At 47.5% G+C, this 288,358-nt stretch overlaps 1 protein-coding gene and 1 long non-coding RNA gene across 6 annotated transcripts; one reads left to right on the top strand and one right to left on the bottom strand.

Moving 5' to 3' along the window:
- Positions 1 to 86,179: 86,179 nt before the first annotated feature.
- On the bottom strand, positions 86,180 to 251,528 carry PSD3 (pleckstrin and Sec7 domain containing 3). Of its 5 annotated transcripts, none has more exons than XM_030566482.1 (16): positions 250,695 to 251,528; positions 235,461 to 235,572; positions 214,286 to 215,384; positions 206,287 to 206,679; positions 182,259 to 182,465; positions 182,053 to 182,133; positions 174,442 to 174,554; positions 172,710 to 172,768; positions 167,245 to 167,334; positions 125,619 to 125,662; positions 120,606 to 120,799; positions 117,469 to 117,539; positions 112,735 to 112,892; positions 109,798 to 109,942; positions 106,573 to 106,716; positions 86,180 to 95,663 (listed from the first exon to the last, which is right to left on the bottom strand). In XM_030566482.1, the coding sequence occupies exons 3-16, from the start codon at positions 215,317 to 215,319 to the stop codon at positions 95,451 to 95,453; spliced, it is 2,946 nt and encodes a 981-aa protein (XP_030422342.1). In that variant the 5' UTR covers positions 215,320 to 215,384; positions 235,461 to 235,572; positions 250,695 to 251,528; the 3' UTR covers positions 86,180 to 95,450. The 5 variants fall into 5 exon arrangements, with proteins under 5 accessions (XP_030422342.1, XP_030422338.1, XP_030422340.1 ...); XM_030566478.1 differs by lacking the exon at positions 250,695 to 251,528 and adding an exon at positions 250,404 to 250,474; XM_030566480.1 differs by lacking the exon at positions 250,695 to 251,528 and adding an exon at positions 249,047 to 250,221.
- A 7,554-nt stretch (positions 251,529 to 259,082) lies between these two features.
- LOC115653336 lies at positions 259,083 to 277,086 on the top strand. Its single transcript, XR_004000908.1, has 3 exons — positions 259,083 to 259,093; positions 274,380 to 274,384; positions 276,974 to 277,086. It is a non-coding gene; the product is annotated as an uncharacterized LOC115653336 (long non-coding RNA).
- The last annotated feature ends 11,272 nt before the right edge of the window (positions 277,087 to 288,358 follow it).

The following is a 288,358-nucleotide window of genomic DNA, read 5'->3' as shown; positions in this document are numbered from 1 at the left end:
AAGCATTAGAATTGATTGGATCCGGGGACAAAAGTGTCATCCTGGCCCTCTCGCACATCTCCGCTGGATCCGTGAGGGGGGTGCCGTCCTCCACCAGGAGGCAGGTGACGTGCTTCTTGGCCCCCCTCCTTTTCTCCAGGGCGTAGAAGAAGCGGGAGCCGCAATCCATCTCCTGAAGGAGGTGGATGCGGGATCGAACAAAAGCACCCCGGGCCCAATGGTCTTTGAGGGCCCGGAGCTCCTCCCTCCTCTCCCAGCACGCTCCGCAGAGGGATGGATCCTCGGGGCTGGCGGCCAGATGCCTCTTCAGCTCCAAGACCTCCCTCTCCAACTGCCCTATCGCCGCATCCCTCCGTCGGCTGGCGCCCCGGGTGTAGTCACGGCAGAAGAGCCGGGTGCGCACCTTCCCCAGATCCCACCACTGCCGCGCCGAGGAAAAGGCACGCCTCTGCCCTCGCCAGGCCAGCCAGAACTCCCAGAAGGACGCCACAAAGCCCGCATCCTCCAGCAAACTATTATTAAAGTGCCAATAGGCTGGCCCCGACCTCTCCGCGCAGAGAGAGGCCGTCACGGTGGCGAGGTGGTGATCCGAAAAGGGGACCGGCAGAACGCTGGAGGAGTGGGCCTGTGAAAGGTGGAAACGTGACAGGTAAATACGGTCCAGCCGGGAGTGGTGCGACCGATGGGCCTCCACCCGGACGAAGGTGAATGTCGAGATGTCGTCTGGGTGGTGGTCGCGCCAGACGTCCACCAGGGAATGGCGTTTGATGATCTCTCGGAGGACGTCCGCGGCGGCCGGGCACTGCTTGGTCCCTGAGCGGTCCCGTTCCTCGAGGGTGGTTTTAAAGTCCCCTCCCAGGACCAGGCACTCAAGAGGATCCAGGGAGCCGAGGAAGGCGGCTGCCTGCTGATAAAAACGCAACCTCTCCAGGCCCGATGTCGGGGCGTAAACGTTGACGAGATTAACCACAAGCCCCTCCACGCGGACCCAGAGGTGCAGCAGGCAGCCCGGCACAGCCTCGGTGACCCCCAGCACCTCGGGCCGTAGGTTGGGGGAGAACAGGGTTGCCACTCCAGCCGCACGAACTGAGAGGCGGCTAAAGTAGGCCCTGTCCCCCCACTCCAGCCGCCAGCTAGCTTCAGCGGCCGGATCCGTATGGGTCTCCTGCAGGAAACCCACAGAGTACCCCCCCTCCAGGAGGAAGGGGAGCACCTGGCTCCTGGGGAGACCCATCCTACAGCCCCGGGTGTTTAATGTGGCAAAGATGATCGGTGCCATGAGGAGGGCTGGGGGGGATCCTCGCCGGCAGACATGCCCACGGCCTCCGGCAGGCCGCGCAGCAATCCGTGACCAACCCCGTAGGTGAGTAAAGAGTCACGGAAGAGGTTGATCTGCTGGTAGGCCGCGGCAGCCTGCTACCCGGTCCTCTTACCCTCCCCCATGAGGGCTCTCGCGGCCCAGAGGATCAGATGGAAATCCCCCCACCGCTGGAGTGCAAGCTGGACTTTGTTATGGGAGCCACGGACGTCCTCGAGGAACTCCCGCAGCTCCTCCCTCAGCGCATGGGGGGGTGGGGTCACTGATCGATGACTGGCCCCCAGTGGGGCCCCCGTCACAGCCCCGTGGCCCACCGAGGCAGGCAGGCAGGGGGCAGACCCCTGACGTGGCGTTCGATGGGCTGACGGCACGCGTCCTGCCCCGGTCCCTGGTTCAACAAGGGGCAGTGGAAGGAGAATAGCAGCCTCTGGTGGGTCGGGACAAGGAAAAACTAGTGAAGCCACTCCCTGGGGGGTATTTCCAGGGGCGGCACTGGCATCACGGGAGATGGAGGTGACAAGGACAGGGCCGGCATCAGGGATGGGGCAGGGGACAGGAGCAGGACGGAGATCAGGAAGAGAATCAGGGAGAGGGGCAGAGGTGGGATCCTGAGCCCCAATAGTCGGGCTGCTGGAAGGTGGCCCTTCCTGGTTAGGCTCAGGGATTCGGGGAATGGGAAGGAGACCCCCAACGATCCCGGGCTCACCCACTAAGGCTCTTGCGGCAGTCCCGGCAACCGGAGATGGATGGTCAGCAATGGAGTCTCCGCCCAGGAAGGAGGTCAGGTACTCCACACCCAAGAGGGACACCCCCTGGGAAGCGGGTCCCGGCAGCAGGGCACCAGCTGTAGCCCCAATGGGCTCAGCGGCTGTCAGCAGCGTTCCACCTGCAGCCGGGCTGATGGAAGATTCCAGGGGACCCTCAGAGTCGGGAGCAGAAGCAGCAGTCAGGGGAAGGGAACTCGGGAACAGGGGGGCCGGGGTGAGGTCGCTTAGATTGAGGCCCGCTGGCAGAGGGTCGTCCTCCCCCTGCAAGACCGGGGTCAGACCCAGGGCCTCGATTTCCTCATAAATGAAAGGAAGATCCTCTTCCACCACTCCAGGGCCCTCCCCACCAGCACCCGAGGTGACGCCCACCTCGGCGCTCGCAGGGGCTTCAGATGGTAAGGGGGCTAGAGGGGCTCCCTCGGGTGCTTCCACGGGGAGGGACCCCGGAGGAGGGGCGGTGTCACCTTCCAGTGCTGCCACGATGTCCCTAGCCAGCACCACAGAATGGGAGTCATCGGGGGCAAAGCGGAAGGCTCGGCATCGGTGCTCCCCTTCTTGATCTTCTGGGGGGTCTCCGAAGCCGAAGGATGTAACAAGGCTCGAACCTTCCACTTGCCCCACTTCTCCTGCACTAAAGACCAGCCCTCCATGGCATCATCCGGGGGCTGGCTAACAGGGGTCGGGTGGGGGGGCAAGGGCGATGACTCAGGGACTCGGAGAGGCAGCGGTGGGACAGCAGAAATGAGGGAGGATTCCCCCTGGGGCAAGCCCTCTCCCATGTCCGGTGGTATCTCCGCCGCACCCTCCTCCACAGAGGTGGACCGAGAAGGAGGAGGAGGGGCAGCTTAAGGTGCCGGGCAGCCAGGGGTACCGGTGATGACAGGGCCGGTGCCTTGCCGGGGCTCGGGGGTCCCGGATACTCCTCCGTGCTGGGCCAAGGGACAGTCCCTCCGGACGTGCCCCATCGCCCTGCAGAGGTAACACCGAGCCTCCCCCGTTGAGTAATGCACCCGGTAGTGGGCTCCCTGGTAGGGGACCAGAAAGGACCCCTCGAGCACCTCTCCGCCATGCGCCGCCGGCGGCAGTAGAAGCTGCACTTGCCGGCGGAACGAGAGAACATGACGGAGGGCGGGGTCCTTGCAGCCCAAGGGGAGAGGGCTGATGACAGAGACAGGGCGTCCCAGGGCAGAAAGGGCGGGCAGCAGGACGGCATTGGGTAGGAAAGGAGGGACAGAGGTCAAGATTAAGCGGACCCCCAGGTCTTCCAACGGCTCCAGGGGGACGAACACGCCCCCCACCGCCAGGCCTGTCTCTACCGCTTCCTGGGCGGCGGCCTCCGATGCCAGGAAGAAGACCACCTTCCCGTACATTTTGGAGGCTGCCACGATGGCCGTGGGCCCCACCACCCTCGCCAACGCCCGCACGTAGGTCTCCACGTGGGGCGAGGCGGGCACCAGGAGGCAACGGACGCCGTGCTTCCTGGTCAAAGTGGGAAAGGGGCCCCGGCCGCTGTAGATGTTGGCGGAAGCAGCGGTCGGAGGAGCAGCAGCAGGCGGGGGGGCTGCCGCCACCTGGGCGTACGCCCTGGGGGCCGAGGGAGGGACACCTGCAGAGCTGGTGGAGGGAATAGCGGGGAGGGATGCCGCGGCCGGTAGCAGGGCTGCGGCAGCGGGGGCAGTCTCCGCCATGGAGGGCCTGGCCTTTCTAGCGGGGCCCTTACCCTTCTTCCCACCCCGACCCTTCCCACCGGCTGGGGGGGCTCCCCCCAAATCAGAAGGGGTGAGAGAAGTGGCAGCAACGGAGGTCTCCCCAGTACTCGCCGCCGCCGGTGCCCCAGCAGGGGTGGTGCTAGGTGGATCGGCAGCGGCGGTCGAGGTAGAGGCTTGGGCAGTGGACACGGGGGCAGGTGGAGGAGGGGTAGTGGGAGCATCGCGAGGGGTCTCCCCCGCCGCATCCCCCGCCATAACGAGAGCGGGGAGGGGGACAAACAGCGAGGGGAGGGGAAGGAGAGGAGGCGGCCACCCTTCCCCGCTAGGCTGCAGGCAGGGGAGGAGGGCGCCAGAAGGGGAAGACTAAAGGGGCATGGGGAGCAACCAAGGACCTAGGAGTGGGAGGGTTTCAGGGCACCAATGCAGAGGGGGGTTCCAGCTCCTCCAGTTGCACTAGGGTATCAGGGGGGACAACGGCAGAGGGGGGAGTGCAGTGAACAAGGGGAGACCAAATGGGGAAGGGCACAAGCACATGGGAGGGGGAGGGGGCGCACGAGGGGAGGGACCAATCAGGGCTGGGGGAGCACTGGGTGGGGGGAAAGGGCAAGCTGGGATTGGGGTAGAGGGACCACGGGGACAGCTGCAGGGCTGGGGCAGAACTATCAGGCCATAGAGGGAAATAGGTGGGGCGGACAAATGTGGCAAAGGAAAGGGGTCAGTCCAGGAGGAGGGGGGAGGTGGTGCACCCACAGCACTTGTGCAAAAGTCAATGCTAGGCTGCTTCTGCTGCAGGCCCAAATGGTGGCAGTGGGCGTGGTGAGCCAGGCGAGCAGCTCAGACCCAGAGGCAGGAGTCCAAAGCAGAAGGAAAACAGCCAGCGGGATGGTGGAGGGGGCAACGATGGTGGTGGGGCGAAGGGGGACACGGATGGACTGGGGACAGGCTCCACGCCACACCCCCGGTGCCCCAGTGGACACAGTCCAAACCCCCACCACAAGAGCACAGTTCGAAAAAGACTCAGTCCAGAAAAGCCCCCTCCACAGTGGTCCTCACACAGTCTCCAGCAGCAGGTGGTTCTCTTCTACTCCTCCTCCTCCTCCAGGCACCAACAGCTCCCCAGCAACAGCCACAGTAGGCCCAGCAGCTCCAGGTGGTGGTGGTCTGGCGTCCAGGTAGGAGGGACCCCGCTCAGAGGGCGGTGTCCTCAGCAACAAGAGCCGGGGTCCCTCATTCCCCTCCTCTCTGGGAAGCAGGCCAGCAGTCCCCCCCCCCCAAGGGGCTGTAGGTGGAATAACAGCAGTAACAGGTGGGGGGGAACCACCAGCCAGCCAGCAAACAGACAGCAGAGAGAGGGGTGAGTGGTGGTGTCTAGCCCAGCCAGGGGAGCAGCAGGAACAGCAGCAGAAACAGCAGCAGCAAGGGCCCAGTGCCCAGCAGCAGCAGCAGCCCTCTCCCTCTTTCCTCTGCTGCAGAATGGTGGAAGGAAGAGCCGTTACTGGCCCTATTGGCATCCAGCGGGGGTGGGCGGGCGAAGCCCGCCCACTTCTAAAGGGCCTCCCCCAGCCTAAGGGGAGGACCCACAGGTCTGGGACACCAAATAATTACGGGGGACAACTAATGAAAAAAACAGGATCGGGAGTGAGGTCATAGGGCTAAACGAAGGGAACCCGATGGGGACACCGAGCAGAGAACCCCGGACAACGCCCACTGCTCCTCGAAGGCGTCAAGGGAGCCAGTGGACGCCGCCCAGAGGAACTCAGCCCGGATGCGTGAGCAGACGGAGGAACGGAAATAGGCCCTACAGTCGCAGGAAATCCCGTCGGCCAACCTCCTCTCCCTGGTGTTGTAGATGGCCAGTTTGGCCAGGGCCAAGAGGAGGTTGAGAAGGAGATCCCGCGACTTCGTGGGGCCACGGATGGGGAGCGTGTAGATAAAAAGGTGAGGGGAAAAGTGCAACCAAAAACGCAGGAAAATATTCAGGAGGAGCCGGAACAGGGGCTGCAACCTGGCGCACTCCAAATAAACGTGCGCCAAGGTCTCCTTCTCCCCACAGAAAGGGCAGGTGCTAGGGACAGATGTGAACCGCGCCAAGTACACGCCCGTGCTCACGGCTCCGTGAAGGAGCCTCCAACTGATATCCCCGGCGGGCCTCGGGACCAGGGCAGAGTACAAGCTGGCCCACCGGGGCTCCTCACCCTCGAGAGGCGGCAGGAGGTCCCGCCATTTGGTATCGGGGCGGGATGCGAGGGTGAGGTAGTGAAGGGTATGGAGCACGAGCGAGTACAGATGTTTCCGTGGCGCGGTCTGGAACAAAACCGGCTGCAGATCATGCAGCCGGCTGGCAGTGAAAGGGTGAGGGGGCCGATTGGGTCCACGGGGCAGGGGCCCGATAAAAATGTCCACGGGGTCTGGGGTGGAGGGTGGGCGGGGCGTGCCCTCTCGCAGGACCCGGTCGAGGTAAGCCCGAGCAGCAGGCAGCAAAGCGGCCTTCACCTCCTGAAGTACGCGCTGGGGAGTACGAGGTCTGGAGAGCCCCATGCGCTGAGCGAGCGTCAGGGGATCCAGCCAGTCTCCCCGGTCGTAGTCCAGGAGGTCTCCGACCCTGGTGACTCCCGCCGAGACCAACCTCTGGCACACCGCGGGGGACTCCGCCACCTGCACACGAAGCTGGGGATTGTGTAGCAGGGGCTCCGCGAGGAGGTCAACCCCCACGGTGGCCGCCACGGACCTGGTCGTTGAAAAGAGCTTCCAGGTCCGGAGGAGGTCTTGGTAGAAGACCGGCAGCCCGGAGAGGTCTCGCGGAAGACCTCTCGGATGGAGGTAAAAGAGCTGCCGGTCGTATCGGAGCCCTCGGAAGCGGCGGAGGAAGGCGTGCGCCAATACGCTCCACGCCGGACTACCCGCACCAAACAGGAGCCTCTGCAGGGCCTGGAGGCGGAAGACATGGACCTGAGCGCGTAAGCACTTCAGGCCCTGCCCCCCCTCCTCCAGGGGCAGGTGGAGGACCCCTGCAGAGACCCAGTGCGTCCCTGGCCAAAAGAACTCCAGAATCACAGTCCGGAGGTTGGCCAGGAAACCCGGGGCTGGGACCAGGGTGTTGAGTCGGTACCAGAGCATGGACAGGACCAGTTGATTAAGCACCAGTGCCCTCCCCCGAAGGGAGAGGCACCGGAGTAGTCCTGTCCATTTCCGGAGCCGCTCCGTCACCCTGCCCTGCAAATCCTGCCAGTTCTCCGGCGGAGACGGATGCGTGGCAGAAAGGTAAACGCCGAGATAGAGCAGCGGACCCGCGCTCCACCTGATGGCCTGAAGCGCAGGTGGGAGGGAGCTCGCCTGCCACCCGTCCCCGACCACCAGGCCAGAGCTCTTGACCCAGTTGACCCGGGCGGAGGAGGCCGCCGAGTACACAGCCTGGCAAGCCTCCACCCGCGCCAAGTCGCCCGGGTCTTGGACCACGAGGAGCACATCGTCGGCGTATGCCGACAGGACCAGCCGCAGCCCCAGCTCCCGAAGCACCAACCCCGTCAACCTCTTGCGGAGGAGACAGAGGAAGGGCTCAATCGCCAGAGTGTACAGCTGGCCCGAGAGGGGGCACCCCTGCCGCACTCCCCGCCCGAAGCTGACCGGCTCGGTCAGGGTCCAGTTGAGCCTGACCAGACACTCCGCAGAAGCGTACAGCACCTGGAGAAAACCCACAAACAGGGGTCCGAAGCCGAACGCTCGCAGAGTGCCCAGGAGATACCCGTGATCCACCCGGTCGAACGCCTTCTCCTGATCCAGGGACAAGAGGGCGAACGACAGACCATCCCTACACCCCAATTCCAGAAGGTCCCGGACCAGATACAAGTTATCAAAGATGGTGCGGCCCGGGACGGTGTAGGTCTGGTCTGGATGGACCACGTCCGCCAGCACGGACCCTAGCCGCATTGAGATGGCCTTCGCAACAATTTTGTAGTCCGTGCTGAGGAGCGAGACGGGACGCCAATTCCGTAAGTCGCGGAGTTCCCCCCTCTTCGGCAATAAGGCCAGCACGGCTCGCCTGCACGAGAGAGGGAGGACCCCGCTCTGCAAAGCCTCGGCCCAGACGGTGACCAAGTCTGGGCCGAGGACGTCCCAGAACACGCGGTAGAACTCCACGGTCAGCCCGTCCAAGCCCGGAGATTTATTGGTGGGCATGTGACGGAGGGCCTCCGAGAACTCGGCCAGAGTGAGAGGCAGCTCTAGCCGGTCCCGGTCGCCCGTGCTGACCGTCGGAAGCCCGTCCCAGAGCACTCTGCAAGCGTTAGGATCGGTCGGATCCGGGGAGAAAAGAGTGGCGTAGAAGGCCCTGGCCCTCTGGCACATCTCCGCCGGATCCGTGAGGGGGGCGCCGTCCTCCGCCAGGAGGCAGGTGACGTGCTTCTTGGTCCCCCTCCTTTTCTCCAGGGCGTAGAAGAAGCGGGAGCCGCGATCCATCTCCCGAAGGAGGTGGATGCGGGATCGAACAAAAGCACCCCGGGCCCGATGGTCTTCGAGGGCTCGGAGCTCCTCCCGCTTCTCCCGGCACGCTCCGCAGAGGGATGGATCCTCGGGGTTGACGGCCAGACGCCTCTCCAGCTCCAAGACCTCCCGCTCCAACTGCCCTATCGCCGCATCCCTCCGTCGGCTGGCACCCCGAGTGTAGTCACGGCAGAAGAGCCGGGCGCGCACCTTCCCCAGATCCCACCACCGCCGCACCGAGGAAAAGGCGCGCCTCTGCCCTCGCCAGGCCAGCCAGAACTCCCGGAAGGACCCCACAAAGCCCGCATCTTCCAGCAAACTATTATTAAAGTGCCAATAGGCCGGCCCCTGCCTCTCCGCGCAGAGAGAGGCCGTCACGGTGGCAAGGTGGTGATCCGAAAAGGGGGCCGGCCGAATGCTGGAGGAGTGGGCCCGTGAAAGGTGGAAACGTGACAGGTAAATACGGTCCAGCCGGGAGTGGCACGACCGATGGGCCTCCACCCGGACGAAGGTGAACATCGAGACGTCGTCTGGGTGGTGGTCGCGCCAGACGTCCACCAGGGAGTGGCGGTCGACAATCTCCCGGAGGACATCCGCAGCTGCCGGGCACTGCTCGGTCCCCGAGCGGTCCCGTTCCTCGAGGGTGGTGTTAAAATCCCCTCCCAGGACCAGGCACTCACGAGGATCCAGGGAGCCAAGGAAGGCGGACGCCTGCTGATAAAAATGTAGCCTCTCCGGGGCCGATGTCGGGGCGTAAACGTTGACGAGATTAACCACAAGCCCCTCCACACGGACCCGGAGGTGCAGCAGGCGACCCGGCACAGCCTCGGCGACCCCTAGCACCTCGAGCCGTAGGTCGGGGGAGAACAGGGTCGCCACTCCAGCCGCGCAGACAGAGAAGTGGCTAAAGTAGGCCCCGTCCCCCCACTCCAGCCGCCAGCTAGCTTCAGCGGCAGGATCCGTATGGGTCTCCTGCAGGAAAACCACAGAGTACCCCCCCTCCCGGAGGAAGGAGAGCACCTGGCTCCTGCGGAGACCCATCCTACAGCCTCGGGTGTTTAAGGTGGCAAGGATGATCGGCGCCATGAGGAGGGCTGGGGGTGATCCTCGCTGGCAGACACGCCCACGGCCTCCGGCAGGCCGCACAGCAATCCGTGACCAACCCCGAAGGTGAGTAAGGAGTCACGGAAGACACGGACCCGCCGGTAGGCCGCGGCGGTCTGCTTCCCGGTCCTCCTACCCTCCCCCATGAGGGCCCTCGCGGCCCGGAGGACCTGATGGAAATCCCCCCACCGCTGGAGCGCAAGATGGACTTTGTTCCGGGAGCCACGGACGTCCTCGAGGAACTCCCGCAGCTCCTCTCTCAGCGCATGGGGGGGTGGGGTCACTGATCGATGACTGGCCCCCAGTGGGGCCCCCGTCACAGCCCCGTGGCCCACCAAGGCGGGTAGGCAGGGGGCAGATCCCCAACGTGGCAGCAGATGGACCGACGCCACACGACCCGCCCCGCTCCCAGAATCAAGAAGGGGCGGTGGAAGGGGAACAGCAGCCCCTGGGGGGTCGGGACAGGAAAGAACTAGTGAACCCGCTCCCTGGGAGGGATTGCCAGGGGCGGCACTGACATCACAGGAAGTGGGGGGGATAAGGACAGGGCCAACAGGAGTAGGGCGGGGATCAGGGAGAGAATCCGGGAAGGAGGTAGAAGCAGGATCCGGAGCCTCCATAGGTGAGACGCCGGAAGGTGGCTCCTCCTGGCCAGGCTCAAGGATCTGGGAAGTGGGCAGGGGACCCCTAACGATGCCGGGCTCAGCCACTGTGGCACGTGCGGCAGCCTCGGCACCTAGAGAGAGATGGTGGTCAATGGGGTCCCCACTGAGGAAGGAGGGCGGGTCCTCCACACCCAAGAGGGACACCCCCTGGGAAGCGGGTCTCGGCAGCGGGGCACTGGCCGTCGCCCCAAGGGGCTCGGCAGCTGCCAACAGAGTGCCACTCACAGCCGAGTCGAGGGAAGATTCCAGGGGACCCTCAGAGGTGGGAGCAGAAACAGCGGGTAGGGGAAGGGAACCCAGGGACAGGGGGGATGTAGTGAGGTCGCCCAGATCGAGGCCCGCTGGCAGAGGGTCGTCCTCCCCCTGCGTGACCGGGGTCAAACCCAGGGCCTCGATTTCTGCGTAGATGGGAGGGAGATCACAGTCCACCACCCCAGGGCCCTCCCCGCCAGCACCCGAGGCGATACCCACCGCGGCGCTCTCAGAGGCGCCAAGTGGGAAGGGGGCGAGAGAGGCTTCCTCGGGGGCATCCACGGGAAGGGACTCCGGAGGAGGGGCGGTGTCACCTTCCGATGCTGCCACAGCATCCCCAGCCGGCACCACAAACTGGGAGTCATCAGGGGACAAGGCGGAAGACTCGACATCGGCGCCCCCCTTCCTGCTCTTCCGGGGGCCTCCGAATCCGAAGGATGTAAAGAAACTCGAGCCTTCCGCTTGCCCCGCTTCCCCTGCACTAAGGACCAGCCCTCCATGGCATCATCCGGGGGCTGGCTAACAGGGGTCGGCTCGGGGGGCAAGGGCAATGGCTCAGGGACTCGAGGAGGCAGTGGTGGGACAGCAGAAACCGGGGAGGATTCCCCCTGGGACGAGCCCTCTCCCACGGCTGACGGTAGCCCCGCCACACCCTCCTCCACAGAGGTGGACCGAGAAGGAGGAGGAGGGGCAGCTTCAGGTGCCGGGCAGCTAGGGGGACCGGCGATGACAGGGCCGGCGCCTTGCCGGGGCTCAGGGGTCCCGGACGCTCCTCCGTGCTGGGCCAAGGGACAGTCCCTCCGGACGTGCCCCATCGCCCGGCAGAGGTAGCACCGGGCCTCCCCCGTTGAGTAATGCACCCGGTAGTGGGCTCCCTGGTAAGGGACCAGAAAGGACCCCTCGAGCGCCTCTCCGCCACGCGCCGCCGGCGGCAGTTGAAGCTGCACTTGCCGGCGGAACGAGAGAACATGACGGAGGGCGGGGTCCTTGCAGCCCAAGGGGAGAGGGCTGATGACAGAGATGGGGCGTCCCAGGGCAGAAAGGGCGGGCAGCAGGGCGGCATTGGGCAGGAAGGGAGGGACGGAGGTCAAGATCAAGCGGATCCCCAGGTCTTCTAACGGCTCCAGGGGGACGAACACGCCCCCCACCGCCAGGCCCGTCTCTACCGCCTCCTGGGCGGCAGCCTCCGATGCCAGGAAGAAGACCACCTTCCCGTACATTTTGGAGGCCGCCATGATGGCCGTGGGCCCCACTACCCTGGCCAACGCCCGCACGTAGGTCTCCACGTGGGGCGAGGCGGGCACCAGGAGGCAACGGACGCCGTGCTTCCTGGTCAAAGTGGGAAAGGGGCCCCGGCCACTGTAGATGTTGGCGGAAGCAGCGGTCGGAGGAGCAGCAGCAGGCGGGGGGGCCGCCGCCACCTGGGCGTACGCCCTGGGGGCCGAGGGAGGGACACCTGCAGAGCTGGTGGAGGGAATAGCGGGGAGGGATGCCACAGCCGGTAGCGGGGCTGCGGCAGCGGGGGCAGTCTCCGCCATGGAGGGCTTGGCCTTTTTAGCGGGGCCCTTACCCTTCTTCCCACCCCGACCCTTCCCACCGGCTGGGGGGGCTCCCCCCGAATCAGAAGGGGCGAGAGAAGTGGCAGCAACGGAGGGCTCCCCAGTACTCGCCGCCGCCGGTGCCCCAGCAGGGGCGGTGGTAGGTGGATCGGCAGCGGCGGTCGAGGTAGAGGCTTGGGCAGTGGACACGGGGGCAGGTGGAGGAGGGGTAGTGGGAGCATCGCGAGGGGTCTTCCCCGCCGCATCCCCCGCCATAACGAGAGCGGGGAGGGGGACAAACAGCGAGGGGAGGGGAAGGAGAGGAGGCGGCCACCCTTCCCCGCTAGGCTGCAGGCAGGGGAGGAGGGCGCCAGAAGGGGAAGGCTAAAGGGGCGTAGGGAGCAACCAAGGACTAAGGGTGGGATTGTTGCAGGGCACCAACGCAGAGGGGGGTTCCGGCTCCTCCAGTTGCACTAGGGGAGCGGGGGGGCAACGGCAGAGGGGGGAGTGCAGTGAACAAGGGGAAACCAAATGGGGAAGGGCACAAGCGCCTGAGAGGGGGCGTGGGCGCATGGGGGGGAACCGATCAGGGCTGGGGTAGCACAGGGTGGGGGGAAAGGGCGAGCTGAGATTGGGGGTAGAGGGACCACGGGGACAGCTACAGGGCCGGGGCAGAACTATCAGGCAGCAGAGGGAAATAGGTGGGGTGGACAAAAGTGGCAAAGGGCAGGGGGTCAGTCCAGTATGAGGGGGGAGGTGGTGCACCCACAGGCACTTGCGCCAAAAAGTCAATGGTTGGCTGCTGCTGCTGCAGGCCCAAATGGTGGAAGTGGGCGTGGTGAGCCAGGCGAGCAGCTCAGTCCCAGAGGCAGGAGTCCAAAGCAGAAGGAAAACAGCCAGCGGGGGTGGTGGAGGGGGCAACGATGGTGGTGGGGGCGAAGGGGGACACGGATGGACTGGGGACAGGCTCCACGCCACACCCCCGGTGCCCCAGCGGACACAGTCCAAACCCCCACCACAAGAGCACAGTGTGAAAAAGACTCAGTCCAGAAAAGCCCCCTCCACAGTGGTCTTCATACTGTCTCCAGCAGCGGGTGGTCCTCTTCTCCTTCCTCTCCTCCTCCGGGCACCAACAGCTCCCCAGCAACAGCCACAGTAGGCCCAGCAGCTCCAGGTGGTGGTGGTCTGGCGTCCAGGCAGGAGGGACCCCGCTCAGAGGGTGGTGGTCTCAGCAACAAGAGCTGGGGTCCCTCACTCCCCTCTTCTCTGGGAAGCAGGCCAGCAGCCCCCCCCAAGGGGCTGTAGGTGGAATAACAGCAGTAACTGAGGTGGGGGGGGGGGAACCACCAGCCAGCCAGCAAACAGACAGCAGAGAGAGGGGTAGGTGGTGGTGTCTAGCCCAGCCAGGGAAGCAGCAGGAGCAGGAACAGCAGCAGAAACAGCAGCAGCGAGGGCCCAGCGCTCAGCAGGAACAGCAGCAGCAGCAGCAGCAGCAGCAGCCCTTTCCCTCCTTTCTCTACAGCAGAGTGGTAGAAGGAAGAGGCAGTACTGGCCCCAGGAGAAGCAGGCTTCTGCTCCCTGAGGGACCAGAGCAGGGGCTGCACTAGAGTAATCAGGAACTTGCTAGAACCAATTCAGGCAGACAGGCTGATTAGATCACCTGCAGCCAGTCAAGGCAGGCTAATCAGGGCACCTGGATTTAAAAAGGAGCTCACTCCAGTCAGGCGGGGGGGAGCCAGAGGAGAGGAAGTGCGTGTGAGGAGCTGGGAGCAAGAGGCACAAGGAGCTGAGAGTGAGGGTGTGTGCTGCTGGAGGACTAAGGAGTACAAGCGTTATCAGACACCAGGAGGAAGGTCCTGTGGTGAGGATAAAGAAGATGTTTGGAGGAGGCCATGGGGAAGTAGCCCAGGGAGTTGTAGCTGTCATGCAGCTCTTACAGGAGGCACTCTAGACAGCTGCAATCCACAGGGCCCTGGGCTGGAACCCAGAATAGAGGGTGGGCCCGGGTTCCCCCCAAACCTCCCAACTCCTGATCAGACACAGGAGGAGTTGATCCAGACTGTGGGTTCCACCAGAGGGGAAGATCACTGAGGTGTGCAAATCTGCCAATAAGTGCAGGACCCAGCAAGGCAGAGGAGGAACTTTGTCACACAATATACACTACACACATACTGGGGCTCATTAAGGGACAAGCACGAGGAGAGAGCCATGGACGCTCCCTGACTAGCACCCTCCCCTCCCTGGGGAACTTGTACTTAGGAATCTCTGCAGCTTCCAGAGCCAGGCGGTGCCAGGGAGAACAAGCAGCTTCACTGCCTTTCTACAGCCAAGCTTCAGAAGCGCAAACCCCGCTGTGGCTCTCAGGGAGGGAGATGAGAATGCTAGCCCCATGCAATCCCCCCACATCCACCCACGCACCAGCAAGGCAGGCACTTACATAGTTTCTCCTCTCCAGGGCAGAATTTGGCCCTCAATCATCATCAAATGCAGACTCAAACAGTGCATCAATTAACACTGCACAAGAGAGGGTCGGTTGTTTCCCTTGGAAAACTAACAGGATCTAATGAAGTGGCATGGCACAACGATCAAATAGATGGTGTGATTATGGGGTTGCTGCCCCTCACCTGACTCTGCATGCCACCTGAGCAAAACTGAGACGATTGGATGGCCAGCTTACAAATGAATGGGAATTGAGCATCCAAATCCCTTAGGCAACTTGGAAAACTAAGCCTTGCGTCACTGTGATGCTGGTAAACCAAGTGCCGGCTCTGGCCAACGCCATAGGCATTAGCTAAGAACTGACAAACTTATAGTTGGAAACCAAACCAGCTCACCACTGTGTTACCTATTCTGAATAAAACTATCAGTCTTATAAGAATGTATTTAGTGTTTAGACTGTGAAATGCATGTAAGAGGCTGCCTGCATTAATCTTACTGGGAATGTCTGTAGCCCATGCCACCCACTGAACTATGTTTGCTTTATAATCGTAAAAATGCCTGCTCTGAACCCTTGAACCCAGATAGGAAGAGTGGCTCCCTACTTATCCAGGAGGACTGTAAAAAATTAAGTGGACCATTGTAAGACAAAAGCTTTGTTAACTTGTCCCATCCACCCATGGAGCAGTACAGGCAGAAGGACTAGTCTCATCAGTCTGAATGCTGGAAGAGGGAAATGAAAATAGCTAACATGAAACTTTTTCATCTCTTTGCTGTTTGGACTTGCACTAGGGCTAAAGCTAAGAAACAAAAAAGCAGAGATTCCCAGGTCGACTGAGGTTAAGCCCTAAAAAGACATTCAGTGCCTACAGTTTGCTACTTCTCTTTGAATCACAGATGGAAACTCATTTGGGTATATATGCTTGCTTGCTTTAACCTGTAAATAACGTGCATTTATTTCCTCTTCCTGGTTAATAAACCTTTAATTAGTTCAGGAGTTGGCAACCTTTCAGCAGTGGTGTGCCGAGTCTTCCTTTATGCACTCTAATTTAAGGTTTTGCGTACCAGTAATACATTTTAATGTCCTTAGAAGGTCTCTTTCTACAAGTCTATAACGTAACTATTGTTGTATGTAAAGTAAATAAGGTTTTTAAAATGTTTAAGAAGCTTCATTTAAAATTAAATTAAAATGCAGAGCCCCCCAAGACTGATGGCCAGGACCTGGGCAGTGTGAGTGCCAGTGAAAATCAGCTTGCGTTCCACCTTTGGCACCCGTGCCATAGGTTGCCTACCCCTGAGTTAGTTTATTACAGAATTGGCTACTAACGTCCTTGTTATGTGATCTAAGATACAAATTGACCTGGGGTAAGTGATTGGTCTCTCAGCACTGGCAGCCACCTGAATATTTTGTGATTTTCTTTTGCTGTAAGTGACTATTTAAGTCCAGCTTGCCTGGGTGGCATGCTAGACTGGCATGCCCAAGGGACTGTCTGTGACTCCATGGGAATACTGTTACAGTGTTCTAGGAGTTCACATTTGTTGCTGGGCTGGTGAAATTGAATTATAGAATATACCCCCCGTTTGGGGTGTCTGCCCTGCTTTTGACAGCTATCCTGAGGTTGGCACTCTCAGCCGTGAGCCACTCTGACAGAATGGCAGATACAGTTCAGCATGGACAGGCTGCAGTTTCCTGCAGCAGAACCACTGTACAAGTTGTTTTTTATTCTCCAGCTTATGCAAGATCTAAGTACATGGCATTAAAAGGACACGCTGTTTTGAACATTCGATTGCTAGCTTTGTATGCCCTAGGCAAGAAGCCCAAGGACATCTCTGCTGCTTTGACTGAGGCTGGTGTAAATACTGACAAAGGAAAGAAGTCTTTGCAGCACAAAACCATGTATCACCAGAGATACAGCGAAGGCAGGATAGCCATCGGTGTTGGGCGGTTTAGACACAACAAATCCTGCATCTTGGCAGGGGATAAGACTACATGACCCTTGCAGGCCTTTCTAACCCAATGGTTCTATGATATGGTAAGGAGCAAATTTCTTGCAGCTATTGCAGAGAGATGGTGAAGGTACAAGATGCAGATGACTTGGTTATTCCTGTATAAAAAGCAGCATCAGCACCGATGTGTGAGAGCTGGCGAAATGCAGCAGATCACAAAAGAAGAAACAAAAAATAACCATGCCGCAGGTAGACGCTGGGCTAGCGAGATGCATCAAGCTTTATGGAAATGCAGAGAGGAACAGTATTAATCATGTAATTAAGGAACCCAGACAGGATGCAGAATGGTATCATTCATCCTTAACTGTAGTTAGCAGAAAAACTCCAGTACAGCTCAGCATAGTATTAAACAACATTTCAAGTCCTGAAATATCTTGTTAAAAAATTTTCCTTATTGAAATGAAATCCTAGTCCTGAAGAAGAGATATTATTTGTGCCTAAGGCTGTATTAGTCTTGCCTCCTCCAGCTCTTCTTTACTGTGTTTATAAATGTGCGCAAAGGGCTTTTGGTGTTCTGGAGGGATGTTGTTTGGTGGAGAAAGCAAAGCAAACAGCCATGCTGTGCCTGGGGCTACAAAGGACTGACGCCTTGCACAGCGCACTGTGGCCCACCTTCTAAGCGGGAAAGGCTAACCAGCATGCACTGCTCTGCTGCTGCGGGTGCCGCTGTGGCTTCCTGTGCAGGATGAGGAAAGCAGCTGTATTGTGGGATTAATGCACTAAACCCTCAATGGCCCAGGCCTTGTCTGTCTCACAGAGCTGGGAGCTCTACAGCAGCTAGAGCACAGGGCAAGATTCCCAGGGAGCAGCAGTGGGGCTTTTGGGCAGCAGGGCCTCAGTATTGGCAAATCATCCCCTCAGAATGGGCTCCGACCATAGCCCCTTGGGGGCACACCTTCGTGCTGGGACAACAGCAGCGTGGCCCGGTGGTGTGCCCCTGCTGAGATGGGCCGGGGAGGTGCTGGATCTTGTAGCCTCGCCCCATGCAGTTAGAGGGAGGGCTGAAGAATATATATCGCCCTGGCTGAATGATGCTTTATCAAGTGACAGTTACTAAATACCTGTATCCTAATATCCTTTTGTCCTCCACTGAGGACGTTTGGATGATGAATATAATTGACATTGGATAATGATCAGTATTCGTTAATTGTGAATGTTGGAGTGTCACTTCCATTGTAGCTTAATTCTCTGGTGCATTATTTTTATTTGTACTCATCTCTGAGTTACTGCAGAACTGCAGCCCCTAGTTGTTACTTTGGGATCTGTTCTCACCGGAGAATGACATGCATTGAAAGTCCTGGCTGCATTCACGAGTATGCAATATGATGGTTTAATGCATGTGATCAAGTGGCTAGCCCCAGCAAAAGGTTTACAGATACAGCTCGTTACATGTCCTTGCATCAAGAAAAGAACAGACCCCTAAATCAGCCTAATTTCCCTCCCTGATTTCATTTGCTAACATGGGGGAAATGCCATTTGGCCTACTAGCATATTAATTGTTCAACTATTAGATAGTTCTGCTATCTTATAGACAGAACCAGCCTTTGGGTTGGAGCACCTGGAATGCTTGGGCACAGAAAGCACGAGGGGATGCCACTGTAGCTAGAGATGAATTTTTTCCCAATATTTTGTTACACTGAATGGCACCATAACCTGGCTCTTGTAAACGTGGTGTTTGACCAAAAGCTATCCCTAAATTTGGTCTGTTGCCCTCTTTCATCAAAAGTGATTAAAGAAGGTCAACTCCCATTTTGCTAGTGCAATCAAGTGAGTTTTAGTCCTAAATAAAAGGCAGCTTACGCGGCAACAAACAATTCCTTTGTCAAGATGCCTGTGAGCGTTACATGATTGTGAAATTATATTTCACCTGCAGCCAAATGAGCCTGGACTGCAATTTTGCCAGATTTCAGAGATTAGGCAGCACTAGATTTACTCAGTAGTTAACTGAGAGATTTCCAAGGAAAACGGAGCTTGTTCCAAAAGCAGCCTTGATAATTCAGCAGATGGCACCTTTTCCCTGGACTCTGTGAATGTCTCAGCATAGCATTAATAGCCATGTCTTGGTAGAGATTTTATCAGAGCTTTGTATCTTGAGCTTAAATGTGATACATAGGCTTTTGGCTCTGCAGGTGCAGGTTCTGTTCCTGCTGTGTGCCATGAAGGGTGAGATTTTTCAAAAGCACGCAGAATTGGCCTAACTCTGCTCTCATAGGAACAGCTAGGCCAACACTAAACACTTTTCCTAAAGCCTCTTAGCTCTGTTTCTACCAGTAAAATGGCAGCAGACTGTCTCTCTCCCAGAAACAGAGAGAGAGTTCAGAGAGGCGAACACGAGGAAACTGAGCCCCAAAAGAAAAGCAGGGATGGTGGGATCAAGCAAATAATCCACCTGTGGCCCCTAGGCAGGGTAGAACCAGCAGTCTGTAGCTTCCAAGCCTCCTGGTTGGGAACAAGCAACAGCAGTTGGGGATCCAGACCCTCTGGGCAGGGCAGGACCAACAGTCAGTTTGTAGCCCCTGGGCAAGCTGGGTAAACAAGCTGACTATGCCCCCCGAGCCTCCTGGCTGAGGAAGGCAACAATAACTGGGGGGGGAGGTTCTGACCCTCTGGGCAGAGCAGAACAAATGGTTAGGTTGTAGCCCTCAGCCTCCTGGCTGGGGAAGGCAAACAAACTGTAGCCACACCTAGTAGCAAGTGGGGTGAGTAGGGGAACCCAGGCCCGCTCAGGTCCACTGGGTTTAGACCCAGGGCCCTATGAAGCCAGGGGATTCTCCATTCAGGTTTTAAGCTCTGACTTCTACTACATTCCCTGGGTCACTTCCTACTGCAAGGTGCATCTTGGACATCTCCCTGGCTGGCATCAGTCTCTCCAGTCATCTGGTTGTCCGCAGTGTAGTCTGAGTCAATGATTCCCACCACTTGGAGAGTCTCAGGCGTCTCTGCAGGAGCTTGCAAAACATGTCCTTCCTCATCCTCAGCCAGCCAAGACTGATCTGGGCTTCCTCCTTCTACTTGCAGCATGCACAGCAGGGGCATAGGGGCTTGGCCTCTTGGACCCACAGTGATTGGTCCATCCCCGTTGGCCCAGTGTGGGTTTGGTACACCCCATCACAGAGGTGTGCGGTGAGTTCACTATGTCCTTGGCGCCTTTCATGTAACCAGGCTAGGTGAGTAAGTAAATTTCAGGCTCGTCATTCATTTTTACAGCCTGCCGTACTGGTTTGTCTGCAGACACTGTGAGGAGGCAGAAGGAAAGAGAGTCTGAGCTGTAGGGATCCTTGCAATTGTTCTTAGAACTTGAACTCTAACCATACCTAAGATGCCCCACAAACAAGAGAGAGGATTTTTCTAGCAATGCATGTGTCCCTGATACTCTGTACAGGAACTAAACCTATAGCCAAACGTAGTTACTGAGAGAGAACCACAGATAACAAATAACAATCCTTACTACTGGATGAAATCCTCCTGAGATCAACTTCCTGTTCTCTCTCCAGCTTCACCTTTAGTTTGCCTGGGCTGAATTTTAGTTAGCTGCTTGGCCTTCTTCAAAAAGCAGCTATATGTCCCTGGGGTCATCTCACGTGAAAAAGTCTGGATCATCAAACTCACCTCAGTCCCTAGAAAAATCATGGAGCAGGTCCTCAAGGACACAGTTTTGAAGCACTTGAAGGAGAGGAAGGGGATCAGGAACAGTCAACATGGATTCACCAAGGGCAAGTCATGCCTGTCCAACCTGATTGCCTTCCATGATGAGATAACTGGCTCTGTGGATATGGGGAAAGCAGTGGGTGTGATATATCTTGATTTAGCAAAGCTTTTGATATGGTCTCCCACAGTATTCTTGACAGCAAGTTAAAGTATGAATTAGATGAAAGGACTATAAGGTGGATAGAAAGCTGGCTTGATCATCAGGCTCAACAGGTAGTGATCAATGGCTCGATGTCTAGTTGGCAGCCAGTATCAAGTGGAGTGCTCCAAGGGTCAGTCCTGGGGCTGGTTTTTTTCACCATCTTTATTAATGATCTGAATGATGGGATGGATTGCACTCTCAGCAAGTTTGCAGATGACACTAAGCTGGAGGGAGAGGTAGATATGCTGGAGGGTAGGAATAGGGTCCAGAGTGACCTACTCAAATTAAAGAATTGGGCCAAAATGAATCTGATGAGGTTCAACAAGGCCAAGTGCAGAGTCCTGCACTTAGGATGGAAGAATCCCATGCACAGCTACAAACTAGGGATCGACTGGCTAAGCAGCAGTTCTGTGGAAAAGGACCTGGGGATTACAGAGGATGAGAAACTGGATATGAGTCAGCAGTGTGGCCTTGTTGCCAAGAAGGCTAATGGCATTTTGGGCTGCATTAGTAAGAGCATTGCTAGCAGATCAAGGGAAGTGATTATTCCTCTCTATTCAGCACTGGTGAGGCCACACCTGGAGTACTGAACCCAGTTTTGGCTCCCTCACTACAGAAAGGATGTGCACAGATTGGAGAGAGTCCAGCGGAGGGCAACAAAAATGATTAGGGGCCTGGGGCACATGACTTAAGAGGAGAGGCTGAGGGAACTGGGGTTATTTAGTCTGGAGAAGAGAAGAGTGAGGGGGGATTTGATAGCAGCCTTCAACTACCTGAACGGGGGTTCCAAAGAGGATGGAGCTAGGCTGTTCTCAGTGGTGGCAGATGACAGAACAAGAAGCAATGATTGCAAGTTGCAGTGGGGGAGGTCTAGTTTGGATATTAGGAAACACTATTTCACTAGGAGGGTGGTGAAGCATTGGAATGGGTTCCCTAGGGAGGTGGTGGAATCTCCATCCTTAGAGGTTTTTAAGGCCCAGCTTGACAAAGCCCTGGCTGGGATGATTTAGTTGGTGTTGGTCCTGCTTTGAGCAGGGGGTTGGACTAGATGACCTCCTCAAGCCTCCTGATTTTCCAACCCTAATTTTCTATGATTCTATGATGTTAGCCAATCTGAAGAGACCCAGCCCTTGAAAATCACAGGTTTATAGAAACTGAATTGTGTCTCAAAACAGATAATGTGTCATTGGTGTTGCAGATAACTGGCTCAGACATATGGTTGAATTTGCACCTATCTAGGGTTCAAAGAATGGTCTAGTGAATAAGCCACTGGGAACTTGAGGTCAGAAGACCTGAGCTTAATTTCTGGCTCAACCACAGATTTCCTCCCAAGTCAAACCTGTAAAATGGGGGCAGTATTATCTAGCTCAGAGCTCAGACTGCATGACAATGTGGGCAATACAAGTATATTCAGAGACTCCCCTCGGGAGCAGCACTATTAGAGAAGATTTTTTCCCTTCTGTCTCCCTGAGAATGCTCTGATTTGTATTTGTTATGTACAATTTGATGACTTCAGTCAAAAAGGTTTTAGGTATTTATTTGTGGTTTACCTTTGTGCTGCTTACCTTTGCTCTCATATTTAGGATTACCTCTGCTCCCAGCTACTGGTCAATAAAAATGTAACATCTATTATTAGCAGTGGAAAGGCAATTGCATATAGCATGCCAAGTTCAGATTCTGGACATTCTAATTCTAGGTAAACACGATAAATGTAGATATATTTGAGATGCCAACAGTAAAAGCTTTCAACGTCTGTTAGAGAAATGTCTCCTATCTCTCCATGTCAAGTGTAAAAGTATAATTAGGCAGGCCAAAAATGAATTTGAAGAGCAACTAGCAAAAGTGTCAAATACTAGCAATACATTTTTTAAGTATATCAGAAGCAGGAAGCCTGCCAAACAGTCAGTGGGGCTACTGGATAATCGAGGTGCTAAAGGCGCACTCAAAGAAGACAAGGCGATTGCAGATAAACTAAATGGATTCTTTGCATCAGTCTTCATTGCAGAGAATATGAGGGAGATTCCCACGCCCAAGTCATTCTTTTTAAGTGACAAATCTGAGGAACTGTGCCAGATTGAGGTGTCAGTAGAGGAGGTTTAGGAACAAATTGATGAATTAAACAGTAATATGTCAACAGGACCAGATGGGTTTCAGCCATGAGTTTTGAAGGAATTCAGATATGAAATTGCAGAACTACTAACTGTGGCATGTAACTTATCACTTAAATCAGCTTCTGTACTAGATGACTGCAGGATAGCTAATGTGATGCAATTTTTAAAAAAGGCTCCAGAGGTGATCCTGGCAATTACAGGCTGGTAAGCCTAACTTCAGTACCAGGAAAATTAGTTGAAACTATAGTAATGAACAGAACATTCAGACACACAGATGAACATGATTTGTTGGGGAACAGGCAACATGTTTTTTGTAAAGGGAAATCATACCCCAGCAATCTATTAGAATTCTGTGAGAGGACTAACAAACATGTGAACAAGGGTGATCCAGTGGTTATAGTGTACTTAGACTTTCCGAAAGCTTTGGACAAGGTCCATCACCAAAGCCTTTTAGGCAAAGTAAGCAGTCACAGGATGAGAGAAGGTCCTCTCACGGATCAGTAACTGGTTAAAAGAAAGGAAACAAAAGATAGGAATAAATGCCCTGTTTTCAGAATGGAGAGAGGTACATAGTGGTGTCCCCCAGGGATCTGAATTGGGACCTGTGCTGTTCAAACTATTTATAAATGATCAGGAAAAGGGGATAAACAGTGAGGTGGTAAAATTTGCAGACAATACAAAATTATTCAAGCTCCTTAAATCCAAAGTAGATTGCGAAGAGCTACAAAGGGATCTCTCAAAACTGGGTGACTGGGTAACAAAATGGCAGATGAAATTCAATGTTGATAAATGCAAAGTAATGCATACTGGAAAACAAACACAATTATACATATTAAATGATGGGATCTAAATTAACTGTTAAGACTGAAGAAAGAAATCTCAGAGTCATTGTGGATAGTTTTCTGAAAACATCCATTCAATGTGCAGCAGCAGTCAAAAAAGCTAACAGTATATCCAGAACCATTCAGAAAGGGCTAGCTAATTAAACAGAGAATATTATGCCATGGTACACCCACACCTTGAATACTTCTTGCAGTTCTGCTCATCCCATCTCAAAAAAGATCTATGAGAACTGGAAAAGGTACAGAAAAGGGCAACAAATATGATTCAGGATATGAAACAGCTTCCATATGAGGGGAGATTAATAAGACTGGGCATTTTCAGCTTGGAAAGAAGATGACTTAGGGGGGATATGATAGAGGTCTATAAAATCATGACAGGTGTGAAGAAAGTGTATAGGGAAGTGTTATTTATCTCTTCACATAACACAAGAACCGAGTGGGGAGTCACCCAATCAAGTTAATAGGCTGCAAGTTGAAAATGAACAAAAGGAAGTATTTCTTCACACAACACACAGTCACTCTGCGGCACTCATTGCCAGGAGACGTTGTGAAGGCCAAGACTATAATGGGATTCAAAAAACAATTAGATAAGTTAATGGAGGGTAGGTCCATCAATGGCTATTAGCTAAGATCATCAGGGACATAACCCCATGCTCTGGATGTCCCTAGCCAGAAGCTGGGAGAAGTCCACAGGGGATAGATCACATTATAATTGCCCTGTTCTGTCCATTCCCTCTGAAACAGCTGACATAGGCCACTGTTGGAAGACAGGATACTGGGCTAGCTGGACCATTGGTCTGACCCAGGATGGCCATTCTTCCATTCTTATGTCTTATAGTTGGGGACGGTCTTATATGCCCTTTGTTTTTAATATATACAGAAAGGAGACAGTGTTAATTGCGAAGAAGGATTAGTCTAGTAAACATCTTTGGCAGGATATTTCTGCAACCTCCTGCGCCAGACTGATGCAGTTCCTCAGCATCACTCTGTGAGGAAGTGAACCACCGCAGTTATTCTATTCTGTTACACAGAGGTTCTTATACTGCACTTCTCATCCTAGAAGCTGAGATACTGTGTGTGAGCTGGACATGGCTGCAGGGCCGGTGCAAGGATGTTTTGCGCCCTAGGCGAAACTTCCACCTTGCGCCCTCCCCTCCCGCGACCCCGCCCTGAGGCACCCTCCCCCACGGCAGCTCTCCCCCTCGCCCTGAGGCACCCCCCCTTGCGGCAGCACCTCACCTCCCACCCTCTGCCCTGAGGCACCCACCCCTGGCCCCAGGTCACCCCTGCTCCACGCACAAGCACCCCGAACATGTCGTGGCCGCTTCATTTCTCCCACCTCCCAAGCTTGCAGCACCTAAGCTGATTGGCGCCGCAAGCCTGGGAGGCGGGAGAAGTGAAGCGGCCGCAGCGTGATCGGGGAGGAGGCGGGACAGGGGTGAGCTGGGGTGGGGAGCTCCTCTGCATGCCGCCCCCCCTTATTTGCTGCAGGCAGCCCTCCCTGCGCCCCCCTGCCCAGCTCCCTCCGCCTAAATGACTGCAGTGAATGCGGCGGCCGAAGATCTGGCCTCCACGGTTGCTGCCAAAGAAAATGGCACCCCCCATATGCCAGCGCCCTAGGCAACCACCTAGGTTGCCTAAATGGTTGCACCAGTCCTGCAGGACTGCAATCTCGGGGAAGTTTGTTAGACCGTTTAATATGATCTTTGCTAGACAGAGGGGTCTAGCTTCCTACAGAGAACTTCACAGCAGTAAAAGAGTAAACAATGCCACCTGCTGGCACCAAAGGGAAGGATTATACGTTTTAGTAGCCTGCTGCCACAAACCATTGAACAGATGCTTGCTAATAAAGGCCCCAAAGGAAATGCAGTCAGCATGCACTTAGATGATGCTAGTGTGTTTTACTTGAAATGCAAACACCTTGGAAGTAAATTCTCTTTCTCCTTGTGAGTATTAGCAGCTCAAGCTATCTTTACTGGAAACATGTTAAGGCTTGGCATTGATTTAGGCCATGTCTACACTTACAGCAGCACAGCTGTGCCAATGTGGCTCCACTACTGTAAGAGCACCAGAGTAGCCTCACTGGGCTGATAGGAGAGAGCTCTCCCGTTGACATCATAAAACCAGCTCAATGAGCAGATGTAGCTCTGTTGGTGGGATGATCTCCCACCAAGATAGCACTGTGCCCACAAGCACTTATGCTGGCAAAACTTATGTTGCTTAGGGGCATGTGTGGTTTTTTTCATATCCCTGACATAAGTGCTAATGTAGACATGGCTTTACTCTAGCAGTGGTTCATATCTAACCGCCATTACTGTAGTATCTGAGTGCTGCATGATCATTGATGTATCTATCCTCACGACCTCCTGTGGGGGGTGGAGTGATATTATCCCCATTGTACAGATGGAGAACTGAGGCCCAGCGAGACTAAGGGTATCTCTACACAGTCGCTGGGAGGGTTCCTTAATGTGGATAGACAGATGCGCTAAAAACAGCCTGGCCACGTTGTCTTGGGCTAGCCACCTGCGTACGTAGCCAGGGGGTCAGGCAGGTTCGATCTCAGCAGCTGGCCTGAGCCACTGTGGATGCTACTGTAGCCACACTGCTAGTTAATGCAGCACACGCCAGTGCACATCTGTCTGCCTGCTCTGGGATGCGGCCTCCCCATTGCAGTGTTGCTGCACCCATGCCAGTGACTTGCCCATGGCTGTCCTGGAAGCATGCTGCAGAGCTCGGTCGTCCAGCTCCTAGGCCAGTGCCATTGCACCATCCTTCCCATTTCCCCAGGGATGCTGAATGGCAGGAACACAGAGATGATCAGCTATAGACTCAGAGCTCAGACATCCAAAGTGCATTTGGTAATGAGAACCCTGTGAGGGGCTTCCTTAGGAGGGGGACACCAAAAGATTAGGATGGCGGAGGGCCTGACCCTGCAAATGTTACCCATGCCAGGAGCTGACTCATGCCAGGAGCTCCCTATGCTTCAGAAACACTACTAGCATGAGTAAAGCCAGTACCTCATGCGAGTAAGCAACTGCAGGAGCAGGCCTTTATTTTAGAAAGGGGAATCAGAAGTGGAGATTTGATGGGATCTATAAAATAATGAACAGCCTGAAGATGTACAGTTGAGTAACTCTATTAGCCCGTTCACAGACGACAGGACAAATTAACTAATTTGCAAGCACTAAACTAAAAATGTATACCAGGAAGACTTTAATCAGCTGTATACTAAGCCGGGAAGTCACAGTTACAGGATATTATTGAGGCAAGGAGTGCGGTACATTTTCCGCCCACAGACGATACATTTATGTGAAAAGAGGTAAGTGCCTGCACTAACTCCAGGCAGGACAAAACATAAAAGGTGGGATTTCAGAGGTACTCAGCATTAGTCTAGCTCTGAGTTTTTTACCATTGACGTCAACGGAAGCAAAGCTAGACTAGTGCAGAATGCTTTTCAAACTCCGACTCCTATGGGCTCTCATGCTTCAGGTCACAAGTGTGTCAACGAGCTACGCTTAGAACAGGGCTGCCCAGAGGATTCAGGGAGCCTGGGGCAAAGAGGGGGAGAGGACATAAAAAAAGGCGCCACCTGCTGTGGTGCTTGTACTCACCGGGTGGCCCTCCGAGTCTGCAGCGGCGGTCGGTCCTTCACTCGCTCCATGTCTTCGGCAGCAGTGAAGGACCTGCCGCCGAAATGCTGCCGAAGACCTGGAGTGCCTGAAGGGCCTGCTGCCACCCAAGTGCTGCTGAAGACCTGGACCGCCGCCGGGTGAGGAAAGGGATTCTCGGCCAGAGCTCGTGGGGCCCCTGGGGGGCCCAGGGCCTGGGGCAAATTGCCCCCCCCCTCCCGCGCGTGGTCCTGGGTTAGAAAGAGATTCCTCCTGTTGGTATAGACCTGCAAAGTGTGCCAGGTGTCTTGTAGGTTTGCCTGTGATTGTTTTATCCCGTGTTTCCAGTCCAGTTCAGGCTGTGCAAATGGATGCCAGATTGGATAGAGCATTGGCCCAGTTCAGTGTGGCAGACGGTATACTACATCAAGGACATAAAGACTATGTTAAGGATGATTGTTGCTGAAGACCTTGGAAGCCACACCAATATATCCACAAACAATAGAAAGGCTTAGAAGAATTAGGTTTTTATCAGTAAATGTCAGTTTCACTAAACACACACAAACCAGTGGAAAACTATTTCCATTGATAATAATTGAAATGTACAGACAGGCAAAGTAAGAAATATGCTGCCTGAAAACTTCTTAGAACCAAAATCCAGTGATTTATATTTTTGAATCAGGCTTGTTACCAATGGACTAGCGAATGAATAGTAAAAATGGATCTCATTTGTTGATTTGCAGATATTTACTTTGTATATTTTGAGATGTGATGTTGACAATTTGTGGTTTAACAGTTTACAAAGTTTTTAAGTTTTTGAGTCTTAGCATCCACCAGTGTTAAATAATTGTCTGATCCCCACATAATTTCCTCCAACTATGAAAATCTAAATAGATTAAAAATAGAAAAATATGCTTAAACACCATAATTTTGTGCAACTGTGAAAATTTAAAATAGATTTTTTTAAAAGAGCTTAAAACTAAACATTGATATTATCTGTCAAAATTATAAAATAAAAATTGAATTTCCCAAGCCTAACTATCGAGGAAGCAGGTCAGCATGCTGGCTGTGTGATATTTTTTCAGAACTGGTTGGAGCAGGGATTTATGGGACCATATCAGAGCTAAGTGAAAGTTACTGAAGCCAATGTTTTGTTGAGCCACAGGCGTTTCTGACCAGGTCAGAAGCCAGTTGAGTTTTGCCTGGTTTTAAGGCTTTGTTTGCCCCTTCTCCACAGTAGGCCTCTGTCCTTGCCACTAGGCCACAGTCCTGTCTTTACTTGGTGTCTTCTGGAGGCAGGCTTGCACCTGGACTGGTATCATGTTGCCTGCGGTACAGACGTGCCAGCGTACTGGATCTGCTGTTTAGATCAGAATACAGTTGGTCAGAAAATGAAAACCTATTTTCATGAAAAATGCTGATTTTTGATGTTTTCATTTCAAAGTGTTTGAAGCAGGACCTATTTTTCAACATTTTCTGTTAATTTTTTTTTTTTGGGTGGGGTATATTTTAATCAACATTATCCAACTGGTTAACAGAACTATTCATTAGCCCAAAACCAGGCATGTAGATATTATACCAAACTCGGTAGCAATGGCTCCTCTACCCTCCCAGAAGCTTTTCTGGAGGGAGGTAGAAGTAAAAAAGGCTTCTACAGAACCACGGGGGGCTCAGAAAAGAGCAATGACAATGATCAATGGCCTGGGAAAACTCTCCTATTAAGAGAGAATTAAAAGATTGGGACTTTTTAATTTAAAAACAGAGAAGAATAGGAAGGGATATGATAAAAGTATGTAAGATAATGAATGGTCTAGAGAAGGTAGCTCGGGAGCCTCTGTTTGGCCTGTCTCATAACACAAGAACAAAGGGCAGTCAAATAAATTAATTTAAAAAGGGCAAATTCCAAACTGATAAAGGGCAATACTTTTTCCACACAACACATAATTTAGACTGTGGAACTCACTGCCACAGGAAGTCATTGAGGCCAAGAACAGCAAGAGTCATGAAAGGCATTGACCATTTATATAGAGAACAAAACCATCCAGAGTTATAATTAATGACACCAAAATGTTGAAAGGGATATTAAAGCTTGTGCTTCATGGCTTAAGTCAATCTCTAACTATTCAGTCTCATCCTGATTTCTAATGTTGGAAGCAAATTATCTTACCTCTGCCTACAGTAGGGTCCTTACACCTTCCTCTGGTGCATCTGGTGCTGATCACATTCAGAGACAAGATACTGGACTAAATGGACCTGAGGTTTGATCCAGTCTGCTAATTCCTATGTTCCTAATTTTCATTAAATCAGCTCTGGTGACATGGCTGTGTGACGAAAAGTAGCTTTTTAACCATTTTAAATTCAAGGAAGATCTGGTGGGAAATGAATTTCATCTTCCAACACCAGGCCTGGGTAGATAGCTTATTTGCTGCCAGAAGAGCCACCCCTCAGCTCCCAGGCGAAGCTGCACTCCTCTGTCTTTGCCCTCCTGTGTTCTGTGTCACTGTGCAGTAGTTTTACTCCTGCTAATGGATTTGAGCATATACCCTGGCAGACTGGAAGTTCAGGGATGCACAGTCCAGACTAGTGGGTGGTTGTGTCACACCTGCCCTGCACCTTTGGGTGCCTTACAATGCCTTGCTGAAGTAGCTTCCACTTGACCTGCTCACAAACAGCCTTCCAGCATGCAAGCCACACCTTGAGTGACGGTGTGTAACTGCAGCCTGCCAGGTTACACTCTGGCTCTCACCAGCCTGGATTGCACTGCAGGGTGATCCCAACACACTCCCAGTCCTGGACTTCCCCAAGAAATGTATCTCCTGTACTGCCCAGCCCTCTCCTGGACAGTACAGATATTTTAAGTCCATTATTCCTTTAATGGAAAAAGATGCCAGTTTATTATCTCAAATTTAAACACACTGGATTAGATAAAACAGTAAAACAAGTTTATTACCTAGAAAGAGAGAAATTTTAAGTGAGTACAAGTAATGAGGCATAAAAGTCAGAAATGAAAGGAAAATAAAGATAAAGCATTTACTAATGCCTAACTTAAATTATATTAGATTCAAGCAAAGTTTCTCACCACATGCTCCAGCAGATTACTGACCAAATTCAGAGGTCAGGACCCCACCCCTAGAGTCCAGTGGTTGCTTCCTTTGTCTCTTCAGGTGCAGTGAATGCAATAGACAGGTGGAGAGAGGAGGTGTCGGGGGGTGGGGTGATGTCCCTCCTTTTTATAGTGTCAGTCCTCTTCTTGAAAACCATTTCCAGCTGAGACCCAGGAGCCAGAGTGTCTATGTGGAAGGATACTCCCTGCTGTTTTTTTCATCTGTTTGAACTTCCTTTGTCTTTCCTTCTTCATTGATGACTCGGTTTACTGCTTAAATACAAACAATGCAGAGCACACATTCCTTTGTTTAGGACAGATATGTTTGCCAACTTCTGTTTGGGCAGGGCAGTGGGGTTTAAAACATCTTAACACCACCATACAGGGTTATTACTGTATAATGTCACATACACTGTTTCCACACATATTTTGCCAGGACAATAATGATCAGCAAATTACAAGTTTTCAAATGATATTTTACAAGGCCTACTTTGTACAAAGATAATTACAATAGTATGTAGGGGTGTAAATAAGAGTATATTGTCACATCCTGGCAGATTGGACACTGGATGCCCAGCACTACTTTCCTGCTACTTGCTGAGAGGCCTGTCTGTGCCAGACACAGAGCTAGAGAGAAGGGTGATATGAGTGGCAGGACACTTTGGAGGCATTTCCCCATCCAAAAGGACAGGCTGCATGTATTTGTCCCTTTCCAGGCTTGGGCAGAGTCACCTGCTCAGCTGTGACTGCAACACAGTACCAGTGTTCCTCATCCTAATTATGTCCTTTGGTTCATCACAGGGATCCTGACGCACTCACCTCGCTCTGCCTGTTGCTGGATCACAGATATGACCTGGTAACAATGGAAACCAGAGGCAGCCTCACAGAGGTTTTGCTGTGTCACCACAGCAGCATCAGCTCACCTCTCTGGCACAATTTCCAGTCAGAGAGCTTGTCAGTCTGTCGGGGCTTGCAACCTTCCCTCTGCACTGGGGTTCCATACTCAGAGGGCTGCAGCTAGTATGCTGGGGATGCTGCTTTCCTCCTGGGTGAGACAAATCACCACTCCGTTCAACCCCCCACTTGTTCATCAACATATGCTAATCAGCCACGTGCACCTGCTTCAATGCAGTATCTGGAGAAATGGGTTGATAGAGAGGCACTCAGCAAGTCACACATCACCTACCCATGGGAGCAATGTGTGCAAGGACCAGCCCAGCACATTCCTTCATGGGGTTACCATTGTGGTCTCCTTCTAGGTCCATGTCTCTCAAGGGGTCTGAGGAGGAGAAAATAAAGGATGCAACAGTGAACTATCCTGGGGAAAAGAAAGGAAAAACCCAAGCCCTTTGAGAAACTGAACTTACCAGAAAATAACACATAGAACTGTGTCTGCTTCAAGGTAGAGCATAATCCTCCTGATTTCACTCACTGGCAGCCAGGGAGGGATGTGCTGGCTGTAAGTATCCATTATCAAAGCATGCTGGGAATGGGAGGAGTCTGCAGCTTTATAAAACACAGGGTACGTGTACAGTACAAAATTAATTTGAACTTTTCGAATTTTCGGAAGCAATTTTATACATTCAGTGTTATGTGTCCCCACTAAAGTGCGTGAATTCGGTGGAGTGCGTCCACAGTACCGAGGCTAGCATTGAATGTCAGAGCAGTGTGCTGTGGGAAGCTATCCCACAGTTCCTGCAGTCCCCGCCGCCCATTGGAATTGTGGGGTAAGCTCCCAGTGCATGATGGGGCAAAAACATTCTCGCCTGGTGTTTCCAGGTGTGTGCCATCACTCACTCCTCCCTCTGTGAAAGCTATGGCAGATGCCATACTGCCAACAGACGGTGCAGTAAGGTGCACCACCTGTCTCCTGATACTATGAATCCACCTCGCATGTCCTCTCGTCTTTCTATCTACACTTTTATCTAACCATTTTCCATCTTTTTTTCGGCTACTGTGAACTGAGCAGCACAGCTTCTGCCACAAACTCTGCTCTCCCGCTCTTGCATTGCTAGCTAATTTTTCCATGTTGTCAGTCCTGGGCTCCCATGGAAGCTATAGATGGCAACAATTCCCCGGCTGGAGTCCGCAACCCCCTCTCCCAGCCAGAGCACCGTGACCCCGCAGCCCCATTACCCTGGCCAGAGCCCCGCAACCCCACAGCCCCGCTCCCCAGGTTGGAGCCCTGCAACCTCACAGTCCTGCTACCCGGGCCAGAGCCCCTCAACCCCGCGGTGCTGCTCCCCTGACCAGAGCCCCACAACCCCGCAGCCCCGCTACACTGGCTGGAGCCCTGCAACCCGCAGCCCCGCTCCCCAGGCCGGAGGGCAGCAAGTCCCGTGGCCCCGCTACACCAGCCAGAGCCCCGCAACCTTGCAGCCCTGCTCCCCCGGCCAGAGCACCGCAACCCTGCAGCCCTGCTCTCCTGGCCAGGGCACCGTGACCCTGCAGTCCTGCTCCCCCAACCAGAGCACCGCAACCCTGCAGCCCCGCTACCCCGGTCAGAGCCCTGAAACCCCGCGGTCCCGCTCCCCAGGCTGGAGAGTGGCAAGTCCCGCGGCCCCGCTACACCAGCCAGCGCCCCGAAACCTCACGGTCCTGCTACCCTGGTCTGAGCTCTGCACTCCTGAGGCCCGCTCTCCTGGCCGGAGACCCGCATCCCCGCTGCCTGCTCTCCTGGCCGGAGCCCCAAGGCCCCGCTACCCCAGCCGGAGTCCCACTACCCTGCAGCCCTGCTACCCCGGTCAGTGTCCCGCTACCCCGCAGCCCTGCTCTCCCGGCCAGAGTTCCGCAACCACGCAGTCCTGCTCTCCTGGCTGGAGGGCGGCAAGTCTCGCGGACCCGCTACCCCAGCCAGAGCCCCGCAACCCTGCAGCTCCTTTCCCTTGGCCGGAGACCCACAACACCGCGGTCCCGCTCCTCGGCCAGAGATCACAACCCCGAGGTCCTGCTTCTCCAGCCGGAGCCCCGCAACCCTGAGGCACCACTCTCCCGGCTGGAGCCCCTCAACCCTGCAGTCCCACTCCCCTGGCCAGAGCCCCACAACCCTGCAGCCCTGCTACCCCGGCCAGAGCCCTGCAACCCTGCGGTCCTGCTCCCCAGGCCGGAGGGCGACAAGTCCTGTGGCCCTGCTACCGCGGCCAGAACCCTGCAACCCCGCAGCCCCGCTCCCCCAGCAAGAGGCCTGCAATCCCCTGGTACCGCTCCCCTGGCCGGAGCCCCGCAACCCCAAGGTCCTGTTCCCCGGTCAGAGCGCTGCAAGTCTCGCAGCCCCGCTCTCCTGGCTGGAGCCCCATGGCCCCACTACTCTGGCTAGAGCCCCACATCCCTGCAGCCCCACTACCCGGGCCAGAACTCCGCAACCCCGCAGTTCTGCTCCCCTGGCCGGAGCCCTGCATCTCTATGGTTCTGCGGCACCGGTCCCCCAGCCCAAGAGTGGCAAATGGGGCTGCCCCGCTCCTGTGGCCAGAGCCTCACAACCCCGTGGCATCGCTACCACCGCCGGAGCCGGAAATCCGAAATGCCACCCGGAGCGTACATGCCCCACAAATCGGGCCTGCACTGGCTAAAGCCAGCCCTGGGTGGAGGGTGCTTTTGGACATTTGAAAGCACGCTAGCATAGTTTACTGACTTGGTTAGATCTCAGCACAACCAGTATTTCAACTGTAATTGCTGCTTGTTGTGTGCTCCATAACATCTATGAGAGTAAGGGGGAGACGTTTATGGCAAGGTGGAAGATTGAGGCAACTAGCCTGGTGGTCAGTTTCACGCAGCCAGACAACAGGGTGATTAGAAGAGTGCAGCAGAGCGCTCTGCGCATCAGAGAAGCTTTGGAAGCCAGTTTCATGACTGGCCAGGGTAGGGTGTGACCAGGGGCGGCTCTAGACATTTTGCCGCCCTGAGCGGGACGGCATGCCACTGGGGGTGCTCTGCTAGTCACCGAGAGGGTGGCAGGCGGCTCTGGTGGACCTCCAGTAGGCATGTCTGAGGAGGGTCCGCTGGTCCTGCGGTCCGTTAGTCCCACGGCTTTGGTGGACCTCCCGCAGGCAGCCCTGCAGGAGGTCCACTGGAGCCGCCTGCCACCCTCCTGGCGACTGGCAGAGTGCCCCCTGCGGCAAGCCGCCCCAAGCACGCGCTTGGCATGCTGGGTCCTGGAGCAACCCCTGGGTGTGACAGTTGTGTTCGTTTCTCTTGAAGTTACCCGCCCCCTTATATATATATGAAAGAAAATAAAGTCAAAATTGTTTAAAAACTGTTCTTTATTATTTGTTGCACAAAACATTGAGAGACATCAGAAGGTAGACCGGGGGAGGGGAGGTATTGGGTTAGGGGGGTGGAGGAGGAGGGAAGTACAAGTCCAGAAACCAAATCAAATTTTGCATATGCCAGCTTTCTGCAGCTTGGGCGATTCTCTGGGGTTGAGTGTGTGGGTCCCCGTAGCCTCCCCCCTCTTGTTCTTGGGTGTCTGAGTGAGGAGGCTATGGAACTGGAGGAGGAGGGAGGGTGGTTATACAGGGGCTGCTGCAGCAGTCTGTGGTCTTGCTGCCTTTCTCGCATTAGATACACCATGCAGCGGAGCACGTCAGTTTGCTTCCCCCATGAGCTTGACCATAGCGTCTTGCCTGCTCTCATTGCGTGCGTCCCTCTTCTCTTCGTGTTCCTGTAATGCTTTACAGGACTCCGCAATTGTTTGCCCCCACACATTCAGCTGGGCCCTATCAGTGTGGGAGGACTGCATGAGCTCGGTGAACATGTTGTCCCAAGTTCGTTTTTTCCACCTTCTAATCTGGAGCAGCCTCTGGGATGGAGTAGATAGGGGCCGCATTGAAACATTTGCACCTGCAGGAGGAGAAAAAGGGAGGATAGTATTTTAAAATATACATTTCAGAGAACAAAGAGGACATTCCTTCTCAGTGAAACAGGCAATTCATAGTACACCGCACATGTTCTTTCTGTACAAATTAGCATTTTGCCTCTTATACTGAAGTGCCTGCCAACAGACTTCATCTTGCAGGCAGCCTAGGGGCACCGGGGTTCTGCTTCTCCTTTCAAACTGCTGGGCCCCCTTTCCCATAGCAAGTAATGCCTGGTGGGTTTGCCATATAAAAGGAGGGCCTGCAAGCTCCCTGGGATGATCGCTTCACAAAACACTCCCCCGCAGTGGTGTAGCCAGGTTCAGTGGTGTAGCCCGCAGCACGGCCGGAGGAGCCATGGGGGGGCGGCGCAGCTGGAGGAGCCATGGGGGTGGCACGGGGTGGCACGGCCAGAGGAGCTCTTAAGCAAGGGGAGCAAACATCAAAAAGGTGCCCCCCCCTTGGCTCTTCCTCTGTCTGCTCCATGCCCCCCACCCCCTTGGCTGGCTCCTCCGGCCACGCCACACCCCTGCCATGGCTCCTCTGGCCGTGCCACCCCTGTGCCACCCCCATGGCTCCTCCAGCTGCGCCACCTCCCCATGGCTCCTCCGGCCATGCTGTGGGCTGCCCTTCTGCGCTCCCCTCATGGCTCCTCTGGCTGTGCCGCCCCACCTCACCGCTCCTCCGGACATGCTGCGGGCTGCCATGCTGCACCCCTCCTCGCTCCTCCGGCCGTGCCGCCCAACCCATGGCTCCTCCAGCTGCTCTGCGGGCTGCCATGCTGCAACTCCCCTTGCTCCTTCCACCGCGCTGCCCCCCTTGCTGCCCCACCCCACGGTTCCTCCAGCCGTGCTGTGGGCTGCCATGCTGCACTCCCCCTCACTCCTCAGGCCATGCCGCCCCCCCCAGGCTCCTCTGGCTGCACTGCCTCCCCATGGCTCCTCTGGCCACGCTGCTGGCTGCCCTTCTGCGCTCCCCTCATGGCTCCTCTGGCTGTGCCGCCCCACCCCACCGCTCCTCCGGACATGCTGCGGGCTGCCATGCTGCACCCCCCCTCGCTCCTCCAGCCGTGCCTCCCCCCTATGGCTCCTCTGGCCGTGGTGTGGGCTCCCATGCTGCACCTCCCCCTCGCTCCTTCTGCTGCACCGCCCCCCCTGCAGCCCCACCTCACGGCTCCTCCGGATGTGCTACGGGCTGCCATGCTGCACCCCCACTCGCTCCGCCAGTCGTCCCTCCCCCCATGGCTCCTCCGGCCAGGCTGCTGGCTGCCATGCTGCGCCCCCCCCACTCCTCCAGCCGTGCTGCCCCCCTATGGCTCCTCTGGCCGCGTTGTGGGCTGCCATGCTGCACCCCCCTTCGCTCCTTCAGCTGCGCTGCCCCCCCTGCAGCCCCACCCCACGGCTCCTCCGGCTGCACTGCGGGCTACCATGCTGCGCCTTCCCATGGCTCCTCCAGCTGCGCTGTGGGCTTCCATGCTGGGCCCCCCCTTGCTCCTCCGGCCATGCAGCCCCCCCAGGCTCCTCCAGTTGCACTGCCTCCTCATGGCTCCTTAGGCCGCGCTGCGGGCTGCCATGCTGTGCCCCCTCTCGCTCCTCCAGCCGTGCCGCCCCCCCATGGCTCCTCCAGCCATGCTGCCCCACCCATGGCTCCTCCGGCCGTGCCGCCCCCCCCTTGCCTGCAGGAGCCCAGTGCCGGTGTAATGACACAAACAACTCCTGCTCCCAATTCCCTACTTTGGGTGTACTGAGCATGCCCAGTAACCTTCGCTGTTGCCACTGCCCTCTCTCTGCCGGCCCGGCAGGCCAAGCTTCAGAGCAGAGCGTGGGCCGCGCCTGCTGGCGCCATGGTAACCCCTAACTAAGGCACTGCTTTTGGGGAAATGTGCTGAGGGGAAGCGGCTGCTTCCCTTGTACCCCACTAGCTACGCTACTGCTACCCTGTCATGGTATAATTCCCAAATCTGAACCTTAGAGTCCAAAAATACGGGGTACCAGCATGAATTTCTCTAAGCTTAATTACCAGCTTAGATCTGTTAAGCTGCCACCACTCAAAAATATATAGTGTTTTGGGGCACTCTAGTCCCCCCAAAAACCTTCCCTGGGGACCCCAAGACCCAAATTCCTTGAGTCTCACAACAAAGGGGAATAAACCATTTCCCTTCCCCCTCCTTTCTTCCTCCCAGCTCTTTCCCGCCCTGGGTACATTAGGAGATCACCGTGATTCAAACTCCTTGAATCACCACACAGAGAGGAATGTTACCTTCCCTCCCTCCTCTTTTACCCTCACCCAGAGGCACTACAGATTCAAACTCCGTGAATCTAAAACATAGGGATTCCACCCTTCTCCTTCCCTGTTAAGTACAGACTCAATTCCCGTGAGCCTTAACAAGGGGAAAATCAGACAGGTCTTAAAAAGCAAAACTTTTAATAAAAGAAAAAAGAATAAAGAAAATCACTGTAAATTCAAGATGGAATGTTACAGGGTCTGTCAGCTTATAGACACTAGAAAGAAGCCTCCCCCCCCAGCAAAATACAATTTAAAATACTTCCAACAAACTACACATTTGCAAATACAGAAACAATTAAAAGACTATAACCACCTTTTTTTACTAAAATACTCACTATTCTGCATATATAAGAGACTGTAGCAGGGAGATTGGCAAGAAAACTGGTTGCCCGTCTAGTCCCTTCCAGGACCCAGACAGAACAAAGCAAAACCCAAAAAACACAAACAAAGGCTTCCCTCCACCGAGATTTGAAAGTGTCTTCTTTCCTGATTGGTCCCCTGGTCAGGTGTTTGGTTCACTGTTTGTTAACCCTTCACAGGTAAAAGAGACATTAACACTTAACTATCTGTTTATGACACGCCCCTCAAATCGCAGACAGTGGGGAGCCTCACTGGCAGTGATTTCTTCCTAGAATTTTAGAATAAACAGATTAATACAACACATGCACCTTTACATATACTACTAAGTATGTAAACTACAAGACTTTCTACATTTCAAGGACGAATTTTAACCAGTGGATTCTGGGAAACTTTCATGAGAGAGTGCATCAGCTACTTTGTTAGAAGCTCCTGAAATGTGTTGAATTTCAAAATCAAAATCTTGGAGAGCTAAACTCCATCGAAGCAGTTTTTTGTTGTTTCCCTTGGCAGTATGAAGCCACTTTAACGCAGCATGGTCGGTTTCTGGCAGGAACCACCGTCCCCAAACATATGGGCGTAGCTTTTCCAGGGCGTACACAATGGCATAGCATTCCTTTTCACTGACTGACCAGTGACTTTCCCTCTCAGACAGTTTCTTGCTGAGAAACACGACAGGATGGAAGTTGTGATCCGGTCCTTCCTGCATGAGAACTGCTCCTATACCATGCTCAGATGCATCTGTGGTTACTAGGAATGGTTTGTCAAAGTCCGGGGCCCTTAGCACAGGGTCAGACATGAGAGTCGCCTTAAGCTGGGTAAAGGCCTTCTGACACTCATCAGTCCACTTAACTGCATTCGGCTGGGTCATTTTGGCTAGGTCGGTCAGTGGGGCAGCGATTTGGCTGTAGTGTGGTACAAATTGCCTGTAATACCCGGCCAAGCCTAAGAAGGATTGGACCTGTTTCTTGGACTTTGGGACAGGCCACTTTTGGATAGCATCCACCTTGGCCTGTAGGGGGTTTATGGTTCCTCGACCCACCTGGTGTCCCAGGTAAGTCACTCTGTTTTGGCCTATTTGACACTTTTTGGCCTTAACAGTTAGTCCGGCCTGCCTGATGCGCTCAAAGACTTTTTCCAGGTGTTCTAGGTGTTCGGGCCAGGAGTCTGAAAAAATGGCCACATCATCGAGGTAGGCAACTGCATATTCACCCAGTCCTGCTAGTAGACCATCTACCAGCCTCTGGAAGGTGGCGGGTGCATTTCGCAGCCCGAAAAGATGGACATTAAATTCATACACCCCCGCATGGGTGACGAATGCTGACCTTTCCTTGGCAGGTTCATCTAGCGGTACTTGCCAGTACCCCTTGGTTAAGTCTATTGTAGATATGAACTGGGCACATCCCAACTTCTCCAATAGCTCATCGGTGTGTGGCATTGGATAGTTGTCTGGACGAATTACCGCATTTAGGTTACGGAAGTCCACACAAAAGCATATTTCCCCATCTGGTTTGGGTACCAGAACCACTGGAGATGCCCATGCACTGGTAGATGAGCGTATTATACCCATCTGTAGCACGTTCTGGATCTCCCGTTCTATCGCAGCTTGGGCGTGAGGAGACACTTGGTAGGGTTGGGTTCTAATTGGGTGAGCATTACCTGTGTCAATGGAGTGGTATGCCCATTCAGTCCGTCCTGGGGTGGCTGAAAACAGTGGGGCGAAGCTAGTGCACAGCTCCTTGATTTGTCGCCGCTGCAGACGTTCCAGGGTGGTTGAGAGGTTCACCTCTTCCACGCCACCATCACTTTTTCCTTCGTAGTAGACACCTTCAGGCCACTCAGCGTCATCTCCTCCCTGGGCTGTAAACTGGCAAACCTGTAAGTCTCTGGAATAAAAGGGCTTGAGAGAATTAACATGGTAAACTCTGGGCTTTAGGGAGGAATTGGGAAATGTTATGAGGTAGTTAACAGCTCCTAGGTGCTCTTGGACCGTGAATGGCCCTTCCCATGATGCTTCCATCTTATGGGCCTGTTGCGCCTTCAAGACCATAACCTGGTCTCCTACCTTGAAGGAATGCTCCCTGGTATGTTTATCATACCAGGTCTTTTGCTCTTCCTGAGCATCCTTTAGGTTTTCTTTAGCAAGGGCTAAAGAGTGTCAGGAGCCAGGCACTCAGGCAGCAGCACAGTCAGCTGCAGCGGCACAGGAGGCGGCGAACAGAGCGGCTAACAGGGGAGTTTCAGTGGGAGTTCCCAGGGGGAGGTTACAGGGGAGACCAAGGCAGAGGAACCAGGAAGGCAGACTAGGGAAGAGGCAGGGGTCTGCCAGCAGCCCAGCGCTTGTTGGTGGCCTGCGGTGTGGTGTGAGGCGTGGATTGCCAGGCACAGATTTGGAGAGCTACGATGGAGGCGGAGGTAGCAGGTGCAGACATACTGAGGATGACCGGATGCGGTAGCTGCGGCATGTACATGGTCCTAGAAGGAGCACCTGAAAGGAGTTTCGTCTGCATGAAGTGCCGCCTGATAGAGCTGCTGGAGGAAAAGGTAAGGGGACTGGAGATGCAAGTGGAGACTCTGGCTGAGTTTTGAAGGGGATTTGAGCAGATGATGGAACACAGACATGATGAGGCGCAGGGGACAAGCTCAGACGAGCGGATAGAAGCAGGACCAAAGGACTCTGAGGAGGGGCTGCTGGGTGAGGAAAGTGGACGGTGGAAGCATGTGACTAGGAGAACCAGGCAGAGGAAAAGACGGGCCAGCGATGGAGAAATAGAACTCAGGAACAGGTTTGCTGAGTTGGGAAATGAAGATGGAGCACAGCAGGCTGCTGAAGGAGAAAGGGCAAGGAAGAAGAGGCGAGCAGCTAGTCCTGCAGAAGGAGGGGAGGAGTTGATGGAGGCGGCACCAAGTATGAGCCCTAGGAGGACTGTAAGGGCGAATACAAATCGAAAGGAATTGCGACCACCTGCTATGGGAGATAGACCGCAGAATCGCACTGTCGCCAGGAAAAGGCAAGTCTACGTGATTGGAGACTCTTTCCTGAGAAGAGTAGATAGGCCTGTAACTAAACCTGATCGGGAGAACAGAAGGGTGTGCTGTCTGCAAGGGGCTAAGATACAGGATGTGGACCTGAGGCTGAATACGATCTTAGCAGGAGCGGGAAAGAATCCGTTGATTATCCTTCATGTGGGAACGAATGATACGGCTAGTTACTCGCTGGACTGTATCAAGGAGGACTATGCCAGACTGGGGAAGAGGCTCAAAGACATCGAGGCTCAGGTGATCTTCAGTGGGATTCTGCCGGTTCCTAGAGCGGGGCGACGAAGGAGTGACAAGATTATGGCGATCAACAGATGGCTTAGGGAGTGGTGTTATAAGGAGGGCTTTGGGATGTATGGTCACTGGGAAGCGTTTACGGATAGACGACTGTTCGCTCAGGATGGACTTCATCTAAGCAAGGAGGGAAATAGAATTCTAGGATGGAGGCTCGCCGACCTCATCAAGAGAGCTTTAAACTAGGAAGTTGGGGGAGATGGTTGGGAGATGTTCGGTAGATCTCCACGCCGGAATATAACCTGGAGAGGAAAGTAAACAAAGTGAGAGGGGATACCCTTGCGGTCCCAAGATTTGATCCAAGGAGGAATAGTGGAGTAGAAACCAGACTAAGGGGTGATGCTGGTGGTAAAAGGTCTTTGCACGACGGGGGAAAGAATGTCACTAACGCCAAACGCCGAAAATTAAAAGGTCTGTACACTAATGCGAGGAGCCTAGGTAACAAGATGGAGGAACTGGAGTTACTGGTGCAGGAAGTGAAACCGGATATTATAGGGATAACTGAAACCTGGTGGAATAGTACTCATGACTGGAGCACGGGTATTGAAGGCTATGTGCTGTTTAGAAAGGACAGGAAGAAAGGCAAAGGTGGTGGAGTAGCCTTGTACATCAATGATGAAATTAACTGTAGCAAAATAAGAAGCGATGGAATGGATAAGACAGAGTCTGTCTGGGCAAAAATCACACTGGGTAAAAAAGCAACTAGAGCTTCCCCTGAGATAGTGCTTGGCGTGTGCTACAGACCGCCAGGATCTGATTGGGATATGGATAGAGACCTCTTTAATGTCTTTAATGAAGTAAACACAAAGGGGAAATGTGTGATTATGGGGGACTTCAACTTCCCAGATATAGACTGGAGGACGAGTACTTGCAAGAATAATAGGGGTCAGATTTTTCTGGATGTGATAGCGGATGGATTTCTTCATCAAGTAGTTGAAGTACCTACGAGAGGAGATGCCATTTTAGATTTGGTGTTGGTGAGCAGTGAGGACCTCGTAGAAGAAATGGTGGTAGGGGACAACCTTGGTTAGAGTGATCATGAGCTGATTCAGTTCAAACTAGATGGAAGGATAAACAAATGTAGATCTGGGATTAGGGTTTTTGACTTCTAGAGGGCTAATTTTAAAGAGTTAAGGAAATTAGTTAGGGAAGTGGATTGGACGGAGGAATTAGTGGATTTAAATGCGGAGGAGGCCTGGAATTACTTTAAGTCGCAGCTGCGGAGACTGTCGGAAGCCTGCATCCCAAGAAAGGGGAAAAAAACCATGGGCAGGAGTTGTAGGCCAAACCGGATGAGCAAGCAACTCAGAGAGGGGATTAGACAAAAGCAGAAAGCTTACAGGGAGTGGAAGAAAGGCAGGATCAGTAAGGAAAGCTACCTTGGTGAGGTCAGAACATGTAGGGATAAAGTGAGGAAGGCTAAAAGCTGCATTGAACTGGACCTTGCAAAGGGAATCAAAACCAATAGTAAAAGGTTCTACAGCCACGTAAATAAGAAGAAAACAAAGAAAGAAGAAGTGGGGCCGCTATACACTGAGGATGGAATGGAGGTTAAGGATAACCTAGGCATGGCCCAACATCTAAACAAGTACTTTGCTTCAGTTTTTAATAAGACTAGTGAGGAACCTTGCGATGATGGAGGGATGATAAACGGGAATGTGGATATGGAAGTGGATATTACCGCAACTGAGGTAGAGGCCGTACTTGAACAGCTCAATGGGACGAAGTCAGAGGGCCCGGACAATCTCCATCCGAGGATATTAAAGGAACTGGCACGTGAAATTGCGAGCCCGTTAGTGAGAATTTTTAAGCAATCGATAAACTCGGGGGTTGTGCCGTATGATTGGAGGATTGCTAATGTAGTTCCTATTTTTAAGAAAGGGAATAAAAGTGATCCGGGTAATTATAGGCCTGTTAGCTTGACGTCTGTAGTATGTAAGGTCTTGGAAAAAATTTTAAGGGAGAAAGTAGTTAAGGACATAGAGGTCAATGGTAATTGGGACGAATTGCAACACGGATTTAGTAAAGGTAGATCGTGTCAAACCAATCTGATCTCCTTCTTTGAGAAGATGACGGATTACTTAGATAAAGGAAATGCAGTAGATATAATTTACCTAGATTTCAGTAAGGCGTTCGACACGGTTCCGCACGGGGAACTGTTAGTCAAATTGGAAAAGATGGGAATGAATATGAAAGTTGTAAGGTGGATAAGGAACTGGTTAAAGGGGAGACTCCAGAGGGTCGTATTGAAAGGTAAACTGTCAGGCTGGAAGGAGGTCACTAGTGGAGTCCCTCAAGGATCGGTTTTGGAACCGATCTTATTTAATCTTTTTATTACTGACCTTGGCACAAAGAGCGGGAATGTGCTAATAAAGTTTGCGGATGACACGAAGCTGGGGGGTATTGCTAACATGGAGAAGGACAGGGATACTATTCAGGAAGATCTGAACCACCTTGTAAACTGGAGTAATAGAAATAGGATGAAATACAATAGTGAAAAGTGCAAGGTTATGCATTTAGGAATTAAAAATAAGAATTCTGGATATATGTTGGGGGCGCATCAGTTGGAAGCGACGGAGGAGGAGAAGGACCTTGGGGTACTGGTTGATAGCAGGATGACTATGAGTCGCCAATGTGATACGGCTGTTAAAAAAGCAAATGCGATTTTGGGATGCATCAGGCGGGGTATTTCCTGCAAGGATAAGGAGGTGTTAGTACCATTATACAAGGCGTTGGTGAGACCCCATCTGGAATACTGTGTGCAGTTCTGGTGTCCCATGTTCAAGAAGGATGAATTCAAACTGGAACAGGTTCAGAGACGGGCTACAAGGATGATCCGAGGAATGGAAAAACTGCCTTATGAAAGGAGACTCAAAGAGCTTGGCTCGTTTAGCCTGGCCAAAAGAAGGCTGCGGGGGGATATGCTTGCTCTATATAAATATATCAGGGGGGTTAACGTTAGGGAGGGAGAGGAATTATTTAAGTTTAGTACTAATGTAAGCACGAGGACGAATGGGTATAAACTGGATATTAGGAAGTTTAGACTTGAAATTAGACGAAGGTTTCTAACCATTAGGGGAGTGAAGTTCTGGAACAGCCTTCCGAGGGAAGTAGTGGGGGCAAAAGACTTTCCTGGCTTTAAGACAAAGCTTGATAAGTATATGGAGGGGATGTTATGATAGGATCGTTAATTTGGGCAATTGATCTTGGATTACCACCAGATAGGTCTGCTCAATGGTCTGTGGGGAGATGTTGGATGGAATGGGAACTGAGTTACTGCAGAGAATTCCTTCTTGGGTGCTGGCTGGTGACTCTTGCCCACGTGCTCAGGGTTTAGCTGATCGCCATATTTGGGGTCGGGAAGGAATTTTCCTCCAGGGCGGATTGGCAGGGGCCCTGGAGGTTTTTCGCCTTCCCCTGCAGCGTGGGGCATGGGTCGCTTGCTGGTGGATTCTCTGCAGCTTGAGGTCTTCAAACCAGTTTTGAGGATTTCAATAACTCGGTCCTGGGATAGGGGTTGTTATAAAATTGGATGGGTGGGGTTCTGTGGCCTGCCTTGTGCAGGAGGTTAGACTAGATGATCAGATTGGTCCCTTCTGACCTATGAGTCTATGAGTCTATGAGTCAGAGGGTGTTTTGTAGGTTGCTTACAAAGTCTAGAATGTTAGTTCCTGGAGAAAGCGTAAACCCCTCCCATTGCTGCTTCAGCAGCTGTAATGGCCCCTTAACCTCGTGGCCATACACAAGTTCAAACGGTGAAAACCCTAAACTGGGATGCGGTATAGCCCTGTAGGCAAAAAGCAACTGCTGCAACACTAGGTCCCAGTCATTGGAGTGTTCATTGACGAATTTACGTATCATGGCCCTCAAAGTTCCATTAAACCTTTCGACCAGGCCATTGGTTTGATGGTGGTAAAGGGTGGCAACCAAGTGATTCACCCCATGAGTTTCCCACAGTTCTTTCATGGTTCCTGCCAGGAAATTAGATCCTGAATGTGTAAGGATGTCGGAGGGCCAACCTACCCTGGCAAAAATGTCTGTTAGGGCCTGGCACACAGCTTTAGCCCTGGTGTTGCCTAGAGCTACTGCTTCCGGCCATTGGGTAGCAAAGTCCATGAAAGTCAGTATGTACTGCTTTCCTCTGGGTGTCTTTTTTGGGAAAGGACCCAGAATATCCACAGCTACTCGCTGAAATGGGACCTCAATTATGGGGAGTGGCTGGAGAGGGGCCTTGACCTGGTCTTGGGGTTTTCCCACTTTTTGGCACACTTAACAAGACCAGACATACTTGGCAACGTCCTTGCCTATCCCCTTTCAGTGGAAGGACTTCCCCAACTGGTCTTTGGTTCTGTTCACCCCAGAATGGCCACTGGGATGATCATGGGCTAAGCTTAAGAGCTTTTCCCGGTACTTAGTTGGAACCACCAGCTGTTTTTGCAGCTGCCAGTCTTCCTGATGTCCACCAGAAAGAGTCTCCTTGTATAAAAGTCCTTGTTGTACAACAAACCGGGATCGATTAGAAGAACTGAGAGGTGGTGCGGTGCTCCATGCCGCCACCCAAGCTTTCTGAAGGCTGTCATCTGCTTCCTGCTCAGTCTGGAACTGTTCCCTTGAAGCTGTAGACACCAGTTCTTCCTTAGACTGTGGACTTGGGCTTGGTACCTCTGGAAACGAGGTAGGTGATGGGGTTGTTTTCGTTGCTGGTGAACCGCTCTCCGCTGGTGCACCAGGTGGTATTTCAGGCTCTGGCTGAGCCTCTTCGGTGTGGTTGTCTGCTGCTTCTGCCAGTTTAGGCTCGCTGGCGCCCTCTGGTGTTGGGGTTGAAGATGGGTTTGCACACGCTGGCATCAGTACTGGCAATGGTTCTGGTGCTGGCTGCTTTTCCAGTTCCTAGTCTGGGATTGGAGGCACTGTGGCCGTTTCAGTTGTTAGCAGGGGATCTGGGTCCACTACCTCTGTCTGGGTCTCTGGTAACACAGACAGGGCCCCTGTGGAAGGCTCAGGAACAGGGATGGGTCTGGAAGCTTGCCTGGTTTGGCTGCGTGTAACCATTCCTACTCTCTTGGCCCGCTTTACCTGGCTGGCCAAATCTTCCCCCAGTATCATGGGGATGGAATAATTGTCATAGACTGCAAAAGTCCACATTCCTGACCAGCCTTTGTACTGGACAGGCAGTTCAGCTGTAGGCAAGTCTACAGCTTGTGACATGAAGGGGTAAATTGTCACTTGGGCCTCTGGGTTGATGAATTTGGTGTCCACTAAGGATTGGTGGATAGCTGAAACTTGTGCCCCCGTGTCTCTCCACGCAATAACCTTCTTTCCACCCACTCTCAAAGTTTCCCTTCGCTCCGGGGGTATTTGAGAGGCATCTGGGCCTGGGGATCTTTGATGTGATGGTGGTGTAATGAACTGCACTCGGTTGGGGTTCTTGGGGCAGTTGGCCTTTATATGTCCCAGTTCATTACATTTAAAGTATCGTCCAGCTGACTGGTCACTGGGTCGAGGCGGGTTACTGGAGACTGATGAGGTGGGAGAATAGGGCGTTTGTGGCTTTCCTTGGGTTGTAGGTGGGGTCTAGGGCTGCCCTCAGTTATAGGGTTTATTGTCGGTGTGCCCCCTGGGGTATTCGCTCCCCTTGGCAATAGCTTTTTTCTTTTCTGCCACTTCCATCCATTTGGCTCCAATCTCCCCCGCCTTGGTTATCGTTTTGGGTTTCCCATCTAGGTTGTACCTCTCTATTTCCTCAGGAATACCATCTAAGAACAGCTCCATTTGTATCAGGAGGTGCAGCTCGTCCATATTGTTAACCTTTGTTCCTGATATCCAGGCCTCATAATTCTTTGCAATGTGGTAGGCGTGTCGGGGAAATGACACATCTGGTTTCCATTTTAGGGCTCTGAACCGCCAACGGGCATGTTCAGGTGTTATCCCCATTCTGTATCTGGCCTTGGTTTGAAAAAGTTTATAATCATTCATTTTCTCCTTAGGCATTTCAGCCGCCACCTCTGCTAAGGGTCCACTGAGCAGTGGCCTCAGCTCTATCATGTACTGGTCTTCAGAGATGTTGTATCCATGGCAGGTCCTTTCAAAATTTTCTAAGAAGGCTTCAGTGTTATCACCTGCCTTGTAGGTGGGAAATTTTTTGGGATGTGGAACAATAACTGGTGAAGTATTGTTAGGATTGGCTGTGTTCTGTTGCTTAGCCTGTTCTAATTCCATGGCCTGCTGGTGGGCCTCCCTCTGGAGTTCCATCTCTTTTTCTTTTAGTTCCAGCTGTTTTTGCTGCTTTTCCATCTCTTTTTGTTGCTTCTCCATGTCTCTCCTGTGGGCAGCCTCTTCCCTGGCCATTTCTGCCTGAATTAGTTCCATTCGTCTTTTATGTTCATTGTGTTTGTTTATTGCTTTTAATTTAGCTATTTTTAGTTTGCTTGTTGCTGCACTGGTGCGCATTGTTCCTGCTTTCTTGTGCTGGTGCACCCTCTTCTGTTTACTGCCTGAAATGCTGTTCCTCTGCTGCCTGCTTGGGGTTGCCTAGCAACAGTGCCTTTTTAAACTTCTTCTACCTAATCTTTTATGTTTAAATTAAAACAAAAGAAAACCCTTTCATTTGCATATGTGTTTTGCTGGAGTCTGTTGCTGACCACTTAAGCCTGCTTTGTTTAACAAAAGACCCTTGTTAAACCTTAATCTCTCTGCCTTCAGTGTACTCAGAAGGAAGAGAGAAAGAAAAAAAAACCCTGCAGACTTGCTTTTAAAAACCCTTTTCTCTGCTTATAAGCAGCTAACAGAGAAAGAAGAAAAATAATAATCTTACTGGCTTTTGTTTTAACTCATTGGCTTTTGGATTCTTATCCCAACGCTGCATACCATGTCATGGTATAATTCCCAAATCTGAACCTTAGAGTCCAAAAATATGGGGTACCAGCATGAATTTCTCTAAGCTTAATTACCAGCTTAGATCTGTTAAGCTGCCACCACTCAAAAATATATAGTGTTTTGGGGCACTCTAGTCCCCCCAAAAACCTTCCCTGGGGACCCCAAGACCCAAATTCCTTGAGTCTCACTACAAAGGGGAATAAACCATTTCCCTTCCCCCTCCTTTCTTCCTCCCAGCTCTTTCCCGCCCTGGGTACATTAGGAGATCACCGTGATTCAAACTCCTTGAATCACCACACAGAGAGGAATGTTACCTTCCCCCCCCCTCTTTTCCCCTCACCCAGAGGCACTACAGATTCAAACTCCGTGAATCTAAAACATAGGGATTCCACCCTTCTCCTTCACTGTTAAGTACAGACTCAATTCCCTTGAGCCTTAACAAGGGAAAAAATCAGACAGGTCTTAAAAAGCAAAACTTTTAATAAAAGAAAAAAGAATAAAGAAAATCACTGTAAATTCAAGATGGAATGTTACAGGGTCTGTCAGCTTATAGACACTAGAAAGAAGCCTCCCCCCCCAGCAAAATACAATTTAAAATACTTCCAGCAAACTACACATTTGCAAATACAGAAACAATTGAAAGACTATAACCACCTTTTTTTACTAAAATACTCACTATTCTGCATATATAAGAGACTGTAGCAGGGAGATTGGCAAGAAAACTGGTTGCCCGTCTAGTCCCTTCCAGGACCCAGAGAGAACAAAGCAAAACCCAAAAAACACAAACAAAGGCTTCCCTCCACCGAGATTTGAAAGTATCTTCTTTCCTGATTAGTCCCCTGGTCAGGTGTTTGGTTCCCTGTTTGTTAACCCTTTACAGGTAAAAGAGACATTAACCCTTAACTATCTGTTTATGACATACACCCCACTCCATACCCACTGCATGGCTCTGATGAGGCTCTGAGCAGGGATGAGCCCTTTAAACTAAACGTGAACAGCCCAGCACTGCTGGGTTTCTTCCCTACCCTCCACCACTTGGCTCCGATCAGGCTCACACTCACCAGAAGTACCTTCTCCAGGGTCATGGTCCGGGAGCCCGCCTTGGGAGTTGGGGGAGGCTATTGGCTCCAGCATTAAGAATAGTTCCTGGCGAGGAGGGAAAATTGATTCTTCCCTTGCAGCCTGTGCACTGTCCTCCAATGACTCTTCCTCCTCGCTCCGTGCAACTCTCCCCTTGCAGGTGTCCATGGACAGTGGTGGGGTAGTGGTGACATCACCCCCCATAATTGCATGCAGCTCATGGTAGAAGTGGAATATACGGGGTTGTGACCCAGAAAGCCCGTTCACCTCCCTGGCTTTTTGGTATGCATGCCTGAGCTCCTTGATTTTTGTACAATACTGTTCTGTGTCCCTGAAGTAGCCTCTTTCAGTCATGGGCCTGGAATCTTTAGTGTATGTATTTGTATTCTTTTTGGAATGTAGTTCTGCCATAACAGATTTATCTCCCCAACATGCAATGCGATCCAGTACCTACCGTTCAGACCATGCTGGAGCTCGTCTGCGAATCCGGGACTGCGTGATCTCTTGTGATGATGGACTCTGCATGGTTGCCTGTGATGATGGATTGTGCTGATGGTCACCTGTGCTGATGGTGACCAAACAGCAAATGAAATTCAAAAGTTCCCGGGGCTTTTCCTGCCCACCTGGCTAGTGCATCAGAGTTGAGAGTGTTGTCCAGAGTGGTCACAAGGGAGCATTCTGGGATAGCTCCTGGAGGCCACTAACATCGAATTGCATCTACAATACCTTTAACCCAGGATTGTGATCATGATTTAAAAGCTACTCCACTTGCCGAGGTGAAGTACAGAAATCGGATTAAAGAGCCCTTTAAATTAAAAAAACGGTTTGGTCATGTGAACGAAATCTTTTTTTTTTAAATTAACTCGGCTAATTCCAAAATAACAGACTAGTTTAGACCCAGGCCACAGGCTCTTGTAATGCAGTCAGCGTGAGGGAAAGTTGTGCCACTCAAGGAGTGCTAGCTCCTGGGCAGAGCAAGCTGGCTGTATGAAGGGATGCTGGGGAGAAGGTGCTGGATTTGAGATGTTGAGCACACAGACTGGGGCTTACCTCCTTAAAGAAACCATGGACTCTTCAGAAAGGAAAAGACCCTGGGCACAATGAGCCCTGAAAACTTACGGAGAGAGTGCACTGAATGCTGCTGGTATCCCGTGTCTGCTGTCTGCTGTCTGCAGTCATATGTGGGCTACAAAGGCAGCAGAGTTTTAGACAGGGCAGGGAACGGCCATGTTTGTGCTCACCGTTGTGCCAGCCTATGACTTCACAGGAGTCCTTCGGGAGGGGGCTCATAGCAACAAGCCCCTTTACTCATGGAAAACCCAGCCTGGGCCAGCCTTTTCATCACCCAATTTGTAAACAGCTCCATAGCACACGCTGCCTCAGCATTTGCCACCCCTTACCCACTTTAACTGCACAGCCTGACCTGGCACAACAGGACCCTTGTTGCCACCTGCCTTTTGTGACCCTGCTGGGGTGCACTCTGGCACTTCATATGCAGAAGGTGGGGGCCTGCAAGGATTCTAAACATTAATACTGGCCACTCTAAACTGGTATTAAACTCCCAAGGTCACAGCTTCTCTCTGACCGTGGATCGGTGGTTGCTGCCACCACCCAAGTGCAGAACCCCTTAGAAACCCCAGGAAGGAGCACTTGGGAATTCCTTCCTGTGGGGTACCCTCAAGCCCTTTCACCCCCCCCCCCAGGGAAGAGCTGAGAAAGAAAAAAAAGAAATCAGCTATTGCCACCAGCTAATTAAACAATATGCACATAAATCTCTTAAGACACAAAAAGCCAATTCTGTTCTTAAAAAAAGGTACATTTTATTTTAAAAAAAGAAAGAAAATACATCTGGGAACTCAGGCTACTGTTAGATTTTAAAAGAGCAATTATAAGGATTAAGCACCCAGAATAGCTTTCTTGAGGTTCAGCTTAAAGGTTACAAGCAAAACAAAAGCACCAGGAGTTAGCATAGTGGAGTCCACAAGACATAAAGAGAGAAACCTAATTGCATCTTCCTAGACATTTCCTGATCTACTTACATATGTCAAAGTTAGAATCAGGACTCACAATTTGTCAGACCACTCTGTTTTATTAGCGCAGCGCTCCGCCAATAGCACCCAGATAACGTGAGTGGCCATGCAAGACCCAAACAGTCTTATTTATATAGATAAAAGAGCAGGAATTAGACAAAGGGACAAAGAAAGCAAAACAGTAAAATTCACCTGGGGCACAGCATGCATATCCTACTTCCTTACTAACTCTTATCGATCTAAGGCTAATACTTCACCAATTGCCTTTAAACGGTGCAATTGTTCTATGTTAATGTCTGTATTCCTGACACCTGGATTGCAGCATTCCAACAATTTTGCTTAAAGGTACAGACAGCATTTCTTTAATCCTTTCTATTTTCACAATATAATTCATTCTACTTTCACAATCTCTCCTTTTGGTCAAGCGCACGCCATGACCAAAAATTACTGGGTTCCACAAATTAACCGTTTCTTATCTCTTTGTTCATCAGCAATATTCAAAATCATCATATTAGCACTCTGTTTTGGGGCAACCACTTGGGTGACACAATTCTGGATACAACAGGAGATTAACTGAAAGCATACAAAAATCACTAAGATTCCAAACAGGATAGTTAGGGATCCCTGAAACAACCAGTTTCCTATGCCAGAGAAATTGAACAGGTTACTTAGCCACTTCCATAAAGAACGCGGCTCTTCATGGGGAAGATATGCGATTTGTTCTAAGTGGCTATAGCGATCTATTACCTCATTGGTATCGTCAGGTATAAACACACAACATTGTTTTCCAATGATAGCACAGGTCCCTCCTTTGATCGCCAGCACTATGTCCAATGCCTGGCGGTTTTGGAGGGTCACCTGTCGGATCGCCCCTGTTTCTTTGGCCAGGGTTTTTAAACTTTCTCCGGTTTAATTTGCCATTATTTCAACTACTGCTTGTAACCTCAGGAGTCTTTTTGCATGGTGTATTACTCCTCCAAGTGGGATAAAGGAACCGCCAATGGCCTCTCCCCAGGTTAAGGGGATTATGTTATTTATATACCATTGGGCATCTGGTAAGTCCCTTCTTCTTCGCCTGAAATTATGGAGGCATTCTCGTGGGAGGGACTCTAGTACTCGGAATTGTGGGAAGAGTCGGGCGGGATAACAGATATCTGACCAGTTAGCTGGTAATACAGTATAAGCTTTGGCTCCACAAACCTAGTGATGGCCTATTAAGGCCAGGAAGGGTCAATTGCATCCATTTGTTACATAGATATCTACAAATGAGGAGTAATATCCTACAAAGGGAACAGGGTAATCCTCCTTACGAGGAGTGGTAGTGTTTGTATGGCATTGGAAGATTGTATTATTTTTACTAAGATTACTGTAGGGGGAACATGAGATTGATTTTTCTGTTTGATCCCAGGTTGAGAAAAAATTCATATCCCCATACCTGGCCAGCCACTCTTTAGTTTTGTTTGAATAATCCTATACACCATTTGCCACAATATGCTGAAGGCAATGGCTTTTTCCCAGATCCAGCTCTGTCCCATTACACACCCAACACCAATGACCATTTCCTTCCACCACACTTATCCATTTAGATACATTTATTCCCACTGCTTCCCAAGTGTCATTGCTGTTCCATGTTTTGTTAAATTGACGAGGTCCTCCAGTGAGGTCTGGGGAATTCAGTGGGATAGCCAGGACAGGAACACTAGCTTGAAAGTGGGCTGGGATGTGGCTGCAGACCCAGCATTTAGAAATATTAAGGGTCTGAGCTATCCACACTTGCTGCTGGATAAAAGAATTGTCATTGTGGGCTCCCCAGATCTTAAGACACCAGCAGCCGAGGAACAGGCGCCACCAGAGGCGCATGTTGGAGACAAGGCCCTTCTGGTTCTGACAACCTAACTGAGGGAACCGCAGTCGCGGTTTTACGTCTATCAGGCAGCAGGCGTTAGGCTCACTACTGATGCTTCTTGGGCCTTGCCTTAGGTCGTCGTCTGCTTCTGGCAACCCTTATGAGACAGTAGATTGTAAGGTATTGTAGGATGTTCCTCTACCTCTTCTTCTGGAGTCAAAATTGACTCTGCGCAGTTCTGAGGTGTCGATTGGTTCGCTGGGGAGGGTGCCTTCTTACACTGTGAAGCATGTATCCATGCTGCGATGCCAGATAGCTTAACAGCTGTCTGGGTACTAAACAGCACCTGATGAGGACCCTTCCACCGAGGTTCCAAGGTGTGTTTTCAATGGTGATGCCGTATGTAGACCCAGTCACCTGGCTCAAGGTTGTGGCAGGCGTCAGAGGTGAGTTCCGTCGGCCAGGCGGCTCGAACCTGTGAATGGAAGTGACGTACAGCTTGCATTAATCCCTTGCAATATTGAAAGAGTGTACTGTAAGTCAAGTTCAAGTCTGGGACTGGAGTAATGGTAGCCACAGTTTGCATAGGGCGTCCCATAACGATTTCAAAAGGACTCAATTTATGCCTTTGGGATGGAGTGGATCGCATTTCCATAAGGGCTAGTGGTAAAGCTGCTGGCCAGCTTAACCCTGTGGAGTCACAAATCTTAGCAAGCTTATTCTTAAGTACACCATTTTGCCTTTCCACTTTGTGGGTGGTAGGGACAGTGCAGCAGGTGTGTGACAGGTAATATACGATCCAGGTGCTGGACAATTTGTCCGGTAAAATGCATACCCGGTCACTGGACAGGGTGGCAGGAATTCCCTTGGCAGGCATAATGTGGTTTAACAAACATTTAGCAACGGACAGTGAGTCAGCCTTGCGACAAGGAAAGGCTTCAATCCAACCAGAAAATAAATATACCATAACCAAAATAAATTCAAATCGTTGACACTTAGGCATTTGTACAAAATCAAGTTGCCAATGCAAGAAGGATGCTTGGGGCAAGCCCCGGAATCCCTGAGCCACTTTTACAGGTTTACCAATATTGTGGCTTTGGCAAGTGGTACAGGCGGCACAGTGGCGGGCTGCAAAAGAGCTGAAATGGGGAGTCCACCATCCCACCTTAATTAGAGCAGAGACCATCCTCTCCTTTCCGACATGCGAAACACCATGTAGCAGGGCGGCCAGCGATGGGTAGAATGAAAAGGGGGCCACAAAGGCACCAGTGGGCAAACGCCAAAGGGAATCAGGATGTAGAGAGCAACCCTGGGTAACCCAGGAGTCTTTTTCAGTTTCTGGGGCAGAGTCCTGGAGCAGGATGAGGTCAGTGAGGGACGGCGGTGGTATAGAAACAGAGAGGGAACCTAGAAAATCATCTGGGGAAGGTTCTATGGCAGCAGCATGTTTAGCAGAGGCATCAGCAAATGCGTTACCCTTAGCAACATCAGTATCCGCCGTCGAGTGGCCAGGGCACTTAACAATAGCCAGGGCAGAGGGAAGTAAAACTGCATACAGGAAAGCAGCGATATAGGGGCCGTTTTTAATAGGAGTACCGGCAGAGGTAAGGAAACCCCAAGCTTGCCAGAGGGTGCCAAAGTCATGTACAACCCCAAAAGCATAGCGGGAGTCAGTGTAAATGGTGGCGGAGCATCCCTCCGCCAAAAAGCAGGCACGGGTGAGGGCAACTAATTCAGCAACTTGCATTGAGGTTACAGCAGGTAAAGGAGCAGCTTCTAGGGTTTCAGAGAGTGACACTACAGAGTATCCTGCAAGGAGACGACCTTGGTTGTCTCAAAAACAGGGACCATCAGTAAACAAAACAAGCTCAGAGTTAGGGAGAGGGACATCAGAAAGGTCAGAGCGCGGGACGGTGATAGCGGAGACAGTTGCAAGGCAGTCGTGGGGATCACTGTCATTAGACAAGGGAAGGAGAGTGGCAGGATTTAACTGAGAACAACGCTTTATGGTGATATACGAAGCCGAAGCAGTAGAAGTTCATATCTGGTAAGGCGAGCGGAGGAGAAGTGGCTTGTATTGCGTTGTAACAGCAGAGTTTCTACAGAGTGAGGACCATGAGAGTGACGGGGGAGCGAAGGACAAGGGATTCAGACATTTTGACTAGGCGTGCTGCGGCAGCCACAGCACGCAGGCAGGGGGGCAGGCCTTGGGCCACAGGGTCCAAAGTGGCAGAGAAATAAGCCACTGGGCGGTTTGTGCCTCCGTGCACCTGAGTGAGAACTCCAAGTGCACATCCAGATTGTTCATGGCAGAAAAGGGTAAAAGGCTTAGAATAGTCTGGCAGCCCTAGGCGGGGGCAGAAGCCAAACCTTGTTTGAGGGAAACAAAGGCAGAGTCTGCTTCAGGTGGCCATGGCATGGGATTAGGCACAGAGAGTCGAGTGAGTTCTTGGAGAGATTTTGCAAGGGCGGAATATTGGGGAATCCATTGCCTGCAAAATCCAGCCATGCCCAAAAATTTTCGGACCTGGCATGGGGAGCAGGGTCGGGGAAAGCTAAGGATAGCCTGGACGTGGGTGGGAGAAAGCATACAGGAACCCTGGGAGAGGAGAAAACCAAGGTATGTGACAGAGACTTGACTGAGCTGTAGTTTAGAGCGAGAAGCCTTGTGACCTTTGTTTGCTGGGGCAGTAAGGAGCACTAAAGAATCAGTTTCTGAGGCAGATAACAAGGGGGAACAGAGGAGCAAATCATCTACATATTGGACTAGAGTGGACCCGGATGGGAAAACAAGGTCAGCTAGGTCTCGGGCTAATGCCTGGGAAAAGTAAGATGAACTTTCCGTATACTCCTGAGGGAGCGTGGTCCATGTATATTGCTGTCTCTTGTAGGGAAAGGCAAGGAGGTACTGGGAGTCAGGGTGAACCGGAACAGAAAAGAAAGCAGAACACAAATCAACAACAGTAAAATGAGTTGCAGCTGGTGGGATAGAAGCCAGGATGGTTGCTGGGTTTGGGACAACAGGAAAAGCGGGTATGATAATACGATTAATGGCTCGAAGGTCCTGAACAAATCGCCATGATTTGCCATCAGTTTTTTGAACAGGGAGACTCATAGACTCCAGGACTGGAAGGGACCTCGAGAGGTCATCGAGTCCAGTCCGCTGCCCTCATGGGAGGATAGGAGTGTTACAGGGACTGGAACAGGGAACAATAATGCCTTGCTTCTGCAGGGCAGTTATGACCGGAGCAATGCCAGCCTCTGCCTTAGGGTGTAAAGGGTACTGGGATAGGCGAGGCAGGGGTTTGGAAGAGTCAACAGTAATGCGGATGGGGTCAGTATTTAAGCGGCCCACCTCAGAGGGATGGGTTGGCCACAGAGGATGAGACCTGCGAAATTAGGTGTTCAAGGGACGGGACCAGTGAGCAACAAGGGACTGGAGTGGAAAGGGACATTTCAGACAGCAGGAAGGCTACAGAATCACTCAGGGAGGACTGGGGAATTTGTAAATAGACACTATCCAGGGAACAGTATCTGGTGCAGCCAAGCTTACATAACAGATCCCGACCCAAAAGGTTTACCGGAGTGGAATCAGAGAGAAGGAAGGCATGATCGGCCGAAAGGGGACCAACCTGGACCGGTAGAGGCTTTGAATGGGGATAATCCCAGCTGTTTACAGTAATTACATACATCCCCATAACCCGAAAATCCAGTTCCCTGGCCCCTCCCACGACCATGTCCCCATCCCTGGTATTTTCCCCATCCCCGGTACTGTTTGCCCTGCCCTGAATAATGCTGTATTTGCAAGGCCATTAACTGTTGAGATGATTGTTCTTCCTTTCCCTTTAAAGTACGCTGGCAGTGCTCTGCCACTGTTTGCAATTTGTCCATGGTTTCGGTCTCCCACCCAACACTTATTCATTTTAGCAGATTGCCAATAGCAGGCAGGAGGCCATTAACAAATGCACTAGCCAGGGCGCCCTGTCCATTTGTATCTGGTTGCTGTATACCAGAATGTTGCAGAAAAATGTCAGTTAGCTGGTGCGATAGTCGCCCGGGTTTTCTCCCTGTCGTTGCTTACAGCCATTTATGGCCATCCAGTTGGTTTTAGGAGTCCATACCCGAGGGATGGCTTCAAATAGATTTTTAGCTCGTTCCTTACACTTTTTTCGGTATCCAGCATTAGGACCAGTGTCTGGTAAAGTAGAGTGGTGGTCAGCTGCGAGCCAATCTGCTGGGCTGTGAGCCATTTATCATGCTCACTAGGGACTGTTACAAGTAGCTTGCACAGCTGCAGGAGGTCTGCCTCAGAGGGTTCATAGGTGTCACAGACTAACAAAAATTCCTCTGCAAATTTGGTAGGATTTTCTCGGGGCTTTGGAAAGCCTTTTACAATTGAAAGGAGCTCAGTGTGAGTCCAGGGTTTATAGCTCCAAGTGGGACCCCCGTCCTGGCCCCCAGTATGCGGGATTCAGAGGGGAGCCTGGATATTTTTAAGGCCCAAGCGTGAGCTTTTACGAGGCAGAGCGAGTTCAGAGGAATGGGCCTCGGCAGTACCGGATGATCCGGACGGGTCTGAACTGGAGATCTCTGGGAATTGTTCCTGAGCTGGGAAATCTGGTGACTGTTGTTCCTGAGCTGGGGGCGTGGGTGGCCGTCTATTGATTCAACGCAAGGTTGCCAGGCCAATTAATGCGTCTTCTTCATCCTCGTCCCCGGAATCTAGCAAGGTGTTTTCTTCGTCTTTTCCCACCCAGAGACAGGAGTATGAAGGGGGGGTCTGCTTGGAGAATCGGGTAAAGGGGAGCGCTTGGTCTAGTGGTGGGAGAGGAGGTTTCCAATAAAGTTTTTAACTTATCATTTGAATCTTTGAGAGAGGCGTTTCGATTCTGTCCATCTACGATTTGCCTCTTCCCACCATTGCATGAAACAATCGACCTCTCATTTTGCCAATTTAGTTTTAGATTGGCCGAGTTTGTCTTTTAAGACATCTACTCGGTCCTTGTCCCAAGATCCTAACAGTGGTCACTGAGTTTTGGGATCTCCCTGAGTAAGCCTAGACCATTTTTCCAGAAATTTACAGGAGTCCGGACCCTTCCTAAAATACATAAAATGAGCAGGAGTTCCTTTAGGGAACTGCCCCGGCTTAGACGTCTGGTTACCCATAGAGGAGGACTTCACACACCAATCACACAAGAAGGAAATTAGGGTTTGTCAAAGCGATGCTCGGTGCAACACACAAAAGGAGCCCACAAGCTACTGCCTCAATCGCCCTTGCTTTCACACCAAGGGTTTTACCCAAGGTGCGGTGTGGCTGTGATTGTGCAGATTTCACTCACTCAGACCGCGGGGACAGGAACCCCTTGTTCGGCTGATCCCCGGACAGAGACAGCACCCAGACTCAAACACTCCACAGAGAGGATGGATAGACACAGAGACAGGACAGTCCTCAGTCCGGACAAAACACAGAAATAATTACCTGACCAGATTCCTGATGTCAGATCCCGGGATCCCTACCAGAACAGAGTGGGAACCAACAGGTTTGATGGCTTAGACTTCACTGTGGTCTTGCACCCTTCCGTTCAGAAGGAGGACCGCTCTGGCCAAATGCCCAGGTGCCGGCTGCCACGGTGGTCCTACAAAAAAGGGTCAGAAATCACACAGCCCCAGTGAAGACGGTTGCCATCTCGGTGGAACCTCCAAATTGTCAAAGTTAGAATCAGGACTCACAATTTGTCAGACCACTCTGTTTTATTAGCGCAGCGCTCCGCCAATAGCACCCAGATAATGTGAGTGGCCATGCAAGACCCAAATAGTCTTATTTATACAGCTAAAAGAGCGGGAATTAGACAAGGGACAAAGAAAGCAAAACAGTAAAATTCACCTGGGGCACAGCATGCATATCCTACTTCCTTACTAATTCTTATCGATCTAAGGCTAATACTTCACCAATTGCCTTTAAACGGTGCAATTGTTCTATGTTAATGTCTGTATTCCTGACACCTGGATTGCAGCATTCCAACAATTTTGCTTAAAGGTACAGACAGCATTTCTTTAATCCTTTCTATTTTCACAATATAATTCATTCTACTTCCACACATATCTGGGGTTTTAAATGAGTAGTTTCTAGGTATGATATTGGTGATTTTTCATACCTGGCCCAAGCTTCTTACAGTATAGCTCTACTCTGTCTGCCACTCCCCGGGAGAACAACAACAGACAGACAAAAGTGGAGTTTTTTCTCCATTTTAAAAAGTTCTAGCCTTTCCATTGTCTCTTTTGGCCAGGTGTCCACTCACTTCCTTTTACCTATGCATAGCAGTGAGACTTTTTAATCCTTTACAGGTAGAGCAATCAGAGAACAGCTACTAAGAGGGATTTTATAGCTACTGGCTGGCTGGGTGTCCATAAAAGGGAGCTACCCCAGCCCCTTCATTCATCACATGCCCACCAACACACAGGCAGTGTTGGCCAGCCTGGTTCAGGTCGGGTCCACATTGGCTGGGATTTCTTCCTGGAGGTTTAGGAAACAGAGTTAATAAGATACATGCACCTCTAATTTTACTACTAAGTACATGAAGACCTAAACAATATTTTTCACATTTCAAGAACTACAATGACTTAGAGTACAGAGACATTTTTTACCAGGCTGATTCTGGAAAACCTTCCTACAAGAGTGCACCAGCCACTTTTTTAGAGGCTTCTGAAATGTGTTGTATCTCTAAATCAAAGTCTTGAAGAGCTAAACTCCACCGAGGACATTTTTTGTTAGTTTCTTTGACTGTGTGAAACCACTTCAGTGCAGCATGGTCAGTCTGCAGGTGGAACCGCCATCCCCAAATGTATGGGCGTAGCTTCTCCAGAGCACACACAATGGCGTAACATTTCTTTTCTGAGACTAACCAGTGGCTTTCCCCTCAGAAAGGTTTTTTGCTGAGAAACATGACAGGATGGAATTGTTGATCTGGTCCTTCCTGCATTAAAACTGCTTCTACACAACGCTTGGATGCATCTGTGGTTACAACTAAAGGTTGGTCAAAGTCCGGGGCCCTTAGCACAGGGTCGGACGTACAGGCCGCCTTAAGCTGGTTAAAGGCTTTCTGACACTTCTCAGACCACTGAACGACATTTGGCTGTTTTTTCCTGGTTAGGTCAGTCAGTGGGTTGGCAATTTGGCTGTAGTGTGGTACAAATCATCTGTAATACCCAACCAAGCCCAAGAAGGATTGGACCTGCTTCTTTGACTTAGGGACAGGCCAATTTTGGATAGCATTAACTTTAGCCTGTAGGGGGTTGATAGTTCCTTGACCCACCTGGTATCCAAAGTACAATACCCTGTTTTTAGGCCTATTTGACATTTTTTTGGTCTTAACGGTTAATCCTGCCTCCCTTATGCACTGGAAGACAGCTCGGAAGTGTTCCAGGTGTTCTGCCCATAAATCTGAGAATATGGCCAAATCATCAAGGTAGGTGACTGCAAATTCCCCAAATCCAGCCAGAAGGTTATCTACAAGTCTCTGGAAGGTGGCAGGTGCATTTCACAGTCTGAAAGGGAGCACATTAAATTTGTTCAGCCCTACATGGGTGATGAAGGCTGACCTTTCCTAGGCTGGGTCATGTAGCAGCACTTGCCAGTACCCTTTAGTTAAGTCTAAGGTAGAGTTGAATTGGGCACGTCCCAGTTTCTCCAATAGCTCAGTTGTGAGTGGCATTGGATAGTTCTCTGGGTGAGGTACCGCATTTAGATTATGGTAGTCCACGCAAAAGCAGATTTCCTGATGTGGTTTGGGAACCAGAACCACTGGAGAGGCCCATGCACTCTCAGAGCGGTGGATTACACCCATTTGTAACATGTCCTTGATCTCCGTTTCTATTGTGGTTTTGGCGTGAGGAGCCATCCAGTGGGGCTGGGCTCTAATTGGGTGAGCATCACCTGTGTGAATGGAGTGGTGAGCCCGTTCTGTCCGTCCTGGGGTGGGGAGCAGCTGGAAAGGGGCCTTGACCTGGTCTTGGGCTTTCCCACCTTCTGGCACCCCTCACAAGACCGGACATAGGTAGAAATGTCCTTGCCCATTCCCTCCCAGTGGAATGACTTTCCCAAATGATCTTTGGTCCTATTCACCCCAGGCATGGCCACTAGGGTGATTGTGGGTGAAGCTCAAGAGCTTTTAGGGTGATTGTGGGTGAAGCTCAAGAGCTTTTCCCTATACTTAGTTGGAACTACCAACTGTCTCTGAGGATGCCAGTCCTCCTTGTGCCCACCAGAAAGTTTCCTTGTATAAGAGTCCTTCTTCTACAACAAACCTGGAATTTTTCATACCTGGCCCAAGCTTCTTACAGTATAGCTCTGCCCTGTCCACCTCTCCCTGGGAGAACAACAACAGACAGACAAAAGGGGAGTTTTTTCTCCATTTTAAAAAGTTCTTGCCTTCCCATTGGCTCTTTTGGCCAGGTGTCCACTCACTTCCTTTTACCTATGCATAGCAGTGAAACTTTTTAACCCTTTACAGGTAGAGCAATTAGAGAACAGCTACTAAGAGGGATTTTATAGCTACTGGTTGGCTGGGTGTCCATAAAAGGGAGGTACCCCCCCTTCATTTATTACAGGTGCGGTCAGCAGACTCCCCCTCACACACACACCCTCGCAGAGTCCTCTATGTGAGTGGATGGGTGGTGAAGCTTCCCTCCTCGGGGGGTGTCGGTGCAGGAAGGATGGGACCCAGCATGCCCAATGGGGGGGGGGCAATCTGCCCAGCAAATAGCTGGTGTGTAGGTAATCCCTGACAACTAGCACCCCAAAAAGAGGCAGGGCAACAGCACAGGGGTGGGCTCGCAGCCCTGAGGTCCCTTTAGGTATGTCCCAGGTCCTGGATTTCCTTAATCTGACCCTATTGAGAGGTCTCAATGCACAAGTATCCCACAGAATGTGCAATCAAAATGTTGCTTCACTGGATAAAGATGAAGCCAATCCTGGCATTTATAAGAGGATAAGGAAGTAGAAGACAGGTCCTCAGCTGGTGTAAAATCAGCATTAAAGTCCTTTGGGCTACACTGACTTACATCAACTGAGGTTCTCGTACAGAGTCTTTAAAATCAGGCATTCTTCATTGCAGGTTAGTAAACTGACCATTTAAGTCAATTAACGTAGAGAGGTGACGTCCCCGTTTAAAGCCTGTTACTATTTAGTGAGCCCAGACACTGCAGACATTAGCAAGGTAGGAGAAATTGCTGTTATCAGGCGTTTAAATGGCTCAGTGATTCAGAACACCTTTACAAGTGTATTTGCACTCTCTCCACCCCCTGCTCCTGGGATAATTAATTACCAATGAAAAAAGAAATAACAACAACAAAAAGAAAGCATGGACATCTCTAACTGTGAAGCTATATTTCAGTCTGGCCTTGATGCAGGACAGCACTTAGAGGCAGATTCTCAAAAGGCATTTAGGCAATGTGAGTTAATCACCAAATATCTCAGCAGATCTCGGCATTAAACACAGGCTCAAGAAGCACAGTGGTGCTTATTATATTGACATCACTGGAACTGAAGCACATGCATAAGGGGACTCTTAAAGAGAGGCAGGCTGGCCTAGCCATGAGCGGGGAGGCTAGGACTTGGCAGATTTGGGTTCAATTCCTTGCTTTGCCATAGACTTCCTTGGGCAAGTCACTGTGTCGTCATGTGTCTCAGTTCCCCACCTGTACAGGGAGGATAACAGCACTTCCTCATCTCCTAGGGCTGCTGTGACATGAAAGACATGGTAATGGGGGCCAGACTTGGACCTTGGATAGCGTCCTAAACTGAGGCTTCGATGGACAGAGACGTGCCCTAGAAAGAGTCATGTTTCCACATGCTGTAATAAGAGTCATGTTTCCACATGCTGCAGCCTGGGAGGAAGCAACTTTTCACTGGACATGTTTTAATCAGAACATAATGAGGCTATTTGTCTGAATTACAATAGGTCCTGATATTCAGGATAAATAACCAAGCTCAGTGTTGATTTATTTGGCTTTATTTCCTTTAAGGCAGGGAATAAATCTTCTCTGTGTTCTGCAATATGCCATGTATATTTATGGACCTTTTTGCTTTATTCAACCCATTTGTAGCCCCCAAGATCATGCTGCTGTTTAGCTCAAGCACAGAACTTCTCCTGTGTCTTTAAAACAATGTCTCCTGCCAGCCATCTGTTGGCTCAAAGTATGAGTATTGGCTACAGTACAGCTGGCTTTGGTCCATAGGGAAAGTTTTTTGGTGTGTCACTTTGTTTGGTAGCCTCTTAGTGTGTTGAATCACTACATCTTCCAACCTAGCCAAATGCAGCACACGGAGAAACAGTTGATAAGCGTGCCCAGTTTAGGAATGTGTTATTGGTTTTGGCTGTTTTTTTGGGGGGGGAGGGGGGAGGGAGGAGAATTAATTGCTACATATCAAGAATATGCTGCTTATAAATAGAAAAACCTTTTGTTTGCTGCCTGCATGCAATTCTCTCTAGCCAGAAATACCTATTTTGCGCACTACCTAGGACAGTGAATAGGGCACTGGACTGGGACTCAGGACACTTTGGTTCTTTTCAGAGCTCTGTGGCTGACATGCTGGGTGACTTTGGGCAGGTCACTTCACCTCTCTATGCCACAGTTTCTCCCTTTTTCTGGGGCAGGGACAGTCTTTTACTGTGTGTATATACATTGTCCAATACAGTAATAAATAATTATAGCAGCACTTTGCTTTCATAGAGCTCAAAGTGCTTTACAGAGGAGAGCTATATAATTTCCCCTGTCTTATAGATAGGGAAACTGAGGCACAGAGCATTGAAAGAACTTGCACAAGGTTGTCCAGCAAGCCAGTGGCAGAACTAGGAATAGAATCCAGGTCTGCTGAGTCTCTGTCCAGGTAGCTACTAGACCACACTGCCTCTCAGACTGAGCCAGAATTGTCCCTTCTGGCCTTAAATCTATGAACAATTCTTGCTTCCTTCTATCTGACAGACCTTACACTAGAGCAGGGGCTCTCAAACTTAATTGCATCGTGGCCCCCTTCTGACAACAAAAATTACTATATGACCCCAGGACGGGGGGACCAAAGCCTGAGCCAGCCTGAGCCCTGCCGACCCGGGTGCGGAGGCCAAAATTTGAGCCCCACCACTTTGGCTGGGGGTGGGTAGGGGGCAAAGATTAAGCCCAAGGGCTTCAGCTCCAGGCAAGGAGCCTGTAACCAGAGCCCCAGCAAATCTAAGCCAGCCCTGGTGACCCCATGTGGGTCCCAACCCACCATTTGAGAACCGCTGCACTAGAGATATTTCTATTATAACCTGATTTTTGTTGGGGCCTTTGGCTGTTACTGTAATACAACTAGATGGTAACTCATCTGTTCATTGCACATAACCAAATATCAGCTCCAATGATCATTTCCCACACATGCTTGATATTTTGTGCCACAGGGGACATAAAAAGGTTTAATTCTGGTGCAAGCAACTGAAGCTTGAGAGAAGTAACTAGACATGGGTTGACATTGAGGCAATGGGTCATATCCCGCTGCTACAACTGCAGCATGGGAAATAAGATCCATCAACCCATTTAATTCAGTGAAATGAAGCAAGGCAGAAATAACTCAGAAGTCGTCTTAGGCATCCAAACATATGATGCTGCTTCTCCTGAACAACCCATGAAAAGTTTGACAATACCAAGTTAGAGTTTTCAAGTTTTCAACCACCCAGATTTATTACAGGGCTTGGCTTTGAGCTGGACTCCCATCTGAGCTATCCCACCTAGGCCCTGGAGACTAATTTTAGAGTACTTAGCTTCTACCTCTTTTTTGTTTTACCGAAACTACCCCCTTCATGTTTCCCTGCTAGTTCCCCCCACCCCTTGTAACTCTGTGTTTTTAATGATTAAAACATCAACAAAGTATTTCCCACTTTCACTCCCTGTCCTGGAGGAAATAAGGGAACTCCAAACCCAGTGACCCAGGAAAACCTGACAACAATAAAGCGAGATGGTATTTTTCAGCTCTCCCACTCATTCACACTGGGAAGTGACCATGTGTTATTAATTTGGCAGTATTCCCAATCCAATTCACCTGAGGTCTCTTTTGCAATTGAAGGGCCACAAGAAGAAGAAAGCAGCCCTGACGTTGGTTTCTTCTTCTCTATCTGCAGGAGACTTTAATAAAAATAGAATATTCTTTTGTATCCACCTTCTCATAGCTGTCCCCAAGGCTGTAATTGGGGGATATGTAGTGATAAAACACTCTAGCATCTCTTCCATGCAGTTGCCATGGCCTCCAGAATCTGAGCCTTCATGGTTGTGCAGGTCAGTGGAGAGCCTGAAAACGTAGTGCAAGGATGCGAGTGACAAGGTGACAAGTCAGATGTGCAGTGATAGCTTAAATGTTACCTAGTTCCCTGCTCAGAAAAGCAAGGAAGAGAGAAAATATCACAGCTTGCAGATCTTCACAATCCACTGCAAGTGATGTCTCCTTTTGGTGCCAGGAGTGGGGGCGGGAGGGGTGTGTGTGAGTAGTGAGTGGAGTAGTGAGAAGAGACCATCCATGCTCACTAAGGGGAGCCAAGCTCCAGGAATCCAGCAGAGGTATCCAACACTAGACATCTTTTGGTAAGATATTCTTTAGCCAAACATGGTATTGGGGTCAGCACTGGAGTAATTGAAATGTAATGGCCCGTGTTATGCAGGAGGTCAGACTACATGATCTAATTGTTCACGCTGGCCTCAAAACCTAGGAAGCTATGAAAGCTGGAGGGATTGGTCTGTCTGTGGAGCTTGGTAGAGTACCACCTAAATCGATGTATCCCTTGGCTATTCCCCTTAGGAGCTTTCAGTCTCATCAGGGAATTGCTCTGTCATACAATGCCAAGGCATTTGTGTAGGTTTTATTTCTTGGGTCCCACTCCCTTTTCTGGAGCACTAGAAGCTTTGGCTGTGGTTCCACTCACTAGCTTTAATTTTAATGCATTTTTTGCACCTCTGTTGTTGGGGAAGCAGAGTCTCATTCAGCCCCACCACATGAAGGGTGGGTCCTTACACCTTTCGCTAATTTACCTCCGAGCGAGCATTTATCGAATAAAGAATAAAGGGCTTACTGTGCAAAATGGCTGCCACAGCAGCACTAATCAATACTTGCTTGATGGATTGCCTGCCAGGAGCCTTTCAGGCACATCAGTTCAACTGTTAGACTTATGCTTGCTCACTGCTTAGTGAAATAATTAGCGATGAGTCAAGGTATTTAACTTAAAGCTGCAGCTCGGGATTAGAACTGTGTAAAATGCATTGTGGTTCCCCTCACACTCCCAACTCATTTCCTTGAAAAGAATGTTAAATTCTCAAATTTTCTGTGGCGCAGACACAGGACGTGAATACTACCCACTTCACAAGGGGCTCCCCTTCCTCCAAGATCAAGAATTGCATTCCTAATACAAAGTGGCCACTATTTCTTTCAGTTCCCACTTAAATAGAAACCCTCTCAGGGAAGAAGGAATTAAGATTTTATTTGAAGCGGCTGATGTTAGTTTGGAGTTCCACATATACCCATCTTTCTTCTCTGCTGTGCCACATGGCAGAAATCGCTCCCTATGCTCCTGAGCAGAGCCTGCTGTTAATTGGTGTGAAAGCCAATGCATAACTGGAGTTCTTGGCTCCCGCCACTGTCCCAGCTTCACTTGCAGATCTCAAATCCAAAGGAAGGAAGGATGGGCCAGTCTTTGGGAAGTGCTTGCTTCCCATTGGGAACAAAGGGAGCTGCTGGGTCTTATTTCTGTGCCTAAATGGGAGCTGAGCTCTTTGGAAATTGGGCTCAGACTGTGGTGCTGAGCATGTCTGAAGATCTGACCCTACAACACCTCCCGTCAGTTAATATGGGTCAGACTCAAAAGCAGTGGCTGTATAGCAGCAAAAGCCACTATTTCCCCTAAAATAACATCAGGTTGCATTGGGCTGCTGCTTCTCCTCCTTAATACCCCACAATAAAACTAAAACAATAACGTGGGAAATGTATAATGCTGTGGGATTCATTTCCCCTTTTCCAGGACATCGGTTGTAGTGTTACAGATGCAGGTAACTTGCAATGGGCTCAGAAAGGCGGGTTACAGACTTTTAACAGCTGGCAGGTGAGGGTCACAGGAGCCCTTGTTTGTTCTCATTTGCACTCTGCTGCTGCCCTCCATTCCCCTGATTCTAGCCCAACTCTTCTCACTGTCACCCCATTCAGTCATCACTCCCCTGTATTCTCTCCCTCCACATTTAATCATTCAGGCCCAGCGCTTCAAAGGTTATTTAGGTGCCTAACTCCTATTGAAATCAATGTGAGTTAGGTGCCAAAATACTCTGGGGACCTGGGCCTCAGAGTCCTCTCACTCATGTCCCAGGGCAGGCCCCCTGCCCATTTTCCCGCACTGAAGACCGTTCACTGTCTCCATTCTTCCCATTCCCCTCCAAATTTATTTCTCTCTCCTTCATCCCATCTTGTTCTGTCTTTTTCTCTCTCTTATGCTCACCTTCTCCTCCCTTTTACACTCCTCCCACCTCTCTGCCCTCCAGTCTCACCCTCCCTTCAGGCTTTGTCTACAGTAGGCACTGGGGTGCTTTCCTACTCTGATGAAACTAGCCAACCTGGATTCAGTTTCTCACCATTCTTGAGCACTCTTTTGCAGTGTGACTTTGAGAAGTGGAAATGTCAGAGCCTCAGTTTTGCCTGGCCTGTTCCAAATTGTATGATCAATATCAGCAGAGTTTAGGTTTGCCAGCCATAAAGCAGGATCTGATATATCGATTGTCAGCGTGTGATTTTTCTCACTGCTCTTTCTGTCATCACGTGAGGCTGATTCTTCTTTATCAGTTCTCTCTTTTTCATGTGAGCCACATTCTTCTTTAGCATCACTCTCCTTTATGCTGCCAGGAAAGCTGGACGATTCTCCATCACTTTTCTCACCTTTCCGTTCCTTATCTTCTGGTAAATCTGCTAATTTCTTAGTAATAGGCCTTCCATCATTTCCACTTCACGCCTCAATTTCTTCTGCACTGGAATGATTGTTACTGACTAAAGCCTGGTCTATGTTGTTCTGTTTCAGATATTTTCCCATCAAATTTTCCCCTTACTGCAAACTAGATTGTAATTGAGCTTTTTGCTTCCTATACTGAGCTTCTGAAGGCTTCTTCAGGGACCTCTTTTATTTTCTATGGGGGGAAACAGTATTAGGGAATGTCATAAACACACAGCTAAGGGCAGCATAAAATCCCTCCTTTACCTGTAAGGGGGTTAAGAAGCTCAAATAAGCTGGTTGACACCTGACCAAAAGGACCAATAAGGAAAGAAGATACTTTCAAATCTGGGGGGAGCGGGTTGTGGGGGAGTTTTGTTTGTGCTTTCTTCATTTGTTCTCTCTCTGGACGAGAGAGGGACCAGGCAGGAAAAAAAATCTCCTAAAAACCTACCTAAAATGAGAATCCAAGATAACAAAAATTATAAGTAAAGGCAAGGAAAGGCATTAGATTGTCTTTTGTTTTAGCTTGTGAATTTTCCCTATGCTAAGAGGGAGTTTTATTCCTGTTTTTTGTAACTTTGAAGCTAAGCCTACAGGGGAATCCTCGGTGTTTTAAATCTTTTTATTTACCCTGTAAAGTTACCTTCCACCCTGATTTTGCAGGTGTGTGTCTTTTACTTTTTTTTTTTTTAAATAAAATTCTTCTTTTAAGAACCTGATTAATTTTCAGTGTCCTAAGAACCCAAGGATTTGGTCTGTGCTCATATTGTACCAAGCCTCCCCAGGAAAGGGGGAGAAGGGGTTTGGGGGGATATATTCCTGAATCTTTGTCTAAATCACTTGGTGGTGGCAGCAATACTGTCCAAGGACAAGGAAAGAATTTGTGCCTTGGGAAAGTTTTAACCTAAGCTGGTAGAAATAAGCTTAGGGGGTCTTTCATGCGGGTCCCCACATCTGTACCCCAAAGTTCAGAGTGGTGAGGGAACCCTGAGAGGGGAAAAAAGGGTTTATGTTCCACAGGCTTAGAAAGTCATCAAACATTACGTGTTAAGCATGGAAAAAGAAGGAACAACGTTTCTTTCATATTGTTGCATAGATAGCGGTTCAATAAATATCTCTGGCATCTCATTAAATATGTCCTTTATTAGTCATTACTTACACTCTTCAAGTCTTAAAACACAAGTGCACTTTCACAATTTCATAATAAAACAAAGTTCACAATATCGCAGCTGGGCTCTCACTTTGGTCTTATATCTCACTGACCAGTGACATCCCACCCCTTATCTACTCATGGCTGACAACATTCTAGGAGTTTCAAGGAAAATGTCGTTCTCAGAAAGGTCCAGAACATTCTAGGTGGTTAGGGGAAAATGAATCCATATTCAGAATATCTGAAACATCTCACTTCAACTATTCTATTTTCCCTTTTGTCTCTAGCAACAAAAACAGCACCCCTGAGCCCAGCGCCCCCAAACCCTAAAAGGGGCAAAGCAACTTGCTCAAGGTCACACAGCAGATAAGCAGCAAAGCCAGGAATAGTACCCAGATCTCCTAACTCCCAGACCAGTGCTCTATCTACTAGGCTATATTAAGAGCTATAGAAGCCTGCTGAACATTTCCTTTTTTCCGCTTATGCCAGCCTCTCACCAAATGCAGCCATGACTGTATCACCTGACGCTCCCTCTAATCTGTTTTTGTACCATATAGTTTTCTCAGAAACATCATTCACTGCGGGTGTGTCCGTAGTAGCCGTTCTGGCAGCATGGACTGAACAGCACAAGGTGATGTCAGATGCCTGGTCTGAATTCACTGTGATCTGTAGAGCAGAGCTGCAAACGGTTGAGCAGCTCCAGGGAGGACATTTCTAGACAGTAAGAAATAGTCCCAAGCAGTGGGAGCAGGAGGGAGGGAATTCCTCATAGACCTCCTCAGAAGCAAGTGATTGGAAGGGATGCAGAGGCAGGTGTGTGGTGGTGGAGGATGAGCCAGTAGGGAACAGGGTTTTGGAGGGAACTGGGAATCAGGAATTGGAAGGAATCAGGTCTGGAAGAGATACGTCCCTGAACAACCTGTACTCAAATGGAATAACCCAAAGGGCAGGACTGTGCTCTGCGCAGGAGCCAGAAGACTAGTGGAGAACCAGATGTACACCGTTGAATAGGTTAGGGGGCACCAGCTAAAGTGGGCAGGAGAAGCTGGATGGTGAGAGGCCAGCAAAAGGACCAAGGACAGGTTCTCCCTCCAGGACAGCTGAGACAAGAAGCAGGAGGTCCTGACTGGGAAACTAACACCCACAAAGCTGCTAGAAGGTTGTAGGCAGTAGGACCCTGCGTCTAGAATTCACGGCAGGGAGAGCAGGAGTCTAATCACATATAGAGCCCTGGGGCAAGACAAGTATTGTGTGGAGAGCTGGGAGGGCCACAGGAGGCAGACATCTGCAGAGGAGAGATCAGTGGCTCCCAAAGAGACTAAACCCTGCAAAAAGAGGGGCCTAAAGCATGAAAGTTGTCCGCCAAGTCTCCCTTAAACAGAACACAGCCTTGCAACCTGGAGAGTAAGTTTTTGAGGGCAGGGATCTTGGCTACATTTGTACAAGGGGGCCCTGCTTCCTGACTGGGGCCTCAGGGCACCACTGTAATAGCAATAACAATGAGCATAAATGGGCAGCTGCTATAGCAGAAGTACTACAGATAGTGGGGTCCAGCCAGAAGGAAGATCCAGCATGGAAGGAGCATACAGGAGGGCTCCAATCTGCAGCGTTTAGGTACATGCACAGCTTACTCATGTAAGGTTGTCTTCTTGGACTCAACAGGCCTACTCACATGTGCATGCCCTTCTGCTTGCAGGATCGGGGCCTAAACCCAGAAGATGCCCCCCTCTAGTTATTTAAGAGGCAGCAGCCTCAAAATATTTGTAGAGAACCACTAGGTTCATCCCAGCTCTTCCCGAAATGAATTACAGGGCTATGACATTGGGTTCTTTCACTAAACTTCCGTTTGGTTTCTGAATTCTGATGCTAGTTTTGGTAACAGTACTAATGGCTTATTTATACCATGGGCATTTCTTCCCTGGGACATTGCTGGCAGATGTAAGGCAGCTGGAAATAAAGCATGAACGTTAAACAGCGAGGATAGTTAATCATGGAAACAATTTACCTAGAAGCCTGGTGGATTCTCCATCACTTGAAGCCTTCCAATCAAGATTGCTCAGGCATTGCTGAAAGATCCTGTAGGTCAAGCACAAGCTATTAGGCTGGATGCAGGAATCACTAGGTGAAAATTCTGTACCCTGCACTGAGAGGAAGTCAGACTAGATAATCCTACAGAGCTCTTACACAGAACTTTCCAATCAGGCCCTCCAAGCACTTTACCCAGAAGGTCGGGATCAAAATTCCCATTTTGCAGATGGAGAAACTGAGGCACAGATAGGTGAAATGAGTCATACAAAATCACCCAGCAGGCCAGTGGCAGCAGTGGGAATAGAGCCCAGGGTTCTTATCTTCCAGCCCCAAGCACTATCCAGTAGGCCACGCTGCTTCCAATTATTGATCAAACTGCTCCCTTTTGGCTTTAAAGATCTATGAATCTGTAACTACCACTTGTTTCCTTCAGTCACTAAAACCCCCTTCCTTTAGATATTTTACAATCAGGGCACTCCTAATCTTAATAACTTTTATCTTTTATCTTATATATAAAAGTTTCAAAATTAATCGTAGAATGACTTGCTGTAGGCAGGTGATGACACTGAATGACTTCACTATTTTATATTGAAATCTAATGTGGGCTTAATTAATTAATTAATAGGGAGGTTTGGCAAATGTCAATCTACTATTTCTGCAGCGCTTACACTGGAAGAACCAGGGCTGGTGCTCACATTTCCTGAGCAATGTTCCCCTGTTCTCAGCTGGCCCGGGTAAGAAGCTGGGCATGCTAAGCCCAACTCCCCATCCCAATCAGGAGTGCATTTAGAGGGAAGAACTCTTGGTCCAGTTAGAAAGATGATTAAAGAAATACAGATAATATTGCTCAGGCCATGGACATCACTTTAATTCTCTGTGCCTCTGTTTTGCCTCCCCGTCATTATCTGTCCAGCCTATTTAGTCCTGGATCTTGCATATGCTCAACTTTATGCACTATGAGTAGTCACACTGAAGTCAATGGGTGAAATTGGAGTTCATGGAAAACTCCCATTGATGTCAGTGGGGTCAGAATTTCACCTGATGAGATGAAACTCGTGGATACATTTAAGAACAAACCTAAATCTTCACTGAGCAGAGTCCAGACTGAAAGCTTTTGGGGGCCTGGGCTTTCTCTCCCTGTGTGTTTGCCCAGCACCTAGCACAATGGGGCTCGGATCCCAACACATAATACAAACCACTAGTAATCATGGAACAATACTGTTGTGCTGCTTGCAGTGAAATGCGTTTGTCGTTCTTACACTGAGATGGACATGCTACATATCTCAGATCTCAGCACATAACCATTCAGAACTCAGCAAGCCTCAGGCATCAATCTGGAATCCATGGATCAAACACCAAATGTTGTTACTTTCGTCGGAGATATTCAAAACTGCCTAGAGGCTCTGAATACCCAATCCACCAGTGAGAAGTGGACCCCCAGCTATGTTAGGTAGCTTTGAAAACTTCAGCTAGAGAGGAATGCTGGGTCCAGTGATTAGGCTGTTAACGTCAGGTTTGGTAGTGTGAGGGTCAATTCTCTGCTCTGCCACAGACTTCCTATGTTACCATTGGCAAGTCAATTAGCCTAACTGTGCCTCAATTTCCCCTTTGTACTATGGGGATAACAGCACTTCCCTACTGAACAGGGTGTTAGGAGGCTAGATGCATTGAGGAGTATTATGCAGTCAGATACAACAGTAGTGATGGCCACAATTACCACTGATAAGTGAAGCGGGATAGCTGATTCCTACCTCACCACAGTCTGATAGTATGACCCTGCTAACAATGAGCTAGAATTACCAGTAACTAAAGAATTTTACAATGTCTTCATCTCTATCCTAGACCTTGGCAAGAATGATAACAATGATGCCAGCCTTCTGCATTGAGATATGATGTGTCTGGAATTGCAGAAATGCATTTGGGCCAAAGGGTACTTGCTGGGGAAAGACCGAAGGGAGATTACACTTTAATTGGAAGGGACCCGAACGGGCAAAGAGGAGAAAGAATCATTTAATTTAGATCCCTCCTACAGAAAAATCAGACCTGTTAGCAACTGGACAACAATCCTTTCTGGGGGCTCTTGCAAAATACAATCCACCTAGAAAAGAAAGGGAGCAGCACAAAAATATTGGGGAGTGTTTCCAGACCTGGCACATAAATGAGCCTGTACTTAATCATTAATAGAGTCAAATTCTCAGCTGGTATGAATTACCATAGCTCCATTGACTTTCATGTCTTTCATCTGATCACTGGAGCTAGGGTTTTTTACACCAGCTGAGACCCTGGACTCAGGGGTTTTTTTTAGACCTCTAAATACTTGAATCAAGAGATGGAAATTCAAGCTGATATTTAAACCTATCAGTTTCAAGCCATTAGACAGCTTTCATGAGTCAGACACAACTCCTTGAATTGATCACAGTTGTGATTCAAAGCCAAGTACAAATGCAAGTAAAGCCATTCCCCAGGCTCATAAAATAGGCCCTGATGTTTTGCATGAAAAAGATACTGGTTCCCCAAAGCTCTGCAGCTCACAGATTGCTATTTATTACTATTTAATTGACCCAGATGAATGTGTAGACAAGGTCCCTTCCCAGGAGAGTTTACAGTCTAAACAGTCAAGGTGGCTTACCTCCGAGCCCAACAAAATCAAAAGTAAAACTTCCACTGGCTTCAGGGGGAACAGAAAGAGGCCAACTGTGGCCCTGTTGGAAAGCCCACCTGGAACTTGTAATGACCTTCACCTGGGACAGGCCCAGTGGTCTGGGATGACTAGCTTTAGAAATCACCTAAGTGCCAAGCCAAGGTCACCACACTGCTAGGCGTCACACCTTGCTGAGGCAGCAGAGTGTGGAGGCCGTGAATGGCCCAAGCCCTGGATGCCAATGCCGGTGCTGAAGTACCTCCGCCTGCCAGGCGCCAGTGCCAGAGCTCCTTCCCCCTGCCCAGCACTGATCAATCGATTCTCCGCTCTCCATGTGCCATTCTGCCCTCTCACCCAACACCCATGTGCTGTGTCAGGGCACAGCTCCTTGTCCTTCTAAAGCACCTATGTCCTTCTTGGGCCAAGGGCTCAGGCTCTTTTTGAGGTCAATGCCCTGCCATGGCCATCCAGCATCCCACTTCTAGAACTTTCGTCTAGGCTTAGGCAGGGGAGAGAGTATCAGCAGCTCCAGTGGTGTGGTGACTGTGGGAAAGGGGGGTCTGCTGTTTCCTGTAGTACACTAGGGACACTTGAGCTCTCCAATGAAGCACAGGCAGGGCGGAGGCTGAAAGCAGCCGGTTCCTCTAAGGGCTCATCTACACCAGCACACTCAGGGAAGTGAAGATGAATGAGCTAAAGGCGTCAAGTTAAAGCACAGAATAGCCGTGTGGACACTCTCCTTCAGAAGTAGAGCAGCCTTAGGTTGCTGTGCCTTAAGGTCTTGTTGATGTAGGCCAGGTCTACACTACAGATGTATTTCAGTATAACGACTTTGCTTAGGAGCGTGAAAAATCCACATCCCTGAGTGATGCAGTTGTACCAATCTAGCCCCTGGTGTAGACAGCGCTACGTTGACAGGAGATCTCCTGTCAACATAGCTACTTTCTCTTGGGGAGGAGGATTAACTACGCTGATGGGAAAAGCTCTCCCATTGGTATAGTAGTGCTGTACATGAAGACAAGCCCATACAGGGAAGCTTAAGTGAAGTCAGGCCACTTTGCTCCTGAATGAGAGCATTCACACAGGAGTAACTTCACACCTTTTGTTAATTTGTTTTAACTTCCCAGAGCGACCCTACGTAGACAAACTCTAAGAAAAATGAGGGCAAAGATTAACAAGCTATGCAAGGTCATTACAGAGCAACTGTAGCCAACACTGAGGGGCAGGTAGATGCCTTGAGAATGAAGCAACTGTCCTACATCTTCATAGGGGCTGAAGGGGAAAGCGTCCCTAGAAGGACTGCTGTAAGCTTCAAATTGTATGCAGTGTTTTTGGAGCCATGTGGGACCCAGGATAATAGAGAGACAAGGTGGGTGAGTATGACATTCTGGGGTGCAATCCAGACCAGTGAGGGGCTGGGTCACCCCTGCCCTTCAGCTTGGGTTGCCTCATAATGGTTTGCTGCTTTAGCTCCCAACCTGGGCCCCTCACAAACAGCCTGAAGGTCACTCCGAGTGTCTGTGGATAGCTCCACATATGGGCCAGCAGCCTGTTAGCAACTCAGCAACTTCCACCAGCCTGAGTTACTACTTGCAGGGTGACACCAGCCCACTCCTAGATCTTATCCCTAAAACATGTTCTGCACTGTCCAGCCCTCTCCTGGACAGTCCAGATATATTAGGTCCATTGCCCCACCAAGGGGATCAAGATCCAATAGTTTGCCATCCTAACTGGGGTTACCCATACAGTTCACAACACTGGATTAGTTTAGATTAAAGAATAAAACAAGTGTATTTAACTATAAAGAGGTAAGTTTCAAGTGAGTACAAGTAATGAGGTCAGAAGTCAGAAATGGTTACAAGAAAAATAAACATAAAATACTTTCTAAACTTAACAAACCAGACTTGGGTCAAGGTGAAGTCCCTTCCTACATGTTCCCAGTAACACTGCTGCCCAGACTGTCGAGCCAGGATCTGCTCCCGAAGTCCCATGGCTGTTTCTTTCGTCCTTTTAGGTAAAAGAGAGAGAGAAAACTTGGGGTGTTTTTGCCCCTCACTTTTATAGTTCAGTCACCCTTTGAAAGGTATTTTCCTGAGCGTGACCCCTAGATAAAGTCCTTTCCATGGTGTCTGGTAGGAGAGAAGTTTCATGCTGTTTTTTTTTCACCTGTGTATGCCTTGTCTCTTGCTTTCCCTCATTCCAGGCCAAAGAACGGCCACTTGATAGGTGGTGGCCCATCAGCTTTGATGACATCTATCTGGGGCATCTGCTTGTTCTTTGTATTTGAGACACAGATTTACCCACTTCCCAGACTTGTCTGGTAAACACACTTCACTCATGATGTCAGCTTACTTTCATAACTTTATATATAATGTTGTTACATACATTTCAACATGATATTATTGACCAGTGAGTTATTAGTTTTCAAATGATACCTTACAAGGCATATTTTGTACAAATATTGCTACAGTAGTGTGAGGTAATATCTTTTATTGGACTGACATCTGTCGGTGAGAGACACAAGCTTTCGAGCCACACAGAGCTCTTCTTCAGGGCGGGAAGCTTACAGAGGGCAGGTCTACACCAATGGGAGAGCTTCTCTCCTTAATGTAGTTAATCCACCTTTGCAGGAGGTGGTAGCTATGTCAACAGGAGAAGCTCTACAGTTGACATAGCACAATCTACACTGAGGGATAGGTCAGTATAACTACATTGCTCAGGGATGTGGATTGTTCATGCCTCAGAGCAGCAATTATACCGATGCAAATTGGTAGCCCCAGAGTGTCCGCCAAATGCAAGACAGAACAGATTGTTTAGCATAAGTAGTTAACACATATTTCAAAGGACCCTTCAAGGTGAAGTGGCCCATTAACATGCTCCAGTTATAGGGAGGAAATGGCAGGGGAAGAAACTGGGGGGTTGTTTGCGGGTTATAAATGGTTGTAATAAGCTATAAAGTCTCTGTTCAGTCCATGATTTTGTGTCTAGCGAAGTTATGAATTTAAGCTCCCAGGCTTGTCTTTTGAAAGTGTCGTGCAGGTTTCCTTTGAGGATGAGGACTGAGAGGTCAGATATAGAGCGATCACTTTGTGAGAAGTGTTCTCCCCACAGGTAATAGGGTGTTTTTGTCTTTTATCATTTTCCTGTGTATGGTCATTCGAGAGGGTAATGATGTCTCGTTTCACTCACATAGTTTTTGTTGGGGCATTTAGTGCACTGAATAAGGTACACCACATATTGTGATAGGCATGTGTAGGACCCATGGATCCTGAAAGGTGTGTTGTGGAGTGTGTTGATCATTTTAGCAGTGGAGATCTGTCTGCAGGTTTTGCATCTGTTGTTTCTGGCAGGGTCTGGTTCCTCTTTGAGTTGGTGTGCCCTGCTCTGTGGGGAGCTGCTTCTGATGCTGAGTTTGGAGAAGCTGGGGGGGTGTCTGCAGGCCAGAAGAGGGGGTTCAGGAAAAATTTCTTTCAGGATGGGGTCCCCGTCAAGTACAGGTTGTAGTTGTTTGATGATACCCCATATGGGTTCCGATGTGGGGAGGTAGGTAACAACTAGAGGTGTCAAGTATCAGAGAGGTAGCCGTGTTAGTTTGGATCTGTAAAAGCAGCAAAGAATCCTGTGGCACCTTATATACTAACATACATTTTGGAGCATGAGCTTTCGTGGGTGAATACCCACTTCATCAGATGCATGTAGTGGAAATTTCCAGGGGCAGGTATATATATGCAGGCAAGCTAGAGATAATGAGGTTAGTTCAATCAGGGAGGATGAGGCCCTAGCGGTGTGTGGTTGTTGTTGGTGGGCCAGGGGGATATTTCTGTACCAAAGCAGGTTTTCTTGGGCAATTGGTCCAAAGAGGGGGTATTTGACTGAAATATGACTGGAGAGGGGTTAATGGGCCACTTCACCTTGAATGGTCCTTTTGAAATATGTGTTAACAATTTATGATAAACAATCTGTTCCACCTTGTATTTAGCTGTGCCACTCCAAGTGCCTTTTCCAGCCCTGAAGCAGAGCTCTGTGGAGCTCGAAAGCTTGTCTCTCTCACCAACAGAAGCTGGTCCAATAAAATATATTACCTCACCCAACTTGTGTCTGTATGCTTCCCATGGCAGCTTGACGAGCAAGCAGCTGTCTTACAGCTGCCCTCCCTTTCCCTCAGCGCTGGGTCATTTAGTTCAAGCAGTTAGTAGCCACTTGAGTTTAAATCTAAAGGTCATGGGTTCAGTCTCCACAGTTGACCCAACCCTGGGCCTTGTTCCACTCAGTCTGAAGAGAAATGATAGAAAAGCAGCAAAGAAAACCAGCCGTCAAGCAGTTTAACTCTACCTGCATTTCAGTCCCAAACCTCTTTGTGCCCACACAGCCTAATCAGCCTGCCACAGCACCTGGCTTTCTGCCAGCTGGAATTGGATTCTGCCAGTTTGTCTTAAGTGTCCTTGCAAACGGTAGCTCAAGAGAAAGAGCATTTTTTGTTCTTCAGAAACAATTACAATTGCGAACTGCCGCCCACACCTCAGGAATCTCAGTTGCCTGAGAAACGTGACGTGGGCATTGCTGTAGTAACTGGCATTCACTTCTTCACCTTTCCTCCTATCAGCTAGTTTCAAAGTTCGAGCCTCCAGGGAACAGTCCAACCCCCTGCCCTAGCTAATAGGTTAGCCCAAGCCATCCTCTCTGGCAGTGCCCCTGCAACACTCCTCCCTCCCTTCATGAAAATCCATGTGGAAGAGGCTGAGGGAGAGCAGTAGCTAGATCTGATGGAGCTGGCCCCATCTACTCCAGCATCAGAGCAGTACAGTCCCAAGCTGCCCAACAGAGATCAGCCTTTGAGACGAGATAGAAAAGGAATCCATTCCAGGAGCCATGTACAGCATATAGCTTGTGATTTGCACACCTATCAGATTGATAGCAATATTTGCTATATGTGCTCAGACAGCAGCTTTCCTACTCTCCTAACTTACCGAAACCAAAACCAATGCTTCTAATAGTAGAGGTGCTCAGCTCCCCCAAGAGCTGTATCTACACCGTGCTTCCCGTTACAGCTGTCAGCTGCCTTCACTGTGCTTTCTCTAACAAAGAGTAGTTAGAATTGTTGTAAAAGGCACATGGGTGCTCTTTGCACCTTTGCCAAATCTCTGAACAGTGGAATTTGCTCAATTGTTCTAAAAATATTCAGCTTCCAGCAGAGACCACGTATGAAAAACATCAGATGACAAGATGACTGAATGCAGCTAATACGGCAGTTCTGAGCTTCAGGAGGAGATTGAAAAGATGTTTTCTGGGGATGACATTTTCTTCAGACATGGAGATTTAGGTTTTTTTCAATGAAACCTGTAGCCTTTCTGAATGCACAGACTTCCTTCCGAACAAACTGCTCCACGTTACGGTGACAATGCTCAGCTCCAAGTAGCTCACTCTTCCAGACAACACTGCTCAGATATAAAACAAATAAGGAAAAGAATGGACTGCTTTTAACTTGGCTCATTCTGAATGGCCAACAAAGGCATCTCCCTGACCCCAGGTCTGCCCTACCAATTTTCAAAGCCCTGCAGCAAAACATGGAGGCATCTTTAAAATGAGGTTGGAAGAATTTTTATAATGCAAAGTGCTAGGCAACTTTCAGACAAGGCTGGCTGCTGCTCCCCCTCCCCCATGAAAAGCTCTTCTGATTTCCCCTGGGCTGGCGTTAACTCATTCTGTTTTTAACAAGTCTTCACTGACTGTGTAACTTCTTTAGTTGTCTCCCATGCTTGTCATTTACAGTACAGCTGTGTTGCGTTTTTTCTCCAGACTCATTGAACTCACATAGGAATGAATCTTGTTCCTTATTGTGTCCAGTTTTGCACTCCCCCCCACTACAGAAGAGATGTGGACAAATTGGAGAGAGTCCAGCAGAAGGCAATGAAAATGATCAAGGGGGTGGGGCACATGACTTACAAGGAGAGGCTGAGGGAACTGGGGTTATTCAGTCTTCAGAAAAGAAGAGTGAGGCGGGGTTTGATAGCAGCTTTCAACTACCTGAAGTGGGGTTCCAAAGAGGATGGAGCTCAGCTGTTCTCAGTGGTGGCAGACGACAGAACAAGGAGCAATGGTCTCAAGTTGCAGTCGGGGAGGTCTATGTTGTATATTAGGAAAATCTATTTCACTAGGAGGGTGGTGAAGCACTGGAATGGGTTACCTAGGGAGGTGGTGGAATCTCCATCCTTAGAGGGTTTTAAGGCCCAGCTTGACAAAGCCCTGGCTGGGATGATTTAGTTGGGGTTGGTCCTGCTTTGAGCAGGGGTTTGGACTAGATACCTCCTGAGGTCTCTTCCAACCCTAATATTCTATGATTCTTACAGTCTTTTTTTTTTCCCAGAGGAAATCTAGTATGTTGAGCCATATTTCTGCTTTCTTTTAGGATCCCCCAGCTTTCTATACCAGTGGATTTTAACACATCCTCTGAAGGGTTGCATTTTCAAATCCATGCATGCTGAAGTACTCAGGCATTTTTACCTCTGCCTGACTTAGATGCTCAAATACCCTGATATGAACATTCAAGCTGGTGGATGCACATGAATAGCGACATGCGTTTGCAGACCCCAGCTTGCATGTTCCAGCTTGGGTATTTCTGTCCCTTAGTGAGGGGCATACACAAGCACTTTTGCACGTGTGCATTGTAAAGTACTATCCCTGGAGTTCTAACTCCACAATACTTGTTTTTCTAGAGTGTCTCCTTTCCTGTTATATTTGCATTCTCTAAACTCATTCCTTTATTATAGCCTGTGGTCAGTGGTTCTCGGCGTCTGCACATGGGCACATTCTCTCATAAGTTCCTTTAGTGGTTGTCCTGAGGCGTGTTCCATTACTGGTCATCATTAACCTTACTGTTGCTTAAGTTTCTCCGGAGAGAGATGGAAGCTGTCTTGCTATCGAGCCGTTCTCCCCACGCAAAGCAGCAATAACGATGATTTCAGTGCTAAGGAGGAAGACTGCTTTGGAGATCATCACAAAAAGGAGTTTTTCTTATGACCCAGTTAAGGACCTGAACCAAAGCCCATCCAAGTCAATGGGAGTTTCTCCATTAACTGCCGTGTGCTTTGGATCAGGTCCAAAATGAGGTCGGGAGTACCTCATGCAATAACTGCAAGGTAACATGACAATGACAGTGAATCTTAGCAGCAGCCATCCTGCATGTAGAACTGTATAGTATCTCAAACTGCTGTTTCCTCCTTTGAGTTGTTAGATGAGGACATATTAACACAACACCATGCCAGGTTGGTTTGTGCGCCTCTATGTGGTTGCTAACCTTATTTCATTAGAGATTTAAGCTCTTTGGGGCATGAACCATCTTTTTGTCCTGTGTTTGTAAAGTGCCTAGCACAATGGAGTCCTGGTCTGTAGCAGGGTGTGACAGGGCCTCCTTGGCTCCTGGCTCTACTAAATCCACAAAGTCACTCTGAAACCTTGGGATTAGTATCCACTGGTGGAGTTTATTCACAGGCTTGTTCTCACCACTGTCGCACCATGTACACTTGGTCCTCACCATCTGAAGGGAGGGAAGAGCTACCACCCTGCTCCCACTCCCTGCCTTTTCCCTTTCTTTCTGCTCTTCCCCTGAGGCTTTTATACCGCCCCAGGCTAATTATGCAGCAGCAGTCTGCCTCCACGATTAGGGACAGGTTATCTCCAGCCAGCTCTAATCTATCCCCCTAAATGGGTGCTGGTGTGACAGAGGCCGGAATTCGCAACCCTTTGCCCAGCACCCTGTCACATGGTCCATAACTACGGCTCATGGATGCTGAAGCTCCTGGGTGCTAAAGCACAGTACACATCATAATAGCCTGGATTTATCTGCAGACATATGCTCACCTCCTGCTTAAGTCACCACCCCCTCAATGGATTCTTTACATACGGGCTGAAAAAATTTGGAGCAACTGGGGCCCCAATGCAGCAGTGGCCTTTGGGTTTCCACCTGCATATACAACCGAACCCTCTCCAGCATCTCCTACTGTGGTGTGTCCTAGGACAATGCCAGTGAATGTAAATGCATCTGTTTTCCAGTTTGCAGGTGGAAGCTGCTGTTTTGACATTTTGTTATAGTTTAAAGCATTGTGAACAAGCTTTGATTACAGGCAGAAAGGGATCAGTAGAAAATGCTTATCGGAGTAGCCTGCATCAGCGGGGAAAACAACATGGAAGGAACTGTGAATAGCACTAACATTCATAAGCGAGGATAATATTTTCAGACACAGTTAAAACATTATCCTGCGCTTATGTGAGACACTGGATAGATGTTCTCTATGGGCTTCCGCACACACACCATATTTGGTCCTTTATACTAGAAGAAATCAACATATCATGTGCTAGAATTAACAATCTGCTTATTTTCAAGTCATCAGCTCCTCCCTGAATGGGAATTGGGAACTCCGTAGCAGAGTGCGACATCCTGAGCACTAAAGATGATCCTAAGAGAAGGTGAACATCCAAGTATTTGAATTGTAATACTTACAGAGTCATAGACTTTAAGACCTGAAGGGGCACTAGATCATCTGGTCTGACCTCCTGTATGTCAGACCAATACCACCCAGCACTAGCACACTAAACCCAACAACCAAAATGAGATCAAACCATGACAGCCCAAAGGAGACTAGACTATTATGTTCCGCAGGTAGGGAATAGGAGGGACCAAGGTGCACCACTGGCTGAGGCCCCCGCGATGGCAGGGAAATGATCAAGTGATATACACCCAGATAACCCTGGTAAATGGCCCACACTCACACACTACAGAGGAAGGACACCCCCCCCCCCGGGTCACTGCCAGCCTGCCCTGGGGGGAAATCTCCTCCCAATCCCACATAGGACACTTAGACCCTGGGCATGTGAGCAGGGCCGGTGCTACCATTAAGGCAAACTAGAAGGTTGCCTAGGGCGCCAAGATTTGGGGGTGCCAAAAAGCAGTGCCCCAATTTTTTTTTTACAGCGGTTCCTCCCCGAGCGCATGGTTGCTGTTCCACTTCTCCTGTCTCCCAGGCTTGCAGCACCAATCAGCTGTTTGGCGCTGCAAGCCTGGAAGAAGAATTAGAGCAGGGCTGCGTGCTTGGGGAGGACGCGGAGCAGAGGTGAGCTGGGGTGGGGAGGTGCTGCACAGCTCCCGGGGGGTGGGGGGAGCCTCAGGGCAGGGAGAGAGCTGCTGCAGGGGTGGGGGCACCTCAGGGTGGAGGAGGAGAGGGGAGATGCCGCAGGGCTGGGGGGAGGGCACAAGGTATAAATTTTGCCTAGGGTGCAAAACTTCCTTGCTCCGGCCCTGCATGTGAGCAAGAACCAGCCAGCAAAGCACCTAAAAGAATGCTCAGTGCCACCTCAGAATCCTGGCCCGCTCTCCCCCCATGTCTCATGTTCATCTGTGGACATCCCTGATGCTCCAGAGGAAAGAAGTAAAAAAAACCCTCCCAGAACACACTGCAGGGAGAAAATCCCTTCCTGATCCCTGCTAGTGCCGGGCTGAAACCCTGAAACATGAGCTGTAGGAACATCAGAGACAAACTGGAAGTGAGCCACAGGCCTGCTGAGCCCTGCCTCCTACCATCACAAGCAACCTCATCATGCAATTGCACTCATAAATCTGCCCCAGCTCTCTCTTACAACTAATTAAGTTGTTCGCACCCACAACTCCTACTGGGAGGCTGTGACATTATTGACATGAACTGTGACTGTATAGATCATTGTTGCACCAGGTCTTGTACAGAGTAGGGCAAGTGGGATGTATATGGAAAGGTTGTAGTTTGCTGGTTAGGATTATGCTATCTGTATGTGTGTATCTTTTTGTATTTGAAGTTATGAATATTGGCTATGTACTTGTATCTCAATGTGTTTGATTCTAAGTAGCCTCGGTGAAGCATTTGGTCAGCTTCTTGAGAAAGAACTATTCCCAGGAAGTGCCCAACCAAGAAACTGACAATGGACTTTGGGAGACACCAATCCACATCTGAGCTTTCCTGGGAACATTCAAACTAACATGTAAACAATGGCGTCAGCCTGCAAAAAGCTGAATCATTCATGGACATGTGATTTGTCCCGGTGGCTACAAACTCCATCTTGTTGCTGTGATTTTTCACAGGAGAACAAAGGGGTTTCCACCCACATGAGAAAGAATATAAAAGGCCCTGGAAACACACCCATTTTGTTTTCAGCTGTCTCAAGAGATGGTCTCTCCACCCCCAAGAGATGCCTGAAAGAAACTGGAACAAAGGACAGTAACTACGGGGGTGTGAGTAATTGCTGGACCCAGACTAGGAAGAAGCCTAGTCTGTGAAAGAAGCTTATTGGAACACCTCTAAGGGTGAGATTTACCTGTATTCAGTTTCCTACTGTATTAGGCTTAGACTTGCACATTTTGTTTTATTTTGCTTTATTTGACTGTTAATACTTGGAACCACTTAAATCCTACTTTTTATACTTAATAAAATCACTTTTGCTTATTAATTGACCCAGAGTAAGTAATTACTACCTGGGGGAGCAAACAGCTGTGCATGTCTCTCTATCAGTGTTACAGAGGGCGGACAACGTATGAGTTTACCCTGCATAAGCTTTATACAGAGTAAAACAGATTTACTTCGGGTTTAGGCTCCCAGAAAGACTGAATAATGGGTGCTGGAGACAGGAACACTTCTTAAGCTGTTTTCAGTTAAGTTTGCAGCTTAGGAGCATGTGGTTCAGATCCTGGGTCTGTGCTGGAGCAGACTGGCATGTCTGGCTCAACAAGGCAGGGTTCTGGAAGCCCAAACTGGCAGAGATAATGGGCTCAGAGGTAGTCTCAGCACATCAGGTGACAGTCCTAAGGGGGTCTCTGTGACTGAACCCATCACAGAGGCTGTTCCAGAACCTCACCCCTCTGATGGTTAGAAACCTTTTCCTTATTTCCAGCCTGAATTTGTTCAAGGCCAGGTCATCTGTTTGTTCTTGTACCAGCATTTTCCTTTACTTTAAACAGCTCTTCATCCTCCTGGGAATTTACCTTCCTAATTTATTTATAGAGTGCAACCAGATCCCCTTATTTTTGCTAGACTAAACAAGCCAAGCTCTTCCAGTCTCATAAAATAGGCCTTCTATTGCCCTCATCATCTGAGTAGCTCCTCTGCCCGTTTCAGTTTAAATTAATTTTTAACGCGGGTGACCGGAATTGTACATAGTATTCCAGATGAGGTCTTACCAATGCCTTGGACAATGGCTTTAATACGTCCCTGTCTCTACTGGAAATACCTCACCTAATACATACTAATATTGCATTTCCCTTTTCCACAGCTGCATTACGTTGGTGGCTTACAGTCATCCTGTGATCAACCCACACACTCAGGTCTCTTTTCTCCTCTGTTGCTTCCAGCTGACGATCGCCCTGCTTGCAGTACAAGTTCTTATTATTAGACCCTAAGTGCATGAACTTGCAGTTTATAGTATTGAATTTTATGCTGTTTCTGTCATTGTAGTCTTCACGGTTATCGAGATCTTCCGGTATGAGAGTCCAATCCTGCTCTGTATTGATAATACCTCCCGACGTTGTATTATCAGCATATTTCATTAGCATACTCCTGGTTTTGTGCAAGGTCATTAATACAAATACTGAATAAGCTTGGTCTTACCTGTCTAACTGAAAGTGCCTCAGCTCTAGCTTGAGGGAATTCCTGCAGACAAAAACCTCAACACGGACAAACATGCAGAGAAATCTTGCTAGTATATTGGTGTGTGGTGTGGTTTTTTAAAAAGGGCATGTGTGTTGCTATTATTGTCTCTGCACATTTCAAACACTCCTAATTTAAAGAGTTATCCATGCTTCCCGCACCCCTTCTGGCCCCCTGCTTAGAACAAGAAGCAATGGGCTTAAACTGCAGCAAGGGAGATTTAGGTTGGACATTAGGAAAAAGTTCCTAACTGTCAGGGTGGTTAAACACTGGAATAGATGGCCTAGGGAAGTTGTGGAATCTCCATCTTTGGAGATATTTAAGAGTAGGTTAGATAAATGTCTATTAGGGATGGTCTAGACAATATTTGGTCCTGCCATGAGGGCAGGGGACTGGACTCGATGACCTCTCAAGGTCCCTTCCAGTCCTGGAGTCTATGAGTCTATGCTCTGTGCTCCTTATGTCCTCCTTGTACACCTCCTACATGCCCTCCATTCTCCTCCCCCACTCCATGTGACCTCCCCTCTTTCTTCCCTAACCTCAGCCCATAACCCTCCCAGTTTCTTACCCCCTCTGGCCTCTGTCCCTCTGTGTTTGCCCCCTTTCCTCCTACGCTCCCTGCCCATGCCAATTCTGCCCAACAGCTGCAGCAGCAGATGCATGCAGCCAGCAGCAGAGCAATTTATTATAGCTGTCACTTCACAAGGATGAGGCAGATAGGGATTACGAGCCCAGCCACTGTCTGCACATGACTTTGGACATTTGAATGTGTTTTGAGAGAGAAAACAAACAATGATTCTGAAACCACGTCTTTCTGCTGAGCCAATAACAGTAGCCTTGAGTGCACACTTCTTCCAGGCCACCCCTTGTGCCCAGGAAAAGCTCCCCATCCAAGTTTGTAAGGCCATCATCGTAGCCTCCTCCAAGTCATCCCTCAAACCTCACGCTGGTACGTATGGAACAATGCCACCTGATCAGCGAGATGCAAGGTGGTGAGTTGTAAATACTGCGGTTACTGCTACTAGCTGGCTAAGAACTGGTGCATCCTTCTCCATTCCAGACCCCTTGTTATCTCATGCCCTGCCACAGCATTCAGTTTAGACTGGGAGCTCTTTGGGGCAAGGATGGTCATTTGCTATGTGCCTGTATAGCAGCTACCACAATGGGGCTCTGATCTGGCTGAGACCTTTCAGTTCTGGTGTAATACAAATACTAAAGAGCAGCAGCATAAATGAAGGTGCACTCAAATCCAGCAGATGAAGTACATTTGGTTTATTTCTTTCTAAAGTTTGTACATATACATATATCATATACATGTGTGAAATCCTTCACTGCTTTGCTCAATTTCAATCACATAAAAATCATTCAGAAGGCTGCAGACTTGTAGTTACTCTAAAGCAACATTATCCTGCCTTATAAAACACAGAGGAACAAGAGTTATAATCATGAACGTGTACACAAGAGAGAACTATATCTCAAAGTTTCCATATATCAGAGGCAAATTATTTGTCTGTTTACTCCAGCAATGCTCAAAGAGAGGGAAATATTTATATACAGTTACCTCAAAGGAAAAACAAAGCAATGTAAACTTCATTTCAAAATATTATTTAAATAATGTAATAATATCCAAGAGTCCTTCCCCCAGGGAGACAGGACATTCTGTAAGTGCCTTCATTTACCAGGAATGATCATTCTAGTACCTGTCACATAGACTAGAATAGGAAATCCAAGGGCATCCTATGGTACCGTTAGAAAACAGCAAAGGCCCTGATTCAGGACAGCAGCTCTAGTTGGGAAAGCATGTGATCAAGTCCCATGGACATCAGTGGCATTTAAGCAACGCTGAAATGCTTTCATGATTTGGGGCCTCGATCAGGTCTGCATACCTCTGGCTCTTTCACCGGGCCTCTATATAGAGAAATTTACCCTTTGTGGGGAGAGCCAGCATAGACCTTACATAGGGCTTGCCCCAAGGGTCAGAGCAGCAGGATTTATTCCAGTGGAGAAGGGCTGGTGAGAACTTCAGCACTGCTCCATTACAGACAGAGTGGCTCTCCAGAGGGCAGTGAGGATGTAAACAAATCCACTGGGGTCTCAATAGTATAAGGAAAACAAGTGAGATTATAAAGGGGAGGTTCTTATACTACCACAGAGCAGTATCCAGAGACTACGTAAACAGCAGGGTTTACTGCTTGGCCCCACCCAGGGGCTCTCTCTGGCCCTGTCCTGCCTGTTCCTGAATGCTGTACAGCATTATTCCAATATGCTTTGATCTAAATCAAGGAGCTGGCTTTGCTGCGCAGGTGCATGTTTCTGTGTGGAGTGTTCTCTGAAGTGCTGGGCATTGAAAACGAACATTTCCACACATGCCCCCCACAGTGACTGATGACTGAGAGCTCAATGCTGATTTCCTGGTCTTCACTGCAACGTGTGCTCACAGTGGGTAAATGAGCACTCTTTAAAGGCTGCAGGAGACTGCTGAGCCACCACATTTCACTACATTATCCTGCACAGGGTGGATGCCAAAGAAACAGCTCAGATCTCTGATACAGGAAGCCCAGGATCCTGGCTGGCCCGACCCAAGTTGATGGGATTTACCCTCGTCATTTCATCCTAGCTTGGAGTCTACTCCACTAAGTTTTCAGACCTGTAAGATGTAAGCTCCCTGGCCCTGATCCAGCAAAGCACTTAGGCCTGACTTCACTGAGACTGCTCATGTGCTTAAAGTTAAGCGCATGCGTAAGTGCTTTGCCATTCAGGGCAGGATCTAGCCCTAAATCTCCATTCCTCCGCTACTGGTTTGATCTGGGTCATTCTAATGTCATACAAACTGCAACACTGACTCTGAGATCATTCTGCAAACCCAGTGGATTTTATTACATATTTATTTGGGCTAAAAATCCCTCGATTGTTTCACACTTTCCAAAGGAAACCTGAGGGCACCACTTGAAATGCCCACAGCTGACACTTCCCCCTGCCACTCTTTGTTACTTATCAACCACATGGATTCTTACACATCTCTCTGCAGTTGTTACAGTAAATCCACAATAGCCTGGGATAACCTATTCCAAAGCGCCTAAGTGACCTAGAAGTCTAATGATATTTAGGCACCCAAGTGACTAAGGCATTTTTGAAAATGTTACCCCACGAGGATTATTCAGAGAACTCGGCCAAGGTTTCTTTAAACAATAGGAGCCTTAAATTAGGCTCATAGTGAGGTATTTGCAAAAGTGCTCAGTGATGCTCCCATTTAAGACAATTGATGACACCAACAGGAGCAGAGTTAGCCCAGTGTCGAGAGCTTTTTAAATTCCAACCCCATAATTGCTCTGAGCACCCAGCAGCTTCTGCAGAACATACCACGGCAAGGCTGGATTAAGAAAAACGCTAAACCTGCAAAAGCATTTAATAACCGTTTAACTGGCTAAAACAACCAATGTCCTGCTCTTCATAGCTGTTAAAACTGTCTGGACAAAAATGAAGCATCGGAAAAGAATAACCTTTGCAGTGTTTGATCACAGAAGCCACACATCGCATAAGAACCACACACACACATTCACACATGCTCACTGCTTAAACACACTCACCAGGTACTGTTGACACTTTAACTCTGAGATGAGCAGTAATTTCCAAATTTAAAAGCTGCCAAGAAATTCTTGTTCTGTATTCATGATGCTGGATTTAGTCCAGTTACACAGTGCCACTAGCCCACCCTAAGCGAGATGTTCTAATTGCAACGAAATACACACAAATACAAATTGGTCGTATTTCCAGCCTATAGTTTTTTGGAAGTTTATTGGACTCTGGGTGGGATTTTCAAACGTGTGTATATGGTTTAGGACTGAAAGTCAATGGAACTTTTGAGAGTCTTTCCTCATTTTTAAAGTGATGCAGGCTAGATTAAAAGATTCAAGGAAATCTTGAAAAGTGATGCAGGCTAGATTTCCTTTTTCAGCAGGTGGTGTCATCAGAACAGATGAAGGCACTGAGTCAAATGAATCTCTGCTGTAACTTGGCTGAATGCTGTGGAGTTACACCAGGCATTCATTTGGCCCACTGTGTAACTGAGAATCTTGCCTACTTTTTTTGAAATTTGCCCAATAAAAGGCCTGGTTTGGCTCTCCCTTATGTTATCAGTAAATCTGGTGTATCTTCAGAGAGCTACTACTAACAACAATGGCTTAGGCAAGATGAAAATGCTGCCATTTTTTTGGTCTTTTTATTACACCTTTAGAACATAATTAACCCTCATGTTGCTAAGTCCCAGGCTTTATACACCGTACAAATAGAATGTTGTTCTCCAGCTACCCACCTCTCAGCAGACATGGAATAGCAGATGCCATGGGGTGTGTGTGATTATTAATAATTTACTTTTTTACCAAATATACTAACTTTACAGATAGGATTTTCCCAATCACTCTGTGTTTGCCTATTCCTGCTCCCATAGACAGTGGGAGCAGAGAAAGGACAACGCTGAGCACTTCCGAAAGCTCCAACCCACATCTTCTACTATCTATGGAGTGTTTGTTATAATAAATAATCAAAGCTAAACCTCAGTGCTGTCAACAAAATAAATGAACAAGTTACAATTGATGGTGCATTAGCCTTATTCCATTATTTGTTCCCATGCTAATGGGCACCATTCAGTCACTTGCAATAGGCGTTAGAATCATTCGCCTGTACTAAGCATGGCTTCCCCATACCACATTTTTCCTTGCTCTTATTAACTCACAGCATGGAATAAGAAGCATTGTATTGTGCTGGAAAAAGAAAAAAGAGTCAGGGAATTCTAAAACCTAGCTCTTAAACAGCTCTTTCCACCTGTAGATCTCAAAGCGTTTTCCAAAGGGGGCCAGTATCATTATCCCTGTTTTACAGATGGGGAAACGGAGGCACCGAGCAGTGAAGTAACTTGCCCAAGGTAACTCAGCATGCCAGTAACAGAGCTAGGGATGGACCCCAGGTCTTCCGAGTCTCAATCCAGTACCCTTTCCACTGGGCCATAAATGGCTATTTAGCATAGTAACAGCAGCTTTGGCTCCTTGAGCGTCTTTTCAAACACCCCAAGAACTCCAAGGCAAAAGGGAAGGTAGGCAGGGAGTGTGAATAGAGAGAGGTGAATGCTCATCATGAACTACAAGTAACCATGGAAATAGCTTCTTTTCTTCTCTAGGCCTCTTCATATTCCCATTTGGGGTCATCAAGAGAGCTGAACAAGTCCAGGAGTATGGGCTGAAGAATTCTACTTGAGCCCAGGGCATGTTCCATACAGACCTCAGAGAGTTACACATGGGCTTCAGAACTGCCCTTCCAGAGCAAACATGAGATGTAAATGCCAAGCTGAGAGAGCAGCTGCTCACAGCAGGAGGAAACACTGTGGAAAATTCTTTTAACTTTGGAAAATTCTTTTAATAATTTCCAGACTATCAAGAATCAGTGAAAAATAGTTTGAATCTAAGCCCCAAACAGCTCAGCTACATTATTCTTCAGTTGACTGAGTTACCCACCTACTGAAGTAACAATGTACTAAGTGGTCTAAAAGGCTGCAGGCCTGGATCCAGCTTTACACACACACACACACACACACACCAGCAATTCTCAGCCATGACCTACAGAATCATCCCATGCACCAAACCCCAGAATCCTTGCCATTTGGGTTCTGGGGTAATATTTTGCCTGTTTTGGTGGTAGTGGGTTAGAAAAGGTTTGTGGTGTGTGTGTGGGGGCGGGGGGTGGAGTGGCTTGTGGTCTTGGAGAGGAGGCTGAGGGCAGGTGTTGGTTTTGCTTCTCTGTCCTTGTTCCCCCATCTCTCCCCTCACCTCCCGCCAACGCTGGAGAGTGGGAAGTTCTGCTCCAAGGGGCTGTGGAGCAGCTCTCCTTCACTGGAGCTGAGCCAGCTGTCTGTGTGTGGGGTGGGAAGAGCTGTTCTCAGGTTGGATGTATAGAGGAAGAGAAGGGGTAGGAGCCTCAGCAGAAGGGAGAGACATAGGCTCCTGTTGGGGCTTAATGACCATGGGATTTTTGCAGCTGTCCACTGGCAGATGGGACTCAGCAGATGCCTCACCCTCCCCCACCAGTTTAGAACTAGCCCTTGGAGTGCACCCAATGAGCTGTAATGCTGCAGAGCTGCCACAGGCTCAATCCCGACACCCTCACGCAGCGATCCCAATGCCTCAGTGGGAAACTGGCCTGAGATACGGCATCAGGACCAGAATCTGCAGGGGAAAAGCCTGGGAAAAGTGTACATGAAAGAAAGGGAGGTGGAGGCCTCATTGGGCAACAGGAACTGCGCACGCTGAAATACCCAAGATTTGAGAGTTCCCTACGCATTGCTCTTCAAGTGAGCGAGAGCAAACCCAAAGAGCACAGCATGGTACCTCTCTGTACAGATCAGAGTAGCTCCTTGGAGGTGAGTGCAAAGGGTTAATCATGAGAATTCTGACTACAGACTGACAATCAAAAGCACCCTGCATGGATGCTGACATTCTCAGCCACTCTGAGCTACTTGTTATCAGAAAGGGACCTCCTGTTCAAATCCAATCTAGACCTGCACTGGGCCAGTGCCCTAAAGCCACGGTAACCGATCATGGACGTCACAATCACCTCACTGTGGAGGAATCCTCGGGTGATACAGCTGGAGGCACCACAGTGGCTTCTATGTCATATCCCCTCCCTGTGGCCTGCACTGGGGGAATGACTGGGAAAAGGTTGTGTGTCTGGAGGTTCCCTACCTCCTGATGATTCCTGGTTGCCATATTTTCCCTTGGAAGTACTGAGCAGCTAGTACAATTTACAGCAGCCTGGCACACAGTGGGCCCAAGAAAAAACAAACACAAAAGTGTTTTTAAAAAGTGGCTTTAAAAAGTCCCTCTTGAACTGCAATGCTTCTTGAGAGCAGTCAAGGGCTTGGGCACCTATATAGTGTAATCACATATTTATCTTCTCTGCTGAAAGCATATATCCAGGAGCTGGAAAGCAAGGTACTCTGAAAATAATGTGCAACACATAACAGGCTAGATTCTCAGGGGCAGAGGGAGGGGGCCAAATGGCAAAGCTCCAGTCTCTTCAATGCTGATTTACACCTTCTGAAAATCTGGCCCACCCTCTCTGCTACACTGTAATGTTAAAAGCAAACTAAACTGCAATACTGGTCAGCACTGTGATCCTGCTCAGTGAGGTCTGTGGAGTTTTGCCACTTACTTCAATGGCAGCAGGATCTGCCTTTGTGTTTTCTCTTTACTTATTTCAGTAAAACCTATCAAAGGAGACGGCGAGACAGGTCAACTGTAAAATGACACAGCCAACAGTGGGAATTCCAACTGATACTAAAACCTCACAAATTCTCAGATCACTAATCTGCACGCTTCAGAACTCTCACAAAAAGCAAGTGGAACTCAGGGAATATTTAACAGCTGAAAACTGCAGTGAAATTGCATTTTACTAAGACCAGTAAGTTTTACAAAATATACCACAATCCATGTACAAGTGCACTCTGGAGTAGTGTAATAAATAATTAAAACTAAACTGCATTTGACAAAATAAATAAAATGAATTTTGTGATTCACTGTATCTGACTTTTCAAACTGCATGAAATTCACTCATCTGCAAGGTGTTCCGTAGTTGTGAGCATGAATTAGACAGTATCTGCGTAGATTGGGAAAGATATTGTATGGGAGAACTTGAGCTTGTGACTGGGCGATCAACAATTCAAACACAATCCATGGGCAGCCAGAATATCTTAAAAGCCAACACAAACATTTGCAATTGTCACCTCTTTGCCTTTTAAACCACTGCACTCTATTTGTAAACACAACAAGTACCTAGATACCTTGAGTAAGGGCCAGAGTAGAGTTGCATTGACCTGGGAGTGGAGCAGGGATCAAATTGTGACTTCTCTGGACCATTTCTGTTTCTGCTGTACTATTACTGTGAGGAACTGATGTGAAACGGTTGCAGGACTCAAGGTCATCTCCCTGTGTAATAGCGGCAAATCCACTACATGCATCCAATTAAGTGGGTATTCACCCACGAAAGCTCATGCTCCAGTAGGTTTGTTAGTCTACAAGGTGCCACAGGACTCTTTGCCGCTTTTACAGCTCCAGACTAACACAGCTACCCCTCTGATACTTGTCCCTAAGTAATGACATTCAGCAGTCCCGGTATTAGCGCTCTCCCTGTCTCTCAATATAACTCAACCTCTCGTTTACTGCCCCCTCCTTTTTTAAACTACTGCTGTACAGTGAACAGCTGCAGGATGCCTAGGCCTTTCTCCTGAGTGGTAATCTACTACCCCTCAATGAGCAGTTCAAATTATTTCTTCCAATGTGTATTACCCCGGCCCTTGTCTACAGTGAATAACACTTCCCAGCATGTTGCTCAAGCACATAACTTTGGCCCTAATTCAGGAAAGTTTCTCTTCAGGGCAGCACTTAGACAATGTACTTAACTTTAAGCATAGCGTAATTTTTAAAAAACAAATCCAAACGCTGGAAAATGTTGACCAGCCCTCCTCACAGCTCTGTGAATCACAATCACGCCGAGTCATTTTTAAAATGAGGTCAGGCACTGGCTATCCTCTAGACTTCTAGTACGACGACAGATTACAAATTCTTGTGAGCCGCTCAGCCACTCCATTCATAAGTCACACTGGAACTCTTGGATGTAATACTATCTGGTTCCGGTTAGTGACTGCATCCTAAATGATCCATCTGGTGCACCGCTTCCTCTTTCAATGCTACGATCTCTGACAGCACAGCATGGCTATTACAGTCTAGAGCTCTGGGGTGTAGATCTCATGGCTGTCCTTTGTGGTGGAGGCTGCTATAGAGAAATCATGTAGCTTCTCTGCAAGGTCTTTATCTTACTTGATTGCTCCCTCTACTGCCTGCTAGCCTGGTAGTTTAGTAGTCCAGAATGGTTTAACGTCCATGACCAATCCGTTGCTGGCCTCTCGGCTGAGCCTGCCCACAATCATACCCTCTGTAATGAGGAGCTCTGTGATGTAAACACCTGCCCCTGCAAGAACTGGACCTGAGCTAGCTAGACGTTTCTTTGAGGCCACCTACTGCAGTTTATATTGACCTGGACTGTCTTTGCACATTAAGGATTAGATCCTCCAGACCAGCTGAGCTGCAGTAAGCACAAGATGGGTGGGCACTGGGAGGAAGCAAAGGTGTCTCTTAGTCATGATTGGCGCACGTTAAGGCAACCTCAGGGCTGCTTTAAGTTACAGCCCACAGCCCAAAAGGGCCATTGCTAGCAGCTGGGGAAGGTTGAGGTATACAGACACTCTGGCCAAGTCCATTTCCTCCCAGCCATGTCCTTACATAGAGGACAGGAGTTGCTATTAAAGAAAGACTCCACAGGGAGCAGGTTTTGCTGTCCCTATGGCTGCATCGGTGTGACTGTCAGGAACAGAGCAACTGGAACGGGGTCAGATTCTGGATCTAAGACCAAAGAGTCTATTCCATTAAGTCCCTGAGTCACCAGGACTTCTGTTCCAACATGTTCTTTCTAAATACTTGTGAAAAATTCAAGGGATAGTTTAACAGAATTCCTTTCAGAAGAGAACAGGAGAACACCTTCTCTTATCTCAGAGAGATTGCAGAATACCTGTGCCTACTAAAAAGGAAATCAAAATTCTGGAGGGAAACTGCAGCTGAACAATGCATATGATGACTGTGTATGGCAGCAGCATGAGAGTGTATTGCTGAAAAACACATGGGATTTCCTTTTCTACTAAAACACACAGCCAGCAGTTGTCATCTACAACAACCCACTGAATAGTGAAATGGAAAAACAAAATTAATTCTGGCTGGATCAATCATCAAGAGAGACATGGCTTTGGGCACCCCCCTCTGCTCCCCCAGAGTCTTCACTTTGAAAAACCTGTTCTAATTCTGTATGCCCAGCATTCCCAGTGATTTTCATTTTTTAGTCCCTTGGTCTGTGTGGGTCCAGAGTTAATACAATCCAGTACCCTATCTGTTTATACGGCTCCTATCACTGTAGCACAAGTACCAGCATGTTTCACATCCTTGGGAGATCTCCAGTCGCAGCATCAGAATTGAACTAACCTGCAGGGAGCAGTCAGTTCCATCTCTGCAACTGAGCAACAATTCATTTCTCGTCATTGCAGCTAGCACTCACTATGCTGCAGTGGTTGTCCAGTTACTTTTCCCACTGCAATGAGAAAGGTCACAGGTGACTTGAGATGAAAGTCATGTGCCAATGAGAGTGGAGAGAAGGGGAGGAGACGTGCAATAAATCAGGAAGTCCCACTCGCACCCCTTTTAAAAAAAGAGGTGCTTCAATGGCTAGATGATAAATTAACAAGGCAAAGCAAATCAGGAGCCAAGACATCTCCCACAATCTGTACAGAAACAACAAAATATACAATAGAAAATGTCACTACCACCCCATTCAGGCAGATGCATTGGTTTGTTTTTGTCAAAGACAGGTTAGCAAAGGAAATTTTTGACCAATGGTATTTTGCTGCATGGCTGTTTCTACAGCGGTCTCATGCAGTCTAAGTGACCTTCTGCTTGATGCTGGGTGTTTCTGGTCTGTAGTCCTTCCTCTCGGAGATGTTTCGCTTCACCTTGGCACTAACTGGAGACTCCTGATTTAATGAGGGACTCGAATGGGATTTCTTCAGTCCTGGCCCATCATTTTCTCCACCGCTCAGCAGCTCCTTCCCCCCTTCTTTCAGTAGGGCAACATAAATCTCATAGCGGATTTTCTGGAAAAGGAACAAAGGAATGGATCAGCATGGGTGAACTTCTCTGGGCTGTGATAGGCAGGAGGTCCGCATGGATCATCAGACTGGCCCCTTGAAATCTAGGAGTCTAATATGTATGTGAACAATGGTGACTAATATAAATTACACCACACAGAAATTGTCTGAGCCAGTCAGAGCCCAGGGATGTTGTACAATTGCCAATGTTTATTCCTCAACCAGGCAAATGTTTGCTCTGTACCTAATGGCCCTCAGCCAATAAGAGTGCAGGGAGATTTACATGCAGGGCAGGTTGAGCTGTACCTTCCTGAAGTACAGTAAAACCCGCTGCACAAGTAGCCCTAATTAAAGTAAACAGGGCTACTCACACAGCAGGGCATTACTCAGCACGCATACGCATGGCGTGACGGTCCAAGCAGCGGTTTTCAACCTTTCTTCATTTGCAGACCCCTAAAATAATTTTCAATGGAGCTGCGGATCCCTTTGGGAATCTTAGACATATCTGTGGACTCCCAGGGGGCTGCGGACCATAGGTTGAAAACCACTGGTCCAAAGGGACTGCAAAAATCCTTCTGCTAAGATTTGCCACTGTCTTCAGAACACCCCAAACTTCTGTGGCCACAACCAGCCTGGCCCCTGGAGGTTCTGCTTCCCATCCCAGCCTGTGTGACCCTAGATATTAAAACCCTGGATCACACAGTGTGGACAGAATCACACAGGTATTCTCTATGTGTGGCTCTCCTACAGAGAGCAGGTGGGTGGGCCGAACGTCTGCCTTCTTCAGGACAGCTCTATCCCGCTTTGCCTCCAAGAGGATATTTTGCAAGTCCAGTGTTCAGAGAACAGGATGGGTAAGCTCATCTGGATCAACTGAGGTCTACCGGACTCTGCTCCCTGTTCAGGCACCAATATTTTTATGCACAGCAAAAGGACTCAATCCTAATTTGTTCCATATCTGGACTAGGGTGTTTCCCTTTATTACAGAGCAATTGTTGCATTGCAAGTCACAACCATACAGCACCTTGCACAATGCCACAGCAATCAACAGGCATGAATAGTCAGTCACAGGAATTTTCCTGCAGGAATTCAGCAAAGTTAGCCAGTACGGCTGGTGATGGGAAGAGGCAATCCATCCCTCAGCAGCCATTAATGTCGGTGCAAGAATTAGAATTAAGGTGATCATAGTGGATGGGGCGGAGGCAGGGGGGAAGGAAGAGAAGGAACCCCATGCTTCTACTGATGATTAATCCTTTTTTTCAAAGTAATAAAACATTCTCTAAATTATTATGTTCCTGACTGAGCAAAAATGTTTACAGAGAATTCTCTTCATTTATAATAAAATAATAAAATTCAAGCAATAATAATAATTTTTTGAATGCAAAATAGTAAAAAGCATTGGGAACTGCTTTGAAGAGGACAAAAGAAGATGAGAGAACATGATCAGGTTTCCAAAAAGTCCTTTGAGAAACAAAATCTTACTGAGAATGATCACAGGAGAAATCTGCATAAAAATGAAATGAGGAAAAAACCAGTCGGATCAGTTTCATATTGGGAGGTCCACACAGCGCTGCAGAGACAAACAAAAGAAAGAGGTATCACCTGTCACTCAAATGAGGAGAACCAATGAGCAGAATTCTGATGATGTGCCATCCTTCACTGTATAATGAATGGACAGGTTGGCAACAGAAACAAAACCCTGGCCTGGATTCCTGCCTCAACTGAAGTCAATGGGAGTTTTGCCATTGACTTCAATGGGGCCAGAATTCCACTGCTGTTGTCTGTCCTCAGCCTCAATTTAAGCAATGTACAAATAAAGGCTTTCTTTAAAGTTAAACTGTAAACGTGCTCTCTTTTACAACGATGAGAGGCCACATGGGGCCAGATCCTAAGCTGATGGAAATAACCTGACTTGTTAAAAAACCAACACAGGAAACCTCATCAAGAAAATAAGAATGTTAAAGTTGCAAATGAAAATATTTAAAAGTTTAAATGCCCACACAACCTTATCTCTGCCCCTGGTGCATGTGGATTACAGGGCAGTCTTTAGTGAGGCAGTCACACAGCACAGCCCCTGCCTCCTCTGAGGCACATACACTGCCTCATGCAAAGCCACAGATGGTTCAGTACATAGCAGAAGGGAGAAACCACTTTGTTAGCAGTGGAGCAAGAACAGGGGAAGGCCAGGGAGCTGAAGGAAAAGAAATGACAAGAGCTTACGAGAAGGGGACTCTGGCCTTCTCCCTCCCTTTGGGAGCCATGCCATTTCCTTTGGGTGAGTCAGGCCTTTTTGCACTACGTTTCTGTTTCCTTTTCCCTTCTCCTGCTGCTTTCAGTGGCCTGGTCTGCAGGCTTGGCTTGAGAGCACCCCCTGCATTCTCGCCCTACCTCAGCAAGGTCAGTCACTCAACCACATTCGCTCCTCCAGGCTTTGCTCCAAATGACGGAAAAAACAGAGGAAGATTTCTATTGCTGGCTTTTCACAGCTATTGTATGCTTTCTACAGCCAACCACCAATTTATTGCATTCTGTGAAATCTGTGACAAGCGTGAAAATAGCCCGGCTTTACATATTAGCACATTAAAAACACCTTCTCTCCCATGTGGTGAAAGTAGGTGTAACCTCAGAGCTATTTACGTAGGCACCTTAGGCAGCTTTCTTCATATCTATTCACTCTGCAGGATTCAATTTTAATTTGAGGTTCTCTCTAAGAGAGAGGACATTATTTGTTATTATCACAGGATAGCTGGTCCCTGTAGATAGACTAAACCCAGCTCCCTGGACCGGAGCCCAATCCAGCCAATTAAAGGAGGGCTGGGCCACACCTGGGCTTGTCAAAAACAGATAGTTAAGGGTTAATGTCTCTTTTACCTGTAAAGGGTTAAGAAGCTCAGTGAATCTGGCTGACACCTGACCAGAGGACCAATAGGGGGACAATATACTTTCAAATCTTGGTGGAGGGAAGTCTTTGTCTGTGCTTTTTGTTTTTTCATTGTTCGCTCTTGGGACTAAGAGGGACCAGACGTACATCCAGGCGCTCCAAATCTTTCTGAATCAGTCTTTCATGTTTCAAAATTGTAAGTAACAGCCAGGCAAGGCAGATTAGTCTTATGTTTGTTTTCTCAACTTGTGAATGTTTCTTTTTGCTCGAAGGATTTTTACCTCTGTTTGCTGTAACTTTGAATCTAAGGCTGGGGGGGGGTCCCTCTGTTCTATATGAATCTGAGTACTCTGTAAAGCATTTTCCATCCTGATTTTACAGAGAAAATTTTTACCTTTTCTTTCTTTAATTAAAAGCTTTCTTTTTAAGAATTTGATTGATTTTCCTTGTTTTAAGATCCAAGGGGATTGAGTCTGAACTCACCAGGGATTGGTGGGGGGAAAGGAAGGGGGATGGTTAATTCCTCCTTGTTTTAAAATCCAAGGAGTTTAAATCTGTGTTCACCAGGGAATTGGTGAAGCCTCTCAAGGCAGCCCAGGGAGGGGAAAGTTGCAAGGGGGGGACAGGGAGTATGCCAGACACTGAATTTCTGGCTGGTGGCAGCGTACCAGATCTAAGCTAGTAATTAAGCTTAGAAGTGTTCACGCAGGTCCCCACATTTGCACTCTAAAGTTCAAAGTGGGGAAAGAAACCTTGACATGGTGAGCAGTGGTGTGGGATTTTTAGGAACCAAAAGCCAGTGGGATTTTTTTTTCTTTCCATTCTAGCTGCTTGGAAAGCAGCCTGAGGGCAGAAGTGTTAAGTTTTTAACAAGGGTCTTTGCTAAGAGGAGGCCTCAAGCTGTGAACAAGCAGACAGCAAAAAGGAATTTACAAGTTGAATTGTTTTCTTTCTTTCTACCTCTCAGGTATAGCTAGTTAGAAAATCTCTGTTAACCAAGCAGCCCTGAGCGGAGTGCATCCCAGGTTTCAGTGAGCTGCAGAGAGGGTGTGGCCAGCACAAGAAAGCAGAAAAATGAGTACCAGTGGAGCAACTAACAAACTAGAAATGGCTAGGCTGGAAGCAACAGAGAAAGACAACGAACATAAGAGATGGACGGAACTAATTAATGCAGAAATAGCCAGGGAAGAAGCGGCCCACAAAAGAGCTATAGAGATGAAAGAAAAAGAGAGGGAGATGAAAGAAAGAGAGAGAGAAAGAGAAGAAAAAGCCAAGAGGCTGACCATCGGAGGGCTTTGGAGCTCCAGAGGGAGGCCCACCAGCAGGCCCTGGAATTAGAAAAGGCTAAGCAGGATGGAACAGCCAACCCTAACAACCCTTCTGCAGGTACCGTTCCCCATCCCAGGAAATTCCCCACCTACAAAGCAGGTGATACTGAGGCCTTCTTAGAAAATTTTGAAAGGACCTGCCATGGGTACAGCATCCCTACAGACCAGTACATGACAGAGCTGAGGCCACAGCCCAGTGGAGCCTTAGCAGAGGTGGTGGCTGAAATGCCTAAGGAACACATGAACGATTATGATCTTTTTCAAACCAAGGCCAGAATCAGAATGGGGCTAACACCCGAGCATGCCCGTCGGTGGTTCAGAGCCCTAAGGTGGAAACCAGATGTGTCATTTACCTGACATGCCTACCACATTGGAAAGAATTGGAATGCCTGGATATCAGGAGCAAATGTTAACTCTCCGGAAGAGCTGTCCTTCCTAATGCAAATGGAATAGTTCTTAGAGGGTGTTCCTGAGGAAATAAAAAGGTACATCCTAGATGGGAAACCCAAAACTGTAACCGAGGCGGGGGAGATTGGAGCCAGATGGGTGGAAGTGGCAGAAAAGAAAAAAACTACTAGCAAGGGGAGCGAATATCAGAAGGGGCAAACCGAAAATAAACCCTATCACCGAGGGCAACCCAAGACCCCACCTACAACCCAGGGAAAGCCCCAGATACCCTATTGTCCCACCTCACCAGTCTCCAGCAACCCACCTCGGCCCAGTGACCAGTCAGCTGGGCAATGTTTTAAATGTAATGAACTGGGACATATAAAGGCCAACTGCCCCAAGAACCCCAACTGAGTACAGTTCATTACACCACCATCATACCAAAGATCCCCAGGCCCAGATGCCTCTCAAATACCCTCGGAGCGAAGGGAAACCTTGAGAGTGGGCGGAAAGAAGGTTATCGCATGGAGAGACACGGGGGCACAAGTGTCAGCTATCCACCAATCCTTAGTGGACCCCAAATTCATCAACCCAGAGGCCCAAGTGACAATTCACTCATTCATGTCAAAATCTGTAAACTTGCCTACAGCTGAACTGCCTGTCCAGTACAAAGGCTGGTCAGGAATGTGAACTTTTGCAGTCTATGACAATTATCCCATCCCCATGCTACTGGGGGAAGATTTGGCCAACCAGGCGAAACTGGCCAAGACGGTGGGGATGGTTACACGCAGCCAAGCCAGGCAAGCTTCTAGATCCATCCCTGCTCCTGAGCCGTCCACAAGGGCCCTGTCTGTGTTACCAGAGACCCAGACACAGGTGGTGGACCCGGGTCCCCTGCTAACGACTGCAACAGCCACAGTGCATCCAGTCCCAGAACCGGAACTGGAAAAGCAACCAGTACCAGAACCGTTGCCAGCACTGACGCCAGTGCTTGCTAACACATCTTCAATCCCAACGCCAGAGGACACCAGCGGGCCTGAACTGGCAGAAGCAGCAGACAACCCTACCCAAGAGGCTCAGCTACAGCCTGAAATATCGCATAGTGCACCAGCGGAGAGCGGTTCACCATCAATGAAAACAACCCCATCACCTACATCGTTTCCAGAGGGACCAAGCCCAAGTCCACAATCTAAGGAGGAACTGGTGTCTCCAGCCTCAAGGGAACAGTTCCAGGCTGAGCAGGAAGCAGATGACAGCCTTCAGAAAGCTTGGGCAGCGGCACAGAGCACCCCACCGCCTCTCAGCTTTTCTAACCGGTTTGTTGTAGAACAAGGACTTTTATACAAGGAGACTCTTTCTGGTGGACACCAGGAAGACTGGCATCCTCAAAAATAGTTGGTAGTTCCAACTAAGTACCGGATAAAGCTCTTAAGCTTAGCCCATGATCATCCCAGTGGCCATTCTGGGCTGAACAGAACCAAAAACAGGTTGGGGAACTCCTTCCACTGGGAGGGGATGGGCAAGGACATTGCTAATTATGTCCGGTCTTGTGAGGTGTGTCAAAGAGTGGGAAAGCCCCAAGACCAGATCAAAGCCCCTCTTCAGCCACTCCCCATAATTGAGGTCCCATTTCAGCGAGTAGCTGTGGATATTCTGGGTCCTTTCTAAAAAAAGGCCCCCCGGGGAAAGTAGTACATACTGATTTTCATGGATTTTGCTACCCGATGGCTGGAAGCAGCAGCTCTAAGCAACACCAGGGCTAAAACTGTGTGCCAGGCCTCAGCAGACATTTCTGCCAGGGTAGGCTGGCCCTCCGACATCCTTACAGATTCAGGAACTAATTTCCTGGCAGGACCACGAAAAATCTGTAGGAAGCTCATGGGGTGAATCACTTGGTTGCTACCTCTTACCACCATCAAACCAATGGCCTGGTGGAAAGGTTTAATGGAACTTTGGGGGCCATGATATGTAAATTCGTCAATGAACACTCCAATGACTGGGACCTAGTGTTGCAGCAGTTGCTTTTTGCCTACAGGGCTGTACCACATCCCAGTTTAGGGTTTTCACCATTCGAACTTGTGTATGGCCACGAGGTTAAGGGGCCATTACAGTTGGTGAAGCAGCAATGGGAGGGGTTTACGCCTTCTCCAGGAACTAACATTCTAGACTTTGTAAGCAACCTACAAAGCACCCTCCAACACTCTTTAGCCCTTGCTAAAGAAAACCTAAAGGATGCTCAGGAAGAGCAAAAGGCCTTGTATGATAAACATACCAGAGAGCGTTCCTTCAAAGTAGGGGACCAGGTTATGGTCTTGAAGGCGCAACAGGCCCATAAGATGGAAGCATCATAGGAAGGGCCATTCACGGTCCAAGAGCACCTAGGAGCTGTTAACTATCTCATAGCATTCCCCACCTCAACCCTAAAGCCTAAAGTGTACCATGTTAATTCTCTCAAGCCCTTTTATTCCAGAGACTTACAGGTTTGTCAGTTTACAGCCCAGGGAGGAGATGACGCTGAGTGGCCTGAAGGTGTCTACTACGAAGGAAAAAATGATGGTGGCGTGGAAGAGGTGAACCTCTCCGCGACACTTGAACGTCTGCAGCGACAGCAGATCAAGGAGCTGTGCACTAGCTTCGCCCCAATGTTCTCAGCCACCCCAGGACGGACTGAATGGGCATACCACTCCATTGACACAGGTAATGCTCACCCAATTAGAACCTCACCCTATCGGGTGTCTCCTCATGCCCAAGCTGCGATAGAACGGGAGATCCAAAGCATGCTACAGATGGGTATAATCTGCCCCTCTAACAGTGCATGGGCATCTCCAGTGGTTCTAGTTCCCAAACCAGATGGGGAAATAGGCTTTTGTGTGGACTACCATAAGCTAAATGCTGTAACTCGTCCCGACAACTATCCAATGCCACGCACCGATGAGCTATTGGAGAAATTGGGATGTGCCCAGTTCATCTCTACAATAGACTTAACCAAGGCTGGCAAGTACCGCTAGATGAACCCGCCAAAGAAAGGTCAGCCTCATCACCCATGCAGGGGTGTCTGAATTTAATGTGCTTCCCTTCGGGCTGCGAAATGCACCAGCCACCTTCCAAAGACTTGTAGATGATCTCCTAGCAGGACTGGGAGAATCTGCAGTTGCCTACCTCGATGATGTGGCCATTTTTTCTGATTCATGGGCAGAACACCTGGAACACTTGGAAAAAGTCTTCGAGCACATCAGGCAGGCAGGACTAACTGTTCAGGCTAAAAAGTGTCAAACAGGCCAAAACAGAGTGACTTACCTTGGACACCAGATGGGTCAAGGAACAATAACTCCCCTACAGGCCAAGGTGGATGCTATCCAAAAATGGCCTGTCCCAAAGTCAAAGAAACAGGTCCAATCCTTCTTAGGCCTGGCCTGATATTACAGGTGATTTGTACCACACTATAGCCAAATTGCTGCCCCACTAACAGACCTGACCAAAAAGACTCAGCCAAATGCAGTTAAGTGGACTGATGAGTGTCAGAAGGCCTTCACCCAGCTTAAGGCAACACTCATGTCTGACCCTGTGCTAAGGGCCCCAGACTTTGACAAACCATTCCTAGTAACCACCAATGCATCTGAGTGTGGTGTAGGAGCAGTTTTAATGCAGAAAGGACCGGATCAAGAATTTCATCCTGTCATGTTTCTCAGCAAGAAACTGTCTGAGAGGGAAAGCCACTGGTCAATCAATGAAAAAGAATGCTACGCCATTGTATATGCCCTGGAAAAGCTACGCCCATACGTTTGGGGATGGCGGTTCCAGCTACAAACCGACCATGCTGCGCTAAAGTGGCTTCATACTGCCAAGGGAAACAACAAAAAACTTCTTTGATGGAGTTTAGCTCTCCAAGATTTTGATTTTGAAATTCCACACATTTCAGCAGCTTCTAACATAGTAGCTCATGCACTATCCCGTGAAAGTTTCCCACAATCAACAGGTTAAAAATTGTCCTTCAAATGTGGAAAATCTCGTAGTTTACACAATTAGTAGTATATGTAAAGGTGCATGTGTTTTATTAATCTGTTTATTCTAAAGTTCTAGGAAGAAATCACCGCCAGTGTGGTTCCACACTGTCTGAGATTTGGGGGGCGTGTCATAAACAGATAGTTAAGGGTTAATGTCTCTTTTACCTGTAAAGGGTTAAGAAGCTCAGTAAACCTGGCTGACACCTGACCAGAGGACCAATAGGGGGACAAGATATTTTCAAATCTTAGCGGAAGGAAGTCTTTGTCTGTGCTTTTTGTTTTTCGTTGTTCGCTCTTGGGACTAAGAGGGACCAGACGTACATCCAGGAGCTCCAAATCTTTCTGAATAAGTCTTTCATGTTTCAAAATTGTAAGTAATAGCCAGGCAAGGCGGATTAGTCTTATGTTTGTTTTCTCAACTTGTGAATGTTTCTGTTTGCTTGAAGGATTTTTACCTCTGTTTGCTGTAACTTTGAATCTAAGGCTAGGGGGGGTCCCCTCTGGTCTATATGAATCTGAGTACCCTGTAAAGCATTTTCCATCCTGATTTTACAGAGAAAATTTTTACCTTTTCTTTCTTTAATTAAAAGCTTTCTTTTTAAGAATCTGATTGATTTTCCTTGTTTTAAGATCCAAGGGGATTGGGTCTGAACTCACCAGGGATTGGTGGGGGGAAAGGAAGGGGGATGGTTAATTCCTCCTTGTTTTAAAATCCAAGGAGTTTAAATCTGTGTTCACCAGGGAATTGGTGAAGCCTCTCAAGGCAGCCCAGGGAGGAGAAAGTTGCGGGGCGCGGGGGGGGGGGGGGAGAGAGTGTGCCAGACACTGAATTTCTGGCTAGTGGCAGCGTACCAGATCTAAGCTAGTAATTAAGCTTAGAAGTGTTCATACAGGTTCCCACATTTGTACTCTAAAGTTCAAAGTGGGGAAAGAAGCCTTGACAGGGCCTATAAAGGGCTGCTCACAGGCAGCTGGAGAGGGAGGGATGAGACAGGCAGAACCCCAGAGGGGAGGTCACACTGGAGTGGAGCCAGTGCCTGCGGTGGGTCCCAGGAGCAAAGGGCTGGGGGCTCAGGGGAGCAGCCCTGCGACTGCTGCTCCAGGAGGGAAGCAGAGCTGGCCGAGGCTAGGAAGCTTGCAGGAGCTGGAGGGCCTGAGACCCCTTGAAGGAGTGGCCCTGAAGCCTGTCACTGAGGATTGAGTTAAGACTGTGTTCTGCTTGTCTGATAACCTCTGTTGTGCAAATAAACCTCCTTGAAGAGCCCAAGGCATGGTTTGGAGACAGGGAGAAGCGACAGCCCTAGTGACGGTTATCTAAACATGTAGTGGGCTGCTGGTGATGTGTACGATGCACATGGCCACTTGTTTCCATGCCTCACTGCTAAAACTTGCTAAATATAAACAGGCACAGAAAGAGAACAATATAAACTCCCCAAGCTAGAAACAGACAGGGGCAGGATTCTCATGCCTGCAGTCTAACTTTCAACATCATATTCCATTACCTGTATTTTATCCTCTTCCCTCTCTGCTTTACCTGTTAGTCAGCTGTGCACAGTGCCAAGAGTTCTGATGGTGCAGTGGGTCCATGTGCACTGAGGGGCCAATACTAAGGTTAGAATGGCTGTTTCTCCTCTGAATATACAAATGATTGATTATTACCATTATTTATATTACAGCACCATCTAGAGGTCCCAGCTAAGATTGGGGCCCCATTGAACTAGGTACTCTGCCTGCCCATGGGGGCTGGTAAACTAAAGAGACAGGAAAGACAAAGGGAGAAACGAAACATTATTATTCCTCATTTTACAGAGGGGGGACTGAGGTACAGAGAGGCTAAGTGACTTGCCCACGGTCACACAGGAAGTCTGTGTCAGAGGCAGGAACTGAATTCCAATCTCTTGAGACCCTCCTGCCCGATGAGGTAACAGGCGACTGCAGTCAAAACTCTCAAACTGTGTCAAATGTTTGTGTTATTTGTATCTGCAGGCGCAGGGGAAGCTGAGAGTATAATGACCACCTTGCACAGTTTTCATCATATTTGACATACTGACTGCTTGCCTAAGTCTAAGCTTTGACTTATCTTAAGTGTTAAGGAGAGGTAATGAGGTAGGGAGAGTTTTGCAGATGTTTACTAGTAACAAAAAACAAAAAGCGCCCATTTGCACCATTGATACTAATACTATCTTTATTGCTTTAGTAAATACTACAGTATTGTTATTCCTTCTCTTAGTTCTATGAGGAGTTCTGTAATTTCCAGAGCTTTTCTCCAAAGCAGATGCCAAGCCAATGTATTTAGTGCTGTATCCCATACATACCTCAAACTCCAGATAGTGGTCTTTCAGTTTGTAGTCATCTACTTCCTTGCCTTTAAGTTTCTTGTCCGGTGGGTAGGAACGATGCTCGGCTAGCTCGGAAGAGATTTGCTTCAGCTTAGCTTCATGTGATTTCAGCTGTTCATCCTTCAGAAACATATTAGTCATGTAAGTGTCAGAGGCTCAAAGATTCAGTAAGTAAAAAGAAGAAAAAGACCCGCTCGTACGCTAGACAGCAACTTCTGGCAAGTGGCGTTTTTTAAACATTTCATTTTATTTATATGCTAAATTCCTAGGGCTAGATCTTCAAGAGCTTGGCTCCCAGCAGCTTCCTTGTAGGCTCCAGAAGAAATGGCCAGACTTTTTAAGGTACGCAGAACCCAGCACCTCCCCAAGCGAGAATCTACCACTCCTGCCCCAGGTAGGGTGACCAGATGTCCTGATTTTATAGGGACAGTCCCGATTTTCAGGTCTTTTTCTTATATAGGCTCCTATTACCCCCCAACCCCGTCCTAATTTTTCACATTTGCTGTCTGGTCACCCTACCCCCAGGTGAGAACAATGGGAGTTGCCAGCTGTGGAGCACTGCTGAAAATCCGGCCCTTCCACTTTACTAACCCCCGGGCCAAATTCAGCCACGTCAATGATGTTGTGTGGGGTACAAGAAAGAACAGAGGTTGGCCCCACACTTAAGGTCATTGCAGTTTGGAAGCAACTCTTGTGGCAACAGGATTGGTACAATTGTCAGACCCCTCCCTTCTGTCATTCTGCCAGTATGTGTTTTCCAGTCTGTAGCAGCCAGTGGGTCAGAGCTATGCAAGGCACAGGCTCTCCTGGGAGGAGGATATTCTGTCCTCTCCCAAAGGCTTATTTCCTTTTGTTAAACTTTACTCCATTGTGCAGTTGGAGGTCTTGCTATTTTCTTTCTTTCTTTCTTTCTACGCCATTTCCTTTGCCACAATCATCCCAAACCCACTCACCCCCTCCAGTCCATCTGGGCAGAGAATGTCACTCTTCTGCAACCCCCTTCAAAGCATACACTCCTTAGGTCCTGCATGCCCTGCAGCCTGTTTCTGACAGTAGCCAACGCTAGATGCACCAGAGGAAAGTGCAAGGACCCTGCAGAGGGAGACATCAGATCTCATCCTGATCTCTAACAGATTGGCCTAAGCCCTGAAGCACGAGGTTTGATATCCCTTCCAAAAATGTTTACTATTCATTATAACAGCTTAGGATATTCTTGATATCTATGTACGTCTCCAATCGTTTTTTTGATCTAGCTAAATTCTTGGCCTCAACAACTTCCAGTAGCAGTGAGTTTCTGAGTCTAACTACACATGTGGAAAAAGCACTGCCTTTTATTGATTTGAATCTGCCACCTTTTAGTTTCACTGAACATTTCCTTGTTCAGGTGTTATGAGACAGGGAGAACAGAAGCTCTTCATCTACCTTCTGTAGATCATTCATTATATAAGTTTATTACATCCCTGTTACCAGCCAACTATAGGATGTAGACACTGGAGGTGAACTTGGTGAAATTATTTAGTACAATTAATTTTGTCTTGTCTCCTTATCTCCTATTTCTGTCAGGGTCTGACCCTGCTGCCACTGATATCAATGAAAATGACTACATTGATTTTACTCTGAGCAGGTGCAGGTCCTTTGTAGTTAGTGCTGTAGTGGTCTTCTTGATTCAGCTCACAAACTCTAACATGAAGACCAGAAAGAGTTGATAATTCATATTTCATCCTCTGCAGAATGACACACAGCCTGCTTACAACCTCTCCAGCTTGCAGATAAAAGCAGACAGGTTTTAGCTTGTCTTTGAATTTATCTGCTTTGAAAAATTTAACAGTCTTTTGCCGTTAAGCTCAAACAACTTCCGTTATTCTGCTTCTCATATCACCCTTTTACCAGTACGCAAACCACAGGGGTTTGTTGTTTTTTTGTTATTCCTGATAAAATGGAAACAATTAAGCTAGGAAACTGTGTGCTAAATGGAATGATATCTCAGTGCAGTGATCGGTGAAAGGATGTTTTTGATGGCTGTGGGCGAAATATTGAAACCTCAAGCCATGGCGGAGCTGCAGTGAAAAAATGGCAAACAAGACACTAGTTTGTATTAACAGAAGGTGAAAACCCAGAACAAGACAAGTACTATTACTCCTGTTTAAGGCACTTGTTAGACCTCCACAAAAACACAGCTAGAAGTGCTAATCTCCAGGCCACTGGACAAGTGATATTGTCAGAAAGTGGCTTTGAATAATCTAGGTTATGAGGAAAGGCTCTGAGAGCTAAGAAATCCTGAAGGCTAGTCAGTAAATGGCAATGATGGCATAAAGCCTTTCAAATTTAGGAAAAGGAGTAATGAAGTTCAGAGAGATTTCTTTCACAATGCTAGCAGTAGATAAAATACTCAAGATTGCTTCATTCCTAAGATTAGATTCTACCCTCTGCTGCTGTGGTGCAAAGGGAACACAGAGGAGACTCGCTAATCCTACAGGGCATTCTGCCACTGGCGGAGAATCTGCGGCGGGCCAAGAGCCAGCCTAGCTAGCTGCATGTCAATCACCCTCACAGCCTCCACAGATGTTCTACAGCGTGTACAGTTTAGAGCAGTCCTGAAGGTGCAGTCCTGAAGGTACTCTAAAGTGACACTGGAATATGAACCGGCCCCTGGCTGGCCCCAGGATCAATAAGCCAGGAAGGTGGCTTATGGCCCACTTTTCTCACCCAACTAAGCCCAAAGAATAATAAATGCATGGGATAAAATTTCAGGGAAGCCCGTGGGCACAAGGAAAATACCTAAATTCAAGAAACACCTACAGTTCGTTTCAGGAGGAGGAGACTGAAGGTTCTCAATTAAATTAAATCTTACAGGGTTGAGGAGTATAGGCATACTGTGCTCTGGTGCCTGAAATGTCTTACATTCTTAGCCACACCCAGGAGGCAAGGACTTTCTATCTGATGTGTAAATGAGCCTAAAACACATTACATCAAGTCTCCATCCCCTCTCACCATTAACTCTGCAAATATTTCTGGTCCTAGGAAGCAAGTAGAGATAAACTCCTTTAGATGAAGGTGTTAGCAAGATTGTTTGCACAGGAGCTTTACTACTGATAGCAATAAAATAACATAGCTTCAAGGCTGCAGAAGAACCTTCCAAGCTCATCTCCGGCCAAAGGACTCTCCAGCCCAGGAGATATGCTTATTATAATAACAGCTCACCTGAGATAACTTTGTTGTGGTGGCCGGTAGAAGCGGACGACTGAACTTCTTCTGAGAGCCAATAGCAGCTGGAAACGGTGGAGCAGAAAATATAGCTGCCACACAATTGATTTTGTTGATCCATGCCTGCATTTCTTCTGGGCTCCTGTGGAAGAAAGACGGAGAGCAATCAGGATATTGGTGGACTCAGTGTCTCTTCCTTCTTCCTCCTTGCTGTCAGCTTCATCATCATAGGGACATCTGAACTGCCATCTAGTGCAGTGTCCTACCTCCAGTAGTGGCTAGTGTCAGAAGTCCCAGAGGGTGGCATACAGAGGAAGTTTCTTCCTAACCACTTCAGTTAGAGGTTGGCTTATGTCTGGAAACATCCATTTTGATGGCAGCCAAAATGCTCTCAACCCTTAATTTGCACATTTCTTCTTTCCATCTTCAGTGGCTTCACTGAACCACAAACAGCCACACCATTAGCTTGACTGCTAATAACTTCCCTTCCAGAATCAAATACTGAGCCACAGAATACACAAGCAGTGAGTACTTCCCTATTAAATTTAACAAAGGGAATGGCCCTTGCCCAAGCTTCTGGCTTTCCCTACCCAAGACACAAAATCCTGCCTTTGACCTCACTTTTCCAATCCCTCTCCCCTACTTCTTACTGCAGATGGGTATTAATAACACAATTCTTTCTGCACTTCTCAACCAACCAGCCTCTGTAAAACACAGAGTTTACTGCCGTGCCAGGCCCCACAGCAAAGAACTCCAAGACCTTCAATTAAATCTATTGCATGCTATTAAAAATTGCCTGGGCAGTGCCACTGATTGAGGAATTCATGACCCTGGTGATGTAGGGAGGGGCCAAGCAAAGCACATTGAATAGTAAAAAGTTGGAGTCAGAGAAAATAATGCGTATGCAAGTCAAATGTCTCTCTCTTCCAACTATCGTCCTGATCCTGCAAAGACTTTCATGCATGCTTAACTTTAGGCACCATGACTGAAGTCACACTGCATAAAGACAAGCTTAAATCTTTGCCAGATACAGATGGAAAGGTATGAAAATCATCCTCAAAAGGACATAACCACTATCAAACTAGGACTCTTGGTGGGAACCTACAGGTACAGTAATCAACACAAAGAGATACACTAGAGCTCATCTAGTGCTTCCAGCCACACCTTGCAGCTTTTCCTACCTAGCAGCCCCTTTCAAACTTTAATTCAAGTGCATTCTTGGGGCTCGTCTGCACAATGCTGCAGTGCAAACGAGGGCTGCGTGATTTCTAGGGAGCTCTACCTGTCCTGTGTAGACCCTGCTGGCAGGATCCACAAGTCACGTAGTGCATGTTAACATAGTTCTGTTTGAAATGGGACTATATCAGCACGAACTTTTAGAGTGCGCCAGCAGAGTCTACACGTGGCAGGCAAAGAGCAACACAGTAGAGTACTTTAGATATCACACACCCCTAGGTCGACTGCAGCACGACATAGTCAAGCCTTCAGTATGTGGTTACTGTCCAGCAAGCTGTGGGATCATTACTGGGATTAAATTTCTGTATCATATCGTGGTTCAGCAGGAACATACTGTGGACGGCTGCAAAAGGGCTGAGACTACACAAACAAATCAAATCAAAATCATTTAGATATTCAATGCTGAGTGCTACAAGTGGCAGGTAAATTGCTAAGAAGGGCATGCAAATTCAAAGCCAGAATGCTCTACTGTATTTCCTGCCTTCATTACTTGTGATTCAGCTGAGATCCTCTAGTCCAGTGGTTTTCAAACTTTTCTCCTGGCGACCCAGTTGAAGAAAATTGTTGATGTTCGTGACCCAACGGAACTGAGGATGAGGGGTCTGGGGTGTGGGAGGGGCTCAGGGCTGGGGCAGATGGTTGGGATGCAGGGGTGAGGGCTGCGGTGTGGGGCTGGGAATGAGAGGTTCAGGGTGTGTGTGGGGGGGCCCTGGGCTGCAAACCAGCCAATGGAAGTGTCGAGACGGTGCTTGGGGTAGGGGCAGCGTATGGCGCCGTGTGTTTCTCTCCCCCCGCCCCCGCCTAGGGGCGCAGCACCTTATCAGAACAGGTAGGGACTAGCCTGCCTTAGCCAGGCAGCACCATCAATGGGACTTTTTAATGGCCTGGTCAGCGGTGTTAACCCAAAGCTGCCATGACCCAGTGCCTTCCATTCCGCGACCCAGTACTGAAAACCACTGCTCTAGGCTATAAAATCCATTAGACCACCTATGGACTGGCTGATGTTCTATTTCGCTGCATATTGTAAGGCCCTGAGCATGTATGCTGATTCTTGCAGGCTGACTCCTGGGCCCTCATGAAGCTTCGCTGGCCTGCTGGGGACTCTGTGGGGTGCAGCAGTCTGCCCACGCAGATCTCACAGGCAGATCGGGGCTCAAGCAGAAAATTTTTTTTTTAAGGCCAGAATGGACCCTAAAATAATCTAATATGACCTCCTGTCTAACACAGGCCATAGAATTTCATCCATTTACTCCTGAACTGAGCCTAGTAACTTGTGTTTGACTAACATACACCTTCCAGAGATCAACAGTTGGAGAATCCATGACTGCCTTCCCTTGGCAGTTTGCTCCAAGGGTTACTCACCCTTGCTGCTACACATTTGTGCTAATTTCGCATTTGAAGTTAATCTGGCTTTCACTGCCAGCCATTGCTTCTCATGTCTTTCTCAGCTAGAGTAAGCAGCCCTTCAGTACTTGGTCTTTTCTCCCCATGAAGATACTCTCACATCACAATCAAGTCACTTCTTAATCACCTTTTTGATAAACTAAACAGACTGATCTCCCACTTAACCCTTCAAGTCATGAACTTACCCCTACCTTCCTGCACCCCTAGAGGGTACAATCATCCCTCTCTCCTCCCAATCCTTTTCTGCAAACAAACAAAACAGCCCTAGAAAAACTCTGAGTGAACGGAACATACTGGGCTTGGAAAAGCAGGACTCTCCAGTCAGCTGTTTTGAGCTTTAGGACGTTGGGCCTCTTCTCATAGTCTGTTGCCTTTGATGCCAATGCATGGTGCACGCTAACTGCATTTTTCAGATCCTCCTCAGATAAAGCCTTTTCTGGTTTATATTCATCCTACAGTAATTAAAATGAAAAGACGGCAGAAGTTATTTCAGGTTGTTCATCTCTTCCTTTAACCTAACAAAGGCAATACAGTCATGTTCCATAAAGTGCCATCAACAGTGATTATAAAAATATCAATTTAACCTAATCTGTCTGTCGGAGTCACTGGGCAACGCTCTGGAACTGCTCCCCACCAAGCCAGTCAGGACTTTGGGGAGCCTCCTCTCCCTTGGAGCAGACTTGTTCAGGGCGAGAAGCTCACACGGCTTCACCTCCTGGGTCTCTCCTTGGAGCATTCAGCATCCTCTGCCCCTCCGTGTGCTTCCCACAGCGAGCCCGCCCCGGCTTCTACCGGCCACCACAACAAAGTTATCTCAGGTGAGCTGTCAATTAAAAACCCAGCATTCTAAATACAATCTGAGACCCAACAGTGTTGTAAAGTGAAGCTGCAAAGACACTAATCAACTAAGCATTGTGCATACTTGTGCAATAACATGTGAAGGTGGCACAGCCAGCCAAAAATAGGGCATTCCAGAGGCACGTCAAGGGACAAGTCACCTCCTGGCAATGCTGCACTGGTGTAAATTTACACAAAGTTGCTTAAAGAGAATTTGCAAATTGCAGTTAACCTCTATCCATCCCTAACCTATGACCACATGATGTTGATCAATCTTGATGTTAGATATGCCTCATTAGGACTCCTGGTGCTGAGCAGGGTGGAGCGTCGCTGCCACTTATTGGGGATATAATGTTTCAGGGGGAAGAATAAGCTCTGGCCATGGGTGATCTGTTTCCGTGATTATTAAACACTACTGGGCAGAGATCTAGTAGGCAGACCTGCTCTAGGAATAACAACGCAGGGGGCAGCAATGCTTTAAACAGAGGCCCCACTAAGGGAACTGACTCATCTGAGTGCCTCGCATGAGATCAAATCCTTAGCTGGCGTAAATCAGGGTAACTCCATGGAGTCAGCCAACAGAGCACAAGTAAACCTGAGTGGGAATTCTAAGGATATACAGGCCACTCTGCAGTCAGAGCTAATTAATAAAGTTGCTGCCAAGCCTGGAATTAGGGTTTCCTCGACTCATCACCTTGGCTAGTTCAGTGTCTACACAAATTAAACCGTTGACTTGCTGAGTTAGGGTTTCCATCAGGATTCCCCCAGGTGGTTCACGCAGCAGGACACAGCCTGCACTCGATCTTCAGACTGGGGGTGCAGTAAGCACACCGCTCTCATGGGCTGATCATCACTGACCCCCAAGTGCAAAACAGAGCTTTCCGTCCCCCCACCAGGGTCATGGAGTGACTGTACTGGTTTGTCCACAGAGACTCTGCTTATCCAGGTGGTTTTCTCAGACACATGACCCATGCACTGGTGGGTCTGGTAGCTCATTATCACCATTTGCTGTCCAAAACCAATGCACTGGCCTGTAGACCTCTCCCTGCCTGTCATTTGCAAGAGTCACTGTGGTTCTTTTATGACCTGCAATGGAGAAAACAAGAGGGTAGGAGACTGGAGCAAAAGAACCCTTCTGAATCTAATCAAATGTGGCGTAAGGCACGCGCATGGTCCCACAGCAAGAAGGAAAGATGGAGATTGGCAATGCTTCATGGAAAAATGCAAGCTAGGATAAACCTCAAGCCTGCAGTGATCTGGCTCCAAAACCATCACCGAATGTCAATGATCTGGTGAGCTACTGCCCTGTCTTACACTTCCCCCTCTTCTTGGGAGGGGAAGATGACGATGGCAAGTCAACTCCAGCAGTATCTGACTCTGTTCAGTATCCCCCTCCCAATGAGGCTTCACACCTGGACAGGCATGGAGACAGAAGGATTCTTTTTTATCTACAGACCGAAGTCAAACACCCATGCAAACCCTACTAGGTCAACTGGCAGCGTACAATATCACTGATTTTGAGCCTCTGTTAACTTCCCTGAAAGCCCTGGGAAGGGAACTGTGGAATCTCTTAAAGTAATTTTATTTTGTTACTCTCAGACAAAGCCTAGAGAGGCTTGTGATCAGCAATCAAACTTCCCCCACAAAGGCCCTCAGTCCTGTAGAACTGATACAGGATGCTGAGACTTGGACTGAAGGACTCCAGTAGTTGGAGAACACCAGGCTACACATCTCCTTTAAACATGCATAACAAAATTCTCCTGCAGTTCCAGCGTCTGAATCGAAGTCAGCTGGCTCAAGCCCAAACCCAGTTACAGTAAGGCAGCATGACAGAAGAATCTGGCAGAAGCTTTGGCCTCACTATCAGCTGAAGTCATCTTTTAATGCAGTGTTCAGTCTCAGCATCCTACTGAACTCAGCTTTCCTTGGATTTCCAGGTAGCCAGCCAGAATTGCCTTTTCCATTTTCAGCTGACTCACAGGCTGTGCCTTCCTTAATCCATTTTTAGTGAACCCCAGCGTGACATTTTGCTTGTTACCAACTATTTTACAATGGGTGGACACCTTCACTGACTATGCAAGATCACTATACAATTCTTTTCTTCAGAGGATCTTGTACATGTCCAGCTGCTGAATCTTAGGTCTGGGCTCTGTCCTTATGTCTTTTTTTATCTTGTGTCAATTCCCTCTCCTGTCTAGTTGAAGAAAAGGGTCTGAGCAAATTTACACACAGAATATCCTAAAGCCCATAGCATTATAAAGATACTAGTTTTGTGATATTACACTGTATCGCGGCAAACAAAACCCAATCCAAACAAACCGGTATGGCCTGCTTTACTACACAATTTGTCAAGAAACCGTTTTTTATTGCATGAAAGTCGGCCCAAGCTCAGTCTTCTACACACACATCCCATTTCAGCTCAGGCTAATGACGAGACATTGTGACAGTCTCCTGTTCCGCTGATTTCCTGTCACATTAGAACGACAGTGGGCAGGAAATTGACCTGGGGGTTCCATGCACACCAGACATTAAAGCTTGTCAAATTTCTGATCTTATATAATCTTGGACAGAGGTATTTAGTTGGCTCATTGCAAGTGTTTCAGCTAAGCCCCTCTAGCAGTCTGGCTGCTCATTGATTCAGAAAGCATCTTCTTCAAATCACTCATTTAATAATGGAACAATAGGCAACACAGCAGTTAGCACTGGCCCCATTCCACTGAATATGTGGCCATAGGCTTTGATTCTGCTGATGCTTATACAAGTGTAAACTTGGAGTTACCATCCCTTAAATATCACCTTAGATAGGTGTCTTTAAAAAGAAACACGGATAGGAAATCATGAGAGAGCAGAATCAGGTCCATACTGCCCTTTGGAAGATGATATATCTACTATTTATTATTACAGTAGCATCTAGAGGTCACTGCTGAGATTGGGACTCCATTGCGCTAGGTGCTGTACAGAGACAGAGTGCCCTTGCAGCAAACAGCTCACCATCTCGACTGATAAAATGTGGGAGGGCAAAGAAAGGCACAGAGAAGGACATGACTTGTCCCAGATCATACAGTCGCTCAGTGGCAGCGTAATGCAATTCTCAGAATAGTTTCCATGGAAGCCAAGGTAGCTAGAGTTCTTCTGGAAGTTAGGATAATTGCGTATCATTTAGGCTTTGTGTATACTAGCACTTTCGTCGGCAAAACTTTTGTTGGTCGGGGTGTGAAAAAAAAACACCCCTGACTGACATAAGTTTCACTGACAAAAGCACTGGTGTGGACTGTCCACAGAGCAGCTCCACGGGAGATCTTACAGCCGCGCAGCTACAGCGGTATACAGCTGTGCTGTTTTAAGGTCCATAGTGTAAACCCAGCCTTTGTGCTGAAAACCACAGTTCTGTAGCTTTCACTACAATGAAGCATGCCAGACTGCAAAAACCCTGTTTTTTCCTGAAACAATGAACTTCCGGTCTGAGATTTTCCATGCTTCGTTTCTCCCTAAAGTAAATTTTGTACTTCTGACAAAAGCTTTGACTGGAAAATGTCGAAACAAAGTTTTGACTTTCTTGTTTCCTTTTGATATGGTAAAACCATTTTGTTTCCAGTTGATCATTTAGTTTGGTCTTTTATATTTAATATTTCAACACTATGTAAAGTCAAACAATTAGATGGTTCCAAACTGAATTTTTGTTCACTGCAGGAAATTTCATAATAAAATAATAACAATAATAAAATCCCCACCCTATTCCTGGCCAGTTCGAAGGCAAACCCTCCCCCTAACCTCCTCTCAGGCCATGATTAATGGACTAGTTTCTGATATGAATCATGGCAGATGGGGGGGTCTCAAAAAGGGATCTGAAGGAGAAGATAGAGGTCTTCTGTATCCATTCAGGAAAGAAGGTCCATACACATAGGCAGCACAGAGATATGTGTGTGACAAACAGGCAGATGATGTTGTTTTCACTGGTAGAGCAGAATGTGTGAAGCCGTGAATGACAGCAGCAGTAGGGATGGGCAGAGTTAAGAAAGAGAGAGTGAGACGTGGTCAGAATGACAGGCAGTGAGAAGATCTGTGTACGGACTGTAGATGTGCCATGTGGGTCTTGGGAACGAGAGTGGGTGCCCAACTGAAGGGAGGCTCCAGCAGGAAAGGGTTGGGAATCCTTGCTTTATCCCCCTCAAAGAAAGCTATTTCTTTTACCTTTTGCAAGTAAAGCACTGTTCCCTTCAGCACAGCGTAGAAGGTTTTCCAGCCACGCTTCCCTCTGGGAGCTAAAGAGAAAACAAAAGAAATGCAACCCATTTAACTCAAATCCATTTTACCCTTTGTCTAGGCAACAGGGAACCTACATTAATTCTGCATTCAATGTCTCTTGTATTCTGCTTTTCAAAGGGGAGCGTAATTAGCCAGACTGCCTGCTCTGTAGCTAGGGCCAGGGGAAACAAAACAGCTATGATTACAGGCCAGGCTTCGGTCAGCAGACGAATAGGGCTTATCCAGAAAACAGCTGCAGTACAGGTATCTTTTCCAATTTTGCAAGCCTGATCATATGAATTTCACCAGTTGCAGGAGTGGGAGACGCTATGCAGCACAATCTGAGCTCTGTGTGGTGGCAGAGGATTAGAGTCGTGAAGACCACCAGATAGTGGAATTAGAGGGAACTTCTCTAACTGCAGGCAGGCACCACTCATAACTGTTACAGTGCCATTCTGTAGGGGGTAGCAAACCAAAGCATCCATCCCTCTTGCTGCAGCCACAAGGAAACCAGTATCAAGTTTTCAGCTGCTTCCCCAGTCCCCTGTTCCTAGCAGAAGAAAAATGATGGAAGACAACTAAAATCCCAGACAAACTCCTATATTAAGCTGGTGTTAAAGTTGAAGGACCACACCAGTGAAAACACAACAAACTTGCAATTATCTCATAACAAGTATTACAAAGCCAGGGAATTCAGCGTTTAAGCTACACTTCAAAGTATAGCCCAGATAAATGTGTTAGTCTCTAAGGTGCCACAAGGACTCCTCCATGTTTTCACTTCAAAGATATTTGAACATGTTTTGGTGTAAAAATGCACTGTTCGTAGATTCATAGAGTTAAAGGTTACAAGGGACCATTGGATCATCTAGTCTGACCTCCTGCATAACACAGGCCATTACATTTCACCCCATTATTTTCTGCTAAGCCTATTTGTATTTGTCTAAAGCATAAATTGTGATTGGCTAAAGCACCTCTTCCGGGAAGACATCCAGTCTTGAACTGAAGACATCAAGAGATGGAGACTTCACCCCTTCCATTGGGAGCTCGTTCCAGAGGTTAATCACTCTCTCAGTTACAAACCTGTGCCTAATTTCTAATTGGAATTTGTCTGACTTCAGCTGCCAGGCACTGGTTCTTGTTATGCCTTTCTCCGCTAGAATAAACAGCTCTTTAGCACCTGGTATTTTCTCCCCTTGAAGGTTCCCACAAAACCTTAACTTGGCCTTGTAGTGACTCCATGAGAAAAATAAATGTGAAAAAATCTATCTTTAAAAATTAGTTTAATCTTACCTGAGACCACAAAACCTAAGGGAAAATTCTTCAGAAGTGTTTAAGTGACTTAGGAGACGAAGTCCCACTGACTTTTAATGGGATTTTGGCTCCTAAATCATGTCCTAAATGCCTTAAACATGTGTATGGTTATCACAGAAAGTGTAATCTTTAGTCCATTAAATAATATGCAGTTTTTATTGTTCTTATTAAGCAACTAGCATAACAAAGGAAGTACAATTCTTCATTAAGATTTGTAAAGGGAGTGGACACCACTAGCAAACCTGGAGTGGGATGTTGGTAAAATAATTCAAAGCCACTGCTCAGAACATAAAGTTTAACCAATGAGGTGGCCTATTTATTAAGAAGTATTAGGCCACTTTGATTTCAGAAGTACCTAAATATGGATTTAGGAGTCTATCTTTAGGGCTCCAATTCTGAAAATGTTGACCTTTAAGTTTCTAAGACATCCTAGCATGGTACATGGCACAACGCTAAGATACTTGTACACAACTGAAAAAGAATAACAGGCATTCATAGTCCATAATAAAATCAGATTTTTTTTTCAGTGTTAATCCCAGCAATTGTAATATGAGTTTACACCACATATACATTAACAACAATCGGGAAAACACAGATGCTCTCAGTAGTCACTGCTCTCAAAGCCTAGTTTCTGTTGCTTCCCCCACCCTAAGAAATAAGGCTTCAGTTTTCAACATTATAAAAACTGCATGTGCACCATTACACCCCCAACCCAAAAAAGCCCTCAATAATGAGTCCTCCATTATAGAGTTACAGCAATGAGGAAATATGAAATTAAAAGCCGGAAATGCAACCAAATGTAGTTGCACATTTATTATGAATAAGGGGCCAGGAGGTACCAAGCAACATCCTATTTCTGAAAGGATGCAAGGTCTAATTTGAAGAAGAGTGTAACAGCATCACTAACCCTGCTAGATTACAGGGTTATTCTGAAAGGCCAGTGAACTTCTACAGGGATGGACCAATCCTTGGATTCTCAGCTGGGGACTGAGACACCCTGGTGGGTTGCAAACAGGTGTTTCAAGGAGTCAGGACCATTCTTCCCTTCTTTATGAAAAATTTCTGTTGTAACTTGGAATCATGGATGGCAAAAGTTGAGAAATAGTGGGCTAATCCATGAACAGAACCTACAGCAGTTCCAATAAAACTGGTCTGAGTTTTGTGAACAACACTTCAGTTTCTTTAAGCACAAAAGATACACATTGCTCTCCAATATCACATTTTCATTACACAAATTCACTAAAACAAAAGACATGGGTACCATTAACTTTATGCTTCTGGGCATGGAATAGTCCTCAAAATGGCCCAGTAGTGTTCTTTTCTGCTGTGATAATCAAACGGCTATTTTGATCTGGTCTACACTAGGGGGCAGGGTCGATGTAAGATATGCAACTTCAGCTACATGAATAGCATAGCTGAAGTCAAAGTATCTTATTTCGACTTACCTCCCATGCTTATGGCGCGGGATCGACAGCCACGGCTCCCCCGTCGACTCCGCTACCGCCGCTTGCTCTGGTGGAGTTCCGGAGTGGATGGGAGCGTGTTTGGGGATCAATATATCGCGTCTAGATGAGACGCGATATATCGATCCCTGATAAACCGATCGCTACCCGCCGATCTGGCAGATAGTGTAGACATACCCTTTGTTTCTTATGCATTCAATAACCTGGATATAGCAGGCTTGTTCTTGTTAGTGGGCAGAAGGCCATAAGCCACTGGAGGGTGAAGAGATGTATCTAAGAGATAAAACAATAAACATAAAAGATGCTCACTCCTCTTTCCATCCATATCTGCATGGATTTTCCGAGCCAGAAATCCAGTTTTATACACAGCAGCATTGGGGTCATGAGGAATGTCCAGGAAGGGGTTATTGGAATGGCCGATCCGAGTAATGGCCTTTGAATGGGGTCCATTATCCTTCTCATCAGTACCATCAGAGTGAGATTTTTTTTTCTCCTCTTCGTCTCTAAAAACAGATGAACACAACAAAGTTTAGGTGCAAAACCCATTGCCCAGTGCTATTATCCTGCAAGGTTTAATCTCCTTAATTTCTGCACATGCTTTATTTTTCAGATTTTTTCCTCTCTTTAGGTTATTCTTATCAGCATTTTTTTTACTATAGGCTTGATCTAAACCCATTGAAGACAGTGGGACGGCTCCCATTGGCTTTCATAAGTTTTGGATCAATGAAGTATTTAAGCACAACCCTAACTTTAAACATTTTGACACAAAAAAGCCATTTTCTATTGACAAAACTTTTATGGGAGATATTTTCAGCCAGCGCTATTTGTAACTAACCATTTCTCGATGGCTTGGGTGCCTAACTCTACCACCCACCCCTGGAAAACTCTTACGGAAGTCATTGGTTGAGAACTGCAGGATCAAGCCCTTGCTTTTGAAAAGACTGCTTCTCCCTTCCTCGCCAGGGAGGAGATATGGAAAAAGCAATCCCATGGCAAATGAATTGGTTTAGCAATGACAAGAAGATACGAATGCTTGACATCTTTATATTTGTGAGGTCCAGTTATGGAGATCTGTACCTCTGCTAATATTTGAATCGATGAGTTCCAGCCTCTCACTTGACAAACTGTCATACTCTTCCAGGACCCCAGACCCACGATAGAATAGTGGCAAATAGGATGCATCTGAGAACTGAGTTTAAAGGAGGCAGTTCCCATGGAGGAGGGGATCTCCAGACTGCATGTGCAGGAGGATCACACATGTGCAGTTACAAGGCAGATTTCAGAACAGAATCGCAACACGAGTTTACAATACCCTGAATTTTAGCATTATTAATAATAATTGGTAATACCATAGTGCCTAGAGGCCCTAGTGGCCCCAGTGGTAGACGAGGACCCCATTGTACCAGGCACTGTTACAATTCTCAACAACACATTTAATTTGGGGATTTTCCTTTTCCTAAAAGTAGTAAAATTCTTCATCAAATTTCACTATTTTTTCCCCTTAGTGAGGTCATTTTTTCTGCAGACTTCAGAGTAAAAACGGAATCCCAACACCTCCATTTTATTAAAGGTCAAGTTTACTTCACCAGAAGACTAAACGACACCTATGTTCTTCTGTAATCTACACAGCCCTGCCTTGAAAAAGGCCTTACAGATACCAATAATTTGAATGCAGACCGTGGATTTGCAAGTGTCTTCTTCAGTGAACAATTCTTCAAGCATGTATATTATATATTGTGTCTCCTCTCACCCTATTCTACACTCTAATTGTTACTTCTATTTCCTGCATAGTGGAGCAAACATACTTCTTATAAACAAAAGGGAAAATGCTGATCTCTGTGCTCCGCCTAAATATCAGGCAAATAAAACATATTTCACTTTAGATTATTCCACGCCTAAAATGGAGCAAGTCAGACTTACTGTCCTTCTCCACTATGGAGCCGGCAAGAATCCATCGGATTCGAAGGGCAAAGGGTCCGTTCTGACCATCTAGTCTGACCTCCAGCATAGCACCAGACATGGAAATCATACTCATCTCGCCCAACAACTTATGGTTGCTATTAGGAGAGGATGGTAAGACTTTAACTTCCTAATACAAATGTACACACACAAGAACCTCATGGGGATACTGGAGACCCTGAGGGGAGTTTAACTCAGTAGAAGGATGGAAAGTTACTTACCAGTTATTGAGCTAAATTCATCCAAGGTGTAACTCTACTGACATCACTGGACTTACCCCAGGGATTAATAGTATGAAATTCCAGCTCCACTCAAGACAATGGGAGATTTGCTACTGACGTCAGTGATATCAGGATTTCAGTCATTGTCTTTGCCATGTTTCTGTCGCTTCCCCCACCCTAAAAAACAAGGCTTCATATAGCCCCAGTACAATTATAGCTCCACTTTCCAGGGAGCACGGGGCAAAAATACTATCAATCTCTATGTAGTTCGACTCTCCTCCACGTCCCTCACTCTTTAAACCACAGACTGGACATTTAACAAAGCTAGAGGAGATCTGCATGTGTATGTAAACAAGCACAGATTATGGAAGAGTGGAAGGAAGAGGGGAAAAGAGAAAGAACAACAATCATATTTCCTGGGATCTCCATTTCCCTCGTCGTTCAATCCTACTAAATGGTATTTCATGCAAGAGGAATTGGGGAGCAGAGAAAATAAGGACTCTTTCCTGACCGTGTTCTTCTCTGAACAGCGACTGTAAGAAGGAAATTTACTGGCTCTCTGCCACTTCCAGATCAGAGCTGCACACATTACAAATCACAAAACATGATTCATTTTAATAGCCAACGGCTTTGCAATGGGAACTAAGTTAGCCCTTATCTTTGATGGTATGTGAGAAGGAATGGACTGCAGCTCACCCTCCCAGAGCCGCACTTACTCTGCTCTGCTGATAGAAGAATAACAAAAAGCTTTTGCTCCTAACTGAAGTGTCTGTGACTTTGAACACACCAGGGAGTGGATGTGTTGAATACAGTGACGCTTTTCTGTCTACAGGTTCGATAATGACATTTATGGGAGCCTTTCATGAACTTCAGTGGGCTCTGGATCCAGTCCTGTGGCTGCACTGTAATCAGCAGCATGGACAGCAAGTCTTCTAGAATGATGACAGGTCTAGCCAGTAACAAGCCATGAAGAATGAGATGAGGATCGTGTATATCATTTATCGTCATCTTACCCTGCTCTGCCCCAAGTCTTTAATTCACTATGTAACAATTGCTGTCAAAGCTCTGAAACCCTTGTTTAGCCTACAGGAACAAACAGAATCTTTGGCTATCAAAGAGACTCTGACTAGACTAACAGCACTTCACACTTCTATATCCTGGGTGCATCTACAATGGGACCCTCCAGCATTTTTCTCACCGCTGGCCAAGCACTACAGCAGCTTCACCGGTGGTAATAAAGTGCTGCTCCGTCCACTATGATGGAGCCGACTGTTCTCATGTGTCCACTGTCCTTTGCAGGCCAATCTACAGGGGCAGGGGAGGAGTCACAGTCCTTCTCTTTTCAGGATAAGTAGTCCCTGCACTGCCCAGAGTCCAAGCACTGCTACTGTGAACAGCAACTGCATAATGAAGAAGGTGGCTTCAGGCTCAGCCCTTCACAGCCACTGCTCGCAGTCCCCCCTAAATTCACAAGATTGCCATTGGAGCTGTTGTCAGAATGTGCCCTGCATCCTCTGGGGTTTGAGGCAGCTTGCTCATGAGCTTGGATTGCCCCTGAGACCCAGGCACTAATGGCTGACCAGCCACATGCAGCATTCCATAAGGATAAGGTGGCTCTTCACCCATATCCCAAATTCCTGTCCAAGGGGGGGTCCCTGCGAACCTGCCTGTATTTCCCCCCAAACCCTACTCACTATCAGGGGAGACTGGGCTGCGATGGCTAAACATTAAGAGGGCGTTATGCTACTATCTGAATAGGACTACACCACCCCATAAATCACTTTGATGGAAAAGCATGGGAATAATGCTAGGAGTCAATCAATTCCCAGCTAGGCTGTCCATGTGGACTAGTCTCTGTGCACGCTCTTGCCAAGAATGAGATGAAATTCTGGCACATTCCACCAGGCCTAAGGCAGCTGCAAGGGCTTGCCACAAAACGTCTGTTGCTGGGGTATATAAGATATGACATGGAGCTCCATACATATATTCATGCTGTGTTATTCTAGATCAGAGCCTCAGTTTGAGAGAGCAGTCCTGTGACATTTACTCAGGAGAGACTCCTCAGATCCACCCCCTTTGAGTCTTGCAGTTCTCTGTTAATTACCAAGAGTGGGGCTTTATGCAGGTAACGCTCACAGAAAGAAGACCGGTGGCTCACCATAATAGCTGCATACTTCCAGATGATTGCCTGCATGGATTCTTATTACCTGCCCACCTTCCCTAATATTCCAAGTAATAAAACAGATTCTTGGTTGAGCAGAGGGAGCTGAGTGGTGGCTACGGCTGCTCCCTTTTATGATCCCTCAGGTGGGGACACAAGGTTGTAGACAGGATGCAAGCAGCCCCAATGGATTGTACAAGCTGAGCTTGCGTACTGAGGGTGCATATATCATCAAGGGTGTGGAGCCATGCAGGCAAACATCTCAAAGAGACACAGCTACTCTGGGGTGTAACCCTTTTCTTTAACGCCAAAATCCACTACTCAGCATGGACATCAATCTAGGGCTGCTGCATCCCTTTCCTGTTGGCGTATTCATGAATAAGAGGAAATGCCGATTAATATGGTTAGAAGCAGAAGTTTTCTCTTGTGTTTAGCACTGAGTGCTGATGAAGTATTAGCTTGTCAAAAAGCAGATCGGGGTGCGGGGGTAGATTGGCCTTTTCTGAATTAAGTCTCTTTAATATTAGTTTGTTGTCAAATTCTCCATAGTTAATCCAAAGACAATACTAGACAACAAGCCAAGAACAGGAAACTCAATCCAAGACTTGAATTTCTATTCAGTGATTCCAACACAATGCACTCGAAGATAAAGGAAGAAACTCAACATCTGTTTTATTTATGTAGTCAGAGAACAAACAGAGGATTTATATTTCTGCCTTTTGAAGCTGAAGTTTCCTACTGAATTAAAGGTCTTTCTTCCTTGCAGACTCAGCTGATTTGCATAATTAACAACTTTCCTTACTGGAGGAGAAGGGGAGTAGAACATGGAATTTTGCTAATGGAAGAGCGAATCCAGTGTTTGAGTCTCATGGAACCAAGACTACAGGTTCCAGAGTCTAATCCCAGTGCAACGTATGTAGGAAATGGATTACCACACCAGGGACTGATTTAAAGATCATGAATTCTGCACAGTAGACTTACACTGCCCAGTCAAGCTTCTCATTCTTGATTGAATTGTAGAGAGCCTACAAAGAGAAAGAAACAAGAGGGAATTACTGTTTGGACTCTGTCATACATATTTCAAGATGCCAATGGAAAATGTGTAACTACCACTAGCAAGTGAGTTGCCTCTGAACAAGAAAGAGCATTAGCCATGCATGGCAACTCTTAGACTTGAGCAGGAGCAAGAATACTGGTCAAGATCAGACAAAAATGTTAGACTATAGGGTCTGAGATTTCAGTAATTCTCCAGAGGCAGAAACATCAGATACATTTTTGTACAAAATTTTGGTTTTGAAATATCACACAAGCTACTGAAATGCAAGACACTGTAAGACCACAGGACTGCATCTGAGGTCAAACCCTGGCCCTATAGACATCACTGGGAGTTTTGCCATTGACTTCAATTAAGTCAATTTCACCCTTGGCTTTTATAGAGATCTGTACCAGAATAGCTTACCTGTGAAACACATCGAAATCATTCAACCTGAAACACACTTTCCTACTTCCATCAGATATGCATGCACAAAAGCATCCATAAAAATACTCAGTTTCTATGTGCAACTAACTTGCATTAAATAAACTGCAAATATCTTATACATTGCTGTAGTACTAAGGGCCAGTGTCTTTGGCACTGAAAGTCCCAATTCTTTTGGTGTCAATGGCCTTTTGTGACAGGTCTTTACGAAGTATGGCCTGTAGGGGAATTTGAACTCCTGTGGACATCAGATAGCCGGAATGAGTTTCCTCTGAGCAGAACAGTTCATACCACCTTGGCTAAGTGAGTTTAATCAGGTCTCCTGCACGTGGCTGACCCATATAGTGGATAAGAGCCTACTACTGCTAACAGCTAATGGAGTAACTCCTTTAATTTAAGTGGCCAAGGCCTGTACTTTTGTTTGTGAAATGCCCCAGGTTCTAGTGCAGCGTATGCCCCACACTTGGGGGGTTACTTTATATATACACAAGTAGATTTACTCCAGCTATCAGCTTACTCCTAAACACCCACCAACAACTCTGTTAGCATCTAGAAGTAGAACTTGAAACAAGACAGACCATTATACACATGGTTATCAAAATACAGCACACCACCTTTGAGCAAATATAGAAATCATTAGCTTAAGGTATGTAACCATGGTACCCCTGAAACCAATTCAAGTATGCACACCAATAAACAATAAATTCCTACTGACCAGGACCCAGACATCCTTAACTCTGCCCCCAAAACAAAACTCACAATTAGAGACGTGTGAATAGTGGATTTTTTGGTTCACTGGCAAATCCAAAACTACCAAAACAAAATTTGGTCAATCCAATTTATTTTTTTTAAGTGAACTGAAAAGTTAAATAAATAAATAAATAAATAAATAAGTTCTGGTCAAACAAAACATTTTATTCAACCCAAGATGAAATTTCATTTTGAACTTTTAGCTTTTTTAAATGTTTAAAATAAGATTAAAAGATGTTTCAAAACAAAACATCATTTCAAACTGAAAAATCCAAGGTTTCCTTTTGGCAGTGTTGAAATGGAACATTTAAATGATTCTGGATTAATTTTCCTGCGATGAAAACAATTTTGCAAAATTGACACAAATTCCCAAAATGTTTCTATTTCATCAAATCTGCTTTTTACGGGGGGAAAAAAAAGGTAGATGAGCTATCCCTAGGACTATAAAGTCTAATCCAGTCTTATCCACCCATCACACAACTCACAACTGGGCAGGCCTGACCCAGCAACAAGAGCCTCCTGGGCAAGCCTCAGAAGTCCCATGAAGCCCCGCATGGTTCCCAATGCAGGATCAGGGCCTTAATGCTTCACTCTTATTCATACAAAAGTTGGGAAAACTCTGGCCTTTAATTCTACCACCTGCAACCAGGTCAAACAAAGACCTCCTATCCAAAACTCCTCCAATGCCAGACACAACTATATAGCGGTTTCTAGCATCTTCCAGCCACTGTGCAAAATAATTCCTTGCACCCAGAGCTTGACAAATATCACATACTGGGCCAGATACAGAGGCGTATCTGAGCTATATTCAGTACCTCTGAGAGGTACCTGTTTGTGGGGCACAATTTAGCTTCATGGCCTCTCTAATGTGAAGTGACTAGAGCAAGCCTTCATGACCATTCTGCAAACCCAGATTTGCCAGCGACATGCTCTGGTATACTACTATACTGCGGGAGCAGAGCCAGGCCTGAATGGCACAGGGCCACTGTATCTTTATTTTATCCCTTAAGCAAGATCACAAAATTACATTCTACAACGGCTACTGTTGCAATGAAGCATAACATGTACTAGTATTATCTGTGTTACACCAGAGCATATGGCCCCCAAGTGACATGCAGGGCCCCATTGTGGTGGGCGCTGTACATACATGTAGGATAATGCAGACCCTGCTCTGAATTGTTTGCATTGTCTATTTCTATTGATCTGCGGTAGTTCCCACTGCATGCTAACAGCTTTCCCTGGCCAAGGAGCTCATGAACCAAGGACAAACAATTAGACAGAGGTCAGGGAAAGGGGAATATTTACCTAATTCCAAGACAAGACATCACAAGTGGGTTTAACCAAACATAGGTGGGAGAAGGAGAAAGAGAACCAGGTTAACTCCAATGGTGCAGTTATAAATGGATTAGATCCAGGTTCCTTTTATCAGTATAGCATGAGCTGGCAGAGATGTGTGATACTCTCCATTATGAGCCCGTTTTCAGTTTGTTATAACTTTGCTAAACTTCAATTGTTCAGAGTGGTATTTCCATGTTTGTCCTCTGGCTCAGGCTTGCAGGGGACAGGGTGTGAAGAGGGAGGAGTTTGAGTTAAAACTGTTCAGCTGTTTCCAAGAATGAGGTTGGGGAAAACAAATAGTTTTGCCAACGCTAACTTTTTGGCCAGTAGTTTCTTTGAAGAGCTCTAGCACCCCCAGACTTTGTAGCAGGTATTGGAAATTTGGCAGAAGGATGGTTCTGGAGTCGAGGAGGTGCCTTTTGTTGTCATTTTGAAAGTCCAGCCAGATCTGGTCGAGGAGTTAAAATACTTATTTGCACACACTCAGTATTACTGATTACAGGTTTGCTGCTAAAAATCTCTGAGGATCCATCTGCACAGAGTACACTCCAGCCCAACGGGGCTTCCTACACAGTGGGCACAAAACCAGAGCTCAGCTGGGGAAGGCAGCAGCAACTACCCCCCTAATGTTGCCTACAGGAAGGTACTTGGGGTTGGGCCCAGCAGGAGACAGTGGGTTCTCGTCTCAGCTCTTCCACTAACGGCCATTAATTATGTGCTTTATTACGCAACAAGGCCTGACATTTCTACTTTAACAGGGTAGTGGGCATCATCCGCCCAGTCATATGGTGGGCGTATGGGGAGGAATCGAGAGCCCCCCAGAAAAACAATATATTCTCTACACAAGATAGATTGATATTATTTCTTTATAATTTACACAATGGACAGGAACACATCCCTAGCCCCTTTCTCCTTTCATTGCTACAGCGGGTACCCCAGAGAGAGGATAGATTGTCTTGTAGTGAGAGCCCTCGCTTGGGCTGTGGGAGATCCAGGTTCAAGCATCCTGTGAGATCCTGGACAAGTTACAGTGTCTTCTGTGCCTCAGTTCCCCATGCGTAAAACAGGGATAACCGCACTGCCCTGCCTCACAGCCGTGCTGTGAAGACAGATATTAAAAGATTGGGATGCATACAGATCTAGCACTGGGGTAATTTCTGCAGCCAGGCTGGAAGGCATGCAGTGGGGAAGAGAGGCAGTGTTTCCCAGTGGGTAGGGGGCAAGGCTGGGCTGGGAGTCAGCAGACCTGAGTTCTATTCCTAGCTCTGCTACTGACCTAACCTATTCTGGACCTTGGGCAACATGCTTCACTCTGTGTGCTAGGGTTGCCAATTCTCCAGGATTATCTTGGAGTCTCCAGGAATTAAAGGTTCATCTTTAATTAAAGATTATGTCATGTGATGAAACCTCCAGGAATACATCCAACCAAAACTGGCAACCCTACTCTGTGCGTGTAACTCCCAAGGCTTGAACCAGTGGCAGGCACTATACAGTTTGTCTTTCCCATTTAGATGGTAGTTCTATGATGGTCTCTCATTCAGGTTTGTACAGGGACTAGCACAATGGTGCCCCAATCTTGTGTTGTGTCTCTAAGTGCTACTTCAATTCAAATAACAAAATAGAGTGTAGGGAGAGCTGCAGTGCTGCTTAAAGGGGCAGCAGATAATTTCTGACTCTGATCCCTGCATCTGCAGAGCAGTGCGCCGATGGCCTCTCCTTCTCCCAAGTCACCCTAGTGCACAGCAGAGGTCTGGTGATGCTCACGCTCTCCACGTGACAACGTTCACCAGATCTAATGCGGGGCATGGTACAAACAAATCACACAAACCCCCAGTGTATTACCGCAAAAACGCAGGAAGAGTCAATGTTCATTCAGAGAGGGAAGGCCACTCCAGCGGACAGGTCTTTGGGCTAGGACACGGGAGAGCAGACTTCTATTCTCAGCTGGGCTACAGACACACTGCGTGACCCCAAGCAGATGTATGCTGTGCTCTGCCCAATGGGCATATCCCTCGCCTTCCTCACAGGGGTACTAAGAGGCAAAACATCCATTAACGAATGTGAAGTGCTCATATACTATGGTAAGGTAGCTAGACAGATTCCTTCAATCTCTGTTAGTCACAGGGGTCACCCTTAAAAAGCTTCAATGCTACCTCAGTATCTGAGGTATTCACTGTACTTGAAAGCCAGTGGCAGATCAACACATACAGCCTGAGGGCCTGCACTGCCATCGTATGGCTACTCCCCTACGCCAACCAAACATTACTCTGCCCATCCCAGAGCTTCTGTTTCCTCTGTGTCCCTGTCTCTGCTGCTGTTGCTCAGTGCTTTCCCGAGCAGCAGCTGAGGTCTGAGGTTAACATCCATGAAGTTGATAGTTTCATGATGGCCTGCACATTCGGATAACAGCCGTGAACCCTACTGAAACCACTAACCCCCTAATAATGTCGCGGCCATTATTTGACAAAGTTCTACGCAGCTGCCAACATACTGAGGCTTACTGTCTGCAAATTCAGGAACGTAGCACTATCCATTTATATTTAGTTCCTATTTTGGCAAGAAACTTTTCTGCAGAAATTGGTAGCTTAGTTCTCCTCCTCTTCCCCTTTCCATGACTGCCAGGGAAAACTTCCCCCTGGTGAGTGGATGGGTGAATCTTTGAAGACCTAGGAAAGGGTGTTTTACTCCATCTCACTTTAAAGCTGAAGCCCACCTGGAGGAACGGCACTAAACGAGTCTGTATATTTTCAAAGGCTCTCACCATTGGCCTCATTTTGCTTCTATTGAAGTCAGAAGCAGAACACTGAGAGACTCTGACAACTCCTCCCTGTATATAAAGTATGTCTATACTGTATTTTAATGAGCTAAGTTACATTATTATGACAACTTCCATGAAACTCCTGAATGTATTAAAATATAAGTTACCACCCATTGGATGATTAACTCTCCTTCCCCTAAGTGCTCGTGTGTAAGAGTCACTGAGTCACCAAAGCCATGTACTCCAAACAAAGTCTACAACATCGGCAAATCTTGGATGAGCCTACGAGACAGTCACATAACACACAACCGAGTGTGAATGCAGAGATGAAGCTGCAACTAACTATCCCAGTTGGTTATTGCTGAGAGGTAAATCATTTAGCTAATAAGAAAGTCAGGTGATGCAAAACCTTCCAATGCAGATGAAAGCCAGGTCAGCAGGGTTCACCATGCTGATGAGCTGCAGGGAGATGCTGCATGATCCCCTTCTTTAAAAAGTCAGCCATGAGGCCTGCTAAAGGAGAAAGAACAGTTACTTACCTTTCTGTAACTTGTTCTTCGAGTGCTTGTTCATGTCCATTCCACATTAGGTGTGCGCACACGAGCGTTGGAAACTTATTCTCTTAGCGGCTCCCGGTAGGGCCCCCACCAGAGTGGCGCCATTGCACCGTGTATATATACCCTGCTGGCCTGAGCCCCTCTAGTTCCTTCTTGCGGGCGACTCCAACAGAGGGGTAGGAGGGTGGGTGATGGAATGGACATGAACAACAGATCTTGAAGAACAACAGTTGCAAAAAGGTAACTAACCGTTCTTTCTTCTTCGAGTGCTTGTTAACGTCCATTCTACATTAGGTGAATTACAAGCTTACCTTTGGAGGAGGGTAGGAGTCACGAGACAATTGACTGGAGGACCGCCCTGCCAACTGAGGTTGGCAACTGCTGGTATTGCAGGGGTCAGCAACCTACGGCACGTGAGCCGATTTTGAGTGGCAGCGCAGCTGCCTGCCGTGGTCCCGGCCCCCAGCCCCACTCAGCCCCTCCACCCACTGCTCTCCCCTGCGGGGGCAGGAGGCAGAAACTTGGTTCTGCAGCAGTCAAGCTTTCCCCCTCTCCCGCTTCTTCCCCCAGCGTGGTGCTTTCCTGCTCTGCCCCCTCTCCTTCCCTGCGCCAATCAGCTGATGGCCTTTGTGAGGGGGAAGGGGAAAAGCGGCAGCCTGCACACAGCTCTGTAAAGGAGACAGAGAAAGGTAGGGACGGGTCCTTGGGGAAGGGGATGGAACAGGGCATATCCCTTCCAGCCCCCTCCCCTGAGTGGCTTGGGGTAGGGGAGTGGGAGCACCCTCATGGGCCGAGCACCCCAGCTCTCTGCTCTGATCCCCCCCCACACCCAGCCTTCTGCCCTGCACACCCTCCAGCCCTCTACCCTGAAGCCCACCCACCCCAACACACATCCAGTCTTCTGCCCTGCATCCCCACAGCCCCATTCCTCTGCCCTGACCCCCCCCCACACTCAGCTTTCTGCCCTGCACCTCCACACACCCCAGCCCTCTGCCCTGATCCCTGAACTGCCCCCATCCCAGCCTTCTGCCCTGAACCCCCTCCCCCAGCCCTCTGCCCTGACCCCTGAAACCCCCCCACCGCTCCCCCAGGTCTGGGGTCTTGGCTGCAGGCCCTGCTCAGCCCACTGCCGGCCTAGGTGAACAGAACCCCAGGCTGGCAGCGAGCTGAGCAAGCTGGCAGCATAAGATCAGCATTTTAATTTCATTTTAAATGATGCTTCTTAAACATTTTGAAAACCTTGTTTTGTTTACATACAATAGTTTAGTTATATAATATAGACTTATAGAAAGAAACCTTCTAAAAACATTAAAATGTATTACCAGCACGCGAAACCTTAAATTAGAGTGAATAAATGAAGACTCGGCACAGCACTTCTGAAACTGATCCCTGGTGTAGTGGGTTGTAAAGGTGTGCACCGATGACCAGGTGGCCGCCCTGCAGATCTCCTGTGCCAGGAAGGCCGCGGAAGCTGCCTGCGCTCTGGTGGAGTGGGCCGTGACCGCCGGAGCCGGAACACCAAGCGAGGTCGTAAAACACCCGAATGCAGTCCATAATCCACGTTGAGATTCGCTGCGCTGACACCAGAAGGCCTTGCATCCGCTCAGCTACGGCCACAAACAGCTGTGTGGATTTACGAAAGGGCTTGGTGCGCTCCAAGCAGAATGCCAATACTCGGCAGACATCTAGGGTGTGCAAGCTGCGGTGACTCAGGCCCGCACGGGGTTTGGGAAAAAACACCGACAGACAAATGTCCTGGCCCAGATGGAATTGTGAGACCACCTTTGGGAGGAACTTAGGGTATGGGTGGAGCTGCACCTTGTCTTTGTGAAACACAGTGTATAGTGGCTCCGAGATGAGAGCCCTCAGCTCAGATACCCTTCTGGCCGAGGTGATGGCCACCAGGAATGCCACTTTCCAGGAAAGGTGGAGGAGGGAGCAGGTAGCTAGGGGCTTGAACGGGGGCCCCATGAGCTTAGACAGGACTAAGCTGAGATTCCATGGAGGGACTGGGGGGCACGAGTAAGGGAACACCCTTTCTCGACCTTTAAGGAATTGCCCCATCATTGGGTGGGAGAAAACCGAGCTGCCTGAAAACCCTGGGTGAAAGGCGGAGATAGCTGCCAGGTGCACTTTAATAGAGGATAGGGCCGGCCCTTGCTGTTTGAGGTGCAGCAGGTATTCTAGAATGGCCGGCACTGGGGCCTGGTGTGGCTGCACCTGTTGTGATCCACACCAGCACAAGAACCAATTTCACTTGGCCAAGTAAGTCGCCCTGGTAGAGGGCTTTCTAGTACCAAGCAGAACCTGCTGCTCAAGAAGAGAGCACTGGCTCTCCAAAGCGTTTAACCACATAGCTTCCATGCTGTCAGATGCAGTGATTGCAGGTCGAGATGGAGAAGCTGCCCTCCGTCCTGCGTAATGAGGTGTAGGGGTAGCGTTATCAGGGCCTCCACTAAGCGCTCCAGGAGCATGGTGAATCATTGCTGGTGGGCCCAGGCCGGGGTGATGAGAATGATCGACACCCTGTCCCTGTGCACCATGAGCAGTACCTTGTGCACCAGGGGAATCGGGGGAAAGACATATTTCAATTTCCTTCCCCATGGGATTGTGAATGCATCAGCTACTGAGCCCGGGCTGTGACCCTGGAACGAGCAGAATTGTGCGCACTGGGCATTGCCCTCGGTAGCAAACAGGTCCACCTGGGGAAACCCCCACTTTCGGAAGAGCGAAAGCACGATGTCCGCTCTGAGCGTCCACTCGTACATGCAGTAAGACCTGTTGAGGTGGTCTGCCAGCCCGTTTTGCTCCCCCAGGAGATACACCGCCTGTAGGTGAATGGCATGGGCTATGCAAAAGTTCCAGAGGAGGAGAGCCTCATGGCAGAGTGGGGAGGAATGGGCTCTGTCCTGATTGTTTATATAAAACATGGCGGTCGTGTTGTCTGTCAGAACTGTCACGCTGCTCAGAGTGGCGTGAAAGGTCTGGCATGCTAAACGAACTGCCCTGAACTCCTTCATGTTGATATGGAGCGATTGCTCCATCTCCAACCACAAGCCCTGGGTCCTGAGGTCCCCCAGGTGAGCCCCCATCCGAGGTCTGACGCGTCTGTTACCAGCGTCAAGTCCGGCTATTGTGCAGAAAAAGGGATGCCCTTGCAAACTTTGATCTGGGACTGCCACCACCTCAATGAGTCCAGCAAGTCCCCCGGGGCTGTTACTATCAAGTCCAGGGGGTCCCTGCCAGGGCGGTATACACAGGTGAGCCAAGCCTGCAGAGTTCTGAGTCTCAGTCTGGCATGCTTGACCACGTGTGTAAGCTGCCATGTGGCAGAGCACCCGCAGGGAGCATCTGGCCTTTGTAGTGGGGAACTGACACAGCGAGTTCACTGCTTGCTGGATGGCCTGGAATCGTGATTCCGGAAGGCTTGCCCTTGCCTGTACCGCATCTAGGACAGCCACTATGAACTCCACTCTCTGCACTGGAATGAGAGTGGACCTGGGAACGTTGACCAGGAGCCCCAGCTTGCGGAACAGACTCAATGCCACCTGCACGTGGGACTGAACCTCTTCTTCGGACTGGCCTGCCAGGAGCCAGTCATGGAGGTACAGGAAAACTCGAATCCTCTGTCTCCGCAAGCATGCTGCCACCACCGCCATGCATTTTGTGAATACCCGTGGGGCCGCAGCAAGGCCAAACGGTAGAACTGCGAACTGGTAATGTTCTTGGTTCACAGTGAAGCGCAGAATTCGGTGATGCGCTGGGTGGACAGCGATATGAAAGTACGCGTCCTTCATGTTGAGGGCAGTGTACCAGTTTCCTGGATCCAGGGAGGGGATGATGGTACCCAGAGAGACCATGCGGAACCGGGCTGTAGCGAGGTGGTGTGGCTCCCCTCCCGCTCAGGGAGGGTCGAGCCCCTTCAGTCATCCCCGGAGGCGGGGCCGCTGAGTGGAAGTCCCGCCCCTCAGAGGGTTAGACGGCGACTCGGAAGAATAAAAGCCGGGCCCCAGCCTTCAGTTGCAGGTCTGCCACCGGCAGGAGCAGACGTGTCCGCCGACGCCCGTAACTGGGAGACTGCCCAAGCCAGAGGCTGAGACCAGGAGCTGCCAGAGCTGCCTCGCCCCTACGACGATGAGGAGCCGCCGGAGCATTATCGAGGCCATGACGACGAGGAGCCAACAGAGCTGCCTCGCCCCTACTACGGCCCCGAGGAGCCCCCAGACCAGGCTTGGCCCGCATTCCCCGAAACCTTACCAGACCTGCAGCCCAGCCTGGATTGGGAGGAACCGATGGTCCTGGATGTCCCCGGAGCGGAGGCCCCGGACCAAGCAGGAGTAGAGGGGGAGCTAGGAAGTAGCCCGGGGGCACCTGACTCCAGTCAGGCTGCAGTGCTAACCTTGCCAATGTCAGTGTGTTTCGGTCAGGACCCCACTGACCACCGGTAGCGGTGACAGCCGCTGCCAGGGCCCCGGGCTGGAACGCAGAGGAGTGGGTGGGCCTGCGTTCCCCCTGCCACCCGTAACCGGGTGGCAGACTCCCCCTCTCCCCAGCCTAAGGTCAAGAGCTCTGACCTGCTCCAGAAGGCCAGAGCTGTTTGTAACTGTGTTTGGTGCCCCGCCCGAACCAAGGGTTGGGCCCCCTTTGACTTTGCCACTGCTCTGCCCTGCCCCAAAGGGCCAGAGCTGCTTGTTGTGTTTGGTGCCCTGCCCGAACCAAGGGCTGGGCTCCCTTTGACTTTGCCACTGCTCTGCCCTGCCCCAAAGGGCCAGAGCTGCTTGTTGTGTTTGGTGCCCTGCCCGAACCAAGGGCTGGGCTCCCTTTGACTTTGCCACTGCTCTGCCCTGCCCCAAAGGGCCAGAGCTGCTTGTTACTGTGTTTGGTGCCCCGCCCGAACCAAGGGCTGGGCCCCCTTTGACTTTGCCATTGCTTTGCCCTATCCCAAAGGACCAGAGCTGCTTGTAACTGTGTTTGGTGCCCTGCCTGAACCAAGGGCTGGGCCCCTTTTGACTTTGCCACTACTCTGCCCTGCCCCAAAGGGCCAGAGCTGCTTGTAACTGTGTTTGGTGCCCCGCCCGAACCAAGGGCTGGGCCCCTTTTGACTTTGCCACTGCTCTGACCTGCCGAAAGGGCCAGAGCTGATTGTAATTGCAGGGACGACAGCGAGGCCGGTGTGACTCCCCTCCCCCTCAGGGAGGGTCGAGCCCCGGTGGAACCCGTCTACATGGGCCTTGACTAGGAATTTGTTGAGCCTGCGCAGGTCTAGGATGGGATGAAGACCCCCCTTGGCCTTGGGGATGAGGAAATAGCGGGAGTAGAACCCTTTTCCCCTTAGGTCTAAGGGTACTATCTGTATGACCCCTGCCTCTAGGAGTGAGTGATTCTCCTTTTCTAGGAGATGCTTGTGAGAAGGGTCCCTGAAGAGGGACAGGGAAGGGGGGCGGGGGTAGGCAGGGAGGAAAACCGTAGCATGTACCCGCTTCGCATTGTGCGTAACACCCAACGGTCCGACGTAATGCTGGACCACGCACGGGAGAAAGCGAGACAGGCGGTTGAGGAAACAAGGGGATGGATCTGGTAGTTGATCTGTTATGCTGTCCTCGGGCACACCTTCAAAAGCCTGGCTTAGGGCCCGGCCGAGATTTATGTTGGTCTTGGCTCTGGCCCGGCCTATTGGAATTATTGTTATTATTGTGCCACCTCCTGTTGTCTCCGCCTCACCTGCGGTACGGCTCCTGTGCAGGATAAGGCTGGTACTGGCGCTGGGGAGGAGGCTGTGGCTTAAATGGCTTCCTCTGAGCCGCCGGGATATGCATACCCAGTGACTTGAGTGTGGCTCTAAAGTTCTTGAGTCTATGCAGCTTTGTGTTCGTCTGGTCCAAGAACAGTCTGGACCCTTTGAAGGGAAGGTCCTGGAGCGAATTCTGGACCTTCGGTGGGAGACCTGACTCCTGAAGCCACGCTGAGCTCTGCATGACCATACCCAATGTGATTGTCCTGGCTGCCGTGTCCAGTGAGTCCAAGGATGCTTGGAGGGACGTTTTCGCTATGGCGTTGCCTTCCTCCACCAAGGCTGTGAACTCCTGCTGGGAGGCCTGTGGGAGGTTTTCCCTAAACTTCCCCACTGCTGGCCAGGAGTTGAAGTTATGCCTGTTGAGGATCGCCTGATGGTTAGCAATCCTCAACTGAAGGTCCCCTGATGAATACACCTTCCTGCCAAACAGGTCTAGGTGTTCTGCCTCCTTGGCCATGGGGGCTGGGGCCTGTCACCCATGGCACTCGCTCTCATTTACTGCCAAGACTACCAGAGAACATGGGCTTGGGTGACATAACAAGAAGTTGTATCCTTTCGATGGGGCAAAGTACTTGTGCTCCACACCCTTGGCTGTTGGTGTGCTGGATGCTGGGGTCTGCCATATAGTTGTGTAAGTAGACTGAATGGTCTTAATGAGCGAGAGCACTATTCTGGATGGACTTTCTGGGCTCAGAATGTCCACCATGGGGTCTTCCTGCTCCATCATCTCCTTGGCTTGCAACCCCAAGTTATGGGCCACCTTATGTAGCAGCTCTTGGTGGGCTTTATGGTCTATTGTCGGAGGGCCTGTTACTGCCGTGCCTGCTACCGCTTCATCCAGGGATGATGAGGAAGTTAACAGTTGCTCAGCTTCCTCCGGCTGGTCACCCTGGTCCCCCTCCCTCAAGGGAAGGGGTCCTGGCTTGGGCTGGGGCTGGTGGCCATGGGGCAGCACCAGGTGCGGTGCTGGGCTCTCCAGTCTTTCGCTCGGCAAGGCTGCAGGTGGCTTAGCCACTGTAGCTTCCCTTGTGGAAGAGCGTTGGTGCGGGGACTGGGACCACTGTACCGAGTAGCTGGCCCTGTACGGAGCACCTTGATGCTGGTGGTAGGCCCAAGGGGTCCAGAAGGGCCCTGGCAATCTCCATTGTGGTTGCCACCCAGTTTGTTAATCCCTGCTGTCCAGAGCCCATTGCAGGTAGCTGTATCAGCCCCAGTTGGCAGGAAGCTGATGATCAGCTTCTTGCTGATCGGGAATGGGACCGGTACCGCTGCTCTCTGGACCAGTACCAGTACCGATGATCCCCAGACTTGGACCTTCTGGGAGCCCTCAGCGACTCCTGGCTCGTCTCCTGCTGGTCCTGGGGGGGGGCACCGGGGAGCCCCGTGTGTCCTGCACTAACCCCACGCGTTGACTTGCCTCTGGTACTGAGACTTCCCTCAGAGTCAAGGGTAACTGGGAGTCTTCCAACTCTGAGCGTGACCGGGACCAACACCGGGAGCGGTGCGGGCAGGGTCGGCTTTAGGCCTATTCCACCAATTCCCCTGAATTGGGCCCTGTACCTAAGGGGGTCCCACATCCAGTGAGAATCCCTTCCCTGGCTAGAGGAATCTTTTTAAATTTTACTCAGCTGGCAGTGCTTTGGGTCTTCAGAGGCACATCTGCGGCAGGTCCTTTGCTCACTCTGGGTCTTCAGCAGCACTTCGGCGGCGGGTCCTTCAGAGCTACCGAAGACCTTGAGTGAGTGAAGGACCTGCCGCTGAAGTGCCACCGAAGACTCAGAGTGCTGCCTGGTGAGTACAAGCCCCATGTGGTTTTTTTACACGCAGTCAGGTTTTTTTTGAGTCATCCCTGCCGGGGCCCCGTCAAAACTGTTTGAATTAGGCCCCGCAATTCCTGAAGCCGGCCCTAGGTGCGGGGATGGTGACCTCGTAGGGTGTACCCTTACTGGCTTTTCCTTGGATGGCACCTTGGGTCCGGGTGCCGGAGGCTTCTCCCTGGCTGGGAGGGGGCTCACTGTTGACAATCCGATGAGGTCTTTTGCAGCCTCAAAGGTGTCAGGCGTGGAGGGCTGATCTATTATGCCCTCGAGCCCTTCGTTCGCATTGAGTTCACTTCTGGCTGGACTTGGTGGGACTTGTGGTGCCAAAGTCGGTGCAGTGTCCATCCCGCTCTTCCCGGTACCCGGGGCCTGATATGGCACCAGTCTTCTTCGCAGCGAGCATCCGCGCCCCTCCTTTGGTTTTGCCTTGGGCTGCACCGGGGAAGATGAGCGGTGCTGGGGCCTACTATGGTGTCCTGAGGCCGATGGCTTGTGGTGCTTGGTCTCTTAACGACTCCGGGGCGCTCTGCACTGAGGAGGCTGGGGATGGTGTCAGGGGTTCCGGGCCTGATGGCTGCAGCACGGTCTCCATCAGCAACTGCTTTCAGCGAAAGTCTCTTTCTTTGTTCTCAGATTAAAGGCCTTGCAGATCTTACACTTCTCTGTTTGGTGAGCTTCTCCCAGACAACGTAGACAGGAGTCGTGGGGGTCACTAACTGGCACAGCCTTGAGGCACATGGTGCAAGCCTTAAATCCTTGGGTCTGAGGCATGCCCTGCGGCCCAGGGCGGGTGCTGGAATCCTCCAAGCACCTAATCTATTGGTGTCCAACAACAATGAAATGTTAATGAACCGATAACTAACTGATAACAGCTATGTACTTCTAAGGCTAAGGGATTGCTTCTCCTACCAGAGCAAGAGGTTGTTCCAACTCCAGGAATTGGAGGGGGCGGGCCAGCAGGGGTATATATACACGGCATAGTGGTGCCATTCTGGCAGGGGCCCCGCTGGGAGCTGCTAAGGGAAAAAGTTTCCAACGCTCGTGCACACAACACGCGCACAACTAATATGGAATAGACATGAACAAGCACTCGAAGAAGAACCTTGACTTTCTTTAAGAAGTAGATAGATGATGCCGTCCCTTGTGCAGGATGGCCAATAGGAACTGATAGCCAGGACCAAAGGGAACAGATTGAGTGCTTAGACTGGCTCTGCTGGGTAACATCCACCAGTCTGCCTGCACACACTCACTGCTTCCCTGATCTCAGCAGCTATAGCAAAGGGAACTCCCCCCCTTACGTGTTCCCGTGCCTCTCCCTCAGCTTCCAGGTGCACTGGGAGACACACCAGTTAGCCCTCACAGTCGTCATCGGATCTTCCAGCAATGTTCAAGAAAGAGAGGGGCCACACCACAGCTGATCGATGGTGTGGAAGTCCTTTGGCTACTGCAGTTTGCCTGTCGCCCTGCCAGTGATGCCCTCCCAGGTTGTGTTACAAGCCAACCTACAGCACTGTCCACTCACCCAACAAGAGAAGACCTGCTCCCCACCCCACTAGCCTGGGGAAATCCATTCTTCTATACCCACCCCACACCAGCTGGAGGAGACTGGGTGAGAGGTGGAAGGAATGATGGATCTGAAAGGGGGAAGTGTATGACAAGTATGGATGGTTTTGGTGTGAGTGGAGGGAAAGAGTAGGGGCTTGATAAGGATTTTGGGGGAGCGGAATTTTGAGAGTATCACCAACTGAGGCAGAATATTTTTGAGGGAGCCTCCTATTTTAAAATATATTGTCCTTAGAATAAAAAACTGCCATCCACTCCAGCAGCACAAAATGGAAATGGAAGGTTAGCCAAGCTCCTGAGAGCTGAGGGTGAAACTGCACAGGCTACCTGTACTCTGTAATCTCAACCCATCAGCCTAGCTAGAAAGATCTGTCCTGCATTGCCTGAGCTTTTCATCAACATTATGGTTAGAGGGACCCTATTGCATGACTGCGGACAAAACTGTTTGGCTAGCTGCACAAAGCCCAGTGAGAACAGATTAGAGATGTGCTCCAGAATTTGGTAGCACTGGCAGAGCATATTTCAAAAATCTAGTTGGGGCATTTTACCATTCATGTGCCTTTGTGGAACAGGCTTAAGCTTTTTGCAGCTCAATACTGGATTCAATATATCTAGGTATGTCTGCCTGGAGAAAAAGCTGTCAGCCAGGCTAGATCACGCAGTAGGTTCTGGGGGCATCAAGTGCATTTCATGTGACCCACATTTGAACCCAAGTCTACAAAGGTGACCAAGATACGTTAATCTGCTGCGCCACCTACACATGCCAACCTGCTGGCCAGCAGCTTTGAAAGCTGCAGATGCAGTTCGCATTAGCTACTGAAATATGGACCTGGTGTGCCTCTCAGTTGTTGTTTGGCAGTAGATTAATGCGACTCACAATAGCTGGGGTCTGTTCCCTCTGTGCCACGGGGCAGGTCACATGACCTTTCTCCACTCATTTCTTCCAGCTATAAAATAAGGCTCATGCTAGTCCCCTTTGCTAACTCCTTGAAGGTCCTGAAAGGGATGTGCAAGCGCAAGGTAACAGAGAGGGAGTTTGTTGCTGGAGGGGCAAGGAGGGACTAACAGACCAGACCCCGCTCCCCCAGCCAATGGACTAGAAACACCTTCCAGCCCGGTGTCCACTGGCAGTCATGTGACAGGCCCTTGGGGGGAAATGTGTGATGTACCAGGGATGCAAGCAGGTGTAGGTGGAGAAGGGAACTTAGGCAAATAGCCACAGGTGACACAGAGGAAACAGGCTATAGGCTTAGGCTGAAGACAAAAAGAGAATTTATATAAAACCAGGACTTGGATCCCATTGTGCTAGGCACCGTACAAACACACATGACCTGATTTTCATTTCCCCTTGAACAATTACATTTACACTGTGCTGGCAGCACGGAAAGGCCCTGAAGGGGCTTTCATGTAAATGTGAATCAAGTCCATAGAGTGAGACTGTCCTTACCCCAGAGAGCTAACAAATGTCCGGCCAGACTAAGAGTGGGAGGGGAAACAAACAGAGAGAGGTGACATGATTTGCCCAAGGTTACATAGCAGGTCAGTAGCAGAGCTGGGAACAGAAGAGTGGCTCCCAATCCAGTGAGCATCCTCTAAAAAGGCAAACAGTCACCAGCTAAAAAAAGAGAATAATAGGAAAAGATAAAAGAAAAATCTTTATAGTGCATGTGTCCTTCTGCTCCATTTTGTTTGGCTCCGTCTCTCCTGTTTTGACTGTAAGCTTTTGTGGGTCGACACAGGTCTTCCTACGTGTCTGTAAAGCACCCAGCACACTTTTGGATGCCAGATAAATAATAATAAGAATAGAGAAATACAGATGACTTTTGAGCAAAAAATAATCTGGTAAAAATAAAAATGCATCAAGAAACTGGGAAGTGGAGCTGAATAGTCTAGAGAAAAACAAACAGTATGTTTTCCATTTCAGCCATCAGAGAGGCAAGCACTGCGGAGGCAGAATTCTATTAGCTTCAACAGGAATTCCACACATTATGATGATTATTTATATTACAGTAATACCTACAGGCACTAATTGAAATCAAAGGCCCACTGTGCTAGGAGCTGCTCAGACACATAGTAAGAGATTGCCCCTGCCCTGACAGCCTACGATCTAAACAAACAGGAGAGACAAAGGGAAGGGAGGGGAAACTGAGGCACAAAGGGGCGGTCAAGGTCACAGCGCAGGTCAGTGGCAGAGACAGGAATAGAAGACAGGTCTCCTGATTCCCAGTCCAGTGACTCACCCAGCATACCACAAGACCTCCCCACGCATGTGCATGGAGCAGCTTTATGAAAATGAATTGTCCCCGTCAATTCAGTGGAATCATTCACATCCCTAAAGTTAATTACATACAGAATGTTTGTGAAATCAGGGGCATGAAGTTCTTGAAGATCTATCCCTTACTCGGTAGCTTGTCAGAGTGGAAGAGAGGAGACTGAGAGAAACAGCAGACGTACTTAATCCTGCCTCACTGTGCGGACTGGACTAGCTGACATTGTGAAGTCCCTTCATTTCTATGATTCGGTGACACTGCACCAGCAATCTCCAGGAAGCCCTATCATGTTATTTCACTGAAACAACCATGTCCATGTTGTGTTAGTTACATGGAATAAAAGTCCTTCTCAAAAGCAATTTTACTGAAACTGTGAAGTAAAACCTTTGAAAAAGTTTGCACTGCTCCAATACTAAGAGTGCCAGGTCTTCACTGAACATTGCACATACGAGTGCATAACCCGGACAAAGCAAAGAATACCTGTGGAGAGAAGGGATGTTTTCATTGTGCCATTCCTTCAGAAGAGTCTGCAGGAATGTAACTTCTGCACTGATGTATGTGGGATTTGGAACAGACAGACATAATAGGTCTCCAGCATAAATGAAATGTGTGTGTGTGGGTGTAAACATGATACATGAGCACATGCACACAGACAAATCATGGCTAGATGCCTTTAGATGTTCTTCAAAACCACTCCGGCCTTATCTTGTTTTAACACTCCCTAGTGAGCACTACTAGCATTCTAATCTGTGTGCGGGTGGAAAGGAAGGTAGAGGGAAATTTGTTCACCGTTTAAAGCATCTTGCTCACATACGTCCAGGTGTGTGAGGTGTTGGGCTGATGCTGAGTACCCCACTCCCACTGGAGGCGACCAGCACGTCTGGGAATGGGTACACAGAGAGTGGTGGAATGAGGCAGGTGTCAACCCTGCATACAATGTGTGTGTGTTTGACTACACTGCTCTGCTGCTTCAAAGCACACTAAACCCAGTTCCTGGAGTAGTTGGTTATATCCATATTAAGCAAACAACCATAAATACATCCCTACCAGCGTACAGTGGAGCCTTCACAATAAATATTTTATGGTAATATTTAATCATGCAGTACAAGTGAGATGATATTTTTATCTTACTCCCTCACAGACAAAAGCAGAGCCATTTAAAGAGGGAAGGAAAAAGGATTTTAAAGAAATCTGTATACATAATTTTCCAAAAATAAAAAAATTCCAAGAGAGAGAATTTGCAAATACAGGCAGCTTGCCTAGGAGCAGAGCTCCAATTAGCATTCCAGCTAGCAAGTTTGCAGTGTTTACTGTTGCATCAAGCTTCAAGACAGGGTATCCCTCTAAAATCCGATCTATACAACACCAATCCTCTTTGCCTTCAGTCTCTTCTCAAACTGATGGATCTTTCCTGGCTTCACAGCAATTCAGGGATCACTAGAGATTACCCAGAGCCGTATGTAATGCCTTCATTTCTCACCAGACCATCAGTACAAGATTTTCTATCATGTTATCCTTATTCACAGCAGACAGAAATATTGTGCATTTATTTTTTACCTTGCTTTCTTTAGCAGAAAACTCAGAGGAGTTGGAGATTTTCATAGACTTTGACCGGTGGGACTGTCGCCAAAGAGAGTCGTCTCGGGAGTATTTCACAGAACCTGTGGCTCTCACTCGAACCTTGCTGGTGCTCTGCACACTATTAACTCCAATCATTTCCAAGAGTGAGGGTGGGGGAGAGGAGAAACGGTGGCCCACCCTAGACCAGTGCACTGTAGTAAAGCTGGAGACAAATCTGTAAGGACTGTCTGTGGAACCTAGGCTGGAGCTATCAGTGTTTGCTTAAAATGCACCAGGCTGTTTGCTCCAGCATCTTCAACTACACTGTTTTGAGCCAGTCTGATTGTTCCAGGAATTGCTCACGTCACTGGCCCTGAAAAAAAAGAGACAAACTCCACCCCTGCTCCCCTCCCTTCTTCAACATACGCTCCACCTCCCTGGACACACACTAACACAGGCACAAACACAAAGACACATATCTCAGATACTGGAACAAATGGCAACAGGCCATGCAGAGCAATTCATTCTCAATTCAGAGAGCAATCCTTTTATTCCTGTGATGTTATGCCTCCTTCACTAAGGTCTCCAGTAAAATAAAGACACCACGAATAAAAGCCTTCAGTAACCTGTCAGGCACTGGCCCTTGCAAGTGAAAAATGTGGATGGATTCCAGGATGCTACAAAACCAATCCCGGGGCTCTGGAAAGTGGGTTAGAAAAATAAAGACACCTCCATCACTGTCCGCCCTTAATTAATAGTAACAATGCTTAGCACCTCTGGCTGCATTGTTATCCAGATACCTCCAAGTGCCCTCAAAAGAGGCATGAAGGGGACACTGCAGTGCCCATTTTAAGATGGGGTAATTGAGGTGCAGGGGAGGGCAAGTGATTCTCCAGGGTCACCCAGTCAATCAGTTGCAGAATTGGGAATAGAAGCTCCCCTTTGCAGTGAAAATACGGGCAAAGGAAATAGATGCTCCAAAAAGCATTCCAAAACAGGAATGCAGCCCATATCCTGTACCCTGTCCTGCCAGCACATCCACACAGGTTAACAAACCGAGGGCAATTTGCAGCCCCACGCAAGCTCTAGGCACCACCTAAAGCCCACTCAAATCCCACTTTGAGGGCTGAAGTGATATATGGCTCCCTGTGCAGGAGCAAATGTCATCCAATCAGCATGCACAGTTTCAGAGAGAGTGGATGCTCCCAGTAAGGGAGAGGAGCTGGTTACCTAAACGCTGCAAAAGCGCCATCATTTCTGGCTCCTGGAGACCCAGAACATAGCAGATTGCACGTAACCATAGAAACCAGCTCAGAGGCGAGAGCTCTCTCCTATGCAAGGCTCAGAGGTAGTGACAGCTGCTGACACAGGATGGAGCAGGTAGCCAGCCAGTACAAGCGGGGAAGATGAGCGGATGATGGGAACATAGCCCAGAACCCAGGAGAGATGGTACCCATACAAATGGAGGCGAATCACAGGTGAAGCACTGTCTGGGATGCAGTGATCAGCTGTCCCTTAGCTGAACATGAAAACGTTCCAGCATGTGCCATTCACGTTGCTGCCCTCCGCAATGGCCTTTGCACTGCTGTGATATACACGTCTGACAAGTGGCTCTCACTAGGCAGCTGGAGATCCAGAACATCCAAGGGCCAGCAGGACTATTAAATCATGTAGTCGGACCCCCTGCACAACACAAGCCAGACAACCTCACCAGTCACATTCCCTCAGTGACAGGAAAATCCTCAGGTGGTAGAGAGCTGAGTTAGCTGGCTGTGTGCCACACTCTTCCTCCTCTGCAGGCAATGAAGAGAGGGCAATGAAAATGACCAGGGGGCTGGGGCAATGACTTACGAGAAGAGGTTGAGGGAACTGGGTACACCTGGAGTACTGCACCCAGTTTTGGCTCCCCCACTACAGAAAGGATGTGCACAAATTGGAGAGAGTCCAGCGGAGGGCAACAAAAATGATTAGGGGCCTGGGGCACATGACTTACGAGGGGAGGCTGAGGGAACTGGGGTTATTTAGTCTGGAGAAGAGAAGAGTGAGGGGGGATTTGACAGCAGCCTTCAACTACCCGAAGAAGGTTCCAAAGAAGATAGAGCTCGGCTGTTCTCAGTGGTAGAAGATGACAGAACAAGGAGCAATGGTATCAAGTTGCAGTGGGGGAGATCTAGGGTGGATATTAGGAAAAACTTTTTCACTAGGAGAGTGGTGACGCACTGGAATGGGTTACCTAGGGAGGTGGTGGAATCTTCTTCCTTAGAGGTTTTTAAGGCCTGGCTTGACAAAGCCCTGGCTGGGATGATTTAGTTGGGGATTGGTCCTGCTTTGAGCGGGGGGTTGGACTAGATGACCTCCTGAGGCCTCTTCCAACCGTAATATTCTATGATTCTATGAGTCCCTCCCTCAGCTGGGGGGCAAGCCTGTGGGGTGGCCAGAGCACTGCAGTTCCAGCTGGCCTAAGGGCTTTCAGGAAGTGCTGCCAGCCGCTTTAGGTTAGTGCAGAGACACATTTGTTACAGGAAACGAATGAACTGGGACTGGATGCAGTCCCCCCATCCCACACTTGTTTACATACACCTGAACCGCAATCAGCATGCCTCACCGCCAGACACTCGGGTTCCCAGAGACAGAATGTGTATCGTTAGCGCGGCAGCAGTGTGACAGGAGCAGAAGTCTTCTGCTACATCTGTCGCAGATCCATTCTGCTAATTCTCAGAATCTCCTGGACCCTGAGCCACTCAGCAGCCATGTCTGCTAACTCCCACACGCACTGGCTGGAAGAGGTGGAAATCACCACTACTGGAGACACCTCTAAACCTTTTTTATTTGTTAGCACCTGCGTTTTTCATGAAGAGTTAAGGGTTGGTCATAAACACACTTTCCTTTCTGAAAGGCATCTCTTCTATTTGCTGTTGTGTCCCTGAGAAGTGAGTAAGGCCTGGTCCACACTACAGTGTTAAATCGATTTAAACAGCGTTAAATTGATTTAACGCTGTACCCGTCCCACACTACAAGGAACTTTAAATCGATTTTAAGGGCTCTTAAAATTGATTTCTGTACTCCTCCCCAACGAGAGGAGTAACCCTAAAATCGATTTTACTATATCGATTCAGGGTTAGTGTGGACGGAAATCGAAGTTATTGATCTCATTCTTTTACTGAGCTACCCAGAGTGCACCGCTCCGGAAATCGATGGTAGCCTAGGACCATGGACGCACACCACTGAATTAATGTGCCCTAGTGTGGACGCGTAAAATTGATTTTATAAAACAAGTTTTATAAAACCGGTTTTAATAATTTCGATTTTATGCTGTAGTGTAGACATGGCCTAAGTCACATCCATTGTATTCTGCATCCCCTGGCTCACACCAGGAAGTGCATGTAGCTTTCCTTAGACTCTCCACAGGCATATCCATTGTATCAGCCCATGAGGACAATGGCCTTCCCCCCACACCACCACCACTAGCAACAGCCTAGTAATTTAGGGATTAAAATAGCATTTCAGATTATTTATTGTCATCTGACTCCATCGTGGATTGACTGCAGAAAAGTCTCTGTCATGGAAGATCCATGTGTGTGATGCAGCAAGAAACCATACTGAACTTGCCCTAGAACTGCTCCAAGCAGGTCAGAAAAATGGAACTTGGGTCAATAAAAAGATACTTCAAGGAAATAAAAGTCAGTGGGTCAGATCCTGGTATAAAATCAGCAGCACTCCCCTGGGGTCAGTGGAGGTACACAAAGGCTCTGATCCTGTTTCTGGAAGCTATAAATCAGCACATCTGAAAATCAGGCCCTTGCTGTCTCTAGCTGGATACTCAATTTTTTTGGGGGGGCGGGGGGTGTTGCCTCTGCCATGATGCCTACAGAGCTCCAGCTTGCTGCAAAGCCTAGGTAGGGGGCAAACTGAACTCTTGGCTTATTGTACAGTGATTTGCTCCCTTTACTGTTACTTTCTCCTCTCGCTTTTATCATCACCTAGATCAGGGGTCGGCAACCTACGGCACACATGCAAAGGTGGCACGTGAGCTGATTTTTGATGGCATGCAGCAGTGGACTGAGCGGCTCAGCCCGCTGCCGATCTGGAGTCCTGGCCACCGGCCCCGCTCAGCCCAGACTGGCAGCGGGCTGAGCAGGGCCTGGGCTCCTTGTCTGGGGTTCCAGCCACCAGCCCCGCTCAGCCCACTGCCGGTCTGGGGTTTCATTCACTCAGCTGGCAGCAGGCTGAGCGGGGCAGGTGACCAGGACCTCTGACTGGTAGCTGGCACCACTCAGCCTGCTGCCAGCCTGGGTTTCCATTCACCCAGACCAGCAGTGGGCTGAGCGGGGCCGGTGGCCAGGAGCCCAGACCAGCAGCGGCCTGAGTGGCTCAGCCCCCTGCCAGTCTGGGGCTCTGTCCGCCAGCTCCTGCCAGCTGAGATCCTAGCCGCCGGCCCCCCTCAGCCCGCTACCAGCCTGGGATTCTGCTCACCCAGACCGGCAGGAGGCTGAGTGGGGCCGGCAGCTAGAACCCCATACCGGCACCCAGCTGAGTGTTGCCAGCACCCCAGACTGGCAGTGGACTGAGCCACTCAGCCCCCATCTGGCCCCGCTCAGCCCGCTGCTGGCTGAGTGAATGGAACCCCAGACCAGCAGCGGGCTGAGCGGGGCTGGTGGCTGGAACCCCAGACAAGGATCCCAGGGAAGGATTACACTAAATTGATAAGATCTGCATTTTAATTTTATTTTAAATGAAGCTTCTTAAATATTTTAAAAATCTTATTTACTTTAAATACAACAATAGTTTATTTATATAATATAGAAATAGTGAGAGACCTTCTACAAACGTTAAAATGTATTACTGGCACGTGAAACCTTAAATTACAGTGAACTCGGCACACCACTCCTGAGAGGTTGCCGACCCCGACCTAGATTGTGAGCTCCTAGGGGGAGGGAGTATCATCTCCCTGCACATCTGTACAGCACCTTGCACAACTGGGCCCTGATTCCTGATTGGTGCTGCCAGGTGCTACTGCTGTATAAACAATAAACAGCAGCAGAAAGACATTAGCGAATATTTGGCTGCACAGTTTGGAGAGATTCAGTTAATGGAATTTATTTTAGTTCAAAATATTAGACGGTGATATGAATGCGAAAGACCTACAGTGTGATATGGGAAGAGAAATTCGATATGGGCTTTGTGGAGCACAATCAAAGGCCTGGGCTACACAACAGTTAGGTCGACTTAAAGCAGCTGATACCTGGAGCTGTGGCGGGGCTCTGGCTGTCAGCACTCAACAAGGCCCCACACTGACAGTTAAATCGGTGCAAGTTCTCCTGGTGAGGGCTTGTACCCTGAAAGAAGGAGCTAGTGTGGACATGCCAAAACAATTTATTTACTGCAGTCAATGTAACTTAAGTCAACTTCATTTTAGAGAGTAGACTTGCTCAAAGTAACTCCCACTACTGTACTGAAAGAAGAACTTTGCTATCTACAAATAAAGAGACAAAAGTACCACTCAAGCCTGAGCCTAGTGACAAAAAATAAATATTCATTTAAAAAAATCCCAACCCACTCCTGAGACCAAATGACATATTTGTGCAGCATAGTTATTAGGACACAGGAAAGACAACAATATTAAGTGAATCTGTGTATTCGCCAGAGGAAGATTTCCCTCTGTTGAAAAAAACCAACCCCACAATCCAAACACACACAATGCAAATAGGTTCCGTTGCACGAATGAAGCATACAGAATATAGATCTTCTTAAACACAGCCACCAAAAGGTGATCAGCAATCAGCTGTCTTGGGGAGCAGATATTTAATATGATTTCTGAGGTCTGTTGACCATAGGTTGACAACATAAATTAAATTTTAATGCCTCAATTGACCGTGTATACAGCAGTCACTGATACCTGACCGCAACTACTTTTGTCTTCTACACGCACAAGTAGTCAGGTAAAGGCAAAAATGAGGAAACGCTGTAATAGGATAACAGCATGTTTCATGCATGGTCGGAGGAGGATGGATATCGATGTAGCTTTCTGATGTTATCTAGCTACGCTGTCTTCATGCTAGCCATCTATCCTCGCTGATCGAATACTCTATACAAGACAAGACATTTACAGAAATGCTGGGTCTGATCCTGCCCCCATGGAAGTCTAGAGCAAAACTTCCATTGACTTCCACACAGGAGGCTCAAGCCTGCTGTGTTCTCCCGAGGTAAAATGTACTGTGTACATGTATGTATTCTGTGTTTGAACACAATGAAGAGTCCCATATGTCCATGGAGCTGATTCTGATCTCACCCTGTGCTTTGCATCAATAAATCGATTCAAGTCAGCAGAGTAACACCAACACAGTATTGGTGTGAGATCAGAATCAGGCCTCACTCTTCAATTTCCCTTGTTTCCCTTTTTTGCTGGTGGTGGGGGTAGGGGAAGAAGTAGGAGAGGGGGAAACTCTCCTAACTCTTTCGTTGCTGAAATAAAGTGTCATGTTACTAACCATGGAGACTGCTATGATAATGAAAACAAACTCCTCTGCAACAATTGGGATTTAATGGATACCACACAAATGCTGCAAAAATCACTCAGAAAAGACGGTTACTCACCTTTGTAACTGTTGTTCTTCGAGATGTGTTGCTCATATCCATTCCAGTTAGGTGTGTGCGCCGCGCGTGCACATTCGTCGGAAAACTTTTACCCTAGCAACTCAGTGGGCCGGCAGGTCGCCCCCTAGAGTGGCGCCATCATGGCGCTTGATATATACCCCTGCCGGCCCGCCCACTCCTCAGTTCCTTCTTGCCGGCTACTCCGACAGTGGGGAAGGAGGGCGGGTGTGGAATGGATATGAGCAACACATCTCGAAGAATAACAGTTACAAAGGTGAGTAACCGTCTTTTCTTCTTCGAGTGATTGCTCATATCCATTCCAGTTAGGTGAATCCCAAGCCTTACGTAGGCGGTGGGGTCGGAGTGAAATGTGGCAGAATGAAAACTGCTGAGCCAGAGGCTACAGCCTCTCTTGACTGTTGAACCAGGGCATACTGCGAAGCAAAGGTATGGACCGAGGACCAATGGAGCTGCGCGACAGATCTCGTGGGTAGGAACACGAGCCAGCAAGGCAGCAGATGAAGCCTGAGCCCTGGTAGAGTGTACGATAATGTGGCTTGGGGAAATATGAGCCAAATCATAACAAGTGCGGATGTACGCCATCACCCAAGATGAGATCCTCTGAGAGGAAAACAAGCAAGCCCTCCCTTTGGCCCACTACCGTAACAGAGCTGGGGCACCTTACGAAATGGCTCTGTCAGCGCAATATAAATGCGAGCACTCCACAGATGTCCAAGGAGTGCAATGGTTGTGCCCATTGCGTTGAGCTGTGGGTAACATGAAAGGCCGAAACCACCTTAGGGAGGAAAGCCACCATAAGAGCTCTGAGCTCGGAGACCCGCCTGGCCGATGTAACAGCTACGAGGAAAGTTGTCGTCCAAGCAGGTATAGCAGAGGGCCAGTCGAAACGGCTTGAATGGGGGAGACATACGTCTGGCTAAAACTAGGTTGAGGTCCCAGGTTGGGGCTGGGCGGCGCACCCGAGGGTGCAAGCGCTCCAAGCCCTTGAGGGACCTCGAACCTATAGCGGAACGTCCACCTTAGCCTGGCTGGAAGGTAGAGATGGCCGCTGAGTGTATCCTCAGCGATGATACCGCCAGGTCCTGCCGCTGAAGGCCAGAGGCAGGCCAAATAGAGGGGATCGAGACCTCAGCAGGAGCAAGATCGAGCGTATTGCAGCTGTAGAAGAAACGCTTCCACCCGGCCCGGTACTTGACCAGGTGGAAGGCTTCCTGTCACCCCGGCTCAGTTACGCAGCAGCCACACCGTGAGGCGAAGAGGCTGCAGGTCCGGGTGACGAAGCCTGTCGTTGCCCTGAGTGATGAGGTCTGGGTGGGGTGGCAGGGTAATTGGGTCGGTTATTGACAGGCCGAGCAACGTGGTATATCAGTGCTACCTGGACCACTCACTCTGGAGTGATCATGATGATGCGCGCTCTGCCCCTGCGGAGTTTGAGCAGGACCTAAAGAACCAGTGGGAACAGTGGGAAGGCATAACGGAGTTGGCCTTTCCACGGCATCAGGAATGCGTCCAAGATCGATCCCGAGGAGAGACCTTGGAAGGAGCAGAACATCTGGCATTTTCTGCTCTCGCAGTGAGCGAACAGGTCTATGTGAGGAAACATCTCCACTTCTGGAAAGCAGAACGCCTCACATGGGGGAGAGTGATCACTCGTAAGACAGGAAAGACCTGCTGAGTCAAAGCGCCAAGACGTTCCGAACGCCTGGGAGAAAGGACGTCACCAGCTCCATCGAGTGGGCCATGCAAAAGTCCCAGAAATGGATGGCCTCCTGACAAAAGGGGGGAGGACCATGTCCCCCCCTGGTTATTTATGAAGCACATGGCCGTTGTGTTGGCTGCAAACACCGAGATACCACGGCCTCACAGCTGCCGCTGGAACCCCTGGCACGCGAGGCGGACTACTCTCATTTTTGGGGCATTGATGTGAAATGCCAGCTCCCGAGAAGACCAAAGGCCTTAAGCTCGGAGGTGACCATGAGCACTCGAGCAGAGAGATGACGCGTCCGTCGTCAGGGGCAGTGAGGGCTGGGGCAGATGGAACCGCATCCCTGCCCACACCAGGGAGGGAGTTAGCCACCACTCTAGGGAGCCTAAGGTGCCCGAGGGAACGGTGACTACCATGACCATTGGCTCCCTGTCCGGGTGGTACGCCGAGGTGAGCCGGACTTGGAGAGGACGGAGGCGGAGCTTGGGGTGTTTGGTTACAAACTTGCGGGCAGCCATGGACCCAGGAGACTGAGACAAGTACAAGCCGAGGTCGTTGGGAAAGCCTTCAGACCTCAGATGATTGTTGCCATCGCCTAAAACGCAGTTGTGATAAGCAGGCTCCGGCTAGGTAGGAGACCAGGATAGCCCCTAGGAAGCCCAACCTCTGCGTGGGAACCAGAGTGGATTGCTCTATAGTAATCATCAGGCCTTGACCTGTGAATAAGACCGTGACGATGCCCACGCGCTGAGTGGTTTGTGTCTCAGAGTCTCCTCGGATAAGCGAATCATCCAGATACGGAAAAAAGCATATCCGACATCAGCGAAGGTAGGCGGCGACTATGGCCGTAAACCAGTTGGCTAGAAAGTGGAGGTATCTCCTGTGCGGAGGGAAGATGGCGTTGCGAAAGTACGCGTCCTTCATATCAAGGGCGGCATAGTAGCCCCCAGGAGGCAAGGATGGAATAATGGTTCCCAGGGATACCGTGCGGAACTTCAACCTTATCCTAAACCGGTTGAGTCCATGCAGGACTAGGAAGGTCTGAGACCTCCGTTCGAGTGGGGGACTAGGGCATAACGGGAGTAAACCCCTTTGCCCCTTTCGTCAGTCGGCGTCTGCACCTCTTGTACGAGGAATTGCTCGTGAGAGGGGTCCCTGAAGGGGGACAGGGCTGGAACAAATTAGAGGTGGTACCTATGCTCCACCATGCGCAGGACCCAGCGATCTGAAATTAACTGGGGCCATGCCAGGAGAAAGCGGGATTGGGATCCCGGCCGGTGACTGGTACACCGCCCTCAGGCGCACCTTAGAAGGTTTGTCTTTGGTCCCAGTGGTAATTGCGAGGGACCTTGACCTTGGCTCTTTAGGGGTCCTGACGTTCATCTGCGACCACCTTGGCCTCGCCGTTTGCCAAAGTCCTGTCTCTGGCTAGGCACAGAGTATGGCGGTTGGGGACAGAAAGGCCTGCGTTTGGTCGCTGGCATATGCATGCTGAGAGAGCGCATTAGGACCCTATTGTCCATCAGGCTTCGCAGCTTGGGGCTGTCTTTGCCGCGAAGAGGCCTTTACCAACACAGGGTAAATCCTGAATGGCATACTGCAGCTCCGGCCGGAGGTTTGAAACCTGAAGCCATGAGATGCACCTCATGGCGACACCAAAGGCCAGAGTCCTGGCTGCAGAGTCTGCTGCGTCCAACGAGGCCTGGAGGGACGCTCTGGGTACCTTTTTCCCCCGTCCTTCAAGACGGCAGCGAACTCTTGGCGGGAGTTTTGAGGGAGAAACTCCATAAACTAAACTACCTTCACCCAGGCGCTATAATTATAGCAGCTAAGCAAGGCTTGTTGCCTTGCTACCCAGAGCTGCAGGGCCTCTGCAGAGTACACCTGGCGGCCAAACAGGTTCATTCGCCAAGCCTCTTTCGGTTTCGGGGCTGGCGCCCGCTGGCCATCATATCAGAATCGTGGTCCTGAGCATAAGATCTGCGCATGTGGGATGACACAGATGCGTGTCTGGATGGCCATGGAGGTACTAAAAGAAGGCACAGGCAGAGTCTCTGACTCTATCGGACCTTGCCCAACTCGGCACTGGGGACCGGCACCGGGAGGCGTACCGGTACCTGGAGCGAGATCCAGACCCGCACCCAGAACGGTGCCGGGAGGTCGACCGAGATCTCGAGGCTCGAGGAGAGGCTACGGGAGTCACGGTACCTGTCGCAGTGCCGGGAGTCGGAACGGTGCCGATAGTGGGTCGGCGAACGGGATACCGACCGGTGCAGCGAGTGCGACCAGTACCGATGAGGAAAACAGCACCGGGACTGCAAGTGGTGTCGGGTGTGCCGACAGGACCTGGAGTGTCTGCGGGACCGTGATCATGAACGGTGTCGCTCTGCTGTGCTGACAGAGGACGGTCACATGAAGAGACTGTATTACCCGCACCGGCGGTGCCGGGGTCAGGCAGCATCGACTCTGTCATGGCAATGAGATCCCTCGCCGTTGGTAATGTCGCCGGCGTGGAGGGAACAGCAGGCTCAACCACAGTGCATACTGGGGAGCTGTCAGGCACCGGATTCGACGGCCCTCGTGGGACCGGGATCGACGGTACCGAGGTCGTCCGAGCTTTGGTAGGTGTCGGTGCCGGGCGATCCGAGTTAGATGAGCTGTCTGGCTGCGGTGCCGTCGGCACGGAAGCAGCAGGAGCAATAAGCTCAACCACGGCGCGTGCCGGGGAGCAGTCAGGCACCGGATTCGACGGCCCTTGTGGGACTGGAATCGACGGTGCCGACGTTGTCGGTGCCTCAGAGGTGTCGGTGCCGGGCAATCCGACTTAGACGAGCTCTCTGGCTGCGGTGCCGTTGGCACGGAAGCAGCAGGAGCAGTAGCTCAACCACGGCGCGTGCCAGGGAGCCGTCAGGCACTGGATTCTACGGCCCTTGTGGGACCGGGATCGACAGTGCCGACGTCGTCGGTGCCTCAGCAGGTGTCGGTGCCAGGCGATCCGACTTAGACGAGCTCTCTGGCTGCGGTGCAGTTGGCACGGAAGTAGCAGGAGCAGTAAGCTCTACCACGGCGCGTGCCGGGGAGCTGTCAGGCACCGGATTCAATGGCCCTGGGGGACTGGAATCGACGGTGCCGATGTCATCGGTGCCTCTGCAGGTGTCGGTGCCAGACAATCCGACTTAGACGAGCTGTCTGGCTGCGATGCAGGTGGCACGGAAGCAGCAGGAGCAGAGGGCTCAACCACGGCGCGTGCCGGGGAGCCGTCAGGCACCAGCAGGAATCGCAGGCTTTCTCGACCTCGGAGGAAGGGAGCGGTGCCGAGTCGACTTCGGTGCCGGCGACGGCCGGTGCCGAAAGGCCTTGGCAGTACTGGCAGGGTCCGGTGCCGAGGAGGCGCTTCTGCCAGCCGCTTGATCATCGCTCGGCGCCAAAGGTGGAGGAGTAAGTGAAAGTCCCGCTCCTTTTTGTTCTCAGCTTAAAAGCCTTGCAAATGGGGCACTTAGCTGTCAAGTGTGATTCCCTGAGGCACTTCAAACAGGAGTCGTGTGGATCTCCCTTCGGCATCGGCTTCTGGCAGGCCGAGCCCATTTTAAAACCCGGTGAGCCGTGCATGGGCTCCGGCACCGGGTTCATGGAAGGGGCTACTTCCTGAACCCTGCTAACTATTACTAAACTAACTATGTTAGCAAAGAAAAAACGTATAACTATACAAATATATATATAAAAGGATTATAACTGCATAACTATATACGAGAACTACGAGTAGCTAGGGAAGTGGAGGACAGCTAAGCCGCGCTCCACTGTTCCAACGACCGACACGGGCGGTAAGAAGGAACTGAGGAGCGGGCGGGCCGGCAGGGCTATATATCAAGCGCCATGATGGCGCCACTCTAGGGGGCGACCTGCCGGCCCACTGAGTTGCTAGGGTAAAAGTTTTCCGACGAATGTGCACGCGCGGCGCACACACCTAACTGGAATGTATATGAGCAATCACTCGAAGAAGAACATTCCTTTTACAACTGCTAGAAATATAGCAGGAGAATGAAGAAACTTCACTCCCTAGCTAGACCCTTCCCTCAGCCCACAATAACATAATATTGTAGGCCATACTATTTTTTATTTATACCAAAATAGGGATAACCTGCAAGGGAATCAGGTCCTGTTATTACATTACTTGTTTTAATAACTATATTCTAATTACGTCCTCTGCTTGCAAAGACAAATAGGATTATACATTAATTGAGACTTCCATTTAAAAATTATCAGCATATTATTTAATATAAAAAAGTCATTAAGTTAAAGTTGCAACAGAAGATGTACCATGGAATACAGCCATAAAAAAAAAAAAGCCCATCTAGTAAAAACCTAGACATCACAACTGAGGTTAATGAAGGGCTGGTTTCAGAAGCAACTGCTGAATCACACATATGTGTAAACACAGAAAAAAAATCTCTGGCTAGTTCATTGACAACCTCGACTCTGCCCTTGCAATAAACACTCCCAACAGTGCTGAAGCCTAAATTGCCCAGCCTAGATGCTCTTCATATGGCCTTCTCTCAGAACTATATGTACAAACGCTCATGCCATCCCCTGATTCATACAGCTGAGCACAATCCATGAAATGAAGGCTACTTTAACAACGGCGGGGGCTTTACACAGGTGTCCTGTCTTGCATTTTGTGCAATGCCTCCTAAAAGATGGAGCACAGAAGGCAAAGGCCAGGGGGCTAAGCTGGTCTGTGGTTTAAATTAGAGGTTGCTCCCCCTGGGCTGCCTACAGGCTGCACAGCACTCCCTGTGGAGCTCCTTGCTATGGACACAGCCCTCTGACATGCTCCATCCTGTTCCTAGCCCCACCTCCAGCATGCCCCCAAAGCCTGGGCGTGTGGAAGGGAATAGCACAGGGGCAATGAAGTCAGGTCTATGTTGCTCCAGTGCCAGGAGAACTCTGCCCCCAGCCCCTGTAGCTCCTGTGTGGCTCCTACATGCCAGCGAGACTGGAACCAGCCCCTTAGGGTATGACTGTACTGCACGCTAAGCCCACTCTCTGACTCAGCTTGAGTCCAAGCTCCACTTCCATCCACACACGGATCAGTTTGACTCGGGTCAGCCAGCACTCATGACCCAAGTCCGAGGACCCTACTTTGGGGTGCATCAGAGCCAGTGCCTGTTATTTTGCAGTGTGGACTCAGTTCAAGCTACACACTCAATTCAGCAGGTTGGCATAGTGCAGCATGGACATGTGAGCACAGCTGAGACCTGGGTCCAGCAACTGTAAACCCAGGATTGCAATGCAGTGCAGACACTCGAGTGCGGGTTGGGAAACCCTGAGTCCACAAGCCCAGTCCCACAGACTTGGGATTACAATGCATTGTAGACTTACCCTTAGTGTTTACTATTATCTTATTAATACCTCACACTGGTCATCATCAGGTAATATGACCTTGAAAGAAAACTAAGTGCTCTATTTAACATCAGGCATCAAAGAAAAACATCAACATTCAAGCTGCAACCCAATGTTCTTGTTTGAAGGGATAACAGTTGAAGTAGGTCACGGAGAGTAGCCCAACGTCATTCTCAAGGTGTGATGACTAACAGAATGCAGGAACACAGAGGGTTTATACAGCAGTCATACCAAAACCAATGGAAACGGCATTTTAAAAAAAATATGGTATAAATTGTATTTCTACTTCCCCTTCCCCTGAGTTGCAGTACAGAACTTAAATTTCTAGCAGATCAGTGGGTGGAAGATCAAAGAATGGTTTTTCAGAATTTGTTTTCTACCCACATGGAGGTGGGAGTAACATGTCAGAAGGACCAAAATGTGTGTGTGACATTGTATTAGAGATTTTCCAACTCAGAAGGATCCAAGGCTTCTGATTTTAAAGGGACAGTCATTTCTGAATAGTATTGTATGTATTTTCCGAACTGACAATCTTGACAATTTAGAGGGCTAGATGGAAAGCTCAGAATTTTCATGTCATCTTCGAGAACTGCTAAACATTTCAGGTAACAAGTCAGACTGTAACTGACAGCTTTTATTATTTAACATGATGAAGAAACTGATTGTTCCCACCTGTAAGAGTCCATTTTTAAATGATCCATCCACAGATAACACATCAGTGAGACTTTGCCTTCTTGGATGAAAACCAACCCTTCAAACAATCACTCAGAAACCGGTACTAAACCACATAGTTGCTGCTGCTAACACTGGAGACTCTGAGCTGACTCTCCCTCATTCTCTGCCCCCTACAGGTCCGCACAAAGAGTCGAGCCCCATTGTGCTAGCTGCCCTATAAACATGTAGGGAGAGAGAGTTTCTTCCCCAAAGAGTTTACAGCGCAAATAGCTAAAGAGCAAGAGCAGCACAGAGAGGTGAAGGTCACTCAATCCATCAGCGGCACAGTCAGGAACACAACCCAGGTCTTCCAACTCCCAGCCCAATGCTCTGTTCACTGGGCAATCCCTTAAGTCTATAAGAAGAGAATATGTATTTCTAAACAGCTATTAAAGGTTTTGTCTCTTGAGCTGTTCGTCACTGTTCAAAAAGTTTTATCTTCCTCTATTCAGAGGCACAAAGCTGGCATACAGAATTTTTTGCTGCTAGCTTGTGTTGATTTCCCAGACAAAACACTAGGGCTTATCTGCCTTTAGAGAATACAGATATTAGATTTTTCTGCTTACCTGGTTTGACTCAAAATCCTGGAATCTGGAAATAAAGTATTGTAGGAACTTTTCATTATCTAGCAATCATCTACCTTAACAGCAACACAACACTTATCATGCTAATATACCTCTTAGGGACAGATTCCAATACCCCTTCTCACACTGTATTCCAATAAGACTATTCAGAGAGTAAGGTACTATTCAATGTAAGGGTATCAGAATCTCACTGGTTAGAGAAGCTAATTAGCAATAGATGCTAATTACAACAACTATCTGCAAGATATCATAGTTCACAGTTCTTCATGACAAACAAACAGGTTTGCTTTAACTGGCTAAGGTAGCTAACAAGTTATAATCCACAACACTCGAAACCACTAGCTACAGGAAAGAAAGATTAAGCCCACAGGAGCACTGGCAGCAACGGTGGGCAGGATTAAGGTGATGTGGGTGTGACCTTGGTGACGGGCTGAGCAGTGTTAATTTGTTAGGGGAATGGGCAGTACATGTCTGTTTAGGATGATATATGCATGTAAGCAGATGGTTTTACTCTGCATTTTCTCAGCTTTGTGTTTTTCAGGATGGCATTATTACTTCTCAGCAATCTGAATGGTTTTTAGACAAGTGATTTTTCATATTTAAATGTATTACAATGGGCTACAGAAAACAGCCTGTAAATTTTGTCCTTTCTGGGGTAAAAACTAAAACAGATTGAAGAAGATCAAATGCTTTCATTTTGGGGGGGGGTGTGTTGTTTTGAGTTCTTCTGGTGAAATGTTCTTTAAATTCTTGATCTCATATTGAATAGAATTCTATGTTTTCTTTTTGCTGTCTATACTTCTTGCTGTCTTCATTTGCAATACTATACCAATAAAAACACTCTAGGAATTAATGCTGTCAACCAGTGGTCCTCAACCTTTCCCTGCTGACACTTCCTCAGGACTCTCTTCTCTTCTAAATGTGAGGTAGCTGGCCTCCCCTTTGCATTTTGCAGCAGCAGGGGGTTACAACCCCTTAGTGCAGAACCCTGCTGTACACAAATGTAAAGGCGAGCAGAGGATACAAAGAAAAGCAATTAATGTGCACACAGCAGCGTGATCAGTAGGATTTTCTCCGGGTAAATAAGAGAGGAACAACTAAGCTACTTTAAGCTTGCCTCTTTTCTCCATTAGGCATCTGAAATAACTGGACTGGACCAAATAGGATGCCAGGAATCCTCTTCTAATCAAGTGTTTCCTTTGGAAGGTTTAAGGGGGAAAAAAACTCATGCTAGACATAAAGGCAAGAGACAAACTGAAACAAAACCTTAAGTGCAAGAAACTGACAGCAAATTGAGACACACACTGCCTCGCAGCTTCCATAGGAAATTGCACAGCCCAGGAAACAGATCAAGTATTCATATGATTTCAGAAACTACGGGCCAGATTTTCAAGAGCTCAGCACCTAGTAGCTCCCACTTAAAAATGTGGCCACTGCATTGAGGCGCCTCTATGGGAGATGAGCTGGTGCTCAAAATGGCTTTGAAAAATTGGGCCTTAAATGTCCAAGTCTTCAAGCTGGATTTGAATCCTACCCCCATCAGACATTTCCTGACAACAGTTACAACCAGCTAGTCTGTATTACCGTATGCTGTACTCCTGTCTCTTCTCCTTTTGGTACAGTTACCCTAGTGCACAGCTCTCTAACCTCCTGTCAGCTTTATGAATAGCCAACACCTTCCATCAACACAGCAAGCAGGTAGCAATTACACAACTGGCCCATTTCCATTTCATGTGTTATGGGGAAATGGGGCAGCCACAGACATCCTGCTGGGCACCAGCCAGCTACAGGACTCACATGAGACAGACAGCTATAGCTATGGAATAAAACCTTGTCTCATTCCAGCTTCCTCCATCATCAGTCCAAGGGGGTAACTCATAATAAATTATCTTGGTTCTCTAGGGACACTATACCAATCACTCTGAGTCCAAAGAAAACCAAGTACTGCCTTGGGCCCTATAGGCAGGGATCACCTTGGCTCAGAGCTCAATAACACAGTGTTCTTCCCTAAAACTATAGAGACCCTCTCATAGCCTAAACATTGCCTTTGAGGGTGTCTACGCAGCAGCTGGAAGGTGTAATTCTTCAAAGATGCTTCAAAGGAAACTGCAAAATTCTCCCATTTCCCTTATTTCACCCATGATTATGTCATGGGTGAAATTTCTACATGGCCCCAGGACTATTGACTAGCTTATGTGCTGTCATAATTGTGCACGAGTTGAATCTGTAGATACTGTTCTTCATAGCCGTCAGGCCAGAACTCCTGAGCAACAAGCCAGTGACTTCCACCCAGCAGGTAACATATCTTACACATGCAACTTTTCCTTTTAAAATGTTATTGGTTTATTGCCCTTGAATTTGATAGATCAGCTCTGCTCTGGATTGTGCCCTTTTGAAATTAGAGCTATTTGCCAGGATGAGAAAGGGTTAATATTTTGCCTTTCATGCCCTTTGATTCCATTTCCTCTTACTCATCTCCTTTCTAAACTAAAAGGGCACTAATTGTTTGGCTCTCCGGCTAAAACCCTCTCACTCCACACCACAGATCACCCACATGGGTCTTCAGGAATCCTTTGACAGACCTGGTATGCCTTTCCGGAGCGCTGGTGACCAAGCTGAATGTTGTATCCAAGGTGAGGATGGAGAGTACCACTGATTTAGTGAAGACTGAAGTATTTGCTGGGTTATTCTCCTGATTTCATCTCACTGCGTACAACTGGATACCTTATTAACTTTGTGAACATCCAGCACCCTTCCAAGGGCCTCACTCATGCCAGTGTAAATCCACAAGAACTCCAGCAAAGTCAATGGAGTTATACCAGAGTAGAGGTGTTATGGGTTAGAGGAGAAAAGGACCCCTAGATAAATTCCATCTATTATCTAGTCCAGGAGTTCTCAACCTTTTCCACACTGAGATCACCCTGCCCCCATCACATTTAGTCAGGATGTAGTCATGACCTCTCTCTCTACACTGCTCATTCATTTTCACTGGCCTCTGGTGAATTTAATCTGCGTCTGTGTTGCCCAATTTCTAAATTTTATTATTAGATTTCCCACCCCCACCCCCATCCCACTCCCTGACTTTACACTAACTAACCAGAATTTCAGGTATGTTTGCTCTGAAGAGCTTTGAGTTCAGCTTGCTACCCTGGGTTCTTCCATTTATTGCAAATCTGCCGCTGGTCCCCAGTTGTAAATTTATGTAGCTGTGTGATTCCAGATTTGCTTTAGGAGTGAACAACACAACTACATAAGGCTATATAGATACAGTCATCATTGACATTTCATATTCCTTGCAGGGTTTTATTAGACTTTCAAAGATCAAGGAATTTTTACTAGAAAAGTGTACTATTTCAATGGGCTGAAAGGGAAACACTACTATGAAGTCAGGATCGACTTGTCTAACAGATCACAGGCCGATATGATGCAAAATCCCTCGTGTGGCTGGCATATGTAAGCTCAGAATCAAAGGGTGGGATTTTAAAAAAAGCCTCAGTGCCTTTGAAACATTTCACCCAAAAATCTAATTCTGCCTAAATTCAGTGGGCCTGATTCTCCCTCTCTTACACCAGTTAACACCATAGATGTCAATGAAGTTCTTCCTGATTTACACCTGTGCAAGGGAGGGGAGAATCACAGCCTGGGCGCCTGATTCTCATTTACCTCAAGACCCTTTACATCAGTCTGATGACATGGAGAGGCCTCTGAGTGAGTGTAGTAACAACTGGCACTCACTTCCAGGCCCCTGCACTGCCAGAGCACCATAAAGGGGCCCTTAGTGTAAAGAAGACTCAGGTCCAATATCTCCATTTATATTGTCCATTAGTAATTCATGGCAGCTGCATGGGACGTGTGACAGACAGTTTTACTGCAGCTAGGGTGGAATGAAAAGCAAGCCAAACATCTCTCCCTGCCTGTTAAAGAACTGATTGGATAAATACTGCAATCAGATCTCAGGGGAACCAAGCTTTAAATCTTAGTTACTTATGCTTCTATGCCTCTACGGTTTTCAACATTAAAAAAAAACTAACCTCAGATCTGACAAAGGGTGGGGAGAGGGGAGGAAGGAATGGATCACAGACTAAGGTATCAGAGTAAAGCTCTATTCAGTGTTGATGAGCAGATCTGCAGGAAGACACAAGGTGCTGAAGATTGGATCTGGATTTCTCATTTAAAATTCCAGCAAGAATAAAATCCCAGCTCTGGAAGCAGTATCAAAGACTCTGCAGCCTAACTCTAAAGCTCTGTGCTGTATATCCAAGTGTTGATATTGTACAAGAAACCGCAGCAAAACAAAGAGACCTCTTTGGGGGAGAGGGGGAATCAGAGAGCTTCTCAAGCTGAGAATGAAGAGAGTTTACCTAGCTCCCAGCAGTCTCACCATTCTACTTCACAGGATGCAGAGAGCTTCATGTCAGCAAACCAAAATGTTGCTATTTCAAAGGCATACAAAATAAACACACTGAGCCAGACTCTGCTCTCAGTGGCACTGAAGGTTAATGGGACTGACTGAGTATAATTAGAGGCAAGAGTTAATTTTTACTTGATCTTTGGTTGTTCTAGATATCATGCAGGAGAGCAATATCTGCAGCTTTTAGCTAAATATGGCTCTTCCTTTCCATGGCAATTCAGACTCCACTTGTGACATACACCAGGGCCAGCTTCCTGGAGAATTAGCTAGATGGTTCCTGAGGCTTTCAGTTATTTTCTTTTCCCTTAGAATCATAGAAAATCAGGGTTGGAAGAGACCTCAGGAGCTCATCTAGTCCAACCCCCTGCTCAAAGCAGGACCAGTCCCCAACTAAATCATCCCAGCCAGGGCTTTGTCAAGCCTGACCTTAAAAACCTCTAAGGATGGAGATTCCACCACCTCCCTAGGTAACCCATTCCAGTGCTTCACCACCCTCCTAGTGAAATAGTGTTTCCTAATATACAACATAGACCTTCCCCACTGCAACTTGAGACCATTACCCCTTGTTCTGTCATCTGCTACCACTGAGAACAGCCGAGCTCCATCCTCTTTGGAACCTTCTTAGGGTAGTTGAAGGCTCCTATCAAATCCCCCCTCACTCTGCTCTTCTGCAACCTAAATACGCCCAGTTCCCTCAGCCTCTCCTCGTAAGTCATTGCCCCAGCCCCCTGATCATTTTTGTTGCCCTCTGCTGGACTCTCTCCAATTTGTCCTCATCCCTTCTGTAGTGGGGGGCCCAAAACTGGACGCAATACTCCAGGTGTGGCCTCACCAGCGCCAAATAGAGGAGAATAATCACTCCGCTCAATCTGGTGGCAATGCTCCTACTAATACAGCCCAATATGCTGTTGGCCTTCTTGGCAACAAGGGTACACTGCTGACACATATCCAGCTTCTCGTCCATGTAATCCGCAGGTCCTTTTCTGCAGAACTGCTGCTTAGCCATGAGCCTACAAAAATAAAAATTGATTTTCCCTGCATCCACTAAACTTGGAAAGTATACCTTTAAGCCCAGCTCCATATAATGGAAAATGCCTAGCTTGCCAGTGAGAGGAGAATGGAGAAAGAATTGTGACTTGCAGAGGTCCAGTTCTCTCCCTGACCCCTGCTGTATTGATGAGAGGTGGGCGTCTGGTATTCTCAAACTCTTGTTCACTGCTATGTTTTCAGCTGTGACATTATGCCACCTTGTGGACTTTGCACAGATCTAACAGGAATTGCGAAGGCAAGAGCAAGGATACTAGAGAGACACCGTTTTTAGGGGTTCTGAGTCAGACACTGAATCTGCTTTCATCCATAGTGTTCCTAATGGAACAGTTAAATTAAAAGCATTTTGCTGAAGCACTTTGCTAAATAAAGGCCTATGTGACTGATTTTTATTTCTAAACATGAAGCCTGTATCGACTGCTAGGATATCCGCTGCAGACTGCCAGTAAGAGCTATTGAAAAACAACTCTACTGCTTTTCGGTACATTCAGATTTACTAAGAAAAAACAATGAGAGGCAAACCCTCAGTTGTGCCAGAGCAGAATCGGGGGACAGGCAACAGTGGCTCTAAAAGCTATGTTTCTGCCTCCTCCCCCTCTGATCCTGGGGCTGGACGGGGGTCAAATCAGCCTCCCACACAGATGAGAGTATCTGCGGGTCAAGGGCAGGGACTGATGGAGAGTACTGCATTCCTGCCAGACCCTCTTTAGCCCCCGAAACAACTCCTCCAAACCCCATCCCACTCCCTACGCTGGGATGGGATGGGCTGGCACAGAGCCAACTATCCCAGGTTTATAGCTACCCATTCAGGATAGCTTTAAGGTCAGTGCTAAAGGTCCTTAATAGCACAGGCCAGGATAATGATCACTATTCTTCCAACAATGGAAAAATAAACAGCAGGTGAGCCCAATGGAAATCTTCCTTTTGTACACTAAATGGGCTATTTAAAGACCAGCATTGGAGATCTAGATAGTCAATAAGAGCCTTTAATTAGTCTGCCAAGTAATTAGTCTGCCAAGTAATCCCACTATGCCTCTCCAAGGCAATGGTAGAAATGAGTTTACCTATGAGCGTCCTTTCAGTGACACTTTGATTATTAACCATCCAGGCCAAGACTTTTATTTTTTCTGAACAGGGGCTTAAATTTAGTAAACAGAGCCCAGAAGAAGCCAAAAGTAACCAAAGAAACCACAAAAATTAAAAATCAGGGGGGGTAGCCGTGTTAGTCTGGATCTGTAAAAGCAGCAAAGAGTCCTGTGGCACCTATTAGACTAACAGACGTATTGGAGCATGAGCTTTCATGGGTGAAAACCCTCTGCGTTGGATGCCGACAAAGTGGGTATTCATCCATGAAAGCTCATGCTCCAATACGTCTGTTAGTCTATAAGGTGCCACAGGACTCCTTGCTGCTTTTAAAAATTAAAAAATGACCCTGATCTATATACTGTGTCTTGCGTTTCATTAGAGGCCTGATCCAAAGCCCGCTGAAGGCAACGGGAATCTTTCCATTGACTTCAGTAGATTTTGGGTCAGGTGCTAGGTGCAACAATATTTCATATTTTCCCATTACTGAACAATTCATGAACTCTAGAGTAAACTCTTGTCTCCCTTCAAACAGCCTGATGTTTCATGTCAACAACCAAACAAAGGAAAAGAAATATTTCCCCTATTATTGCTACTAAAACAAGATTAAGCCAGCTCAGGCTTTCTGCAGTTATTCACATTTGAAGACTCGCAAAAATTATACAAACAAACCCTGAAGAAAAGCAGTACAATTCATTCTAATCTGAAATTATCTCTCTCATTTTGATGTGAAAGCCCCCATGCGCCACTTCCCAAGCTCTATATAAAACTTATAGAATACACAATTCAAGGGTCCCTCTTAAATATTCAGTTGCAATAACTGGCTGGCTTTGTTCCTGCTCTTATCATTACATAGCACTCGTAGATTGTGCCACACCTTTGTTTCCTTTTATTAAAAACTCTGGCCTCAAACCTGCAAAGACTAATGCACAGACTTACCTTTATGCACTGCAAGTACCCGCATTGGGACTACTAATTGACTTTGTAGGAGTGAATTTTTTTATGTATTTTGGGAGCAGAGAAAAGCCCATTCACCATCGTGACTGACAAATAGGAATTCAATAAACCGCATAGTCTATTTTAACTGTGACTCAGGAACCAGTCAGTGAAGGCACAACCAAATCTCTTATTTTAAAACCCGCTGTTAAATTCATCCCTTACCTTCAGCAACCCCCTAGGGAAATCTTTGCCTTCGTTCATCCCCTGAAGGTTGGCAATGAATTCGTGGCAGGTCATCTTTTTCCCAATGTTCTGGAAGTCACCAAAAGATACATTACAGAAACATAGCCAGATTGGTGCTGTTGTCTAACAACAGTTAGGCCTAAGAAAACCATGTCTGGATGGATGGCATCTCCTTGCTTTAGTCTTTAAGCCCAAGGCAGGCCGTGCAGAGAAGCATTCTCAGAATTATACAGACATCGGTGCACACACGTCTTCAGGAACCCAGCAGGAAAACGCACAACAAATGTGTGTTAATAACCCAGCCTCCTGTTCAAACAATGGATGTTAGGTAGTACACAAATATCATAATGAGGATGGAGGTGGTGGTGGTGTTTCTGAGCACTTGCCCTGTGCTCTTCATCCACAGATCTCCAAGCATTTAATAAAGGGTGGAGTTATGTTCACAGAACTTTAAGGTCTGAATTCACAGAAAGCTGGGGCCATGTTGCCAAAGCTGCTGTCCAGAAGCTAGAAAGAACTTCTTCCACCAGGATTACAAACTGAAACTTGAACTGGAAAATAATGCTCTAAATTAAACCCCATATTTCTAACCCTAACTTTCGGTGACTCCCTGAGGTTGGGGCTGCACTGGCATTTGCAATCCAAAGGGCCTTTTTTGGTGTATAGCTGGAGTGGGCAAACTTTTTGGGCTGAGGGGCACATCTGGGTGGGGAAATTGTATGCAGAGGGTTGGGGTGTGGAAGGAACTGCGGGAGAGGCTCCAGGAAGGGGCTCAGGGCAAGGGACTGGGGCAGAGGAGGGGTGCGAGGTGTATGAGGGGGCTCAGGGCAGGGGGTTGGGGTGTAGGAGGGGTGCAGAGTACAGGAGAGGGCTCAGAGCAGGGGTGCAGGAGGGGTGTGGACTGAGAAGGGGGCTCAGGGCAGGGGGTTGGGGTAAACAGCGGTACAGGGTGCGGCAGGGAGTTGGGGTGTAGGAGGGGTGCGAGGTGCAGGCAGGGGGCTTAGGGCAGGGAGTTGGGGGGCGGGGTGCAGGAGGGGTTCGGACTCCGGCCTGGCGCCGCTTACCGAAAGCAGCTCCAGGGTGGCAGCGGAGCGCACCGGGGCTGGGACAGGCTCCCTGCCTGCCTGCCCTGTCCCCGGCCCCGCACTGCTCCTGGAAGCGCCGCAGCCCCTAGGGGAGTGGGGGCGGAGAGCTCCGCGCGTGCTGCCCTTGCCATGCCTCCAGGTACCTCCCCCAAAGCTCCCATTGGCCGCGGTTCCCTGTTCCTGGCCAATGGGAACTGTGGGGGGGGGAGGGAGCAATGCCTGGAGGCAAGGGCAACGCATGGAGCCCTCTGCCCTCTCCCCCACCCACGGGCCGCAGGGACATGGTGCTGGTTGCTTCTGAGGTCGATGCGGGGCCCACAGTGCCATGGGGGACAATCCTGTGGGCCAGATCCAAAGCCCTGAGAGGCCGGATCCGGCCTGCAGGCCGTAGTTTGCCCACCCCTAGTTTATAGCCTCACTTGCACTCAGGTGATCAGCAGCAGGGTCAGAGCACCCAGGTTACCCTGGCCTGGCTGTGAGCAGCCACACTGCCAAGGCCTACCCAAGTCACTGTGACCTCACTGGTGCTGCGCTCCCCCGTGTGTGTCACTAGGACTTCCGGAGGGCATATCCCATGGATCTTAGCACTGCAATAAGCTGAGCCACTTTATGATTCTTTCCCAGTGAACTTTGGGAGAACTTGTCTGTCCATCCGGGCACATGGGGGAATCCTGGGAAGACATTGAATCACTCACTACAAAGTGGGCAGGTTACCACCCTGAGTTAAAGCCGCACTAGCTTATGCCCTAGCTGGGTTAAAAGCACCACAAAACTCTGATGAGAAGGCTCCATGTGTGACAGGAGCTGGGTTAGGGACAACAGGTGAGGAAGAGCCTGGGTTCACTCTGCTGTGCAGACAAGCCCTGACAGACTGAAGGAGCTCCATCTATTATACAAGTTATGGACTTTTAGGGCTACATCATCCCTTGTTCTTTGTGCCTGCTACTTCTCACCAGAGCACACGGGCAGGGAGAGGTAAGGAGCAGAGGTAAGTGAGCCACCCCCACCACATCACCCAGCAATGCTGATCCATCAAGGAGATGCTACACTTTGCTACAGTATAAGCCAGCAATAAATTACTCCCCTTCTCACAGAGCAATGGGGCAACCAGGAAGGAACTGTGCCGTCAGAAGGGTGTCTGACCTACACTCTCTCCTGGGGCAGTACATACCAGCCCCCAACCTGGCCCTAACTCCTGCTTTTATTAAGCTTCAAGAAACAGCTCTCAACGGGTGAGGTTTTAATTTCAGATTTAGGCTTTTGCCGCTAAAGTCAGACCCTAAAATTACAATTCATTTCCCCACCTGAAGTGGGTTGTTACCCATATTAATAGGTCCCTTCTTAGATCTTCTTTTCCAGCACATGGTAACTGAAGTGGCTTACTCCAGTACATGGAAAGAGGATGAACTGCAGCAAGACAGGGAGGAATAAAGGGGGTTCATTAGACCCATTCATTTACTTCTTTGGTAGGTTTCACTGCATAACAGAGACATGCTAACAGCCTGGAGCACTATACTGGAGTTAGAAAACAGGAGTTACAATATGTGCATTCAAAGTTATAAACACCCAACTTACCACCTATAAGGTAAAAGTAAAAGAATAAAAAGATTATAGATGATCCAAGGAAGAAAAGGACAAGAGAAATACATGCAGGATTCTGTTACTTGTTATGGCAGCTGCTCTGCGTTCTCCAAACTTAAGACAACATGGCAATAACCACCAGTCACAGAAATCTGCAAGGTCACACGGTCTTACGACAAACAGAATCAGCTTAGCCTCAGCAGTAGTGTAAAGGGATAGTCTCCAAGTAAACAACGGAGCAATCTCTGGGGCACATTCCTGTATCTTTATTTTTACTCATGAGATGTGCCATCAATCTCAATGGGACTCCTGGAGGAGAAAGGCACTGTGCTCAACATGAGAGGGTAGCGGAATGTGCCTTTCTGGGAGTAGAGTTTGCTTGTAACTTCTTTTCCCTTATAAAACCTGCAAAGCCACTTAGGGGCTTTGGATGCTCACTCCCCATTAAAACTAATGGGAAATAGATGTTTAAGTCCCTTAGACAACTTTGAAAGTATTAGTTGTAACTTTTATAAGTTCCTTGGAGTTGCTCTGAAGTCTGTACAAGGGGCAACCTCCTTTCTTGTAAGAGCCACCCCCAAAGTTCCCAAATGTTTGAAGGACAGCAAGGACAGCTCTGCCTTGCTTCGGTTAGAATATCCCCTACCCATTAAGAACCCAGTCTGCGTCGGTCCATGGGGTGCTTTAAGGCAGGTCTCCATGCATTATAAATAAATTTTCTGAAATACAAATTAAACAGCCACATCAAACCAATTTAAGTTTGTATTTGTCCCACCCTACCCCCACATCTCAGGGTGTGATCACATAGCTCCCTTTCTCTCCACTCTCCTTGGATGGCGATAGGGCGGCTGAGGTACAGTGTGTGTCCTTGTATTAATTTTAACCTGAAGGGCACAGAGAGGCTGTCTGGAATGGTCTGCTGGAGCAAGGATAACTCAGGCAAATGTCAGTCCTTCTCTGCCACCTAGTGGCTATGAGTAGAATGGCACTGAATGAAATTGCGGCTAGAAATTGTGGTTAGATTCTCCCAGGCTCATACACTGTGTCAAGGAGTCTTGCCCTCCCTTGAACAAGTGCCTGTCAGACTTGTTCCTTTTAGGGTGACCAGACAGTAAGTGTGAAAAATTGGGACAGGGCATGGGGTGTAATAGGCGACTATATAAGACAAAGCCCCAAATATCAGGACTGTCCCTATAAAATCAGGGCATCTGGTCACCCTAGTTCCTTCTGTGCACCAATGGGACACAAGAAGACATACGCCCCCAAGAGGCAGGGAGGGTGTGTGGCCACAAAGTGAGACCACTAAGTTAGGGAAGGAGTTTGCTGAACCCATTGTAGGAATGTGTCTCCCCCTGAGAGGCTACTTGCTTCCCTGAGCGCAGAATCCCTCCTGAAAATCCTTCAGGAGAGGGAGTTCTGCACTGCACCCAACATGGATCCATGTCCAGCAGGCACAGTAGAGCCCTGTATTACGTCTCCAGTTAAAGCGTCATTGCGTTAAACCTTTTCCGGCTCTGTCCAACAAGAACAAACTCCACTTCCCAATGGAAACTGGCATGGAATCCAGATTTCCATAAGAATCTCACTCTACTCTCTGCATTGCCAATACCATTATCTTGGAGAGTAAATTACTCTGGGCCAGATGCTGTAGTCATTCACACAGGCAAAGCTCCTACTAACTTCAGTGGGGTTTCACCTGCATGACAGACTGCAAGGTCAAGCTGTTGTTGGGTAGCATTTGCTTTTGTGGAAATGCAAGTGTTTTCCGGAAACATCACATGCTGAGTAGTTCTTATTCATGCAAGCCAGCCGGCTGACTCCTGAGGGTACTCCAATACTCCTGAGGGTAAGTGCTATTCCATGTAACTTAAGGGGTGCAGAATTAGACCCTAGATGTGTAGTGGAGACCCCCCAAAAATGTGCAGCAGAAGGTTAAAATTCAGAGCAGTCATATCTCACCATAAGCACATACAACGGGGTGCTTAGAGCACTGAAATATATGCTATGTGGTCTCCTACTGCATCAAGTGCGCTGGACACACCTTTGCCTTATTTGGCTCATGCGTGTTTTCATATCAGCTGCAGAGGATACTGAATGGACGTTAACTGTGGTCACTTCATCCAAGAGGCTTTCAGGTCATAACTGGCTGCCCAAACATTCCCATTTCCTCCCAGGTTCTTTCTCCTCCTCTCCAGGATAGCAAAGCCCCAGGGAAGGTAGAAGCCAACAGACACTGCTGCTGCCAGGCCACAACACGCTGCTGTCCCCAGGAAGATGAGCATCAGGAGGATGAGCATCACAAAGGAGGATGAGCATCAGGAGGAGGAGTGCTTTCAGTTTCCCTACCCAAGGGCTGGGCAATGCTGCAACTGGGGTAGCAGGCACAACCCTCCTGGAGGTCGGGAGGGGCATGCAGGGAACCACACCCACTCTCACGCCCCTTCTGGGGGTGCAGCTTTTCCCCCGCAACAGGATCTGTTGGCTAGTTGTCAGATGACCGCCTTTAAAATATCCCATGGAGGAAGCAGTATCTGTGCTCTGGGGAGCATAAGGACTGCAACTGTATCCAAGCACACGGGTGGCGAGGATGCCTATTCGCCTTGTGCCTCTAGCAGAGTGGCCAGTTGCAGTCCTGATCCCAAGGAGGAGCACCATGCAAAACAAGGAGCGCCTGAGAGGGCTGATCTGCAACCAGCACCACTTCCTGAAAGCTCAACTTTGACAGGGAAGCGCTTCCTGAAAATAAGGGAAGAGCATGTTCTTAGCATGTGTACTCACATGGCCATGTAGGTCAGTGTTCAGCAGCATCACTGCACAGGTAAGACAATGGACTCCATCTGGGAAAAGAAACAGAGCAAATATCACACACAAATAGGGTGACCAGATAGCAGCGTGAAAAATTGGGACACATTTTTTTTTTTGGGAGTGGAGACATAGTTACATACATAAGACAAAGTCCCTTATATCAGGAAGGTCTCAATAACATTGAGACATCTGATCACACTACACATAAACTCACACTACCCAGGACAATGTATTTAAGATCAGCTCAGATTGCACTAGGACCCTGCTCACCAACTGAGTCTGCCTCTGCTTTTAAGGGGAATCTGGTCATCAAGTAGCACACAGAAAAATGCAGGAAAATCAATCTAACGTCATTTAACGAAAATCAGTTCATCTCATACTTTCTTTCGCCTTCTGTCATCTGACAAAACTGTCTTGCAGCATCGACTGATAAGATAAAGTAGATATGAAACCACACTCTCACGGCTACTTTGCTGGTATCAGTACACCAAATGGAATCAGGTTTTTCTTTTTTTTGCTCGTTAGGGCCAGAACAGAAAGAACAAACACCCTGTCTCCTTGCCTGGGACACCACTGACCTTCCAGCAAGGAGATGTTATAGCCTCTCTCAGTTGGTATGTCTGGTCTTTCAGAAACATAGTCCTGGAAAACATGAGCACATACTATTTCTCCCCACAGGGCCCCTGACTTCTGCACTGCTTGTCTTAGACTCTGAATGAGGCAGGGCTGTACAATGAAAGAGGCTGCTGGTGCTCACAGGACCCCAGCCTCATATGCAGCAGAAGCTGCCTGTTGTGCTGTCAGTGTGCAGGGATCCATAGGAAGGGGATCTTGAGGTGACAGCACTGGATTAGAAACCAGAAGAAATGGGTTCTCTTTCAGGCTTTGCCATTGGCTGATTATGTGGCATTGGGAAAGTCATGTAGGCCGACATTTGCAGAAGCAGCCACTGACTGTGTGTTCCTCATTTTCCTGAGGCCTCATTTTAAGACATCTGGAGCCAGCTTTCCAAAGTGCTGATGGCCCACTAATCCAGCTGAAATTGATGGGAGCTGACCATCTGTGAAAATCAAGCCCTAGGCATCTCGCATTGGTCACCCCAAACTAGCAAACACTTGAAAATATCGATCTTCATTTCTCTGTGCCTCAGTACCCCCATCTGTAAAGTGAGGGTCATAGTATCACCTCACCGGGGATGGGTGAAGACACATTCATCCCTCTCTATGAAGCATTCAACTATTACACTGATGAGCACCATAAAAAGAAAGAGTGAGGAAATAAACCATTTCATATTCAGTGGGAGATCTGCATGATGTGCAGTGAGTAAGCCATTGGGCCATACGTACTGTCCATCCTGTGTACTGAACTGAGGCCAGGGAGGACATGCTCAATTATAAGCATGTACATAGCCATGCTGAGGAACTACTCAAGTACTTAGGCATGTTTAAATACCATGTTGAACTGAGGCCAAGATAAATAAGGTTGCCCTGCCTCTGTCCATACCATTCTTCTGGCAAGGATAAATTAGAGGACTACCATTCTCACTGTTGTCAATCTCTCGCCTTCCACAAACAGTCCATTTTCATACGTATACTTGTTTTGCCTCAGGCAGGAGAACATTTCTAGCAGGAAATATACAGGCTATAGCCAAAAGTGAAAGAACAAAGAGGAATGCCCAGGATCTAGAAATCAGAAGCAAAATTACCTTGAGTAGAAACGGTGTTTGGGTTACACTGATAGTATCTGTTGGAGAAGTGGATTAATACTCTCTCTCTTTCCTGAGTTTCTCCAATAAGTGAAAAGGCTTTAAAGAAACTCCTAAAAGAAGTTTAAAGAAAACTGAAATTAAAAACACAGATCTCTACTGGCTTGGCATTGCCCTTATAATACAGCACATTTCACAGTAAGGGACAGATGACTGCATGTGAAAAACCTGTTTCCAAGAGTCTTCTTTTTTTTTTAAATGGAGATATACCTATCTCCTAGAACTGGAAGGGACTCCAAAGGGTCATTGAGTCCACTAACAGGACCATGTACTGATTTTGCCCCAAATCCCTAAGTGGCCCTCTCAAGGATTGAACTCACAACCCTGAGTTTGACAGGCCAGTATTCAAACCACTAAGCTATGGAAGAAAGCTCAACTAGATAATTATCCCCGATATATTTAACCTGAAAGGGGCAAGCAAGTTATTGATGGACTGAGCAGTAGGATACGTGCACTGATACAAAACTGTATTATTTTAAATATTTTCCTCTTCTATTTTGAGGCTTTTTGGATAGAGAATATGCAAGGAATAAAGAAGAAGAGCACAGCTGGGACCACTACCTATTTGGGCTTTGACGGAAGACTGGTGCAGGCCTGTTATTATGGATGGTGCAATTTTTAAATGCATTTTCTGTTGTTCTTTAAATGATCACTTTGGTCCCTATCTTGCAGACACCTAGGCACGTGCTTAACTTTACTCCTGCGAATAGTCTCACTGAAATCAATGGCACCACTCATGGTAGTAAGGTAGGCATGTGCATTAAGGCTCTGCAGGATTGAGGCCTGGATTAAATAGCTTCAGAGACAATGCTGTTTATGGTTAGCCATCTCTCTAGCATCTATCACCACAGTACCTCAGGCCTCCCACATGTTAAGGGCCAGACTGTGCCCTGCGGATCCCCAGTATGGGGGTGGTGTGGGGCCACCTCACCCCATGGGGAGCTCCAGGGAAGGGAGGAAGAAAAGCGAGGCTCCCTCACCCAAGAGCATCAAGAGCAGGAACCATCTGGCCCAACAAATCTGTCCTCACCACAGCCCTGTAAGGGAGTCCAATACTGTTCCCATTTTACTGAGGGCAAATTGAGGCACAGGGAGACTGTGACTTGCCCACAGTTACAGGAAAGTTTGTGCAGCACCAGAAGTCTACCCCCCACCCTCCCCTCCACACACACACGCACGCCTTCTGAGTCTCAGAGCAGTTTCCTAACATAAAAGCATCCTTCCTCCCGGCAGCATTGCCAACTCCCCCAGTGAAATCTGGTGCTCTTCATAAACTCCCAAATCCTGCAGTCAGGTGACTACATGGGAGTCTCCACTTTCATTTTTTTTAAAAGGGCGTTTCCAGCCCTTATGGTTGCAGAGAAAAACTTGAAAACGTAAATCTTGAAGGCTCAACACAAGAAGGCAAATACAACATACACCAGATGTACTATTTCTGAAACTCTCGGGATGTTTAGGGGCCTGACTCATGATTTATGAGCCCTTGTGGTCAGCAAAACTGTATTAGTAAATGCTCCTTTTGTTTACACTACATGATGCAGGAAGTCCATAGTGGTGTAGCTGAATAATCTCATATTTTATATAGAGAGAGTGAGTGCGTTGATGCTGGCTACCTAGGAGATCTCTGCACCACCAGACTTTATATCTGTGTGCGCGCAGGCACGAGGACTATTGTTAATTTTATGTATGTATTTTTAAACAATCTACTTCATAGTTAAACACAACTGTGCCATGCTAGGAGCTCTAGTCTCTCCCCAGTTCATATCGCTGCCCTCTATTTGAACAGTGTTTTGCAAACAGAGAAGACACGTTCTCTGTCCTGACAACTCTACAATCTAACAAACAAGACAAAAGGCAAGGGAAGCCACAGAAATTAATGTTCAGTACAAAATATACTCTCCATTATTTAATCCAAAGAATACTGCAATATTGAGTGGGCCAGGCCCAAACGCGGTAGATTATTGCCAATAAACACGACCCTATATTGTGGGTGATATGAAGCCGCTTCACCCCATCAAGAGCCCTGGGGTGGACTGCATCTCAGGGTTCCAACCGGGTGAAGCTATGGCCCCACCTCCTCCTTGCCCCTCCCATCCTCCTTTGCTGTGATATGTGCCCCTAGGGAGCAAGGTCTGTGACTAAGACAGGCCTTAAGATGGTGAGTAAAAGGCTCTCTGCACGCTTGCCATTGCACACCATGTAATGGCCAGGCACAATCGGGATCTGTAGTAACACCACTGTTGCAATGTTCTGAACAGCTACTGTACTATATATTTTATTGAAGGGCACTACTATTAATGTAAATGGGAATTATGCATAATCATGCAGAGAACACCCCCCTGAAACATGCACCGAAAGGTACTGGATTTCACCATTTAAAATATAAAGTATATTTGGAATCACACTGCATGACTTATAAAACTGAAACATGCAGCGATTATTCCACAACATGGGACTTGCTCCTGCATGGAGCTGAGCATTCTTACTGCAGTCTAGCAAAGTGTTTAAGCACATGCATAATTTAAGCACATGACTAGTACCATAGTTTTCAAAGAGCTAAATACGTGCTTAAGTGCGTTGTTGGAGCAGGTCACAGTACTTGGCACCTTCCAGGACTGAGCTCCTGGAAACTACACTTGCAATAAGTCCTTTTTTTCTTTTGGACAAAGGCCAGTTGTAAACTAATCACAGTTTTATATCAATGGAAAACATCTCTCTCCTTTAAAATTATTACTGTTTAGCTGTCAGAACATTTATATCAGTGCTAGCAGACTGTTGCCACACAGAGGGGATATTTCCACTCCTAAAAATAACAAACAAATATTAAAGGGAGAGGCCCAGCTCTGATTTTTTTTTAAAAACTTAGGAAGTTAAAATGCTAGGGCCAGAGTTTCAGAAGGGTACTGAGCACTCATATTCAAAAGCGTTCCGCACTCAGCAGCTCCCATTGTTCTAGATGTTCTTAGGTGCTTACAAGATTTCAGAAGAGCTGAGCAACTCGAGTGTGCAGTGCAACTGGAGAGCCTGAATTCCAAAGCTGGCTAGCCAAAAAACCTTGGCGCATATCATGATTCTGCTGTCACATTCCCTCATTCTTCTGATTTATAGCACGTCTACACTGGCTCAATCATGTCTTTCCTATTAACTTTTAATGCACCACAGCTAGGCCACAGTGTTACTATTTGTTCCCCTCAATCACCAGAACAGGCAGGAAGATCACCAAGTGTGACAGTATGTACCACTGTGTTCACCCTTTTTACAAGACGATATTAATTTTTGTACAAAGTATGCCCTGTGAGGGATCATTTGAAAACTCATAATTTACTGATCATTATTGTCCTGGTGAAAGATGTGTGGTAGCATTGCATGCAAAGTTAAAAATGTCCACTGCAGGGTTTGGCAACCTTGCAGAAGTTGTGTGCCGAATCTTCATTTATTCATTCTAATTTAAGGCTTCGTGTGCCAGTAATACATTTAAACCTTTTTAGAAGGTCTCTTTCTATAAGTTTTTAATAGATAACTAAACTATTGTTGTATGTAAAGTAAATAAGGGTTTTAAAATGTTTTAAGAAGCTTCATTTAAAATTAAATTAAAATGCAGAGCCCCCTGGACTGGTGGCCAGGGCCCAGGCACTGTGAGTGCCACTGAAAATCAGCTCGCGTGCCACCTTCAGCACACGTGTCATAGGTTGCCTACCCCGGTCTACTGTATAACATTCCTGAGATGTTCTAAGTTTAGAAAAGCAGAAACAAACCAGTTCCTCAGAGACAAAAGGCAAACTAGTGTCAACAAAGTGTTAACTAAATCAAATGGACCTGCACCTGGTTAAGTGGCCATTCTTTTGGCAGGAAAAAGGGTATGAATAAGAAATTTACATCTTGGCAAAGAAACAGCTGGAGGTTCCCATCCCCATAGACTTTCTGTCTCCTGACCCCCAGCTGGAGATGATTCTCAAAGAAAAGGAAAACGTGCAAGAATGGGGAACAGAGGCCCCAAATTTCTCCTTTCATCTTTACTCACGGCATTGATAACACTTGAAGGACAAAGGAAGCATCACTGGATTGGGGAGGGATCCTGGCAGAATGGAATTCAGGCAGTAAGACTGCTAAAACACGATGAGAGAGACCTTTGCTTTTAATTCACTCTAACTTGTTAAGTTAGGTATTAGTAGCATTTATTTTTATTTTCTTGTAACCAACTCTGACTTTTACGCCTCATTACTTGTAACCATTTAAAATTTATCTTCTTGTAGTTAATAAAATTGTTTTATTGTTTTATCTAAGCCAGTGTGTGCTTGGACTGAAGTGTCTGGGAAACTCCATGTGAGATAATAGGATTTGTGCATATCATGTCCTATTAATAAAATGACGGCCTCTATATGAGCTTGTGTTGCCCAGGAGGGAGCTGGGCAGTACAAGAAGCACATTTCTGAGGGAAAGTCTGGGACTGGGAATTGCCTGGTGTTGTCGTTCAGTGTAATTCAAGAGAGGCTGCCAGTACCACTCATACGGTATAGCTGGGACTAGTGTACATGCTGGAGAGTGAGTGACACCAGATCAAGAATGGTTGCTCTCACAGCAAAGCAGTGTAAAAAGCACTCCAAGTTGGAGAATGGATGGGACACAGCTGTTTAGCAGTCCAGACTGCACCCTGGGTAATGTCACATCAAGAATTTTAACAATTCAAAAAAAGGATTTCCCTCCAGGGAATGTTACAAATTTTTAGTTTCTTTAGTAATGTTATAATAATATTAGGGCTGTCAAGTGATTACAGTAATTAATTATGATTAATCGCGTTGTTAAACAACAATAGAATACCTTTTATTTTAAATATTTTGGATGTTTACTATACACCTCTACCTCGATATAACGCTGTCCTCGGGAGCCAAAAAATCTTACTGTGTTATAGGTGAAACCACGTTATATCGAACTTGCTTTGATCCACTGGAGTGCGCAGCCCCATCCCCCGGAGCACTGCTTTACCACGTTCTATCGAATTCGTGTTATATTGGATAGAGTTATATCAGGGTAGAGGTGTATTTTCAAATATTTTAATTTCAATTACAACATAGAATACTAAGTGTACAGTGCTCATTTTATATTTATTTTTAGTACAAATATTTGCACCGTAAAAAAACAAAAATTTTTTTTTTCAATTCACCGTTTGCAAGTACTGAAGTGCAATCTCTTTATCATGAAAGTGGACTTATAAATGTAGAATTATGTATAAAAAAACCTGCATTCAAAAATAAAACAAAGTCCACTCAGTCCTACTCCTTAGTCAGACAATCACTCAGACAAACAAGGTTGGTTACAATTTGCAGGAGATAATACTGCTTGCTTCTTGTTTGCAATGTCACCTGAAAGTGAGAACAGGCATTCGCATGGCCCTGTTGTAGCCAGCGTCACAAGATTTTTACGTGCCAGATGCACTAAAGATTCATATGTCTCTTCATGCTTCAAACACGATTCCAGAGGACATGCCTCCATGCTGATGATGGTTTCAATGCTCCAAAGCAGTGTGGACCAATGCATGTTCATCTTCATCATCTGAGTCAGATGCCACCAGCAGAAGGTTGATTTTCTTTTCTGGTGTTTTGGGTTCTGCAGTTTCCACATCAGAGTGTTGCTCTTTAAGACTTCTGAAAGCATGCTCCACACCTCATTCCTATCAGATTTTGGATAGCACGTCAGATTCTTAAACCTTGGGTCAAGTGCTGTAGTTAATTTTAGAAATCTCACATCGGTACCTTCTTTGCGTTTTGTCAAATCTGCTGTGAAAGTGTTCTTAAAACGAACACGTGCTGGGTCATCATCCAAGACTGCTATAACAACATGAAATATATGCAGATATGGGTAAAACAGAGCAAGAGACATACAATTCTTCCCCCAAGAAGTAAGTCACAAATTTAATTGACTCATTATTTTTTTAATGCGCAACATCAGTATGGAAGCATATCCTCTGGAATGGTGGTCGAAGCATGAAGGGGCATACAAATGTTTAGCATATCTGGCATGTAAATACCTTGCAACGCAGCTACAAAAGTGCCATGTGAACGCCTGTTCTCACTTTCAGGTGACATTGTAAATAAGAAACAGGCAGCAGTATCTCCCGTCAAGGTAAAGAAACTTTGTGTCTTAGCGATTGGCAGAATAAGTAGGACTGAGTGAACATGTAAGCCCTAAAGTTTTACACTGTGTGGCAAGCTCAGAACACTTAGCTACCAGGAGAGGGGTAGTAATTAGTCCCAGAAGGCTTAACCATGGAGAAATAAGGTTCAGCTGGAACAGGGGTTACCAGGGAGCTAATTAGTTTCAGCTGGCCCCAATGGCTGGAGACCTTTTTAAACCCTCCCTGGCAGGGAAGCAAGGAGGGGAGGAAAGAAGTAGAATAGCTGCCAGCGAGTAGGGGCAGCTGAACTCTGAAACTTTTCTTGCAAGGCAGATTGCACTCTTCCCAGAAGGAGAGGAAAGCAGAGCAAGGGCCTGACTGAGAAGGGATCAGCCAGATCCTGCGCAACTGTGAAGGGCTTTTGCTTTGCCCAAGCCTGTGTCTCCAAGGCTAAGAAGGACTGAGCTAGCAGAGGAGAGGCAGGTACTTTGCCACAACTGTTTGTTTTTGAGTGCAGTTACGTAACCAAAAAAAACCACCTGCATTTGGAAGTTACACTTTCCCGATAAAGAGACTGTTCTTAAGTACTTGTATGAGGTGAATTGAAAGATAGTATTTCTTTTATCATTTTACAATGCATATATTTGTAATAAAAAATAATAATATAAAGTAAGCACTGTGCACTTTGTATTCTGTGCTGTAACTGAAATCAATATTGAAAATGTAGAAAATCATCCAAAAATATCTACTAAATTTTAATTGGTATTCTATTGTTATAAGTGTGTTTAATCACAATTAATGTTTTTAATCACAATTTTTTTTGTGCTAATCACATGAGTTAACTGCAATTAATTGACAGCCCTAGATAATATTTCCCCTTCATAAAACCCCAAAACTAGGGTCAACCAATGAAATTATTAGACAGCAGGTTTAATACAAACAAGAGGAAGCACTTTTTCATACAACACACAATTAACCTGCAGAACTCATTGTCATGGGATGTTGTGATGGCCAAAAGTATAAATGGGTCCAAAAAAGAACTAGGTAAGTTTACGGCTGTTAGCCAAGATAGTCAGAGAGGCAACTCCAGCTGCAACTGTTCCTAAACCTCTGACTGCCAGAAGCCAGGAGAGGAAGACAGAGGTGGATCACTCCAACTGCCCTGTTCTGTACACTCCCTCTGAAGCTCTGGTAGTGTCAGAGACAAGACTTGTCTGCTACTTGTCTGGTACTGTCGGAAATAGGATACCGAGCTAGATGGACCATTGGTCTGACCTGGGATGGTTGTTCTTATGTTTTTATACACTCGAACTGCAGACTGAAAGAACAGGAACTAATCTCCCCTTGGACTCCATCTTCAATTCCTTAGATTCTCTAGGGATAATTATATTTATTGAGACAATGTGAAAAGAATACGAGATTTGGACATGAGCACATACCTGAGGGAGTGATCCAGCGTCATACCCGTGAAATCAAAAAACTTCAGGTATTCGTCAGCCACAAGTTTGCTGAACTCATTGCTTAAAAAAAAACAAACAAACCCAAAAAGTTTATTATTAAAAAGCAAATTTCAAGCTGCTCTTATTATTGTACAGAATCGACCACATGAATGACAGTTCATGAAAAGCGCTGTGTCAACACATACTTTTTACCCAGGTGCTTTGCCACATCAGAGCGCTTGAATCGGTCCAGTTGGTAGAGGCGCTTAGCCAGCCTCCTGGCTGCTTCCAAATTGCTGTCGGTGCCATTGCTGAGATCTTTACTATGGTTTTCAGTGCTATCTTTCTCCAGGAGCTCATTGCTATCCATGGCAGCTGCGGAGTAGAACAGCGAGTTTTTCAGTCCAGCATTGCTATGGGATAAAAGGAATGGAAAGGGGAGAAAAAAGAATAAAGACCTCATGAACATTTTCAAGAAAGATTTACTTTCCAACCGGCAGGGAGGTGATTAATTGGCAAGACTGCAAGACACGATAAACTCTACTCAACTAAAGAACTGTTGAGAATTGACATATTTGTTAGTAAAATCCCATGTTTTCTTGTTTGTACTGACTTTTCATAACACATGTAACTGTGCATAGCAGGTGCTTGAACTGATGCATCAAAAAGAGTTGCCAAAATGAGCTACTTGTAAATTGTGGACCATTATCTCAGAGTAACTCATCTGCAATCCTGTGGTGAGCAAATTGGGATTTACAATGGCTCACTCAAGTTATCTACTCCATCCTTCCCAGGCTGCCCTATGTACCAGACCTTGGTTCTGCTCCCATACCCAGACTGGCCTCCCAGTGCCCAGGAGCTGCTGCAGATCTCAGCACTGTTCATACAGGCTCCATAGCCCCTGCTGTGCCAGCAAGTGCTACAGCAGTTCCTGTGAATTTTAGAAGGTGCAGAGGGAGGTAAAAGTGGGAAGGGGAGCAGGAATCAAGATAAGGGGGCTGAGGTGCAGAGGAAGCTGCACTGAAGTGGGGAGCTGACTCACAAAGGCTGTCTGGAGACTGCAAGAAGCAGGGACCATGTGGAGCATCTACATTCTACAGCTTTCCCTGCTCTTGGTACTTTGTGGCTCCAGGGCTCTGCACCTTGTGAAGTTTAGGGGATCCACTGGTTATGCTGCCCCTGCCTTTCCTGAACCTCCCCTCAGACATGCAGCCAACAGCCTGTTAGCTAATACGTATACTTATACGTACTGCACACCATACTAATATGTAATGCGTGTTATAGTCTATCTAAATGTTAGCATAAAGCTTTAAAGTTGAATGGTATTATGCTTACTCTTGTTCACGCATGCTAAGTATCCCATAATGCTTTGCAAAGCTGAAGTCAACTTTGGCACTAGCAAATATAAAATCTGTCAAAATCAAAAGTACATTTGTTCTGGGTCCTAGTACAAGTACCATTCCACCCAACTGGTTTGGAACGTAGTATGCAAAACAGAGCTAAGAAAAGTACAGCCCAGAACAAGAAGTTAAGGAACTGTTACAACCAGTGGGCTGGATGTAGTGACGTATAAAGAGCTGTGTAACTTGTAAAGTCATACTACAAATAGCTGAAATGCAGATCTTTGAAGCATACCTTTGGTGTAAGGGGAACACGACCTGAGACAAGAATTGCTTCCTGGAAGAAAAGTTCATATGTCCCTTTTCATATCGTATTGCTTTGTCTTTAGACAACGAATTTGGCTACATTCAGTTATTTGGTCTCTTGAATATTTTTTAAGGCCGAACTATGATTGTAGTTAAACAATTAGCTGCACTTTTCAGTCAACAAACTCAGAACTCAGAGATGAATTTTCCTTTGTGTCAAAACTCCTGTGCGACTGGCCACCACAGGCTTGTCACACTGGGACAGCCAGTGGGAAATCTGATCAGATCTGATCAGATCCATGTGAAGACCAAGTGTGTGGGGCTGAGTGTCTGTACAAACAGCCTACCCAGCCAGAGGGTCTGTTGCCGGTAGCCTTTCCCCCTGCTCTGAACCCTCCAGCTCCCCTCCCCAACACTGCTCCACTTCCCCCACAACTGGGATTCTTCCCACTGCTCTCCAATATCCGCCGAATCCGCCCCAACACTCCCACCATTGTTAGCACAACTCCAGTTGCCTCCACGGCTCCCTTGGCACCTGCATGGCTCCAGATAGCGCTCCCAAGCTCCCCATGTGCATAAGTCCCTACAAAGATCCAGCTCCTCCCACCGCGGCACAGCTTCATTAACCTCAAACATCCTTCCCACTAATTTCACCCCTTCCTCCTCAGCAGCTACACCCCCAGAATTGCCCCTCCATGCAGTCCTTCCCCCCTGCCAGAAGTCCCACCCCCCTTCACCAATACCCACAGCTCCTTTCACTCTGCTGCACAATTCCAGGGGCCACCCAAACAATATTAGGAGAACGGACCCTTGACATCTCCTGGGGGAGGACCAGGCGGCCATTGTTCATCCTTCCCTCCCACTGTCCTATGGAGGGCTGGCAGGTACGCCTCCCCCAAATTTTGCTCTTTGGCGAATCAAGAGGAGGGGGCTCGCTGTTCATCTCTGTCTCAAGGCCAGGAACCAAAATCTCTTCCATGGCCTTCTTCCCCATCGAAACCCTGGGCTCTGGACCAGCATCGGGTTGGCGGGTTCTATGGACAATCCAGGTGCATTGATGGCCTGGAATCCTCTGCACCAGGGAACCCTGATCAGTACAGGCCAGAGCTCAGCCAGGGGAAGTGTCTGCCAGGCTCAGGTACCACCTGGGTGGACAAGGCAGCAGTCCTTCCCATGACATTTCCTGTCCTTGGATTGGGGGCCATAGGGACCCCGTGAGGATGGGGGCGGGGGCAGGCCAGCTGGCCACCCCCACGAGATTCCAAGCTTGAGTGTGACTGGGGACTCCTTTAGTGGAGAAATGGGGGAGAATGCCTGGGAGGGGGGCATAAAGAAGCAGACAAGATGAGCTGTGGAGGTAAGAGTATGGGGAAGAGGAGGCAGGGTAACTGCAGGATGGGGACAACAGATCTGCAGAAGGAGGCTGGAGAAATGATGGGCAGGGTGTGCTATATGAGAGAACACAGGAAGGAGGAGAGATTAAAAATGGGAACCTGGGGGGCACCAGAGGCCATGCAGCTGCCTACACTGCTATTCCCTATGCACGGGGTGGGAGCCCACCCCGGCAGGAGACCCTGCATGCTAGAGCTCCTGAGCAAAATGGGCCTGGCACCTCTACACTATGACAGGGCCCTTACACAGCTGTGCCCTGCCTCAGTACCAGGGGTGCTCTGAAATGTACGATGGAAGCAGGTGTGTACAAGGGAGCTGACATATGGAAGACTAGACAGGTTTGGTGGGGAGTTGGGAGTCTGTACTCTGATGCCTCACCATGATCTCTTGACACCTCCATACAACTCCCAGTCCAGATACCTTCCCTGGGGTGGTGTCTTTCAAACACTCAGGCACCAGCACTCAGACTCTCCTTCATTTCCTCCTCAAAGCCTTTTTGACCCATGCGTCCCACAATTCCTAGTTAACAACCCTAAAAAACTTCCTCACAAAAAATTAGACTGAGATTCCATTTAGAAAGGGGTAACAAATGACAGATATTACAAGCATGTGACAGACAGGGGTCCCTTCTAGCCCGACAGTTCTAGGATTCTGGGAGAAGTGGGTGGGTGGGCGTGATAGATGGCTGTAAACACTATAGCACAGAGGTCAGCAACCTATGGCACGTGAGCCAATTTTGCCTGGCACGCAGCAGCCAGCCGGGGTCGCGACCGGCTGAGTGAAGCAGGGCTGGCACGCCCCCTGCCCCCTCCCCAGCTACCCCCTCACCACGCTCGTTCTGCGGCTCCCGGGAGTGTGAGTCTGCTGCAGGAGGAGCGGCGGCAGCAGCTCACACTCCCGGGAGCTGTAGAGCCTGAGCACGGTGAGGGGGGAGCCAGGGGGTGCATGAGGCCCGCCGCCAGCATGCATCCACTTCAGGAGCCCCCCTGAGGGGGGCACCAGGCCACAGCCCGGGCAGGCTCACCCCTGGCTCCCCTCTCCCCGCGCTCGGGTTCTGCGGCTCCTGGGAGTGTGAGCCACTAGGGCGCGGGGCCCTGAGCCTGCTGCAGGAGGAGCGGCAGATCACACTCCTGGGAGCTGCAGAGCCGAGCGTGGCAAGGGGGGGGAGCGCCAGGCTGCAGCCCGGGCAGGCACACCCCTGGCTCCCCTCTCACCGCGCTCGGGTTCTGCGGCTCCTGGAAGTGTGAGCCACTAGGGCGCGGGGCCCTGAGTCTGCTGCAGGAGGGGCGGCAGCGGCAGATCACACTCCTGGGAGCTGCAGAGCCGAGCGTGGCGGGGGGGGCACCAGGCTGCAGCCCGGGCAGGCACACCCCTGGCTCCCCTCTCAGGTTCTGCGGCTCCCAGAAGTGTGAGCTGCCGCCGCCACTGACCCTCCCGTAGCTCCCTGCCTCCTGCTGCCTCAGCACTCCAGTGCAGTTTTGCCTCCACGTGGAGCCAACGTCTCACCAGCTTGGGCCTGGCAAGGGGAGTCCTGGGGGGCAGTCAGAGAGCAGGGGGAGGGTTGGATGGGTTCGGAGTTCTGAGGGTCCTGTCAGGGGGTGGGGAGTGGTTGGATGGGGTGTGGGAGTCCTCGGGGCTCTGTCTGGGGGCAGGGGTGTTCATAAGGGTTGGGGCAGTCAGGGGACAGGTAGGGGGTAGGGTCCTAGGGGGGCAGTTAGGGTGGGAGGGTCTCAGAGGGGGCAGTTAGGGGACAAGGAACAGGGTGGGGCTTGGGGGTTCTGACCGGGGCAATCGGGGAGGGAGTGGATGGGGGCTAGGGTAGGTCTCTCCCCGCTTTTTTGATTGTTGAAATATGGTAAACCTAGGTGAGGGGGGAGCCAAGGGGTGCATGGGGGCTGGCGCCCACATACATCCACTGCAGCCTACAGGCGCCCCCCGGAGGGTCCCGGGCCGCAGCCTGGGCAGGAGGGGTGGGAGGGCGCAGCTGCTCCCCGCTAGCAGTGCCACAGCCACCTTTGCAGGGCTGCTGCTCCCCTGCACCACGCTGGCTCCTCCATGGCTGGGGCTCGCTGCTGCCACAAGTGGGACGCTCTGGCTCTCTGGTGCCTCCTCCCTGCAGAGCTGCTGCAGCAGCCCAAGCCCGGAAAAGTCAGTGAGTGGACTCGGGGCGCAGGCTACCTGGGTGGGGTTGGGAGGGCTCGCAGGGGGGCTGTGCACCCTCCAGGGGAGTTCAGAGGGTGGGGAGGGGGGAATCTGGTCTGGGGAGCAGCCCCTGGGCACGGCTGGCCCCTGGGGTCTATAAAGGCTCATTGGGGATTTGCTCCTCAGTGAACTGATGGGCAAGGTGGAAGTTTCGCCTAGGTGACAAAATATCCTTGCGTGCACTCCAGGTTAAGAACCACTGCACTAAACTGATAAGATCTGCATTTTAATTTAATTTTAAATGAAGCTTCTTCAACATTTTAAAAAAATTGTTTACTTTACATACAACAATAGTTTAAACTTATAGAGAGACCTTCTAAAAACGTTAAAATGTATTATCGGCAGGCGAAATCTTAAATTAGAATGAATAAATGAAGACTCAGCACGCCACTTCTGAAAGGTTGCCGACCCCTGCTATAGCAGAAGGTGTTATAGCAGCCTAGAACACATAGTTATAAACCACTAACTGATCTGTTGGTCTCTATAACAACACAGCAGCCATTTATTAAAATGTCTGCTAATCATTCATTAACTCTTTATAAATGGATCCTTAATATAAAGTGTGACCCAAAAAACTTTGCTAAGCTGGAGTTCCCCACCACACAAATCACCACCGGCTTTCTGCCATGGAAGCACGCACATCAGAAGAAGGGGTGAGAACTGCAGCTTTCTTCCCATGTTACAGTATCCATTGCACTCAAAGCAAGAAAGGGTAATGGTGCTCCTCAGGGGTAATTTTTATCAACTCCGTCTGTACTCACTTCCTTCCAGCTCTGTCACAGAAGAATCACTTAAACACATATTTTGAGAGTGACATTTTCAGTAATCCTCTCAAACTGAGATTTTCAAAGCATCTAAGAGAATTGAACACCCAACTGCCATTGCAGTTACTGGGAATTTATTTATTTTGATTTAAATAATAAAAAGACACCTATAAAAGGCTCCAGGTGCCTGAATGCACAATTAATACTGCAATGTAGCCCCAGCGGCACTGAAACAATGGCTCCTGCAGAAATTCCACCTGACAGCCACATGCAACAAAAACACTCCTTTCTACTCCATCACTGTGGGAAGTAGACCCTCAGCCCTCCCCAAAAGCCTTATCCATCTTCTGCAGCGTGCCTTTCAGGTTACCAGATCTGGGCTATTTCAGACTAAGTGCAGGGAGTAAATTCTAGAGCCCAGGGTGGATAAAAATCAATGATTTTTTTTAATTTAAAAAAAAAGATTTTTTTAACTGGATTTTTTTGATAAAATGCTTTTTGAGGAAAAAACCTATCTAAAGATAGTTTTAATTAAGATACATTATAGCTCAAAGATATCTCATTATGGAATAGGGATTATAAATTCTAATTCTATAGTATGAGACAATATTCATGTCATGTTTAAGAAAAGTTTTGTAAATGAGTTCCAATAGTTCATGGATTAGGGACCCAATTTTATGGGGATCCAGGAGCTTCTGTTTAGATTATTTAGGTTAATCTTTCTATCTACCCAATTGGACTCAGCGCTCACTCTAGAACAGAGGTTGGCAAACTACGTCCCGTGGGCCATATCAGGCCCGTGGGACCCTCCTGCCTGGCCCCTGAGCTCCTGCCCTAGGAGGCTGCACCCGGTCTACCCTGCTGTTCCCCCTCCCCTGCAGCCTCAGCTCCCCCTGCCACCAGTGCAATGCTCTGGGCCTCAGGGCTGTGAGCTCCTGGGGCAGTGCAGCTGCAAAGTCTGGCCTGACCTGGTGCTCTGTGCTGCACAACATGGCTGTAGCACTGCCAGCCACCAGTGCTTCAGGCAGCGTGGTAAGGGGGCAGAGAACAGGGGGGTTGGATAGAGGGCAGGGGAGTTCAGGGTGGTGGTCAGGGAGCCGGGGGTTCAGAGGGCGGGGAACAGGGGAGTTGAATGGGGGCACGGGTCCCGGAGGCAGTCAGGAAGGAGAGGGAGGGTTGGATGGGGCGGCGGGGGCCAGTCAGAGGACAGGGTGGGTTGGATGGGACAGGAGTCCCGGGAGGTGTGTGTTCAGGGGGGCGGCCCTCCATACAATTTCTGAAACACGATGCAGCCCTCAGGCCAAAAAGTTTGCCTGTCTCGGTCTAGAAGATACCATTAGAGATGCTTACTTTTGCAGTTTTCAAACTGTGGATTTGTGTCTCCAGAGATAACATGCCTGTTAACAGCAAAAATGCTTTTAAATAAGTAAATAATGAACAGAAGTGAGAAATAACAGACCTCAACCCTATTGTCGCTCTACGAATGTGTACACAGAGTTGATCCCTTATCTCTCTCTAAAAGTGCAAAGTTTCAAAAAGTTCAGTGAATAGAACAGGGTTTGGCAACCTATGGCACGTGTGCCGAAAGTGGCATGCGAGCTGATTTTCAGTGGCACTCACATTGCCCGGGTCCTGGCCACCCAGTCCGGGGGCTCTGCATTTCAATTAATTTTAAATGAAGCTTCTTAAACATTTTTAAAAAGCTTATTTCCTTACATACAACAATAGTTTAGTTATACATTATAGACTTATAGAAAGAGACCTTCTAAAAATGTTAACGTATTACTGGCACGCAAAACCTTAAATTAGAGTGAATAAATGAAGACTCGGCACACCACTTCTGAAAGGTTGCTGACCCCTGGAATAGAAGATTGTTGGGGGCGGAATAGATCTGGACAAGGAGAAGAAGTCTGGAGATAAATGTGAGAAGGGAGGGACAGGGAGTGGAAACAAAAGTGAAACCATTTGAGCAGCATATTCTAGAAGTCTTGAGGTCTTTCTGAGTGTAGCCTTCATTGATTTGAGATCTACCATACCATTCTCTTACTAGAAGGGAAAACCTATAATGGCAACAGGCCGTAAAAGAGACCCAGTTTGGGAATGCTTTAATGAAATTCCTCTGGTGGGTAAGAGAGGCATGCATGCAAAATGCAAACAGTGCAACAAAGAAATGCAAGTCCTGGTTTCCTGAATGAAATACCATCATGAGAAGTTTTCCTTCTCAGAAGGAAGCTGCGTTAAAGATGATGAAAGGAACATGTCAGAACATGCAGGATCTTCAGGTTGGTAAACTTTTTTATTTCATACTATTTTCTTAAGAACTGCCTGTCTTCCTTCTGAGCTATTCTTGAATTTTCACGTTTGAGCAAAAAACTATAGTTGTTACTCTATGGTACTAGCATTTTATATGCAGTTGTGATAAAAAATAAATAGCTGAAACAGGCAGATCTTCCTTTTACAATTTCACCTTTAAAGTAGTACTGTCAGTGAATGCAATGAGTAATACTAAATGAACAGTACGGTAATAATAATTAAATAATTACATTGACTTATTTTGTTTAGAAGAATTCAACCTCAACATACAGGATTCTGAAGACTATCCACCTTCAAGATCACCATCATTTTCTATAGTTTCAGAGTTATCTGCCAATGATAGTGTTTCAGTCACATCATGTATGTCACATGACCACAGTATATCACCTGTAGCAAAAAGAGAAAAAAAATCTCCGTCATCCAGAAACAACCATAGATAAGTTTGTGATAAGAATGAGCAGATTACAAAAAGATGAAAAAATTGCCTGGTTTGTTTATGCAACAAACTCTCCTTTCCGTAGGACTGAGAACCCACTTCATTAACAGGGTTCAGTCATTAAGACCAGGATACAGTCCACCCAACAGAACAGATGTCAAAGGCAAAATGCTGGATAAAGTGTATGAAAGAGAAATTGAACAGTGTGCAAGAGGTCTAGAGGTTAAAATTGTTAACCTGAGTCTTGATGGGTGGAGCAATATCCACAATGATCCTGTTGTATGTGCTTGTGTGACAACAGAAGAAGGGAATGTCTTCCTTACCGAAACAATTGATATATCAAGGAAATATACACACAGCAGAACACTTACAAGAAGTAGCAGTAAAAGCTATAACAAACTGGAAAAAAAAATTCAAATGTCTAGTATGCAGCTTGGACCCAGACAATGCTGCAAATGTATCCAATATGAGAAGAAATTATTTAGAAGAGAGTCCCAAGCTAACACATGGTTGCTGTGCTTATTTGATGCACCTCCTAGCCAAAGACTTCAGTGTTCCAGTAATAAAGGCTAAGGCTGTCGAAACTGCAAAATACTTCCGTAACAACCACTTTGCAGCAGCTGCTCTGAAAAAAGTGGGAGGAACCAAGCAAACGCTCCCACAAGACGGGCAATGGAACTCAGTAGCGGATTGTTTTGAGCACTAAATCAACAACTGGCTTAATCTGATGACAGTTTGTCAACAAAATGGTGAAAAAATAGATGGCACTGTCACAGCCAAAGTTCTCAACATTGGGCTTAAGAGAAATGTTGAACACACACTGAGTACCCTGAAGCCTGTTTCTGTAGCCTTGAACAAAAAGCAGGGAAATAGCTGTTTTATTGCTGACGCTGTTGAAATTTGGAAGGAACTGAGTGAGATCTTAAAAAGAGAAATATGTAATGACAGAGTTAAATTATAAGCATTAAAAAAATGAATGGGACAAGCACTATCTCCAGCTCATTTTCTTGCAAATATTCTCAATACTTGGTGCCAGGGTCAAACCTTAACTGCTGAAAAAGTAAAGTTGGCTATGACATCGACATCCAGCAACCATCCCTCCATAATGCCAACTATAATAAACTTCAGAGCTTTTAATAGCAATAGCCTTTTCTGCCGGTGTAGAGAGAATGTTTTCTTCCTTTGGACTAATTCATTCCAAATTGAAAAATCGTTTTGGACCTGAAAAAGCAGGAAAGCTTGTTTTTCTTTTCCAGATTATGAACAAACAGAAAAATGAAAGAGAAGACGACTGAGTTAGCTGCAGAAGCCAATATTTTAAATTTCTCGTGTTGACCTGGCTGACATAGTCTATTTATTTTTTGTTTTTGAAATATTTCATTTAACTATTTTAGTTAAAAACAATTTTAACAAAAACAAACCTAATTTTATAAAACTTGAATGTTTAACTAAATTCAAACATTCATATGCTTGTTTTGTTAAAATATTATATGTTTGCTGTTGGCAAAAAAAATTCAGAATACATAATAATGTTGTTTTAGTTAAATAAAACAATTTAAATGTTTGTCTGGTGATGTTCTCTTAATATAGCATGGCAAGAAAATCCTCTAAATATTAATGATTAACCTGTTGAATTGGAGATAGTTCACCTCCCAATGACTTCATAAAAATCTGCTTCAATTACCTTTGGTAAATGAAATAACCAAACAATCATTCATTTTCTGATATAGCTGTAAAACTAATCTGAAAAGTTTTTAAAATAAATCACTTTAAAAATGTATAGCGTGTACCTTCTAAAAATGAAACCTACAGCCATCTCTGAGTTGTGAAGAATATGTATTAAGGTTATAACAACCAACCAGAATGCACTTTTATGTAGAAATCCATGATTAAATCGAGTCTTCCTGACTAGTGATTTAAATGAATTAGATTTAAATCAAATCCACCCTGCTAGAGCCCCACAGCTCCCACAGAAAATACCCTGCCAGCAGCCTTCTCTCTCTTCATACTGGACATCTGACTCCCTTAGACATATTTTAAAAATCTCAGCTTTAATGCAGAACAATACAAAGGGTGAACAGCTACAATGCAAACTACTGCTATACACCCAATATGCTTACAGTGCCTTTCAAACACACACACTTCAAAAGCCATGTCATGTCAACCTACGCACAACCTCTGATTTTGTCAGAGAGATCACGGTGGCCACAGAAATTATTAATTTTAATAAAGTCTGAGAAACATTGGAAATGTCTTGTAAAAATGCATTTGATTAGTCCACCACAATGAATGGCATAGTGCACCTGTGCACTAGGTCGCAATGCCACTCAAGTTTGACCTGTCCACCCCTCTGCTGATGGAGAGAGAGGGGTGAATGAGCCAAATCGGTGTGGCGCTGTGACCTTGTGAGCTAGATCTAGGGTGACCAGATGTCCTGATTTTATAGGGACAGTCCCCATTTTGGGGTCTTTTTCTTATATAGGCTCCTATTACCCCCCACTCCCTGTCCTGATTCTTCACACTCGCTGTCTGGTCACCCTAGATAGATCACAACGCCAAGAGCCGCTGCTGAGGGTGAGTGCAGGGTGGACTTGCTCTCCAAAACCCCCTTCCTAGGCCCCATCTTTCAGCACTCCCACTATACTCTTAAGTTGATGTAATGCAAACTACATTATTTGGTGAACTTTCCTGATTATCTTCTTCCTGCATCTCCACTGTGAAATTTACTAAATATTTCTGTGCCAAAATCATAGCCTTAACTACCACCAATAAAACACAGCCCTGTTTCCCCCTCTACTCCTTATTACAGGCAATATTTATAATCCTGGAAGGTGGCCAGCACTGACAGAAAACATCTGCATCCTGAAGTCAAATACAAGAATGAACACGACCGCAAACCATGACCGATTGGTTATATGGAAATGCCAACAACTACCATACAGTGACCTATATTCCACAGCAACTTCCAGCACAGCACTTTAGAAATGAAGTGGGAATAGAAAAGGCAACGAGATCTTGTTTTTTTGCTGTTGGCACCTTGCCAAAGGAGTGGTCTTAGAGAGAATTTCACTAGTCTAACTTCCCAGATATAAAATGCAATCCAAGTCAGGTGTTTCACTCACAAAAGCGTCATCTCAAAGCAGCTGACTATTTGATTCCATGTCTGAGTTTTTCTTACAACTAAGCAACAGCCTACTAGTAGGAATGGGGTAAAAGTGGTGTTTGGACTTATTCAACACCTAAATTTAGCATTCAGATGGAAGAGGCCAGCTTGACAATACTAGAGATTGAGGGTGAGATTTTAATGCTCAGTTCTCATTAGAAATTAATGCATGTCCAAATCACTTAAGCAGTTTGAAAATATGAAGCTTTTGCAAAACTTGTTCTCTAGATGTGTATGAGGTTTATTTAATTAGTTCCTAGATCTCTGTTGACAATGATGCTAGTAGCCAATTAGGGCCAACTGTGATGGTGGTTTATGCGAAAATCTATTCATTAAGAAATAGACCAAGATGACCTTGGGTAGGGATTCAGATCTATTACATAGATGTGAAAGCTCCTGTGCCCGTCAACTCTGGTGTTTATGTGATAAAAATGGAAACCTGCCATATGGGATAAGCTAGATGGGTGTATAATGGAGTTTATTAAATCAATGCCTAGAGTTTAAGGGCAGGAGGGACCATAATGATAATCTAATGTGACTTCCTGTGTACCACAGGCAACAGAATTTGATCCAATGATTCTGGCTAAATTAATCACAGAGATCAGGCAAGGAGGGAACTTGAACTCCTAGTCATTGGGGGTTGCAGACCACTACTCCCAGTGCCACCAGCGGAGTTTGAGCTAACTATTTCTATCTCCTGGTGAATTTTTACAGCCTCTTCTGTCCTTTCTGTCCCAGCATTCTCATATTCTTATCTGAAAACTCTGACGCAGTGTTTCATAGTATCCAATCAAAAATTAAAATAATATGATAAATAGCTGCAGCCTTAAATTCAGTGCATGGCACCAACAGTGACCAGATCCCTGATGGTCTCTCCTCCAATAAATACAGATTTAAAACATCACCACGATGGGATATAACTGGGCAGGAGCCCTAAAACAATCTATAATGGTTATCCCACTTTTATTATTATTAATCACACATTGTGCTAGCACCTAGACACCAAACAAGTCATTGTGTTAAATCCTACACACACATATAGTAATCGACATTCCTGGGCCTAAACAGTTTATAGCAGGGGTCGGCAACCTCTGGCACGCGGCTCGCCAGGGTAAGCACTCTGGCAGGCCGGGCCAGTTTGTTTACCTGCCACGTTGGCAGGTTCGGCGGACCGCAGCTCCCACTGGCTGCGGTTCGCCATCCCAGGCCAATGGAGGTGGCGGAAAGCAGCAGCCAGCACATCCCTCGGCCTGCGCTGCTTCCCGCCACCCCCATTGGCCTGAGATGGCGATCGGACGAACCTGCTGATGCAGCAGGTAAACAAACTGGCCCAGCCCGCCAGGGTGCTTACCCTGGCGAGCCGCGTGCCAGAGGTTGCCAACCCCTGGTTTATAGTCTAAAAGATAACACACAAAGTGGGTGAGACACACAAGCAGGAGGAGGAGGCAAGAGGAGGGTGGAGGGACAAACGTCAGAGGGTGTTTTAGCACAGTTTAGCTGTGTGCGCATTTCTTTACCAGGCAGTAGCAGTAACCACCACCTGTCACTTGCCTAGCTGTGATCAGTTTAATATGTGCATTAAGGCAGATGCCTTTGACTTACAGTCTCATTTGGCTACACCTGGAGCCCTTCCCCCAGGAATGTTGCATCCAGAAAAGAGAGTGCACAGAATTCAGGGAGACTTGGGGGAAGATGGGGCTGAGGTTTTTATAAGAGTTATGTGCTGGTTGGGGGAGGGGGATAATTACAGCTGTTTTCTCCTTTCTTAAAGAGCTATACATTACTGTGATGGCAGCTTTATTTAAAGCTAAGATAAGGAAGCATCTGTCAGGAAAGCCCATTCCAGCAAAGGGCGCAATGAATAGAAATAAAAGGGTGAACATCCTGACCCAATGAAGTAAATGGCAAAACTTCCATCAAATTCAGTCAGAGCAGGATTGCTCCCAGGTGCCTAACATGTGTCGATCTGATGTTATGAAACTAAAGTTTTTTTTTTTTAACATGCCTTCAGTTTCAGTCTTTTTTACACTTTTTACGAAAAACACAGTTTCCCAAACCAATATACAGCATCTCTGACTGTAAACAGTCTTATCCATCGTTAATGTCTCTGTCCTGCAACAGCACCTAAAGGCTGCAAGCAGGGACTTGCGACCCATTCTACTAGGCATTGCGGGCAGGATCTTCCAATGCTGAGCACTGAACTCTGCTCTCAGTGAAGTCAGCGCTGACCTCCATGGGAGCAGAATTAGGCCAACACTGCTGGCTGTTGAGAAACTCCCACCCTCTACATATAATCACTTATTGAAAGAGGTAACCCTGCCTTAACAAGTGTACGATTTAAGGAAAGTTAATATTAAACTGGGGACAGATACCTGGAACCCTGCAGACATTTTTTTGTGCTACAAGAATTTCTTTCTTCCATTGCTTTAAACAAGTTGAAATCAGGGGTGCGAGAGGGGAATCACTGTGGAAGAAACATCCCCTGGGGATGAAGGCTTCTAGTCAGCTTTAGAACATGACAAGTCACTGCTTGCGATAAATGACTGGCAGCAGAGAGAGCCAGAGGGCTTCCAAACCAATTCTAATAGATCTCAAGACTGATTATTAGGTTGCTCTGCGGGTCATGCAGCTCATTAGAAACTCATGTCAAACAATGATTTACCTTGTCAATTAGCCTCTCTTACAGTGTTTCACAAGGAAAATTTCCCTTTCTTGGTAGGTGATTCACAGTGCTATTTTGCTATAAATGGTTTAATATGCTTTGAAGTCTCACATATGAACTCTCTTCAAAGACATGCCTTAATGTGGATCAGTCTTCTCTGAGCAGCACACTGGCCCTCGCTTGCAATTCAAGCTTACCTTGTGGCTCCTTAGTACAGTATTAATGAGTATATGAATGCAGTATATGAATGGAGGATCAATGTCTCTGTGACCAGCTGCTAAGAAGCCATTAAAAAAAACCAAGTGCTCAGACGTGTCACACTCCAAAGAAAGGAACAAAGTAATATGTATCTACATATCCACTATGATCTATCATTTCTCATTTTTTACTACGAAGATTTCATATTCAAAGTAGTTTTTAGGAACTAGAACAGGCCCAGCTGCTTAACAAAACCATCAACTGTATGTAATTATCCTTATCGCTCTCCTTTTGCGTCCATTAACAAAAAACTCACTAATCGTAAATAGGAGTAAACATCTAAAATGTCAGAAAATTCCATTTCTAGGAGGCATGTAATGGAGCAAGTACAAACCTTCTCCAGATGGGATCGTAGTATTACAACATCAGACCACGCACCTAGAGTCTCCCAACAGCCAGCATGCCCCAACATTACACTGATATTACAGCTGACTGTAGTCTCAAGTACAAGCAGCAATCAAATGTTTTGCTGAAAATACTGTGGACCTGATTCTTAAATGTAAACCAAGACCCTTTCACACTGCTGTGGCAATGTAAAGAGACCTGAAGTGGGTGTAAATGTATGCCCAGTTTAAGGCCCCTTTGAACTGCCAGGGCAGCATAAGGGGAATTTATTGTACATGAAAATCAGACCCTTTCTGATTCGGCTGCTCTGTGGTAGTACTCTTCTGAAGTCATTTTCAAATATTAAAAAGATTTTTTTTAAAAACTCACTTATTTATACGAACTGGATTTGTACCCACAGAGGGCCAGATACTCTTCAGATGTAAACTGGCATAGCCCCAGGGTCTTCAATGGGATCTGGCCAGTCTGCCTCTCATTGAGATCAGAAATAGATTAAAAAAAAACAAACAAAAAAACAAACAAAAAAAACATTAAATCCCAGTTACCTCTGTTAGAACATGCTCAGTCGGTAACTGTTCCATGCATGGGATAGTTTTCTATCCCATCTGTTCAGCAAACATTCCTCTCCCTTGGAGTTTCTTGCATGCGTTGCAGCTTTTGAGAGCAGTACAAATATGGTGCACTGACTCTGCCTGGTATTTCCCCGCAACACTTTAATATAGCTTCCTCAGGAGCAAGAATGAAAACTTGAAAGACATTTAAATACTTCCTCTGCTCTTCCTGCTTCCCCACAACAACTTCCCTCCACCAGACCTGCTTCAAATGCCCACAATACAATGAAGTCACACATGACCCCACGCTAGCATTAAAGTTTAACTGTTTGGAGACTGGCCCAGAAAGCTCATGTGAAATGTGCAGCTGTTGCAGCTTAATTCTTTTGCAGGCAACTTGGAAAACTGATGCTCAAAAATACAGCATTAGTTCCTTTCTTTAGAGTCTGTTCTTTTTAAAGAACAAACATACAGATGGTGTGTAGCAGGCCAGTCATTTTCCACAGGAGTTTTATTTCATAATTCTGCAGTGAAACAAACTTTCCTCCCTTTCACAACTGATAGAACAGTCAACTGCTTTGCCAAGTAATTTCAATGTTATCTGCATTGATTTGGCTACCCATAGTTCTCCTTGTAGCAAACCCAAGTCACCATTCACACACAGCTCCCTACAATTGTTTGCTTCTGCCTCTTCTCCAAGCAGGCAGCCGAGAAAAGCAGAGATCAGCAGCAAGAATGCAGAAGGACTCTTGACTGACAGCCAGACATGACCAATGGATAAGAGGACAGATTGCACTTTGGGCCAGGCCATCAGCAGGGCATAAAACAATGTAATTCCATGGATCTCAGTGAATGGATGTATGAAAAGTGTAGGTTACTTACCCAAAAAGCATTGACTTTAACGGGGCTATGTAAACACATGCCAGCTGAACACCTGACCACTGATGCTTTGTACTGAATAGGTGTGTGCAGTTTTCTGATCAGCTGCTGGTGTGTTGGGGGGGCGGGTTGGTCAGCTCCTGGATTTTTCTGTTTTGCTTTGGGAGGGGGCTGGGAACAGAAGTGGTGTCAGCAGCCTGTTTCTTGTTTGTTTGTTTTTTCCAATAACTGCTTATTTGGGAAGTACACGCAGTTTTACAAATCCTCATCAAACATGCATGAGAAATACAGTATTAACAAGCACAAAATTCAACTCAGCCCTTTTTTGTTTAGAGAAACATTATATGCATGATACCATTGTCAATTTTTTCTGCTAAGCAAAGTATTGCCAAGATGTTCATAATGGTTCCTCCTGGCCTTATAATCTATGAAGTTAGAGGATGAAGCTTCTGACACAACTCAGGCATGTTTTCTTAACCCAAAAGAAATGCCTCTCTCACCAACAGAAGTTGTTCCAATAAAATATATTACCTCACCCACCTTGTCTCTCTAAGGTCTGGTGTACACTAAAGTTAGGTTTACATGAGGCAGCTTACATCAACCTAAGTCTGTAAGCGGGAACACTGAAATGTTGCTCCCACTGATGTAACTCGCCCACTCTACCGACTTAATAACTCCACGTACGTGAGAGACATAGCGCTTAGGTCGAGCAGCATGAGTGCAGACATTGCTTACATCAACTGTTGCTGCCTCTCAGAAACCATCCCACAACAACCCACGCTGACAGTTAAATCGGTACAAGTGCTCCTGGTGAGGATGTGCACCGCCAACACAAGGAGCATAGTGTGGACGTATAAAACCGATTCCATTACTGCAATGGGTGTACGTGGACGTACCTGAGGTCAACTTAATTCTTAGTGTAGACTTGCCCTTAATATCTATTTGTCCTCTCTATTTGGCAGTGCAGGCATTTGATGCATTAATTTTCCATAACCGTAACTTCACATATTTCTTGGAACCATTCAGGGCAATTTTTTTCTTTTGCTACCAGCAGCCTAGCACCTACATTAAATGTTCAAAGGAGCACTGCCTGAGTTAGGAGCCCAACTCCACACCTTCTGGGGGCTCTCCCATACGAGTGGAATCCTCTGCAGGGTGACTTATGGGTGATTTCTGCTCCCTTTCTGCCACCTGAGCATTGCAAAGGAAGTGGATTGAGGCCAAGATTCTGGCCCATTAATTGTACTGTTGCATGATGCTTCTCTAAACAAAATATGATGAGCTCATTTCTTAATTGCTGATAGTGCATCGTTGGTGATTTTACAGTAAAGATTTGAAAACTGTTCATGCTTCCTAAATAAACAGCTATTTTAAAAAGCAAGCAAACAAGCAAAGAAATTACATTTGGTGGGGTCTTCAAAACTGTTAAGACGCATTTCCCCTTTCAGTTTAAGATCTACAACCTATTACTGTGAAACTCGAGGCCCTCAAAAAAATCACATAATCGAAGTCATGCTAAGGAGAACCCTGCAGCACGCTGGAAATTTTGTTGTGGATTGTTGCTGAGAACCTTTAGGGTTGCTTTTTTATAAAATGGGGTGATACCAGTATTTTTAAATCTGTGTTGTCTAAATTCAGAGCACCTAGATAAAAGTGGCCTAATTTTCTGCAAGCCTGAGCACCCGAATCCCTTGAAGACAATGGCAGCTGCTGGTTGCTCAGCACTTTCAAAAATCAGGTCTCTTATTTAGGTGCCTAAATATGGATTTAAGAGCCTAACATCAGGAAATCGTGGCCCAAATCTTCATGTTCTGAGATCAGCCTGCCCCCTCTGAAAACTTTGAGAAGATCCAGGAAGAGGAAATACCATGTTTTCCTTCTCACCCCAAGGGTAAAGCTAGTGAGAACAAAGACAGGACAATTAAAGAAACAGTATCTAAGAGAAAACCAGTGGCCCCAGATACCAGAAGTATAGAGGAATCACAAGAACTGAGCAGAGAAGTTTGCAAATGCACTAGCTGGGCATACTGGTGCTCAGTTGTCCTGCATTCTGGGTAAGCATTTTGTACCCGATGAATGCAAAGTGGATGCAAAATGCTACCAAATCAGAATGACTGCGTTTTGCCCCCACTTTGCACTCGTATAAATCACTACACAATGGCAGGGCAATGGGGATGGAGGCCTAATGTCTGGGTGCTGCAGTGCAGTTCTAAAGGCACACACCACTTCTAAGCTAACCGGTCTTAACGGTTGTACACCATGCCACAAGGGAATGACAGGAAGATAAAGTACAATCTCCCAATTCTCTGATGTTCTGACTAAATGAAAGCCTCCATCTTGACTATAGAAAACCTGCACGTCGCAGGGAAATGATAGTTACACAGACAGACAGGCTCTAGAAGGAGAGAGAGAGATCTCCAGCTATTAAACCGCACAGGAAATAGAAGATTGAAAATCTTTCCCCAGGAATACAAGCAGCACCCAGATCTCACTCATCCCCATTTCTCCCCTCCTCTGTTGAGCTCTAAGCACCATCAGCAAAAATAGCTGGATAACTGAACTGTACATATGAGGAAAGGATTCCTTTTAAAAACAAGTAAACCTGTACTTCAGAGAGACTCAGCAAAGCTCCCGCCTAAGAACCTGCAAGCTGGCTAATTTCAGCAAAGGAAGGCAGTGCCCCTCTCCCTGCCCCCATTCAAGATTCTGCAGGCCATTGTCATAGTGATCCTGTTTTTTTGTCATGCATAGTTTGTGTTAGGACTCACGGAATGTAGTCAAGGTCAGCAGCTGATAGGCTGGCAGGGGAGAAACACCCAGACACAAAAGGAGCCCATAGGACCTTGTAGGCTGGATGTCTCTAATGATTTTGTATTTATTTATTTATTTCAGAGCCATGTGACTGGCCTTCACAGAACAGTGTTTCTCCCTCAGAGAGAGCGCTCCTAAGAGCTGTACTGCAGACAGGGTTGCTGCTCTTCTGCACATTCATTAAAAGATTGAGTTGCATTATTGCCATGCATTACACCCAGACTGATCAACATCTAGGGCCTGATTCTCAGCCACACTATGGCCCCTTTATTCGGCAGCATTGCATAAAAGGGAATTGAGGAGTACATGAAATCAGGCCTTTCGCGTCTATCTAAGCACTCAAGATGATTTCATTCCGAGTTCGTGAGGACTGAGGAAATGTCAAGTGGCTGCTTCTCCTTTCTTTAAAAAAAAAATATAGCTATTTTTGATTTTAACATGGAACTCATTAACCCTTCCCTGTCAAGCCTGTATCTTTTGCAATAGATATTGGATTTAAAGAACCAGCTGTCTTTCGTCATCTGTCACTCCAGAAACCAGAATCAGCAGCTGGGCAGGTTTTTCTTGCACTTTCCCCCGCCCCAAAATTGTGTGTCACTGAATCTGAGGAGACAGTAAACTGTTCTGTGTGGTGTGGTTTGGCTGAAGCCGCAAGTCCCGGGGTCTGCTGTGGGGCTGAAGCAGGGAGGGGCACAGGGCTGAAGCTGCGAGCCCCGGTATCCCCCGCAGGGCTGAAATGGGGTGCAGCACAGGGCTGAAGCCCCACCACCTCCCTGTGGGGCTGAAGCCGGGAGCAGTGCAGGGCTAAAACTCCGAGCCCCCCAACCCCCCTGCAGCCAGGAGCTGTGCGGGGTAAAATCCCGAGCCTCCCAACCCCCCTGCAGCCGGGAGCCGTGTGGGGCTAAAACCCCGAGCCCCCTAACCCCCTGCAGCCAGGAGCCATGCAGGGCTAAAACCCTGAGCTCCCTCTGTCCCCCTGCAGCCGGGAGCCGTGTGGGGCTAAAACCCCGAGTCCCCCAACCCCCCTGCAGCCGGGAGCCATGCGGGGCTAAAACCCCGAGCCCCCCAACTCCCCTGCAGCCGGGAGCCGTGCGGGGCTAAAACCCCGAGCCCCCCAACCCCCCTGCAGCCGGGAGCCATGTGAGGCTAAAACCCTGAGCCCCCCAACTCCCCTGCAGCCGGGAGCCGTGCGGAGCTAAAACCCCGAGCCCTCCAACCCCCCTGCAGCCGGGAGGCGTGCAGGGCTAAAACCCCGAGCCCTCCAACCCCCCTGCAGCCAGGAGGCGTGCAGGGCTAAAACCCTGAGCCCTTTCTGTCCCCCAGGAGGGGCGGGGCTGAAGCACCACCACCAAAGGCAGAAGCCTTGACTGGATCAGAACAGCTGGGTGTACCCTCCATCCAGCAACCAACCCCTCAGGCTGCGGAGAGCCCCACTGGAGCTACATGGAACATGAGTCCACTCCCTGGGGATCACACCATGACAGCAATCCTGGGCCCACTGAAGTCAATGGTAACAATCCCATTAAATTCAACTGGGCCTGGATTTCACCCTTTATCTGGAAAAATATACAGCACACAATGGCCCCTAGTGACTGCATGCAAATTTCTCATTACAATGCCTACCTAGCGTTTAAAATCTCAATCTTTCTAGACAATTGTACCCCTTTCAGGAGTCTGATTTGTCTTGTGTACCCCCAAGTTCCACCTCACTTAAAAACTACTTTGCTTACAAAATCAGACATAAAAATACAAAAAAGTGTCACAGCATGCTATTACTGACCAATGGCTGACTTTCTCATTTTTACCATGTAATTATAAAATAAATCAACTGGAATATAAATGCTGTACTTACATTTCAGTGTACAGTATATACAGCAATATAAACAAGTTATTGTCTGTATGAAAGTTTGTACTAACTTCACTAGTGCTTTTTATATAGTCTGTTGTAAAATTAGGCAAATATCAAGATGAGTTGATGTACCCCCTGGAAGACCTCTGCATACTCACACGGGTCCAAGTACCCCAGGTTGAGAACACTGGTTTAAAGCAGGGAACACAGAGAGATTAGTGAAAAATCTCAGGAGAGGAGATGGCCAGGGAACCCAGTTAGGGAAACTCAAACGTTGGCAAAAATGAAATATTTTTTCATAACCTCATGGTCAAACCATTTTAACTGAAAATTTCCCATAAAATTCAACCTGAGGCGGATACCCGGCATAGGAAATTGACCAAGTAATCAGTAACCCCAAACAGGGTCTTATAATGGGAAGTGTTGGGCAACCTTATCTATAGGAGACGCTTCCAGGAAGTCTAGGATATGAGTGGCTAGACTTAGGCCCACATAACGTAGCATAGATGCTGGAGCCCCAGGTTGGGACCAGTATTCCCTCTAATTTTTTACATCCATGTTCGGAATGAATTTTGCTATGTGCACCAATATGAGATGTGTGACACATGACCTTCATATTGGTGCACATAACAAAATTAATGTGGTGGGGGTGGGGCCGAGGAGTTCGGCGCGTGGGCCAGGGCTCAAGCCTGGGGCAGAAGGTAGGGTGCAGGGGTGAGGGCTTTGGCTGGGTGTGAGGGCTCTAAGGTGGGGGCTGGGGATGAGGGGCTCAGGGCTGGGGCAGTGGGTAGGGTGCAGAGGGTGAGGGCTCCAGCTAGGGATGAAGGCTCTGGGGTGGGGCCAGGGATGAGGGGTTTGGGGTTCAGGCTGCCCAGGGGCTGCAGTGGGGAGAGAGAGGACTCCCCCCAACCCTCTCTCGCTTCAGCAGCTCGTGGCTAGGGGACAGGTGCCTCTCCCCGGCTGCAGCAGCTCTGGCAGGGCTAGGCCGAAGGAGGGGCTCCTCTCCCTGGCCTCAAGTCCAGGGCAGGTCCAAGCTGGGGCTAGCGAGGAGGAGTGCCTCTCCCCGCCATGCCAGCTCCATGCTGAGGGAGAGGCATCTCTTCCCACCACAGCCTTGAGCCCCTGTGCAGAGCTTAATAGACAGCAGCGTGGCCGTGCAGCTTAGAGGGAACTTAGGTTGGGACCCAAGGTTCAATAATTGCCTGGGTTACACAGGAGGATAGATGCTCAAGCCCCAGGCAATAATACCCAGGGTCTGCTAACTTGAGTTCTACTAATCCTGGTCTTTCCTTGCAGTGTAAACATATCCTGAAGGGCCAGTTTGGGCACTTTCCAGACAGATCCTTTCTATTCATTGGCTGTTAGAAGCTGCAGTAATGTAACAACTGCTCATGGGGATTTGCCCATTTACCTTGCCTTTCTGCTGTCATGTCTAGGGGCAATTCCACTAAGCAGCATTTCTGTGGAATTCAGGGCTGCCAGTGTTGGGATCTATACAGGTTTCTGGACTCATGCTGTTTGCAGCATGTCTGCAATTGCTTTGTGCCTGTTTACTTCAAATAGTACAACATTGTCCAAGGCTTGTTAAAAAGAATTGGGAAAGGGAGGAAGAAATAACTAAATGATGGGTCTAAACTTCTGAGAGTTTCCCTGTACAGGTAGCTTGACCTTTTAATAACTTTTATACATTAGCAGACAGTATTTCTATTCTATTTCTAAGGGTTAACTTTGCGAGCCTAGCACAAAAGGAAAAAAAGAAGTGAAGTCAATGCACACGCTGTATCAGCATACACAGCCTGGCAAGATCATTCCAGTCCAGTCCTTCCCGGTCTCTCTATTCCCCAAGGAACAAAATGCACAATGTGTGTACTGCTTTCTCGAGCCTACCTTTGTGACAACACCCCGCCCTACTCAGCCCAGTTGGCATCAGTCTACCTATGGTTCCATCTCTCCTCTTTGTGCAACAAAGCCTTTAAAACCCTTCTTGAGGGGCTCATTCAGCAATCTGAGCCCCCCCATCATCAAGAGTCATTTGTCGCTTCATCTGTAAACCAGGGCTGTTGTAATTTGTATGACTGCAGCATTAGGTGCACCACTCTAAGCACTAGGGCTTCCTACTGCTATTGAAAGGCTGGCAGATTGAAAACAATTTGACTTTATTGCTTCTGTGTCTGACTTGCCTCTCTTTCCTCTCCCCATCCCCACCCTGCACTCTTCAGCCTCCAACCTAGACAGGTATTCCAAAAAACAAGAAACAGCCTACAAATATACTGCATCCTCTTGCATTTTCCCTGTCACTCTTCTCTAGTTTGTCTTCCTTGTCATTCTCCTTGCATAGCCGGCAGTGTCTAGTATTTTTGTACTTTGTAATAAATTATTAAATACTCTTCTAACTCTCTCTTGTACAGCTTGTTAGAAATAAATAGCATTGGACAACCTGTGGGAAATTGAGTACTTCTGAATCCATGGGTACAAGGGGAGTGAAATCCTGACTCGACTGAACACAATGGCAAACCTCTCATTGACTTCAAGGAGGCCAGGATTTCGTGCCAGATATTTAATTGTCTGCACATGCCTTTACCATTCAGATCAAGGGGGTTTTATAAGTCTTTCATAAAATTACTGCTTCCGAAATCAGACACAACTGGGGATGATCTGAGACGCCTGGGTTGTTGGCACACTGACAGCCTTCTGGCAAACCCCACCTTCTTGAGATGTCACATTACGGTCCATCTTCTGGTAGTTACACAGATATCACAGCTAAGCCCACAAGTAGCTGGTAGTGTGAAATCTGTCCATTTCTGCAAAAAAGCAAGTGTGTCTGGCTTCTCTCCTCCCTGTGACATTTGTTTCACTGGACACAGTTATACACCCTGATTAAAAATGTTCATCATTAAGAATTCCAAAATGAATTCTGAGATATGCTGCAGAAGCAAATGCCCATTAAAAAAAAAAATTTTTACCTGTCCAAATGAGTAACCTCTCTGACGTCTCTTCTGAAGAGGGTGTCACTTACATCCCTTAGTCCACTGCAGATCTCTCCGCATCGACTCTTGATCTCACCATTTGTGGGAAGCTTACAGACATCTTGCTGTCCTGAAGCAGAAGTTCTTTCTAAGAACTGACTACCTTCCTTGATACGTTGCTGGATCATCGGGGTGAGTGGCATTTCAAAACTAAAGTAGCTATCAGGTTCCGAATATAAAGTCTCCAGGGATTCCGCACTATAATATAAAGAAGCATTGTCTAGAATGTTTTCAAACTGTGAGCTATACACATCAATGGAGACTTCTGCGTGCCTCTGTCCAAGGATATCTTCATATCCTCCCATAGCTGCTTCTTCCTCCTCCACGATCCTAGGAATAAACCAAAAAGAGTCGGTTTAACTTTTGTTCGATTAGAACTGTTGAGTAAATCTGCTTATTCTTCCTGTGAGTCACACATATAAAAAGGAACTCAACAATCTTGAGTTCTAGTTATTCAAATACAACGCAGAACTGATACTTTGGTTCCAGTGTCGTGCTTCAGAACCGACACAGTCTTCCTCCCTGGTGTGCTACAGTTCTGAGAAGGGAGGAAATAATGTTTGGGAGAAAAGAAAACATGATGTTTACTAAGAAACAATGTCAGCTTGCTGTGTTCAGTGAAAGATACAGTCTGCTTTTCTGAGCAAGAGTACTAGTCACAAATACAGACATCTAGCTCCCCCCTCTCAAGCACCTCTATTGATTGCAACACAAAAGGAATTACAGTAGATAAGATGCTTTACCAGGAGCTTAGGTCCCAGCCCAGTGGTGGGGCGGGAGGGAGGGAGCAACTCAGCCCCACACAATCCCAGTGAGGTGTCAGGGCCTCAGAGGAAAAATACAAACCTCTATTAAATGCAACCTAATTCACTAATGCAACATAGAGTAAACACCCAGCACAGGTAGTATCAAAACTTAAGTGGAATGTGCAGCACTGTTCAGCCTTTCTGCAGATTCTAAACCTCCCCTTGGAGAACTCTGATCTCTTTAAGTCAAAGAGGGATGAGGTACTCGAGAAACTGAAGGCAACCAAGTGAGGTTGTTTGGTCTTTGTCAGACTTCTAACAAGCAGTCTTCCTTCCCTGGTCCTCAGACATGCTCTGGTTAGGGGCATACCCTCAGCAGTTCTAGGTTAATGTTTTCAAACTGGCCTATGTGATTTAGGAGCCTGCATCTCATTGCAAGTCAATAAGGCTTAGGGTAAGTCACTTTTGAAAATGGAACTTAGGTGCTAATGAAAATGTTACCCTGGGTCCTGCAGGAGGCAACCCAAATCTAGGCAGGGATCGTCTTCATCTGCAACTTCACCCTCTGAAACAGCAGCCTCAGATGCAGATCTGCAGCTGCACCAGAGGACTCCTTATCATTACTGTGTCCCAGTCCTCCTTCCCAAAGCCCATGACCAAGCTTGTTTATAACTTACATGCTAATGCGTTCTGAGGATTAACATGGGTTGGGTTTGGCACTCAGAAGGGACTTTGATCAATTCTTCTGTAGCTGTGTTTCTAATGGAAGCGCAGGAAGGGTGGCAGCTGAGAGCTGTGACTTTCTGCACTATTTACAGAATGGGATGTTAGCAACTTTGCTAAATTAGACAGTGGTTTTCATGCAGAAATGACAGCACTGAAACCAGTGCATTGTTTGTAGTGGAGTTTAGGCTGTGTTTCAACTGCGCAGGGTGAGGGAAGAGAAATGTGTGTGGAAGGGGGAGGAAGAGAGATTTGTTGTGGTTAATAAAAGGAACTGATGAGTGGATGTAGATGAGGTACTGAAAGACATAACTACTTATCTCCTTGTTTTTTTATGGGCTCTATTGCTCAGTCTGCCAGGTTTGTGGGGAAATCCCCCAACTATTTCAGTAAGTAGGTACTGGCACTGAGAGCTGTCCATCACGTAACAGGACCCATGCAGTGCCCCAGCTCCCTGCAGAACTGAATTCCCAGCCACCCATGCCCTATGAAGTCCTATTCCCCATCACAATGCTTAGATTGCCACCATCTTCCTGATCCTACAGCCCTACTACTCTCCCACCCACTCGTTCCCTATCACATGCAGCTTTTGGACAAGGTCCTGGATGTATAAGTTGGGGGGGAATCCAGGGGAGCGCCTGGGGCTGCAGAGCTGGGCTGTGAGAGCATGTGAAGGGCCCAGGGACAGAGTAAAGATGGGGCTGGGAGGAGTGGCAAGTGGAACTCTGACAACAAATCACAGGTGGTTTGTCAGCGCACAGCGCCTCTCCCCTCTGCTTCTCTGACTCCAGACCCCGCCTAACTCAAACCACACACCCCCTCGTGCTCCCCTCACAGAATCCTGCTCTCCCTCATCCCTGCCATTCCCATTCCCTCTCAAATTAGCTGCTCACCTCTCCTCAGCCCCCAAGGAGCTGTTGCTTGGTGGGCCAAGCGGTGGTATTGGGCAAGTGCATCCCCATTTAGGGAGAGCAGGGGGAGGCACCTGTCCCATCCCCCGCACTTCATATCTCGCGGTGCTCGCCCCAGCCCCAGGTGGAGCTCTGACCTGCAGCATCGCACAGCCAGGTCTCCTCCTCCACTATGGCTCCCACTGTGCTAGCTCTCCCACCTGCCCCTCGTCTGCCTCCACCAATCGTCTGCCTCTGAGGGTGGGGCAGGCAAGGAAGGGGTCAGTCAGGGTTGGAGGGGAGCACAGGGTCCTGAGTGGTGATGTGGGGGGAGAGAGAGAAGGAGCCAGTCCCCAGATGTGGTGGTAGTGGGAAGGAGAGGGGGAGCACAGGGCCCCCTGTGTTGGGGGGTGTTGAAGCCTGGGGGGAGAGGTCCAGTGGAGTAGGAAAGGGGAATCAACACCCAGGGGAAGAAAGAGATGACGGCACAGGGAGCAGGAAGTGTGAGAGGAGCAGCTGAGGGGGAGCAGTCCCTGGGGCAAGGATCCTGAGGGAGGGGAAGGCAAAGAAGGGGGGGGCTAAGAGCAGCTAAGTGGGTGTGGAGGTCCGTTTGCCCTCAGAGAAGCAGGGAGCAACCTCTTCACTCCCTAAGAGACCAGTCACAGGCCCTTCTGCTTCAGAGCCCTCGTGTCCACTAGTGGTTGCAGCTTCAAGGACAGGTGTCCCCCTAGACTGTGCTGCAAATTGTGCCAGCAGATGCTGAGCTGGCGGGAGATGAAGACCGTGCTACTGGCCAATACAGGGATCAACCTGTATCCCACCAACATCCCAGTCACCAGGTAAGTCCCCTTCAGCTACCACCAACGGGCATCTCAACAGCTGACTAATGTTACAATAGCGCCCAAAGACCTTAATCAGTGAGTCCCGCATTGTGCTAAGCACCATACAAACCATTAAGAAGGCCCAGTTCCTGCCTCACAGATCTCAATCTAACCCTTTTAATTCCATATGGCAGGCAGACATGTATTGTTATTCCCATTTTACAGCAATGGGAACTAAGGCACAGTGTCCAAACAGAATGGTACGCTACACACACACACACACACACACACTCTAAATAATAAACAAGACTCAATTTTTTCTCAACTTTAAAATGTAGAATTTTCTTGGTGCTTGGTTTTAGATATTCTCCAGTGAGAACTGCAGCTCAATCACTGTAGTGTTGTGTTTAAAGCATTCTGGAAAGCAACTAGCCTTTAATCAGAAGTGAAAGTGACTTTAAAGTATCAGTTTCACTCCTGTTAAGCCAGGTCAGGAATTTAAATTTTTTTCCTAGTTAACAGGTAATTGGTCTAATTTAATCTGAGAATGAGTAACCTGTGTTTCTGATATCTGTGTTAAGGCTCCAAAACTGATACCTCAAGGCTTGGCATTGGGACTATCCTGCTGTATTATCTCCCGATTGTTCTAAATTTACATATAAATTTAAAATATGTTGTAGTGGGGTAGGTACACCCCATCAGGGGGTGTCAGGTCACGTAGGGTTAGATGAAAGGGCGGAGGCGATTTTGCAGCCGGTCAGGTCCTACACCAATGACCCTTACTGTAACATGGGGTAGTATTACTTAGCAGCCAGTCAGCGAGCAGCTTTTCCCGTCCGGGCAGCGGGGCCCAATGGCCAGAGTCAGTGAAGTAGCCTTTCTCTGTGAGATTGCACGGCCGGTTGGCCCGCTGGGAGAGTGGGGTGCCACTCGGAAGGGTGTGGCACTCCAGGTAAGGGGACTCATGCTCTCCCTGCTCCTCCAAGCCTCAGCCCAGGGTCCTGGTGGTGGGGGTGGGGTGCTCACCACCGAGTCAGCAGGGATTCTCCCAAAACATGCTGACCAATCCCCTGGTTTACTCGCCAGCAAAGAGTTTAAGACCCTTGGGCTGCTTCTCACCCTTTCCCCCTCATCGAAACTCCCTGGGTCCCCAAATGGCCAGGCTCCCACTGGTACTGTCCTTTCTCTGGGCTTATCGGGCAGCCTGGCGTCTCCAGTCAGGAACTCTGTGAGCCATAGTCCCATAGTTGCGGTTTCTAGCAACTCCCTGCAGTGATCTTGCAGCCTGTATCCTTCCCCATCAGCAGCCTCCCCAGACTGAGCTGGGCTGCTACCTTTCATATGCTGCCTCCAGGGTGAGCATGTCCAGCAGGGGAGGAGCTTCCTCAGCATGCAAAGTAGAGTTAACCCTTTTGGGGATAGTGCGGGGTAGGTACACCCCGTCACGTCTTTATTTGATGTTTGTATATATATTTTTTTCTTTCCTTACAGACACAGTGCTGTTGTCAGCTAATTTCTAAATTGGGCATAAGCTTTCGTGGGTAAAAAATCCCACTTCTTCAGATGCTTATGCCTAAATAAATACCCCACGAAAGCTTATGCCAAAATAAATCTGTTAGTATTTAAAGTGCCACCAGACTCCTCGCTGTTTTTGTGGCTACAGACTAACACGACTACCCCTCTGATAATTTCTAAGTTATCGTCTGCCAAAAACCTAGAGTTTTCAGGTGCCCAAGAAGCCCCTGAAATGGCTCTCCTGGTATCGGGGAAGTCAGAGAAACCAGGCAATTGATAAAGTGGGTTTGGTTGGTGGCAGGCAGGGAACAACGCTATGTGGACATTCTGGAAGGAGGAGATGGAGATTGGTGCCTCAGCACCAAATTAGCACTTGGAAGGCTTGCTTGAAGCTGCCATCTATACTCCCTGGTGCACGGAGACAACAGCACAATGGGGTGCTCTTGATGTGATAAATGAGAGGGGGGCAGCTCGCTTTTGTGCACATCCATCCAGCCAGTTAGCTACAGAATCCCTCTTGGCAGCTGTTCTCTACTTGCTTTACCTCTAAAGGGTTAAAAAGTCGGATCGCTATGCATAGGTAAAGGGAAGTGAGTGGGCACCTGACCAAAAGAATCAACGGGAGGGCTAGAACTTTTTAAACTTGGGAGAAAACTTCCCTTTGTCTGTGGTGGTTGTTCATATAATATCAGGGTTGGAAGGGACCTCAGGAGGTCATCTAGTCCAACCTACTGCTCAAAGCAGGACCAGTCCCCAGACAGATTTTTGTCCCAGATCCCTAAGTGGCCCGCTCAAGGACTGTACTCACAACTCTGGGTTTAGCAGGCCAATGCTCAAATCACTGAGCTATCCCTCCCCCAGTTCTCTGGGAAGGAGAGGAACAGGGCAGCAGCAATGCTCTGAGAAGCCGAAGTCCAGATATGAAAATCATCAGAACCATACCTAGAAATTGCTTATTTGGAAACCTAGATATGTAAGTAGATCAGAAAATGTGTAGGAAGACGCAGCTGGGTTTATTGTGTTTATTTCTTATGGCTTGTGGACTCCTCTATGCTAATCCCAAATGCTTTTGATTTGCTTGTAACCTTTAATCTGGACCTGAAGAAGGTTATTCTTGATGTTTAATTTTTGTAAGTGGGTTTTTAAAATCTAGCAAAAGCCTAAGTTCCAGATGTATTTTCTTTCTTTTTGTTTTTAATAACATTTACCTTTTTAAAGAACAGGATTGGATTTCTGGTGCCCTACGAGGTTTGTACATATGTTGTTTAGTTAGCTGGTGGCAACAGCTGATTTCCTTTGTCTTCTTTCTTAGCCTTTCCCCAGAGGGAGGTGAAAGGGCTTAAGGGTACCCCACAGGAAAGAATTCCCAAGTGTGCCTTCCTGGGTTCCCAAAAACGGGTGTTTTTTTGCACTTGGGTGATGGCAGCATCTCTCTGACCTTCGATAGGTAGAAGCTGTGACCTTAGGATTTTAATACCAGCCTGGAGTGGCCTGTATTAATTTTTAGAATCCTTGCGGGCTCCCACCTTCTGCACTCAAAGTTCCAGAGTGGGAAATCAGCCCTGACACACTGATAATGCTGTACAGAAATAATGGCTCCCCTGGAGCTGTGGCCTGGTGTGCCAGAGAGCTGATGGAGCAACCAGCAGTGCCTTTCTAATGCCAATGCCTTTGCACAGAGACACAGACCTGCCCTCCACCATACCAACCCTCGCTTTATACAACCCTGTTCCCCTCAAATTCTGGGCCCCAGCACTACACAGTCCCCCCCGCCATTTTGCCAAAGCCCCACATAATCCCTCAAGTCACATCTCTGCCCCAGTGCCCACCCTCACGTTCCATGCGGTGCAGTCTGCCTACTACTGTTCAGGAAACTTTAACAAAAAGAAAGGTTTGAACATCTTTCAAGTGTTCCCTTTTCCCCACTGGTATTTTGCCTCTCATCAGGGAATCAACTCCAAGTATTGAAAAATCAAAAGCCAGGGCCCCCAAAATCATGAAATGGCTTAAAAATCATGAGATTTTACAAACATAATACAATACATTTGAGGTTTTTTTGTCTTCTGGTTTCTGAGCCTTCAGGGTGCACTCGGATCACATTTTTAAGCTTTTCTCCACAACCAGGAGGGCTCAAAACTGTTTGTTTTAAAATAACTGCTGAAATTCTCACATATTCACGTGGCTCTGGGATTTGGAGCTTTAAGAAATCCAACAAATATCATGAGATTTGTGATAAAATCACAAGATTAATCAACGCTACAGAGCCATTCCATTGGGTTATCATGGCAAAACTCAGAGGACCCTGAGTAATAAAAGGACTGACTCCATATATGTCTTAATGTGAGCCTTTCAAAAAACAGCCGGCATCTGATCTAAGATCAGTAGGTGCATGCAGGTTCGCAGAGAGGCCCTATAATCATTCACCAAGAGCAGTGGTTCTCAAACTTTGTGTAGTGGTGACCCCTTTCACATAGCAAGCCTCTGAGTGCGACTCCCCCTAATAAATTAAAAATACCTTTTTATATATTTAACACTATTATAAATGCTGGAGGCAGAGCGGGGTTTGGGGTGGAGGCTGACAACTCGTGACTCACCGTGTAATAAGCTCACAACCCCCTGAGGTGTCCCAACCCCCAGTTTGAGAACCCTTGACCAAGAGGAATACAAACAAATGTGAAGAAAACAGGACACAATTTGAATAAGGGATATTCGCATTTTTTTAATATATGTAATATAAAAAATGCCATTATCCTCTTGTAGTGTATAGGACTAGGATGGTATCCCTTTAAATAATTTGTGATCCTTCTGGAGACACTTACTGTGTTCTATGTTTAAAACCCTGCCAGAAATCAGCCAGAGCGGCAGTATGTATGTGGCTAGGCCTTGCCTGTTGTGTATATTTAGTCAACACAGTTATCTGGGACCCAAAGGTGCCCACATGGGATTCTTCATGTTGTCTTTGTTGTGTAAAGAGCAAACCACAGAATTCCTCTTCAGAGTTATTGTGCCCAATATGGAGACTAAATTCAAACATTAGAAGTGTGGAACAGAGGAATTTTAGTCCTGCTTCAGCACAACCCTCAACTCCACATTAACTTTGCCATCACTACAGTCATCTCCATAACATTCTATACAGGAGGCATATAAAATAATCAGTCATTTGAATAGCAGCAACTCCCACAGTATGTTAGGCATGGCTCACACATGGGAATTCAGTCCCTGCCCCAAAGAATGTTCTTACCTTTCACTGTCTGTGTTTAGCATGTGGTTCTTTTCTTCTGCAAGTTTATCCTTGACAAAGACTTCATCCTCCCCACCTTCAGCTAGCAAAGCTAGAGAAAAGGACTCCGAGCCAACTCCTGGTTTGAAATCTGCCTGGTCTTCGTTCCAAACACTCTCAGACAAAGTGACTAACCCTGAGGAGACTGAGGCTGGAATGGGGTGGCTTGATGCTTTGGAGAACTTCTTTTCTACAGACACGGCCCTCTGTAAGTGTGCATTGGCCTCTAGCACTGAATGCTTCCCTCCCTTCTGCTCCTCTGCTTTCTGTATCCATAAAATCTCCACTCCTTGAAATTCTACATGTTTGCTCATAGCTGCCTCTTTCGATATCCTCCTCCCAAGACCCGTTTGCATCTCGCCTGGATTGTACACTGAAAATTCCTTCTCAAAATCTGACCATCCCTCTCCCAGAATACTGATGACGCCCCCAACTTTGCTGTCTGCCTCCAGGGCTGGTACAGATGGTGTGTGACAGCTTGTCTCCTTCACTTTGGGGACCTCCTCAGTTTTATTATTGATGCCTTGCAAGGACTCTAACTGCATTTCTCCAGTTACTATTGCAGCCAGATCTTTTTCTGTGATCAAATACAATTTCTCCTCAGCTCTTACTTCAGATGGAAGAGGCTCGTCTGAGGGTTTTTCTTGGCCTGCTGGAACCAATTCTCTGGCTGCTTGTATGCCTTGGCTGCCAATATTCCTTTCTTTTTCCATTTGCAGCTCTGAACAAAGAAAAGCATTTGCTCCCTTCTGTACTTTTGCAGCTTCTAGCTCTTGAGAAATTTTCATAATCCCAGTCTGTCTATCAGCACGTGGCAAAGTTTCTTCTTTCGATGGTAGCAGTGATGCCTCAATGCAAGATATTGGCTCATCTGCGTAAGTGCCACTTGCAAGAAGAGTAGGCAACTGGTCATTCTCCCTCCTTTCTGGACTGCATGTTATAGCCTCTGCTAGAAACTCAGATGGACTCCTCAGTGACTCTGCCCCTTGCTCCATCGTGCCATATTCTGGAAATTCATTGGAGACGTTATGTGGGAGCAGAGTGCTATCTCCTTGTCCACCTACACAAAAGAAAGAGAGTGTATTTGTCTATTGAGTACATCCATCTACTTGTTAAGGGTATTAGCTCCATTCCCAGTGTTCTGCTAACAGATTAGCTGCATTGTTTCTGCAAGCCCACTGCAGAGAAATGCTATTGAATTTAGCTCTTTTTGAATGCTACTGTACTGTATTTATTCAAAATTGGGCTTTTTACATTTGACTTTCGGAGGAGCATATTTTTGGAAGTTAGCACTGCCAAGTTAAGAATGCCAAAAATATTTGCTGAACTTCACAGGGTCCCAGTGGCCTGTGAATAGCATGGGATGCATGCCAGATGAGAGAACTGAAGAAAGCAGGTATCTGGAGGTTTAACATCCGTCCACGATGTGTGCATTACCTTGTGTTTTATACATTAATGTTATCATTTTCTCTTTTTAGCTGTTCTAAAGAGCAATGGTATGGAAAGCAACTGGTCAGATCCCACATATCCCACGAGTACTGACAAACAAAACAGGAAATGCTAGCAAGATTCCAATTAGCTGGTTATAAGGTAATTAATAAACTATGACACTCTCTAGCACTACACCCTCATCTTTTCAGAACTTGTATAAGTGAAGACCAAACTGCAGTGACGCATGGACATTCATCAGCACACTTTACAACTTTCTAGCAAAAGTTTAAAACCAGTGTCACGCATGAAGGCTGGGGGTTTTCAGTCTTGTATTTCAAGATGATGAAAATAAAGCAATTGAGAAAACTGATGGCCAGATTTTCAAAAGAGCGAAGCACCCAGCAGCTCCCATTGTTCTCTGTCAACACTAATTCAACTGTTCTCAGTGGGAGCTGCTGGAGGCTACACTTATGAATCTCTGGCCACTTCAGTTAGGTGCCCGTTAGGCTAAGCACTTTTGGAAAAATCTGGCCTCGAGTACTTACCCTGAGTCATTCAGAAGAAAACTAAAAGCATGTTTTAGATCCCAGTTGTATCAATTATTATTATTACAATACCAAGGTGGGCTGAGATCCAAATCGAAACCATCTCCTGGCTTCATACCCCACCCCTACTCTGACGTGGGCCTGGGGAATATATTGGGAATTGGACATGGACCTACATTTCATAAACCTGAACAAATTTGGAGGGTTTTGGATTTAGATCCCATTTCACAGCCTATGCCTAATTGCCATGTAGCCCCAAAGTAATGAAGTCAAAGGCTCTCCAATAATTGTGAATAGCTAGATTCTGTTTAGTTCATCTCTCCGAGATAAAAGTTCATAGGGAAGTTATTAATGGCACCCAACTCTTTCAGATAGTCCTACCATGTCCTTAGCAGTGCACTGTGGCAATACAGTTTGTGGCCCTATCTCCAAAGATAGATCAAATGGAGTTTTTAAAAGAGGAATAGGCAGATGCTGAACCAGTTTTTTAACTTACTAGTTCTTCAGCAAAGGTTTTCAAATTTATAGGCGAGTGAAAGAAGGCCCAATTCCCCATTAAGCAGAGGCTGAACAGTTTCTAAGCAGTAATAGTTATTAACCACTACCTAAGCACACGGATAGGCTGAATTATTTGTATTTGTATCGGCATCCATTTCACAAAAATGGTTGGCAGATATCCGCATCTGATATGATAAAAGCAGATATCCACAGGTTTGCAGGGCTCTACTTATAAGGAGTCCCTTACTTAAATATTTTTGCCTAAACACATCTGTTGCAGCCCTAAAGCCTATACTCTAACATGGAGTCTGTTTGGCCAATTGTCGGTCAAAAGGTCACCTTGGTACTGTGTGCAACACCGTAGTGCGGTGTGCAACATTATAGTGCTGTGTGCCTATTCCCGCTCTTTTTCCCTGGTCAACTAAGGGTCAGGCTAGTGTCGTGTGCAAAATACCAGCGTGCCGTGTGCATAGGGCTGTGTGCAAAAGTAGTGCACCGGGTGCAGCTCCCATTGACGTAGAGGGCACCAGCTCGGAACCTGGTTGGTGAAGGAGCTAGGGACCAATCAGACGCTGACACGAGTAAGAGTCTTTGAATAAAACTAAGTTTTGTGCCAGAATCTGCAGGAGTGTCCGCGGGCTAACTGAAAGGCCTGATCACCCTTTCAGCCAGGGTCTCCTCCGGAGTTAGCCGGCTCGGGTTGTGTCGATTCGCTTTCTTTTTTGGATTATTTTCCCACTAATTCGTCATGCCCCTGGTGTCTGTACTGCTGGTCAGCTGCACCTAGAGTGTGCTGTAAATACTCTGTTTGTTTAACTTCTTCCTTTTTTCCCCTCCCTTACTTGATACCAAGCTGTGTATACAGTATATGAAAGTTAAATTGTTGTATTGATTGCTATTGTGGTTAATTGTTGTATTTTACAATATTTGGTTAATGTGCGCACAGTTTACTTAGTTTCATGTATTTGTTCTGGATTTTAGTAAGCAGTTAATTATAGACTGCTTGGTTTCGTGTTGTTGGATGTAAATAGACTGTTTCAAGTTGTGTGTATATTCTTGTTCTGATAGTATTGTTAGTTTGTAAAAGTGCTCCTCCCCAGCCCAAGTTGCAACTCATTCCCCATTAATAAACAACCACTTGGTTTTGAATTGCAATCTGTTTTTCGTTTTGATTTTCCTCTCTCAATCAAATCCTTACTTGAACCTGCATTGGTCTCGGACAACATCTAAACGGCCATGACTTCCTCTCATATGCTGAAGAACTGCTTAGAAAATGCATTTCTAGAAGCAGCCAGAATGCTTCCAACATGAATTCAGCTTTGCCTATCTGAGTTTCACAAGCCAGCTGCATGCTGAATGTAGCAGGTAAGCTACAAGGACAATCAGTGACCATGTTTTAAACCTAAAACCCTTGCAAGGGATTTGTCAGTCTCAAAGGCCATCTTTGCTTCTGAAGCAATCCGAGACAAACAGTGCAGAGCTTAGTTTTCAGGCAATGACTACAGGGCACAGCTGTGAGCTTCCCCACACACCCTATGTGACAAGGCAGCTGCTTGGCAAAGCAGTAAACAACTCACAGCAAGTTTCTGATGTTTTCATTTTTTTCATTAACTTCCTAAGTAACCTAATGCCTAGCAAATCCCTGGCCAAAGCTCTACGGTGCATCCACAGAATAGAGGAGTGCTATTAAAAACTCACTGGGCTAAAGCAAAACTACGAGTTTGCAGGAGAGGTTTAGGGTCTTATTCTCATTTACACTACATCCCCCATGATATTGATCTTCCAATAAAGCCCACTTCCAGGTCTCTTCACACTGTCGGTGTTGTGAAAGAGCCCTACTGTAAATAAGAATCTAGCCCTTTATTGGAGTCCCAGGGAGAAACAGCAAATTGATTATCTCAGACTAGTTTCAATCTAAAATGCTCCTACAGAAAACATGTGAAATAAGCAATCAAAGCAATAACCTTTTCTGATATGACATACAGGACTAACTTCCACGGTCAACTTTACCATGGTCTCTGTTCCTTGCAGGAACACATTCTGGAAGGTCAACCAGCAACCACCTGTTCTTAAAAAAGGCTCACTACAATGGTAGTGGAGCACATGCCTTACTTCAGGGAGCAGTGTTTAAAGGAGCTCCAGTTCTTTAAGGGAAACCCCTCCCCTCTTCCCATCCACCACCACAGCATCATGTCTTGATGCAGCTCCCAGCATATCCTATCTAGCCCCCATCCCCCAACATGACTGCATTACAAACAAGGCTAGAAAAGGAACAGCAAAATCAGGTGCTCTGCTGAAGACAAGAGAACAATAAACGATGAGAGGATACACTCTTTCAGGTAACACCAATTTCTACTTTCCATTTAAGGTTGCTTCTTTCGATAAAGTAAAATAAACAATAAAAAGGCTCTAAGGTAAAATAGCAAGAGAGGTGTACGGAAGGAAAGCTGAGACATGGGAAAAACATAGCCTGAGAGCAGCTGGCACTTTTTTGATGCCTAGAGATTTAAAGAATCCATTACTTAATCTGCTCTGGCATAAATATGATATTTCATATGTAAATAATCAACCATCAAATTTCAAGCTAACACAGGAGCTTGGTCATGGCATAATACAGGAAAGGCTAGGAAGCAAAAAAAAAAAAATCAAACACTACAAATATAGAAAGACATTTTCACAGAAACATTTTACAAAAGTGTCTCTCTTGCTCTCTCTGCTAGCTAGCTAAATATATATTTATTTGAACAAAGTCTCCTACTCACAGAGGTTACTGTAGCTCCAGCAGTTACCCATTGGTCAATGAATAAGCATAGATCACCAGTTTATCTATAATGATACAAGCTAATTCAATTGCTGCTGTTCTAGTCAACTGGAATCAAAATAGTTTCAAATTTCCTGGCAGCCCGCTGCCCTGCATTGCACACGGAGATGTAAATGGAAGCATTCTGAGCATTATGAAACTGATGAGGGAACTGCAGTCTCATTCACTCTATCACAGAAGCTAAGGAGTCCAACTTGGCAGTTTATAGAAAATAGCTCCAGCAGGGATTTTCTATAGTTGAGAAGATTATTTCTGGGGAGATATTTATGATTAACAGGAGTTTGTTTTATTATAATCAGATTCATCAACACAAAAAGAATCAAATGTACAAAGGCAGTTCTGAGAGTATAATACTGGCCTTGTAGTGACAGAGGCACAATGGCACTTTCACATTATAGCGCATCTTCTTTGATGCAAGAATGACTGCACACACAAAGACAGGTTTCTTATATTTTAATTGCTTCCAAGCCCGTGCACTGGTCATAAGCTATATTTTAAATGTAAAAGATTGACAGATTTATATTAATTATGCTTTCCTTTTTTTTCTTTTTTCTTTTCAAATTTAAGCAAAAACAAAATCTGTTTCGGGGGGAAAAGTACCATTGGTGACACAGAATATTATTGTATGTCACTGAACAACAAATTACAGGAGTCATGGAATTTTCTTACTAACTTAACTATCTCAAAGGCACAAAACCCCCTAAAGTGTCATCTTAAAATCCCTCTAACAATACTGGAACAAACTATTTGGTTTTATCAAGAGTATATCGTATCATACAGAAATGGAACTGGCTCAGCCAATCAGACAGCACGGATACTGTACACTTACAAATAGTTTTTTTTCTGCAGTTCTTTAGTTTCTAAATGATGCAGCTCTCTGTGCCTTGATTGGTTCTGATTGGTGGATGGACTGTATTAGCCAAAATAGTAGGATTTGCACAATCATAGTACAACTCTTCTATAATGGTACAGCAAATATCCAAATCTCTGTGTTTTGATTGGCTACATTGATCTTCCTGCTCTGCCTGGCACCTCTCCTCAGGATTTTCAAGCTGTCTGCTAGCAACAAAGATATTGCCTGAGCTTCACATGCCCTGAAACCAGGAAACCTCCAGAATGTACATGGAAAGAAAGGAGAGAAAGGGCTGGAAGACATATGAAAGGGGAATTGTTTTACAGGAGGAGGTGGAGAGAGACAGCCAAAAGGAAATAAGTGGGAGTCAGAAGTTCCTGCTATCTCCATTGTGACAAAGTATCATGAACTCCCAACAGTTTTCTTTTCGAACTCCCAGCGCCTGGAGTCCTGTGGTTATGTCAGAATCCCAACCTCCCTTTAAAAAAAAATAATGTAAAAACTCTAACAAGCACCCAAAGATCAGGCAGCAACTGAAAAAGAACACAAGATTTATTCTTAAAGTCTCATGATATTTTGGATCCTTACTTCAATACTTCGAGCTGGCAATACTGTGTAACTGAACCTTAAATGCCATCTTTTCAAAACACTGCCAACTCCTCCAAATGATTAGGACTGTTGTGAAGTCTACAGTGCAACTGAAAATGCATAAAAACTAAAAATCCAGTGGCAGCAGGCTGGAGAGAAGACGCCATCGTTCTGCACCAACTCAAGAGGCATGCACGTAACAATACCCTTGGAACAAGACAAAGTTCGAGAATAACATCCAGCATGTCCTGTGAGAATTCAGCACAAAGGATTATTAATTCAAACTGCTGTAGTGGCCACAGATGGCCAATGAGATGGCTCAATCCCTAGGGTCATTACCTTGAAAGCTATAATGGTAGAACAGAGCAGCTGCTAACACAGGCTGAAATGAACAGGGATGGATGGAAAAACAACTGAACTCAGTATTCTGATGCACCAGCATTACCAATTCTCACAATGTTATTGCCAGTCTCATAATATTTGGTGTTTCTTCTGTCAAAGTTAGATTCAGGACTCACAATTTGTCAGACCACTCTGTTTTATTAGCAAAGCGCTCTGCTAATACATCCAGATAATGTGTGAGTGTCATGCAAGGCTTAAACTACTTTATTTATATAGATAAAAAGGGCGCAAACTTAACAAGATAACAAAGGGAACAGAACTGATAAGTTTACCTGGGCCTAGACATACATATCTTATTTCCTTATTAACTCTTACCGATCTCTTGCTAACATCCCACCATTAGCTTAAGTGGACCCAGGGCCGGCGCTTCCATTTAGGTGACCTAGGCGGTCGCCTAGGGCACCAGGATTTGGAAGGGCGGCAGACTGCTCCGGTGGACCTCCCGCAGGCGTTCCTGTGGACGGTTTGCTGGTCCTGCGGCTCCGGTGGAGCATCTGCAGACACGCCTGTGGCAGGTCCACTGGAGCCACGGGACCAGCGGACCGTCCGCAGAAACGCCTGCGGGAGGTCCACCGGAGCCCCGGGACCAGCGAGCCGGCCCTGCGCCTAGGGCGCCAAAAACCATGGCGCCGCTCCTGAGTGGACCCATTGTTCCATACCTTAATGTTTCTATTTCTGACAACTTTATTTTAACATCTCTCATTCCTGCTTAAAGGAACATACAGCATTTCTTTAATCCATTCTATTTTTACAATCTAAATCATTCTACTTTCACAATCCCTCCTTTTGGTCAAGCTACGCAATGACCAACAATTACTGGGTTTCACATATTAACTGTTTTTTTGTTTATTAGCGATATTTAAAATTATTATATTAGTACTCTGGTTTGGGGCAGCTATTTGCGTGGCATGTTTTACACAATTTTGGATACAACAGGAGATTAACTGAAAACATACAAAAATTATTAAGATTCCAAACAGGATGATCTAATTCATTCTATTTTCATACTTAGTAAAGCCCCAGCTCCTGGATTCAAGTAATTAAACGAGACTCTCAGCTCCCCCACCTTTTTTTTTAAAAAGGGTTAATCGCCTCATGGTTGCAGTAAAACTGTGACCCCCTAACAGCTCAAAAAACACAAAGCACATTAAAAAAACGCAAAGTAAATTATTTTTTAAATCTCATTATTTGCGTGAGATCTGACTTATGCTTTTTAAAATAGTTGGGCTTGGGAAAAGTTTTTAAAAAACCCAGTCTTTAGCTATAATATTGAATTTTTGGAAAACCAACACGCATGTAATTGCTGATAGGACTGTCAAACGATTAAAAAAGTTAATCACGCTTAATCATGCAATTAATCATGCTGTTAATAATAGAATACCATTTATTTAAATATTTTTGATATTTTCTACATTTTCAAATATATTGATTTCAATTACAACAGAGAATACAAAGTGCTTGCTTTATATTTATTTTTATTACAAATATTTGCACTGTAAAAAAAAAGAAATAGTATTTTTCAATTCACCTAATACAAGTACTGTAGTGCAATCTCTTTATCATGAAAGTTGACCTTGCAAATGTAAAATTATGTACAAAAAATTAACTGCATTCAAAAATAAAACAATGTAAAACTTTAGAGCCTACAAAATCACTCAGTCCTACTTCTTGTTCAGCCAATCACTCAGGGTATGTCTACATCTACAATTTTGCAGCGCTGGTTGTTACAGCTGTATTAGTACAGCTGTATAGGGCCAGCGCTGCAGAGTGGCCACACTTACAGCAACCAGCGCTGCAAGTGGTGTTAGATGTGGCCACACTGCAGAGCTGTTGGGCGGCTTCAAGGGGGGTTCGGGGAACGCGAGAGCAAACCGGGGAAGGAGACCAGCTTCGCCGCGGTTTGCTCTCGCGTTCCCCGAACCCCCCTGCAAACCGCAGGGAAGGAGACCTGCTTGCACGGGGGTTCGGGGAACGCGAGAGCAAACCAGGAAAGGAGACCAGCTTCGCCGCGGTTTGCTCTCGTGTTCCCCGAACCCCCCTGCAAACCGCAGGGAAGGAGACCTGCTTGCACGGGGGTTCGGGGAACGCGAGAGCAAACCGGGGAAGGAGACCAGCTTCGCCGCGGTTTGCTCTCGCGTTCCCCGAACCCCCCTGCAAACCGCAGGGAAGGAGACCTGCTTGCACGGGGGTTCGGGGAACGCGAGAGCAAACCGGGGAAGGAGACCAGCTTCGCCGCGGTTTGCTCCCGCGTTCCCCGAACCCCCCTGCAAACCGCAGGGAAGGAGACCTGCTTGCTCGGGGATTCGGGGAACGCGAGAGCAAACCGCAGGGAAGGAGACCTGCTTGCACGGGGGTTCGGGGAACGCGAGAGAAAACCGGGGAAGGAGACCAGCTTCGCCGCGGTTTGCTCTTGCGTTCCCCGAACGCCCCTGCAAACCGCAGGGAAGGAGACCTGCTTGCTCGGGGATTCGGGGAACGCGAGAGCAAACCGCAGGGAAGGAGACCTGCTTGCTCGGGGATTCGGGGAACACGAGAGCAAACCGCAGGGAAGGAGACCTGCTTGCACGGGGGTTCGGGGAACGTGAGAGCAAACCGGGGAAGGAGACCAGCTTTGCCGCGGTTTGCTCTCGCGTTCCCCGAACCCCCCTGCAAACCGCAGGGAAGGAGACCTGCTTGCTCGGGGTTCGGGGAACGTGAGAGCAAACCGGGGAAGGAGACCTGCTTGATTACCAGAGGCTTCCTCAGGTATGCTGGGATACCTGCTTATTCCACGGAGGTCAAGAAAAGCGCTGGTAAGTGTCTACACTTGATTACCAGCGCTGGATACACCCGAGACAAAACGGGAGTACGGCCAGCGCTGCAAACAGGGAGTTGCAGCGCTGGTGATGCCCTGCAGATGTGTACACCTCCTAAGTTGCAGCGCTGTAACCCCCTCACCAGCGCTGCAACTTTGTGATGTAGACAAGCCCTCAGACAAACAGAGTTGTTTACATTTGCAGGAGATAATGCTGCCTGCTTCTTGTTTACGTCACCTGAAAGTGAGAACAGGCATTTGCATGGCACTGATGTAGCCAGTGCTGCAAGATATTTACGTGCTAGATGCGCTAAAGATTCATATGTCCCTTCATGTTTCAACCACTATTTCAGACTACATGAGTCCATGCTGATGATGGGTTCTGCTCGATAACAATCCAAAGCAGTGCGGAGCAAAGCATGTTAATTTTTATCATCTGAGTCAGATGTCACCAATTAAATACTGATTTTCTTTTTTGGTGGTTCAGGTTCTGTAGTTTCCACATTGGAGTGCTGCTCTTTTAAGACTTCTGAAAGTACGTTCCTCTCAGATTTTGGAAAGCACTTCAGATTCTTGGGTACAGTGCTGTAGCTATCTTTAGAAATCTCACATTGGTACCTTCTTTGCGTTTTGTCAAATCTGCAATTAAAGTGTCCTTAAAACAAACTTGCTGGGTCATCATCCGAAACTTCTATAACATGACGTATATGACAGAATGCGGGTAAAAAAGAGCAGGACTCCCCAAGGAGTTCAGTCACAAATTTAATTAATACATTATTTTTTTAACAAGTGTCATCAGCATGGAAGCATGTCCTCTAGAATGGTGGCCAAAACATGAAGGGGCATATGAATGTTTAGTATATCTGGCACGTAACTCCTGTTCTCACTTTCAGGTGACATTGTAAATAAGAAGCAGACAGCAGTATCTCCCAAAATGTAAACTGCTTGTTTGTCATAGGGATTGGCTGAACAAGTAGGACTGAGCAGACCTGTAGGCTCTAAAGTTTTACATTGTTTTGTTTTTGAGTGCAGTTATGTAACAACAACAACAAAAATCCACATTTGTAAGTTGCACTTTCATGATAAAGAGATTGCACTACAGAGCCTATATGAGGCAAATTGAAAAATGCTATTTCTTTTATCATTTTTACAGTGCAAATATCTGTAGTGAAAAAAATAATAAAAAGTGAGCACGGTACACTTTGTATTCTGTGTTGTAATTGAAATTAATATATTTGAAAATAGAAAATATCCAAAAATATTTAATAAATTTCAGTTGCATTTCATTGTTTCACAGTGCAATTAAAACTGTGATTAATCACAATTAATTTTTTAATCGCGATTAATTTTTTTAGTTAATTGCATGAGCTAACTGCAATTAATCAACAGCCCTAATTGCTGAGGCTCTCAGGGCATCTGAGGGGCGAGTGAGGGTCAGGAGTAAGGACTGTACTGCATTTCTTAATGCACCACTACTTGAGACACTCATGCTAAATGCTTGTAGGAGACCAAACTTACACAGAGAATCTGCAGACTTCCAAGGAGGATTTTTATTGGCAATGAGGGTCTAAAGGAAATGATCATTGTCACTAAATGCCGATATGGGTACTAATTTGGATCTTTGCAGCCATCCCAAAAAAAAAAATCACACACAAAAATGTTCAGATCTATTTTATTTTCAGACTTGGGATCAATCAGCCACCCCACAAAACATTACAGACACTGACTATTGAGGCAGACAGGCACAAAGGTTACCTATATATTTGGGACTTAAACCAAGAGGAGATGTTGCTGGTAAAGGTGGAGCCAGATATTAAGCAGACACTTTTCAGCAGGGTTCTACAGTGAACAAGGAGTTTCCCCATAGGAGGTTGGACAATGTAAAAAGAAGGGAGTTACAGAAAGGGAAATATAGCCTTGTGGTTAAGGCATTGACTTGTGACCCAGGAAATGTTTGTTCTATTCCTGGCTGTGCCACAAATGTCCATGTTATGTCAGCCCCCCACTGTGCACATCCATTATAAGACACTGTTTAATAGTATGACCACGTACTATTTTTTTCCATGGCATACTCTGGGGCTCAGCCAGGGTTGTGCAGTGAAGGAGACTGTTGTGCTCCTACCTTATTTGTTGCAAAGCTGCCAGGTGTACAGTGAAGGAGGAAGGGGATTACAGGATGATGGACAGTTTTGTGGTTAAGGAAGCTGAATGCTGTCCTGGGGGAATCAGATTCTATCCTGCCTCTGCCAGAGTTCCCTTGTGAGGCTGGGCAAGTTAATTAAAGCAAACTTTTCACAGGCGGTCACTAATTATGGATTCCTCATTTTCTGGGTGTCCAATGCAAGGCACCTGGGGCCTGAATTTCAGAAGCGCTGAGTGCTCCCATGGGGAATCACGGATGCTCAGTGCCTTTGAAAAAGTCAGGAACCAAGTGGCTCAAAACAGGTATCCAAAATGAATGGACTCTTTTGTGTGTCTCAGTTCCCAGTCTGTAGTATGAAGATACTGCTACCTTAATACTGGTGCTTCCTGACTTCTGACCGCTTGATTCTAGAACCTTAATAATATACTTTCAACTTCTTTTCTTTAACTGGTTTGCTGTGATATCCTTGACCCTGAGCTGCAGTGTTTATTGAGTCTAAAAGATGTGGTTATCTCCTTCACAGAAAGCAGCTGCCGGTTATTATAACAACTTTAACCACCCTGTTTTCATATTTAGGTCAGGTTGTTTCCAGAGCCCTCTTACAAAACAATATAGTTGTTAGTATAATGCCTCAGAGCCTTTTATTTTGTTTCCTCGGATCATTATTGAAGTCTGGATTTCTATTCCGTCAGTGCTGATTCTGGGGCTAGCATCACATCTGCGGCATTCAATCCCTGACTGGCCATGAAGCATGCCAAAGGGAGGAACAACAAAATGGGCGCTGCCACACTCGATCAGACCCATGGTTCATCTGACTGTGGCCAGTACCAGATGTTTAAGAGGAAGGTGCAAGTGACTGCATAGCGAAAAAGCATTAAATAATCTGCCTGAAAGGATGGTTCTTCCTAAATCCCCATCAGTTAAGCATTGTCTGATGGCCTGAACCATTATGGTGTTTATATCCTTCATTTAATAAAAAAAAATTTAATCCTGTCAAATGTAGTAATGAAGATCCTCTTCCTTACAAAGCTCTTTGCCACACTGCATCTTGTGACAATGAGTTCCACGGGTTAACCATGAGACAATGTAACAGTCCCACACTAATGTTTCAGAACTCTTGCTACTCTAATATATCTAGTATTGCAGTGGGATAACTAGCTGAAAATCCATTCACAACCTGTGGATACAAATACATCCGACAAAGTGATGAATTTACAGATGGAGGCTTGAATTTCACCATTTTAAAAATTTTGCATTTGAATCCCATTTAATTTGGGCAGGTCTGTAATCCTACTTCCACATTCCATATAGTTCTAATCGTTTTTTCTGTCCATTCCAATTAACCACTTATACATAAAGAATAATCTCTGCTTTGGCCTCTTAGAAGTAGTAGTTTGGGGCTCACCAAGAGAGCACAGCTGCAGAGGGAAACCTCAGAGAAAGAAATCCAGGTGTCCGGAATTGCCTTGGGAGTGGAAAGAGTGAGAGATGAAGAGGTCATGGCTGACTGGGTTTTTAGATGAGGGGGGCAGTCCAGAGGAAAAAGGAGAAAGGTAGGGAGAGAGGAGCCAGGGTAGGAATGTACGTGAGGGAACATGTGGAACCTAAGGGTATGGCTACACTTGCAGCTGTACAGCGCTGGGAGTTAAACCTGTCTTCATACAGCTGAGTAGGGAAAGCGCTGCAGTCTGTCCACACTGACAGCTACCAGCGCACTGTCGTGGCCACATTGGCAGCATCTGCAGCGGCATTGGGAGCGGTGCATTATGGGCAGCTATCCCAGCGTTCAAAAGGGGGGGGGGTGGAGTGTGACAGGGAGCGTGGGGGAGAGAGACAGTGAATTTTTGGAGCCGACGCTCTATTAGCACTGCCTTGCAAGTTCTGACCCCCTCCCACACCCCTCTCTTGCTCACTGAATGCAAATAGCCCTCTTTGTTTTTTCCTCACAGACCAGATAAGCAGCCTCCCCGAAACGGACCCCGCCCCCGGCAAGCCGTGCTGCCTCTCTCTCCCCTCTCTTCAACAAACACTAGCTGCGGGCGTTCCAAAGGGAGCTCATTCACAGCAAACAGGAGCTGTGTTTGGTTTTTTGATAAGCAGCTCCGGGAGCCCCACGTTCACAACAAAACAAACAGAGGCATCACAACAAAACAAAGAGAGTTATCTTTACTTAAAAGCATTATGGGAAGCTTCCGGAGGTCAGTTCAGCGTAGTAAGATTATTCTCTGTTTACACTGGCACCCCAGAGCTGCAAGAGCAGCGCTATTCTCTTTATTCCTCTCGTGGAAGTGGAGTACAACCAGAGCTGTAGCCAGGGAGATACAGCGCTGTATATGCCTTGCCCGTGTGGACGGGGAGTGAGTTACAGAGCTGTAAAGCCACCACCAGCGCTGCAAGTGTAGCCAAGGCCTCTCAAGTGTAGCCAAGGCCTAAGGGACAGGATGGCAGGGAATTTGGCGATAAGGAAGGGATACAGGGAGAACAAAGGTTCAGGGAAACATTACCTGATGGAAGGAGGATGCAGAAGGTGGGGATGGGAAGGGGAAGTTTATCTGTTGAGAGGAGTGGAGGCAGAAAGAAAGAGGAAATGATGTGGAGAAGGGCAGGGAGGCAAGTGGGGTAGAGGAAGAGAGCAGAGGGAGGCAAAAAGATTAGTGAAACAAGCACAGTGCTTAGTCAAATGTGCGAGAAAAGTATTCTGATATTTTCTTTACATAAGGCGACCAGAATCTTTTGCTTCCAGTTGACAGTCTCAGGCGACAGAAGGGACTGAGCTTGCACAAACAATAGCTGTAGTGCAGTGCTCTGTCACATAACATGAGCACAGGTGAACATAAGCGCTATCATTGCCATGATTGAGGCTCAGGAGATTTGTAGATGTAGAAATATAGGCTCTGATTCTTACGTAATTGGTAGCACATGGTAGCCTAGAGGATAATGGCCCCTTGAACTGTGAACTGGCTCATCAGGAATTTGTAAAGCAAGTCTTTTCCTGTGGCTGTAAAGGCAGCCAGAATTTGCATGACAACTGTACAGTTAAGAGGAAAGCATTCTAAGATGTTTGATGACTGGTAAGATTAGACTGTTCATTGGGATACAGATGTCAGTTACTGCCCTCAAAGAATCAACACAGGGTCCAAATAAAGGTTATTCAGGTGCCCTAACTGTATTTCCATACCAAACATTTTAGTTTCTTTTCCAAATTCAGGATGAATTTCCTGGCTCTCTCATTTCTTTTCAAAACAAACATTTTGTAGGGATTTTTTTTTTTTTTACCCTCAAGTTGCTGAGATGTAACCTTCTACCTTCACATGGAGTTATCTGGATTGTTTTCTTTTTTAATTTTCTTTAAAAAAAATACATTGAAACTACAAAGGGGTGTGCCTAAATGTAAAAGAGAAGAATATTTAACCAATAGCTATCTGATTTCCATAAATACTTACATACTCCAGGTTTCCGAATCCGCATAAATAAGTGACTTTTCAACTAGTGAGTAGACTCAGGAAGTGTCTTGTCATGTTTAGTTTTGCTTTTGAAAAGTTTTGAGAAGCTGAAGGAATGGGATTTGGCTAAGGAAAGCACCAAGGTAGCAGGAGGATAAGTGGAATTGCCTCCTGCAGGATACCCTGAAAGGGTGAACTCCTTTCTGCTCCCTACAGCAGGTCTATCTGCTCACTCTCTATTTCCCAGACAGCTTCCTGCTCTGCGAAATACATGGGGGGAGAGGGGGAGGGGACAGCCTTGGACAGGTATTGAGCTCTGGTGACGTTTTTTTCAACGTCTGTTTTTAAAGCCTCTTGGAAAGAGCCCTCTGACAAGACTCAGACTTTATTAGTTTTAAACAAGACAAGGAGGAGAAATTTTGTTTTTTTCCCTAACAACTTTATAAGTGCACGTTTGCATGCTTCAACAGGACTGGGGAAGATACCATTTGCCTGCAATCTGCTTTATCCTTCTAGCCTTCAACTAGTGACCATTTTCACAGTTGTGGCAAAACATGCTGAAATTTATTCCACTTATTGTCAATTTCTTTAAACAGAATTCACCATTTTGTTAACCTTCTGGACAAATGCACCTCTTTCTCACAGCTAATCACCTCAACCCCTCCATCCTTTTCAGGGCAATCGCCCTTTCCTGATTGGCTCAGGAATAAGGGGCTACTTTTTAACACCCAACAAAAAAACAGACTTGGAGTGGTTGGGAGACTTCACGTGTATTCTGTGAAGTCCCTGAGACACACAACCTGAAATTGGGTGCTGAAGTGTTTGAGCCAAGCAAAAGATGAATGAATGGAATGCCCATCCCAAGTCAAACTAAGTTTGGCTTTGTTTCTGAAAGTTATTAGCAGCATATGGCTAAGAAGCTGTCTTAGTTTACTTTAATAACATCTGCTCTTCCCCCCCCCCCCTTCTTAGAACATCAACCCTTGCTTGTGTGTAATTTCATAGTAGTCTGGCATGTCCACTTTTTCAAAAACTGAAGAAACGGCATTCAAGTTTGTCCTGTGATTTTTAAAAGGCTTTCAATATGGCAGCGGAGAGGATCTTCCAGGCTCAGAGCCTCTTCCCAACCAACCCCAAAAGTGGTGCTTGGTTAAACAGAAATGCCAGACAAATGCTGCCTTCCCAGTTGGTCAGTGGCTTCTGTAAGTTCATACCCATGCTTTGGCAAGGCTGTATTTGAGACTGAGAGAGCTAAAGAAAATTAATTTCCATCCGTGACACCCCCCACACACACACACTTCAACTAAGGAGCATCCTGGTCCATTTTTCTCCCAGGATAAAGATTGGGAGAGCCATAGAATATATGAAATTAGCCAATTGTTTACTGGCATCTTTTTCTTAACACAGCTGGTCCACTTTCCCATGGTACCAGTACCTTCAGGTCAGACAGTGTGGTCTTGCAGCATTTTTAGAGAATTTGATTTACAAGAAAGGCAGTAAAACTGAATAGGAGAGATGGCTTCTGGACTAAAAGGAAACAAAGAATTAACTAGTTTATACTTCAGAGGGGTAGCTATGTTAGTCTGGATCTGTAAAAGCAGCAAAGAGTCCTGTGGCACCTTATAGACTAACAGAGATTTTGGAGCATGAGCTTTCGTAGGTGAATATCCACTTCATCGGATGCATGTAGTGGAAATTTCCAGGGGCAGGTATATATATATATACAAGCAAGAAGCAAGCTGGAGAGAACGAGGTTAGTTCAATCAGGGAGGATGAGGCCCTGTTCTAGCAGTTGAGGTGTGAAAACCAAGGGAGGAGAAACTGCTTTTGTAGTTGGCAAGCCATTCACAGTCTTTGTTTAATCCTGAGCTGATGCTGTCAAATTTGCAGATGAACTGAAGCTCGGCAGTTTCTCTTTGAAGTCTGGTCCTGATGTTTTTTTGCTGCAGGATGGCCACCTTAAGATCTGCTATTGGGTATTCTTTCCTCCAAAGGAGTGGGTTTGGGTTTTGGACTGAGGTATGGACAGGCAACCCCAATTTGTACTAAAATAAGAGTTTATTTGAGCTACTGTTTGAATGGTACCTTAAAGCAGAAAGGTTAAAATACAGACACACACATAGGTCGGGGAAAGAAGTTGATAAAATTATGATGGGGAAGTGCCTAGAACAGTGGTCCCCAACCTTTCTGTGGCCAGTAGCATATTCATGTTTTCAGAAGAGCGTGGCGGGCGCCAGCAATTTTACAAGGCTTCTTTTATATTTGTACATTAAGTAATGCAAAAAACATATTTAATATTATATAACATATGAATCCAGAGAGAAGAGAGAAGCCAGAGAAAAGCCACGAGGCCAGAGAACACTGGTGCCCGCAGCCCTGGAGTTTTCTATCCCCAGCAGGCGCGGGGCCCCAGATTCTCTTCTCTGCTAGCCACTAGGTGGGCCCCATACCTGCCAGGCACCGAGAACACCAGTGCCTGTAGCCCCAGAGTTCTCTGTCCCCGGCAGGCATAGGGCCACGGCTTCTCTCCGGCTTAAGCTGCGGCCCCACACCTTCAGGAACCGAGAACACTGGTGCCTGCAATCTACAGCCCCAGAGTTCTCTGTCCCTGGCAGGCATGGGGCTGCAGCTTCTCTCCCCTGCTAGGAACTAGGCAGGCCCCGCACCTGCCGGGCACTGAGAACACCAGTGCCTGTAGCCCCGGAGTTCTCTGTCCCCGGCAGGCGTGGGGCCGCGGCTTCTCTCTGGCTTAAGCCGTGGACCCGCACCTGCCAGGGACCGAGAACACCGGCGCCCACAGCCCCAGAGTTCTCTGTCCCTGGCAGGCATGGGGCTGCGGATTCTCTCCCCTGCTGGGCACTAGGTGGGCCCCGCACCTGCTGGGCACTGAGAATACCAGTGCCTGTAGCCCCGGAGTTCTCTGTCCCCGGCAGGCGTGGGGCCGCGGCTTCTCTCTGGCTTAAGCCATGGCTCCACACCTGCCAGGGACCGAGAACACCGGTGCCCGCAGCCTGCAGCCCCAGAGTTCTCTGTCCCTGGCAGGCGTGGGGCTGTGGTTTCTCTCCCCTGCTGGGCACTAGGTGGGCCCCATACCTGCCAGGCACCGAGAACACCAGTGCCTGTAGCCCCGGAGTTCTCTGTCCCCGGCAGGCGTGGGGCCGCGGCTTCTCTCTGGCTTAAGCCGTGGACCCGCACCTGCCAGGGACCGAGAACACCGGCGCCCACAGCCCCAGAGTTCTCTGTCCCTGGCAGGCATGGGGCTGCGGATTCTCTCCCCTGCTGGGCACTAGGTGGGCCCCGCACCTGCCGGGCACTGAGAATACCAGTGCCTGTAGCCCCGGAGTTCTCTGTCCCCGGCAGGCGTGGGGCCGCGGCTTCTCTCTGGCTTAAGCCATGGCTCCACACCTGCCAGGGACCGAGAACACCGGTGCCCGCAGCCTGCAGCCCCAGAGTTCTCTGTCCCTGGCAGGCGTGGGGCTGTGGTTTCTCTCCCCTGCTGGGCACTAGGTGGGCCCCATACCTGCCAGGCACCGAGAACACCAGTGCCTGTAGCCCCGGAGTTCTCTGTCCCCGGCAGGCGTGGGGCCGCGGCTTCTCTCTGGCTTAAGCCGTGGACCCGCACCTGCCAGGGACCGAGAACACCGGCGCCCACAGCCCCAGAGTTCTCTGTCCCTGGCAGGCATGGGGCTGCGGATTCTCTCCCCTGCTGGGCACTAGGTGGGCCCCGCACCTGCCGGGCACTGAGAATACCAGTGCCTGTAGCCCCGGAGTTCTCTGTCCCCGGCAGGCGTGGGGCCGCGGCTTCTCTCTGGCTTAAGCCGTGGCTCCACACCTGCCAGGGACCGAGAACACCGGTGCCCGCAGCCTGCAGCCCCAGAGTTCTCTGTCCCTGGCAGGCGTGGGGCCGTGGTTTCTCTCCCCTGCTGGGCACTAGGCGGGCCCCACACCTGCCGGGAACAGAGAACACCGCGCCCGCAGCCTGAGTTCTCTATCCCCGGCAGGTCCCCTGCTGGGCACTAGGTGGGCACACATAAATGCCCCAGCGGGCGCCATGGCGCCCGCCGGCACCACGTTGGGGACCACTGGCCTATATGATGGACATGTTCAATTATTAAATAGTATTAGGATGCAACTGAAATCAAGTATTACAATTGTTGAACATTTATTACCATATATTCCTTTTAAACCACTCCCCCTAGGGAGCCCTTAAGCAGATTACCAAGAATAAATTTATTAATAGCTCCTAGACTATTGGTAATTTCTCACTGGTAACAGGGTTAGCAGGGGTGAGGAATGGCTCTGAGAAATACTGGAAGTTGTTGATGTTATGTACACAGCCCAGCAGACAGAGGACTCATAGGTAGGTAGGTAGTAAGTATTTATTCAATATGTTTGCCCACAAAAGCCAATGCATTTGACAAATTTCTCTGAATGGCAGCACGTATGAGGACTTCCTTTGGTTTGTTAGTTAGTAAAGACAATTGTCAGTTTTAAGATGTTCCCAGAAACACTGAACATGCATGACAACTGTGTTGTTGCCTAATGATACTCCAAACAAGAGATGAGTTCATAATGAATCATGTTGTACTTTGGTAACACGTTTGGTGATGATCTGTAAAGTTGTTTACATTTTCTAAAGAAACAAGTTAAAAAATTAGGCGTGTTGGATTTCCTGATAAAAACAAAGATAAAACTCAGCAAGAGCCTTGGAGAAATTGCTCATCATCTGGACTTGAATTCTGTTCATTTAGTTTTTCTGCCCACTTCAGAATCTGGTTCTGAACAGATTCCTGCACAATTTTGGTGATAAATGATTCCTCCTTTTAACTAAAAATGGCATCCTAAAGACAGCCCATGATCTGGAAGGATCTGAAATAAAGGCAAGGATTTGTAGTACCCCAAACAAGAACTGAGAGAAATGAGCATCTCCACTGCAGTTCTTTACTCCGCTTGACCCAGGGCTAGCTGGGGTAGGAGTCGAATGTCCTTACTACCGAACAGAAGGCTGACCCCTAGATATTACTTCTTACTGCTGCATCCAGAAAATAAAATGGTGAATGGAGTTTTTCCAATACAAACAGAGAAAAAAAAGTTTAGCTTGAGGGTTTAGCCAAAATATCTAAATTAAATCTTAGGTAACTGTAGCTACAGATATAGAATCATCCAGAAAGACTTTAAGTGTACATGCAGTGAATATCGAAAGAATTGGCAACGATTTGATTCATACAGTGTTAGAAAGTGTGGTTTAAATTACTTACATTGTGCAGCTGGCAGAAATAGCAGCTGAGAGACTTACTGTACAGACTTCTGGAGAAATACTGAACGTGTCTGGCACACAACTAGACAGTCACGTGACAGTGTCCCCATTTAAACAGAGAGGAAGGCAGTGCTACTTGCTACAGGGCTGCAGTCACATCAGTGCTGACACAAGGGATCCAGTTCTCATTTAGAGCAAGGCTCCTTTACACAGACAATTACATCAACATGCACTTCTAAGCACCTTTACCGCAGTACACACTGGGGTAAAGGTGCTTAGAAGTGCATGTTGATTAATACTGATTTAATGTAACTGAGAATCAGGCTCTGTATGTCCTTCGAGCAGTGGAAAAAGCACTTACCTGTTTCTGAAGGTTTCTGTGTTTCTGACCCACCAAACTGAAATTCATATTTGGCCTTGGCAACACTCTGGGAATGAGCCAATGCATCGTTACCCCAAACAAACACTTCTGCCTGTAGAGTGAAAACAAAAACAGGGTTAGTCTTTCACTTAACACACGGAACGTTAATATGGAATCATTCCGCAGGTCATCAGACTACAGATTGTCAAAATCACTTTGCACGGAGCAAACCCTTCCGCCTCGGAAGCCAACGGGAGGAGAGTCATGCCAAGGGACTTTTGAGAAGTCCATCTCTAAGTCTTACAGCCAAGATTTTCAGCAGTGAGCAGTGATTATGGGGCCCCAACTTGCAGCACCTTAAAGGGGCTTAGTTAACAGAGGGTGGGTACTCAAAGTCAGTGACCACTTTCAAAGGACCTTGGCCTATGCATATAGCTTTAGGCACCCAGATTTGAAAACCGGACCCCAAGTCACTGTAGGAACAACTATTGAAAGGCACATTAAAATCTTCTTTATGTGATACAGCATGCCCAGAGGGCAGCAGGAGAGTGTTAGCAGGGAGCCTTATTCCCTGCAAGGGGAGGAAGGTTTGTTATAGATTAACTAGAGCACCTGAAGCCAATTAGAGCACCAGCAGTCAGTCATGTGATAAAAACCCCCTGCTTCAGTCAGACAGTGTGGGAGTTGGAGCAGGAAGGTTTGGCTGGAGCAGAGAGCAGTTTGAAGGAGTTGGAACAGAGAGACCAAAAGGAAAGTTTGGAGGAGTGCTGCGGAGAGCTGAGAAATCCAAAAGAAACCCTAGGTAAGGGGCACCTGGCTTATGTAGAAGGAGGGCAAGAAGCCCCTTCCAAAGCTGAAGGGCAGGAGAGGGAAGTAGCCCAGGGGAAGGAACTGCTAGTTCAAGTGGTTCACCACTAACCTCAGGGCCCCTGGGTTGGGACCTGGAGAAGAGGGCGGGCCCAGGTCCCTCCCTCTCCACTCCCCTCCTCAAGGACACTAGTGGGGTAGTTAAAATACTGGTTCAGAGGCAAGCAATGGCACCCTGAACCTTCCCCAAAGAAGAGAAAGCGTGAGACCCAGCATAACAGTACTGGAAATTTGCCACATTTAAAAATTACCATTCTCCCAATTGAGGAGGACGCATATGTTTTTCAAGATGAATTTTGCAACACTGAATAAATAGTACCTTCTGTACCAGGTGATATTGCTTTGTAGTAGGTTTTGGGCACTGGATTCCTTCTGTCATGTGTGACTGTACACGTAACAGAATTATAAGCAATGGGGGAAGAGAGAAATGATCAACTATAAAGATTACTGATTAGTGAGTTTTGCTCCCAATTCATCTTTCCACTTTGGGAGCATTACAGCCTGGAAGACTTAGGCATAAAAGGTGGACACTAAGAAAAGGTATGACTAAGAGAGTTCAAAATTTACTCCATATTAAAATAAGGCCTTGTTTTGTGGAGAAATTAGTGTTGCAATCTACTGAACATGCAGGACTACAGCTTGCTAAATGTGGGTACCCACTAAGGCTCATAAAAGACATAGGGTATGTCTATACTGCGGGATTACTCCAATTTTACAGAATTCGATTTTTGGAAACAGACTGTATAAAGTCGAGTGCATGCAGCCACACTAAGCACATTAATTCGGCAGTGTGCATCCATAGTACTGAGACTAGCGTCGACTTCCGGAGCGTTGCACTGTGGGTAGCTATCCCATAGTTCTCGCAGTCTCCCTCACCCATTGGAATTCTGGGTTGAGATCCCAATGCCTGATGGGGCAAAAACATTGTCGTGGGTGGTTCTAGGTACATGTCATCAGTCCCCCCTCTCCCTCCCTGCCTCCCTGAAAGCAATGGCAGACAACTGTTTCATGCCTTTTTTCCTGGGTTACCTGTGCAGACGCCATACCACGGCAACTATGGAGCCCGCTCAGCTCAACGCAGCAGTCATGAACATGGTAAACACCCCGCGCATTATCATGCAGTTTATGCTGAACCAGAACCTGCAAAACCAGACGAGGAGGCAGCAGCAGCACGGTGACGAGAGTGATGAGGACATGGACACAGAATTCTCTCAAACCGCAGGACCTGGCACTTTAGAGATCATAGATTCATAGATTCTAGGGTCAGAAGGGACCAATGTGATCATCTAGTCCGACCCCCTGCACAAAGCAGGCCACAGAATCCTACCCATCCACTTCTATAACAAACCCCTAACCTATGCCTGAGTTATTGAAGTCTTCAAATTGTGGTTTGAAGACCTCAAGCTGCAGAGAATCCACCAGCAAGTGACCTATGCCCCACGCTGCAGAGGAAGGCGAAAAACCTCCAGGGCCTCTGCCAATCTGCCCTGGAGGAAAATTCCCTCCCGACCCCAAATATGGCGATCAGCTAAACCCTGAGCATGTGGTCAAGACTCACCAGCCAGCACTCAGAAAAGAATTCTCTGCAGTAACTCAGATCCCATCCAATCCAACATCCCATCACCAACCATGGTGTTAATAGGGCAGGTTCATGCCGTGGAACGCTAATTCTGGGCCTGGGAAACAACCACGGACTGGTAGGTGTTGCAGGTGTGGGACGATTCCCAGTGGCTGCAAAACTTTCGTATGCGTAGGGCCACTTTTATAGAACTTTGTGACTTGCTTTCCCCTGCCCTGAAGAGCCAGAATACCAAGATGAGAGCAGCCCTCACAGTTGAGAAGCGAGTGGTGATAGCCCTCTGGAAGCTTGCAATGCCAGACAGCTACTGGTCAGCCGGGAATCAATTTGGAGTGGACAAATCTACTGAGAGGGCTGCTGTGATGCAAGAAGCCAAAGCAATCACTGAGCTGCTGCTACCAAAGGTAGTGACTCTGGGACATGTGCAGGTCATATTGGATGGCTTTGCTGCAATGGGATTCCCTAACTGTGGCGGGGCAATAGATGGAACCCATATCCCTATCTTGGCACCGGAGCACCAGGGCAGCCAGTACATAAACTGCAAGGGGTACTTTTCAATGGTGCTGCAAGCACTGGTGGATCACAAGGGACGTTTCACCAACATCAACGTGGGATGGCCGCAAAAGGTTCATGACGCTCGCGTCTTCAGGAATTCTGGTCTGTTTAAATGGCTGCAGGAAGGGATTTACTTCCCAGACCAGAAAATAACTAACTGTTGAGGATGTTGAAATGCCTATAGATATCCTTGGGGGACCCAGCCTACCCCTTAATGCCCATGAAACTATACACAGGTAGCCTGAACAGTAGTCAGGTGCTGTTCAACAATAGGCTGAGCAAGTGTAGAATGGTGGTAGAATGGCCAATTGCACATTTAAAGGGACGCTGGAGCACATTACTGACTCGCTCAGACCTCAGCCAAATCAATATCCCCATTGTTATTACTGCTTGCTGTGTGCTCCACAATCTCTGTGAGATTAAGGGGGAGACCTTTATGGCGGGGTGGGAGGTTGAGGCAAATCACCTGGCCGCTGATTACACGCAGCCAGACACCAGAGCAATTAGAAGAGCACACCAGGAAGCGCTGCACATCAGAGAAGCTTTGAAAACCAGTTTCATGACTGGCCAGGCTATGGTGTGAGAGTTCTGTTTGTTTCTCCTTGATGAAAACCTGCCTCTTTGATTGACTCATTCCCTGTAAGCAACCCACCCTCCCCCCTTCGATCACAGTTTGCTTTCAAAGGAAATAAAGTCACTATTGTTTAAAAATCAGGTATTTTTTAATAATTGATTATAAAAATAGGGAGAGAACTGACAAGGTAGCCCAGGTGGGGTGTGGGAGGAGAGAAGGAGGGAAGGAAGGAAAAGGCCACTTCAAAACTTGTTGAATGACAGCCTTTTGCTTGGGCTGCCCACTGGGGTGGAGTGGCAGCGTGCATGGAGCCTCCCCCTCTGCGTTCTTGGGCATCTGGGTGAGGAGGCTATGGAACATGGGGAGGGCAGTTAAACAGGGGCTGCAGTGGCACTCTGTGATCCTGCTGCCATTCCTGAAGCTCCACCAGACGCCAGAGCATGTCCGTTTGATCCCGCATTAGCTCCAGCGTTGCATCCTGCCTCCTCTGATCTTCCTGCTGCCACCTCTCATCTCAAGCATCTCTCCTGTCCTTACGTTCGTTGGCCGCTTTCCTGTATCGCGATACTGTGTCCTTCCATTCATTCAAATGAGCTCTTTCACTGTGGGTCGACTGCATGATCTCACAGAACATTTCATCTTGCGTGTGATTTTTTTCACTGCCTTATCTGAGATAGCCTTCAGGATGGAGGAGGGATGCTTGAAAAATTTGCAGCTGCAAGAGGGAGGAAAAAATGGAGAGAGCTATTTAAAAAGATACATTTTACGGAACAATGAGTATACTCTTTCAGGGTGAACACTATTCACATCACATAGCACAAAGTCACATTTTGCATCTTAATACTGACTGCCTGTGGCTTTGATGTTAGAGATCACAGATGCAGGGCCGGGCAACAGAATTCGGCTTGCATGCGATGCGGCTATGGTAAGCCATTGTCTTCCGGCTTCTGCAACTTTCATAAAAGCAGCGCCCTCCTTTCCCATACCAAGCAAAGCCAGTTGAGTGCTGCAGTTTTCGTGTTAACATGCAGCAGTAGAAACCAAATTAACCCCCTCCCCCATCCAATTCTCTGGGATGATCACTTTACCCTTCCCCCCACTGCGTGGCTGGTATCAGGGAAGATCCCTGCTAGCCAAATGCAAACAGCTCAGTGCCAATGCCCGCCCTCGGCTCGGCCTGGCTAACTGCAGGGAAGGATTTCTTTGCAGCCACAGGCAAACAGCCCCATAAGAACGGTCACCTCTGTCCCCTTAATTAAATTCCCGTATTTCAACCAGGTTACCATGAACGATATCACTCTCCTGAGGATAACACAGCGAGATAAAGAACGGATGTTGCTTGAATGCTAGCAAACACCGGGACCATACGCTGCCATGCTTTGTCATGCAATGATACCAGATTACTTGCTACTAGCATGGCATGGTAAAGTGTCCTACCATGGAGGACGGAATAAGGCTGCGCTGCCCAGAAACCTTCTGCAATGACTTTTGGAGTACCTCCAGGAGAGCTTCATGGAGATGTCCCTGGAGGATTTCTGCTCCATCCCCAGACACATTAACAGACTTTTCCAGTAGCTGTACTGGCTGCGAATGCATCCCAAGTCCTCAGTGCAAATTAATCATTAAAAAACATTTGCTTTTAAGCCATGTTTTATATTTACAAAGGTACACTCACCAGAGGTCCCTTCATGGTAAAGGATACTGCCTTGGGAGGGTTGGGAGGCTACTTCAGTCAGGCTGAGAAAAAGATCCTGGCTGTTGGGGAGAACAGTGTGCTGTGTGCTCTTCTCAAGCTCGTCCTCCTCCTCATCATCATCAACTTCCCAGTCCGCAAAATCCTCAGGCATGGCTGAGAGTACCCCCTCCTCGGAATCCACGGTCAGGGGTGGGATAGTGGTGGTGCCCCCCCCCCACTTTGAATTACATGCAGCCCAGCTTAGAAGTGGCATGTTTGTGGCTCTGCACCAGACCGTCCATTTGCTTCTTTGGTTTTCTAGTAGGCTTGTCTGAGCTCTTTAATTTTCACGTGGCACTGTACTGAGTCCCTACTGTGTCCTCTCTCCATCATGCCCTTGGAGACTTTTTCAAATGTTTTGGCATTCCATCTTTTGGAACGGAGTTCTGCTAGTACGGAATCCTCTCCCCATACAGCGATCAGATCAAGTATCTCCTGTACAGTCTATGCTGGAGCTCTTTTTCGATTCTCGGACCGCATGGTTACCTATGCTGATGAGCTCTGAAGGGTCACCTGTGCTGATCAGCGCTCCATGCTGGGCAAACAGGAAATGAAATTCAAAAGTTTGCGGGGCTTTTCCTGTCTACCTGGCCAGTGCATCCGAGTTCAGATTGCTGTCCAGAGCTGTCACAATGGTGCACTGTGGGATAGCTCCCGGAGGCCAATAGCGTTGAATTGCATCCACCCTAACCCTAATGTGAACCGGCAATGTCGATTTCAGCATTACTCCATTCGTCAGGGAGGAGTACAGAAATTGATTTTTAAAAGCCCTTTATGTCGAAGTAAATGGCTTCATTGCGTGGACAGGTGCAGGGTTAATTCAATTTAGCGCTGCTAAATTCGACCTAAACTTGTAGTGTAGACCAGGCCTTAGAAACACAAACTTCATTATAAGTATCTATATTGATGGGGCTATTTAATCACAGAATCTAGAGATGGAGAGGACCTTTTGAATGGAATCCTGGCCCCGCTGAAGTCAATGGAAGTTTTGCAGCTGACTTCAGCAGGTTCACGATTTCACCCATTATGTTTTCTGCAATGGATAGATGGGCAGTTGAGCACCTCACCCCACATTCCAAAACAGCTGCTGCAGTCTTTTCTGGCCACTCCTCTCCTACCCCACCCCTAACCTTCTTCTTCTGAGACAGCTTTGCTGAATTTGCCTCAGCATTTTGATGATTGGTGTATAAAATTCTACACAGAGAGTCATGAGTATTTGAAGAGTAAAAAGAACAAGAGTCTCAAGAGGGAAGCATTTTCGGAGACCTGATCCAGCAGAATAGTTATTAACAGTGAACCTCCTGAAGTTGCCCAATCAAGTCAGCTGCATACTACACCCAGCTACAAAAATGTATAACAAAAGATTTGTACAAATGATTAAACAAGCTATGCATTCTTTTACTTGGATTAGACATGCTTCTCATTGTACAGTTGTGGCATGCACACAAATGAGGCCTCTTTACATGTAGAGAAAAACTGCCATGTACCTGGTTTGACTTTCTAAAAGTGTAACAGGTGCCACTTGAGCAACAGGTGCCAGTAGATCAATAGGTGATGAAAGTCAAAGTCTTTAAACCAGTATATTCGCTCCTCACTACCCTAAGGAGTTAGATGGGATACTACCCATACAGGACCAGTATCAAATTGTGCCATACTCTCAGGAAAGAAATTCTTGTTCCAGTTCACTACAGCATCATCCAACAAGAGCCAGAAATTCCTGTCATTTTAATTCACAGGCTAAGATTTAGTCTAATTTTAGGCACCTATTTTTATAAGATCTTCCTTCAGATACTTAAAAAAAACAGCAGAGTGCTCAACATTCTTGGAAACAATATGGCCACTTACTCAGGTGTCTAAGTATAGAGTTGGGCTACAATTCTTATTTGCTAGGGCTGTCGATTAGTCGCAGTTAACTCATGCAATTAACTCAAAAAAATCACAATGGCAATGTTAAACAATAGAATACCAATTAAAATGTATTAAATATTTGTGCATGTTTTTCTACATTTTCAAATATATTGATTTCTGTTACAACACAGAACACAAAGTGTATAGTGCTCACTTTATATTATTATTTTTATTACAAATATTTGCACTATAAAAATGATAAAAGAAATAGTATTTTTCAATTCACCTCATACAGCTACTGTAGTGCAATTTCTTTCTTATGAAAGTGTAACTTACAAATGTAGCTTTTTTTTTATTACATAACTGAACTCAAAAACAAAACAATGTAAACTTCAGAGCCTACAAGTCCACTCAGTTCTACTTCTTGTTCAGCCAATCGCTAAGACAAACAAGCTAGTTTACATTTATGGGAGATACTGCTGCCTACTTCTTATTTACAAATGTTACCTGAAAGTGAGAACAGGTGTTTGCATGGCACTTTCGTAGCTGGCGTTGCAAGGTATTTATGTGCCAGATATGCTAAACATTCGTATGCCCCTTCATGCTTTGGCCACCACTCCAGAGGACATCCATGCTGATGATGCTCGTTAAAAAAATGGTGCATTAATTAAATTTCTCTCCTTGGGGGAGAACTGTATGTCTCTGCTCTGTTTTACCCGCATTCTGCCATATATTTCATGTTATAGCAGTTCTGGATGATCACCCTGCACATGTTATTCATTTTAAGAACACTTTCACAGCAGATCTTAAAAAAGGCAAAGAAGGTACTAATGTGAGATTTCTAAAAATAGCTACAGCACTCGACCCAAGGTTTAAGAATCTGAAGTGCCGTCCAAAAATCTGACCGAAATGGGGTGTGAGGCATGCTTACAGAAGTCCTAAAAGAGCAACACTCAGATACAGAAACTACAGAACCCAAACCATCAAAAAAAAGAAAATTAACCGGCTGGTGGCATCTGACTCAGATGATGAAAATGAACAAATGTCAGTCCATTTGGCTTTGGATCATTATCGGACAAAATCCATTATCAGCATGGAGGCATGTCCTCTGAAATAGTGGTTGAAACATGAAGGGACATATGAATCTTTAGCACATCTGGCACGTAAATATCTTGTGACGTTGGCTACATCAGTGCCATGCAATCTCCTGCTCTCACTTTCAGGTGACATTGTAAACAAGAAGCAAGCAGCATTATCTCCTGCAAATTGTAACCAGCCTTGTTTGTCTGAGCGATTGGCTGAAGTAGGATTGAGTGGACTTGTAGGCTCTAAAGTTTTACACTGTTTTATTTTTGAATGCAGGTTTTTTTCTAAGTTCAACTTTCATGACAAAGAGACTGCACTATAGTACTTGTATTAGATGAATTGAAAAATACTATTTATTTTGTTTTTTATTGTGAAAATATTTGTAATAAAAAATAAATATAAAGTGTGCACTGTACACTTTGTGTTCTGTGTTGTAATCAAAACCAATATATTTGAAAATGTAGAAAACATCCAAAGATATTTAATTAAATGGTATTCTATTGTTATTTCATTGCGCTTAATTTTTTTAATTGCTTGACGGCCCTATTATTTACACTGGAATATATCCTGACTTTCAGACCTCTTTTATACTGTTTTGGCATTATAAAGGCGCCTTACTGTAAATGAGGCTCAGGCCCGTAGGACTTTAACTTTAGGCATCCATTTTTAAAGATCTTTGCCAGAAGTAGTGCAGTTTTAACATCATGGAGAGACAGATACCATTAAGTCGGTCTCTGAAGACTGTGCTGCAGCAAAGGGCCTGGCTAGAATTGTTGGATCAAGCACAGTGCTGGGAGTTATGATTCCTGATTTCTGTTCCCAATTTTGCCACTAACTTTGTGGTTGATCCAAAGCCCATTGAAGTCACAAGATCTCAGAAGCCAAGAGCTTAGCAGCATTCAGAAAAAGCCTGGACATTTACAGAGAACATTCCAAGCTGCATTAGTAAGGATTAAAAAATAAAATGTAAGTTTGGAAATGATATAAATCCTCATACTTCAGGGCATAAGCCAACTCCCTCAGCTGGAGGTTAGGAAGAAACATGCCTCATAAGCAAGTTATAACACTCTTTAAATGATATTAAGCTCTTAGCCTTGTGGCAGCGAGGTCCCACCCTACTCAACAACTCCATTTCTGCGGCATGCCATGCTTGGGCTTGCTAAATACATAAAGCTATTTGAAACTGCACAGCACACATGGCTCTCTCCCATGTCACACAGACCCGCTATTCTCATTTAGCAGCTTGAGGGCTGCATGAAGAAACAAAAAAAAGGTAGCAAATTATATGTCTCTCAGTGAAGTTTCACATGAAAGTTCCCTAGGCATTTGTGTATGCAGTTCATCTTCATTAAAGTTTACTCCAATGCAAAGAATTCTCACTAAGGCTTCGGTGGTGCACTAGGCCCTTACAGCTGGTCCTTAATGGTACTCCAGTGCAGTGCACCTGTATGTGATTTACCCTTAATGGCAGAGCAGTACATTTCTAAAAGACACAGAGGCCTTTAAGGTGACTAAGGCAAAGATTTATTTATTTTGTTTAAATGTGAAGCTAGGTTGCTGAATCGGTATCTAAGTGGATGATGGCCTGATTTCCCAGAGTGCCAAGCCCTCACTAGGTCCCCCAGCAGAAGCTCCTGTGTGTGCACTTTTAAGAGTCAGGCCACTTATTTAGACATCAACCCACAGACTTAAAGCCCCACATTTGACTACCTTGGCCAGAACACACTGGTCTAGTATTCGCAATGAAAGCCAACTGTGTGCAACCACCTTCAAAAGGACGTTAATCAGACTGATGCTGAGTTATTGAACATTAAACAGTGTCCCTTCTCGCGCATAATGATTTCTGGAGGGGGCATGTTTACCTGTAATAAGGGGTTTGTTTAAATCAGACTCAAAAAGCCCACTGCCACTATTACAGCCAGATTCACATAGAGAGCTATCCAAGGGTAAGGAACAGGGCCAGATCAGCCCATCACTGGGCCCTAAGCACACATACACAGTTGTTGCTTAGTTAACACCCCCCACACACACTCCCCAGATCAGTCAGCAACTGGCTCCCACTGCACGTATACTGCCCCCCTCATGCCCACCCTCAGGGCTCTTGCTGCCCCTCTCCTGGCCAGCTTCCCTGTGCAGACACAATTGCAGCTCCCCATTCTGTGCCTGGGGTGGCAAAGCTCTGGCTGGTGGTCTGGTGCTGGAGCTGGCCCCACAGCAGCAGAGTGGAGAAGGAGCACTGGCCACCCTACTGCCCACTCAGTTTGGGCCCTGCCACCCCTCCATCATGATCGGGACGAGGCCAAATTTGAGTGAGTGGCATTGCAACCTAGTGTACAGTTGTTGCATCCCTGCTCGGTTCTCCCCCGCCCCAAAAAAAAACAACTGGGCCCTCGGCATGTGCCTAGGCTGCCTAGGTGTTAAACTGGCCCTGGGGAGGAAGTCTCCCCTCTTGAGAATGCCGCTTCCTCCGTGAAGGAAGAAAGTATTTTTTGTCCTTTTTAAACATCTTCCTTTTCTTCTTGGGGGTACGGACCAGCAAGTGAATTCCAGACAAACAGAGAACGCAGAAGGGTCACGAGCATAATACCCCAGGGTAGAGCGTGGGCCTCAGCAACCACTAGCATCTGAGGAGGGAGCAGAGCAGTTGGGTCTTCCTCTATGTGGACTGCCCATGTAAGGAGCAAAAGCAGAGCCCCAGCGACTAGTACAACCCTGTGCACAACAGACCAGTCAGATACAAGAGAGTTTCCAGCACCCCAAGAGGAGTTATTGTGGTCAGTGGTGGAACAGCCAGCGCACAGTGTGACTTTTGGAAAGATCAGTCAAAGCAGCAAAGAATCCTGTGGCACCTTATAGACTAACAGACGTTTTGGAGCATGAGCTTTCGTGGGTGAATACCCACTTCCTCAGATGCAACTTTTGGATCTTTTGGAAAGATCACAGCAGTGCAGTCCCTTTCAGCTAGAGTCCACCTGTCTCCATGGCTCTGATAATCCTCACTCCCCAAGGACCTCTGTGCAGCTTGGGAAGGCCAGGTTCATGGCAGCCCATGAAAGACCATGCAACTTGGTAATCTAATCAATGCCAATCAACAGGGGCTTGTGGAAAACAAATCTGAAACTAACATGATATTTTGTAACTCTAAAAAAGAGTTTCCACAGCAGTGTTCTGGTTGGTTTTGGAAGCAGTCACTGGAGTATAAAAACCTGAAGGTTCTTCCTGTTAACGAGAATAAAACCATATCCTGAGCCTAAGAGACTCTTGCTATTAATCCTGACATTTGTTGTTCAGTGTGTAGAGATAAATGTGTCATTAAGGTAATAATTGTATGAGCTACTGTTATTTGAAGATAAGGCAACACTTCAGCTGTGCATTTGATAGTAAAAAAGGAAGTAGAGAACCATGTTCATTACCAGATCAGATTAGATTTTCTGTTAGATATCTGATTAATCAATGTAACTTTCCAGAGAACCCAGGTCAAATGTCCCAGAGACCGGATATGCATACCTGATCATTTAATCCTCTAATGAGATGTTGTTTATACATTCTGATTACTTGGTTTTGTAGCCACATATTAGCAGAGTACAAATAGCATCTTCGCTCTTAACTTGTGTAAGTCTGCTGCTGATGGACTCGTGAAGCAATGTCAACTCAAGACCTGGATAGGCTCTTTTCAGACTAAGGGTTGGGTCTTTTGAGCGTTTAGAGAACAGCTAGATACCACTCCACTACCTCCCATTGACCCTCAGTTCAGCAAAGTAGCAACACACAGCCTCCAGAGCTGGGAGCCACTCAGGTACCCTCCAGCCAGGGCCCTAACATATAGTCAGTTATGTATGGGATGGCCTTTAACCCCCTCTACCATCAACACTACTCCACAACCACGCACACTCAGATTAAAACCCATCACTGGCTCTCCAGTCTTGTACCCTTTTACAGAGCTGAAGCTTTTCCGCATTCAAACAGTAACCTGTGCTGATCTCCCCTTATCAGCCATGGCTGCCAAAGTGCCTTTCCTTCCTTGGTGAAAGGGCAGCTGCATCTTGCACTATCAGACCTGGCTTAGCCACTGTGATTCACACGTTTGTGGCTTCCAGGCTGATTACTGCAACTCTCTGTGCTTGGGAATAAGCACATTGACCTTAAAGCTCTAGACCATGGCAGCAACAACCCTAGCTGCCAATAGCACATCATTCCACTGCACTTTTCATAATATGGGCTATCAAGAGCACTCATCTTGAAGACCCTACCTTGCACTGGCCCAGGCTATGTAAAAGAGCCCCTCTTACTCAGGTATTGCATCCTTATTCCTCAAGAGCTGCTTTCCTAGCAACTACCCCAAAAGTATAGCACTCCTTTCCAGAGGAGATAGCTCTGAGTGCTGAGGTGTGTGGTCATTCCTAAGTGCAAACCCACCTTTTTTAGCCACAAGAGCAACAGAAGAAAAGCTTGCACTCTTCCCTCGCCCAGCAACCTCTTGAAAAGGAAGAAGAAATCTAGTTTACTTGTGGACTCCTTGCTCTATTGTCTCCAATTTGCAGACACCCAGATATTAGTGGAGGTGCCTGGTAAAAACCCAATTTACGCACATGCAAATGGAACAACTGGGTCCCTTAGCTACAGTTACTGAAGTTGTGTGATGCTAATTCCCACAAACCTATCAAAAAAATTCTTATATCAAGACTGGAAATTGAAGTCCTGTCATGCAAATCCACCAGACAAATATAGAGATGGCCCAGTCACTGCAAAGCCATCGACTGCAGTAGCAAGCCACTCCATAGGATTTTGATTCCCTCTTCCCCATTTTTTATGGGACTACCTAGCCCCAAGCCCTTAACCTTACGGTGACAGACCCATTAGAAATCCTAATAGAGCCCATTTCCTCAAGCACTGCATAGGGGAAAGGATTTGGGCCATATGAATAATGCAGGAGACATACCTTTTCATATAGATTCAGAAGCCAAGTGATGCCAGAAAGAAAGAAGCCCCAACAAAGTGCTCCTGCCTATATGTAGCCAGATCGTCAGATGCTGTTAATTAATGGTGTATTTCAGTGAAACTAGGACAGGTTCTTAGCTGTGCAAACTAGCACAGCTCCACTGAAATACACCATCTCAGGATCTGCCCCATAGTTTCACTAACTGATGAAATAGCATTTCAGGGAAGCAGTTTCCTTCCACAACACTAGCTAAACAAATATAACTCAAATGACTGAAGTGATCATAATCAGCTACTGAGAAAGAGGTGATTTGTACAGGTTTGTGAATGACAACTTTGTTAATACACTGTTTTACCTTTTTCTCTACATTTTGCAGTAGAATCTTAATTTTACAAACACCAACCTTATAAACAACTAGTTATATGGACCATGTTTTCCTTGACAGGGAACAAAGTCACATAATGGAAGTGATGCTGATGAAGAACAAGTTGACATCCCTGCACATTCTGATGCCTTCAGTGCACTGGAAATCACTTTTCAGCGGTCGGAAGGACGAGAAGAAAAAAAAAGCAATGCAGTGCGCCATACTGCAAGGTATGCACCGTACCTACTGTTATTTGGAAGTGGTCACTTTTATGAACTTTTTGATTTTATGAAACCCTTTAATCCCCAATTAGTTAATAAAATAGGGATTCCATTGTTATCTACTTTGCATAAAGGACCATTAGGCTATGGCCCAAGAGCAATAACATTTCCAGTTATCAGTTGCTCTCCCATACCGTTTCCGTGATGTTTTATCTCAGACAAAGCCCCCCTGTCCAGGGGCATCCTGTGGGGTTATGCTAACTGTTTACAGTGACATGCATCCTTTTGCGGCTAGGAGACACGGAGGAACAAGTTGTTGATTCAGCCCAAGTCTCTGCCTTGCCCCCAACAATAGATGTTATGCTAGACAGTGGAATTATGAATAAATAAAACCTATGTAGTCAGAGTGGTAGATGAAGACACCTGACCTGACACTAGCAGCACAACACAGTGGAAATCTGGGAAGTTTCAACGTCCAGCACACACTAATTTCCCTGCTAGCTAAACTCAAGGTTATCAAATTAAAATAGGGGGGTTGCCTTTTCTTTTGGCAAGACACTGACATGTGGAACACAGATTGTTACCGTGAGCCTCATCCCACTTTCCTGCCTCATCTAAAACTAGGCAATGTTGCCTGGGCAATAACAACAAAACAGGGTCTCTGGCGTGTTATTGTTTCATTGCATCTGAACGTAAAAGACTCTAGAAGATTGTACTGCTGGCAATACCTGCCCATTCAAACCTGATCTTCAGGCGCAGCAGCACTGATACTTTCGTTTGCAATACTCAAAAGAGAGCGCGATTCCAGGCTGAAGAAACCTTCTGCCAAGATCAACTTCCTTTTGTGCACACCGCTTTCCAGAGGGCAGCAGGAATCCCGCTTCCAAGCTGATGCCTGGTGTGCACCCCTGGCAGCCCCGAGAGAGCCGCAGGCCAGGGGCGGCCAAGCCGGGAAGTCCCGCGGAACTGCCGGCCACTGGGTGCATGCGAACTCCGGCGGGGTGCGGGCCCGGGCTGCCCCGCGTGACACACCCGCCCCGTGCGCTCCCCGGCTGGCGTGTCCGAGCCTCCCCCACGCACCCGGCGGGGCCCTGGGGCAGCTGCTACCGAGCCCGGGCAGGGAGGCAAAGTCCCGCCCGGGGCTGGGCGCGCTGCGCTGCGCTGCGCCCTCTTACCGCGCCATCGCCTGCGTCCATCGCCCATCGCCCGCCCCGGGAGCCGGCTCGGAGCCAGGAACGGAGCCTTCCCCCGGCCTCTGGGCATGTGCGAGCCTGGCGCCGCGGCGAGCCTGCGCGCATGCGCCCAGCGACCTGCTGCTGGCTGCGGCCGGGGCCGGGGGCTGGCGGGCGCCGCGCGCTGGGGACACCCGCTGCAGGGCTCGCGCGGGGCCAGGCCGAGCGCTGCTGGAGCAGGGCGGAGCCGCCCAGCGGGGCTCGTTCCTGCACCCCCGGAGCGGGGCTCCTCACCTGCCGGGAGAAGGATGCTCTGCCCCATGGCGGTACTGAGGCCGCCTGCAGCCGGGACTCCTAAGAGCGAGCTGTGCAATCTTCCAGAAGTAGATAAAGCAGCAGCAACCCAGGAGGAAAAAGCACATATCCCCCTTGCTGTGCAATAAGGAATTTGAGGATTACAGGAAGCAGCGGGATTAAAAATACAGAGATTGGGTGTCTGCCCGTAGGCATATGGCATTTAACGTGAGAGGTTTTTCACATGCATCTAAGGGGTTTAGGAGTACAAGTGCCACTGATTTATGCCCTTAAACCCCTTAGGTGTTTTTTTTTAAAACTCCACCCAAAATAATACATGCGTAAAATGTCACGATTTCTCTGTAACCATGAGGTGTAGAAACTTGTTTTTAAATGAAAGTTGAGATTCTTATATAATCATGGGCTTCCAGAAGCTGGAGCTTTAAGAAAAACAAGTATCATGAGTCTACAATTGGCAACTACAATGGCTGTAGTTGCCAATCCAGATTAAGCAGGGATTTAACTTGATTGCATTTGTCCATTATTTCCGTGCACTCAAGTACATATTGTTTTAGTGCAGTGTTTCTCAAATGTGGCTACCAGGGACTTTTTTTGTGGCCACAGGCTCCTGGGATGGGAGCAAAGTACTGGCCCCTTCTGTGATGTTGCACTTTATATGCTTTATGGAAATATGCTTATGAATATGACATAACTGGAATATACTTTATGCTAAATACCCTGTGTATGGTGTCATTAGGCAGCTTGTAACCTAGTAAGTGTGTTCATCCTATTTGTTTCCATGTATTATTTCTATATCTGAAGTTAGGAGAATAAGATATAAACTTGTATCACTGATGTAAACATATTATGTGGAGGCCATAAAGGGTGCTCCAGAAACAATCAGTTGTAAATGGCCTTAGTTACTTGAAACCCTTCCTGTGTACGTGTGGGCCATCTCATGGGGAATGGAAACTAGGGGTTTTACGGTGACATGTGACCATGTCACCAGATAATTAAATCCATCTTAAATCTGATACTTTTCCATTTAGAAGGAGGGGTGGGAATCCGGAGAGAGAGAAAAGATTCCCGCCTTGTGCCAAAGCTATAAAAGGGGGTGGAGCAGGACAGAGGGCTGCCAGTCATGAAAAACACCCTCCTTACCACCTAAGATGTCTGCTGGACTTAACAAAGACTGTAGCAGGGGAAAGGATTAGGCCCAGACTAGGAAAGAGTCTAGTCTGTGAAAGAAGCTTATTGGAACATCTTTCAGGGTGAGATATTATCTGTAATCAGTTTCTTAATCTATTAGGCTTAGACTTGTGTGTTTTGTTTTGCTTTGTGACTTTGTTCTGTCTGTTATTACTTAAAACCACTTAAATCCTACTTTTATACTTAATAAAATTACTTTATTAATAAACCTAGAGTAAGTGATTAATACCTGGGGTAGAAAACAGCTGTGCATATCTCTCTATCAGTGTTATAGAGGGCAGACAATTTACAAAGTTACCCTGTATAAGCTTTATACAGAGTAAAACAGATTTATTTGGGGTTTGGATCCCATTGGAAGCTGGGTGTCTGGGTGCTGAGCTGTTTTTAATTAAAGTCTGCAGCTTTGGGGGTGTGGACCAGACCTGGGTCTGTGTTGCCGCAGGCTAGTGTGTCTGGCTCAACAAGGCAGGGTTCTGGGGTCCCAAGCTGGCAGGGAAAACGGACTCAGAGGTAATTTCAGCACATCAGGCGTCACTCCCAATGGGGTCTCTGTTACTTTACCCATCACTCCTCCCTCTCCCTGTTGCTCCTGGATGCCCCATCTTGGTGTTGGTTACTGGGGCTGCCCGCAGTGTTGGCGCCCTGCCCCCCTCGGGAGACACCTGAGGCACAACACTGGAAGCTCAGGCACCCAGTGAGTTCTGCACCTTCCCAGGGGTGGTGGGGCTCAGGCTTTGGGGTTCAGTCCTGGGGTGGTGGGGTGGCAGGCTCTGGCCACAGGGCTTTGGGCTCCAGTTCTAGGCTCCAGCTGCTTGGCAGCAGGCCCTGGGCTCCGGTGGCAGGGCTTCAGGCTCTAGCGCCCCACTGCCTCCCTTGGCCCCCCCATCCAGGGCTTAATTTTCCCCCATGCTTGCCAGTGCTGATTAAATCTGCTGTGAAAAGCGATATTTGTATGTTTGTTAATATCACTTTTCACAAGGGACTTGCTAGCAATAAATAAATTACAATAATTTGGATGTGCATATTTATTTGTTTTTTCTAAAGCTAATTAAGTATCTTAGGGAAAAGTGTGAGCACGGCCACCAGCAAGAGTTGGTGGCTGCACTCTGATGCCACCAAAAAATTTGTCCTGAGAACCCCTGTTTTCATGGGACTCAAAAAGTTCACTGCTGGGGTTCATGCTGTGACCAATAGTGATGATAGGCTAGTGAATTAAGTTGTTTTCAGTTAACTTACTCAATATTTTCTCCCTTGTATTTTTGTGATACTTCACTTGATTTTCAGTTCATGAAACTTAAAACAGTTATCAGCAGTGTGTTTCAGTTGTAACAGTTTGTGGAGTTGGCAGTACCATAGGTTCTAGCAAGAAAGTTTACTTTAGGGTTGAGTCAGCTCCGTGGGGGGCGGGGGGAAGGGGAATAGAGAGAGAGAGAGATTGATTCTGGGGCTGGAAGAATTGCCTCCCCAAGGAACCTGCCCAAGATAGATGATCCCATACACCAAAAATCACAACAATATTCAGGTTACTCCCAGTCCCACACGACCAGTCACTTACCCCAGGTCAGTTTTACGCAGATCTCAAACCAAAGACAATGCTAGTAGGCAACCCTGTAACAAAGAATCTAAAGGTTTATTAACTAGGAAAAAGAAATGAGGGTTATTTACAAGGTTAAAGCAAGTAAACACACACAAATGAGGTACAATCTTCAGTTCAAAAGGTAACAGAAGCTTCTATAAGAAGCAAACAGTTATAGTTTGAGCTTGATCACGTTTATGTCTGAGAAGACACAGTGATGCAGACCAGGTGCCAGCTCATGCCAAGGCCCCAAGGCAGCGCTGAACAGTGACAGATGCATTGCTGGAAACCAGGCTGGCACACCTGTGTGTAAGTATTATTAAAATAGATAGTAGAGTCATAAGAACAGCTTTAGACTTTAAGGAATGCTTGTAGGATGCTGTGTGTATTAATCCTACTTATAAATATCTCTATCCCATGTTGTAAGGTAATGTTTCCTTGGTAACTCTAAACACATTTGCTAAGAGTATAAATCCCCCCCAGTCAGGGGAGAAGCATTGCCAAGTGTGAAATGCTAGTTCACCACGGAGAGGTGTTATGTTCTCTCCAACAAAAGAAGGTCTACAGCCATCAGACAAACCATTGTGGGCAAAAGACATTGTTGATTGCTCCTCCCGCCTCCACCCCACCCCGAAGAGGCTGTGTGCACAAGCTCATGTCCCATGACAGCTTGAACGCTGGGGGACAAGAATAAAAGTGCCTGTTAAGGTGAACTTGGGATCTTTGTGCTGTCTGGACTCTGAGGGGCAAAGATTCCTAAACACAAGAAGGAGATCCCCCAGCTGCTTGGCTTGGGTTAGCCCTAAAGGACATAGAAGTTTGCTTCTTATAGAAGCTTCTCTTACCTTTTGAACTGAAGATTGTACCTCATTTGTGTGTGTTTACTTGCTTTAACTTTGTAAATAACCCTCATTTCTTTTTCCTAGTTAATAAACCTTTAGATTCTTTGTTAGAGGGTTGGCTACTAGCATTGTCTTTGGTTTGAGATCTGCCTAAAACTGACCTGGGGTAAGTGACTGGTCCTGTGGGACTGGGAGTAACCTGAATATTGTTGTGATTTTTGGTGTATGGGATCATCTATCTTGGGCAGGTTTCCTTGGGGAGGCAATTCTTCCAGCCCCAGAATCAATCTCTCTCTCTCTATTCCCCTTCCCCCCGCCCCCCCACGGAGCGTATCTGAGAGGACCGGGTTAATCGCATCCCAGGCTGACCCCTTATATGTTCCTGGACTCAGCAAGCTGGGTCAAGCAGCACTTCCAAGCTGCCATCCTCATATGCCCCAGGTTCAGCATGTCCCTATCCCCACTTTCATGTTACAATTGTTCTGGTAGTAACCAACCTGGTGAGCAAACCCCACAGGATTTTTGGGCGCTGCAGGGATCTTTAGCTTAGGTATGGGGAGTGTTGCTACAGAGCAAATGGGGAAGCCAAAAAACACCCATGAAGAGGGGAGAGAGAGAGAAGCAACCAGCTTAATCATGAAAGTTATTTATTGCTAGGTAAAAACTAAAGGGGACCTAAACAAACAAAACTGTTATAATATTAAATCTAGCACATTTAATTATAAAAGTCAGGTTTAGAAAACTATAACTGATCAAATAAGTCAGGGTCAGAAGGCTATATCTAGAGAGAGAGAGAGAGAGCTCCGTTCTCACCACTCCATGAAGCTTGAATTGATCGGGGATCCCAGGTGGTGGTGGTAGCTGTGGGTCCAGAGTGCTGGAGATAGGCAGAGCCCCCAGCATGATCAGTCAGGAGAAGATCAAGTCTCAGTGGAGCTGATGCAGATTTTGGATCCAGGCATCAGAACACTTACTTGAGCATGGGTAGGGGGTTGTGTAGGGAAACAACAATGGTTCAAGGGAGAACACTAGATTTATTTATGGGTAAACTGATGGCTCAAGGGAGTACACCAAAGTTGTTTTGTTCAGGCTAGACAATAGGAACTGATCATTCCTGGCTCTGGGCGGTGTTCCTTGGGGGGAGCTCACAATGCAATTAGGCAGTTTCGGTATTTTGGATACCAATAAAGGATTATTACTAGAATTGGTCTGATAACTGCTGAGCTGGGTGTGTGCAGGCGGGTTCATTAACATCTGGAGTAGAGATCCCCCATCATGCGGTGCTTCCCTGCTTTCTGGTCCCAGAGTTCAGTGCAGTTCTTGCCTTGGATTCTCTGTTCTCCATTCTGTGTGCTAATGGAGATGCCTCCCTGTCCCATGTTCGATGTGTATGAGGCTGGTGAGTTTCCTTAGTCCTGTCACCCTTGTCCAGAGGGGTTTAGGTGTGTCTCCCACTGCATTTTCATTGCTTTTTGTAAGTCTCTTCTGATCGGTTATGGTTCACGCAGAGGCTGGGGTGGGGGGGGAGGTATTTCGTGAGTCACACAGGCTGGGTACTGTGCCCTGGTTCCCCAAGAACACAGAGTTGATAGGTAACACAAGGGGACTTTCTGTGGTTCCCTATTAAGCCTGTTACAGGGCCTGAGGAGTTCACACTTGTTACTTGGTTGGTGAAATCAAAATATGGAATGCACAGTCAGTCTGGGGTTCATGCCCTGTGCTTGACAGTCTGCCCTGAGGTTGGCACTCATGGTCGTGAGTCACTCCAGACAGCATGACACTATGCACTAACCGACTATGGGCTGCTCTGTACTAGCCTGGCTATTGTAAAGCAATGCAGACTACAGTTTGTATTTGCTCTTGTTCAGCTGGGGTTAGGACAGTGCCAAAAAACCACACAGCGGGTAGTTACGCAGAGCCAGTGAGTGTGCTGCTCAAACAACTACAATTGCCTGTGATAAGACAACAAACGAGGACTAAGCAACCTAGTGTCAGCGCGCACACAGCATCAAAGTGTGGAGCAATCAGAGGATGGAATCCTTAGCATTTAATTAAACCTAGCTTTCTTTGTCCAACTGTATCTGCGTTTAGCTTTACTCTTCTGGGGTGGGCAAGAGGCCATTTTCATTGTTTTTAGGCAAGTGTTTCCCTCCCACTGTGTCTGCGTAGATCTTCCTGTCTGGTGAATTCAGTTGCCCTTAGTCCATTTTATAGCTAGGAGAAAGCTGAAGTTTGAATTAAAGTAACTGGAGAGTTCATGGTTTTAGTTTTGCTATTTCTACCGCAGTGGCAAATGCAGTTTTATACTGAGATTAATCCTGTTCCAATTCCCTTGCTCTGTGCTGAAGACCTTCAGAAAGTTGTAGAAGGCAGCAGTGAGCCACTCCCCACTTGTAAGTTATTGATGCAAAGCCTGCCCCATCCCGGCCTTTTGAGTTTATTACACTCCTGAGTCAGTGGTATTTCAATATAACCCCCTCCCTCTCAGGGCTGAGGGCAAGTGTAGTAGGTTCTTATCGCCCAGCCATCAGGCTGCTGCCTTGTTTTCCCTAGCAGCACCCCAGGATTCCTCCTGGAAACAGTCTCCTTCTCGCAAGCGGGAGATCTCAGCATTCAGCCAGAGGGAGACTCCATCCCTTCCAAACACAAAATGAAAGTGCATGCTGGCCCTCCTCGGCCCATAGCCTTCAGTGGTTCCTCTGACACCTCCAGATGGGGGAGATTACCCTTCCCCTGGCCAGACAGTTCAACAGTCCTATCCATCAGTATCTACCCTGCCCTGCCTCCAATCTTCTCTGGAAGCCTGTGCTGTGAGCCCTACAACAGGATCCGCACACTCAATTGCCATCCCAAGCCCCTTGCCATTATGCACCCTTCTTTCCCCCTCCAAGCTGTTCACAGCCTCTTAGAACACCTACCAGGACCCTGCATAGGCTTCAACCCAGGTCTTCCATCTCCTGGGCCAGGCTGTGAGCAAGTTACCTCTTTTTCAGAGATCCTACCCCATCTCAGACTACTTCCCCTGCAACTTCTGCAACCACTCTGCTTCTCTGATGCTCTTTCCACATCTCCCTTCTTGCAAAGCCACAGGACCTGCTGTTTAACCTTCTCCCCTCCCTTGCTCTCTGTCACAGGCTTCCTTTGCATCACAGCCTCCAGAATGCCTGGCTTTAAACAGGCTGAGACCCAGGAAGAGGAGTGTTGGGCTGCACCTGCCCTTAAAGGGCCAACACACCCTGGCATAGGAAGCATTACCTTGTACCTATATTATTTCCTCAGCCTTATTGCATAAATTGTACCCATTGGTGTGCCAGGGTCAGCAGTCGAGGAACCTGCCCCCTTACCGTCTGTCTGGAATCGATACACACGATTAATCCCAAAGACGGCGGACAGATTTGCTTGAGTAGCTCCATTGCTGTGTAGGAAGACCCGGGGTTAGTGACTGCACGCATGCTGGGAGGTATTCACTGTGCGGATGGCACCCGGCTCCACCTTCTTCCCCTGTCTGACCCAGCTAGGGCAGTGGAACAAATAACCCAGGACACTGGGCTTAGAGAAAGGCACCTGGTCCGGATTGGACCAAAATAGCCTGGTGGGTGGTAGGAAGTACCTGGAAGAGTTCCCATAAGTGATTTTGCTCCCTGCAGGGCAGCTGCCATTTGTAACACAGGTGCACAGCTTAGGCCTGGTAGTAGGCCCTTGGTGGCCAGGGAGCAGTTGTGGATCTGCACCCACTAAGAAGAATGGGACCTTTCTTTTCTGTGATGCAGACCTTGCCTCAGCTAGTCAGGCCTTTGCTCCCTCAGGTTTAAATTGCTGGAATGTGCTCTGCAAGGAGGCTACATCTGAGGCCTTTCAGGAATGGAGGTTACTAAAGTATGGGGCTGTCTGCTTGTGGAGTGTCAAGCCGTGAGAATGTGACTCTAGTGCTTCAGGATCAGCACTGACTGCCAGGGCAGTCCTTACAGAATCTGAGGTGATGTTTGCAACCTGCAAAGACCTAAATGTTTGGGGACCTGGTTACATGAAGGATCATCACCCTCCCTGTCCCATGGAGACCCTGGATTAAAAGACCCCTAGTGAGTGGATTGGTTCCACTCAAACATAGATCTCAAATCATAGTTGTGAGTGGGTCATCATGAGTTCATGGGGATGTTTCTAGCAAGGTTCTCTGACAACTAGTTCTCCACCCAAAGCTATTCAATGTTTGTATCAAAGATCTAGAAGAAAATTTAAAATCTTTGTTGCTAATAGCTGCAGATGACCATTATGAGTAGGGTGATAAGTAATGGTAAGGACAGGTTGCTTTTCCAGAGCACTCTGAATCACTTGGTACTTTGGACTCATTCAAATGATGTGTTTTAACACAGCCAAATGCAAGATCGTACACTAGGAACAAAGAATGTTGGCCATATTTACAGAATCCTGAAATCCAGTGACTATGAAAAGAACTCACAGGGGATTCTCCATTGTCTGCCGCCTGCACCACACAGACTTTTTGTCACCTGGTACCCAGCTGGAAATGAAGCAACAAAGGAAGCCTTTGTTGGACTCTGGCAGAAAGGGTCCGGACCTCAAAGGCTTGCACAGTAAGACTGCTGAAAGTGTGTGGTGAGAAAACTGCTTTGCATTTAACATAGTTTGCTAAGTTAGGCTCCACTAGTGTTTTATCTTTATTTTTCTCATACCCATTTGCTGACTTTTTTTGGCTCATTACTTGTACTCCCTTAAAATCAATCTTTGTAGTTAATTAACTTGTTTTATCTAATCCAGTGTGTTTAAAATGAAGTGTCTGGGAAACTCTATTTGGGGTGGCAAGTTGTGTGCATATTATTTCTATTAAAGAAAGAATGGACTTTATAAACTTGTGTTGTCCAGGAGAGGGCTGGGCAGTACAGGATGTACATTTCTGGGGGAATATCTAAGACTAGGGGTGGATTGGGGTCATCCTATGGTATAACCCATGCTGGTGAGAGCTCAGTGTGACTGGGAGGCTGCAGTTACACACCGTCACTCAGGGTGTGGCTTGCATGCTGGAAGGCTGTTTGTGAGCAGGTCAGGTGGGAGCTACTTCAGCAAGGCATTGTAAGGCACCCAAGGCAGGGGAGGGGTGACATAACTGCTCATTAGTCTGGACTGAACCCTTGTAGTAGCAGGATTTTATATTTGTATTTTGTATGATTTAGAATAAAGAATAAAAAATAATGAGATAATAATGTAGCATGTATTGGTGTATGATTTGATCATATCCTGCCAGCCACCCTTTTTGAATAGCAGAAAGGAATAGGTTAATGGGCCACTTGGTAAAGATGCATCAGCCAGAATGTGTGTCTGGGCTGATTTCAAGGCAATAACAGATGTTTTAAGGTCACTATTTTCTTGTAGGTAAAGCATTTTAAAATAAGTAAAAGAGTGCCATGATTGTTTTTCTTGTGCATTGCAATTTGATATTCCTGTTCAAAATGTTCTGTGTTAATTAATTCTGTTGTGTGTGACTAAGGAATGTGTGTGTAAAGAGAGAAGTGTGAAGGCCATTGCTGAGCTAGATGTAGGTGGGAGAAACCAGAAACAGACACAGGGCGCCAGAAGGCTGCAACACAACCCTATTGAAATGTCAGAGGAGGGCAGATTAACAACTCTAATATAAAACAGACACCTATCAATGGGGATAAAATAGCTGTGATAAAAAATAAGGACAATTTAAAAAAAAACAAGCACTTATCAAACAACAATTGATTACAGCATAATGGTGCAAAACTCATTGGTCCCAATAAAGGAAGATCACTATGTAAACAGGGGACCTTACCATGAAACTTTGGGTTCATCCTGCCAAGACTTCCCCAGAGCATTGCATCGCAACCGATGGAACCCAGCTCTTCCCTACCCATGAATAACCTAGCTGGCCACTTGGTTGATCCGGACTCTGGATTGGAAAATAGAACATCAGCTAGCAGGAGAGTGTGTGTGTGTGTGTGTGTGTGTGCGTGTGCGTGTGCGTGTGTGTGTGTACATATACTAATTGTTGTATCTTCAAAAAATGCGACATATTGCCTTTTCCCATGTAAAAGATCCCACATGCTTCTTATAAGTATAACATTTTTGGTAGAGAATTACGAAAGGGGGAAGACTTGCACTGTGATTGTTAAAAATACTGCTAACTATTGCTAAAAGGTGTATATACCCTCCGTATAATGTGATCTATCAGTCAGGTGTGCACACCCCCAGTCGTAGAAGTGCTGGGCAATAGTGGGAGTATTAGAGTCCTTGCTCCGACCTGTCTGTCGGGGAAAACTATACAAATAAGACATATACAAATTGTCCAGGTATATATACTCCCGGTCGTAGAGGTGCCAGGCCATAATGGGGAGGGTTAGAGTCCTCGCTCCTACCTGTCTGTAGGGGGAAAACTGCATAGGTCAATATACCCTCGGTCGCAGCAAAATTGAGCCCAAAAGGTTGGGAGGCTTAGAGTTTCCCCTTCTTGCTCTGTCAGGCAAAGTTTTTTAGTGGGTATAGACTTTTGTGTTGCAAAAGTCCCAGCACAAGTGTGGGCACAGAAAAGATGTAAAGGTAAAAAAAATCATAAAGAAATATGTTCAGGTGGTATTTTTCTATGTAAAACCCAACTCTGAAGGATATAGGAATGTGGGCAAATAGTGGTAGCACCTGTGTAGGAAATGTTTAAAAGGAAGCAATCCAAAGATGATACTTTGTTCAAGCGATTCCTCCTTTTAAACAGATCTTGCTCTGTTAAACCAAACTCTGAAGGACATAGGAGTTTGGGCAGTGTAGTATTTTTTTGTAAGTAATATTGTGGTGATTTTACAATTTTAAAAGAAATGTTTAAGAAAAGGGACCAAAATGGGTGGGGGCTAGTTAAAAAGCCCACCCTCCTTGCTAAATTGGTAGTGAAACAAAGCCTGTGTCCATAAAAAGATATGGTTCAGCAAAAAAAGCAAAATTGGTCCCAGACAAGCAGGCAAGCAACAAATAAAAAAATTAAAAAACAGATTGGAAGCCCTGAGGGCATAGTGGAAAAAATAAAAAAAAAATAAAGTAAGTACAGGCATGGGGATTTCAAATCCCTGGAACAATACTTAAAATGGAAAAATCTATATTAATAAAGGTGTCATTTTAAAAAATAAGCAAATAATTAAAAAAATTTAACTCTGCAAAAGCTTAAAAAATGAAGCAGTTAAAAGTTGTAAAAGTGTCCTGTTATGAAAAAAATTCTTGGTTTCTTTACAGCCATTCTGAAGGGAAAATGGGCCCTTTTCCAAAAAAAAGTCTGTAAATAAGCCAGGCAAAAAAAAATCTGATTTAAATCATTTCACTATGAACAATTTAGTCAAATTTGCTAAAAGAACATGTGGGGTTTCTATTGAAACTTAACTGCCCCCAAATTTATACACATATAATCTGTGTACAACTGTGTAAAAATGTAAGCAGTGTAAGGGATATTAAAAAAAATGTGTGTATAAATATATTGTGTAAATATGTGGAGTGATTAGGACCTAAACCAACACTCATGGTTTGTAAAACTCTTGTTTTGTAGGTTTAAAATAAATTGGTTTTATTTTTAAATAATACCACTAAAATCCATTTGAATCTTCCATTCAAAGTTGCAAACCAAAAAACACTTTTTGCCAAACACAAATAACTAGTGTTGTTTGGCTTTGGTATTTAGCATTTTACTCTTAAGGTACCTTAATGCTTTATAAGTTCAATATCTTTTTAAAAGACCAAAGTCATAGCTGCAGCAAAGCAATTAAAACCAAAAAAAATGGGAACAAATTCTGGATTTGTTTTTTGGTAACAAAATAGCAAATAAAAGCTGTAGTGAACAATGACAAAAAAAGACAGTGCCCCACACTGAGCATTAAGGTGGCTCTGTGTAATCAAACTGTTACTTTAATAAGGATACGTAAAAACACAAAACATACAAAACAAGGGTACATAAAAACAGTTACACCTTATGTAAAAATTAATATGGCTAATGTTATAAAAGTTAAATTATAGAAGAAATGTGCATTTTCCCCAGCATATGTGCAGTGTATGTTGTAGAAGGGGTAAAAGTTCCAAAACATACCATACTGCTTAATTAAAATCCTATCAGGGCTCCAAAGGTAGATTGTGTTTTCTTTTTCAGCTCAGCTGTGTGTTTTGGAAGCAAAAGTGAAAAGTAATCAAAACTCTGGTGAAAGTTGATTGTATCCCTTTTAAGACAAAGTCTCTAAGCTGCTAATGGCACTGGATCCAAAAGCAAGCCAGAAAGCACCTATGTTAATGCAAATTATCTAACTAATAAAAAAAAAATCAACAAAACCAAACCTGCCCATAAATGGCAGCACAAAAAAGTCAAACCAAAAGAGAAAAAGGGAGACAGAAAAGGCCATCCCAAAACCTAAGCACAAGGTGCTGCTTAACTACCACAATCTTAATTCACAGAAAACGAAGCTCCAATGTAAGGTCTGGCTTTACCTGCTTCTGGGAACTTTTAGTGCCCAGATAATTAAAGCAATCATTAAAAAAAAAAAAAATACAGCCCTCCTTACAAGCCAATATTTAAGGAATAATCCACTCCCTGCCAACCAATCATAAATACCTATCTGTAATTCACTAATCCTCTTAAAATAATATAATAAAAATGCTAGCCAACTCTTAAAACTCTTTAAAAAATCAATATGTATGTCTAGGAAGAAAAAGTGGGACTTAAGTTTCATCTTATAAACACCACAAAAATACCAAACCACTGAGCATAACATGCCAGTCTGTCACAGTCACCTGCTGATGTCTCCTTTCTCAGCACACATAGCTGAGCCCAGATATTCAGAAGTGCTCAGCACCCCATAGCACCTGTTAACGAAGGAGTTTGTAAGACTTTGCAGTCACCCCAAGTACTATCTGGGAGGGTATAGCAGAGACCCATCAGTCCCCTTCATGGGAGTGACATCCTCACCTGCCCAGTCTAGGTTGTAAGTCAGTCAGTTAGGGGCTATCCGATTAGCAGCTACCTTTATCCCCAAATGGAAATGAAGAATGTAGAGTGCTTTTACAGGGTGAGAGGGCTGTATTCTGAAAAACAATGACTCTGTGAAAGGACTTAAGTGCTATGGTAGATAAGCAACTGCACACGAGTCACCAGTGAGATGCTATGACAGAAGGGAATAATGTGATCCTCGGTGTAGAAGCAGGGGAATGTCAAGTAGGCATGGGAAGAAGGTGTTCCCGCTGCGCATGGCTTTGATGAGACCATTCTTGGAATGCTGGGTTCACTTTGGGTGTCCACACTTCAAAGGATAATGAGAAACTGGAATGGATTCAGAAAAGAATTACAAATATTATTCCAGATCCGGGAAACATTGTTTATTATGAAAGAATCATTATAACAAAGAGAAGGTTAAGCAGTGACTTGATGATGGTCTGCAAATGTCTATGTGAGGAGGAGATAAATTATAGAAGCAGCTTTTTAATCTAGCCAGCAAATGGAATGGCTAGCAATTGAAATTAGAACAAAATATATTTTTAAATAAGATGCAACTTTTTTACATGGAGGGTAATGAACAACTGGCTAATCTTACCAGAGCCTGAGGTGGGTCCTCCAGCACATGGGGTCTGTCAGTTGAGACTGGATGTCTTTCTAAGAGAGATGCTCTAGTTCAACCACAGGTTGCTGGGCACAGTGTTGTCCACTTACATAGCAGATGCTCTAGTTCAACCACAGGTTTCTGGGCACAGTGTTGTCCACTTACATAGCAGGGAAGAATTCCCTGCATTGCAGGAATCACTGAAGTTCTTTGGCCTGTGTTATACAGGAGGTCAAACAAGGTATGATCATAGTGGTCTCTTCTGGTCTTAAATTCTATGTAGAAGGAGGGGTTAGCTCCTGGATTTGATGCCTATTAAATATGGAGCAAGATCATTAGATGTTCACGTTGGCTCAGAGTTAAGGTTTTGGTGTTGCGATGAAATGGGCTTCTCTAGCCGCTCACTAAGCACAGCTGGCCAAGTTGTCCTGAATGACAGCTGGTTTTGGGTGCCTGATTTGCCGCACTTGCATCTGAAAAGGGCTGGGTACTCACAACTGAGGGCGAGGGGAGCGCTGCACCTCTGAAAAGCAGGCTCAAGTTGCTGATTTTTTGTAAAGACTTCTGGGAAGCACAAACATTCCAGTAAAGTCATGCTGAGCATTAAGGAGCATCCCTCTATATGTGGTCTCAATAAGGAATTAGCAGCAGAGCCGGTGCAAGGAAGTTTTGCGCCCTAGGGAAACTTCCACCTTGCACCCCCCACCCAGCTAACCCCGCCCCTCCCCACAGCAGCTAACTCAGCATGCGACCCGGGGAGCCCCCCCCCGCAGCAGCTACCCTCCCCATGGCGACAGCTAACCCCTCTCCCCTCCATCCCCCCACGGCAACTAACCCCACCCAGGGAGACTCCTCCCCCGTCATGGCAGCTAACCCTGCCTGGGTAGCCCGCCCCAGCTCACCTCGGCTCCGCTTCCTCCGCTGAGCACGCCGGCGCTGCTCTAATTCTCCTCCCCGCCCAGGCTTGCGGCGCTGATTGGAGGAGACTTAGAGCTGGGCTGTGTGCTCAGCGGAGGAGGCAGAGTGGAGGTGAGCTGGGGCAGGGAGCTGTTCCCCTGTGCGTCCCCCCCCGTTACCGCTGGCAGCCATCCCCATGCGCCCCCCCACAGCTCATCTCCACTCCACCTCCTCGCCTGAGGGGACTTTTAGGCGCCCGCCTAGTTTGCCTAAATGGTTGTACCGGCCCTGATTAGCAGGCAAGATTAGCAGAAAACACTCCGAGCCCAGTCCTAAAACGTCTGCCCAGATGTAGTGACACACAGCACAGCCTTCCCCCTCCCCCATCTTCTTCCTGGATTGTGACTAGGACTCGTCCTCCTTTCCTGACTACCCCTCTCTGGGGCTCATCCCTGGTCAGTCACAGCAACCCCTCCCAACCTGCTTCCCCATGTGGATGGTTCCTGGTGCAGATCGCACTGCAGCCATGCTGCATTCAGTGCCTGGCTCAGCGCCATGCTGCGGGAGCATTCACAGCAGGTGAGAAGGTCTGGTGCCATTTGGGGAGAGAATTGACTCTGCACGAGGCCTCACTGTTCACCAGGAGTATCTGCCTCAGCAGCTAGGCTAGTGGATGCAGTCTGGGGTTCGTTCCAGCCTGAAACAGAGCCCTCTAGTGGCCACCACTAATGAAACCTCAACCCTACACTCCTGGGTAAAGTTATGCCAAAATCCTTGTCTCTCGCCTTAGGAGAGGAATCTACAGCGCAAATAATCCAGAGGGTATCACAGAAAAATGTGTCCCCTGCTGACAGGGTTGCAGATCACCTGCCTGAAGCCAGGATCCCATCACCCCCGTTCCCTTTTATTTTTGGGGAGCCCCATCCTGGTCCCCTTCTCCATGGACTCCTGCACTGTCCTCATTTCCATCCTTGCTGCTCTAGGAAGAAAGTGGGAGGCCAATGCTAACATGTCTGAGTTCTTTAGAGTGTCCTTTAAATCTTCCCCAGGCAAGAGACAGGGCCAGCTGGCAGGGGGCTTTGTCAGCTGTGGCTGTGGAAGTCCTCAAGTCCTGGCCAAGTCTGGGAAGCCAAGACACCTCTGTGTCTTGCTCCAAGCCACTGGAGGGAACTGGCCTAAGAACTGTGCTGGGGTTCTGTTTTTTTGGCCACTAGCTGAGAGCATTATTACAGTATATTATTGCATTATTTCTGCTGCAGCTATCATGTAAGGCATTTCTTGCTAAAGAGGCTGATGCTGCCAAGTGGAATTAATGGACTGGCCAACCAGTCTTGCCACCTAGCGGAATATGATGGTGTCTCCCAAGGGGCTGGAACTTCAGAAAGACCCATGGACAGGCAAAGTAAGCTTCCAAATAACTGAGCTAAAGAGCCATTGAGCTAGTAATTCTCAAGTTTGCCATCCTTGACCAACACTCCAGATGCAGAACAGACAGATTCCATTGAGTTAGTCGCTCTGATTTGACTCTGAACTGGTATTAAAACATGACTTCCACACTGCCCCACCTCCCCGCACATATGAAATGGCAACAGTTTCAAAAATCTTAATGGTTAACTTGCCTCCTGGTGCTGATGTCCCTGGGGCTCATGGCATCTTAAATGGCCTTACTGTCACCATCTGAACAGTACAAGGACTTCTGAAATTAACTGCATCAGTAGACCAATTCCAGGCAGCAGTCTTGGGAGCCATGGGACAGATCCTCAGCTGATGTAAATCAGCTTAGCACTATTGACGTTGATGTAACTATGTAAGTTTTCACCAGCTGAGGCTCTGGCCCCATATTTCAGGAAGTAGGAATGCTCTGCTCAGAGCAGCTGGTGCCTGCTTTACAATGATCAAAAGAGTCTTTTTACCAGTGATACTTAAATTGCAGAGAGGTAGCTAACTGAAGTGTGATTCCTCTGACATGTGCTGAAGGCTCTGGCACTGGGAGAGGCATTTTTTTCTCTGCAACCATAAGAACTAGAAATGTCACTCTATGACTAGCTTGGTTTCTGCAGAAAGATAGTCTAACTGAAAGTGCTGGTGCAATGCACAGCCACATACAGGCCTCTGCCTTCTAGTGGCTAGTTTGTTAAACAAAAGCCAATTTCAAAATACAGTATCTCCTTGCTTAACATTGTAGTTATCTTCTTGAAGAACGCTACTTTAAACAAAACCATGCTAAGCTAATCCAATTTCCCCATAAAACTTAATGTAAATGGGGGGGAGCTAGGTTCTAGGGAAATTTTTTTTGCCAGACAAAAGACTGTGTGCGAGCACGCACACACACACAGAGTTTTAAACAATTTAAAACTGTACACAGTGATGATGATTAAAGAGTTAACATCCATGTGCATTTTATATAACAACTTGGTATATGGATTGTGCCAGCTCTTTCCCACACCCAAAGTCCGGAGTATGGCAAATAGTAATCAACTGCTAAAATAAGACTAGTCAGCAAATTGCCAGGTGTGGGGCAAAGAACTAAATAATTGTCTTATTCAAAATTGCAAATTAAACAAAGAATCTCTATTCCTATTGTGTTAGTTTCTTCTGTAGGGAGATGTTCTTCCCACAGATCCAACCTTGAGTTTATAAAAAGTTATCATGTCTATATAAAATATGGCATCCTCCCACCTCCGCTTCCAAGGGACCAATGCCTTGCCTTAAAACATAAAAAACCCAATCTTTATTGCCATATACTTTAACCCTTCCTTTGCTTTAACCCCTTGGAATGTGCCTGTTGGACAATCAGAGGAGCTATTCCATTCCTATGGACCCCAAATCAGAATTCAACTTATATATTTTATATTAATAACATTTTATCAAAGTATTAATTAAATGTTAAACTTGCTAACTTAAAACCATGGGCAAAGACATTATATAACCTGTTAACCATTGGCTACTGTGCTATCTTGTCTTGCTGCAAAACCTATCCCAGAGTGTGGAACTGCCTACCCTGTCACTTTCCCTCGCCCAGGGAAAATCTATATATTTTATTGTAATCAATTAATTAACAGTGTCTCTGAGCCTAATAAGCAAGGTAACACTCTGCCAGAGCTGTCTGTAATAAACTCCTATGCTTGACCTCTACATAGTACGGATTTATGTCCTCCAATGTTTGTGACGCTTGGTTGAGATGGTGAAGTCAGAGGCTGGAAGAGGGTGGGATATTTCCCAGGGAATGCCTTAGTGCTAAATGATGAACTAGCACTCGGTTGAGCCCTCAAGGGTTAACACGTTGTTAATGTAACCTCACACTCTACAAGGCAGCACAAATGGAGGGAGGGGAGACAGCATGACAAACAGAGACACACACCCTGTGTGAGAGAGAGAGATGTGCACTGCCCCTTTAAGAACGCTGACTCCACTGTAAATACATTGCCATTTTAAGTTGATCTGCAAGTTGAGACAGCAGCTGCTCCCAGCAAGCTCCCTCCGTCCTGAGCTCTGTCGGGTCCCTCCCTGTTCTGTGAAGATGGCCCAATGGGGTAAAGGAGCGAGAGGGGGGCAGAACCAGGGGGGGAGGGGCACCCTGACATTAGCGTACCTCTTCGCCCCCTTTCACAGCAAGCAGGAGGCTCCCTGGGACAGCTCCAAGGCAGAGGGCAGGAACAGCACATGGCAGTGGGGGGAGGGACAGCTGAACTGCCCACAATTGGTAGCCTGCTGGGCAGCTGAGGCATAGGGAACTTAGGGGAGCTGGGAGCTGATGGGGGGCTACCGGTCCACCCTGGTTCCAAGCCCCCACCAGCTAGCTCCAACGGGCTGCTCTTCCTGCAAGCAGCGGACAAAGCAGTCAGCTGCCAAATAACGTTATAAGGGAGCATTGGGCAACTTCAAACGAGCACGTTCCCTAATTGATCAGCAACGGTAACAACGTTAACCGGGACGACTTTAAGTGAGGAGTTACTGTAATCTTACAAGAAAACAGTGCTTGAGCCTTCTCCTCAGGCTTGTCGATTCTTTCCCTCTGGACCAGTCTATCCCAGGGCATATATTCCAAGGACTTCCCGTGCCTCTCTTATATCTGAGGGACGTAACTAACCAGGCGCACCAGTGAGGGTAAACCCACTGAACCTTTCCCTGCAGGATCAACACCTGCTAAAGAATGTTAGCCTGTTGCAATGGGCTATAGGTTACAGGAAAGGCCACAAAAGCAACAGTAGCAGGGTGTTAAGCAAACTGGGCAAAACAGAGGTCTCTAGAGCAGCATTTCTTAAATGTGGCCACCAGGGGCTTTTCTTGAAGCCACAGCTACATTGTTCAGGCTTCAGCCTCAGCCATGGGTGGCAAGGCTCAGGGCCCTGGGCTTCAGCCCCATGCAATGGAGCTTTGGCTTTCTACCCTGTTTGCCCTGCTTGGTGGCCCCCCCGACACCTGCTCATGGCCCCCCAGGGGGCCCCAGACCCCTGGTTGAGAACCACTGATCTAAAGGAGCTTATATATTATTGCATTGTGTACCACAAATAGCCCCCTTTTCTGCTATATGCCCTGTGCTGGGGTATTGGCATGGTGATATTCTATTGCAAAGAGTCTGGGTGTGATTTTGCCTTTTACATGGAATGGGTGGTTTCAAGTTATCCAAGAGAGACTAAGATTGCATCTCAAGTACAAAGCTGGCAGGATATGGCACAAAGTATCTTTTGGACAAGGAAAATGTTTGTTGGTCTAGAGCTTTTGTTTGTGTCTCAACAATTAGCAGTAGATGGCTCAATATATAACCCACACAACTTTGCTGGGATAATCACAGCTTTGTTCCATTTTCCATATCAGACTAATACATCTCAGCAACCCAGAGCTGAAACAGTAATAGTCAAGGGGCTGCAGGTGAGGAATGAGGTACAAAGAGGAAGCTTGCACACTGCATGTTAGGCTATGCCCGGTTCCAGCCAGTCCTCCTAATTTCATGCTTTTGTGACTAACACAATCAATAATAATATACTCCCCACGGGATGAATTGATGAGGATGCTAAACCACTTTCTAAGCCAGTGCTGTTACCAGCACAGGTTTGAGGTACATTGCTGAGGAAGTGTGGCAGAGCTCACCTGGTTTTAGTGGTCTGTCATTCACTCAAAGGAGTTCACATCAACAGCTGGTGGTGCTGGGGGCGACCATGATGAAAATAGCCGGGCCAGGTGCTGTTAAAGAAAGCCCCCCCCTTTCCCCCAAAGGTTTGAAAGGAAAATATGACTAGCTCTGTAGCACAACTGCAGAGTGTGTTAGGTTTCCTGCTTTGAGGCTGAGGCGGGGGATAGGCACCTGCTACTATTCCCAATGTAAGGGGCTGCAAGTGGGATTTTCAAAAGAGCCATAGGAACTAAGGAGCCCAAGTTCCATTGGCTTTCAACAGTGCTCCTAAGTCTGTAGGTTCTTTTGCAAATTCTATCCTTTAGCTCAAATGGTACAGCCCTGCCTGGATTTCAGAGCTATGGTCTCAAGGTCAATCTATATGATGACCCAATCAAGTGATCACTGCACACCTATTAATGGGTAATCCCATTTATAGACTAAATGTGATTGCCAATGCAAATGATAGAAAAGGCATCCTATGGAAGATTTCCTGGCCGTTTTTTTACCGCAGGCATGGCCAGAATGATATTGTTGGCCCTTTTCAACCAGAGCAGCCAGTCAAAGTTTGGGGCCCTTGGAGTGTTCTAAGCAGGAGTAGAAATTGGTGGAGTCTGGTATGTTCTTTGATACAGTTTTGTTTATTTACAAAGTTTCCGTTTCTGAACACAGAAGGAATCAAGAAGAAAGAAACAGCTTCTTTTGCTCACAGAAGCAAGCACACTCTTAGCCTTCACCCTTGACCTCAAAACCTCTTCTCAGGTTTCTTCTAGGGTCAGCCACCTTGCTTTCAGGTGCTCCTTCAGGCTGTCTGTTCTGGTCTGACTTCCGTTTCTGTAAGATCTCTCCCCACAGCCAATAGCTTCTGGGTATGTGTCATGGTATAACCCCCACTCTGAACCTTAGCGTCCAAAAGATGGGGTACCAGCGTGAATCCCCCTAAGCTTAATTACCAGCTTAGATCTTGTAGTGCTGCCACCAACCAGGACTTGCAGTGCCTGGTACACTCTGGTCCCCCCCAAACCTACCCAGAGGACCCCAAGACCCAGACACCCTGGACCTTACACAAGGAAAGTAAACCTTTTCCCCCACCGTTGCCTCTCCCAGGCTTTCCCTCCCTGGGTTACCCTGGAAGATCACTGTGATTCAAACTCCTTGAATCTTAAAACAAAGGGAAATGCACCTTCCCCCCTCCTCTTTTCCCCTCCCCAAGAGGTAATACAGATTCAAGCTCTGTGAACCTAAAACAGAGGAATTTCACCTTTCCCCCTCCCTTCTCTCTCCCTGTCTCCCACCAATTCCCTGGTGAGTACAGACTCAATTCCCTTGAGCCTCAGCAAGGGGAAAAAAATCAATCAGGTCTTAAAAAAGAAAAGTTTTTAATAAAAGAAAGAAAAAAGTAAAAGTTGTCTCTGTAATTAAGATGGTAAAGGTTACAGGGTCTTTCAGCTTATAGACACTAGAGAGAAGCCTTTCCCCCAGCACAAATACAAATTAAAATCCTTCCAGCAAAATACACATTTGCAAATAAAGAAAACAATCAAAAAGACTAAACCGCCTTTGTACTTGTACTTACAATTTGAACAGAAAATTAGAGAGCCTGTAGGTACGTCTGGTTACTTTCAGAACCCAGAGAGAACAACAGACAAACAAACAACACAAAACAAAGACTTCCCTCCACCGAGATTTGAAAGTATCTTGTCTTCCGATTGGTACTCTAGTCAGGTGGTCCAGAGTCACAGTAAGAGAAGGCCTTACACCGGTGGACAGTGATTATGCGTCTTTCTTGTATAGCTCTATAACTAGCTAAGTGATAAGAATACATCTAAATTCTTAAAGTACAGGCCTCTGCAGACAGGCCTGAATATTTATGTCCTAACACCCATGTACATTCTTCCATGGAAATTGTGCTCTTGATACACCGTTTCATTAAACCATGATGCATTTAACCACAAGGAAGATTCTGTGAATTCCTGAACTCTGCATTTTCTTACCTTAATGTGTCTGGATTTCCTTAACTACGGATTTCCTGCCTTTATCATGCTTGGTTTGGAGATAGTTACAATATTGCTGTAATTTTTTTTTTTATCCTGAAATTACTGGTATGTGCTCAACCTTAAATCCATCTTACTGTAGTTTTTTGTCTGGGAATTTCCTTAGTTTCCTGAGCTAAGATTACAAATTTCATACAAGACCACTAAACAAAATCCCAAAGAGAATGCTACTTCTAACGCTTTGAAGATAGGTAGTATATGTGACGTTGCACTCCATATGATTTTTATGAAAAAATTCCAATGAGTGTGAATATAATGTAACTGGAATATGCTTCATGTAAAAGGTCTCTTGTAAGGTATGATTACAAATCTTATAATCTACTGAGTGTGGTCATCCAATTTGTATGAATGTATCGTCCTTGTATCTGAAACTAGGAATATAAAATATAACTCTGAGGTCCTATTGTAGTTATGCAAAGTGTGGGACATTTATGGTGGTTTAGGAATCTTGATGACACCCATCAACTAGGACAATTGGCTGTAGATGGCTCTGTTTGCTTGCAGGCCTTCCTGTGAGTCAGGCTGGCCTGGGAGGAATGGAGGCTGGGGTCTCACAGGACATGACACCATGTCACCTGGTACTGGAATCTATCTTAAACCTGGTGCTTTTCCATTTAGAAGGAGGGGTGGGGACCCAAAGAGACAAAAGATTCCCACCTTGTGCCAAAGGTATATAAGGGGGTAGAACAGAACAAAGGAGGCAGCAGTCATGAGAAATCCCCTAGCTACTACCTGAGCTGGAACAAGGACTGTACCAGGGGAAAGGTTTGGGCCCAGATTAGAAAGGAGTCTAGTGTGTGAAAGAAGCTTATTGGAACATCTCTGAGGGTGAGATATTATCTGTATTCAGTTTCTTAATGTATTAGGCTTAGACTTGCATGTTTTTGTTATATTTTGCTTGGTAATTTACTTAGTTCTGTCTGGTATTACTTGGGCCCACTTAAATCCTATCTTTTATACTTAATAAAATCATTTTTGCTTATTAATTGACCCAGAGTAAGTAATTAATACCTGGGGGAGCAAACAGCTGTGCACATCTCTCTATCAGTGTTACAGAGGGTGTACAATGTATGAGTTTACCCTGTATAAGCTTTATACAGAGTAAAACAGATTTATTTGGGGTTTGGATTCCATTGGGAATTGGGTATCTGGGTACTAGAGACAGGAGCACTTTCTAAGCCGTTTTCAGCTAAGTCTGCAGTTTTGGGGGGGTGGGTCAGACCCTGGGTCTGTGTTGCAGCAGATTAGCGTGTCTAGCTCAACAAGGCAGGATTCTGAAGTCCCAAATTGGCAGAGAAAATGGGCTCAGAGGTAGTCTCAGCACATCAGGTGACAGTCCCAAGGGGGTCTCTGTGACCCAACTCATCACACTCCCATCATTTAAATAGTTAACTTTTAAAAATATGTGTTTACATCCCTACTGCAGAGACAAATGCACCATGAAAGCAATGATACATCTGAGATACATTGATGATATTTTCATCCTTTGGCCAGATGACTCACAGATTTCCACCACAACTTCAGCCACCACCATTCGTCCAATGAACTCTCTCTGGAACACACACACAACAGCATCAACTTCCAGGACACCAGGATCAGCTTCAACTCAGCAGACAGCTATACACAAGAGGAAAGACCCTTGCTTAGCCGCTGGATTTCTGTGCACTTCTTGACAAAGAGCCTGAGCACCTGACCCAGGAAATAAACAAAAATAACAGAGAAAAGGAACTTGGTGATGTGTCTCCAGATTAGGGGCCTGATCCTTCACAACCTAATTCTTGCAGCTAGTCTGAACTCCAACAAGTAGTTTATTGGAATAACGTTCCTGAATAGAATTGCCTTAACTATGTAAGGGCTTACAGGACTGATCTTCACACATGTTGCTCCACAGGGGACATGTGAATACAGCTTTGGGTCCCAGCTCCTTTGCCAGTTCTATTCCTTTGTCAGAACATTATAAATAAGTGAGGAGACACTGGATACAGACATTAACTTTTCAAAATCTATGCGTCTCAAGTGAGATTTCTTTACCTTTCTTAGGTACATTATGCATAGCGCTGTCAAGCGATTAAAAAAATTAATCCCAATTAATCATGTGATTAAAAATAAATCACGATTAATTACGCTGTTAAACAATAATAGAATACCATTTATTTAAATATTTTTGGATGTTTTCTACATTTTCAAACTTATTGACTTCAATTACAGCACAGAATACAAAGTGTACACTGCTCACATTATATTTATCTTTGATTATAAGTATTTGCACTGTAACAAAAACAAAAGAAATAGTATTTCAATTCACCTCATACAAGTACTGTAACACAAATGTAAAATTATGTACAAAAAATAACTTCATTCAAAAATAAAACAGTGTAAAACTTTAGAGCCTTCGAGTCCCTCTCAGTCCCAGTCAGTCCTACTTCTTAATCAGCCAAGCGCTCAGACAAACGAGTTTGTTTACATTTGCAAACTGCCTGCTTCTTGTTTACAATGTCACCTGAAAGTGAAAACAGGTATTTGCATGCACTGTTGTAGCATCGCAAGATATTTACATGCCAGATGCGCTAAAGATTCATCTGTCCCTTCATGCTTCAAACACCATTCCAGAGAACATGACTCCATGTTGATGACAGGTTCTGCGCAGGGCCGGTGCTACCATTTAGGCAGCCTAGGCAATCGCCTAGGGCGCCAGAATAATTGGTGGGCGCCGTTTTGCCGGAGGGAGCGGCAGGTGGCTCCGGTGGAGCTGCCGCAGTCGTGTCTGTGGACGGTCGGCTGCTCGCGTGGCTCTGGTGGACCTCCCGCAGGCACGACTGCTGTGGCAGCTCCACCAGAGCCACAGAGCACCGGACCCGGAGCCGCGGGACCAGCGCGCAGGGCGGCGAAATTGCCGTCCGCGTAGGGCGCTCAAACCCCTAGCGCCGGTCCCGGTTCTGCGCAATAACAATCCAAAGCAGTGCGGGCCGAGGCATGTTCATTTTCATTATCTGAGTTAGATGTCACCAACAGAAGGTTGAATTTCTTTTTGGTGGTTTGGGTTCTGTAGTTTCCGCACTGGAGTGTTGCTCTTTTAAGACTTCTGAAAGCATGCTCCACACCTTGTCCCTCTCAGATTTTGGATGGCACTTCAGATTCTCAAACCTTGGGTTGAATGCCATAGCTATCTATAGAAATCTCACATTGGTACCGTCTTTGCATTTTGTCAAATCTGCAATGAAAGTGTTCTTAAAATTAACAGCATGTGCTGGGTCATCATCTGAGCAGTGCTGGTGCCAGGATGTTTCGCGCCCTAGGCGAAATTTCCACCTTGCACCCCCGCCGTGGGTAGCAGGTACGGTAGAATTGTCCTGTGCTGTTTCTCTATTGTACTGAAATTACACAGTACAACAATGAATCATCCTGTATTAGACCTGCCAAGTACTATGCGTTTTCCTTACAATAGTCCCTCATTTCCCCAGTGCCTTTTCAAGAAACTGGCTGGAGAGAACAGGAAAGAACAATTAAATTTCTGTATCTGATGCAGCTTCTCACACAGATTTCAGCACATTTGGGCACCTTCCATTCTTCACTGCGAAGAGCAGTTAGGGAGCCAGTGGGACACGTTGCTGCCAGATACTTATACAGTAGCTGCTATACAGACACCCACTAGAGCAGGGGTGGGCAAACTTTTTGGCCTGAGGGCCACATCGGGGTATGGAAATTGTATGGTGGGTCATGAATGCTCACGAAATTGGGGGTAGGGATGCGGGAGGGTGTGAGGGCTCCAGCTGGGGGTTCGGGCTCTGGGATGGGGCCAGAAATGAGGAGTTCAGGGTATGGGAGGAGGCTCTGGGTTGGGATGCAGGGGGGATGAGGGATTTGGGGTGCAGGAGGGGGCTCCAGGCTGGGACCCATGGGTTCAGAGGGCAGGAGGGGGATCAGGTCTGGGGTAGGAGGTTGGAGTACAGAGGAGCGGTGTGTGAGGGCTCCGTCTGGGGGTACAGGCTCTGGGGTGGGGCTGGGGATGAAGGATTTGGGGTGCAGGAGGGTGCCCAAAGCTGCAATTGAGGGGTTCAGAGGTTGAGGAGGGATCAGGGCCATGGCAGGGGATTGGGGCATGGGCAGGGCTCAGAGGTGCAGGCTCCACTTGGTGCTTACCACAAGCAGCTCCTAGAAGCACATCCCCCCTCTGGCTCCGAGGTGTGACCAGGTGACTGCGTGCTGCCCCATCCACAGGAGCCATCCCTGCAGCTCCCAGTGGCCGGAAACCATGGCCAATGGGAGCTGCAGGGCCGATGCCTGAGACTGGGGCAGCATGCAGAGCTGCCTGGCTGTGCCTCTGTATACTACATAGGAGCTGGGAGGGGGAGAGCCGGAGGGGACGTCATGCCGGCTGCTTCCTGGGAGCTGTGCAGAGTGGGGCAAGCGCCTGACCTAGCTCCCTAGTGGGAGCTGAGGGCCAAATTAAATGGTCCGATGGACCAGATGTGGCCTGTGGGCTGTAGTTTGCCCACCCCTGTGCTAGAGATTGTTACAATGGAACAGCTAATCAGCAGGCAGCCCAGACCTTCCATTTAGAACAGTGAGGAGTTACAAAGAGACATTACAGAAAGGACTGAATTAGAAGGACAAAGGCTTCCAAAGCAGCTTGCTTTGCACTCTATTTGTACTGTAATTGATACATTATGCTGAAAGCTGAGGGCTAGATTCCACCTTTGTATTCTACACATGCCTATATGAGAATTTAGGTGGATTCCTCTTTGCTAAGAAGGGTGCCCAACAAACCCTTGATTTTGATCCTCGCTGAGAAAAAGATGGTTGTGTGTGTATATGTGACTGGATGTTGGGTTTTCAAATCCATGTCCCTGTCAAAGACAGCACCCCAAAGCAAATGGAGGGCTGGTCCTACACATATGTGTATTCTCTTTATATCTTTGCCTTCTCTCTGGCATATGACAACTGTCTTGATGCTTAGTGTGTCATAGAATATCAGGGTTGGAAGACACCTCAGGAGGTCAGTGCTCAAAGCAGGACCAATCCCCAGACAGATTTCTCTACTAGACCCCTAAATGGCTGTCTCAAGGACTGAGCTCACAACCCTGGGTTTAGCAGGTCAATGCTCAAACCCTTGAGCTATCCAGCCCCCTGAAATGGCTACCTATAAGCCTTGCAGAAGGGAAGAGCCCCACATCTATTTCGTAGCTTTTTCACAGCTTTCAGGTCTAAGTTGAGGGCAGGGGATTGTCTTAAGGGGTGGGAATTTAAAGGGTGCTCAGTGTTGTCCTAACTCTGTTAACTGTCCATTGTGCTAACTGGAAACAGAATTTAGCCAATGCTGAGAACATTGGAAAAGCCCAGCCCAAATGTTGATGATTGTTATGGCTCTCTGAGTCCTTTCCAAAGCTCCCCTGGCCTTCCCAAGGTTCACAGTCCACTCCTACTCTTCACTCCCACTGATAGATACTGGTCTAGCCCTCCACAGCCCTCCAGCCTCTTTCACTTCTGGCCCATCTCTTGGAAGAGTGGGCCCAAGTCAGGGACAAGGGAGGCACACTGATTAAGTACATTTCACCTCCAATTGGTCACTATGAGGAGGACAGACATATCCACTCTGAGTGAATCAATATGGAGTTTAGAGGCAGTGAACACTGCTAGGTTTCTGTAGGCCCTTCAATATGATAAAGGATCCTCTGCAGAAAACAGGAGCTGAAGTTGATGAAATGTAAGCAGTCAGGATGAGCTCTACCCCGACATCTGGTGTTGTGGAAAAGAACTTCAGGGGCTGATTTTGTTTGCATAGGCACACTGACCCCGCCTAGCATGGACCCGCAGCAGCCCAAATGGTCACTTTGGCTGCTGTGGGATCCCCAGTTTCTCTGCTATTGGGGCAGGAAGAGTAAAGTGTTGTTACTCTGATTATATGAATCAAAGACAATGAAACTGTTTGATGACAGAGAGACTCACCATCAACTAAGTAGCACTCGCTAGACAAGGGACATGGGTTCCAAAAACTTAGTGAATTGAGAGAGATTGGGGGTATGTATCTTTATCTGATGGTAGAGGTCTATTCTGAGAGCTAATTGTACCTTCTTCTCTCTCTACCATGCAATATTAGAGCTAATTATAATTCTATTAAAAGTCTAGTTACAGGCTGCTGAGCTAAATTCAAGTTGGGCCAAAGGTGCACCAGCACTGAGGCTCCTATACTATTAGCTAAAATCAATGAGGACTGTAGGGGGGCCTGAAGCTTTGTTGCTGAGCAGCTAGTAGAGTGGATCAGTTTGTGGGATGGCTGGAGTGGCTCATGGCAAAGGCTGCAGCAGAACCCCATGGAGAGGCAGGGTAGTCAGCCTTGAACTATGTAAGGTGCCCCTTAACACCGCTGTGCCTACTGCCCCCCAGCTGGGAGGTAAAACTCTGCAGATAAACTTTTGAACTCTGGGGCTGCACTGACCAGGGACAGAGACTTTTGGGTTGTTGCACTTTTGGGGGATTTTTGGGTTGCTGGACTCAAGAGACTTTGGGGGTGTTAGACTTTTGGGACTTTGGATGATCTTTTGGGTTGCTGGACTTAAGACCCCGAGGGTGGGTCTTTTGCTCATGGTTTGTGTTATGACTCCTGTTTGTGGTGTTTCCCCAACATAATGCCACATTGTTTCCTCTCTTTTATTAAAAGGATTTTGCTTCACTCAGACTTTGCGAGAGGGGAAGTATTGCCTCTTAGAAGTGCCTGCGGGGTGGTATGTAATTGTCCCAGGTCACTGGGTGGGGGCTTAAGTCAGTTTTGCATAGCGTTATTGAAATGGAACTCTTAGATATTGAACCTGGCCCTTGTTGCTGCCAACTTGGACGGGCAGAAGGGTTGCAGAAAAAAACCAAAAAACAAAAAAGATCTGAGCTGAGCAGACTAGGTATCCTGTTGTGGAGCAGCACTCCAGACAGCTCAGTCTCTCAGGTATAATACCATGGTAACTGCTGCTGGTTTACAGATAAGAGCACGTTGCGTCCAGGTGCAGGTGAGTACAGCAGTTTTCTCCTTTATTGAGCTTTCTATAGAGATCCTTTCCTTTTGCTCCGCAAGATTGAGGGCTTGTTACAGAATCAGGAAACTACTAGCGGCTTGTGTGCGCTTTAAATCATCTGCTACAGTGATGACAAATGACAGGGAAAACCTAGAGCATAAGCCTGACTGGCCAGTATTCTTGCTCTAGAAGCAAATGTCCTGCAAAGCAGTTCATTTTCCATCATTTTATATTTCTTCCCATGAAAATTAAACAAGTATTTGTGCATTTGTAAGGCACCTATCACTGTGGCTTCCATGCATTACAATAATATAAATAATGTAGTATTGCCTGTCAAGAAACCTCAACAGAACATTCAACAAGTTCTCCCTGCTACAGGTATTGTCATTCACTAATAAGAGCGGTGGATGAATGTTCAGTATATAACCAAAATAACTGAATTACCAACTCCCTGCCATTGCAGCTGCCTTGGCAGGGGGGCCTCTCAGTCCCTCCTATTGTCTTCCTGTGGCACACTGTAGGTTCATCTCTGGGGGCTGTAATACTTGGATTTACTTCAGGCTGTTGGCTTAGTGTGTGGGTGTGTCTACACTGCAGTCAGACACCCATGGCTGCCCCCCCGGGGCTCAGGAGCTGTCTAATTGCTAAGATAGAGTTTCAGGCCCAGGTAGCAGCCTGAGCTCTGGGACCCTCCAACCTTACAGGGTCCTAGCCCCTAGCTTCCACCCGAGGCCCAACATCCACACAAATTTAAACAGCCCCTTAGCCCGAGCCCCGTGAGCCTGAGTCTGCTGGCATTAGGGCTGCCAACTTTCTACTCACAGAAAACCGAACACCTCTGCCCCTCTCCTCCTCAATGCCTTCTCCGAGGCCCCACCCCTCGTCACTCCATCCCCCCTCCCTCTGTCGTTCGCTCTCCTCACCCTCACTCATTTTCACTGGGCTGGCTCGGGGGATTGGGGTGTGGAAGGGGCTGAGGGCTCCTGCTGGGGGTGTGGGCTCTGGGATGGGGAGCAGGAGGGGGCTCCAGGCTGGGCAGGAAGTTGGGAGTGGGGGGATGAGGGCTCTGGCAGAGGGGTGGGCTCTGGGGTGGGGCTGGGGATGCGGGGTTTGGGGTACAGGAGGGGGCTCCAGGCTGGGGGTGAGGGGTTGAGGGCTCCAGCTGGGGTGGGCTCTAGGGTGGGAATGGGGGTGAAGGGGTTGTGTCATAAACAGATAGTTAAGGGTTAATGTCTCTTTTACCTGTAAAGGGTTAACAAACAGGGAACCAAACACCTGACCAGGGGACCAATCAGGAGACGAGATACTTTCAAATCTCGGTGGCGGGAAGCCTTTGTTTGTGTTTTTTGGGTTTGGCTTTGTTCTCTCTGGGCTCTGAGAGTGACCACACGTACCTACAGGCTCTCTAATCTTCTATTCCAATTTTGTAAGTACAAAGGTAGAAAGGCAGTATAGTCTTTTTATTTGTTTTTCTTTATTTGCAAATGTGTATTTGGCTGGAAGTATTTTAAATTGTATTTCTGCTGGAGGAGGCTTTTTCTCCAGTTTCTATAAGCTGACAAACCCTGTAATATTCCATCTTGAATTTACAGTGATTTTCTTTATTCTTTTTTTCTTTTATTAAAAGTTTTTTGCTTTTAAGACCTGTCTGATTTTCCCCCTTGTTGAGGCTCAAGGAAATTGAGTCTGTACTGAACAGGGAAGGAGAAGGGAGGGGGAGAGAAAGGGGGGGGGGAACCCACCTGATTTCTCTGTGTTGTGATTCAAGAAGTTTGAATCACGGTGATCTCCTGGGCGGGAAAGATCTGGGAGGAAGAAAGGAGAAGGGGGAATCCCTTTGTTTAGATTCATGGAGCTTGAATCTGTATATCTCTCCAGGAGCCCAGGGAGGGAACACCTGCAGGGGAGGAGGGGGAAGGGAAATGGTTTATTCCCCTTTGTTGTAAGACTCAAGGAATTTGGGTGTTGGGGTCCCCAGGGAAGGTTTTGGGGGAGACCAAAGTTTATCAGGCACTCTACTCTAAGTCCTGATTGGTGGCAGCACTACAGGATCTAAGCTGGTAATTAAGCTTAGGGGAATTCATGCTAGTACCCATATTTTGGATGCTAAGATTCAGAATTGGGAATTATACTATGACAGTTTGGGATGCAGAAGGGTGCTCTGGGCTGGGACTGAGTGGTTTGGAGTGAGGGGGTGAGGGCTTTGGCTGGGGGTGTGGGCTCTAGGGTGGGACTGGGGGCTTGGACTCTAGGGTGGGACTGGGGGCTTGGGATGCAGGCGGGTGCTCTGGGCTGGGACTGAAAGGTTCGGTGGGGAATTAGGGCTGGGGAAAGAGGCTGAGGCATGGGGGTGGGGTACAGGCTCCAGGCAGCGCTTATCTCAAGCAGCACCTGGAAGCAATGGCATATTCCCCCTCTGGCTCCTAAGCAGAAGTGTGGCCAGTCAGTTCTGCACGCTGCCCCATCCACAGGCGCCGCCCCTGCAGCTCCCATTGGCCGCAGTTCCCAGCCAATGACAGCTGCAGTATTGGCATTTAGGGCGGGGGCAGTGCATGGAGCCCCCTGTCTGTCTCTATGCATAGGAGCCAAGGGAGGGACATATCGCCGCTTCCAGCAGCCACGCAGAGCTGCAGCAGTCAGGGAACCTGCCAGCCCCACTGTGCAGCCAACCAAACTTTTAATGGGCCGGTCAGCAGTGCTCACCAGAGCCACCAGGATCCCTTTTCGCCAGGCATTCCAATAAAAAACCAGATACCTGGCAACCCTAGCTGGCATGGGCTAGCTGAAGGTTTTTAATTAGAGTGTAGACATACCTCAGGGCCTGTGCTATACAAGAGGGCAGTCTCTCTGGTGGTCCCTTCTGGCCTTAAACACTGTTATTACCTAGATTTTCATGGCTCCGATTACAAGCACATTTGTGCATTTTGCCACAAATTCAAAATGTGCCCACTTTGTGAAAAATATGCACTCTGGGCTCTGTGAAGTTGAGCCCATGTTTGAGCGCATCTGGTTACACTGCAAGTCATGCACAGTTTCATTCAGAAGACTGAATGTTTTCAAAGCCAATTTACAGCTTTCTCCAAGTTATGGAAAAGATGCAAGATCGTGTTGTGCAAAACTGTGGAGACGAATTCTTCAGGCTCAGCTCCAGCAAAGAACATACTTAACTTTAAGCACATGAGCAGTCCAATTCAACGCAATGGGCCTTGTTGCTCAGGGACCAGATTTTCAAAAGCAAATAAAGAGTTGCTTTTCAAAAGCACAATGGGACTCATGCTCCAACCTCCCTCAAGCTCTCTAAAATCTAAACACTGGCGTGCCTTCCTGGATCTGCGCTTTGCATAGTATCATGTGTGTGCATCAGGGCCGGCTTTAGGCACCAGCAAACCAACCACGTGCTTGGGGCAGCACATTTTCAAGGACGGCATTCTGGCCATCTTTTTTTTGGTTAAATTATTATTTATTTATTTATTGCTTCAGGCAGGAAAAGCTCAGAGCTGGCCCTGGCAGCAGCAGAGAGTGGTGGGCGTGGGGCACCCTGGGGCCACTGTGGTTCCCACTGTGGGGAAGCAGTGCCCGCACCTTGTAGCAGGGCTGGCCAGGCATCGAGCTGGGGACACTCGGGCTGGCGGCCGCCTGCAGGTGCCACAGGACAGCCGCTCCCCAGCACCGCAGCTGAGGCTGGGCAAAGTGGCCCAACTCTCTCAGGGACTGTGGCAGGGCGGCCAGAAGCAGCAGCTGCAGTGGGGCCATAGAGGGCAGAGCGCTGCTGTGTGGGGCCTGCATCCTGCTCTCCGGTGCTCCACTCCCTCTGGGGCTACCCTGCCCTGGCTCCTCGGCCTCCTGCCGGGGCGGTCCCCCGGCTGCGCCCTCCTGGGTCCCAGCTGGTCCTAGAGGCAGGAGCCCCAGCTGGAGGGACCCTGGGCTGAGGCACAGCCCGGGAGCCCCGCTGCTTACCCTGACCCAGCCAGCCCAGACCGGCTGGAAGCAAGAGGGGAGCGGGGCAGAGTCAGCACTGGTGTGGAGGAGCCCAGGGCTAGGGCAGCAGGGGTGCGGGTGGGGGAGGGCACTGGTAGGGGGGGTGAGAGGCCAGGGCTAGGGTGAGGGGCATCCAAAAATTTTTCGCTTGGAGTGGCAAAAAACCTAGAGCCAGCCCTGGTGCGCGTGGCACTTTACAGATATATAGCATGGCAGGATACCTGCACAAGGCATTTTCAATCTGAAATAAAGAGCATCTACCAGAGGACAATATACTTATGGCAGGTTCACCACCCTGAGCCATTCTCTCTCTCTCAGCAGGCTCTGTTATCTCAAACATAAAACCTTGAGGGTAAACTCCTTCCTCCCACTTTTTCTTAGGGTTTCCATCCCTCTTCCACAGCCTGGGGAGGGGACTCCAGATCACCCCTTTCCCTCCCAAGATTGCCAGTCCACTGACAAACAGTTGCTCTCTAGTACCCCTGCACATGCGGGCAGAGAGCGTTCTGTCCTAGTTCAGTGCCTCCTCTGCTGTTTTCTACAGCTCATAAAGTCTCTCCCTTTTCTACCCCCACTGTCTGAGTGGGTCAAATTACCTCCATATTCCCCACCTGGGAAGAGGAATTGACTGTGTCACAGCTGGGGCTGAGCCCTGTCTCCCTTTAAACAGTTAGCCATGCTGTGACAGGTCCCCTCAGGAGTCTTTTGTGTTGGAAAAAAATCACAAACAATGCAGCATACCCTTGATAACTGGTGTGAGTTTAACACACTGTTTTCCCTCCTATATTAGGATCTCCACAGGGACATCAGTTTGCATGAAGAGCACGTTAGATTCATATTTTCTGAAGGAGCTAGATGACGAACAGGTGACGTATCTGAGACTGGGATGGGGGAATTTATTGCCTGAATCAAAGCCCACCAAAGTCAATGGAAAATCTCCCATAGATTTCAATGGGCTCTGGAGCTTGCCTTTGGCTCTAGACAGTTCCCCTTTCAAATTTTGCATCCACATTGCATCCTATGACATTAAATTAAGGGCCTGGCCTTACAAGCTGCTAAGCGCCCAGAATCCCCAGTGATTTCAGCGGCAGTTGCAGATAGTCAGCATTTCTCAGAATCAGGCCCTACTGTAAATGCGTAAGGATTTTCAAGCTGCTGGACAAGCAATTAATAATAGGAGACTGCTTAGTACTTCAATAGTTCTCTCCTTCTACAAAGTGCTGTACAAGCACTAGTGAAACCCCCTCACAGCACCGGTCAGGTAAACACTATCCCTTCTCTTCCCAGGGAATGGCTACAGCCTGCTACCTTCCTGCAGTGCAGCCTTTCCCGGAAGCCCCCTGTCTATTGCCAGCTGCCTGCCTGGCCTCTCCTGCACAGCTGAGCCTATTCACAATCAACCCTGCTCCCTGGCTCTCCCTCCAGGTACAGCCTGTGGAGTTAATTGGTCTACCTGGCCACCTTAACCCCTTTGTAAGAATACCCCATCTCACACACAAAAAATTAAAAAGAAATACCATCAACAAATAAAGCTATTTTGCAGAGAAGCTGCTTTGATCGTATCTGATTTAAACCCACAACAAGAACTACTGTGCCTTAGGTAGCGTGGAAACCCTGGAAAATGAGTGTTAAAAGCTCATTCCCCTCTTTCTTTTAGAAATTGAATTTAATAAAGACTGGAAGTTCTCTGGAATCCAAAGGATATTTTACAACAATTTGGTCAAAGATCTGGGAGGGTTTGGGACAGAGCCTGGCAAGTTCATCTGGCCAACCAGTGTGACCATGACTCTGGATGGAGATCTGGTTGTGAAAGATAGTGGAAACAAAAAGATCCAGCTCTTCAGCCCTGATGGTTGCTATAAGCATGGGTTTTCCTATGGATCTGAACCAAGAAAAGGTCTGGGAGATGTAGCATGCACACAGGATGGCTTGTTGCTTGTCACTGAGGGATCCAAAGCCATCAAGATCTTCTCTAAAGATGGTGAGATGATCCACCAGCTGAAGTCTCCCAAAATGGACTGGAATCATTTCTACAGGATGGCAGTTCTGAAGTCCAATGATATTGCAGTGACAGACTGGACAGATGGGGGAAAAGTTCACATCATTGAGGTGGACTGGAGAATGAATGCCATCCTGAAGATGAACGTGATAGATGGCTTTTATAGACCAGAGCACATCACAGTCAATAAGGTACAGTATAGCACAAACTACTAACACAATTATTTACACTGTGGCATCTCCCAAAATACACTAAGTGCTTTCTAAACACAGTTCCTGCCCCCATGAGCTTGCAATTTAGGATGAGCAATAATTTTAATGATGACTCTTTCGTTAGCCGTAAGTTACGGAACAAGGTGGCAGAATTGTACGAAACAGAGCTTTATTCAATATTCTGTAAGGCTAGTACTCCATGCCGAGGCTCTGCTATTTCCCTCGGTGTCACAGCCCTGTACAATCCCCCCTACTGCCAGGCTAACACGCCTCTCTGATCAGCCAGGATTACTATAGCAAAGCCAAAAATTGACCCCAGATATCTTGGTCTCTGTCCATTGCCTTAACCGCAAATGATCCTTCCTCTCTTGTACTGATTGGCTGAAACAGTGCACAGAGTAAGAAGAATGTTTGAGCAAAGTGTATGATGAGCGGTTTTGTTCTGTAGAGTCCTGATGATTCTGTTGAATCAGAGACACTGGTTTTCTTGCAAGATCGGGGTAAGATCCATTCACAGTTTCTCCACAAACCCACCAGGCTGTAGACAAGCTAAGTAGTAGTAGAATTCAAAGAATGTTCTTTTTGTTGTTAATAAATTTTCTTTGTGACTCTGATACACCATTAGCATCCAAAATTTGGAATAGATTTCTGGGTTATTAGTACCAGCAGTAAAGCCAAGCCCGCTGGAATTTTAGCAGCTCTAAATAGGGTACTATCACTTTTTTCCCCCCTGGCAGAGTGAAGAGATACTGGTTACTGAAGGGCAGCTCTTTGGAAAATACCAAGGCTGCTGCCTCAAGATTATGGACAGTGAAAGAATTCTGAAGAAAGCAATTGGACCAGACTATGGCAACAAATTCACCTTTGTGAATCCTTCTGGAGTCTGTGTAGATTCAAATGAGAACTTGTTTGTTGCAGATGAAGGACAAAACTGCATAGTGATGTTTAACCCCGATGCATCCCTGATTGCTTTAGTAGTAACTCAAGATCTAGAGGGCCCTCGTGGGCTTTCGGTGACCAAGCATGGGCTCTTGGCAGTAGCTGACTGTTACCATCACAGTGTGAAGTTCTACAGATACAGATGAGAGTAGGTGAATGCCTTAGCTCAGCAATTGAACTTGCCTCAGTAAATACCTTTGTAGATGGTGAATAAAATAGAAATGTAGAAATCTAGGTTAACATGGGACATAATTGTGATAACTGGGCTGCCTCTACCAAACAGAAGAAAACAGTCTAGCCTTATGGAAGGAAGCACTATGAGTTAGGACTTGGAGCCAAGGACTCCTGCATAATAATCTCAGTTCTGCTACTGCTTTACTATATGGTCTTGGGCAAATCACAACCTTATATCCCATCACAGTTCCTGCACCTGGTAAATAGGATTCATGCTACTTACAGAGAGTGGTACAGAAGAATGACTGTTTGGATGCTGCATTGAAGATATAAAATGCTATATAAGAATTAATTGATATTATTATCAGGTAATCCCAAATTCAGAGGTAGTTTAGAGTGTGTGCCAGGTGTTTTCTGATTATAAGGAAGGGGAAAACTAGGATTTCAGATTGGCTGTGCAGTCATTGTTGGTAAATACTGATGTTTGAAGAGCTAATTAAAGTGATCGGTCCTGTTCATTTGCCTAATGCTATTAGGATTTGAGATTGCGACTTGTAAACTCTCCAGATGTGCTGGGATGCTATCTGTACTCTCCTGAAGATAGGGTTCTCCTACATGTGGCGCTGAATTGAGACTATGAGAGGATTTGTATTCAGGGAACTTTCTTATTTTTTTGCTGTAATGGAGATGCACTGGGAATCATTCAAATATCTCCTCTCGCTGCAGTTTTTCCACCAACTCCGAATGGGTTGTAATAATCTCTGTAACCTGCCTTCTTGCCATCTGATTTGGTCAAGAGGCTTCTACCCAAGCCTCTCACTGAATTCTAGTTGCTTCCTAATATAAAGTATCTTGATTCTTCTTCTTTAAGAAGGGGAGTGTTAAATAAGAAGGGGAAATGTTAAATATTGGGGAGGGGTTTTCTCTTCATAGACACAGAAGATCATGAGAAGTACTACAGGAACTTCTCTTCCTCACTTCAGAACTGCAAAGAAATAATGATGGGGTTCTCACTTCAGGAACATTAACAAAGGTGGATAACACCAATATGTTAAAAAAACCCACTGTGAATTAGTCAGTTATGATTTATCAGTAACTATCTGCAAGTGGGTAAAAGGGTAAGGAGGTATACACTGAGATAGGTTACATGCCAAGGGGCCAGAAGGGAGGAGCAGAGCAGGACGATGTCAGAAGATTCAAGTCATAGTTTGGGAAAACACGATTACTTACGTTACAGTAACTGTGATTCTTTGAGATGTGCTACCCATGTGGATCCCACTCATGGTGCATGTGCACCTCACCTGGCTTTCACATGCACAGGGACTCAAGAAAAATGTGGTGACTTTAACTTTCAGTCTCCTCTTAGGCCTTGTCTTCCATAGGAGAAAAGGTCTGTTTTCAACATGTGTGAGCTAGCACATACTAAGTGAGAAATCTGCCTCCGTGCACAGGGCTGACCAAAGGCCAATGCACCACTTGAGCTGTCACTCATAGGCCTGGTCTACACTAGGGGGGATCAACCTAAGATATGCAACTTCAGCTATGAGACTAGCGTAGCTGAAGTCGATGTATCTTCATTCGACTTACCTCGTGTCCTTACGGTGCAGCGTCGATTGCCGTGGCTCCTCTGTCGACTTTGCTTCCACCTCTCACCAAGCTGGAGTACAGCAGTCGATGGGAGAGCGATCGGGGATTGATTTATTGCATCTACACTAGATGCGATAAATCGATCCCCGATAGATCGATCACTACCCACCGATCCGGCAGGTAGTGTAGACTTAGCCATACATTCCCTTAGGGTATGTCTACATCTCAAGCAGAGGGTATAATTGCCATCTTGAGGAGACATACCCCCATTAGCTCTGATCAAGTTAGCATGCTAAAAATAGAGTGCCAGGCAAGCAGCAATGCCACCCAAGTACATACCTGTCCGAGATGTGTAACCCACACACCTCCTGCATGTGGTGTTCTGTCTCCTCTAGAGGCACTGAGACCACTTAGAGAGAGAGAGAGATTATGAGTCTGCTCTACAGCCTTAGCTAACAACCAGCTGGCTTTCAGCTCATGCATTAAGCTCCAA

Source organism: Gopherus evgoodei, chromosome 6 (genome assembly GCF_007399415.2).
Source record: "Gopherus evgoodei ecotype Sinaloan lineage chromosome 6, rGopEvg1_v1.p, whole genome shotgun sequence".
Classification (NCBI taxonomy): Eukaryota; Metazoa; Chordata; order Testudines; family Testudinidae; genus Gopherus; species Gopherus evgoodei.
This window is presented reverse-complemented; position numbering and strand designations above follow the sequence as displayed.

What these genes read in the sequence shown, in the direction of transcription:
- PSD3 (XM_030566478.1), bottom strand. Translation starts at nt 250,424, where the DNA reads ATGGACGCAGGCGATGGCGCG. An exon ending in ACAGAAACCTTCAGAAACAG is followed by an intron (nt 215,385 to 235,460) that starts GTAAGTGCTTTT and finishes TCTTTTGTGTAG; the next exon opens with GTGGACAAGGAGATAGCACT. An exon ending in CTAAACACAGACAGTGAAAG is followed by an intron (nt 206,680 to 214,285) that starts GTAAGAACATTC and finishes GTTTATTCCTAG; the next exon opens with GATCGTGGAGGAGGAAGAAG.